General features: G+C 37.6%; 1 protein-coding gene and 2 long non-coding RNA genes across 3 annotated transcripts; 1 reads left to right on the plus strand and 2 right to left on the minus strand.

Moving 5' to 3' along the window:
* The first annotated feature begins 6,853 nt into the window (after positions 1-6,853).
* hs3st4 (heparan sulfate (glucosamine) 3-O-sulfotransferase 4) lies at positions 6,854-143,234 on the plus strand. The gene is made up of 2 exons (XM_055189991.2): positions 6,854-8,201; positions 142,361-143,234. The coding sequence occupies exons 1-2, from the start codon at positions 7,606-7,608 to the stop codon at positions 143,013-143,015; spliced, it is 1,251 nt and encodes a 416-aa protein (XP_055045966.2). The 5' UTR covers positions 6,854-7,605; the 3' UTR covers positions 143,016-143,234.
* LOC141351022 (uncharacterized) lies at positions 72,474-74,530 on the minus strand. The gene is made up of 5 exons (XR_012359165.1): positions 74,081-74,530; positions 73,672-73,765; positions 73,415-73,535; positions 73,220-73,334; positions 72,474-73,082 (listed from the first exon to the last, which is right to left on the minus strand). It is a non-coding gene; the product is annotated as an uncharacterized lncRNA (long non-coding RNA).
* Positions 143,235-149,517: 6,283 nt separating the features above from the next.
* On the minus strand, positions 149,518-151,611 carry LOC129424000 (uncharacterized). The gene is made up of 5 exons (XR_012359166.1): positions 151,103-151,611; positions 150,448-150,507; positions 150,258-150,348; positions 150,082-150,161; positions 149,518-149,896 (listed from the first exon to the last, which is right to left on the minus strand). It is a non-coding gene; the product is annotated as an uncharacterized lncRNA (long non-coding RNA).
* Positions 151,612-288,358: the final 136,747 nt, after the last annotated feature.

Below are 288,358 nucleotides of genomic sequence, written 5' to 3' on the forward strand. Positions count from 1 at the left end.
CAAGGCAGCTGTTCTAGCACTATTGCCTTACAAAATTGTTGTCACAAAAATAACTATTTTTCGTACATCCTGACACAAGCATGCATCTTGACCAAGCAGGATGCACACAAAATCAAATGACACAGTTTTATACCCTGTAATCTCTCATATCCATACAGGGGTCTTGTTTTACTGACGCTGCTAAATTAAAGGGGCGTATCTGTGTTATGGCCGAGCCAGGATCGTTTTTTCCTTAAACCGTACGCTGTAGTATATTCGATGCTATCAAAATTTACAATCACTGTCGTCCAAGGACCCCGAATAAAAGGAGAGATGAAATTGTTTAACTCTGTGAAATTCCTGGCACCATCGGTTGATCATCAGTTTATGCCACGGGACTTAAAGATGTTCAGGGTTGTTCAGCCCACTCTGCACATTTCCATGCTTGGAATGTGGATGTTTGTGCCTCAGAGGCTGTCAGAGGTTACTGTTTTCTATCTCACTCAGACAGTTCTTGCATCTTCGCTTTCGCCTTGAGCTCACAGCCTGGTGAGCATGTCATTTTTCTGTTTTGTTTGGTCTTCATCGGAGGGGAAGGACACGTTCGAGTATGAACAAGCCGTTAGAATGTCTCAGCCAAAGCACAACGCTGCGTGAGGACAGAGAAAAACAACAACTGCAGAACTGCCTGAAAAATATTTAAATAGATTAACCATATGTTAACGCTCGGGATAACAACCTATTGTTACTGCAATCTGTTTGCATATTTATATTTAGCCGTGTAGTCTATGCTCAATTTATTATCCAGCAAAAATACATAGTGCTGGGTGTGAATACAGATCAGACTTTGAAAGGTGCATTGTGTACCTTTTAGAAGGATCTCTTGACAGAAATGCAATGTTATACATACATTACTAATAGCCTATTATCAATGGTGTACAAAGACCTTACAAAAACTGTACTTAAAGATCTTGAAGATGCACCTAAAGATGCACATTGGGTCCGAAATACTCGTCCAAAATTTTTGCACGTTAAAAAATAAATACAACCTCATGTTGTGTCAATCACGTTTGCATACTGCCTCCGAAACTTCATCCATCATAAAAAATTTGGATCAGGTTCAATTTTCGCATCTGTAGCAAGCATTTTGAAAGGTGTTTTGACATCAGAGCCACCATACAGACGAACGGCAGAATCAAGAATAGCTTCTGACAAGTGTCTCGCAACACAAAGTATAACAAACAAAGTGATGAATACGAAGAGATAAAAAGTGCCATGATTGTCAGGTATGTAGTTCTCATTCGAAATGTGCCCTCTGTATTTGTTTAATAGTGTATAATAATACAATTCCCCCAGCAGGGATGAACTGAGAAAGTTGCCTTGCTCAAATTAGCTAAACGATACCTTGTTGCTATTCATCCATTGGCAGTAAATAGATACAGCGTGCAAGGTTTGTGTGCATGACGAATTTGTAGGATAACGATTACGTCAAAACGCATGCGAAAATTATGGAATATAAAGATCTTTAGAATGAGCCGTTTTATCTACTTAAACAGTGGGTTTCCTACAGGACCTGCGGGTTGGGATTATGCTACGTACACAGTACACCAAACGCGTAGCATCTGGTTGCTCGCTCTAGATTACTCGTGGGATTTAACTTTGTGTCATGCTAATTTTTTGCTTGAGTTGAATATTTTCAACTTGCGCAAAGGCGCATTTGAGGCGAATAGCGCATGTTTTTTTGCGGCAATCGCACTGCCAAATTTGCGTCATTCACATCGGCCTGTGCAGGGATGCGTCTAATCGCATCTTTGCATTGACTTTCTGTGTAATCTACTCGCGCAAATCGTTAAACTCTTGCGCAAAGGCGGATTTGAGGCGAATAGCGCATGTTTTTTTTTGCGGCAATCGCGCTGCCAAATTTGCGTCATTCACATCGGCCTGTGCGAGGATGCGTCTAATCGCATCTTTGCATTGACTTTCTGTGTAATCTACTAGCGCAAATCGTTAAACTCTTGCGCAAAGGCGGATTTGAGGCGAATAGCGCATGTTTTTTTTGTTCTGCAATCGCGCTGCCAAATTTGCGTCATTCACATCGGCCTGTGCGAGGATGCGTCTAATCGCATCTTTGCATTGACTTTCTATGTAATCTACTCGCGCAAATCGTTAAACTCACTATCATCGCTGCAGTTCATCGTAAAGAAAGTCTGGCTGCTGCGTGCAACATGCATCACGGAGAGAGGCGGGGGCAGACCTGACGCCGCTGCATGCACGCCTTTAGCCTGGAGAAGATGGAGTTGGTGAAAAGTAAACATGCCGCAGGTGAATTCACTGTCGCTACTACAGGAGGGGTAGCCGCTGGCTGGGTACATGTTTGAGTTCCTTTTATTTATTATTGCGTGATTTTTATTGAAGGCATATTTATATAGCCTATTTATATATTTAAAGTTTATTGTTTCAGTCGTTTGTTTTGTTAAAAGGCGTGAACATTAAAGGTTGATTTGAATTCCCATCTGCCGGTCATGATAATACGTATATGAGAAGAAAAAAAGAGGGGGGGGGGTTGATAATTCATCGATGTGTCGGGTTACATCAGATCCTGGCTTTAAAATAACTCTAGTATGCAGGTCGTAGCACCAGGCATACTGTGCGTTGATCATGTTGAATTTCTGACACTGACAACTGACAACTACCATAGGCCCGGGCTTTAGACGATGACATGTTTATCCTATGGTGGCTACTGTAGCTTCACTATGCATTTCGAAAGGGAGGGTAAGATGTGGATTGAGCAATTGGTTGCAATTCACAATCTCACTGCTAGATGTCTTTAAAATTTACAAACTTGTTGTTTAATTGTGATAGCTGCTTTGGTAAAATGATAAACGGTTCAGTAAGCATTTAAAGTTAAATCAATATGTGGACTATGACTTAGTGAGTTTATGACCCCCTGAAATTAAACATTCTAAATTAACTTTCAATGTGAATGAATTTCTACCTGTATTCACTGTGATAGGCATTAAATAGATAAAATATTAATTACTAGAGCAAATATTGCGTTATGCTCAATGAATAGTTTCAGGGGTGTAATTAAAATGACTTTACTATTATAATCCTTCCTGCTTCTATTTCACAGACAGTACAAGACAAAAGTATTCCTAAAGAGACATCTGAAACACTCTAAAATGCCGGGTTATTTTCAGCCCAGCTTTGGGTCAAAAATGGATGAACCCACCCAATTGGGTTGTAATTTAACATGTGCTGGATTGTTTTAACCCATTGTTGGGCCAAATATAAATATTTTCTTTGTTGATTTAACCAAATTGCTGGGTTTGTCCCATCAATTGACCTAGGATTTGATTTTAATGCTTTTTCATTGCAATAGCCAACTTCTTACCACCCCAAACCCTGCCTAGCTGAATTCAGGAAACCACTCTGACCACAGTGGTATAGGTAAGATTGACAATAAAACTAAACATTCCATATAATATGTTAAACATGTCCAATAATCTACCATATGGGTCAATTGAAATTAAGATTTATATATAATAATTTAATAAATAGCTTTCCGTTGATGTACAGTATGTTTTAGGGCAATATTTGGCCGAGATGCAACTAGTATTTAAAAATCTGGAATCTGATGGTGCAAAAAATAAAATAAAAAATATAGAGAAAATCCCTTTAAAGTTGTCCAAATGGAATCCTTGGCAACTGCATCCTCTCAGAAAAATATATCAAAAGGTTTTGATATATATGCTAGGAGAATTAAAAATATATTTATATAAATACACTGTAAAAATACTTTGCTGCCTTAAATTTTTTTTGTTGAATCAACTCGGATTTACAAGTCATTTCAACGGACTATTATTTATCTTGACTAGAGATGAGTTGTTATAACTTATAAAATGATTTTTCTCAACTATATTTTATAAGTTGTGACAACTCATCTCTGTTGATATGATTTGTACATCTGAGTTGATTAAGCAAAAAATTTGTAAGTATTTTTACAGTGTAATTTTGACCAAAGCAATGTATTGTTGGCTATACCTGTGCAACTTAAGACTGGTTTTGTGGTCCAGGGTCACATTTTGTTATTTTGTTCTGTATGCATTGCATGCAGCAGTTTTAAAAACCAACTTTTGCGATATACATTTCAGAGTAAAGGGGCAATAATTGTTTTTGAGGGGTATTTTAACCCATATGAGGGAATATTTTTATTTTGTCAAATGCTCAATTTGTCATTCAATACTCCAAATAATCAATTTGTTTGCAATCAATAATGTTTCCAATCAATAAGTTTAACTAATAGGGCTAGAATTTTTGAGAACTGTCAGATGTTACAAATGCAATGTGCAATCTCATGGCAATTTGTACATATTTTAGGAGGTGGCTAATTTGTATTAATTTGTATGACCACATTCGTAATGTTTTAACAATTTACCTTGACCCCTGTGACGTTGGTGTTAGGGGTGGGGTTAGGGGCAGGGCTTCGTTATTGTTTTTTTTAATAATCCATCTCATAAAATATGTATGAATTCGTGTGAGATCAGGCTGAATACAACAGATTTTACCCTCACATTTTAAATTTTGGGGGTTTTGTCTGTTTAGTGGCTTTTTCTCTGCAAAACCCCCTTAATTTAACCATATGCTGTGTTATTTGTATTATGTCCATGTTACGTTCAATAGGAAGTTAATTGCAGTCTTGAATCTTGTTCTTCGGAGACCACCATTTTCTTTATCTTGCTGCTCAGAGCCCAGACAATTAATCGTCCGTTTCAAGCATTTTTGGCAAATTTCACAGGATTTCCCTTTGGACCAGATGCCAGGAGCTTTGTGTGCTGCTCCAACTGCCTGCCTACTTCTCAAATATCCACGGATATTTAAAAACTATTTTCCTATACTGAGATCTCTACATTAGATTCGTTTTAAAGCTTGTAGATGCTATCTTAAAAAGAAGCTTTAAAATGAAACATCATACGGCATGATCAAAGATTTAAAAATATATCCACAAGTTGTGGTACTGCAATTTTTGGATGTCCTTTTAATATCAGGTTGTGAAGAGCATGCAGTTGGTAACTAGGCATATGTATGTGGAAATAAAAAGTAATCCAACCAACCAGCTGATACAAAATGTTACATGTTATATATTCTTACAACAATGCAGTATGGAGTATGGCGATGCAATATTTATCAGCTGGTATCTCTGAAAAACTCCTTTGTTAGCATCTGATAGTTGTATGGTGTGAACACTGAATCACAGTCTTGAAATGCGACGGCTCAACCTTGATCGTATGTTTTCCACAATCTACCATCTTGAATGTACAGCATGGCTGCCAGGTGTTCTGGTTCATAACTGGCAATATTACCCTTGACGGCAAAGTACATGCAAGCAGTTTAAACCCTATTAGATAGCATAATGTACCTCTTTAAAATATGTGCAGGTCTTTATATACGTGAGTCTGCTCACAACCCCCATCATCCAGCCAATAACAAGATGCTTACTGCAGTAAATCCAATTTATCAGGAAAATGAAATGGTTAGTTTTTAACGGATGCTCAATGCTGGAAGCTAAACATCTATTCCCGGTGTAGAGCCTCAGGGATATGATGAATGGATCGTCCTAAAGGTAGAGGACACATCGCTCAACTCAGAAGTCACCTGTTTATTTCCCTAAAGGATATATGTCTAATCCTAGGAACATATTCAGTAAATAACAAGGTCTTTTGCCAGTGGTTTCAAATGTGCCAGATTAACTTACCAAGCATTTTCACTAGAAATATTGTTTTTAAATATGTGTGTTCATGTGGTAACACCTGAATGAACCACACTTTTTAAAATACTGGGTTATTTTCAATCCAGCATTGGGTCAAAAATGAATGAACACACCCAATTGGGTTGTAATTTAACATGTGCTGTAACTTTTAATTTAAACTGATTGGGTTTGAACTGTATTTTACACAACCATATATTAAAACAGCCCATCATTTTTTGATTGTATAAACATATTTGTTTAGATTATTAAGATAATTATAATAACGATATGATTGATTTAACATTTTAAGGGTGCATAAAAATAGCTTGTTATAGTAGCAATATTTTTATTACCATTTGTTATAGTCTGATGCATCTATTTAGAGAACCCAATGTTGATTTCCACATTGGAAAACGGATAAATTTCCATTGTTGAATAATTCAGAGCAGACAGCACATGAATATGGCTGTATTCCAGAGATACGTGCAACCACCCAGTCAATCATTCCTTATCTACACAATCACGCCTGCAACCTGTGCATTAATGTGTTGTAATGTGCATTAAGTAGCCTGTCCATCTCATGAAGCAGCACCATTATTTAGTCCTGCATTTCTCAGGCCAGTAGAGAGCAGACATGAGCTTCTCTGTATAGACCTAAGTGCTTTTGTAAAAAAACTAAATCGCAACAATGTAACTGTGAATCAGTAAAATTACAACCAGCTGCAATGATATTACTATTCCTGTTACTATAGTCTTCCATCATTACAGGCTATGACAAACATCCTCCATCTTAAAATAACACTACATAAGATTTTTACTTTAAGGTACATAATTAGTACAGGATAGAAGGCAGGAGTTATACAATAGTATGTGACATGACACTGGGGCATTTTTTAAAATAAATAATTTAATGAATAATAAAAATGTTTTTATTATTAAACCAAACCTTCATAAAAATGTTAATACACTATTCACAACAGTATATTTTAATTTAAAAACGAAATTATTTATTGGTTTTATTTTATTATTTATATAAAATATATAAAACAATATACATTAAAATATGAATTTAAATACAACTTATTTATTTTCTGATCCCACAGGATCTCTGCGTAAAATGACAAGCTTCTGCTCTACCCCACAATAAGAAATTGCGCACGTGTTTGTAGAAACCAGTGGGTGTACCAGTATGATCTTACTGTAGTATTATTCCAGTTTGTGGATGAGCCCACGGCTGATGCGCACATCACGTCTACCAATCAACACGAGGCGCACTCTCAGCCACTGAGAGCAGTCAATGAATATTTATGCCGAGGCTGCTCACTCTCCAGCGCGCAAAGTTAGTGGATTACCAGTGGGAGGATGTGTCCGTGATACAACATCAGCACCTCGTTTGGATTAAGATCCATCGTTTTCGCCGATTGCCACTTCAAATCAGCGGTGCGAAGGACGGCGGTGTCAAAATTGCACTCCAAAATCTCGTTTCGGGGGAAGACGCGCCGTGCGCATCACTTCAAAGACTTTGCTCTTTCTTTCCCCTTTCCTTCTAAGATGCCCAGACTTGGTCTATCGTCAGCATCAGCCCACATCAAACCGGGCTGCTCGTTTGAAAGGACGCCCGACCGCAGCCTTTCTAATCTGCAAGTTCAATCCGATAAATTGTGACAAAGGCTGTCAGCGTCGCAATAAGAAATCGATACTCGAGGCGTTCTTCTGGAATTTAAACGATCTCAAGTGAAGCTATAGCGTTGGAGCGCTTTTGCTCCTCAGATGTTTCAGATGTTGATGGTGACAGATTATTGTTGTTGAGTGTCCATGCGAGACTTGGGGTGGAAACATGTCTGGCCACTTCTCTGAGGGGATCGCTGCTATCAGAGATGGCATTTTGGTCCAGTACTTCGGTTTTTACTTCTAAAGTGCCCCGGAAGATCTTATTCATGTTCACCCTCTCCCTATCTGTCACCTATTTGTTTTATAGCTTGATGAGCTGTTACAACTCCTTTCAGTTCCAGGAGAACTACGTCTATCAGGGGAGGCTGGTGACCGAGGAGACAACTTTGGTCACGCTGAGGGAGAAACTTTACTCCCCCACTTCCCAGGTGTACCTGGACGAGGAGTTAATCGAAAGGACGGCGACCGTCTCGAGCGTTAGAAATAACGTGGGGGTCGAGGAGAGGACTGCGGGATGGGTGCGAGCTCGGGCGGCCACCCCGAGCAGCGTTTCGGGCGCAGCGGCCGCCGCCGAGCGCGAAAACCCGGAGTTCAGCACCACGGACAGCGACCTGCGGAGAGCCGTGAACTGCACCTCGGATTACGGCGTGAAAAAACTACCACAAGCCATTATAATCGGAGTGAAGAAAGGAGGTACAAGGGCTCTGCTCGAAGCTTTGCGGGTACATCCCGACGTTCGGGCTGTTGGGAACGAGCCCCACTTTTTTGATAGGAACTACGAGAAGGGTCTGGACTGGTACAGGTGCGCGCATTTATATTTCTATATACTTTAAAATGGAGTTGAGTTTCTTGTTTTGTTTGCTATGAAAGTGCACGCTTTTTTAAGATATTTATTGTATTATTTGGTATAAAAACGGTTTAGTTGTTTAAGAAAGAATTATTATTATTAAAAAAGTTATTTAAAACTTAAGAAAACACAGAACATCCTTAAAAATCAAATTTACGCTCATTTAGATGTTCAAAATTTTCTCATGTTTTTAATAATTTAATAATCCCACATGAAAATAATCTATAGTATATTTACATACTGTATATAGAGTAAACAGTAAAATTTTTTATTTTATTTTGTAAATGTATAGTATTATGTAGTATTAATTATTATGAGTTAAGTAACCGATAATAATATAATGATAAAATTAAAGAAGACATCGACATCATAGGTGTCTATGTTAGAAAATGATCCTTAAATCTGTCTGCTTAATCGAGTGTACTTGGATGAATTCCCAATAAGAGTGTGGTACAGGAATGCTGCTTGAGACAAAATTCCAAAATTACTTAATGGTAATTTGCATATGTTTTTCCAGAGAGACAAATTAGTCACAGACCTTTAGTCACTAGGCCCATACATATGTGATGATTCAAATGTGACAGAGCTGCAGAGGATGTAAATTACTACAGCATCCATTGTCTGTTTCATTTCATGCTGGATACATGCTCACAATCTTCGCTCGGTAGAGCCAGGTGTACTGAATGGTCTGTTGAGCACTTTCAGCATGCCTTGGTTTCAAGCTCCCAGGTGTGCTTATATCATGAGGTGCTTACTCAGGTGTGTGTGCCCCCCCAAACCCATCCTCAACTGCTCCCGGTACACTTTGCTCGTCAGCCCCCATCAAACCTAGCAAGTCCACATCTCCCTATGCTATTTAAAATCTGTGGACATACCACCTCCAGATTAAAGACGTTTCTCTTTCGAGGGCAGTTAATATCATTCAGCGTAATAGCTGGAGATGCTCATATAGAGAGCATCCGTGAGGCAAAGACTGAAGAAGCATTAAGCTGCGCTGTGCGGCGCGTTTGGCGGCACTTCGAATCTTCTGGCCTTGGCCCGTGACTCAGAGCTTTGGGGCTCAGCAACATCTGCTACAACTCACTTTAGAGGAACCCACACTCATAACCGCTCATTTGGCCGAGTGTTAATGCGAGTTGTTTCATTGCAGCCGTTGTATGCGAGGCTCATTAGATCGGTGGATGCCGAGCTTACATAAATAACACCTAGGAGTGCTTGTGTGTTTTAATGTCCCGGAGCCTGGAAAATCCCTTAAGCAGCCTTAAATTTGTTTCTGCATCCGCTCGCTACAGGAGACACGGATTGCATGAATCTTAGGCATGCTGTGGCTTACTGTGCATACGAACGGGAATGATATCACAACATGTAGTAACTCTTTCGAGGTTAAACCTGTAATATACAACAGTGTTACTGTAAATGTACAACAAAATAACAGTAAATATTTCATTAAATTGATCTATTCATTCTTGTAATATTTAACAGGCTGGACATTTTAACCTCCTAAGACGTGGACATCACATTTTTTGGTTGATGCACCAACTGGAACCTGTTGTACACAAACATGGACAATTACACTTGCTTCATTTATTGGTTCTTCCCAACCCCAAAATAGCTGGAAAAAATCAAAGCTCGGGTCTTAAGAGGTTAATACACATTTTATTTGATGACATAAAGCATCATATATCTACAGTAACCTACAACACACTACAATATAGTTTGTGTTTATACGTTGGCTTTGGTGACTTCATACTGTAATCACACAAACTGATTTGCTTCAATGGCTCATTTAACACTTTGCTGTAAAGCTTAACCACACGACATGTGTAGTAAACGTAAAGAATTTGTGCATTAATGATTTTAGACACCGATGAATAATTGCACTTAAACTCATTGCAAAAAAAGGCAACACGGTTACAAATTTTCTATACGGTCACAGAGATGCACAAACAGGCCTATGCCGGATTTAAAGACCTAATTATACAGTAAATATGAAGTGGGAAGATTTTTCATATATTTTAGGAGTTAGATAATCTTCTCAGTTGTGAAATATGATGGTACACCTCATTGTATGACCTGACACAATGTTTGAAAGGCTTTTCGGAGAGAACCGGACACCCTTTTAAACTCCATGCCGCTTTTTAAAGAAGTTCGCATTCACCGAGGTGGTAATACGTTGCTTCTGTCAAGTAATAATAGGTTGGCATTATCAGAAGAATCATACCCCTGATGGGAAGAAAGCCAAAAAGCAGAAAACCTAAAAGGAATTACACCTGTGCAAAATGGAGATCTGATTGTTCCCCTTTTAAGAGACATTCATGCTGCTTTAATAAATAATAATAATAATCAAATTGATTGTACATTTTGATTATAAATACACATTAAATATAAATTGTAAAAGTTACCATTAAGACAAATGCTACCTTTTAAAAAATATAGTCTGACATGTTATTCATTCATTCTATTCAGACGCAACCATATTCATCAGTTTGACCTCAGGAGAATGTTTCAATCTTTGTGTCTAATCATGAGCATGTAAAAGTGGAGGCCTTTCAAAAGATGCAGCATTGCCAACACCAAGGTCTCTTTCTTTTCTGTTGGAGATAAAATAAATTCTGATCAATGAGAGCTGTACTGTGCCAAAGCCCACGCATGGCTCTTACTCCATACATGGACACACAATGAAGCCCTTTAATTTCACCTATTTATTCCCTGATGCCCCTTTGTTTCTTGCCAAAGAGTAAAATATGTGGTCAGAAATGTCCTATTTTGTGGAAATGTTCTCAGTTAAAATGACTATGTATGTGGCATTAGTGCGTTCTCAATAGGGAAATAACTATCAATGTGTTTGCTTTGTCAAAACACAATTTTTGTTGGAGTCGATGGTTTCAATAAGAAATAGTTCAGCAAAAAATGAAAACGCTGTCATAATTGACTCATCCTCATTCTGTATGATGTTCTTTCATATATGTTTTTTAAGAATATACTCTCTGTTTTGTTCCTTATAATGAAAGTAAAGGTCACCAGGGCTGTCGAGGTTTAAAATGACAAAAACATCATAGAAAGAAAATTGGCCCGTATAAATATATCAAGTCGTCTAAAGCCATTTAATAGCTTTGTGTGACAAACAGGAACATATCCTGGATTAAATTTTTATTTATCCTGGCTGAATTAAAGGTGCAGTGTGTAATTTTCAAAAGGATCTCTTGACAGAAATGCAAAATAATATACAAAACTATATTATCAGGGGTGTATAAAGACCTTTTTATAATGAACCGTTATGTATTTATTACCTTAGAATGAGACGTTTTTATCTACATACACGAGGGTCCCCTTACCTGGAAGTCGCCATTTTGTGCCGTCATGTTTCTACAAAAACCCTTAACGGACAAACTTTTTTCACTAAGTTGTCTCTGTTGATGACATATTTGTCCGGTGGCGGCTACCGTAGCTTCTCTATGCGTTTCAAAAGCGAGGGGTGAGCAGCGGCTGAGCCGTTGGTTGCAGTTCGCAACCTCACCACTAGATGCCACTAAAATTTACACACTGCACCTTTAAGAGATGAGTGTGAAAGGGGGAAAATATGACATTAAAAAGAAATCCAACAAGAAAAATTAAGATGTGTATATTAAAGAGAGAACAGTTGTGGATAAAATCAAGGAACAATGAATTAAGTGGAGAGTAAAAAAAGAGCCAATATGTAAAAAAAACTGTTGCCCCCCTTTGACTTACATTAGTCAAAGTCATGGGGGAGTAGTGTTAGGGTTATATTATTTTTGTGTTCTGCAGAAGTCATACAGGTTTAAAATTAGTGTAGTAAAAGATGACAGAATTTTCATTTTGAGGTGAACAACTTCTTTGATATCAATGTGTTCTCAGTTTAATTCAGTGGAACATTGTTATTTTAATGAGCACTATTAAAAAGTTAATCTGGCAAAAATAATACCTCTTAGAAAATGTTTATCATGTTTAGCTATTAAAAGTGTATTTTTGACACATGCTTGGATGTCTTTGGGCTAAGGCCCGGATATCCACTGACCCTAGAACCGCCCCTGAAACAAACCATTTCAGTCATTCAGTCTCAACAGCCAAATTCACTATTATGTACTATTAACAATATTTACCTTTTGGTACAAAGTTGAAAAAACATCATACCAAATAACACTATATAGGGTGAGTAAAAAATAACACAATCTAATTTGGCTTTTTCCGAAACTAAACCCGGAATCCTCCCCAGCGCTATAAAGCGAACCATCTGTGGGTTTGTGAAGAGTGTGAACAGCATGCAGAGTTAATTTTTCATATCGGATGCTGAGACGTGAGCCCTGACAGGAGGAGAGAGTGGCAGACGTAGATCCACTGCTGAGCAAAGCAGGACACAACCCAAATCCAGCATTTATCCCATGTTTATCCTGGCGCTCTGCAGTTCAACCCCTACCCCTGCCTTCTGACTGCTGGCTTTAAACTGCGAGGGGAAAACGTTTGCTTCCTAGCTCGGGCTGGACGCCGTCTCCTAGCGCAACTTGGCTCCTTCGCTGGGATGCCCCAGTCTGCCTGTTCCTGATAAGCCTCCGCCAAGACACGCGAGAACGCACCTCTGGGTACTCGAATGCCAACGCTGCAGTGGTGGAATTAAACTTTTTAATTAGCAGCGCGGCCCTGTGCCTGTCGAGAGAATGGACCGCTGTAGTCAGGTCTGTCTCATCCCACTATTTCCACTTAATTAAATTCACCAGCACAAGAGGTGACTACAGGAGCGTCTACTGTGACACTTCACATGTTTATCTCCTCGCCTGTCATCTTTGACTGGGTGCAAACATACTGCCGGTCCAACGGCTATATTATTCTGTGGTCCCTGTAATTTGCTTTCTGTATTTGTGCCAATTTGTTGCATTAAGTAATTGCTTTCCATGTTAAATACCATATGACTTTGACGTTGCATCTGTGTCAGTAACAGGAGTGGAGGCATGTGTTTTGTTTATTTCGTGATATCGCTGGAACAAATAGCTGACCTCAGAGACAGCTATCCAAAATTTTCCGCCACCGATGACATCTGCATTAAACATAAAAAATGAGACCTTATGCTCAAAAATTGAAAATTTCATCAGTTGGAAATGTTTCCTGTGTATTAGATACATCCCTCCCTTCAGCTATTTGATAAGGTGGTGGAAACAATTTCGGCTGATGTAAAAAGTGCTCCGCATCATAAATGATGCCTATGTGCATTGCTGACTGATGCGCTACAAATAGACTCTTGCTATTACTTTGTTTTGACGTATTGATGATATGTAGACATCTTCTGGAACCTGCTATTCGGCGCACGGATACACATGCGCGTATTGTTTGGCCCTCCGGAAACAATCCCAGACAGCAATCTTGACAGTTCAATTACATCTGGGATTTAAAGTCAAAGAGCATTAAGGCGTGAGCGTTCGCACAGTGCCGGGGACTACGGGAAAGGTTCTGTGTTGCCTAAAGAATCAAGGTGAAAAGTGAGCTCATATTGCAAAATTTACTCAGGGGTCGGCCTTCCGGGGTCCTCCAGCCCATTGCTTTTGCGGCATCGGTTATAAGGCGAATCACACCATTTCATCTTTGATGGCTGAGAAAGAAAAAGTCAGCCAGCATCAAGTGTGTTCCTACTGTTTTGGACTTTGTCTTTTCTTACTCATTTCTCTAACTGACAGCGGCCCTGTACTCCTGCTGGGCTGAACCTACAACCGAGTTACGAAGTGGTGTTCTTCATCCAATTTCACGAGTTTAATTCGGTTACTCCATAAATCTAATTTGTCAATTTAATTTGCGGACATTAAAAAATTGGCACAGTACACAATATGCCATTAATGCACAGCTTCTGCCCTGTGATCGATAAACTACTGTAGGCTCGTTTCAGACTTCTCATCGCAGGGCAAACAGCAAGTTGAGATCTGTTTAGTGGCAGCTGGTGATTTCTCTTCTGAGGGGTGCAAATTCTAAAAATGTGTTGCTCGTCATTTCAAAATTTGTGTTCGTTGCATCATTTCAACCATGTGCATCATGCGTCTTGTCAAAATGCGTCCCTGCTGCACATGCGTCGAAAGGGTTTATGATTAAAGAGATGCTCACATTCACAAAATACTCACAAGACACTAACTTAACACTTAAGTCTGATTACACATAAGATCACACATGCACTGTTTAGGTAGGCCCTAGCTCTCTGTCAGGCTGGTTGTTGTGGAATCGTGGGGGGTGGTCATGGGGTAAAAGCTGTCAGAGACCAATGACAGCGCTGACCGTTGCCACAGTGGTGTACGATGCAGTGTTGTTTTTGGCAGCCCTTTTAGTTTTAGTCTTAGTCTTTTGGACGAAAATGCTTTTTAGTTTTAGTCACATTTTAGTAACTTATAAACTTGATAGTTTTAGTCAAGTTTTTGTCGACGAAAACACAAAAAGGTTTTAGTCAAGTTTCTAAGTCAATTTTAGTAAAAAAAAAGTCTTTAACAAATTAATTTAGTATTGGAAATGGGCTTAGGTTTGACAAGTAGATAGGCCTACATGTAAAACCTTAAGCTTACCATGAAATGTGTCACAACCCGATTGTCGAGTAAAATTTTTTATATGATATGTTAACAGTGTGACTTGTAAGTTACCTTTAAAAAAAATCAGCGTGATGAGCCTTCAGGTGCCGCTTGAGGTTGGTGGTTTTCTTTCCACCTAGTTTGTGGCCACATTTACCGTCGTATTCCAATATGCATTTGTTTTTTCTTTCTGATGGATTATACTGAAAGTATGTCCATAAATCATCTTGTCGTTTCCGTTTATTGGCGTCACCGCCAGGGTCCTTCGAACTCGTCACAGCTGCAGGTGTGGTGTTGTTGTGTAAAATCTGGTGCGCGGCATGGCGGCAGCCGGGTGGTGGGCGTACCCAAAACAAGGATAGGAAGCGGCAGCATTGCTGATACTTTTTAGCTAAAAACAGACAGATTTCTCGCAAAATAGGCAGAAATGACATGCATTGTGAACGTCAGACTTATAATCATTTTGTTCCGTCTCGTCAACGAAAACTCTCGTCATGTTTTTGTCACCTTAGAGCCATTTTTAGCTAATCATCGTTGCATTATTCTCATAAAAAAGTTGCATCAATGAAATCATTTCGTTATCGTCATCATTGACGAAAACAACACTGATACGGTGCGACGTTTCGAGTACAGTAAAAACAACATATGTGAACTGAAAAATGATACGATGTAATTTGGTGCGCTCCGAGGCAGCACCATGGTGCGCCCCAACATGTCTGAAAACACCCTAAGCGAGTATCTGACGTAAGCATCACTTTTATCATAAACCCTTTAGACGTGTGTGCAGCAGGCACTTATTTTGAAGAGACGCATGATGCACATGGTTAACATGATGCACCGAACACATATTTTGACATAATGAGCCTAAATACATGTTGTGACAAGCTTCGCATCGTGCGCCCTCGAAAAAGAAGTCACCGACCGCCACTGGACCTGTTGCAGGTTTTCCCCACATTTTGAAAAAAAAGGTGAAAATGACAGTCTTAGCCACAAATAAAGTATAAACATAAATCATGTATAATTCTCCCGGAGATTATTTACTTTCCACTGAATTGTCGTGATGTATTTCCAGTCAGAAGGAACAATGATTCCATTTGAGGGCGAGCTAGTTTACATCCATCTTAAAATCCATCTAAATGAGGCTTTCTGGGAAAAACAGGCTTGTCAATCATACTTGTCAAGATTCCAATTTTCTCCCTGCATTTCCTGCAGCAACCCCACCCAACCACCCCACTTATCCATGTGAGTGATGCAGTCTCGAGAAACCTGCCAACATCAAACCCATGCAGTTCAGATGGAAACTTTGACACGTCTGGGGTCACGCGGTGAGGGCAAACGTGCTGTTAGCATATTTCACGGCTGCTCTTTTGACCTGACATTTACCTTTGCGAGGCTTTGCTCTTTCTGTGAAGAGCTGTGAGTGGGCAAAAATAAAAAATCAGCCTTCCTGCTAGGAATGTGACACATGGCTTCACCCGCATCTACCTGTGACATCTTACACGGTACAGAGAAATCATAATACGCCACACTCTGACGGAAAGAGTTTACTGTTGGATGGCGGTACGATTGATTGAAGACAATGGTTTTCCCGCTGTTTCCCCAACAAGCAGATGCGCACAAAAAAGATCTGTGACATGATCTCGCACCACCCGTTCCTGCAACACGCTGCTCAAATAGAAGATTGTGACAGGTTTAATTGAATTATGGCATTGAGATGTGCTTACACGCCGTAGGTGTGAACTAATTCCCCTGTTAACACCCCTGAGTCACTGTCACAAACACATTCATTGGCTTCCAGGATCTGATTTGTTATGATTGTCCCATTGCCTTTGAAGTTTCTGTTTACTTATTCATGTTCTTTTCCCGCCTGGAACCACCACGAGGTATTCGGGCAGAATAAATTTAGCACGGCGTTAAACAATAGATGAATGTAATATTGGAAACGTAAACCGGCTGCAACGTAACAGGCCGGAGTTCTGGTGATTATATTGTTTAAACAAACCCAGTGGATCCGTACTTCGGTGACTTTGAATGAGATTTTTGGAACTTTTCCTGTAGCGTGGTCTGTTGAGGTTTCACGTGGCCTGCCATCAGTTATATGCACACACCATAAATCAAACGGCGCATGAGAGCGCCGCTGAAGTCTCACCGCAGCTCACTATAGTTTTCTACAGCAACCGCCACATGTGCCAAATATCCTTTGAGACCTGGACTATAAGCTGATGGGATGAAAAAATGCTTTTAAGGATTAGGTTAAACGCTAATTGCTGTATCAGAAAGTGATTGTTTTGCCTTGCTAATTTGAAATATTGGCATTTGAGATTTAGGAAGGGGGTTGGTTTTGTTGATTTGCTTTGCTTGTTCGGTGATGGACTTGTAATAGACTGTGACTGTGGGTGCTTCCTCACCTGCCTTATTTAGTTTGGTTAAAGCGTCCCAGAGTTCGATAGCTCACTTGGTGCGGTTCGTTTGGGCAGGTGTGAATGCAGCAATCGAACTCGGGTGCGGACCAAAAGCGGACCAAACAAGCAGACCGAGACCTCCTTGAAGAGGTGGTCTTAGTACGCTTTCAAACGAACTCTGGGGCGGTAAGTTTGTGGTGGTTTGGACTAAACCAGCTGCCGTAGTCATTATAGAATGAGGAAGTGTTTGTTGAAAGTTTCTATTAGCAATATTAGCACAATGACAGGTCGCGGACATACCTGGAGTTGCGAGGAGGTGCAGGCGGAGCCTCAGAAATTTGGTGTCTTTGCCGATTGTAGTGCATTAAAAGTTGTTTTCAAGCTACATCCGCAATTCATTCTGGAAATGAACAGTTTGCTTAGAGTGCTGTATACAAATTATGTATAACAACCATGGAGAAATAATTACAGCGCGCAGTCGTCTGTCCATGGTGTCATGGTACAAATAAACCGAACTACAGATGTGAAAGCACCCTATGTTGCTGTATGCATTAAACCCATTTGATCTTTAAATTATGAGCAACCCCTTGACAAAAATAAGTCATAGTAAAAGTTATAGGGGTGGTTTCCCGGACAGGGATTATCTTAAACCAGGACTAGGCCTTCGTTTAATAAGGGAATATAACTAGATTTAACAAACATGCCTTACTAAAAACATTACTGATGTGCATTTTGAGGCAAAACAAAGGTTACTGATGTATTTTAAGATATGCGCTAGTTGTTTTCAGTTTGGACAGCTCTTACATTTATTTTAGTCTAGGACCCCACTGTGCAATGTGACGTCAGAGTGACGTCTTTTCATGTATTTTTTGGACGTCCAAATTCGGTCCATCAAAGGGGTTGTTTTGTAACGCCAGGTGACGTCTTTTTTTGACGTCTTCTGCATGTCTAATATTCACATCTGTGGGACCTCCGTGTAAAAGGGTATAAAGTGAAAGAGACATGATTGTCTCTGCATTTCACGCATCCACACACACAGACACAAATACTTGGCAACAATCACTGTAACACCGAAACACTTCAGTCACTTCCTGCCAAAAATGTCGAGCTCTGGGGTGCCATCTCAGTTTCCCATATAGGGGTAGATAGAGTATAATGTGACTACGTTCAGTTTAATTCAGTACATTTTTTTAAATCAAATTAATTAAAGTAACTCAAATATTAATATGTACATTTAAAAAGTACTGCGTTACTTTACTCGTAACTTCAGAAAAGCAATATTATTACCTAATGCACGTTACTTGTAATGCGTTACCCCCAACACTGGTTGTAATGACCACAAAGGAAGATATTTTGAGGACCGTTTGTGACCAAGACCATGAGCCCCCTTCACCTCCATAGTATTCCTTTTCCAACTATGGGAGTGAGTGGGGCTCTTAATCAGTTTGGTTTCGGCACAACCTAAAATGAACCTTCATACAGAATTCTCCCTAAGTATTTTACATTAATTCCCAATTTTTATCTACCGATCCTCATTTAAATTCTCTTCAAGGTTTAATCTCCTCTTTTATCTCAAAAGGTTAAAACATGTTTTTATGATTTACAGCAACAGACTGAATAAAAGGTAAAGTATTTAAATAAAACGCTCTCCTCCACAAAGTGCAGTTCAGGTCAGCAGTGTACCTGTTGGTATTCAACACCAAGCTACTGATGACAAGGATCTCTCACAGGGGTCTATTTTTCATCTACCTGTACATAATTTAAGAGAACCTCAAGTATAAATTGAGTTTTGAATATGTTGACATTTTAACCTGGATCAGTGGGCTGTGCCGTGTTGGAAACATAATTTTAATTGATAAAACTGCAATAAAATAACCCTCAGTTCTGCTGTTTCAAAGTCACAGCTCCTACACTCAGTCCTCTAGTTACTTTAAAAGGCCAACAAACCATGAAAGCGCATCTGGGCAGAGGTGAGAAGGTAGCGCCACTGTAACTAATGGGTTTATTTAATTTAATTTACTGCAGCGGCCCACGATCACAAGAGGCGTGCTGGCCAGAGAGAGATTGAGGTTGCTGCGGGAAAGAAAGACAGATTAACCCACCTTTTAAAAGGGCAAAATTCGCTCTCATGTCATGCTGAATTTTCCTGCAGAGATATTGCACTGTGTAACTTGGCAGAACTAAATGAATGCAGGTTTTGTGAAGGAATGAGGCTCTCTAGCTTATTTCTAACAAGCCTCCTAATCAACGTCACGGGGTTGAGAATCGTTCAGAAATGAAAGCTTTGTAAACATGTCCTCTCGACGCAAAACGACAGCGAGGTGCTTAGATGTTGCCGAGTTTCCGTTCGGGCTCGGTGAAAAAAAAATGTCAGCATTTGCTGATTGGTGGATTATATCGCGGCCATGGTCAAGCATGTGTTGCAGTCATTAATGCGCCCTAATTAGGGATCGGTGTGCAAAGACGGCATTGTGCTTACGTGTCAGTGCGTATCTGCTTCGATGCATGCCGCCCCAATTAACAGGCGGGAAAAAAATAAAAAATGTCTGAGAATTCCTGATGCAATCTTTGGCATGTAAATGAAGCAATCCCAGCAGCCCTCGGGTTCGCATAGCCACAGTTCGTGCGGTGTTATTCACACAAAGATCTGTTCTGGAATAAACCTGCTACGCAAAGGCCGAACACATGCACACCTTGGGTAAATTCAACAAACGCTTCAGGGCACAGAAAATGAACGTGGCATGATAATTAGTTAACCAACAGAGCGTTGCCAGAGGAGGGGAATGTTATACCTTGTGTTTAATAACAGATAGTTTAATTTGCAATGCTTGTAATGTCCCATTTCTTCACGCCACATTGACGCTTTCTGTTTCACTCTGACAGTTCCTTCTGTTCTGTTCTCCTCGCAAACATATTTGATGTTCTCTTCTTAACGTTTTTGGTTTGAGGTGTCAAAGTGTTGTAAAACATTCTGTACGCTGATAGATGCCTAGGGCTCAGGCACATCGAGGCAGAGAATTTCTGTTTGCTTAGTTCTCTTAGAATTTGCCTTTGGCTGACTATGTCACGCTAAAGCTTATCACGCAGGGCGGACGCACGAGGGGATTCTGGGATTTGACTATCATCGCATGCATGCGCGCTACCTTTGGAGCTACACGTGGTGATGTTTGACAGGATTATTTTGTATGAAGTACCACAGGGCCACCGTGAATGCTATAGGGATGGGGTGTTTTATATATGTGGCACGTGGTATCCAAGTGGTGGTAACATGTGTTTTGAATCGCAGCCGTAGATAGTTCAATGCAATTTTGAGTTGAGTTGTTCAATTGAATAAATACAGCCTCTGACACTAACAGACACATGTCAGATTGTCTAAGCATTGTGCAACCAATGTGTCAAATGTGCATGGAAAAACGTAAAGGGACAGTTCACAATAAATAAAAAAATAAACATCAAAGTATGCAAAACCATCAGAAACAGGTTTACTGTTATGACCAACAAATCATACTTTAGTGTTGGAAACAGGCAGAATTTTACTCAGGTTGAATTTGTGTTAGTCAGATTCATGAATTAATCATCAAAGTTGAGTCCCTTTTGAATCATGAAAGAGTGTGAAAAGTGTGCAGATTTTAAATTCACCAGTCACAAAATTTTTGGTAAACTTTCTCTTTAAGCCTTAATAAATCTCTAATACCCGGTTTCACAGACATGGCTTAAAGGGACACTACACTTTTTTTGAAAATGTGCTCATTTTCCAGCTCCTCTAGAGTTAAACATTTCATTTTTACAGTTTTGGAATCCATTCAGCTGATCTCTGGGTCTGGCGGTAGCATTTTTGCATAGCTTAGCGTAATCCATTAAATCTGATTAGACCATTAGCATCACGCTAAAAAATAACCAAAGAGTTTGGATATTTTTCCTATTTAAAACTTGACTCTTCTGAGCTGTGTACTAAGACCGACAGAAAATAAAAATTAGCATTTTTCTATGCAAATATGGCTAGGAACTATACTCTCATTCTGGCGTAATAATCAAGGACTTTGTTGCAGTAACATGACTGCTGCAGGAGGGGCAATGATATTAAGCAGTGTCCGAAAATAGTTCCCTGCTATTGAAAGTTACCAAGTGAACTATTTTCGGGCAGTGCGTAAAATCATTGCACCTCCTGCAGCCATGTTACGGCAGCAAAGTCCCTGATTATTACGCCAGAATGCTAATGGTCTAATCAGATTTAATTGATTATGCTAAGCTATGCTAAAGGTGCTACCGCCAGACCCGGAGATCAGCTGAATGGATTCCAAAAAGTGGAGTGTCCATTTAAGACCCAGACTAAATTGCACGTTTGAACTGTTTTAATTGAAAACAACTTGCTCTGACATATCTTGAAACATATATCAGGATGCACACCAAGGCCACATAAAAGCCACTTAAATGTCTGAATTTACCAAAAGCTTATACTGGCTTAATCTATGCCGTGTCTGTGAAACCAGGCTTAAATGATCTGTCTTTAGCATGCTGTATGATGATGAATGCACATTTATGTACAATACAGTAGATTTTATGCTTAAAATCTTAGTTTTATAGTTAACTGTATAAATACAAGTTCATAAAAGTTAGTCAAGTCTGAAGTTTGGACAACATAACATTTATGTTAATTGAAGTGTACGCCATAGGTCTGACATGAGGGTAAAACCAAAAGCCTCCTACCTGAAGAAAAAGAAGCCCTATGGTGCTTTAAATGTCCCTATTGCTTTTTAGCTCTTATTTCATCCACTTTTTGACACTGTGTGCACTTTCGTTTTTGCCTTTTGCATTATTCCCACATGAAAGACACAACAAAGTCCACCACACGTTCTGTCAATTATGTGAACTCAATGAAGCAGTCCTGTTGTGATAATGAATGCAATCAAACCTCCTGTGGCACAAGCACAATAATAGAAATTGCAGTTGGTACAAGTATTGTAAGTTACACTTAAAGTGACCACAGTTTAGACTCAGAGCGCTTGTGGATAGGGATCAGACAAAGCCATTTTCTTTTAGACGTTGATTAGACAGCGTACAGAAAAGATTTCCGTTCATGCAAGGTTTCTGTTTTGTGTAATTTGAACTGTAAAAAGATTAGCATAAGGGTTCTAAATATCATCCATTAAAGGAACAGTGTAAACAAAACTGAATATACTGTATAGATATCAGAGGCAAAATCTGACATTAAATTAGCTTTTTTTTCATGCACTTTTGTTTAGATTCAGTAGTTTCACTTTAATGGCAATGAAAAGGTTATTAGTCAGTAATTGAAATTACATATTTTCACAAATGTCACTTTAGTCATTTAATTCGTATTTAAGAAATCTTTCGCTGCAAAACCCTCTAAGTACCAACATTTCTCCCTCTTCACTCACTTTTCTGAATATCTAAAAGGCTAAAAATTCTGTCAATATCCTAATATATTCAGTAAAACTCCTTTAACCAGGCACAAATTTTGACTTACTGTACATCCACCAGTTCTTCTTTCGGCGCACTTAGAGGACTTTGCTGAAAAATCGCCTGTGCATTTTTCTGAATGGCCTAATGGCGAGATTAAGCAGATTTGAAGTGAAAGTATTTGATGAACATATAATTTGTGTCCAGAGCATTTGGTCGATATATTTATCTCATTTTTAACGGTGGTGGCGTTTAGCGGCTTTTGCGCCTGAGCTTTTTGTATTTTGCCATAATTTACTATCGCCCTAATTTTGTCATATGCATGTATTCCAACTTTGCATATGTTGGTCTTTACATGTTTTGTGTCCAAACTCAACATGCCAAGGATGAACAGTGCAGATGCACAAATTATATTTGATCATCTACAGAAGATAACAACTTGGGTCTTTTCCTCAGCCTTTTGTAAGGAAAGCCATTGTATGGTTTTTTGTATTAAAAGAGCTTTTGTATTTCTGCAAAATGAAGTCATATGGGTTTATAACTGCATTACAATGAGCCAGTATTGACAGAAATTTGATTAGCTTGAACTATTCATTTAGCTGAGAAAAGCAAAGCCCTCCTGGGCTCTTTGAAACCCCAGTGATGTGATGGCACACGCAGAGGTCAAGCGCTGAGTTCTGTGATCTGTGCTCGGGACATTAACCCGAGTTTGAGTTTGATTGACACGCTCTTTAAAAAGAGATCATGGCATCTAAAGCACAGGCATCTGCCGAGATCATCGCATCTTCACAGTCATTTGCTGAAGGTCACTGCCCTAATATGGTAGATTAAAACCCAATATTAATTCTCCTCCCTGTGCTGGCGAAAGGCTGGGTGGTTCGCTTGTTGTGTCTGGGGTGTGTTTGTTTTGGCCAAAGTGCTCCGCCTCTGCTATCCTTTTTATTAACACAAGCCCTAATGCCTTGATTTAATGCACTCTCAGAGGTCAGATATTGCGCTGGCAGCCACAGAACACTTCTTTCTTCCCAGCCCCATTAATAACAGCAAACAAATCAGGGATGCGCCATAAATTTCCTCCCTGGCATATTAGAGTAAGTTGGATGTGAGATGTGGACATGTTTATTATGAGAGGAGAGCATTACTCTTGTGAAATTCAAACGAAAGGGGTTGACTGTGTCGGTGTGTGTGCTTGTGTGTGTATTTCTTTATCTCGCTCTTTCTCACATGTCATTTGTATGTGCTATCTTTCAGACATAATTGCACACAGTATTCCCAGTTGCCCAGAGCAAAACCAGATGGAAGTCATTCTTGATTCATAAAATGTTTTCTCTGCCTGTGTACACTAGCCATTTCTCATTCGTAAATATGGAGATCGTTCTTAAGGAATACAGCTTTCATTCAGAACCACAAAGACCGTACACTATAGTTGAACCTTGTTGAGCTCCACAAATAATATTTTCTGCACATTGAGCTATAATGTGTGGGAATTGTGAGTTCAAATCCTGGTTAATATGTTATTTGACTTATAGTAACATCAAACAACAACCTTTTAATGGAGTTAAAATGGTTGGTAAGATGCACTGTCAGAACAAAATGGTCCCAAGCTGTCATTCAGGCATAAAACGGTCCTAATATGTATCATATATCGTAGGTTCAGATAAGTATACATTTGGTAGCTAATATGTATCTTTGAGATACTAATATGAACTCTTAGGTGCAAAGCTCTACTACCCCAGTGACTGCTAGGGACCATTTTTTTTGACCGAACATGATTTAATTTCATAATGATGGTTGCTCTGAGCACAACAAATATCAAATGAAATGAGTCTTTTTATCTACGTTTAACTTTAATATTTGGTGCATTTTTGGCAGCAACTACTGCAGCACATCTCTCTGGCAAAGTGTCAGTTTTCTTCATCAGTAGTGTTATCCCATGCCCTTTACAACTCAAGCCAAAGGCTTTCCCTTGAATGTACAAGGGCTGCTTATTTCCAAATCGCCCTAAATTTGCTCAACGTGGTTGAGGTCTGGACTTTGAGGAGGCCAGTAGGGAAAATTACCTAAATCTCTTTATGATGGTCACCACTAGGGTGGCCATTCGTGCCAGTTCCGCCGGACACGTCCCGAACATGTTTTCGGGTTCATTCTCCGGAAGACGCGTTGCTCGGCCGCATACGTCATCGAGGTTTTCACATTTCAGTTAAAATATATTAGAAAATTAAGATGTATTTCTTTTAAGACATACAATCATTTTAGTTTCATTCTTACCTTGAAATGTAACGGTTGCTTTTCTGAAATTAAACTCGAAATATTAAACCTTGATGACGTATGCAGTCGACCAACGCGACTTCCGGAGAACGAACCCGAAAACATGTTCGGGACGTGTCCGGCGGAACTTGCACGAATGGCCACCCTAGTCACCACTGTATCTAAAGTCATCATAATGCTCTATAGTGAAAGTAATAAGGTTGTCAAGTATGCAATGCATACTCCAAATGTGACCTCTGCATTTAACCCATCCCAGTGTGTAGTGAACACACGCCCTGCAAGTCAAGAACACACACACCCAGAGCAGTGGGCAACTATCCCAGTGCCCAGGGAGCAATTAGGGTAATGTGCCTTGCTCAAGGGCACCACAGTTGCAACCCACCAGCCGTGAGATTAAATACAGCAAATCTCGGGTTACAAGTCCGGCTCTCTAACCTCTACACTACAACTGCCCCCTGAGCACAACAAATATCAGATGAAGTGAGTCTTTTTATCTACTTTTAACTTTAATATTTGGTATGTCCACCTTTGGCAGCAACTTGTGCAGCACATCTCTCTGGCAAAGTGTCAATTTTCTTCATCAGTAGTGTTATCCCATGCCCTCTGCAACTCAAGCCAAAGGCTTTCCCTTGAATGTAGAAGTGCTGTTTATTTCCCAACTCGCCCTAAATTTGCTCAACGGGATGAGGTCCAGACTTTGAGGGACCAGTAGGCAAAATGACCTAAATCTCTGTATAATGGCCACCACTGTATCTAAAGTCATCATAATGCTCTATAGTCAAAGTGACAAGCTTGTCAAGTATGCAACACCTTCTTGTTGCAAAGTGACCTCTGCATTTAACCCGTCGTGAACACACGCCCTGCAAAGTCAAGAACACGCAAGCATCCGGAGCAGTGGGCAGCTATCCCAGCGCCCGGGAAGCAATTAGGCTAAGGTGCCTTGCTCAAGGGCACCACCGTTGCAACCCACCAGCCGTGAGATTCAAACCGGCAAATCTGGGGTTACAAGTCCGGCTCTCTAACCACTAGACTACAACTGCCCCCTGGGCACAACAAATATCAGATGAAGTGAGTCTTTTTATCTACTTTTAACTTTAATATTTGGTATGTCCACCTTTGGCAGCAACTACTGTAGCACATCTCTCTGGCAAAGTGTCAATTTCATTCATCAGTAGTGTTATCCCATGCCCTCTGCAACTCAAGCCAAAGGCTTTCCCTTGAATGTACAAGTGCTGCTTATTTTCCAACTCACCCTAAATTTGCTCAACGGGGTTGAGGTCCGGACTTTGATGGGACCAGTAGGGAAAATGATCTAAATCTCCATAGTATAGAGCCATCATAAGGTCATTTCCCTTACTGGCCCCATTAAAATCTGGACCTAAACCGCATCAAGCCAATTTTGGCAATTAGGAAAATAAAGGCAACTTTGGGGCAAGTTGGATGCCCTTATTTGCCTTTGCTTATAATATACAGTGGGGAAAATAAGTATTTGAACACCCTGCTATTTTGCAAGTTCTCCCACTAAGAAATCATGGAGTGGTCTGAAAGTGTCATTGTAAGTGCATGTCCACTGTGAGAGATAAAAAATCCAGAAATCACAATGTATGATTTTTTTTTACTATTTATTTGTATGATACAGCTGCAAATAAGTATTTGAATGCCTCTCTATCAGCTATAATTCTGACCCTCAAAGACCTGTTAGTCTGCCTTTAAAATGTCCACCTCCACTCCATTTATTATCCTAAATTAGATGCACCTGTTTGAGGTCGTTTAGCTGCATAAAGACACCTGTCCACCCCATACAATCAGTATGAATCCAACTACTAACATGGCCAAGACCAGAGAGCTGTCCAAAGACACTAGAGACAAAATTGTACACCTCCACAAGCCTGGAAAGTGCTACTATCTCTCTCTCTCTCTCTCTCTCTCTCTCTCTCTCTCTCTCTCTCTCTCTCTCTCTCTCTCTCTCTCTCTCTCTCTCTCTCTCTCTCTCTCTCTCTCTATATATACATATATATATATAAAACCTGCCTGTGGCCTTAGATGCTGGGAAAGGCTCCAACCTTCCCGTGACCCTGCAGGGTGCATGCGGCTTTAGGGAAAAATATCAAACATACAGTACATCCTGTATACTCGAGGAGTTCATGATCTTTTATGTATTTTTAAATGTGATCTGTTAGTGACAATGTTAATGAGCTCATGGGATTTGAAGGCACATTGATGGGAAGGAAAATTTAAGCATTTGCCGAGTTGTGGTATTTCGCTATTATACAGCTACCTGTCTTACATTGTCACATACTGACAGCAAGTAACATGACATCTCATAAAGAAACCGCTGTGGGAATGACTGCTCTCATCTATAACCTTTCTCTAAAACTCATTCAATACCTGGAGACATTTTGCTTTTCAAAGCCCTTTCTCTTTTTGTAATACCCTCATTACTGTGGAATATATTTAATCAATCCAGATAGGAGCAGTTGGGTAAACTTTTTATATTATTTAAATCGTTTTTACCATTGCGGTTATGTACAGTTGATCGATTGCACACAAAAACTACAAATAGAATTATAATATTTAATTTAATTAATAAAATGTATGTATTATTTTGATTTTGCTTTTTAATTTGGATTTTGATGATACAAATTATTATTATTATTATTATTTATTAAGAGTTATGTTTGATATATCCAATAAATAAGCATGTTTTCATGGCAAATGCTGTTGTACAATATTTTTCAGGGTGTCTGTTTCTTAAATGCTTTGTTTTGATAAATTCATTACTGTTTAACTGACATTTTACTAACAAGATATTTTAGATCACTGTAATTAGAAAATGTAAAAAGATAGCTATACAGAGTATGCACTTATTGTATTGCCTAAACTGAAATGGTAGAAGTAGAAATAAAAAGAAATAAAGAAACAAAAGTAAATTAGTTATACAAAAAGTTCATTAGATCATAATTTCTACCATTATATATTATATTCTTAGTTTCCATGACTACAAGACAGCTTAATAGAAAACTCTGTAATGGATCACATTGTATTCATCTCGCTGAAGGTCTGTGTATTTCTGATGCAAAATTTCCATCAATTAATGAACAACTCAGACTTTTCATTGAGTTGTTTGCTTCGCTGGAGTTCATCACTACTTTCAAGTATTCCATATTTTCGAAAGGATTATATATAAATGTTTCTCTTCATAAACATTACAGTTGCGATGCATTTTGGGATAGCCTTCTCCGTGAACCTTTTTGTCAACGCTTTTTAAGATTTAGCATGACTAATCTATTTACATTGTAGTCCTGATGTCTGAAGCACTTGCTGTACAATATCCTCACTAAACATTCTGAATACCGAATCCATCCCACACTGTCTCACCACGTCTGACAGGACACGCAAAGGTGAATTTAGCAGCGCGTGTCCCCGGTGAACTCGGCATGCTGGCGTCACAGTCCAAGCTTCTCTGTGATCTCTCAAATATGATTCAGATGCACCAGGGTGTGACTTTAATCATAAATAAAAGCTACACCTATATGTTGCGTCTGAGTAGATATTTTAGGGGAAGCGTCGAGATAACGTTAAATCACAGGAGCAGGTGCCTTACAAGTAGCGCAGTCCACTCAGTCAAGCGTGCGGTGCCAAAATCCACCGAGCAGACAGCATACGAAATTTACAGCACCGTCGATGACACGCAAACGACATCGTTCTTTTGGTTTTCCTGGTCTCCATATTGTTTATACACCATGAATCTCACAGCGTCTCTTTTCTCTGCACTTCACCTATGAAAGCATAAAACGCCTCGGGCTGCTCTCGTGCAACAAACAATGCATCACGCTGTCCGTAGACGAGAGAGCCTGAAAAAAAATCACTTAAGCCACAGGCCGCCACCACCGCTCTGCTTTCAGAAAGAACCGAAGTTGAACATGATTTTGCAAAATGAGAAGAGAAACATTGTGATATATGAATATTCACTTGAGTTTAGAATTATGGATGTGCTTCCTGAAGAGGGAAGAAAGAGAGAACATTAATTACACACATCAAGCAAGAAATCTTTTTAATGGCTATCAGCATCAAAGCTAATGGAGGACTCAAAACTGATCCTTGGAGAATACTCGATTGCGGATGTGTGTGTATGTTCTCTTCCATTGTTTCTGTGTTCTTAAAAATTGGCAGAAAGTGTTCAGCTCAATCTGTTATTCTCAAAAGAGCATGGTTTGCTCGAGGAAGAAGCAACATGTTGGTCTGCCCTGCTGAATAATCATCATTAGAAATGCTATTCCCCCCAAATATTAAAAAGGAACAGACCGTGCAATAAGCACAGCTCTACGGCTCTGCCTTGATTTTAGGGACCAATGAAATCACTTATTGGAGGCAGACATTCTCTCAGATGTTAAGATGTATGAATTATGCAGAAATCAGCTGTTACAATATTTATAAGCATGTATAAATATTTTTAATGGATATGAGAATATTAATTTCATTGTATCTCATATAATAGTTCACGTGTTCAGTATGCATACAGAAAAATAAATTGATAGTTAATGCACATACTAGTGTTTTCTTAATCAACATTAACGTATAAGGTTATTATAACAATATATAAGTATAAGAGAAGGTTTACATTTTTGATACCATATTTGATACCCACTTGTCTAGTGCTATGTGCAATGATATTTCGTGTCTGTATGGTTTCATAAAAAGCCTTTTACATATGTCATTTTTGTTTTACAAAATGTTCTTTGTAAGAAAGAAAGGTACAAAACTGTACCTTTTCTGTTTCTGGGGTGGTACCCTAAGGTATTTTGTACCTTTATTGAACATACAATGTTGTACCACATTACTGCACCTTAAGGATATATTGTGTACCTTTGAAGGTACAGGTAACTGTTTTGTACCCCTAAAATGTATCTGGTATACAAAATTGTTCCTTAAAGTACACAATAGGTCCTTAGGGTATAATATTGTACACAAAACAGCAAAAGTTTTTAACTATTAACTCTTTCCCCCCAGTGACAAGTTAACTCGTCAATAAAGAGAAAACGCTTCCCTGCCAATGATGAGTTTTTCCGGCAATCTATATTTCCGCTATTATCCAAGTGGCACTCTTACCCAACTTATAAAACCTGGAAGTTTTATCTGAGGGCAAACAGTTCAAACTCCGTGTATGTTTTGAAGATCAGTCTAAATCTGATCTCTATCAAAAGTCATTCACAAAAATTGTATTATCTCAGTGTTTTTGAAGAAACCTACCCATATTTGAAAAGTGATAAACAAGAAAAAAATACGTTTTTTGTTTGAAAGCAGAGGGTCTGTTCTTTCATTTGATATATTGTATGTTTACATATTTAAAGAAGAACATTTTCTGGAAGGCATTAAACTTTTTTGAAAATCATAAAAATGCTTCCGCTGGCTGGCAACTTTTTTAAAAAACACTGGCAGGACTACTATTATCATTAATATTATTGATATTATATTAAGATTACCATTATCAATATTACTATTATTATTATTTTTTTCTTTTTTTTTCTTTTTTTTATTACTATTATTATTGCTATTACTACTACTATTATCACCCTCCTTATCCATCTAATTATGTCTGTTGTATTTATGCTCCTTTATTCAAAACGTTTCCACTCTTAAATCCTTACTCTTACTGGTTGTTATGTGTTTTGTGGATCTATGTATTTGTTTTTGCATTTCACTTCTAATCTGTAAATATTGTAATTGTATGTTTGCAAAATAAAAAAAAATAAAATAAAAAACGCTGGCAGGAAAAAAATTCAAAGATAAAGAAATTGTTCTTTTAAAAACCTTTGTATGAATGTTTTTTAGAAACACAAAAATTGTATAGTATGTATTTGACAATCTAAGCCCCCCAACCCTTAACATCCATCTTTCCTTTCGATTTTGCCATTACGTTACATTAAGAAAGAGTGAGCAAAATTAAAATAATTATTTAACATAAGAGAATATTTTAACTACCTTAAATTGGCATTGTAAGCATATAATATTTTAAAAAATCTATTGCATCAAGCCTTGTGTAGCACCTTTATTGTAGCACATTAGGGATGGCTTCCCGGACTGGGATAACCATAAGCCAGGACTAAGCCTTAGTTATATTAGGAAATATAAATAATTTTAACAAACATGCTTTACTTAAACATTACTTGTGTGCATTTTAAGGCAAAACAAAGGGCACTGATGTATTTTAAGATATGTCAGTGCAAGTTGTTTTCAGTTTGTACAGCTTCTACATTTATTTTAGTCAAGGACTAGTCTAATCCCTGTCTGGGAAACCGCCCCATTATGTATGACAAAAGTATATTTTAAAATGTAAATGAGTTTTGTTGCAAAGCAAGATTTCAGTTTTTTACATTTTTCAAAAATCTTGTTATTTTGATTGTGAATTCCAATTAATTTTAATCAAACTGCAGCTGGTTTGTTTTGATTTAAGCCTTCATAACTAAAAAGTACAGCTAAGTAGCACAATAAAACAAAATAAAACATGATGATATAATAATGAACATGTTTTGAAAAAAATATAAGACTGATTTATTTTGTTTTAAAACCAAATTATTCAAATCATGCTGTCAATCAATTAATGAGACATCAAAAAGTAATTATAAAATAATTATAAAATAAAAATCGAAGTATAATGCTGTAGTATATGCATAACTGACATTTTTTTTAGTTAAACTGTCTGCTACAATGCATTAAAACACATAAACTCCGACAACACAATTGTATCGCTCTACTGGAACAACTGTTTAAATCTGTCATTTGTTATGCGACAGAATTTTGCAGCCTCATTTGGTGCTGTTGTTTGCTCTCTTACACGCCTCGACTAAATTATGCGCTTGCAAATTGTTGATGCATTAAACTAGGACGCTTTCCAAAATTCCGCTCTAAAAGAAGGCTCAGCCTTAATTGGCAACAGAAAAGTGGAGATCCGGGAAACTGGCAGCCTTCGCTCCTTTTCCCGAGTTGCAAAATAAATAAAATGTGCGGGTTCGGCCGAGCCAGCTTTCTTTTAACTTTCATTCCTGCGATTCTTATGCCAAATTCAGTTGAGCTGTGCAGTGTTTAACCTCTCCACCCCCAGATCCCAACGGCTCGGGCTGGAATCTCCTCACAGAAATGAAAGCAGTGGTGGGTGGCGCTAGGGGAATTGAATGAGGAATTCTGAATGACGGTGAGATAATTGGGCCCTGTTCAAGCTCGTGCTTTCTCTGTCTCTCTCTCTGTCTACGTTTGGATCAAGAGAAGAAGGTAGAAGGCTTACTCAGCACATCTGAGCACCTTTAAGAGCAGATACATGTACTCTAAAAAGTGCTGGGTAGTTTTTGACCCAAGACTGGGTCTATGTTGGACAGAACACACCGCTGGGTTAAAATGGTCCAATGCCGGGTTGTTTTAACCCAATTGCTGAGTTGTTGCTGGACCCAATAACCAAGCAATTGTCGAAATGAACCACAAACACATTTTCATATGTTTTTTTTTCCTTAAATAGGTATCATTAGGTACTAGTGATGTAGTACTTGAGACCGGTCTCATAGATTTCTGCTTTTTCTGACTGGTCTCGGACTTGTTCCTTGAAAGACTCGGTCTTGACTCGGTCTCGGACCACAGTGAGAGGAAAAGGACTTGTAATTTCAGACCGGGTCCTCGAGACCAATGCATTTTTTTATGTTCATATAAAAACCACATAACAACAATAATAATAAAATTCAATGTTGATGGGCATTATTTGAAAATGACATCCCATGGTGCAATGCAAAGATACTGCATAAAATCGGGAAATATTGGAAAATGATAAAAGCATTGTCCATATTTAGACGTTAAGACTGCTCCTCTAAACAATTCCCAATCTAGCTTAGTCTGTATGCCTAACTGTTGATTATTAACTGGGTTGATATTAAATCATGAATATGAAAACTGACATGTTTTTATGGTCTTGGTCTCGACTCCTAAAGGACTCGGCCTCGACTCAGACTCGCTTCCTCAAAGACTCGGTCTTGACTTGGACTCGACTGTATTTGAAAACCAACGTACTCGGTCTCGACCCTTCAAAGACTCAGTATTGACTCGAACTCTGCATAGGCGGTCTCGTCCCCATCACTATTAGGTACTTCATTTAGTGCACAGCTGGATTTTATCAAATTTAAACAGTAAAATTCAGCACTTTTGATAAATACGCCACTTTTGTTAATGAAATCAATGAAATCTCTAATTAAATTAAACTCAGCTTCTGTTATACATCCTCTGAATTGCACTTTTGGTTGATTGCAAGCGCATAAATTATTGTTTGATTTACACCCTAATTATTTGTTGTTAAGAGTGGTTCACAAGATCACGATTTTAAACTTTGTGTATTTTTTAAGCACTGATACACTTACAAAACATAAAGGCTGGGTGGGTTTGCTGATATTTCCCAGGTCGTCTGCTTTGCATCCCTGATCCAAGAATGACGTCCTTGACACCTACTGGGAAAATCTCCTGTAAGCGCTGGACCTTGAGGCGTGTTTACCCACAGGATCCGCGAACGGTGACACATGCTTTTACTCCGACTAATAAATCATCGACGGGCTGATGTGCATCGACGGCAATGCGCTGTCAGTTTTGATACTTGATTAGCATTTCTGTCACTTTGCTTTACACTTAACATAACTCCAGCTGCGCGACTCAATCGGGGCCGTTCTGTGGCATGACAATGACGAGCCATTGCTCAACCTGACAGGCTGACGTGGCACCGTGTCCATTATGAGAAAGGACAGGCATCTGAGGGCTCTGTGTACTCGCCGAAAGAGCCCTCGCAGTCGCCTAATAGCCGGTGCGTATCAAACATCAGAATTATTGATTCTAAAAACAGCAGGCTTACTCATCGCTTTTGGCTGTTTTGGAAAGCTTTATCGAGCGTTTGTGTGTGGTATTAAATGAGTTGTTTAACAGCCGCGTGAGCGTGCACTGGCGACGGAGTTTATGGTTCATTGGCACCTTGTAGCTGTTGAGTTGCATATGGCAGCTCCCACCTTTAACATGCTAATGAGGAGGTGTTGTGAATAAGCTCTTCATATTTTCACTCCCCTGCTCGATCTCCAGGGCGGTCGGCCTGAGTCAGACCTACTAACTGTGAAACGCTTTCTAAACCGAGATGCCAAGGACAGACGCTAAGACTTTGCGGTCTGTTCCAGCTACTCGCTGTGTCTTAGGCACTTTTCACGGCTGTGAATGCCATTTTGTCGTTGGAAGTCGGATTGTGCCAGCCACACTTTAACAAAATCTTAGCTGCCTTAAATATTTAAGTTAAATCAAAGTCATTTGAACTTAAAACTTAAACTTTGTCTATTAGATTAAGTAATTTCAGTATAATTATAATTAAGTAAGTAAATTGGAAAAGCTTAACCTAATTTGTCTGTCTCTCTGCCTTATGCCAGCTATTACAGCCTGGTCTCACTGTTAATCCGTAGTATTAATTATATTTTTAACCCTTTACCTGCACAGCCCATTTTGAGTGTGTGTGTGTGTGTGGGGGGGGGGGGGGTAAAATGGTGATGTACCCCTTCAAATTAATATAACTGTGGCATTTTGGGTCTAGAAGCCTAATTTAGGTCTTGTTTTAAAGAAAACACTTTAAAGTTTTTTACAGAAGTGTCTGGAGGTGAAAATATGAAATAAGAAAAAAATGTTATAGCAGTTTAAATCTATTGTAATAAATAAAAAATATTGCAATATATTATTTATTTTATACATAAAATTAGAAAAAGAGGTTTGTGTTGGTTTGCTGTGAGGGTTGCTGCATACTCTTGTCAGAAATGAATAAATTACAGTCACTGCATTATTATTACTGCTAAAAGGTTTAAAACTACATTCTTAGACCTTTCAAACAATATATAGTTTGTCGTGATAGATTAACATTTACATGAAAAATATTGAAGTAAACTATGGTGTCCCGCTCACGGGACAGTGCCAGTTAACAAGTTTTAACTTTCAAAAACACAAAACATACTTTTGTATGTTTAGAGAGATGACTTTGCAACATTTAATCGTAGCATTATTATGTTTTTACAGCTACAAAATATGAAACATTTACAAATCCTTCATATAAGATTTCCTATAATTTACCTTTAACCATTTTATCGATAATGTTATCACCCTAACCTTACCCCAATCCTAAACGCAAACCCTTTTAATACAAAATCTGTAAAATATGTAATGTATTATTTTTAGGGATGTAACGATTCAATCACGATTCAATCGCGGTCCTCATTAAAAATGCCTGTCTGAAATCGATTCTGAATCGCAAGGCTGCGATTCTTTGTTTTATGCACAGCTTGTGCTTGTATTAAGGCATTTGGTCAGTAGGAAGTCCTTATCAATCTAAAATCATTATGAGTCGGAGTCGTTTATAACGTGCATTTAAAAAAGCAACACTCGTTAAACAAAATCATTCAAAATATTCTTTATTATCATGAAAATACCTGAAACAATCTGAAGAACAACGTATAAATATTCATGTGTAGAAATTTCCTGGAATAGCGTTTGTAATGCTACTTCTTGTGTGGTACAAAGGGAGTTTCTGCACGGGAGCGCCCCCTGGCGTTCGGATGTGCCAAGATTTCACCGTAATTCATTCAAATTCATTCATTGAGAAAACGCGCATTTGCACGATGAATCGTTACACCCCTAATTATTTTTATATTCTGCATTAAATGGACAGAAATGTGTAGAAGAATTTTAGTAACAATATAGCATTTTAAATATATTTAAGCTCATAATACATTCCTACCCCTAAACCTACCCAAAAACGTTTATTATAAAACGGCTCATTCTGATTCTTCATTCTGATTGGTTGAAACGCGTTCTAAGCCGTGATAAAATACCCCGGTAAACCCACGGTTCAGACCGCATCACAAGTATCATTGCGCCACTGTTGCTGCGTACTGATTTATGAAAATAAACACCACAGTTTTTAATCATAGTTTTAATTTTTCTACATTTGCACAATTATGGCGATATCCAGATAAATGTTAATAAATATTGTTGAGTCATTTCGTCAATAAAGAGAAAACGTTCTCTGAGGTTTTTTTTGTCTTAAATTGATATTTCCGCTATTATCCACTAGATGGCAATCTTACCCAACTTACTCTTTAGACGAGAACGCGACGGTAGATCGTTTTTAAGATTTTCACTCTGAAGGGTGGTTTCACTTTTTTGCGTTTTTAAGCCTCCAAAACGCCGTCGCCGTGTAAACAAAAGGCACATCCGATAAAATATTTTTACGTTTTCACCCTCGAGCGTTCTCGTGTAAACAGGCCCTTAGAGGTGGCAGCACAAACGTGCATTTTCGTCGTGGACTAAGAAAAGCCCTGTCCGGAAAACCGCCTCGTACTATTATAAATAAAGGGCGTAATCACAATAATTTCTTTATTGCGAAAAATCAAAAGCAGTACCAGATGTACTGTAGTTAAAATGACGATGTGCTGCAGCCTTCTCTGGAATATATGAAGTACAGAGAAGTATTAAAATTATTAATTCATGAAAACGTTGATTCTTCTTCACTCTGTCAAGGCGTTCATTTCAAATTTCAAAGGTTGACTGAAAGATGGCAATGTCACACAAAACCACACTTTACGTAAAAATACATACGTATCTGCATGAGATCATGTTATCTATTATGAATTGAATGTGATGAATATTTAAATTCAGTAAATCGATTCTAGAGGTTTTGTAAACATTTGTACAAGCTGTCCAAAAAGTGTAAAAACCCATATAAAGTCTTTTTTTGTGGTTTACTGTATTGTATAAAATCATCATACATAATGTAAAGAACATTCTGTGGAAAATAACCTTGATTTATTTCATATTGACTGAGTAAGGTCAAGTCAAAGATTAAAATTAAATTAAAAAACAATAATTGATGCTCCTAATCTTATAATTAGATTATGAGACTTTAGCCTGGATTTCACAGACAGGGTCACATATTATAATTCTTTAATTATGAAGTGTGTACATACATACACCAATTTATATTTGTGGCATACTGTTTTTCATTCAGACCCTCTGGTGTGTTTTTTTACAGTACATTAAACACACAAAGCTGTTCCTCTGGGTCTGCTGGTTCTCTGTGATTTGTTTCTGAGTTGGCAAAAGGCTGCGCTCCAGTGCCTGACCCTTGCCCAGGGGCAGATGACCTGTACTGTACCGAATATAGAAAATCCTCTTCGTAGATTTCCCACAGAGAGGTTGTAATAATATGTAGTGAATATTCGAAATGTGAGAAGGTTGTACATTTATCATTCAGTGACTTTCAGAATTGTTCTACAAAAGGTTACATAAACGCTTTGCTTTACCTTTTGACAGACAAACCTCTGGCAACAAATTGGACCGAGGTAGAGTTTCAATTCAAAGCCCATGTATCGGTATAATTGAATACATTCAGACAACCTGTTTGCCAAACACCATCTGCAGGTGCAGTCAAAGTGAATCTCCATGTTCTCCAGTAAGAGCTAAGGCACAAATAAGGTCACCATTTAAAGCACCACTCTATAAACTTATGGTACATTTACACAACAACAACGTCATAAAAACTAAAAGGTTGTTTAAACAGATCCTAAAAAAGCTGCTCTATGTATGCCAGGCCAGTAGTTGGCGATGTCACTTTGTAAAGAAATAAAAAAGCATGTGAATCTCACGAAAATCCATGTTATAGTCACGAAAAATGTGATCACTTCATCCGTGTCAATGTAACGGAATTCAGCTTTTTTCCGTGTCACTCCCACGGATTTCTCATGTCGTTTTATGTATTGTTTTCTCATAGTTTTTCTTCCTATTTTATTTCCATTGTCGCTTAACTTTCTGTTACATTTTTAGACATCCTTACCCAAACCCCAACTCCAGGCGAGAATAGTTTTAAAAGCGGAAGAAAAACATGTAGAAACCAATACATAAAAGTACAAATCTAACCCCAACCCCAAGCGACAATGATTTGAAAAAAAAAAAACAAACATAAAATGACATGAGAAATCCGCGGGAGTGACATAGAAAAGACATTCGTGCACCCGGCACAGAAAAAAGCTGAATTCCATGACATGGACACGGATGAAGTGATAACATTTTCCTTGACAGATTTCCATGAGATCATGTTTCAACCCCATCTACATTTTTACAAGTTTGAGTTTTTATGCCACTTAAATGTTGTTGTCATGTAAACAAAGGGCCAAAACCTATAAAAAGTTTTTAGTTTAAAAACGGTCCCTTATTTGACCCGATTAACCCACGCTTTGAATTTGATTAATTGGATGTCAGAGAGACTGAACACAACTTGCACAGAAAGCAAAATCTTTCATTAATATTCCTACATGATGTGTTTAACGAGAAAATTGTCTGATAATACGGCTAACTGCTTTGCATCTGCTAAAGTTGTTACTTTGTGCCGATTAAATGTTTTATGGCCTATAGGTGGTGATTAGACATTAACATAGTTAGAGCTCCATTAAGATAATGCAAAGATGTTGTATATAACAAAGCTATTTGCTTGCAGTGACCTTTTTGTTCCAGTAATTTTAACAGCCTCATTTGTCATACAAATGCTTGTCGTATTAGTTGTCATATGTATTTGGGTATCATAGTGTCACCACTAATGGCCTTTTAGTGCTGGCAGCTGTACGTCTGTTGCGCTGTTACAACGAGCATTAGTGGGATCGTACAGGGAGTCCGTCCCTTTTGGTCTCACCCTTGGACTTTTTCGCACATCTGAATCACACCTGCCCCGGCGCTACGCATCAGGCCGTCTCAGCCCACTTAGCTAGGCTCCCTTGATCTTCAGCTGTACCCTCAACCGTGCTGGCCCCTTATCAACTATGACACGCGTATCACTATCTTCATTTAAAGTTTAGCCGTGTCTGGCTGTGTCAGTCCCAGATGCTGTGTCAAGCACATATCATACATGTTTTGCTAAGGATGTATCAAGCACAGTGGCAAGTGTATTATCAATTTGTGTTAGTTTAGGGTTCACTATTAACTAATTGCTTATTAGCATGCTTATTAAGCAAAATATTGACTGTTCGAGACATTGTTTCCATAATGCTGGATTCATTGGGAAGCTGAACAAGCTTACATTTCCCTCACAAACAAAAACACACTTCTCTGGTGCTGTTGATTTCATGTCAGCTCTTGGTTGGTGTGTGCGTGCGCTATTCCGGGTGTAATGCCCATATAAGGACTTCCACTGTACTTGCACTAAAATTGTCCATAAATCTCTCATGTTCGAAAAAAAAAACCTTTCAGAAACTTGTATGAACCCTGGCGAGTGCATTCAGCACTTTTTTGACACTTTACTTATGTTTAGCATGAGGAATCCAACTCTTTGGCATTGTTAATAAGTCAGAATGCATGATATAGCTTTAGACCCTCCATTTAATAGTGATAAGAAGCAGCCCAGTCTCACAAAATTTCGTGACATAGTCACGTAACTTTTTGATTCTTTTTTCGTGATATTGTCACGAATTTCCGCGTTTTTTGTGATCATATCACAAATTTTTGTTTATCTGTCATTGTCACGTATTGGTTACTCAACTGTTTTGTCCTATTGTTTTTACCATTGTCGCTTTGGTTTAGGGTTAGATTTACAAGTGATTTTTTCAGAAATCGTTGTTTATTAAGGTCATAGCAAGCAATGAAAAGTGTGGCTTGTTTGCTTCTGTTTGTGTGTTTTGTAGAAATAGTAAAACTTTAAATGAGTGGCGATTTCAGCACATACACGCATATAGAGAGAAAACTTTGTGTTAGATTTCACAGCTTTCTATGTGTTGCTCGGCAGCGCTCCTCTGTACATCTTAGTATGGAATAACAAGATTGGTTTCTGTTAATGGCTTTCACACCTGCCATCATAATGGAAGGTCAAATATTAGAAATAAGTGCTATTCAAATCCTCAGTAATTGAATATTTGAATGACCAATTAAAATCCCTGTTGGAGGTTTAGATAAGGGGAATTAGCTGTTTTTTATTCACCTGCCCTGAAAGCTTTCCTCACATTCCTCGCCATTACGCCCTGAGAATTCTGTCAGTTTTCCCTCCTCTCTTTCCATCCATTGTTGGACGTGCTGGTTTAATAATAAGAGTGGAGGCGAAACTTCACATTTTCTTCCAGCTTGCAGGAGAAATGGCCTGGGGAGTCTACAGTCCCTGTCAGACCGACTCAATCCGTCCCCCCACAGCTGAGTCTGTACAGTAGGTGAGGCTCAGCGTTCACACCCGCCCATGAAGAAGAAATGGAATTAGCCACACGTCCCACATATACTCCATGAAAGATCCTGTTGCTGTCACCTGCTTCTGAACTCCTTATGTTTCCACTGTGTCTTTGTTACATTACAAGAGGCAATCAAATCCGCAGCCATGCTTTCGCGATAGCATCACACATGATTATTTTTAGTGCAGTTAACACACGTTCCGCGCGATGGGGGAAGAGCGTTTCTGTGTCTGTATCGACAGCGAGTATCTGCCGTGTGATTTTTAGCCTCCCCGTGGGTCGCTGCTGAGATGTAGAGAGCCAAACGTGTAAAAATACAAATTCTCTGTGAAACTCAGACGTTTCTCAGATTGTGCATCATCGGGGGTCTCAGTCAAACACTGTCTGATGTTTGTTCTGAAAATGCTAATTTGTTTTGTCATTTACATTCTTATTTACAAGAGCTTCTGTTTACTTTGTAAGTCATCAAAGTTTGTGATTGAGTTATTTGGTGTGCTGATGAATTTAGCAAATGTGTTCCAGTATTGAGCTAGAAATTGTTGTTTTCTACTTCGAAATGAAACACTCTGAGTGTGGCCATATGTTATTATTCAATAAAAAATGTATGTGATCCAAATTCTATATTCCTCAAGTCATGGCCCACTGGTTTACCCAGACAGGTTTACAATACGTTAATAGTATTATTTGCTGCATTATTGTGTGTATTCACTGGAAATCCTTGTAGTGGAAAAGAAATATAGATGATATTTTAATGAAACTCCATTCTGGCAAATCTTATTGTTATAACATAATGTCAGTGGATTGCTGTCTATTACAATCTAAAACAAATCTTTTTCTTAAAGGTGCCAAAGAATGCGTTGATACAATATGTTAAAGGGCACCTTTGGTGTGTAAGTGTGTATTAGTACATGTTAACGATATGCAAAAGGTACAAACCCCAAGGTAAACGATGACGTGAGTTATCGTTTCCAACGTAAATCTCTTTTTGTGGCCTATAACAAACACACGGATTGTAGGCAACAGTTTACTTCCTCGGATTGGGGATGTTGGGTGATTTTAACCCAGGAGTGTGTTCTGTCCAATGGTGACCCAGCCCTGGGTTAAAAACAACCCGGCACTACAATACAAGTGCAATACAAGAACTTTAGCCTAAAAGTTTGCATATAGCATTAGCATATAGCACTAATGGCGCTTTGCCATTGCATAGTACCCCACGGTTTGGTTTAGTTTGGGTCGGGTCAGCTTACTTTTGGGAGCTTTTCCACTGGGTGCAGTACGTAGTACCCGATACTTTTTTCGTACCACCTCTGTTGGGGTTCCAAGTGACCCGAGCTGATACCAAACATGATGCAAAAACACTGTAGATCACTGATTGGTCTACGCTGGTACCAGCGTCATCGCTATAATGTAAAGATTAGCTTTACCTTAGTGCTAGCTTGCGCTGTCTCGAGCAAACATGTTGTCATCTGTGCTCTGCTGTAAGTTCCCAAACTCCCTTTTAGCGATGAAAAACATCCACAGGTTCAGAATCCGGGACACCATAACAGTTATTTCCAGACTTGTAGTTTGTGGCAGAACATTTGCAAAGAGCATGTCAGCATTATTTGTGTATATAATGAGGCTTAGCGGATCGCCGTCGACTGACGCCACGGGTGTTTTAACAGAAACTGTCATGTGAGACAGATGTAGTGATAAACGCGATGTGCAAACATCTATTTGTGGTGGCCAATTTTAATTTTGTGGCGGATTGAGAAATAAATCGATGTATGGGAATGTACAACGGCGCTCTCACTTGTAAGATGTCACAGCAGCAGGCAGTGCAAATATAACGACACGCCTATAATTCCTCCCACTCTGAAGTGTTACTAAACTTAATGGAAAAGCTAACCACGCCAAAGTGAGGTGAGCTGACCCGACCCAAACTAAACTAAACCGTGGGGTATTATGCAATGGAAAAGCGCCATAACTGAGCAGTCAAAACCTTGTTTTTAGCATTGAAACAACATTGTAATTAATCTAATGTGTAATTTAATGTTGGGGCGTACATCTCGACTGTAACGTCACAGTTGGTGTTATGTTGAGATTGGCCTGTTTTCCGGCTATCTTTTGCATGCATAACCGGTTCACATAAGATGGAGGAAACAATTGTGTATTATGTCATAACCATGTACAGACTCTTATTATTCATCTATGCCTAGGTAAATACAGTTTTACATGTTACGACACCTTTAAACATGATAGCAAATTTATGCAGACAAGGTTGTAAAAGGTGTTTTGCAAAAGAAGTTGAAAGATTCAGGTGGGCTAGTCTTTTCTAGTCTCGGCAACTTATGAAGCATGTTGTGTTACTTTGCTGTAAATTTTATAATTTATGCACACAGGCAATAGATAGTCTGCATAAGATGTGGATTTATTTAATTTCTTTTCAAATTATTTATTTTCAGTATCTAGGAAGGGTAAAGAAAGTTTTTAACCTGCAAAAATGCTTTGAGTCAACTTTGGAGCCCTACAATTAATAATATTCAAATCCAGCATTTTTAAATATCCTTTCTAGGTTTGCATGATATGATATGATATGATATGATATGATATGATATGATATGATATGATATGATATGATATGATATGATATATGACATGATATGATATGATATATGACATGATATGATATGATATTAAAACTATAAAATGACATATTTAAATCTTAGCACCACAGTTCAGGTTTTGAGATAGATCATTATCACACATTGGGTGTAAGATGGATGTGATGTTCTTTGTGTCCATCTTTAAATAGTGCCTGTTCTCTTATATCAATGTCACTTTCAGCAATAACAGTGTGACAAGTAAAACTAGACACAAACATCTCCCGCAGCTGGACTGCTTTCTGTTTTCCTGGCAGCTCTGGCAGCAAAAAGCTGCGGTTGATCCTCTCTCATTTTAGTGCACTCAGCGCACAGGACCCATAATGCCTTGGGTGCTCAAATGAGCCACATGTCAACCAAAGCTTTTCAGATGCCTCTCTCTCTATCTATGTCACCCTGCTTCTAAGTAGTAAAGGGAGGACAAAACTAAGAGGAAAATGGATCGGATGGAGGGGGGGGGGGGGGTTTGCGGTCACTCTGTGTCCCATCGTAGCTCTCATGTAGTGAGCGAGAGCTCGCCTCGGGCGGTATAACATGAGAGAGCTCTCTGTTGCCCGCTAATCTTCCCACCCACCAGCACTGACCTGTACGACTATAAGTGACGTCAGCTCCATCAATGCCACAGTCAGGACTAATAAGTGTCGGAGAGCAGGTGGGGTCAATGACTAAGCTGATTTGCCTAGTGATAAGCGGGACAGACTTATCAGGAAAGAGCCGTGGAGAAGGGATTTAGACTAGGCTTAGACTTTTTATTGCTTGTTGAAGAGATTTAATTCGCGGTACATGATGTTTTTCTTTCTCTTTCCAGTTTCTGCCTAATCTTTCGCAATTTCTGACGGCGGCATAAGTGACGTTAGACAGATATTGCTCCCAGATGATTTCACAATGCCATTCAAATAGGTACCCGATTACAGGCTCCTGGGTAATTTGCATATGATTATGCCGTTGGTTTTGTAGAGGGAAAAAGCGCGCTGTAATTGTCTAACTTTTATCGTGTAATTACGCTGCCGTTTGCACTCTGTAATCTTAAATTCTATGGCAGGAATTATATGGCAGAATTAATCACATGGCTGTGCTTTGCTGTTGTATATTTTTCTCTTTATTCAGACGCTCTGCGTCTTACACAAGTTTTCAGTTATGTTTGTCTTTGACATCTTGAGGACGATTCCTTGGCATTGGAGACACTAATCGTGACCTCTAACTCTTGTTTTGGGATGTACATCAGCCTCAAATGCAATGGACCAAGCCTGGTGCATAAAATACTGTAGCAATGAATACTCGGACTGTACCTTCTTTCTTCTCAGACTCGAAAAGAGTTAGCACGGGTAGCATCAGTCAATCTTAAGTCTTATCGTTCTTTAAAATCAAGTAAAGCACCATCGAACCAATGATTTTAATCTCTAGCAGAAATGAAGTGCATATTTAAGCGAACGGCAAGAGCTTGCGCCGTATGGGTTTCAGAAAACTGGGGTTTGCTCTCTGCCAGGCAGATGGCAACACTTCCATCTGTCTGCTTCTCTGGGGTGGGAACGGGAAGAGTTGCATCTTTCTAATTCAAGATACGTTCCTGATGCCTTTATTTTGGCAAGGCGCACTTTGTCGGGAGCCTGATAGCAGTATTGGCAGCTCTCAGGAAGACTGGCAGCAGGTGTAATCAATACGACCATCCCGCGTCAGTGGGAGACAGCCGAGCCCAGAGGCGGGCCATCCATCAGAGCCGCAGCGGGCATCGGGTCCACCTGAATCATAGTGCATCGCACATACTGCAGAGGATGTGTGCATAAATAAAAAGGTTGTTTTAATTAGTTGTTCCTCCTCTGAAGTTTATTCAATTCTTCTCCCTCCCTAAGTGCCATTAGGAGATACTTTAATAATGCAGTCCATTATAGTCTATCCAAGGATTTGGAGCTACCATGTTTTAAATATTAAAGCCGGCCTGATGAGTAAAGGAATACTGCAAATAAGAGCTGAGTTTGTGTGTTACAAAAATACAAACTTAGTAAATCAGTACCCACATGTTTAGTGAGGGCTCTCTTAAACAACCTAGTTGTAAATATACTACATGTAAATAAAAACAATAGTGTATATGTATCAGTGGTGGGCCGTCAAGGCCAGCAAAGTCTTCTCTGCTGGCCTAAACACAATTTTAATATATTTGTCCATGAATGTGTATTAAATGAATCCCATAATAGTCTATTATCTTTAATTCGTAGCTTTTCTCATGGTTGCGCTGCTTCCAGTAGTGTATATTTATGATAGAGCATGCGGCTGACATCATGTGTTGCCATGGTCAAAGAAATCTGCCTAGGCCTTCAGAATAAGCAGTGCAGGCGCTTTAAGCTTAATGCTTGCATTCACACCAGCCGCGGCAGAGGCGTCAAGCGCGAGTGATTTCAATGTTAAGTCAATGTGAAGACGCATTGACGCCCGTCTGGAGGTCTTGCGGCGCGAATGGGGCATTTAGCGCGGCGTGGTAAACGCAAATTGAAAATTTTGAACTAAGGCGGAAAAACGTGCTGCGTTAACCAGTCAGGAGCTTGCTCTAGTTGTGACGTAATTGCCGGAAGCGAGCGGAGTCGCAGAAGCCCCTTCCATGACGCAAATTTCTCGATGACCAGAATTTCACGCACGAATTAAGCAAGTAAACTCAAAATGTTCAAGCGGCAAACTAGACGCGGTAACCGTGAAATTGATGCTTCAAACGCAGCTGGTGTGAACCCACTGTAAGATAAATGGCAATTTAATCATTGCATTAACCAATCAGATTTTGAGTCACAGGCACCATCTAGCAGGCCGACAATGCTGTCATTGTTTTCGCGTCATTTGATTGGATTGACCCTCAGCAGTTTTAAACAGAACTGACCCATGACTGATTTTGAAGCTAAAAATCCAGTTGAAATCCTTGATTTCTTCATCATAAAAACCTGTCAGTACGCATTAACATGTTTGGCGGTGATTTTTCCTGTGTCATCTGCTTCGGTCGAACGAACATTCTCAGCCCAAAAACGAATTAAAAGTTACTTTCGAGACTTACAGCATTAGCGTCTTTGGTGATAGAAACGGACTTCATGTTGTACAAAAGAGTGATCGAACGCTTATTGAGGACAGAAAGGAAGATGGATTTTTTTACAAATAATTTTTACTGTAGGCTAATTTGGTGAGTTTAATGCATTTTATTTAATAAGCAAATACTATTTGTAAAATGAAAAAAAAAAAAAAATTCAACAAAGTAACTTCTTTGAGAACCATTTATGCATTAATTGCCTTAATTTCAATTACATTTCACATGCCTTTCTGTGTAATTTTCGCTGTGTCATTTATGTATCTTTTTTTTATAAAAAAAGCAAAATTTGACTGTTATTGAGGTGTAAAATACAATAATTTCTATTTTACTTTGCAATTTAACGGTTGATGTGTTTCTATTGCCGTGACGTCATAATGATGGTATTACGAGATGGATTAATTCAGATAGGACACCGTTGAAGGCCTGGGTGTGAAATGCACGGCCCGCCACTCATATTTATACACTACTGTATAATACCATATGGAGTTTATATTTTTACTGCCACAGTCACTTGTAGCTTGTCTTTGTAGTATACAGAACATCAAACATTTTACAGTATTTTTACTGATATTTTTCTGCAAAAAATATTTTGAAACAATGTGCATAAGAAAAAAATGCTTTATAAATATAATTGAACTAGAAAAAAAATGTATTGAATTTAAGTTGTGTTCACAATACCCAGCAAGCAGCTTTTGTGTTTACAAGACATCTAATATCCATCTAAACAAAACGTTTAGGCAAAACAAGGCAAAATTTGGACTGTGCGTAAAAATATGCTAAGTTTAAGCATAGCAACAAAATAAATGAAATATTAATTTCAAATACATTTCAATGGGTTTCTGTATAATATTTGCTGCGTCTCATTTTGTGATGTCTTTTTTAATAAAGCTATAATTTGACTGTTATTCCTTGAGGTGTAAAACACAGTAATTTCTATTATTTAACGGTTGATGTGTTTCTATTGCCGTGACGTCTTTATAATTTGGTAGTACGAGATGGATTCATTCAGATAGGACACCATTGAAGGCCTAGGACCACTGATATTTATACACTACTGTATAACACCTTATATATTTCATTGACACAGTCACTTGTAGCTTAGCTTTGTAGTGTACAGAACATCAAACATTTTACAGTATTTTACTGATATTTTTCTGTAAAGCTATTTTGAAACAAGGTGCATTAGGAAAAGCGCTATATGAATATAATTGAACTGAAAAATGTTATTGAATTTAAGTTGTGTTTACAAACCCAGCAAGCAACTTTTGTGTCTAAAAGACATCTAATATCCATCTAAACACAACGTCTAGGCAAAACAAGACAAAATTTGGACTATAAGTAGCCCCAAAATAAATACATGAAGCCAAACACATTTAAGCATTGCTGGCTTTGCTTGATGGAATATCTCATACATCTCACAAAGTTTATTTTGTTTAAAAGTGGGTTACTCATAGCTGGAAGGACAGTATCGGTTAACCTACAGTAGACTGTGAAATGACGGCTATTGCTTACAGTAATATTTGTCTTTTTAAATAGATTTTGGTGATAAAGCAGTAATAAATCATAAGTACAGTACTGTATATATTTTACAACTACTGTATGTGTTTCCTTGGCAAATAAATTCAAGACCTTGACATTGCAATCTGAAGGTCTGTAACAGTCAAGACAGTCAAGTCAGTTTTGCTAAAAAGTCTTTTCACTCCTCTATTTTCACAGACGAATAGTTTGTCTCTTACAATTACTGAAGAGTTTATGAGTTGTAGTCTTTTCTAAGCCACCTTGCTGAAATGCTCAGTATCGTATTGGTCAAGCTGGTCCTGTCTGTTGTGACTGGTCAGGTTTCATCAAGCTGTTTGTTGTAGTTCATGAAAAGTGTGGAGTGGACTTTGAGCTTTTTTATGCTCAAAAGGCAAGATTACACATTAAAGAAAGTAAACAATTTTCTCATTTTATAATATAAATAAAAACATGTATGAATGTTAACTGATGGCTCTGTGTCCTTCAGAGCTCTATGTAATGTTTAATAAAACATGTTTTAAGACAAATATTTCCATACACTATATTGTGCCAGTACATCTTTTCTATATTTCAGTACATTCATTTTTCACAGTGCATGTTTGCGTAGGAGACCTTTTTCAGGTTGTTCTTTTACCAAACGAGTTTAAGAAAGCAGGAATTATCTGGGCCAGAAGCAGCTGGAGATAAGCAGAGCGTAAAGTAAAAGATAGTTTGCAGAAGGTGAGTTTTAAAATGTTAAAGAAGACCAGCATTAGTCACCATGTGCTGACTCTTCATGTAGGGCCAATGCTGGTGCAGGTACAGATAACTGAGTCATGCCTCTCTAGAAATCTGCGTGGAAACGTACAGTAGTCTCTGTCAGGGTGTTGCACAGAGGGCAAAAAAAAGCCAGGCAATGCACTGACATTTGTCATAAGCAGTCCCGAACAGCAGAAGAGCATCCTTACTAGCAGTAGATCTACTTTTATGTGACTCATTCTTAGTCTCTCACTGTTTCCACTGCAATGACCCTCACAACCTTACACTTTCACCAGGGGCACTTTCCAGCCCCCACGACCCTACAGCGTTCCTTCCTCTGTCTTGTGGAACAAGAATCATCACGTCGGTGGGAATTCATTGTTTTGAAACAAGCTCCTGAGCAGATGTTCAATAAAGCAATGAGCCACGAGATGCTGTGCGTTACAGTCAGGGAGGTACCTGGAGAACGCTAGCCGTTAGCATTCACATTCGTCTACATGACAGTTGTTCTACCGGCGCGTGATTTTCTAGACATACAGTGTTTGAAATTTGCTATCTTTGCTCATGGGTGCTCAGTTCTGCAGTTATGTAGACTTTAAAAGCGTAATTTTATCTGAAAAATAACGTAGACATTTTAAAGTCACATTGAAATTAAGAACATATATTTTTTTTAATATTGTGGGATTGTTTACAAATTACTTATCTGTGAGCTTAAAGGCAGGGTAGGCAGGAATTATCCAAAAAACCCTTCCACAAATCCGTTCAAACTGTCTTTATATACCAATACACAAGCAAAATGCAAGTACTCTGAAAAAGATAGTCCAAAAATCGAGGGTCTGTATACCTCTCACGACTGTTTTGAACACAGCTCATTATTTCCATTCGGGACGAAACAAATGATTGGCTTGCGTGACTATCACTCTCTCTCGCGACCAGGGCTACCGCCCGCTGCTACAGGATCTGCCCACACATGCGCACAGCCGATTGATTTGAACGGGCACTTTAGGAAGAGCAAAAGTATGACAGAGAAAGAAGAAACCCAGAAGAGAGGGGGTGGAGTGAATGGTGATAATGAGCTGTGTTTGGGGCTGTCGTTAGAGGTCTACAGACCCTCGATTTTTGGACTCTCTTTTTCAGAGTACTTGCATTTTGCTTGTGTGTTGGTATATGGAGACAGTTTGAACAAGTTTGTAAAAAAGTGTTTTAGACTATTTTTAGACTTAAACCTGCCTACTCTGCCTTTAAGCACATCAAATAGCACATTACCCAATCAATTCTAGATGGACGAATTCACTTTTTCATTTCAGAAGCTGTTTCTACTCATATACGTCACAATGGGGAAAATAAGACAAGCGCTATTTCAGTTTTATTGTGACTTTAACTGTTTCCCTGCCATTGACAAGTTTATCTGGCAATACGTATTTCCGCTATTATCCACCGGGTGGTGCTCTTACCCAACTTATAAAACCTGGAAGTATTCCCTTAAACTCTGTGTATTTTTTGAGGATCGCTCTGAATCTGATCTCTATCAAAAGTCCTTTACAAAAATGCAATTATCTCAGCTTTTTGCTCAAAATTTTGTATTTTTGAAGAAACCTAACCATATTTGAAAGGTGATAAAACAAATGAAGGTAGAATGAAATGTTTTTTGTTTGTTTGTTTATTTGTTTGAAAGCAGAGGGTCTGTTGTATATTTAAAGAAGAACATTTTCTGGAAGGCATTAAGGTTTACAAAAAAATGCTTGTGCTGACCGGCAACTTTTTTTAAAAACGCTGGCAGGGAAAAAGTTAACTGTAAATAAATATAACTTTTTAATTATAGTATTACATAAAATTTCATTTAATTTAATTGTAAAATAAAGTAAAATGTTATGGATATTGTAGGTTTAAATTACCATGTTCTTTATGGTGACAAAAAATCAATACATTCCTTTCATATAATCTGTGCTACATTTAATTGAAATATTGTTGAAAAATTGTTATATTTTGTCCTATTTTTGTTATCAGGTAGGCACACTTGGGTTTTTTTAATGTTTAAATTTATAGCATTATTTGGTGACACTTTACTTAAGGGGTGTTCATAAGACTGACATGACACCTTCATACACATCATGTGTCATGAACATGAAGGAGATTTTATGCACGTTTATGACAACTGTCAATAAGTGTCATTTGTTCAATTATGTCATTTTAAATGCAAGGATGATATTATTTGAGATGTCTTTGTTGTGAAAACTTGACATTAAAGGAATAGTCTACTCATTTTCAATATTAAAATATGTTATTACCTTAACTAAGAACTGTTGATACATCCCTCTATCATCTGTGTGCGTGCACGTAAGCGCTGGAGCGCGCTGCGACGCTTCGATAGCATTTAGCTTAGCCCCATTCATTTAATGGTACCATTTAGAGATAAAGTTAGAAGTGACCAAACACATCAACGTTTTTCCTATTTAAGACGAGTAGTTATACGAGCAAGTTTGGTGGTACAAAATAAAACGTAGCGCTTTTCTAAGCGGATTTAAAAGAGGAACTATATTTTATGGCGTAATAGCACTTTTGGGAGTACTTCGACTCGCCTGAAAAGTCCGCTCCCCTTCTCCCTCTCATAATGGGAGAGGGAGGGTGTTACTGCGCAGAGTCGAAGTACTACCAAAAGTGCTATTACGCCATAAAATATAGTTCCTCTTTTAAATCCGCTTAGAAAAGCGCTACGTTTTATTTTGTACCACCAAACATGCTCGTATAACTGCTCGTCTTAAATAGGAAAAACGTTGATGTGTTTGGTCACTTCTAACTTTATCTCTAAATGGTACAATTGAATGAATGGGGCTAAGCTAAATGCTATCGAAGCGTCGCAGCACGCTCCAGCGCTTACGTGCACGCACACAGATGATAGAGGGATGTATCAACAGTTCTTAGTTAAGGTAATAACATATTTTAATATTGAAAATGAGTAGACTATTCCTTTAACCAATACCTGACCACTTTTTACCAGTGATACAAATTGAATTTGTCATAAAAATATCATTAAGTTTTAAAACTCTGTCAAATATTTTTATAACAGCATTATAAATATTCTTCCGTTCATAATTTTTTTAAGTTTTTGCCAGGTGTTTAAGAAATAAAACCAATCATTCAATAATAATAATAATAATAATATAATAATTGATAAAAATATATTTTATTACATTTGGAAACTGATTCACCTAAAATTAAATAAAAACAGTACAATAATGGGTTAAGCCATGCAGCGTTGGGTCCATATCGCTGAAAAAAATGTTTATTACATTAAACTAATTAATTTAAGTTTTTTTCTTCAATGTCAGAAAATTTCAGAACCCTCTGTGTGAGGAAGAACATGTTCTCTTGTCAGTTTTTTATGTATTGTGCACATACATAAAGTATAATTTTTGACGTGTTGTTTAATATTATTTGACATAGTATTAACACTTAATGACATTTAAATGACAGTTTAATGTAATGTTAACCCATAAAGCTAGGCAGTTTCTTAAGTTTGATAATTATTCTGTCATGTTTATGACCGATTTGTGACAAGTTATGTATTGGTTTATGTCAAGTTGTCATAACAAAGACATTTCAAACAATGCCATCTATGCATTAAAAATGACATAATTGAACGAATGACACTTAATGGCAGTTGTCATAAACATGCATAAATTCTTCTTCATGTTCATGACACGTCTCATGTTAACGTTTTGAAGGTGTCATGTCAGTCTTATGCACACCCCTTCAAGTAAAGTGTTACCTATTATTTTATTGTCATGATGGTGTTTTGCATTTTATTCAAGTAATATAATTAATCAGTCTTTCTGACTGTTTAAGGTTGCCAAGCAATGCACTTAGCTGGCAAAAAATATAAAAAGTGCACATCTACAGATGTGTATTCACTGACATTTTACAACAACCCATAAAGCAGCTCATCTAATTCAACAGCGAAAAGTTAAAAACCACCACTGCGCCAAACAAAATGCAATTTTACCATTACCTCTCTCTAGACAAAGCTTGAAGTGACATCACTAATGCGCCAATGGTGCGTGCGTGTCATAATACTGAATTAATGTGGCTCCACAAAGTGCGCGCTCCGCCGGCCGCCCGCTGCGACTGCAGTAATCAGTGTTTGTGAGTATGTAGAAAGCAGTTATTAGCTTGAGTAAACAGTGAGCAAGCTGTCCTGATCCCCACTGCGCTCTGCCCACCGCCACTGCCACAAGGGGGGCTGACGGCAGCCTATTCACACACAAGCTCATCCCAACCCCGTTCCACTCAATAGCACCCGTCTCTCCGTGTCATTCCCGTCGCCTCGATTTCGTTTCATTGACAACACGGAGCAGACGGTGCTGGGGACACGAGCCCCCTGCATTCTCCTGTGAGAATTCTGTTACAGGTGTGTTACCCGACACGGCGGTTTTCTCTGCCTTAATAGATGAATGGCTTAAAATATTCTGTCAGTTTCTCGCCGAGCCGTTGAAAGGTCAGAGTTATCCAATCTCCGGCCGTGCCCGTCTCCATTTACCGTAATCATTCTGAATATGAGAGATATGAAAGCCGTCTGGTCAGAGACACAAGACTGTTCTTTATTCAGCACACGAGGTGAAGACTTCCTCTCCGTTCAGTCAGACTAATAAAAGCGTGGTTTAGTGCGCTGGAGAATACTAATTACCCGCTGTTTACGATACCTTCCTTCGGACAATCAATAATCACACAAAAGCGAAGGAGGGCTCAGATCGCTCCAATAACCGTTAAAATTAGATTGCTTGGAGTACCTAAGGAATTCCAGAGGTATCACGTATAATATTCTGTATTCGAGACAACCGACTCCGTCTTTCATCTTTCCGTCTTTTGTTCTGAGTTCCTCCAGACGTGTTGGAGTTCTAAGACAATTAATTAAGTCTCCGACAATAGGGTCGTTTCATATGTTTACCACACTGCATCAAGATTTACCAAACTCAATTCTCTTGCTTCCTTCCTGCATTTTGGAGACTCCAGAGTTTCCATCACTGCTTGTGCGCCGTGTCTTTATGTGCTAATCAAGAAAAAATCCTTACACTGGCTCGTTCTCCAGCATTCAGGCTTAAATCTTGAGCTTTCAGTGGCGCAGGCTATAACTTCTTCTGCTTGGCAGAGTTTGGAGAAAACAAAATATTTCCTGTTTATTTATTTTTGGTCTTGCTTAGGCTGTTTTCATAGTCTTACAGAAACGAAATGTAATAAGCAACTGTTGACCAATAGAAAGTCACAGTATGATCAAAGGACAAACTGTACTTTTATGCTTAAAAATATGGCATCTGAAAAAATAGGTCAGACTTGTTATTGAAATATAAGTTCGACAGCATTGGTGTTATTTAAGAAGTCGAAGTTTGGATCTCACATTTTCTCAGCCTTAGTTTGGCTTGAAAAAAGTGTTAAGTGAAAGTGGGGACAGATGGCCAATCACACGGTGGACTGATTGCATCTTTGGTTAGGTAGGTGTGGCTTAAGTGAGACAAATATACACCAATAAAAGCTGGCAACTTTGTGCTAAGATTTTCAAAAACTGTTTTATTTTATGATTTCCTTGCTTTTTGCCCCTTTACATTAAGTTTTGATTGAGGTTTGAGGTTTGGGAGCAGCCAAATCATTCAGTCCTGTCAATCATTATTACACTGTAAAAAAGGATTTGTTGGTTCAACTTAAAAAAGTTACCTGGTTGCCTTAAAATGTAATTCAATTTATTCAATGAGATGTAAAAGTTAATTTTACTTAAAAAATATTAGTTAACTCAAAAAAGTTATATTGTGTCAAATTTTTTTTTAAGGCAACCAGGTAACTTACTTTTTTAAGTTGAACCAAGTTTTTAACAGTTTACAAAGTGTACAAACATGCAGCATTAAGTTAAATAATTTGTTAACACTTTACTTTAAGGGGTGTTCATAAGACTGACATGATACCTTCATAATAATGACATGACACGTGTCAAGAACATGAATGAGATTTTATGCACGTTTATGTCTGTCATTAAGGGGTATTTGTTCAATTATGTCATTTTTAATGCAATGATGACATTATTTGAGATGTCTTTGTTATCACAACTTGACATTAACCAATATATTATAACTTGTCATGACAATTTGACATTACCAAGACAGCAACTGAACACTTTTTACCAGTGACACAAATTAAATTTATCATTTGTCAAAATCTCATTAAGTGTTATAACAGTTTTATAACAGCGTCATGAACATTTTTATTGACCTCAACTACAGTGATACAAATATAATTTGTAATTAAAATGTCATTAAGTGTTAATACTTTGTAACAACGTCATGAATATTCTTCATAATGTTCCTCCAGGTGTTCGAGAAATAAAATCAATCATCCAATAATAATAATAATAATAATAATAATAATAATTATCATTATATTATTATTATTATTATTATTATTATTATTATTAAAATTCATGAAATTATATTTTATTGCATTTGGAGAGCGATTCACCTAAAATTGAATGAAAACCGTACAATAATGGGTTAAGCCATGCAGCATTGGGCCATATAGATGAAAACATAATCTTCTATGTCAGATAATTTCAGAACCCTCTGTGTGAGGAAGAAAAAGTTATGTTAGTTGTCAGTTTTTTATGTATTGTGCAAAGTTAAGTATAATCTTTTGACATGTTTGTTGCATTTTGTTAAGGTATTTAAAATTAATTGACACTTGTTGACATTTAAATGGCAAGTTCAATTTGTAGCACCGTAGTTGAGGTCAAGAAAAATATTTATGATGTTTTAATGCAGTTCAAAATTGCAGCCTCAAAGGGCTCCAAACGATCCCAAACGTGGCTAACACAGTCTCACCCCATGGCGTCAATATTTGACGACACTTGACCATGCGTCAATATGTTGACGCGGAGGGTATACCTTTCGCGTAATTTTTTGACGAACTGGGGACTTCAATACTATTACGTCCGTTGCATTCTCTTTTCCTATTTTCTAACAATTTTCGCGTCGGTTTAGGGTTAGATTACGCAAAATTAAACCGTGAACGCGAAATTAAACAGTTGTCACCTGGCGTTGGGGTTAGAGTTAGGTACGCGAAATTAAACAGTTGTCACCTGGCGTTGGGGTTAGAGTTAGGTTTGGGTAGGGATGTCATTATGTAAATCTAACCCTAAACCGACGCGAAAATGGTAAGAAAATAGGAAAAGAGAATGCAACGGACGTAATAGTAAGTCCCCAGTTCGTCAAAAAATGACGCGAAAGGTATACCCTCCGCGTCAACATATTGACGCATGGTCAAGTGTCGTCAAATATTGACGCCATGGGGTGAGACTGGGTTGACGTGGCACAAGGGTCTTATCTAGTGAAACGATTGTCATTTTTGGCAATAAAAAAGCACTTTAAAACCACAACCTCTCTTCTTCCTCTGGCTGTGTGACGCGCCAGCGTGACCTCACGTAATTGCATAATGACGATGAAAGGTGACGTGTTACATATATGAAACGCACATTTGTGGACCATTTTAAACACTAAACTGACACAAAGACATTAATTAGTATCATTCCACATACAACAATGTCAGAACGGTCCTCTTTCTCCACACTTGTAAACACTGGGGCGTAGTTTTCGAAACGTCATCCGTGACCTCTTGACGTGATGACGTATTACGTGAGGTCGCACTGGTGCGTCACAGAACCAGAGGAAGATGAGAAGTTTTGGTTTAAAGTGCATGTTTTTTTTTTTCTTGTCAAAAATGACAATCGTTTCGCTAGATAAGACCCTTATGCCTTTGAAACTGCAATTTTAAACTGCATTAAGAATGTTGGGTGTTGGTGTCCATTAAAGTCCATTGGGGTGAGAAAGATCCTGGAGTGTTTTCCTCAAAAACGTAATTTCTTCTCGACTGAACAAAGAAAGACATCTAAGTTTTTGGATGACATAGTGGTGAGTAAATTTTCTGGATTTCTTTTTTTTAAGAAAATTGACTAATCTTTTAAGTTTGATAATTATTCTGCTATGGCATGTTTATGACAGATTTATGACAAGCTAATGTATTGGTTCATGTCAAGTTGTCATAACAAAGACACCTCAAACAATGTCATCCTTGCATTAAAAATGACGTAATAGAGCGGATGGCACTTAATGACATTGTCATATGCATAAAATCTCCTTCATGTTCATGACACGTCTCATGTCATTATTATGAAGCTGTTATGTCTTATGAACACCCCTTCAAGTGTTACTTATCACAGGTCAAAACTTAAAATACTAGGTTGAATTGACTTACAAAACCTAGTTGTTTTAACTTCATACTGCATTTTTTTACAGTGTATATAAGCAGCAGTCGGCACCTTCCCAGCAAAAATTATTTCGGCATCCCTCCTCCCCATCCTTCACTGATCTTATTCTTTCTTCGTGCAGTATTATTTTAGGAGGTTTTGTGCTAAAGACGAGCATTAGGTTCAAGGCCCCTTCGAGGAAAAGAGGCCAAGATCGTTTGCTATTACCTAGTTAGGCCGAATGGTCAACTCGTGAACATATAATATGAACCATTGCACTGTACCAATAACAGTAATTTGGCATGCCTGGTATTTTGCATGAGCTGAATATGTCTAATGGATGTTAATACACTCAAAATCCTGTCAGAAGATGTTTCCAATTATGGCAATTATATGCGCACGGCGCTCATTAAATAATGTGAGGCATAAGGCATGACTGAAGCACAAATTAGAAACACTCACAGTACCTTTAGATTTAGCCCATGAAAATGTCTTTCATGTGAGATTCTGTAATTTCGGTAATTATGTCGCAGCGCTTTCACTAAAGCTGCATGTGTAAATATTTTCACTGGCTCTATCGCAGCCACTCTATCTCTTTATCTCATGTGACACGTGCAAGGAGCAGATGTTTGTGACTGATTGAATGGCTGAATGATCATTTCAAGTCAAATATTGCCAGCTAGAGATTTTATCGCTCAATAAAACATATCCTGTCGCTGCATGTGTCAATCAGTCAGATCTCAAAATATCTATCAGAAACGGGAAGCGTCTGCCGTATTTACATCTTCATTTACAGTAAGCTAAAATATTTCATGGCTTGTGACACAGACATTTTAAATGCAATCCTAAATTCAGTTGAGAGGAGACTTATTCCCTTATTACAGTATTTGCAATGTCCAGAGATCATTCTTAAAAGGTTTGGCACACATACATCACCTGTCAGGTTACATCGATTTACTCAGTCACTCGGCTGAAGTATAAAAAGAGAAACATTGGTATGTTTAAGTACTGCTGGCCTCCTCATAGTGCGTCTACTAACTCCTCCAGTGCTCTAAATGTGGCAAAGCCATTTGCTCAGCTTATAAAATGCTTGGCTGCCTCTATTCACCTCCTTTTTACTTTGGTGAACATATTGGAACCCACAGCGCGTGTATAGCGTTAAATGCGGGGAACCCGGAGCACGTCTGAGCATGTCAGCAACCAGAAGGGCAAACTTAATTTTATTGCTGGAAAGGTTTCTTTTCTCCCCTTACAATGTACAGTATATGTTTTCACAACAGTCTGTGTTTCTATTATAGCTGTCAGTGATTTATGGTATGTTACCTTGAGCTGACTTTAGTCTTTTATTTTATCCGTGACAGCTTGCAGTCAGGGCACTAAAATTGATTCGCGCTCTTACAAGAACAGGTATTGAGTCGGCCCGACGGAAACGTTTAATATAACAGCTGATAAATTTTGAGAAGGCTGAGGATGTGCTCAGTCATTTAATAGTAAACAAAAGGCAGCTTGGATATTCCTAAAAATGAATGAAGAAAACATTTGGGAGACATACTGTATGTGTATGTGCTTTGGCTTTTGCGTGATACATAGTCAAGATGTCATGATGTCATAAAACATGTCACGTTTAATATAGCTGTGACAGATGTTGTGTCAGTGGCCATGACATGTAATAACAGTGTGTGATGTTATAATAATGCTGTCATACAGGTCGACCTTTGATCAATGTCATGAGGGTTGATGTAACAGCCTGACTTCACATCATGTCCATTTTTGTTATATTCACACAATAAAACAGTGAAAGTATTTGCATCTTTGTTAAAGTGGAAAAGGAAAGCACTAGTATGTTTCTCTGTGCATTATTGGCCATTTCAGTAGTTTCAGTGAATGAGTACATTTCAAAAGTTTTGGATTTTGTACTTGGGTCTTATGCATTGTATGTATGCACAGCATTTTGTACGCTGTCTGAAAGAATGCAAAAATTGTCCCTATAGCTGTCATTAGGAAGCAGGGTTTCCCGCAGAAAATGTGTTAGTTAAGATGGTAGGGTTGGGCGTTTGGCAATTAAAGGGGCGGGGAGTATGCGTCTTGATGAAATTTAAAATATTTTTATTTAAAACACTCAAATAAAACTTAATTTAGAAGAAACTATGACAAAAAATGAACACATAGATTGATGAATTAAATGTTTTTACCTAATGTTCTCACGGATACGAGTTTTATCAACTGGCTATCCTCCAGACATGACAGACCACATCTTTATCTCATCTTGCGGTGTGAAGCGCGTCCGTGCTATTCTCTGAGATGTTTTATCAACTGGCTAGTTATCCTCTAGACAGTGACGGTCCGGACCACGTCTTTCTCATTTCGGCCGTGTGGCGCGCCTGCACGCTCGCGGTGTGAAGCGTGTCCTCGCTATTCTCCGAGATGCACTTGACAGCCTTTTGTGCACCAATTTTTTTTTTACGACCTAGTTAAGGCGGTAGGGTTTCCCAGCTTAGGTGGGCCGCCCGAACTGCAAAGTGCTGTGGGAAACCCTGGGAAGGTACCCTTTCAAAAAGTACACATTTGCATCTAGAGATCTGTATTTACATCAGAGGTACATATTGGTACCAAAGAGTGCATATTAGTACCTGAAAGGTACATATTGCTACCAAATGTATATATATCTTTACCTGAGTGGTACATATTAGGATATTTTTAAAGGGTAGGGGAGAGCGGGGGACAAAGAAACGCTTTTTGGCTTTGGCTCTATCATTCAAAAAATATTACATTAATCATTATATATGTAAGCAATAAGGTACGAGAGGCTGTGCTGTATCGTGAATAAGTAACAGCTGAAGGGCATTGTTAAGCATGACGAGGAGAGCCTGCCTTCAGCCATTACATGCATATAGCATGATACAGCACTTGCATCGAGTACCTTATTGCTTTTATAAAATGGTTACTACACAAAAAAGTAAAAAAAAAATATTAGTGCAACTTTCATGAAGTTATATCAATAAAAACATTCCTTCTGCTAGAAAAAAGTAGTCCCTGACCGTGAACAACAACATTCCAATCTGTAATATGCATGAAAGCTCAAATAAAAACATCAAACCGTTCTCATACCGATACGTGTGGTTGCTAAGGGTGTTGCTAAGGGCGCAGTGATAAATAGTGATAAATAGATAAATTGTTTTATCGTGAATAAAGCACAGCTATTGACCAATCAGAATCAAGGATTGGAACTAACGGTTTTATAAATATATATGTAAATGTAAATCATTGTTTTAGCAATGCAAGGTTGAGGGTGCAATTTCAGGGAACATATATACCGTATTTTCCGGACTATAAGTCGCACTTTTTTTCATAGTTTGGCTGGTCCTGCGACTTATAGTCAGGTGCGACTTATATGTCAAAATTTATTCTTTTTTTTATTTATTTTTTATTGTGCTTTAAACAAGAATACAACAACTCGTAGAGGTAACAGCATATATAAAAAACTCAAAGAAAAACAACAACAGGGGATACACAATAATTGCAAGGAGTGGGGAAAAAAAGTAATAATAATACATACATATCAAAATTTATTTATACTGACCTTAAAACTTTAAAAACACTAAACGATGATACAGAGGCCGTTTCTCAATCTGAAGGCTGCAGCCTCCGGAGGTCGTAAATTGTTGTCATATGTTTATGACTTGCGAATGTTTTGTTTTGCTCAGTTAAGATAAACCAGGCTCGATGACGTATGCAACCTGCATATGCGACCTCCGGAGGCTGCGGCCTTCGGATTGAAAAACGGCCAGAGATAACTTATTCCCTTGCTTTTTTCGTAACCAATATTGTTGCATCGTCACTCTCTCCGTCGCCACCAGAATTTTCTGCAATGGTGCTCGTTTTTCCTCTGATTTTTATTAAAATTCCTGCTCCAAATCCACCATGTAAACCGACTGTGTTTAGGTTTGCCGCTGTGTTATACGTCATGCTAGTGACAGCCAAACGCCGCAAATGAGGAGAATAGAGGAGAGAAACGATCGGGTCTAATTGGTGAATGAATAGCGTTTGGTTTTACACTGTGTGGGTGTAAGCAAGTTTGACTGACATAACATCTGGATTGTTGTAATATAAATACGTGAAAACGTGAATGCAGCACCTAAATACAGGGAAATTCTATACATGCAAGATAAGCGCCGTCATTTACAAAGAGGATTGCATGTATGTATGAATCGAGATTGTGATTCTTTTTGCGATCAATTGTGGAGCCCTAGTTTGAAGTGAGTGAGAAACCATTGTTTAGTTGAATAACTTCCTTTCCAACTTAAATGTCTGTCTTTGGGCTTGGATTTTGTGAAATAATTTCCTAAATAAATGCGACTTATAGTCCAGTGCGACTTATATATGTTTTTTCCTCTTCATGATGCATTTCTTGACGGAGCGACTTATAGTCCGGAAATTACGGTACTGATAAAGGGTCGCTTTGGATGAAAGTTTTTGCCAAATGCATGCATATGTATATTTACAACTGCATTATTATCTGTAGTATTGTGCATTTCATGTCACTGATTTGCTTTATTCCTTTCGAAAGCCATCACAGTGTGATTAATTCATTCGTTTTATGCGTCTTTGCTCTGATCATACCCACACTGTAAGCTCAAGCAGATTCTGCACATTTCTTGTCCTTTACAAGATCGTTCATTAAAAATGTGGTCTAATTTTTACAAATTAGAATGCTCTCATCTCATCCTGGTGCTCCTGCAGCCAAAAAATTTAGGTTTGATCCCAGTAAAACACACAGGAAATAATAAAATGCGCAGCCTGTAAGTCACTTTGGAGAAAAGCATCTATCGAATGCATAAATGTAAAATGTTCAAATCTGTGTTTAACATTTAAACATTAAAGGTATACCACTTTTTTTGAAAATATGCTCATTTTCCAGCTCCCCTAGAGTTAAACATTAGATTTTTACCTTTTTGCAATCCATTCAGCCGATCTCCGGGTCTGGCGCTACCACTTTTGGAGCTTTAGCTTAGCTTAGTGGAGCTGTAGCTTAACTGGTAGATAATAGAGGGTATGCACATGACGTCACCGTTGGCGAGAGAGACTGCGGTTACGCCCACTGAGTGGCAAAACACAGAGCGGCAGCATTTGAGTACAGTGTGGCATTGACGAAAACACGGTGAAAATGCTTAAAAATGGGAAAAAGCTGTTGTGCGATAGACTGTTTAGATTAACAAGATTTCGGAGCTATCGTTTTACAGACTGCCAAAAAAAAAAATAGATTGTTCATGCCAACGTCCACAGATCACAGGTGGGTTGATAAGTTGCTAGGGTCACTATGAAGCAGAGGTTTTACTTTCTACTAGTGTTGTAGTTCTTGAGACCGGTCTCGGTATTGAGACCGGTCTTAAGACCACTTTTTAAAGGTCTTGGTCTCGTCTTGTAATCGAGCCCATTTTTACTTGGTCTCATCTCGGTCTCAGACAAAGAGGACTCTGAATTTTTTTCAAGACCTGTCAAGACCACAGCTGATGCACACTGCAAAAAAAATTTCAAGAAAAAATTATTTGTATTTTTGTTTTGTTTTCAGTAAAAATATCTAAAAATTATTAAATTAAGATGCTTTTTCTTGATGAACAAAAAGACCCAAGAAAATAAGTCTAGTTTTTAGAGCAAAAATATCAAATTTAAGTGATTTTGTGCATAAAAAAAGGAAACAAATCTGCCAATGGGGTAAGCAATTTATTCTTGAATTTTTCTTGAATTTAGTATTTAAGAAAAAGGTTCAAAAAAAATTATCTTACCCCATTGGCAGTTTTTTTTTTTTTTTGCTTGTTTTATTCACAACTCTGAACACTTCTTTCTACTTAAGTATTTTTCAAGTATTTCTATTTTATCCGTGTTTTTCTTTGGAAAACATACATTCCAAAGCATATTATCATAATTTTTATTCTATTACATTTAATAAATATACATGTTTGTTTTACATTTAATATTTAAGTACATTAACATACTTTTACTCAAGTAAAAGTACACAATTTTAATGTAATTAAGTATTTTTTTTTTTTTTAAATGCAATATTAAAGAATTCGTGTACAGTATGATTATAAGCTTTAGAATGAAGTGAAGGAATTTTTTTTCCATTACAAACATCCTAATAAAGCACAGATGCTTTGAAAATGTAACTAATGTAACAAAGTATTGTCCACCTCTGCTATCAAGTCCAACAAAATTTAATTTAAGCTGATATTAGTCAGTTTTTCTGGCATTTTCACAGCAGCCCTTATGAAAACCGGCCATTTTGTTAAAGGTTTTGCCACTCAACCGGGCGAGCTCGCGTGGTCACATGAAAAAGTGACGTTAATGCATACCCATATGGCAATGGCAAGATCATGGGTTTGAATCCTTGTATTGTTACATTCACTGTATGCATTTAGCAACAACTTTCATCCAAAGCGACCCTTTATCAGTATACTGTATGTGTTCCCTGTGATTGAACCCACAACCTTGCATTGCTAAAGCAATGATATACATTTGAGCTACAGGAATGCAATTTATTTTGTTATCATTTTGTTAACATAAAAGCTATGCAAAATGCATTTCCCCTCTGCACTACACAAATTTTCCTGCTAGAAACAACATAAACTGTAAAAAATATGTCTGCAGATTTTGTCTTAGCCTATACTGTGGTTACAGCATGATACATTCATTTAACTTCTCTATTGATATTTGAAAACATTTGCTGGGGAAAGCTGTTGTTAGATGTTTGGTAAAGAAAATCTAATCAAGAGAAATCTGATAACGCTAGCAGTCCTTTATAAATGAAATTCCACTGTCTGATTCCAAAGTTCAGGCTGCCTCATTTATCCGTGTGTCTCTGCCTTGTCCTTTTGGCCTCTAAAGAGGTTTAGCTGCTCCTGTTCTCCTGTCAACATCAGATTATTTACAGCGAGCCGGGGGAAGCCCTGCCTCACTCCGCTAAACGTACGTCTTTCATGTCTCTGCTCTGCACCACTGTGCTCTGAATCAAATGAGCACTGTTTTCTTTCTTCCGCACATCTCCTGAGAGATATTTGTTTCAAGGTTCAGAGGAATCGCACAGTTTAGTCGGTGTTTGGGGGCATTGTTTACTGCCTTTAGAAGTACTTCTGATAACTTATGGTACTACCCCCCCCCCCTTTATTTTTAAGTTTCTCGTTTTTCCTCACTGGAACCAAGCTTTACTTTTCCTCGCCTTGCCTCTTTTGTCTCCCATGTCACCGTTCAGATTTTTTGGCTCTCAGACGGATGTGTGCTTAAGGTGTTGTCTTTGATACTGATCTTTGAAGGCCAGCGATAACCTTTCAGCATGCTTCTCCACGTCTCGTTCTGGACTTGATGAAAAGCAGAGAGGGACTGAAGAGGGGAGAAGGATGAAAGTGCTTTTTACGCCCTTCCGGTGACATTATCTCAAGTGAGATACAATGAGAGTAGACGAGTGTTGGGTACACAATGAAAAACTGAAGATAACATTGATCAAGGAGACAACGTGGACCCGGCAAGTGAGATATTCATCATCAACGTTTAGCAGCAGTAAGGCCTGGTTTCAGTACAGAAAGAGTTCATGTTATAAACATCTTAATGGTCTAGCAGATTTCTTCATTATGAACGGTATATTTATTTGATCAGTTAACAAACTATTTGCAACTTGGTTTGATATTTCTTTTAGCGAATGCATTGATGTTTAGTGTACAGTTTAACTGTCCAAAACATTTTGGAGCCACAAGAACTTTTATGACGTTGTTGCTTGTTGTTAGATTTCCATTTATATATATGTATTTATTTATATGGATGTAACCGATCGGTGACATTAGCCCCGTGCAGGCGGGAAGGAGCTGAAAATGGAGACGTGAAGTCGGACATGCTTTGGTTCCCGTAGTTTACGTCAGGCATGGCTGATCACGTGCCGTTTTTATCGCAGTAAACATGATTTGTAAGATGTAAACAACATAAAAAATGAGTTATAGTGTTTTGAATGTCCGTGTATGAGCATGACTGAAGAGGCTTACAGCATCTGTTTTTACAGGAATAAAGTTTATTATAAGCGTATATTATTTAAATACCAATGTGGGGTCTACGTTTTTTATGCATTTTATTTTGATGAACATGACACAATATAACATCGCGACTACATGAAAAAAGCTTTAACTGTTATAAAAATACAGATTTGTGATCATTTGAGGAAATGAGGGCGTGAAAATAAACACAAAACACATGTGATTGTTGTCATGTGGTGAATCCGACCAATCATGAAACAGCTGTGTCGTCATTACAGCCCGTGCAGCTCCTCTTGTCGAACTGCGCTGGCTGACTCAGGCGGGTGATCTCGAATCGCTCTCGTGGTTCTTTAAAACCATATGACACAGTAACGTGCCTGCAGCGCCAGCTCAAGTCAGACAAAATTACTAACCAACATGCACTGCTTTATGTCAGCCACCGATCGGTCTGTGCAGCGCCGCATGAAGTCGAACACACCTTATGTTTACATTTAAAATTACCTAAACAAACATGCCCCTACCCCAATAGAATCTGGACCTTCTTTTGATAGACCCACCCAACACATACACAACCCATGTCCTAAGGATGTCGGTTAGTAGACATAGCTTACTGCTTACAAGTGTGTTTTGGTACTCGGCCCGACTCCCTTTTCCAAAGTGTTTTTCAAAAATCATGCACCCGCCTTTAAAAGGAATATAAACAGAATGTTGATTATGGAGGACCAAAGTGATAAAATTGATGTTAAATAAAATATTTTTTTAATTTAAAATTCAATTTTAAATTGTATTTAATTTAATTTAATGAAATTTATTTAATTATAAGAAAATGTATAGTTTAATATATATAAAATATTAACCTCAATTATTATAATGTAAAAAAAATATTTCTGAATGACGCGTATTTGACAAAACATGAATTTCCAATGCTTTTTCATGACAATTTGTACGTACTTTATGAGGTGGCTAATTTGTATTAATTCGTACGACCACATTTGTACATTTTTGTATGACTTGCTTTTGCCCCTGTGATGTTTTTTTTTGATCGTACGTTTTTGCATGATTCACTTCCTACGAATTCATACAAATTAGCAGTGCCTGCTGGTGACTTTTTCGCACGATGCGAAGTTCGTCACAACATGTCATGTATGTAGTCCGTCGTGTGTAGTACGTAATTTCAAAATATGTGTTCGGCACTTTGAGTGAACCTATGTGCATCATGTGTCTTGGTTCACAATAAAAGAGACGCTCGCGTTTGCCAGATATTCATATAATCTCATGCGTAATCAGAGTTTACTGTTAAGGGAGTATCTTGCGAGTATTTTTTGAATGTGAGCATCTTTTATCATAAACGGTTTTGACGCGTATGCAGCGGGCACTTGTTTTGACGGAACGCGTGATGCACATGGTTCACATGACACAACAAACACATATTTTGAAAACACGAGCAACACACATGACACTCCAAACACATATTTTCAATTTGCGTCCCTCAGAAGAGCAGTTCCGAGCCGCCACTGCGAATTAGCCAATTCGTAAAATACGTACAAATTTCTGAATCCCACTTTCCCCGAAAGTTTTTCTTTATAACAGAAATGTATATGAAACTATATATTATATTGTAAATATTATTTTAATTCCAACCAGCCAAACCTTGAAACAGGTTGCTTTTATTAAAGGGAAAGAGGATATACTAACAAATTATAAAAGTGATGTTATACTTAAAATAAACACATTATAGACACATATTCAGATGTGTGTGCATGGCATAAATGTAGCTGCTTCACAAACACATACAGTATAAAACCCTTATCTTGAAGTCCAATGTTTCCATTCCATTACATCTGTTCTTGAACAGACATTAGCTTTGTGTCGTTGCTCCTCTTTTAGCGGCTTTTCACCTGGGGCGTATTACTAACATGCAAGAACACAATGTATCCATAAAGACTCAGTCGGGGTCATTCACGGATGTGTTCAGTTATGTTAGGATGCCCTCTGTGAAGACGGCCTGTGTGCTTTAACGGCCAAAACAGCTTAATGAATAAGTAAAAAGCTCCATGCATGGTTTACCTTTGCACTAAAATTATAAGGGGAAGTGCGTCTCCCTGGGAGAGGTCTGGGTACAGTACATTCATGTCTCATCTCCGAGAGAAATGTTTGCTCTGAGACTCTCTTCAAGTCCTTGCAGTAATGGCTTGTTAAGATCCTGGCACTCTTTGTCCAGCAGATTTGCTTTTCCCTCATGAATTTGCTTTAAGCTCATGTCCATTTAGAAAAGGGTGAGCCCTGTAACTGCCTGAGGGCGCAGATGGAGTCTTTTTTTACACAAGTACAATTCAGCTGCTGGCTAGTTGAAATGTTACACACTGATACTGTAAGTCCCTTGTATACTAAAGAAGATTAGTATATACAATCGATTAAAATATTTAATCTAGATTAATCGCATGATTGTCATGAGTTAACTTGTGATTAATTGCAACTTAATTGCACATTTTTATCTGTTCTAAATTCACTTTAATATAACACTTTTCAAGTTTTTAATACTCTAATCAACATGGGCATGAACAAATATGCATGCTTTATGCAATTTTTTGTTTATTATTAGTGAAAGAGTCAGCAAAAATAATTTTGAAAAAATTGAGTTAAAATTTTCAATGACTTTCTTTATCGTGTCATTTTATATATTTTTTTCTCATCGTTCTTTCCTATTTTTAAATCATTGTCGCTTGGGGTTATGGTTAGATACGGGGTTTGCTTATGTAATTTTTTGCATTGGTTTCTACATGTTTTTCGTCCGCTTTTAAAACTATTCTCGCTTGGAGTTGTGGTTAGAGTTTGGGTTAAGAAGTCCAGGAAGTGATAATGGTCAAAAAATAGAAAACAACGATAAGAAAACAAAATATAAAATGACATGATATAGAAAGTCGTGCTACAGACATGAACAGTCATTGATAGAAATTCGTGCTGGGAAGGACGAAAAAGACATTCGTCTCCAGAGACACAAAAAACTGCGAAAATTTGTGTCGTCAAACACGAATAAATTAATCAAAATTTTCGTTACTATAACACGACTTGTCGTGAGACTGGGTTGGTATGCATATATAGGGAGCATGTGTGCATGATTCAGATGTGTTAAGTCAGCGCGAGGAAGATAGTTTTCGAGTCTTGTTGCTCCTAATAACTCTTTTAACATCAAGCAAATCTTGCACTTTATTTTTTAATTCCTGCTTGTTTTAAAACCAAAATCTTAAACGCGTAAGTGGCCGGACACGCATCATTTGCAGTAGTTAAGCATTTAGAACGGTACACCTCTCAGAAAACTTACTAATGAAAATATTTTAAGATGTTTGATAAGTATTTACTGTCTTAGGGGCCGATCACACCAAACGCGTTTATGGCAGTTGGTGCATTTTTTGAATGATTTTATGGGAAGTGAGCAATATGCACCCTGTTTATGCGCGCCAAATGCCTTGCGTTTTTTGCCGCCTGCTGCAGCACGTGTTTTTGAAGGAGCGCTGAGAACGGAAAAGAGCCCGACGTCATTCACGTCTTTCCATTGTCCAATTGAATGAGGGGAGATGCGGGCCTTTTTTTGTGGTGACTGAAGTTTACAGTTGCTTGGAACAACGGAAACTGCAGTGCACCTATCAGCCTCAAACAAGGTCAGAGTAAGCGTCTTCTTTTTAAAGTTTCTGCTAATATGACAGCAAAAGAGCGCTCACGCTTTAATATTTGATTGACAAGAAAGCTGACTCGGTGGTTGCCTAGCAATATACTGTAAAAAAGCCGCGCCGCATGACTCTTTTTTAAAGTGACCAAAAACAACGCGTTTGGTGTGATTAGCCCTTAAGGCTAACGGTGATGCATTGAACACCCTGTTTTGATGACGCAAGAGTTGCAACTACGGTAGCTGAGAGGCCATTCTTTGTGTTCTTTTTTAGATGTTTCTGAAGCCTGATGAAATCGTTATAAATGTGTTTTTAATATCGTAAAATACCCTCGATGTTACAGGCACTGACCTTGCCGTCCAGAATGAAAGACAACATTCCAACTTGAACCCATTGAGCGAGCTGTCTCTTTACTACCGCGTGGTTTTATACATCTTGCCGCTGATTTGGCCGACATTTCTGACACACCCACCAAACAAGAGAAAACGGTTCTAAAACCTGTTGCACGCCGTTGCACACCGCTTCCATGTCGTTCAACCCGGAAACCGTAGCAGAACGTTGCGCACCGGTGTGAGATTGAACGTGCCCCAGCTCTGCTTATTTGCGACCCTTAACTTATTTGCGCTGCTCTCGGTAGATTGCGTTGGTCATTATTGAAATCAGCTGTTGCGCCTGTATTATTTAATTTGCGCTCTTTTAGTAAATAACCCGCAGATATTAACACTCCCATTGGCGCTTTTTTGAAATTGCGCTCTCATGCTAATTTCCCCCTATTTAATAAATCCGGCCCACAGTGTGGTTAAAATGAGTTTACTTTAACACGTTATTAAGGCGTTAATGTTGACAGCCCTATTATATAGAGACAGTCTTAATCATTGCATTTAATCATTTCTATTATGTAGGTTTTTTGTGAAAGATTATGTAGTGATCTTCCTTGACATTTTTGCTTGCATGTTAAAAATAAACCTGTTTAGTTGTCATTAGGGATGTGCCCGAAGCCGAATACGTTATTCGGAAGGGCACGGATAATGGCTTCAAAACGAATAACGAATTCATCCGAATAACAGAGAAAATATTCGTCCAGACATAATCACTGGAACAGCTCTAAATTATAAACCCCTTAAAGCACGAATAATATGTGTGTGAAGTGAATGAGTGCAATCTATAAAATGACATTTTTGGCGCAACCCTTATTTAGAAACACCAGCTGTTTGGGAATTAGTTTAAAATCTTAAAAACGCTGCTAATATCAAACTTCTTTTAACCCAACTGTAAAAATGACCCGTTTAGGTTTTTTTTCGTTTTATTTAATTAGACCAGAAAACCTTGATAAAATGCTGCACTCTGATAATAAAATATTCGTTAATAACTCCGTATCTCCGTGTGACTCCGGTAGATGATCTTTTAATTACTTCTAGTCCAAGCAAGCTTTATTGTCAATCTAGGTGAATATAAAATAAATAAGTAAATAGATAAAAATATGAAAATGTAACATTTTAAAAGCAAAATTTAAACTGAAGATTACTATGACATGAATTGCAATTAACATAAAAATAAAGTAGGCTTAGCAAATAACAACTGAAACATTTGAATCTTTCTAATTATATTATTGTTTAAAATCATGTAGATTTTTAATAGAGCATACTGTTATTTGAAAATTTAATCAAATATCTTTATTTATTTAGATGAAGATTAATAAGAACGTTTTTTTAAACAATTCGTTATTGCGCAAACGCTATATGGACATAGATAAAAATGAGCTCAGCAAGTTTGTTGTAATGCTTATGCTTTCGTAAATTCTTATCAAAACAGATGTTTTTGAACTATTCTGTGCATATACTGCGCTCGACAAACTCGCGCTGACTGACAGATCCGAAATGCAACGCAGAGACAGTGTGTCTCTGCGTTGCATTTCGGATCTGTCAGTCAGCGCGAGTTTGTCGATCTTAATAACTTTTTAACATAAATAAGTTCCCGAACTTTATCTCCCTTAATAACTCTTTAAACATCAAGAAAGTCCTGCATTTTATTTTTAAATTCCTTTCAATGAGTATTACTAACTTTCCATGAGTATTACTAACGAGAATCAAGTTATTTGTCTTTTTGATTAAAATTTTGTATTATTATTTTTAATAAATATTTACAGTTATTTAAGTTATAATTATAATAAAAAGCAAAAATGCATTTAAAATGCCATTTTAATGTAATATGACAAACTTCCGGTTTAAGACCCGCCCACTTCCGGTTCCATCCGAATACAAATACAGATACAAATAATTTTGAGACTGTTACAGATACAAATACATATACAAATACTGACTCCGCTGCACACCCCTAGTTGTCATCCACTTGCCTAGCCAATATAGTGAAGGTTAGCCTGTAAATATAGGTTTAGATTATAGTTATGCACATTAGAAGCATAAAAGTGAAATAATATGTAGCCTGTAGTTAAATGAATAAAAAGTAAAGAAAATATGAAATTTTTTCACTGCAGGCTTGCTGTATCTGGAGCCCAGTTTGATCTCTTCTGAAACTCTGAAGGAAATCTGTCCTCCGGATAAAAATGTGAGAAGCTGGAGATTTAAGCAATAATCTCAATTTGTTCTCTATTTAATCGTATTGCTTTGTAGAAGAAATAACTGAGCTACCAAAAATCTCATTTGTATTTTTTATTACAGTACCCCTGCAATGCTCCCTGCCCCTAACAGGAACCAGATAGAAGGATAGAAAAGCCTCAGGGATTTGCTATAAAAAAAAACAGAAAAGGCAAAAAAACACCTTGAGAATACTGTGAGGCTTGCAGTTTCCTCAAGTAATTATTGTGTGCTGTAGAGGAAACCCTTGACATCTGTAGGATTTCATTATCAGCTTTTCTGAGATGAAAATAGAATTACTCCTCACCTCTAAAACTGTTCACCTGTGTCCGTAATTTGATGAGTTTCGCTGGAGTTGCATTTCCAGGCGAGTTTGTGCTCTGTCAAAACTTCATCAGTACAGCGTGAGCAAAACAATATGGTAAGACAGATTGTGCAGACACCTCTCTCACCAGGACTCGTCACATCTCGTTTACGACGCAACGGTGGTGCTTCGATCGGGAGGACAAAGTGTCGGCGTAGGTGTTCAGCCGACCTGTTCTGCCGAGGTTTAGAAGTTTTGTGATGGAGATTTGTCATTAAACCGAGAGAGGTGCGCCGCTCGCACTTTAGGTCGGGTTGACATACGGCTGATTGTTTCGGTGTGAGAACTCGGCTAATGATGTGAGGAGTAATGAGATGGAGTTTGATAAGACACAGATAGCAGTGTCTAGGCTGTACTCACCAAGAGACTTTAATACCTGGAAAATGAATTCAAATCAGTCAGTTTTCCATGTATGCGTTTGGCAGACGCTTTTATAAAACAGTGCATACAATTTTTTTATCAGTATGTGTGTTCCTTGGGTTCAACCCTAGGACCTTTTGCGCTGCTAGCATAATGCTTTATGTCAGGACGCTCTGTTCTCCACACAGTTCCATTATTTATCCCGAGATGTGACATCAAAAGCAACAGACAGGAAAAAAATAATGTATATATTATTTTTATAATGAAATATCTGTGATTTATACGGTAATTGTTTGCACAAAATTAAACTCCATCAGAATACATAGCTGCTGCACTTGGTGTAATTACACTGCATCATTTACTAGAGAGTCTAAATGGCCTATGCTAACTATAGCCAAGCTTTGGTGTGTCCGAAATTATCCCCCATACCCTCATTTACCATTCTCTTCATTACTTCACTAATACACTCTCTTAAAAATGCTGGTTTATTTTTAACCCAGCGTTGGGTCAGAAGAGGTCGAATATAACCCATTGGGTTGTAATTTAAAGGGATAGTTCCCACCAAAAATTCTGTCATCATTACCTACAAAAGAAGATATTTTGATAAATGATGGTAAGCATACAGTTGATTGTAACCATTGACTTCCATAGTAGGAAAACAAATATTATGGAAGTATTGTGATAAATGATGAAGAAAATGCTGGTAAGTTGACACAGTTGATGGTACCCATTGATTTTTTTTACATATTTGTTTTTGTACTGTTGAAGTCAGTGTGTACCATCTACTGTGTACACAGCAAAATCACTGGTGTTAAAATAACACCCACGGTGTCAAATTTAACACCGACAAAGTGTGTATATGTGTCCACACTACACTGTGTTAATTTAGTCAAAAGTGTAGTGTTAATTTAACAACACCCATTATATGTTAATTTAACACTCAATATTGTTAAATTTTACACTTTGTTCAACACTATTCATTGTTGTTTCTACACTACACTGGTGTTGGCACAGAAATACAGTGTTAAAAATTAACACTCATAATTTAAGGTCAACACCAGTGTAATGTGAATTCAGCAATGTTAAGTGTTAAAATACTGAGTAATAGCCACTTTTGTTGCTAATGGGTTGTTTCTATAAAAGAAAAATGACAAGAAATATTGCAAAACCTCTTTTTATTAAAGTAAATCACATTTAATATTTACATTGATACACACAACACTTTGCATTTAACACTGCTTATTTAAATACCTCAGCTACAATTAGACACAGAATACAATATGGAATAATGAAAGTTATCTTATACCACAGCGCAGTGACATGAAAACCACTTATTATAAAGGTCTTTAATAAATCAAATAAGAGTTAAAAAAATTAGCCACCCTACTCAAAACTTGAACATTAAAATACATGCAATTACCTTATCGGCAAGCAGATACTAAAGATTTTTCCATAACAAAACAGACATTTCAATTCAAAAGACGTTTCATTTTTCTTAAACACGTTCCAACCTGGTATTTAGTTCTGTAGTTGTTTTACTCATGATGTAGTGGAAGGCTGCATCAGTGGTCTTCATCATGGAGGGAATGGCTTTTTGGTCCAGAATGATGCAAAAATTCTGGATGCAACTTTTGTTCCCAACGCAGAGCAGGCAGGGCTGTGCTGATTCATCCCCCTCAAAGCATGGATTGATGCTCATCACCTAAGTGTTTTAAAAGAGTGTATTTGATGAATGTATTTGATGTGTATTTATGAACTTTTATGCATTTACCTGGGGTGAACAATGCAAGCAAACTAACTGCTGAATAAATAACTAGAACAAAATACCAAAAAACTTACACAGCACAATCAGTAGCTTCAGTTGCACATTGACCCTCTCCAGTCTTTCCTCCTTTCACAAATGAAGGCAAGAGGTGAATGAGCCAGGGAAGAGCTGCCACATAACTGTCCCGTCCTAGCAAAACAGAATTTAAACACCATGAGTACACAGTTAAACTTTAAAACCGTAAAAGTAGCAAACCCATTTACACTTACCATATTTAAACTCCTGTTGACCAGACAGAGGGTCATCCATATCTTCATCAGGACGTAGTCTGCAATTATCCTTTAATTGTTGTATGTTGGCTATTTTGCATTTCATCACCTCAGCATATTTCTGCAGATTTTCAAAGACAAAAAGAGTCAAGAAAATACCAAAAAGGGTGCAGTTTTAACCGTTATTTGAATCAAAATCATCTCAGTATAATCATGTTAGAGACAGTGTACAGTACTAAAGTACTGTGTGTACTCACATAGTTGGTAAGCTCTTATCCTCCAAACTGGTTTAAGGAATAACAGTTCCAGAATTCATGGGTATGCCGTATTCAAATATAGTCTGGTAGGGTCCTATCACAAAAAAATGACAATAAAGACTCTGAAAACTCAACATTCTTTTTATATTAAAAACAGCACTCAAGACAATATGAATCTTCAATTATACATTTTCAAAATAGTAATCAATTTGATTGCTATTTAATATGATATCAATAGCAAAACGATGTATGAGAAGATAATATATTTTTATTAAAGTTGGCAGCAGGTCATGTCACTTTCTTGCCTGATTAATAACCATAATATGTACAAAACTACATATACTAAAAAGCTTGGTTAACTGTTCAGTTATGTCAAATAAAATGATTTATATGTATAAATGAAACTTACCTTCTGTAATGAATTTATATAAGTATTAGCAGTCGTTTCTCATTGGAAGTCATCCATGTCAGGTCTTCTGCCCTAAAAACAGCATCTCTTCTGAATGATTTGAAGCACTCAGTGTGTACTTTCACCAAACTAGCATCTATAATGACAAAAAAACAAATGTTCGCCATACACGTTTTACACTTTCGTATGTATTTGCTATTTGCATCTGTCTGACATCTAGTGCCACGAAAAGCTTACAACACACAATGCATCCAATCTGTGCATATTCTGAGGTAAAATGAATTGTTGGTTTGGCGATATTTACCCTGTTTGCATACATCTAAAAAAACACATGACGATGCGGTTTTCTCCGTGTTTTTCAGTAATTTGAATAATTAACCGATATCCGTGCACTCACGTGCATGTAAACGACCTCGTTAACTCACGGTATCTAGCCTATATGATTACCTCATAATGAGCATCATATGGTGAATAAACGAGCTTCCATTTATTCATTTATTCATACCTTCAATTTGTAGTGCATGTCGAGTTTTATCATGGTTAAATTCTTACATTCATTCATATCTCCTGTTAATATTATCCTTCTTGGTTCAAACTTTTTGCTAGCAGTTTAACTTTATACCAAACTAACAAGGGAACAACGTAACACAAGGTAGCTCTGATTAAACTGAACCAAATAACGAACAAAGGGGAAATAAAATGGGAAAAATATCTTATTTAGGTTTTTTGGCATATGGCTGCGTAGAGTCAGACAGAGAAATAACAGTTTAATTTATCTAAACCATGTGAATATAATGAGATTTACCTGCTCTCTTCAGTCCTCCTTTGAAAGAAAATGGCGGAAAAATCCCTGACAGGAAATGTTTACTGGAGGCGTGGCTTGATTTACACCGCTCAGTGTGAAATCTGGTAACACCCTTGTTTTACACTGACACTGTCGTTGATATAACACTGGCCTAGCAATGGCAGTGTTATTTTATTACCAGATAGTGTTAAAACAGCATCAACACTGTGTATTTAACACCATCCCTGAAAATTTAACACTGGTGATTTTGCTGTGTACTTACCATCATTTATCAAAATATCTTCTTTTGTGTTTATCAGAAAAAAATAAATTCATACAGGTCAACATGAGGATGAGAAATTTTTGATGATTATTTCATTTTTGGGTGAACTATCCCTTTAACCTATTGTTTTTTAAACCCAAAATGCTAGGTTGTTTTAAAGTGCACCTATTTCATTGCTAAAAAACAACATTATTTTGTGTATTTGGTATAATAGAATGTGTTTTTGCGTGGTTTATGGTTAAAAAACACATTATTTTCCACATACCGTACATTTCAACATGATCTCATGAGAATACGTGTGTATTTTTACGTTTCAGTGTGGTTGTACCATACGTACATTTACTTACGTTTAAAACACACTGAAACGTATAATATCGACATTTTTACAGGACAAATACGTAAATTATTTACAGCTTTACAAATGTACAAATTTGTACGCAAGTCATTCCTATTCATAAATATAAAAATCACAGGCATTGGCGTTTCTTTCTCATATTAATGACATGTTTTCAGTCATATTTTCTGACTTATTTAGTTAGGACAGTTTACCCATTTACCTAATGAAATTTTCACAATATTTCACAATATTGAACATTTTAAAACTTTAAAATGTATAACATTGCTGTAGTTATTTAACTATTTTTTAATATTTAGTTTGTTTGCCATGACACACAAAAAAACGCATTTTCTCCTATGCTGTCTATGCAATACGTTATTATTACTACTAAGCAATAATTATAACAAAATACAACATAAGTTCACAAAAGATGTTACTTTTATTCATTTGCTGTAATTCACATCTTTAAAATTCATACGATTGCAAGGAACAGATCCAAATTCACCTTTAATCCAGCGATCTTGATCCAAGTTCTCATCAGCAACCATAAAGTCAGTTATAATATAAATTTTAATTCAAATATTGTGCCTCAAAAAGCTTTACGACACATTGCTTTACGGCAGTGAAATCAAAAGCTCATTGGCACTTTGTGTGCCACGTGACATATTTGCGTCATTTCCGTTTCCATTAGTGTACGTTTGAAATTAAAAAAGCGTGCCGTGACAGAGGGGAGCCGGATCAACGTTCTCTTGGATTAGTAACTTAAATATTTCTCTTTACTTTAACTACTTTTGGTACTGATTTTAATATTCGCAAAAAAATATAAGTTGTTGTTATTATACGTGTCTGTCTTATGCTGTTTGTAACAGTATGTAACTTAAATGATTTTAATAAACTGTTTTGCGTTGGACTGTGGTGCCTTAAAATATCTTTTAAATACTATATTGTTACTTAAATGTTTCTAAACATATCTGTCCATTACGTTGCATTATATAAAAAGAATACATTACGTATTCAAACATTTTGTATAAAAAGAGCTTGGGTTTAGGGTAGGGTTTTGGGTAGGGTTAAGGTGGTAACATATTGCTAAAATATATATATACACATACATACATACATACATACATACATTAATATATATATATATATATATATATATATATATATATATATATATATATATATATATATATATATATATATATATATATATATATATATATATATATATATATATATATATATATATATATATATATATATATATATATATATATATATATGGTTAATTTAACCAACTCTGGGTTGAAAATAACCCAGCATTTTTAAAGTGTATAGTCCACTTGAAGGAGTGAATGAAATAAGTAAATTCGGACACTGAGTGCACTGTAAGGGTTGCACGCAGCATCTTTTGTCGAAGTGCAGGAATTCATCCAACCCAAGCCTTACAGTGGTTGTACAATTCGGTGCATTGTGGGATTGAATGAGTGCACTTGATAATGTCCACTATGATTTTGAACACCACTACCGGCTGTCCCCTCCAATAGTGCGCTATATAGGGATTTACGGGATTATTTCGTATTACACCGTGTTATTTCGGACACAGGCCTTGATGCGCATTCAAGGCACATTTTGATATGCTCAAAGAAGAAAAATAAACATCCTAATTCACATTCTTGTGAAATAGATTTTGAAAATGAGGTTTTCGAGAGAGCCGCCGCGTGCTTTGGAACCTGTCAGTACGGGCATCTGGAAAATGATCTACGACACCTGTGTTTTTATTATTGTGATTTTGTGATGCACTAGCAGGCTAAACGGTTGCCATGCTCTGTTCATTCTCCGGCGGTGCTCAGCTGGATTGCAGAGCACTTTGTGATTTGCACAAGTGTCTGCAGTAATGGGTGTCCCTCCCAGCCAGCTCCCAGCAGATGGCTGTGATTGGCATGACAAACACAACAGGGCTCTGGCTCTCAATTACAGCTCAAACTCAGTCTCTCTGTGAGCCTGGCACATCGATAAACTAGTATGTCACACCGGTATGGACTAGTCATTTCAGAACGTGGATCCAAAAACTTGGAAATAAACAAACACGTTTAAACAAGCAAAACTGCTTTGTTGTGCTTTAAATGGAGACGTTTTAACCTGTGCTTGTTTCCTAAAGAGGTCATAAAATAAAAAATTGCCTTAGGTTTTTTTTTTGAGCGTTTATTGCATTACAGTATATACCTTCATTGAACCAGAAAAATGTCCATCTCGGCCCAGACAGAGCTGCAAAAATGGATTTCTGACATCAGAATCCAGTAGCTACAGTAGTACCAAAAGAGCTGCTTTTCATGGTCATGTGCAGTACATGTCAGCCTGCATATCCTCCTCCAAAAATCCCCGTAGGTTAAAAACAAGCTGCTGATTTTTTCCCTTTAAACATATCCTGATCATTTCAATCTGACCTTCACAGTTTGAGAAGTATATTTTTGAGTGGATTGTTTTGTAAAGCTCTCACAATGTGATGCAAGATTTGCACAGAGCCTGTTATTGAAAGACAAGGCGGTTGAAACTATGTTAGACTACAAACAGTCACCAATAGAATGACTCGAATTTGTAGCATAAGCTTGTTTAAGCTAATAATCGTCAGCTCATGTGCACTAAAAAAAATATATAGTATTTTTTATTATTGTTCAATGACTTTTTAAATGTTTTAATAATTTGTGCATAATGAAATATTCTTTTTCGTATTTAGTTAGGACTCGTCCCACTCCGAAATGCCTTCTGCATTTTATATTATAGTTTAGATTATTATTATTATTTGTTTTTATTATCTATGTTTATTTATTATTATGGATTATTGTATTGTACCGTAAATATTTATTTGGTTTCTTTAATCAGATGCCATTTCCCTTCAAAAAATTGTTTTTTTTACTGTAGATGAATTATAGCAGCAACCATTTATCAATTTGCTAGTACCAACTTTTACCAAAATTGTACTAAATACGTTTTCCTTCTTTATTAATTCATGTTTAGTGATTAAAATTAGATTTCTCTGAATTTTTTATATATTATATTAAAGTAATTTAAACAAATAAACAAAGAAGAAACCAATAAATAAATATACATTTAAAACATAACATTATCGTCATTGCAGAAGTGCAATTTGCTGGTTGTCCTGCAAGTGACCTTGTAACTTTGTTGTCTTATGAATTCACGATTACTCCAGATCACTCATAGATCTACGATGATTTTCAAGTGCTACTTAAGTTACGAAGCTTTTGGGAAACGGCCCGTAATTCTAAGATGATTCGTACGATCGTTTTTAAGATCTACTTAGCCTTACGATGCTTTTGGGAAACCCGGCCCTGATTGTTATAATTTAGTACAAATCGGTTTTATCCACAACCATTTTGCACATTTCATTGTTTTGAGGCTCTCTGAGGACATACCTCAGGAGATTAAATTGGCATTCAGAGAACACTGTATTTTCATCAATTTTTAAAGCCCACGTCATACTTCGCTTTTAAGGGTAGAGGGGACGTTGCATGCTGATTTGGTTAGATTTTCCAGCACAAACAGGGAGAAATGTGTGACCTACTTTAAACCTCTTCCTCCTGACCACTTTTACCATCTGAATCCAGGTGTCTTGCTGTCTCGCTCCTTCGATGTCAAATAATCACCGTCTATCTGTCCTGTCGTGTACAAACCAAGTTGATTTGAAACATTGATGGATCCTGCTGTGATTGTATGCAGCTTGATTGTACACTGTAAAAAAATGATCAAATCAACATACGTTTCATGCTACATTTAACTTAACAAATTTAGTTAAATAATTTCAACTTGTTTTATAAGTTATGCCAATTTATCAAAACTTAAAAATGTAACTTCATGCTGATTTTTTACAGTGCGACCCCAGGTGATGTCAAACATCTACTGTATGATCCACGAGACGTGTTGTAAAGAGTACCTTTAGGCTTTCCAAATAGCAAAGCAACTATTTTCTTCTTTCATTTTGCTTTATCAAAGCTAAAGTATGTTGATTTTTATCTCCTGTTGGTGCTTACACTTTTCATTTGATTTGTATCAAGTGGCATCTTTGTTAGTTCTTTATATCTTAAAAACCTTTCGATGACTTTCAAATGGGTTGGCATTTGCATTGGATCTCTAAAATCAAAACTCAGCCTTTATGTATACTGATGAAGAGGATGAGCTGAAGCACTCACCTTGTTTAAAACTTTGATTTTAGTCACAGTATGTCAAAGCGTCATGGATTTTCTTTGACAGACGCCTTTTAGATTACTGTGTTTATGTAACTGGCACGCAGCACCAATGCCCTGTTGTCTCTTAAATGTACAGCACGATGTCATGGTTTTTATCGTCTGCAAGCCACGACAAATGCCGCTTTTATATATCCAAGGAGACATTTAGTCATACCTCATTTAGTCTGAGGATACTCATCATGCTCAATTAGATAATCTGTGTTTCCTTGTCATCCCTTTTAATAATAATTATAGGGTTTAAGGCTCTAATCAAATAATTATAGACAACACACACACACACACACACGTTCTGCAGTAAAAATCCATCTGTTTGTTTTGTACAGTATAGGTAAAAAGTCTTTGCCTCCTGCTTTATACCGATCTAATCCTTCGCTGTCCACAACTTCCCCTTATAGCTATACAAATATGCTGTAAAATAAATGCTCATGAAACTTCATTATTCTTCCAAATGCCCTGAATTTGTTGGAATTTGAAGGGATTAATGGGACATGTAGAACTATACAGAGCCCTGCCAACTCCAGATGTTGCTCTTGTTATGATTGATGTTTACCGCATTCTTGTTGTGGGTAGTTGTATTTTTAATTTCGCTTTATCTGTGCCGAAGATCCATCACGGCGAGCCGAATGCTATCTGACAGCTATCGTTTCTCTTTCATCGACATAACCGCCAAAGTTACGCGATTCTCCTTGAAGGATCTTTTGTTTTACTTTGCAATTAGTTGTACAGTATGTTGATAGAAAGCAGCACGCAGGCGGTTCTGACGCGCATCTGAGCTGAAATTAATTCCTTCACGGTAACATGAGCAGTCGGCGTAGACATGACAGCAAGCCAATGAGTGGAGGATTTTCAAATCCGGCTGCAAAAATCCAGACCAGACTGCGATTTTCATGACAGGAGAGTGTGCTATTATTTAATATGGCTGCCAAAAGAACATAGATCCACAATTTAAAGCTTGCAAAAGCGGATTACAGTCTTTGCTGTTGGACTCTGAAGCTAAATAAGAGCAGTAACCAGCGCTGCTGAATGTTGAACTTGCTGTAATCCTCCAGCACACTGCTGATAAAAGATTACCCATAAGTAATCCTTGTGTCCAATTTATCATAATCAAAGAAAGAAAGAAAGAAGGTTAAGATGAAAGATGAAAAGAAGAAATGGCCATTTGGCCCATACAAACCTATAAGTACTGATTTATGTCTAAAAATACTTTCTTATAATTTACTCCTTGTTTCTTTTTAACAATCATTAATGAGGGCAAATAATGCTTCCTGACTAAGTCGGACATACCATGTATTCCAGAGTTTTAGTTTTTAGTAACAGTTGTACAGCTTTCAAAAAAACAAGCATTGCATCTCGTTAAAGATTCTCCTGTTATATCACATGTTTTGTTTGTTTTTAAGTTGATACAAAAAAGTTGTAAATAAAAAGTTTTTTATTTCACCCAGCAAATTGCATTGTTTGCTCGTTTCAAGATTTGTACCTAGGCGCAATGAAAACAAGGGTAACAGGGCAGCAAACAAATACAATTACAAAAAGAGTACACAAAGAAATTGCAATTTAAAAAGAAGAATCAACGATAAAAAGTTCACTTAAAGAAGTACAAAAAAAATCCCTAAATAGTGCAAGCAATTTACAACAACCCTGTATTACAGTTTTTTACAATCACTTTGCTACTATTTTCAGAACATTGATGTAATTTTTACAATTTTAGATACAAAACTCAAAACGGTTATCACTTGTAACACAGGCTGTCTAGTGTTCAAAACATTGCATTGTGCATTCACATCTTTAAAGACATTTTGCACTTGCACAATCATTGTTTCAAAACACAAATTTACTGTGAAAAACCATTGAAACATAACTATAGATCACACACAAGTAACTGATAGTTTCACTAAGTCATTGTTTGTACAATCATTAAATATTGTAGAACAAAATTGGTGATACAGATTTCATTATGGTACATGCAGAGCAAATACATATCTGTAAAAGTACTGCAGTAGTAGAGAGAATACGACAGACACATTGAATCATTGAACAAAGTTTGTAATGTATTGATGAAAACACTACCCACTAAACACAGGACGTCGGATAGACGTGCAGATCATGTCTATATTGGGTCTGTCGGTCCATGACCAATTCTGGACATGTATTCGACGTCCAAACTAGGTCCACTATTTGGACGTCCAACCATGACCCTACTTAGACGTCATATTTACGGGCAACATTTGACGTTTGAACTGGGTAATTTTTTGGACGTCATTTGGACGTCATATTTACGGGCAACATTTGACGTTTGAACTGGGTGATTCTTTGGACGTCATTTGGACGTCTATGACATACCTATGTCTATATTACATGATTAGGCCTATATTACAAATATCAGCATTATTGTACCAACATGATTAATACTTACGAATAGTCTATATTATTTATACAGTACTGTTTTTTCTGCTTTCTTGAATTATATACAAATTCATCTAAATGTACAATTAAAAATCTGTAATTAAATGTCTAGTTCGTTATTTTAAAAGTATATGACCATAGTTTAACATGAAAATATTCTCACCTATTCTCATAGAGTTTGCTATGAATGCAATAAATTTGCCTTATAGACAACGTTAAGATATGGCCGTGTGGCCGAGTGGTTAGTGAGACTTGCTTGTAACCCAGAGATCGGTAGTTCAAATCCCACCGCCGGCAGGCGGTGACTGTAGTGTTTCGGTTTTGCAACGGATGGGTGAAGTGTGGAGACAATGCTTTTCCCTTTTTTTATGTTTCTTTTCCTTACACGGAGGTCCTACAGATGTAAACATTTAGACGTGCAGAAGACGTCAAAAAAAAAAGACGTCGCCTGGCGTTACAAAACAACCCCTTTTATGGACCGGATTTGGACGTCCAAAAATTACATGAAAAAGACGTTATTCCGACGTCACTTTGCGCAGTGGGTAAAGCAGGAAGTAGAGAGCTGTAGTCCAAACTGGCCGTTTGCTGTAGACTTTGAAAGGCGAATTCTGGTAAAGAAAATACATTGCCTGGCAGTAAACTTTGAGCTTTATTTATATTAGGTAATTTAAGAAGTTTTTACAAACATGCCTCACAAAAAAATCACTATAGGTGTGCATCTTGAGACAAAACAATGTCACTGATATATGTTAAAATTGAACAGGACAAGGTGTTTTTAAATTAAAGCAGCTCAAACATGTATTTTAGTCTGGGACTAGGATAAGCCCTGTCCGGGAAACCGCCCCTGAGAAGTGAAATATTATGTACTAAAGCTTCCTAGTCCAGTGAATATGAAGTTGGGTAAATTGGGTAAGAGAGTCTCTCAGGTATATTTACACTGCTGTTGTTCCTCTGCTGTCAGTTAGTTGATTGTTTGTTTTGTGTCATGTACCAAAGCCGAGCTCTGTGTATTTTAAGATGCTTCAGTGTTTTTGTGTTGAGGGTTTATGTAATGATTATTCATATGATGACAGTAATCACTTTTTCTTTCATGTGTGTTTTAAGGAAAAAATATTGCACAAAATTACGAAATGATAAAACTTAAGAAATCGTCTTAATGTTACATAATCAAAGTATAAACAGTAAGTCATATACAGTAATGATGGCAGTTAACTAAAGTATGCTTTTCAAATTGTTGTTATGGAATTGTTATGCTAGCTTGATAAGTTCACTGGACACTTGTATAGTAGTCTACCATTAGTTTACAATAACATTTACACTCTTATAATTAAAGGTGCTTCACAAGGTCATAGAACAGGGTTTCCCAAATTGCAGTTCACAAACCACTTTTGATTGGCAGGGGGTTTGTGAGTTAATGAAGAACATTTCATTAAATTCTTCAGATTTTTGATATTTATTCAAATAAACTGTTAAATAATATTGAAGATAGAATTGTGTACATTATTACTTTATAGATGGCCCCTAAATTCATGATTATCAAATATCCAACTTTATTTATTCTATTGGCAATTAGCTACATGCGTGGTCACGGCGAAGACCCCAACTCATATGCATCAGCAGACCACTTCAAAATAAATTAAATATTATAGACAGGAAATTACATTATGTCATTTGGATTATCACGTCAGGATAACGAGAAAAACAACATGATGTTTTATTAACAAAGTTAGAGAGGAGCACGTTCAAATAATCTGCCAATCGATCTAGTAATTACGACCAGCTGTCAACAATCAGCAATCAGGCGTCCACCTGATCGGCATCAGTGGAAGCATATATAAACATGCAGCCAACTCACCTACGTTCTTCGATAGTTCTTAGCATGGCCGGAGGGCCTGACAGCGGCTGAATCCATGACAAGGAAAAAAGGGGAATTAACTTTAAATTTCCACTGAACCCCTCACCACAGCTTTCCTTTACTCTGCGTGAGCATGCCTCCATCAGTGGCACAGACTCAGCCAGCACAAGCTTCTCTATCTGTATCTAATTCTCTCCTCTGTCCGTGGCCCGACTGTAGCGCGAGGCTGCCTCCGCTACCGTCACAGGCCCGGACGCCTTATTTTCTTCCTCACCTCCCTTCTTCAGCCCTATCCCCACAAGCGTGAGGCTGCCTCCGCTACCTGCTTTTTTCTTGGGGTACTAGGCTCGCTTGCTGCGGTCCGATCCTGACTGCGATCGTATTTGAATACCGGCGCCCCCCGCAGCATCGGTCTGGTTTTACCATCACTCGAGTAATTCAAACCCCGGTTCACTTGAGCAGTCTCGCGTCATCACCATTGGGCTCGTATAATAAGTTTTTTGTTCTCATGCAGGCCGGGGGAGCGACGGCTGCGCATCTGTTTTTGAATGCAGAGTTTCTCAGTTGGCATGGTGATCATGCGTTGTGAAAACTTATGATCAATGTCATCGACCAAGGCGCATGCGCAGCTCGCTTTGCTTCCCGGACGGATTGCGCGCTCGGTTCCGAGATACTTGTATTCGCTCAGACTGTGCCACAGTTCTATTGCAATCGAGCTCAGGCCACCTCCCTCAAGCAGTCTCGGGCTCGGTCAAGTGGCGGTAGCCCGGTGCGCTCCCGGCTTCGCATGACAGCTTTATAGACAGATTTAATGACCAACATGTGCATAATTAAAGGGGAGTTCGTTTTAATGATCTTTTTAAGCCACCAAGTAAAGTTATTTGCATATTTGTTTAAGTTAAATACATCTTTTCTTAAACATATTTTTAGAAAATATTTGCAATGATGTGTATGACGTGTAAAGGTATGGACTAAAATCTCGTCACTTTTACAACGTTTTCACCAGCAGGTGGCGCCATATTTAGGTGTTTCGAGTTTGTCGAAATGATGAATCTTTTTGTCAAAACAATTAATTTACTGTAACTGATTTGAAGCTTCGAAAAAGCATCTGTATTTATTGCCCAGTCTTGAGCAGCGTTTAAACCCAGTGACGCTGAAAGACAACAAGCCTTTCGTGACAATAAATGATGCCTGCTTAAAAGATTAAGTTCAAGAGAACGATTTGTTTAAAGCGAACAGGTCGAAGCATTCCTCCAAATTGGACTGAATCATTTTTAAAACAATGGCGTCTCCAAACAGCATGATCTAACGTTACTCGATTTCAGGTGTGCTTAACAGTCACTCTGACTCAAAATAAGACAATATTCCACTGCATAATCTATTTACCATACAGACCTTTCATTACAGCTCCCAGTTACTTCAACATTACACTGAACTGAGACCGTGTTGTTAATGAGTATGCACGTTCCTGACAGCACGCATACTGATACAACGGTTACCAAGCCACCGGTAGACTGTATCCAGAACAGTTTCCTTCGAACGCATCCGACAAGCTAAAATAAGCATGGGCACTCCGAATAGTACATGTTCGACAACAGTAAGCTGCCGTGCTGTTTATCCTTGAATTGAAGAGATTACCGATGGGCAAAATGTAAGTCTACATTTAACTTAAAATGTATAGACAATCGTATTGCTATAGACAGTTTTATTCAACAGCGTTTATTAAAACATGTAACGTTAACATGTATTAAACAGGAGGATTAATTTAAACAGTGATTACTCACTCGCATGTAGGCTACCTGAAGTTTTTGACGCAGACAGACAAATGTTTTGGTTTGCACAATTAACTTACGAACGTGTTTGCTTTACTGTGTTTCTTAAAAAGACATGAACCTGAACAAATATGACCATGGGCAATTCATCTTTACATCTTTAGATTCTGCCGTCATGCCTCACTTCTACCACGGACAATATAATATGACTGTCGACTTTACTTCTGCACTTTCTGTACGTAATTATCTGATGATCTCCGCAAAGCCGCGTGACGTAACAATAGAGCAGTAATGAACAACCTAAATTTGTGATCTACAAAAAGACACTGCGGCACTCAGTGCAAAAAGTTATTGTGGAACCACAACACAAATGTTGCATTTGGTCACTGCTACTTGGCAGATGTTTTTCACTACTGCTAAAGCTAAACCGTTTTAAAAGTATCTAAACTACCGTCCAACTACAGAAAACATGTAGTTAAGTTAGTAGCGTCGCTACTTGTCCCCAACACTGTCTAAGCGCTATAGTATATGCACACGCATTTACTGTCATCTCATACAGATTGTATTTTAAATCGCAGTGACATGGTTTCTGTTAAACGCCATCAAAGAAATTCTCTTCACTATCATGGCATTGACCAAGTTAAAACTGATCAAAAACGCCAGTTCAACGCTCAACCGGCAAAATGGACATCACTTCTGCATTTAAAGTTACATACGTTGGTACTGTTAATGTATTTTAGTAGCAAAGCAGCCTAAGATTTCTGATATGCTACCAGAAGCAATTTTCTGGACTCGCTTTAACAACTATGCAATTCCTTACGTCATTCACCTGCAATATGACTTCTTAATATGACCTTCTCACAATTCAAAGGGTTTTCACTGAGCTCGATATTCCAATCGCTCAAGATAAAACCAGGGGTCCAGCCATGTCCATCGAATTTCTGGGCATCATTTTAAACAGTAAAAATTCCAAGTCACACTACCCAAAGATAAAATTGACAGGATAATTCTGGTCGCATCCACACTTTTAAACAATTCAAATGGTTCTAAATGCAAGCCGCTATCGCTACTCGGCCACATTATGCGTTGTGTTGTATTATGCATAATCCCGCAAGGCCACCCTTTCATCCCGCATGTCCTCTATCTTATGTTGTCGTTTACGTGCTTGAAGATCAAATCTCCCTAAACAGCTAAGGCCACAACGAGGTCCGTTATGGATGACCTTCCTTAAACAACTGAATGGTCTGTCTGTTTTACACCATTCTGGGTTCTCTCCACGTGTATATCCTATCGTATACCGACAATGCTCCCTCAATAAGTTTCAGGGCGGTTTTATCAAGGTCGCTGTTTCGTGTCTACAGGGCCCCCAGCTTCTAAATTTACCGCAGCCACCAAAATCCTCAACAATATTCAGGCAATCCATTTTACTTGAATCCGGCATCCCAGTGGACCCCCTTATTTCAAACCATTCCTTCCGCATAGACGCAGTTGTACAAAAAAGGCCTTCCACAAAAAAATCTAATTCAAACCCTGGGCCGCTGGTCATCAAACTTTCAAATCTACAACAGATCCAGCTAGGCATGGGCCGGTATGAGATTTTGAGAGTATGATAACCTCAAGCAAAAATACCACGATTTCAGTGTTGCGGTATTGCCATAGCATCACTAAAATGTTATTTTCAAATGTCTGTGTATACAAACAACTTTTCAACTGGACAATACATTTTATTTTAAGCAACACGTGTATTCCAGGTTAAAATAAAGCACTTAAATTATAATATTCTTTAATATATATATATTAAATGTAAACATCAAATCAATTACATGACATGATTTAATAATTTTTGTATAAACACACCTCATGCCTCAGAAATAGTATCACAGAAATGTTAGTGGTTTTGAAACCTCGAGCCTTTAAAACCTCAGTCAGTATACCTTGAAACCGGTTACCGGCCCATGCTTAGATCCAGCCGCTTCCACATCACGTGTAACAAACCTTAACCAATTAATCGTTAATTCTCACAACTCGTGCTGATTTGCACGTCGCCGGATGCTCCCATTCGTGTTGGCGTGGGTTCCCCACTCATAGGAGGCAAGGCGCTTTTCCCAGCCCCCTTTGAAGCATTGGTCGAACCCTCCCGACCGAATGCAGTGGGCACCCTCATTTCGACTGCAGGCGGGGCCTACCCGTCCGATGCCGTGAGCATTTTCTTCCAAAGCTCCCGTTGGATGCTGCGAGGGCCCTCCCGGTCGAACAGCTTAACTCGATCCCCAATCACGCTAGTGCCGTTCATAATAGCTTACTGTTCAACTGCTGGCAGGGCTTACCCATCCGATGCCGTGAACATTAGCTCCGTCGGATGCTGCGAGAGCCCTCCTGGTCAAACGGCTAAACTCAATCCCAAATCAAGCTCGCGCTATGCGTCCCGTTCAACTGCTGGCGGGGCTTACCCATCCGATGCTGTGAGCATTAAGCCCCGTCGGATGCTGCGAGAGCCCTCCCGGTTGAACGGCTAAACTCGATCCCGGATCACGCTCGCGCTGCGCGTCCTGTTCAACTGCTGGCGGGGCTTACCCGTCCGATGCTGTGAGCATCAAGCCCCGTCGGATGCTGCGAGAGCCCTCCCGGTTGAACGGCTAAACTCGATCCCGAATCACGCTCGCGCTGCGCGTCCTGTTCAACTGCTGGCGGGGCTTACCCGTCCGATGCTGTGAGCATTAAGCCTCGTCGGATGCTGCGAGAGCCCTCCCGGTTGAACAGTCACGCTCGATTTTGCAAATACCTTCTCCTACCCTTCACTTTTTTTGGGGGGTTAATTTCACATCATTTCTCTACCGCTGCATCGCTGATGTTTCCTCTGCTCCCGCAGGAGCTCTGCCTCCAACAAAAAAATTTTATTTTTCCAACTTCACTTTCTGCAAGTTTTTTTGGGGGGCTACCAATACAACCTCCGGCTGCTGTCCGACATTAGTTTGCAATTTTTGGGGGGTGTTCTGGGTTCAGGCCTAATACAGACCCCGGAGCCCTCTCTTTGTTGAGGAGTGCTCCGGGCTCGGGCCAAATGCCGAGCTCAGAGCCCTCTCCTCGGACAGCACGCCAAATACGCATATCATTAATTCTATCTGACTTATTTGTAAGTGTGAACTCTTTAATTTTGTTATCTCAAGATCACAAGAAAATTAAGTTGTGATCACGAGAAAACAACTTTTGTTATGTTGAGATCACGAGAAATTAAGTCGTGATCATGAGAAAACAAGCAAGCAAAAATAAAACGACCTGGACGACCTCTCTCGGCTTCCGTATAGAGGAGGTTCAGCTGACAAAAAAGTTTTAAAACCGATACCATAGACAGTGGCGGGAGACTTCTCTTCCATAGGGCGCAAATTCAAAATATGTGTTCAGAATATCATGCGTGTGGCTCGTCATGTCAAAATATATTTTTGTTGTGTCACATGAAAATATGTCATCATGCATCTTGTCAAAATACGTACCTGCTGCAAACATTTCGAAAGGGTTAATAAAAGAGACGCTTACATTCACAAAATACACGCAAGACACTAACTTAACACTAAACTCTGATTACACATGAGATTAACCGAGCATATCGTATTTTGACATGACACGTCATAAACAAAAGTTTACATGACACGCCGAATACATATTTTAGCATGGCGAGCTAAATACATGTTGTGACGAGCTTCGCATCGTGCGCCCTCGAAAAAAAATAAGTCACCGGCCACCACTGGCCATAGAAGAACCATTTTTGGCTGAATGATTATGAAAAGGTAAAAAATACGTTATTTTATGACATCACTGTACAGATCCTTTTAAATCCTTTATTTTTAAGAGTGTATAATCAGGCAAGAGAATAATAAAATAAAATGTCTCCCAAAAAGGACTGAATACATACTATCCAAGGCATTGATATCTCTTTCCTGATCTATATTTCTTTATGTGCAGCACAATGAGGAAACAGGGAACCACAAATAATCAGTTATCTCTCAGCCAGAGTCTGCTTGGCAAAATAAGCAAAACAAACCCATATTACACGCTGGGCTAATTAGGCCCCAACTTGCGTTATTTATTTACTAAGCTCAAACAGACATTACACTCCCCTGCCGCCAACCCTTCACGGCCAATCGGAACAGAGCCGACGGGGACAGTGCCTTCAACGCGCCCTCTGCTCCCAGCCTGCTATCAGCCATGTGTGAAAACAGAGGAGTGCTTGTCAAAAAAAGTGCTTCTCAATTCCTGTAAGCGTTTTGCTTTTTGACACATAAGTCATTTGGTTTGCGTAGCTCAGATAAAACATCCAAACGAGGCAGAGGAGATAAGTAATCTCATTTACATTTGTTGCTCTCCTTAAAGCATAAACAGACAGATGCTCTATTTATGAGACCGCAACAATTAGCAAGTAAAAATATCAAATCCCATTAATATTCAAGGCTCAGAAAATGTGCTCGGATAAACAAAAATGTGCATGAAGTTGCACTGTAGTGGGCCTATTTAAAGAAGGATATTAAAATTAATTGTCGTTGATTCCTTTAATATGGATGGTGAACGTCACATTGTTTGTATGCAATGTATTAGTGTTTCCAATGTAATTTGGCCCTGAGCTATTTGATTTGCTTGTTTTGGGTTTTGTGATTTTTGATTTGGTTTGAAGCCCAGAGAATCCACTTCCTTTCCAGTCTGCATCAAAGGAATGTAATGAGGAGCATTCATTGCTACAGCTCCTAAATTGCCCCAGTGAAATTGGGGAACAATGCGAGGTGTAATAAGCTGTACTGTGGGTACGAATGCAGAAATTAAATCCCCTGACTGACACTCGTGAGCTTGACGGTACTTTGCCATTTTGACAAATTGTTACTATTGATCTCCTGAATACTACATCGTGTTTTCGCACGTATATACCATTCCTTTATTAAGTTACTCCAATATACCAGCCCTGATTTCTGCCAATACCGAGGATTCTCTGATATCTGCCTCCCTCGTCGTTACCGTGGAAACCAAGAGCCGATGAAAGTTCGCTGCAAACATGTCTTCCTCACAGGTCCGTCTTTCCTGCTCAATATGAGACACTGAATTTAAAAAATAACATGCCAGTATTGTTCTCTGATATTTGCTCGGCTGCACTCGTCAAAGAAAGCGTCAGCTTCGTCGTCTTTCATCTCGTACGTACGATGCCATTAGCATTATGAAGCACATTTATGAAACCGCCTTATTCCTCTTCCCACAGATTAAGTGATAAGAGTTTAAAAGTGATTTTGAGACGAGATGATGGGTGCGAGAAGTAAATAAGCGCCACGTCTCACGTGTACTTCAGACGGCATCAGAAAGCTCAGTTGCAGTGGGTTGTGGCTTTTCCAGAGATGAAAGAAAAAGACTGGATACCATCTGGGAATACATTTCTGAGAGCGTGATGTCATATGAAAATATGCCATGTTGCTCAGGAAATTAGTACACAAAAATTTGCCAATAAATTATTTATTGCAGTGGTTCTCAAACTGGGCGCCCTTAGATGGTGCCAGGGGGACCAAGTTAATGACATTTCAAGAAAATACATAAATTTATCATAAATTCTATGTAATTAAACCTTAGAAAATGATGGCTACTATCCAACAGCACTACAATGTATCATTAGGGTGCGGTTTCCCAGACAGGGCTTAAGCCTAGTCCCAGACTAACTTAAATGTTAATTTACCTAAGGCATAATCCTGGTTTAAACTAATCCCTGTTCGGGAAACCGCCCCATATGTTTTGTTTTATTAAAATTTTAAGTTTCGGAATGTTTTATATCATAAATTTCCTTTGGGTGGGTGCGAAGGGATGCACGTATACAGGGGGTCCCATGCCAAAAATGTTTGAGAACCACTGATACAATAAAATTGTATCTGGCTTTAGTTAACCCTTGCCTTAAGTTTGTTTATTTTATAGATTTTGATCCATTGGTGTGAATGGTGTGTTGATTTGTCCTAAATTCTAATTACTTGGGTGCAGATCCACACATGTGCCTCATCCAAATTGCTGGGTTATTTTCGACCCAGTGTTGGGTCAAAAAGAAAGAAACGCAGCCATTGGGATAAATTAACCCAGAAAATGTTTAGATTTGATCCAAAAATTGATTAAAACAACCCATAATTTTGGCCTAAAACAAGTTTAAATTACAACCAAACCGGTTGGGTTCGTATCTTTAGTCAATGCTGAAAAACAGGCCAGTCTCAACCAGTGGCGGATGCAGAACGTGACATATGGGTGGGCATGGATTAAGTCCGGGTGGGCCTGAATCTATGGGTGTCACTTTTGAATAAGAAACTATAACAAGTCTATAAAATTCATCAAAACTTCAGCACACTAATTTAAACAGCATACACACACACCCGAACTGCACGTCACATTTTTGACATTATTGATACTTTAAATTGTAATGCAACGTGACATTTATTAAGCCTTTTTGGTAAAAAAAATATTGGGCTCTCATAGCCTACAAAAAGAACCTGCACACAGTGACAGGAAATATAAATGAACCCAAAAAAACCCTTATACTTTTTTAAATAGCCTATTAAAGTTTTTAAATAAATACGGCTACTAAATGCTTAAAATGAAGCTTCTAACATCATATTCTCTTCATGCAAATAACTAAAAATATATTTTCGTTCTCACATATTTAAGTTAACTTACTAAATAAAGAAAGAAAAAGGGAATTGCTAGAATAATGTTAGACTCTTGGGGTTAAACGAAATGACAAATAAAGAAACATTTAATATACTTTTTGATGAGCATAAGAGCAAGCCTACTCGTGAAGAGCGGAGCCGAGGAGCGCGCATATCAGACGTGAACGAAAGGAATAATGGATTTAATGCTTTTACTTCATTTCCTGACAGTTTCACTTGTTAGTGAGGATAGTAATGGCTAACAAGATGACGCCGAATTACATACAACATAATTACCTAACTAAATCTGAGAGAATGCAAACACATTACAATATTTTTTCCTCCGCCCGACGGCCAAGGCGCATCATTTTTTTTTAGCCCGACAGGAATTCGCCAAAGCCCGTAATAGACGTCGGGCAAGCGATTTTGCGAGGTTTGTTTTGTAGAAAGACTCTCTTTAAAGTGAATTTCGTTTTGTATAAATTGTATCTTAATATTAATCAATGTTTGATCAAACAATTGCCTCGATTTAATAAATAGGAAGCAAACCAAGAACGTCTGTGTGGTGTGGATTGAAGTGAACCCACTATATTTCCGCAGCCTACGTCTTTCTGCTTTAATGCATTTCTTAAATGAATGTCTCAATTACACAGTAGGCTTATAGGTTGTTATGATAGGCTATTTGTTGCTTAAAAGCAATAGGCTATATTGTATAAAGTGTAGCAATAAACGTGGCGTGACTTATAGTGCTGCTATATCGCTATATCAAACAACATCACTATGATCAGATGTTTTCTTTCTATTTTTTACCCCGCTGTCATATTTGTTGTGTGTTTATGTTATTGAGAGGAAAGCGCGCAGCACATATTTATAACGTGTTGTTATTCAAAATACGTTTTCTACTTGCTTGCAAAAAAAGTTCTCAAAGTGATCATGGCTGAAAGCTGCTCGGGAATATTTCATTATAACGCAACATTCAACTGCTTTAATAGTTTTTAAATAGTTATCAGGCTTACTTATAATTTTACTGTTATTAACATAACATGCAATAGATAAATTACACCACATAAAGTAGTATACATGTCTAACTATACAGAGTAGTATTTTTTACATTTCTGATTGGGCGGGCCAACACAGACTGTGATGTAACAGTCGAGATGTACGCCCCAACATGTTTACTAATGTGAGCTAATGGCATGAGCAGAGCAGAGCCAATCAGAGCAGAGCTCAACATTATTATTCATGACTCTTCCAAAAAATAGACCATTTCATTCAAATGAGAAATCCGAGGGTTGTAAGTGGACATGTAAAAATGTTTCTGGATAATTTTTGCACTTAATAAAGTTACATATCTTCTATGTAGTGCTGGGTAGTGTTGTAGTACTCGAGATCTGTCTTGGTCTCGAGACCAGTCTCAATACCACTTTTTAAAGGTCTTGGTCTTGTCTCGGAATCAACTCCATTTTTACTCTGTCTCGTCTCGGTCCCAAATTTTATTTCAAGACCACAACTGATGGCATATCACGAAATGTTTTTTTAATCATTAATTATTAAATAATTGTTATAATTTACAGATTTTTACGGTGCAAATTTATTATTATTATTATTTATTATTTTATCAACTTCTCTCATGGCACACACACACACACACGAGAAGTGCCTAATCATATGCATATTCCAAATTTTTATCATAAGTGTTTTAATGCAGTGACTTGCACTGGTCTTGGTCTTGACTTGGTCTCGACCCTTCAAAGTCTTGGTCTTGACTCGGTCTCGGCCTGTCTTGGTCTTGGTCATGACTTGGTACAACACTAGTGCTGGGTGATAATTCAATAACGATAATTTACCGATATACATTTTCCCGATAAACCGATAACGACTGTTCGATAAGTGATCGATTATGTTTACGCACTGTGCGTAATGTTGCGCAAGCACTTCCGGATGCCGCACGCATTCTTGGTTTAAATCACAGTGTCAGTAAGACTTGAAGGAGTGTAAGATGAGGCAAGTTATTCATTTATTAGTAGAGCCCTATGATTTTCTAGATGCGGATAACGTGGACGGAATCCCGGAATCCAAATGCGCGTAAACATTTTCCTTTTGTGTAATGTTGGACGCGCAAACAAGGTTCATCAAAGCCCGAAACACAGCAGACACAATAGGTAGAGTATACTGTACTTTCTTTCAGCGTCCGCCTTGCGCGCGCACACCGCACAGCTTTAAAAGTATATTTACAGGACATTCACAAATTCAGGAAAGTGAGGAATAACAGCAGATCCACCACTGCAGTGAATATACTGTATGAGTGTGCGCTCCCACAGCAACGTGACGCTCTTGACATCCATTTATCAGCGTTTATGTTCACTTAAACAAGAACGTTTTCTTTCTTGTTTAAGTGAACATAAACAGCTGGATGTTACATAGTATATTGAAACTTAAAGCAGTATGTCTTGTGTCTTAAAGTGACAGTATCCTGCTGCTTTCTGTGTCAAAAATGTTAATTTTATAAGAAATATATTTTCATTTAATACAGATGCCTGAACATTAAAACACGATTCTAGTATTTGTATTTGCCATGTTCTGAATAAAAGTAGTTTAAAACCATTATTAACTGTCTGGTTTTTAGAATTCTCATTCAGGAGCAAAAATCTGCCTTAACATTTAACAGGAATAAAGATTTGTTATTTATCATGATAATTATCGATATAGACTGATATGGAAAAAATTTTTAATTTTTTTTTGCCATCACCCAGCCCTACTTCTATGTAAATATCAAAGAATAGTTTAATATAGTACTTCAATGCATTCTTTGGCACCTTAAAATAACTTGCACTGACAGATCTTAAAATATGCCAATGCCATTGATTTCTCCCAAAATACACATCTGTGCCATTGTTTCTAAGGCATGTTTATAAAGATGCTTAAACATCGTAACATTTTAAGCGTCACCCCACCCTATTGAGTTAAATCTACACTCTTGGAGCTTTCAAACAATATACAGTTTGTCATGATTAGATAAGAATTCATATGAAAACATTGAAGTAAATGTAGGTGTCCTGCTGGTGGGACAGTGACATTTATCAGAAAATAAATGTTTTGAGGCACACTCTCTTCAACAAATGAATCAATTACTTTCCCTACATAATTTATTTTATAAAACACTGTTGAAATGTCTATTCTGGAGGCTTAGACCTTTCCAACGATATATAGTTTGTAGTGATAGATAAAAATTTACATCAACAATATTAATGCAAACTTAGGTGTCCCGTATTTGGGACGGCGTCGCTTAACAGTTTAATTTAACTGTTAATTTAAGTCCTGGTTTTAGCTACGCCTTCTCTGTGAAACCAGGCCAAAATGTAACAACATGATCTTGCAAGACCATCAGCAGGCTGAAGGATTGAGAATATCAAATGCATTCGCTGTCTTGTCTTCTACAAACATAGATTCACACATTTTTAAAGTTTCATGAATCCTCTACTTTGGAAATTCATTAAAATGAGACCAGTTTCAGGAGGCAAAACTTTCGACCTCCAGTCGGCAGTTTTTGTCCGATTGTGAATGAGAAAAGCTGGGGATTAACCAGGATTGAGATAGGTGATGCTATTATCTACAGATGCTATAATAGTGCTCCATAATTAGAGCAGTTCAGCCATGACCCAGACCGAATGTAAGCTGCATCAAGCTTTTTATAAACAGTCCATTACAGTGACTGAAATTAAAGAGTTGGCATAGCTATGGCCGGTAGTGTGAGAAGAATGCCACGGCTGTTTGGACATTATGCAAAGTGAATCAAATTGTAAAGCAACTGTAATTGATTAACCGTTCATGCGTTTATTTGCTCAAAGCGGGAAAATTGAATTTAGGCCTCCGTAATGTAGCTTTTAAATAACCAGACTAATGTGAGGCATTCAGTTGTGTGTGGGCTGGAGGCAGTTCAGGGTAAATCTTGTGTGGTGTGCCAGTGCTTATTTAGACAACAAGGATCAATTCTGTGTCAGGCCAGTGCTGTGTTGTCAAAGCCTCGTGTGCATGTGTATTTTGTTTTTAGATTTTGAACTGAATAGACATCAGAGCAACAATGGGTTGCCAGTGTTTTCCAACAAAGAGTTTATGATAACAAAAGATCATTGATTTTCATTCAGATTCAAAAGCCATTAAACGCCATTCATCAAATTGAATTAATCATATTAACTAACTGAATGTCGTATCCATCTTATTTTTGACCTAAATGTTGGTGGCACGATCTTTGAGCTCTTTTTGTGTAAGACTTCCGGTAAGCCTCTAAAGCTAAGGGTAGTCGTATTGCGAGTGACACAAGCGTGCCGTTTTGACTGGCTAATGACTAGGCATATTTTATAAAGTTAGGGGTTGACATAATAGCCGGTACAAACCCAGTAATTCTTTACAAAACATTTGTTTTGACCATAATCCATGAACCAGAGCTGAATGTAGCCGGCTATTGAAACTGAAGTCTCGCAGAAAAATATTAAATTCGTCACATCACCTCCGCCTTCGAAAATAAGGTGGAAACATCTCGGCACGTAGTAAATGTTCATCAAATATTTTTGTTGGCAGAATCCATTAAACGCCACATTTTTTTCCAGAAAAGTCTTCTAAGTGCACCTAAAAGAATTAGATAAATTACAACGTGCATAGGCGTCTGATGTAAATTGTTAAGCTTCAAGGGATTTTTACCCAGTCTCGCAGAAAAAAATTAAATACGTCACATCACCTCCGCCTTCGAAAATAAGGTGGAAACATCTCGGCACGTAGTAAATGTTTATCAAATATTTTTTGTTGGCAGAATCCATTAAACGCCACATCCTTTTTTCAGAAAAGTCCTCTCTGCACGTAAAAGAATTGGATAAATGACAACGTGCATATGCGTCTGATATAAATTATTAAGCTTCAAGGGATTTTTACCCTGTTAAAGGAGGTTTACAGAATGTATTCGATTATTGACCAAGTTTTTACCCTTTTATCTAGCCTGGCTAACATCAGACCAGTCTCATAGAGAATGAGACATGGTCCTGGAATCACACGCTAATTTTCTCGTATTTGAAGCGTGGTTTACGAATGTCCAGAGCCATTTATTGGGCGCTACTAGTGTCTAGCAAATGTGTTTGTACATAGCTCATAGCCAATCGTTTCAATTATACCAGATGACGTATGTAGAGCGACATAAATTCAAACATAAACAACTTTTTTTGATATGTGTGCACACAGCTTAAAGCTATGCAACTAAACCGGTAGTTGTATATTGATATTGAAAAGCAACACAATTTAGTAGCACTGTGACAACCACAGTACAGGCATAATGACAATATGATATTTAAATACCACTTACCATTTATAAGTTAATTGTACTTCGTCGAAGACGATGCCTAGCAGGTTGGTCCTATAAAACTCTGTGGCTATCATGTCTTGGCCATATCCAAACATCCTTCTTGGATATGAAATTGTTGCCGTGTTGGATAAACAAAACTGCTTCGGTGTGTCGCATAGACGTCATCATCGTCTTGCTGCCCCCTCCCTGTTCTGTGATTGGTTCCCTATTTCAGGAGCAAAATTGGTCCATAGTTTCCATGCTAGACTTGCAGCGTGAATAAATTTTGCGCAAAAGGCAGCATGGGGAAACCTTTTACCTTTATTTAGAAAGGACAATGAAGACTGACTGAGATAGGGTGGGATTGGGAAACGACAGTGGATCACATTTAAACTTGGGGCCCCTGTGTGTACCAGGACCTGAATACAACCAGAATGTGGCAGCCACATGCATCACAGCGCCCCCTAATGTGTGGTTCAGTTTCTTCATTTATACCTTTTGAATTCTGACTTTCAAACTTTCTAGTTGCATCTTTAATGATTTTGCAAGTCTTTTATTATATTTTGTCCAAAAAAGTGGAGGTTTTTGCCAAAGAAGCATGCACGCACTTAGAGGATGTTGCAGCAAAACAGTTCAAATTGTTAAATACCTATGATTTCAATTTCAAGGCATTTCAGTTACTAACTCATAACCTTTTCATTGCCATTAAAGTAAAATTATTGAACCTAAACATAAGAACATGATAAAAAATGCTTATTTACAAGAAAACATGTCAGAGGCACTTAGAGGGTTTTGCACTTGAGCTCTTCATATAAACTTTTTACATATATAATTGTGTTTACATGTAAGCCTTATATTTACTGTATGTATGCATTTCCAAAAAGTGTTGTTTTTATGCAGGGCTTTCGTTGTGCACTTTTAAAAGTATTCTTAGCTGCAGTATGGCAAATCGGTGTGTGGTAATATTTAATTGACTATAGCTCTGGGCCTTTGTGGGTTATATTTGACTCTTTATTGCATTGTTTTTAACCGCACATTCTAAAAGTCTCAACGGATTGTGATAAAAGGGAACCATTACACATCGTTTTGGGGAAAAAGACAATCATCCATATTTGATGATATTGTTTGTTTGTATCATCTTTTGTTCTCCCGAGTGCAATCCTCACTCAGCCAGCACTGAACTGGCATCACTTCTAATGTTAAGTGCATTTTTCATGGGGCAATCTGCGAAATTCTTTTTATAAGAGCAGATTTTGCATGTACCCTGCGACTGCACCTCCCTCTGGATGCACCGCTTATCCACCCAGAATGTTTGCTACGCTAGAAAACAATCTCGTTGAAATTTTGTGGACACGCTAGTAAGGAAAACATATCATTCGTGTCTGTAGGTCAATTTTTCCTTTGGGTTCTGCGAGGGTTCATAAAGGGCACATCTGGCATTGAGTTATTTCCGGGAAACCAGAAAGGCCACATGTCACAGGTCCTGGTCATGACAAAAATCTGGCCCGGAAGGTCATCGGCCTGTGACTTGCGTTCACTGTAATTCTATCAAGTTTCACGTTGAACTGCAGCTATTTTTCAGGCTCCAAAGGTCACATGCATTGATTCCTGCAGCAAAATGATGTGATGTTCCTGCTTCCTGGTCTTCTTTTGCCTCGTGGCGAGATCGTCAGCGACGTAAGGGTGCCTCATCAGCCCGACCGCTAATTGCTCCAAAAATGAAAGTGCCCTGATAACCCGGACGCTTCTACAATCAATCTCTGTCGTATTTATCTTTAATTGGTCTTGCAAAGGTTTTATAACGCTGATCTATCCCATTTTTCCACATGGCATTTGCTGCCTTGACTGGCATTTTATTCACTTTCTTTGCACAAATTTCTACTTGTTCACTGTATCAGCTTGCCCATCAGAGCTCTTCTGCCTATGTGGGTAATAGCCTCTCTTCCCAAGTCCCAACCTTTTGAAACGCCTATGATTTTGATTGAATGAAGGTCATTTTCAACAGACATTAGGCAAAGATAACATGGTAGTTAAATGATAAAAGCAAACCAATGCATTTCCTTTCACAGCAGAAAGTCGGCATCCGCGTTTGCGATTCAAGGCATGTCGTGATGAAGCAGAATTTGTGTGACAAAGGAAAGAATCGCATGCATTTTACATGCCGTCCTCTCTTCCACAGTTGAGGCTGTTTAATGTCCCTCCATAATTACCGCTGATTGTCCGTGGTCACCGCAATCGCCTTCTGTACATCTGACCTTTGCGTAACATTTGCGAGAATAACGGTTTGTAATGACATTCGGTTTGTTCAGTAACTCAAGGACCTCAGAGGCCTGTTATTGTCTTTATTCCTGAGAATTATCAAACCGCAAACAGCAAAACATGTTTTGAGTCGGATAATGAAAACAGCAAGTGCTTCTGAAAAGTATCCGTATTTTCGTCAGCACGGCTGTTAATTACGCTGTCTCCCTGGGGTTTTTTCTCGTGGTTTAGTATGAAAAAGCTCATTAACGTTGTGCTCCTCTCATTGGGCTGATTTTGTCAGTCGAGTCCCTTCACCCTCCTCCTGCCAGCTCGCCCGCATGTATATCACGCTCAACCTCTGCCGTCTTTCAGTCATGGTTTCAGACATTAGGCCACACACAGGAAGTTTGTACAGGATGTGCCTATAGTCTAGTGATTATATAGTAGCTCATATCAGGCTGTTGTTGTGCTTCATGCGGTCAATCGACTAGCGGGAATGAAATCAATTTTCACTGAACAGCTTACCACTTTTGTATGCAAAACCCTGCATTGGGTTTACTATGCCTTTTGTGATTATAATGGTATTCTTTATCATTCGAAAAATCACTTGTGGGATGTATGCTAGACAGGGTCCGAAATTAACTTTTTGGCTCACCTGCCACGAGGACTGGTAGATGAAAAAATCCACCAGCCAAACACATTTTTTACCGGCCAGAATAATAAACAGCCTTTTTTGTCACATGTACATTAATTTAATTTGCTGTATTCATTGCAGGGCTCGCAAAATTTCTAAATCCCTGGTAGCCCTTCGGGCAGGCACTCTTCAGTTTTTGGTAGCCCGAAATGAATGCAAGTAGCCCGAATAAAAAATACAGTACTTTTAATGTAGAATATTAAAACAAAACATCTATCAAAACACAAATAACACATGTCAAATTTCAGTACGTATCAATCATCAGTACAAACTTTTCTTCTAACCGAAGTGAAATATCTATACATCAGATTCTGAATCTGAAATATTAACTGAAGTCACAGATAAGAAAATGCCACTTGACTGTGTGGGCATAGAACAGGCTTAGTCAATTCGTTTTACAACAGGCCAAATTTTGCCAATACAAAGCCAATAGGGCATCTAACCACAATGTTTAATCTGCTATTCTTGTTGTTGTTTGGATGCTGTTGTTTTTTTAACAAACAAAAAGATTGGATTTCCATGTAAACCAACTTTTCCTGCTCATCCCCACACCAGATATCCTCACCATTTAAAAGTGGTTTAGTAGGTCACAAAACTCACAGTTTGGATCATCCAGTTACAGATTGGATCATTTTTTTCGATCAGAAAATCAGGGGCTACTGTCGCTTTAAGAGTCACTCTCTTCACTGCCCGTAAAATCTATACTTTAAAGCTTGCTGCGAGAGATGTAATTTTGTTTACGTGAGGATAGTTATGACTGACAGGACGAAGTTGGAGGATTTGCCCAACAAATCCATGACAAATCATGACGGATTGCTTCCTGTACTGCGTCTTGTCGCGCGATCGCGAAAGTGAAACTCGAGCGCACGCTCAAACGTAATTTAAATACCCAATGCCTGAATTTCATACACCATTATTACCCATCCAAATCTGTGAAAGAATGCATAAGCATTTAAATATCTTTTTTCCTCCCTATAAGTCAAGATAGCCCGACGGGCAGGGCGGGGATGCATTTTGATAGCTAATATGCAGCAGATAGCTCCAGACCGCAAGTTACCTGCAGTACTAGCAACAGACCGTCTCTAGTGCGAGACTTGGAGTGTAGAGACGTTCTGTGGCTAGCTCACCTCGTTCCCAGATTATTATTTTGGTATGAAAATCACCCGCCAGTGTGGCGTGTAGCCTTTTGAATTTAGTCGCCAAACGGAAAATCTACCCGCATTTGGCGCTTGGCGGGTGTTAATTTCGGACCCTGATGCTAGACAAATATACAGATACACACTCTCGGAAATTAAGGTACGAAGTTGTACCTTTTTGTCACTGGAACAGTACCTTCTAAAAAGGTCCTAATATTTATCACTTAGGTACAAATATGTACCTTTGAAATACAAAAGTGTACTTTTTGAAAAGATACCTCCCCAGTGGCAACCTTTGTACCTTCATGTACCTTTTTTCAGAGAGTGCAGATAAATAATTTTTTTAAATGTTTGGCGTTATTAAAAAATCACGTGTAACAAATTTAAAATAAGTGTGTTCACAGCAGACACACCATTTTGAGTTATCTCGCTTTATTAATGTGTGAAATTTGTGATATTCGTAACATGGGATGAAAGCAATTTTCTCCAAGCCCTGATAACATTATATTTTTTACTATGACAGCATCTTTAGCACACAACCCTTGACAGAGCTGACAAATATCGCGTTTTACTCACCATTTTGCGTATGTAGGTACAGAAAGCTGTCTTCAACCATGATTAGTAAATTCCAAAAGTGGTCAGTTTGTTCTTATAACACGTTCTGTTTTTCGTTTCATGTGTTACAGGACTGATCAATCTTCAGGTTATTTAGTGACCTAACACATCCTGAAGTTTGCATTCTCAGAGTTTTCAAAATAAAAGTAAATTGGGTTTAAATGTCAACAGGTCCTGTCAGGAATGAAAGTAACACTTGGTACTTTTGTTTCGCCGCTAGTACTGTTGCATTATGTTGGAAATTTATATTATTCTAATTTGATTTAATTTTACAGTGTTTAAACTGGTAAAAATGTTTTTTTTTCAACAACTCTGAAAAGACAAAGACATAGTTTGTACAGTCAGTTTGCTTTTGAAACATTTGGTAAAACTAAAATTTAAAAAGAAAATGTAATTTCATTATTTTTTGCAAAGATAAATGACAAAATATGTTTGCAGTTACAGTACAGGCCAAAAGTTTGGACACACTTGAAAATGTTAACTATGGATTTAAAAATCTTTTAATCTGAAGGTGTATGGTTAAATGCACGAAATTAGGTTTGTAAAAAAAAAAAACTATACCTGTGCCAAACAGATTAAATTCTGTTATTAGAAACTAAATTTTTATTTTAAAATATTATTTTTTTAAATAGATGACTTACACTGAATATTAAAGAAAAATCTGTCAATAAGAGCCCAGATTAAATGTGAAGTCCTTCAATATTCTTTAAAATTCAGTCTAAAGTAAAACTTTAAGAAGCTTCTTGATAAAATGACACGAGTATGGTTTCGCAATTTCTAGGCAAAGGGTGACTGCACTTCAAATGATAAAATATAACAAAATTTTGATTTATTTTGAATGCTTTCAGTCACCAACATAATTCCCACAGTTGCATTTGTGTTATGCCATAGTTTGGACGAGTTTATTATTATTGTGTTATGTGGACAAATATATAAATAAAGAACGAGTGGGTGTGTCCAAACTTTTGGCCTGTACATATTAAGGAGGTCATAGTCATGTATATTTACTAAAAACAAGTGTAACACAAAAATCTATATTGTTTTGTTGTATTACTTTTGACCCACCTGTGTGTTACTTTCGTCCCTTCTGACAGGGTCAAAAGTAACAATGCGCTACTTATGTTCAAAGTGAAATTATACTGAAGTCGTTTAACATCTGTTCAAAATTTCACCTGGTATTGATAGACCCACAGCAAACATATATCTCTGTCTAAAACATTAGCTTTTAAAATGATGTTTTTCTGAAAAATTATACTTTCGCCCCTGCTCTCCCCTACCAGATTGTCCGACCTCCTCACTCACTTTCCTCCAAGCAAGATCCTTTTAATTCCTGTTTCTATAGAAGTACAAAGATGTATCGTACAGATCTGGGTGTCCACATACAGTGACAATGACTTTGCCTGAATTGTTGTTTGGTATTTCTGCCTCAGCTCGCTACGTCGTAATCACGTTACTACACTTTAAAAATATGCAGCATGAAGTTAAAACAACTTTGTTTTTGCAAGTCATTTTAACCTACTATTTTAAGTTTGGGCTTAAAACAGTTCACATAACTTATAAAGTTAAAGTAACATAAAAATATATGTTGATTTGACAAAAAAGCTTATTTTTTTACAGTGTACTAGAGCAAGCTCCTGATTGAATAACATGAAGCTAATATCCGCCAAAGTTCAGATTTATATATAAACATATATGTTTTAATATAGGTTTTTAATATATGTGACATATATAAAATGTGCCGTTTTCTTATATTATATGCACATATATGCACCAACAGTATGTGTTAAACTATTTATTAGCAAAATGATTAAAATCCATAGCTGCTAGGCAACATAAATAAAAGTCCAACCAATGACAGTCTGCACCTGCAGGAGCCAAGATTTAAGCCCACGACCTTCCGATCACAAGATGACCCGCTCTCCCATCTGCACCATTGTCAGGATTCAAATACCCAACCTTCCGATCATCCCATCTGAGCCACTGTTGCCGTTAAATTGCTTTTAACATTTTGTTATACATGTCCTTTTTTTACACTACCTTCATACAAGAAAGAATTGACCTTGTAAATGTTTAAGGACAACTTGTACACATCATAGCTTTTCATCTCCTCTACTTGCCATAGTTAAATTCCATAACATGCCAACAACAAGTGATACCAATTTCATGTGTTCGCACATACACCAATTCTTGCATGTTTTTTTAGTTAGTTCTTAGCTATTGCCTTGATAATAGAACATATGAGCTCAGCATCATGTACGACAGTTGGCCAAAAATGGCCAGATCCTGCCATGAGCTATATAGGAGACATATCTTGTATGTATAGGGCTTACATGTAGATACAAAGAAGCAATAAAGGAGACCTATATGGTAGGGCTGGGCAAAAAAAAATATTTTTCGATTAACCGTTTTTTTTTTTTTAACATGGTCGATTAAGAATCGATTCACAAAGAGCAAAATCATTTTTTTTCATATTTTTTTCTGCAAACATTGAACGTAAGATTAACGATAATCTAATTACTAGTCTTCTTCACTACTGTAGATGTCACCCTCTTTTTGACTTGCACGATGTTACCAAGGAGCGAGCAGCGAGCCTGTCATTTTTTCATTCAGTGCTTAAAATGGCGGTTTTAGGTGCTTCATCGATGTCGATGCCACCTTTAAATAAAAAGTAAGAGGTATGGACCCATTTTAGATTTCGCAAGCAAGACGACGACGATAGTGTTGTGGCTTATAATAACTTTTTATTAATTACCCACTTGTAAACTTATGTTCACTGTTCTTTTTTATTAATATAGTATTTGGATTACATCTATATTCATTAAGTTGAATCGAGAATCGAGTATAAAAAAATGACCCGAGAACCGGAATCGAAAATTGAATCGAAATCGAATTGATTTGATAGCTTGTGAATCGAAATTGAATTGATCTGGAATATCTGAATCGATACCCAGCCCTACTATATGGCCTGTATATGCACATGTGCACCTCAATTTTTCATATATATATATATATATATATATATATATATATATATATATACTCATATATGCAGCATATACTGTATATTATCATATATGGGTATATATGCAGCATATATGTGTATATAAGCTGCATATAGGTTTCATATATGGGCATATATCCTCATATAGGTTATTTTCATTGACTTATCATGTAAATCACTTGTGCTTAACACTTCATTTGCATCTAGTGTGAACGCAACATTACACATTAATGTTATTTTTTAGCTGTTTACTTTCGCTTAAGACCTAAATCGCAGCGTTTATGAGGATACTTTGCAAAGACGGGAATTTTGATGCATATGTGTATTTAATGCCAATAAAGCTGCAAAAATGCTGAAGAGCTCAATGAGCAGGGGATGTGCGGTTTGCACGCTCCTCTCACACAGAAACTTACACAGAAATTGACACATTTTTACTGATTTGTCATACTTACTGGTTTATCGCCTACTGTACCACTAATATACAATATGTATAAGCAATACAAACTTATAAAAAAGTCTAAAGGATTGCAATGAGAATTCTTTAATTACACATTGCTAATACGTAAACATGCTACATGTATCACAATTTGAGATATTTATGTGATACTAAATGTGAAAATAATTCAAGATTGTAATCAGTATAAAGATGTGTTGTATTAGTGCAAAGGATTCTTAATGAATAAGACTTTTAATTTTTCGTTTTTTTTCTACACATTAGTTCACACTTTAGTTGTGCTTTAGGCAATCGTCCAGCTAACAAGGAATGGAATGACACTTAATCTTGGTCAATGAACTATCCCAACACCGACTATTTAATTTCATTATCATCTCTTTAAGTCACTACTTTTCAATTCAGCCTCCTAATGTGTTTCTAATGTGTGTCTTCATTTAACCTCTAATCTAAATCGTATGCCTGCTCTCCGGGACCCTGGTCCGACAGTTATGCGTGCCGTTATCCATTCGAGACAGCCGTGGGGACGTCTCAGGGCTTTTAGACATGGCTCATCCCATGTGCAGAGAAGTGTCTCACTGTTGACTGCTAAAATGGATGCATGTCTGCCTCTCCCCACCCCCTTTAAAAAAAAGACAGCGATTGTGTGTAAAAGGATATGAGAGACAGCCACCGTCCTGCCTCTCTGTCATCATCAGTGAGTCTGACCGTCTGACAGGAGCTGATTTTCTCTGACTCAGCTCACAGAGAGAAGCCATCACACCGACACACACACATGATGCAACCTTAAAATCTGTTATTTTACACCAGAGATACAACTGTGATCTGTTTAGGTGTCATTCCAAGCGTGAGGGTGATCCTTGCCTGAAAAACAGTTTTGTTTTGTTTTTTGAGATGGCATTGTGGGGTAACCCTATAGCAGTTCTTACTTATTTGGTGAGATACGGAATGACAAGATACTTTATGTGGTATCACAGTGGCTTTCATTTTTTATTTGATGATCCTGAGACCATCAAATCACCAAATCATAGTTAATTTGTGAAAAACATAAAAATTAATTAAACTTCGATCACCAGCTTTTTTGTAAAGTTTTAATGTCCATCCATATTTATTTTATATTATCTTTTTATTAAGATACAACCAGTAAATACAGGAAATATGTACACAAATTAAATCTCCCTTCAGGCATCAGTGAGTATTTTGTGTGACCTCTCTTGGCACGAAACACATCTTGAGCTTTTTTGTGGAGACTGAAGTCCTAAAGTCATTAAATTAGAATCAGAAATTAGGATTTGATTTTATTTAAGTTTAAGAGATCCTGCAGCTGCCTGCTATTGCTCAAGTGAATATAGTTACCCTAAATGACACTTCAGCTTATACTTTTATTATACTGTTTTTAATACTACATACACATTTCCTGTAATTACTAGTTGTATTTTAATAAAGAGACCGAGAAACAATTATATATGATCACTATACAATTGCAAAAACAACAAATCTAATGGTAGCATGGTGGCCTATAACTGTACAATTGCACAGTATTGTATTTAAGCTTATTTTTAAGAAACGCAAACTTTCCTTGAAGATAAAAAAAAACGTTTCCCAGTGGCTTCAAGCTGAGATGCGTTCAAACTATACTAGTCAACATTTGAAGTGGATCAAAACCTTAAGTTGTCTTAAAATCAGTACCCATTACCTGTTCTTGTTCTAGGACAACTTTGATGAATGCTTTTGATCCACTTCAAATGTTGACTAGTGTAGTAAGATGCATGTTATTAATTTTGCACATTTACAGTACTGTGCAAAGTCTTAAGCCACCGTGCCACCATTAGATTTGTTGTTTTTGCAATGATGAAATGCCTATGAACAGTACTTAAAGACACACTATGCAGTTATTTTACCTTAATATAACAGCTTCAAAGTTATTTCAGTGGTAAACAACGTCATAGTAGGGCGAATCATCCTCCTGTTGAAGCTCGGGGAGGACGCCGCTAGCAAAACCACCAATGCAAGCTTGAGAGAACCGCCCCTGACAAATCTCGCGAGAATCACGACTTGCTTTACGGCAACGACGTCACACACATTAGGCTTGTTCGACTTTGTGTGGCGCTGCAAGAACCTACAGCCGGATGACGTCAAACTGCACGCGCGAATTTGAGACGTGAGGCTAAACAATTTAAAAGTTAAGAGAGCGCGTTCGGAAGAGAGTAGGAAAAGGAAAAGAGAATCTGACCGCGTTAGGAACCGGACAAGAATCCCACTCGGTCAGGGTTTTTTTCTCGTTGGCGTGAGCTAAAAGACAGCACTGGAGGGATGCTGATCTGGCGATCTTGTTGATGGACTAGTAAGTAAATCTCTTATTTGTAAACTTGTTTGCGGTCTATGTTGTATGTTGTTGCGCTTGCTTGTAGTATGTCATGCAATTATCATGACAACAGTTGTCAATATCTCACATAATTATCAGGACATAAATAAGCCTAGAGGTTGTAAATAGTGTAAACATGCACAATTTGCAGACTATTATGATAAATAGCAATAATCATGTATAGTGACATTATAACGAAAATGTTATGAAATAATGCAACGTACACAATTAACTTTGTCATGGCTTTTTGTAATGTTTACTTGTGATTTAGCTGCAATCATGTAAAAACGTTATAAGCTAGCAAACGCGGTACTTTATTATTATATGCACTCTACACTATAAAAGAATAAACTTCTTATTATCCTATTACCATCATCTGTAGTTTAGTAGACTATGCAGTAGCCTAATATTTGTATGAAATTGTGAAACATTACCTGGTCATTATCTTCGGAGTACTAGAGTGGGAAACTACGACAGTTGCAAGTATTCTCCAGCGACTCTAGGGGTCGCTGTTTGACAAAAACGCCGTAAATGCATAGAGCGGCTTTAAGTAGCTTATTTTATTTACATTTATTTTATTTTTCACGCATCTGTGCTTTATCAGAGTTTTTGTCTTGGGAACATTTTTCTAAAGCATAGAATCATACTGTTTATTCCTTTATATTGCATATTAAAATTTATTTAATACATAATTACATTAAAATTGTGTGCTTTTGTACTTTTTACCCAAGTAAAAGTACTTTTTACGTAAGTAATAGTAAAAAAAGCACTATGTTTCATGTACTTAAATATTTAATGTACAACAAAAACTTGTATTTATGAAACGAAGTGGAGTAAAATTTTGATGCTCCATATAATTATGATAATATGCATTGGAATGTATGTTTTCCAAAAAAAAAGCACTGATAAAATATGAATACTTGAAAATTACGTTTAAGTAGAAAGTAAAATACTTAAGTAGTGTTCACCTCTGATAATGACAATATTATTTATTGGTCCCTTTATACTGAAAGAATATAACCAAAAAATATAGCAATTTCTATATAACATTATACTAAAGTGTCAAGTACTTACTGTGATCTCCCCTTCCACTTGAGCAATAGCAGGAACTTTCAGGCTCCCTTAAACCTAAATGAAATTAAATCCTAATGTCTTAAATCCTAATGACTTCATTACTTCAGTCTCCTCAAAAAGATGTGTTTAGTGAGAGAGGTCACACTAAATACTGACTTTTACCAGCATACACTTGTGTTTTTACATTTTGTTTAAATATTTTCTGTTTGTATCTTTATAAAAGAAACAAAAAATAAATATAGATGGAAGCCAAATACGTTTTCACAATACATGTTGGATTTAATTGTAAGTATTGCTTAAAGTTCACCTGTTTCTGTCAATATGACTCACAGTACCTGGATTAGTATGTAAAGTTTTAAGAGGTTGTTATCTGTGATTATTACACAGCACTCATGCTTGATTTTGATTGACCAGTCGCAACAATCCAAGGTATTCTGAGATAACCCCTTCAAACTAATATCACATGGCTGCAAATAATTTTGATGAGTACAGTTTAATATTACACAGAAATTAGAAATAAATATGTTATATAATTATATTTACAAATGATTAAACCAAAAAGTGTTTATGACATTTGATCATCTTGTCCTATCTAAAAACCGAAAGTATTATGCAAAAAATCAAAGGTGTGTCGATATAACGTGTGTTGTTATAAAAATCCACCCATTTCTTGTTTTTTATCCTCATTACTAGGGATGCTCCGAACAATGCCGATCTCCACTAAAAATACGTGGCCGATCACTATTCTGAATCGGACAGCCGATCTTATTCACAGCTATTTCATGTACTATGGCTTTTGATCAGTAAGTCCTTATCGATCTAAAATCACTGTTAATTTGAGTCGTTTATAACATGCGTTTGAAAAAGCAACACTCATCAAACATAATTATTAAACATTTATAATACCTGAAAAGGTTTAAGAACAGCAATATAAATATATCCTTAAGACATTTCCTGGAGCTGCGTGTCATCATAGCTGCGTGTGTATTGTTCTTCGTCTACAGCGCATTTTGACAACCACGTTTCCCGAAACTCTGCATAGTGTGTACATAACCAAACTGAATAACAAGTAGTTAATATTTTAACGATAGTATTTAAACGTGGGTCCTCATGGACATGACAGGTCTCTGCCTAGAAGGGGGGAAAATCTTCTGTATGCGCGGCGCAGAAAATGACAGAGGCACGAGGGTTTGCTGACTAGTGTTGCCAGATCTTGCACAAAAAAAAACTGCGAACAAGAAAAATCCAATAATAAACCAAAAAAAAAAAAAAAAACCAGCATCTTGGACCGGCATCTTCACACTTTAACTCTTTCACCGCCAGCATTTTTTAAAAAAGTTGCCAGCCAGCGCCAGTGTTTTTCATGATTTTCACCCAAGGTTTAATGCCTTCCAGAAAATGTTCTTCTTCAGATATATAAACATACAATATACCAAATGAAAGAACAGACCCTCTGCTTTCAAAAAAAAAAACGTTTCATCCTACCTTGAGTAGTTCTTTTGTAATCAGCTTTTGAATATGGGTAGGTTTCTGCAAAAACACCACATTTTGAGCAAAAAGCAGAGATAATTCCATGTTTGTGACGGACTTTTCATAGAGATCCCATTCAGAGCGATCTTTAAAACAGACACGGACATGCAGCAGCTTGCCATAGGGCAATACTTCCGGGTTTAAAAAGTTGCGGAAGGTGGATAATAGCGGTATTGCGGAAAGACGGAAAATTTCGTCATTGGCGGGGAAGCGTTTTCTCTTAATTGACGAGATATCTCGTCAATGGCGGGGAAAGAGTTAATAACACCAAAAACTTGATCGCTTCATGAGCCAAAAGCCATAAACGGTTAAGTGCCAAAACGATATGTACGTACAAAAAAGACGAGGACCTGGCAACAATACAAGAAAGCGTGCTGTGGAGCAGCCTCACATAATGCATACAATACGCAATGCCAAAATGGAGGTTTATGCAAAACATAATGCTGTTAAATTATTTTGGTCAAAGCTGTGAGTGATAAGCACGCGAGACAGCAAAACGTTTCTATGGTTATCTCTGTGTCAATCATCAAATTTTCGGGAGTGAGTCTTGTATAGACATGAAACGTACATTTAGGGGATTCACTCCCGCATTAAAATGCGTTTTCACTCACGAATGTTTGCAGTGTGTACGAGGCCACTGTCGGGGCTTATTTATGCGATAGCAACATGCTGCCTATACATTATTCCTTACCTAACATACCTCGAAATGTTCAAGCATTCCACAGAGCAGTGTAAATCTTTATACAAGTTAAAGATTTACAAAATATGCACGTTTTTAAGTTGTGTTTAATTCAATATTCAGTTCCGAAACCTGGGGGGTGGTTTTTTCAACGTTTTAATGGGCATGATGCTCCTGCCAAAACACACGCTGTGATCTCCCTCCTCTGTGCTGCTTGAATATTTACAATGTCATCTCCATTGAGAATTTGTTATAGAAAACGCACATCTTAGTGACTGACTATTGCAGGTTTGCATTGGTTCCCCCTTACACTGTGACTACATTTGTCTGATGAACAACGAAAAATAACATTGAGCTTCCTGAAAGTCGCTGCCCTGACAAGAGCCTCAACCGCTGCCATGTCTTGAGTGGCATGTTTAAGAAAACATCGAAATTACCACAGTTGAGATGTTATAAATTAGTGTTTCAATCCATCTGCCTTTCTGATTCACATCTTAAGTAGTAATTTCAAATCAATCAAGCACCCGAAGTGGGGACACTTTTACTGCAGTAGCTTGGATTATACCCTTTTACTCTCTCTCTTTCTTTCTCTCTCTCTCTCTCTCTCTCTCTCTCTCTCTCTCTCTCTCTCTCTCTCTCTCCCTCTTTTACTTTGTCTTTTTTCTCTTTCTGAAACTAGACTCACCTAACAAATGATCCCAATATCTGGTTGGAAGCACTTAGGCTGCATGAATAATTACAGGTTATGGTGGGATGGTGTGACAACAGCCTGGCCTCGAGTGTGTGTGGGTGCTTCTGCTCTCAGCTTGTCACCGGCTGCACATTAAGGCAGTGTGGGACTTGAGGGCTGTCAGGCAGTCACTGTAGTCACATCTTTATTAATAATAAAAGACATATTCGGGCCCCCCTCTGCGGCTGTATCTCACTGGCTTCAAGAACAACGGCCGGGGTGACCGTGGCTTACAGTATCTCTGAAACCAGGCCTGGGTGTCAGCTGGGGCTTTAGATGACCAAAGATTGTGAATTGCTCGACACTGATTTAAATGCATTGCATCACACTTGCTTGTTTAAAATATGATTTTTTTTTAATAATGAGCACGGTGAGCTCGGCTTAGTTTATCTGGTTTTAAAGCAGCTGTGCGGACGGGAAGGCACAGCAGAATCTCTGTGGGAATCCTATGAGGTGCCGGCATCAATTGCTAGGAAAAATAATGAAGCTTTTAGGGGGCAGTAATCATAGCAGATTAGCTGTACGCCAACAGAAAATTCATTAATAATGTGTGCGTCATCAGCCGGGTTTCTTCTGCGCTCGTAGACGAGAGCCGAATCCTCTCGCCTCATTCGGCGCTCGCTCAGCAAGCGTCCAAGGCTCTGTGCGGCTCATATGTTACACCTTACTGCATGTAAACAAACAGTGCGTAAACAAACAAACAAAGATGCCGCATTATCACCTCGTGCTTCTCCGTCCGTAGGAATCAGCATTGACAGACCGTTTCTCGGTTCATTACTGAGACACTTTATTGTTGATGTTTTGCTATGCTATTTGGGGTAAGTTGTCACAATGTAACAATGCAATTAAACAGCATATGGTATAGCAGATTAGAGTAAAATTTAAATGTGAAAAGTAGCAGAGAAATATTAAATCATTGTTTTGGTGAGCAAATTATACAAATTTCTTACATTTTAAGAATGTGACAACCTGCACTCCAAAAAAAAATATGCTTGGGTCAAAAGGGGATGAGCCCAGTCCCTTGGGTTATAAATTAAGATATGCTGGGTTGTTTTAACCCATTGTTGGCTCAAACATAAACCTTTCCATGAGTTAACTTTCCCAGACCTGACAAGATTTTTGATAGGTGTTTAAAAGCAACAAAACAAAGGGTTTCCCGCATGACTTTGCAGTTCGGGCGGCCCGCCTAAGCTGGGGAACCGTACCGCCTTAATTAGGTGGCCCCAAAAAAAATCGCTGCACAAAAGGCCGTCAAGTGCATCTCGGAGAATAGCGCGGACGCGCTTCACACCACGAACGTGCTGGAATGAAGTGGTACATCACTGTCTGGAGGATAACTAGCCAGTTGATAAAACATCTCGAAGAATAGTGTGCACGCGCGCCACACGGCCGAAATGAGAGAAAGACGTGGTCCGCCATGTCTGAAGTGTTGATAAAACTCGTGTCCGTGAGAACTCTAAGTGGACTTAAGTTTTGGGTTTATTTAAGCCTGTTATTGTCTTATAGTTCTTGCTAATTTAAAGTAAGTTAGCTGGTGATTTTGTTGTTTGAGCAAACCTGCTAGCTAGGTTGCACGTGCCTGTTGATTCGATATATTTGTTGAGCGCTCTTGCTCACGTTATTTATGTGCATTACTTACATACCACAGTAGATACACTTCTTTAAGATAATGTAATTAATATTGGGAAATAATCAGTTTTTACAATCTTCGCTATCTATCATCGTTCGGCAGACGTTCTACAACATCTGCTTTAGTTTGTGTTTATTAACCCTTTAGTTTCACTTCATCATGCAGCTATTCCCATTATAGGTATCTATTAAAAACATTTAATTTATTGATAATCTAGTATGTGTTTGTTGTCTGTTATAGTTTCTTCAAAATTAAGTTTTATTTGAGTGTTTTTAATTAAAATATTTTCATTTTCGTTATGCCCCTTAGATTGCATGCCCCCAGGCCCCGCCCATCCGCCAACCCTACCACATTAACTAACAAATTTTCTGCAGGAAACCCTGCAACATCTAAAATTACTGCCAACACCCATTTTTTAATTCAAAGTTTCTACACTGTAGATAGAAACCTACACCCTTGACAATTACCTGTTCTGTCAATTAGCCCCATTGTCACCTAAAATAATAAGCAGATCCAGTTGGATAACAAAAAAAAAAGATTACACTGTTAGAAAAAGGTACAAAAGCAGCAGTGCCCTTTAAAAAGAGGTACAGCAATGTATGACAATGAGTGACCATTTTTATACCTTTTTCTTAAAAGTATATAAAGCAACTATTAAAAATGTTCAGCACCATAGGTAATGCTATTAAAATGTATTTGCGATTCATGCATAATTGTATCACTGCATTTAAATAGCTATTAATCAGTCTGACTGTTCAAACCAAATCACAGCTGTCACTGTATGTCAGATTTAGACCTGTCATTTCCAACACATTTAACTTCATTCCAGCACATTTTAATAGACTGAAAATGAATCACATTAAACGATGGCCCAATAAACTCCCTGGTATTGTGTCTGTGCATGTAATCTTGAGACTAATTCATTTAGGAGACATTTTTCATGACATGAACAAAATTCCACTTTTCATGAGTGGAAAATTTACCGGCCATAAATAATTTGTACTGTTTTTTTTCCAAGTACAGTATTTAAGTAACACTATGCAATAAGGTACAATGTATTAACATTAGTTAACCTGAACTTCTAAGGGGCCAGTCACACCAAAAGCGCTTTAAACGTTTGCAAACGCAAGGCGTGACGCATGCCTTTTTTAAAAAAGAGCAGTGCGACGCGGCTTTTCATATTGCTAAGCAACCACCGAGTCAGCTGTCTTGTCAATCAAATATTGAAGCATGAGCGCTCTTTTGCTGTTAACTGTCATATTAGCAGAAACTTTCAAAAGAGGACGCTTGCTCTGACCTTGTTTGAGGGTGAGAGGTGCACAAACACGCAGGAGAGAGTGAGTGAGTGGAGTCCGGTTCTTCAAAGCAACTGAAAACTTCCCTCACCACAACGTAAGGCCCGCCTCTCCCCTCATTCAATTGGACAATGCAAAGATGCGAATGACGTCAGGCGCTTCTCCACTCTCAGCGCTCCTTTAAAAACGCGTGCGCGGCAGGCGGCAGAAAACCGCAAGGCGCTCGGCGCGCATAAACAGCGCGCAAACGCGCCCTGCCTATAGAATATCATTCAAAAAAGGCGCCTGCAACTGCCATAAACGCTTTTGGTGTGACTGAGCCCTAATACAGTACTTCTACAGGATTTCTTAATCTTAGTACATGATAATGAACATTTAGTTGATGCCCATAAGCTAAATGAGAAGACAAGAATCATCTTCTGTAACACTTATATTAACTAACAATAACAAAAATGCATAATGCTGTAAAAATACAGTATATTGTTTATTGTAAATTCATGCTAGGTAGGTTAATATATGTCTTTTTTACACCCATTTCTATTTCACCTCATCCTCCTAACTTGCCTGTATTCACCAACATGATCTCACAAAGTTCTGTGGTATAATATTTTGCTCAATTTTCCGTGGCATTGTCACGGATCTCCAAATTTTTCCGTGGCCATACCACGGACTTTCTTTTCCATGTCATTGTCACGTATTGGTTACTCAACTGCTTTTTCCTATTTTCAAACAATTGTCGCTTCGGTTTAGGGTTAGATTTGGTGTTTGCGTTAGGATGTCACTTTAAGTATTGGTTTATCCTACTTTTTCTGATTTATTCTTTTATATTTTCAAAATTTTAAACCATTGTCACCTGGCGTTAGGGTTAGAGTTGTGTTTGGTTATGGATGTCATTTTGTGTAAATCTAACCCTAAACCAAAGTGACAATGGTAAGAAAATAGGACAAAACAGTTGAGTAGCCAATCCGTGACACGGTAAAGAAAGTCTGTGGTACGGCATCGGAAAAATGCGAAGATGCGTGACAATGCCACGGAAAAATGAGCAAAATATTCAGTGACTATACCACGGAAATTCCTGAGATCAGGTTGGTATTCACATACAAGTCAGTCTCTCTAATTTATCGTCACTGAAATGCTGAGCACTGTCATAAGTTTGTAATGTTCACGTATCGTGCTTTCATTTTGGTGGAGTTTGACTTCCTGCGGCACTGCGCAGAGCGAGCGGGTTATAATGTCGAAGCACCACGAGAGCAATTGATAAGCACTGTTCATGACTCGCTCTTTCTATACCTTGATGTCAAAATCACCAATTGGTCTGTGCAGAGCTGCATGAAGTCGACAACACGAGTTAGCACTGTGCCTGGAATTTTTAAAAAGTGCCGATTTCACTCGTATTTGGCACTTGGCAAATGTAAATCAGCATTATACAGTATGTCAAGTCTAGATTATTTGATACAGTAGATTGTTCCTATTGCAAATTTATATTTTTACAGTAGTAATGACAATATATTTGAATAGAAAGTTAAACGTACAGACAGTGCTGTATTACTCTTACGAGGGATAAATGAAAGCAGCTTATTTCGAATGGTTCATTTCTCTTTCAAGAAGAAATAAACAGCTCTATATTCAGTGTAATGATAATTTAGTGGCATTGTAAACCTTAGCAATGGAGAACATTTCTTTTTAAAGGCTTGTCTTGATACAGTACTACATAGTCTAAGCAATATTGGGTTTGAGAACTGGGCAGCATGTTTCCCCACATAAAGACTGAAAATTCAGTGATAGGACTTCAGTAATGTGACTGCCGTCTAAGTCCCTGTGACCACAAAAGCACTCACAGATCTAATAACGTGTGATATTTATATAAATTTTACAAACAGCACGTTTTCCTCCGATGAAAGATTGTGAAGATGTTTTTAATCTGGGTTAAATCTTCAACCTTTTCCCTTCTCATCATTTTAAATCGTTTCTTTGAAATAACATCTGTTTAGGATTCCTCTCGGTACATGAGACACAGACAGAGCCGCATTGCAGTGTGTTGTGTCAAATTACAACGTTTAATTGACTTCTAACAAAATGGCAGTGAGTAATAAAAAGCCCATTTATAGGATCTAAAATCGTAAACAATGTAATCTACGCAAGTCCAATCACAAATCACACACATTTAGGAAATCGCTAGACTATTTTACCCATAATGCTCCTGTATAGCTCAGTGGTAGAGCATTGCTTTAGCAGCTCAAAAGGTCATGGGTTCGAACCCATGTAAGTTGCTTTGGATAAAGGCATCTGCCAAATCCATAAATGTAAAGCCACTTCAAGTGTATTAAAACTATGCATTGTATAAGTACTAGTGATGCACCGATGTATCGGCCGCCGATATTTATCGGCCGATTTTTGATGAATTTGAAACCATCAGCATATCGGCAATAGCACGAGAAAGGCCGATACCGATTGTTTATTAATTAACTGCATAAAGAAATCCATTATATGTACAAAACGAGTTAATGTTGTTTATCAAATAAATGCTGAATAGCAAAAACCACCGAAAACCACTGAAGGTTGTCATGCTGTCTTATTATATTTGTTTTAGCTTAATTTGTGCCTCTCTTTTTATGTTGGTCAGTTGAATGTTAATTAGATCCAATCCATGTTCAATAAAATAATTTGATGTAGAAATTAACTAGCTAATAGACCAACTGTATAGTATTGTATACAAGTGTTTAATATCGGTATCGGCATCGGTATCGGCCAGAAGTTGTCTGTTTAAATCGGCATCGGTATCGGCCCAAACAAATCCTATCGGTGCATCCCTAATAAGTACTGTACATGCATTCCAGTGGAATCAGTCCCACAACCTTTAAATAACCTATTTTGCAACATAGTCCAATGTTCATAGCTCCAGTACAGGCTTGGCTGGTTTTGCTTCACCAGCTTGCATTCAAATTAATTTTAAATTAAAAGTAATAATATATTTTAACAGGCAGTTGTGCATTATGAGATCAGATTTCATCAAGACATAAGTGTTAGCAGGGATCGTGGTGTCTCTTACAGAGTATTTTTATCTGGGTGGCAATGACACAGTGCATGTAATGTCTGGTTCTCAACAGAGTCATAAAATTTACTCTCATATAAGGCAGTTTCAAGATTTGTGTGAGCATCCATATGCATTCAGAAGTCGCAATGGGGGTTTATCCACCGATGTCCTGTAAGTCTGTTTATAGCAGTGATTATAGCAGCATGGGGAGAAAGCCCTTGTGGGCTGATGACAGTCATATTTGCACTTCTAATATGGGGTGTAAGATATTCTGTTGACCTAAACGTAATCTCATAATTTCAAAGTGCCTGAAAACATTGTTTATCTCTAACCAGCAGTCACAGAACATTACGTGTTTGGATTATATATGAATTTACTTAACCCTGCAAAAATAAGGAGAATATAGGAAAATCATGAACATATAGGCCTACCTTCACCGAAAAAAAAAATGATTCATTTAATTTACTAATTTTTCATAAATTTTTTTTAAAAACTTTTGTTTAAATGTAGCTTAAATAAATTGATTGCAACCACTTAGCTTAAAAAAAAGTAGTAAATCGAATGAATAATTTTTTTTCATTGACTACCAAGTTTAAATGAAGCTTGCGTATTATGTTTTTAAATGAGACTTTTTCCTACCATAAGAGTCCTTGAGTTTAATAGATACTGCATCCATTGATCGCCATATTTCACACAAGCAAAGCACACGAACATGATTCAGCTAAAATTACCAAAAACTGGGTGGTGATGAAGTTATTTGAGGGTCAAATGTAATAAGATTTACTTAACTCCAATGGCACATTGTTGAATACTAAGTCATAACAGTATACATATTAACTGCATTCACTCAAAACTGAAGACTCAGTCCTGAATAAAACAAAGCCAGTGGCACATTTTGATAATTTCAGAGAGATTATTCCTTGCTTTTAGCCGTGGTTTGTTCTCCTTTCTTCCCTCTTATGTTAAATTTTTGACATCAAATATGCACACATGAGATTTCTTTCATGAATAATACTGAATGTAGCTAAATATGCTATTTGCGCTTTTGCAATATTGGAAGAATAAATGTCATAATACCTTTGTTGGTTGTTGGTAACAGTTTTGTACCGGGTGTGCCTCATGAAAAGTCTTGAAAGTGAAGCCTCTGGCTTTTTGATCGCCCCCTGGTGGCTGACTGCAGTACAAGTCATAAACCCCGCCCTCTCCTTTCAAGCGAATGGGACTCTGCTCTAAATAAAAAATATATATTTACACTTCAAATAAAAGTTTCCGAAATATGGTTTTGGTTCTTTCAAGTAGTTCTTATCACGGTGATATATGTTCAAGTGTTTATTTTTTTGATAAGTTTCATTTTAGCTAGTAATTTGATGCTATAGAAATGGGGCGTGTCGTTATGATTGGCATGGTTGAATTGGGCGGAAGTTTGATTCCGCGGCTCTGCCTCTGGCTCCACGGACGATTCCTTCTTGGCTCCAAAATGACGTTTTTACGTAACATGGCGGCGAACATGCTCAGACATTTTTTGCTTCAATTCATTACAATGGAGAGAGGCGACGTCGCATCGTCCATCTTTTTTTACAGTCTACCCAGGTAACACGCATACGTAACTGTTACGTAACGTCGGCGTAATATGATGACCAAACTTACGTCGTAACTTCGCAACGTAGTCTGCCTGTCGTGGGCACGTTGTGACAATGTAATGAATTAAAAGCTTTGTGTTGGTAAGTTTTGTGTTTGGTTCTCAGTTCAGAAAAATGAGCGGTCCTGTCAGACGCCATGCTGTGCAAGCGCAGTGATGCACTCTGATTGAGTTCAGCTGAAGGAGGGAGACGCATGCTGTTTTTTGTTTCCTATGTAAAGAGCAGCTCGTATGGTGGTTAAATATTTATTCCATTTTGACTTATTTAAGGGAAATTTTAAGACTGAAAAGTTTTAACATGCTAACCTAAATAGAAAATAAAATAAACGCTTATATAATTGTAATGGTAATGAAATTACCTCCCTGGGACGTAACAGGTACGTTGCCAGTAAGTTATGAAATTACCAAAATAGTACGAATGTATTACCTAACTGAAACGTACTTGGTTACCTTGCGATGTTAGGAGACCGTACTGGCGATGTAGTGATTTGGTACTGTAATGGTAATAAAAATCACCTCCCTAGGACGTAACAGTTATGTTGCCAGCTGAATAGTCATGAAATTTCTAAAAATGACCAATAAATTACTTAACTAGGAAGTTGTGTGTTAGCTGGGTATGTTTTGTACACATTGTAGTGTGACTTTTGCCTTTGTATACTGGATCTAATTCTTTTTTCTCTTTCTCTCTTATTCTCTTTCTCTCTCTCTCTCTCTCTCTGTATTGCCCCCCTGTTTACATGTGTGAGGTGATAATGGCAAAGTTGCTTGAAAGTATAATTTTTCATCTTCCTCTGCCTGCTGCCTAAATTAAGCTTTTTCAAGGTTGGATGTGCAGCTGGGGGATCGAAGGACAGGATCTTCCATCAGAGACTAGAGATCTAAGTCTGGAGTATCTTATTTTCAGTTTGGAAATATTGCGTGCTATTGGAGCCCTGCGTCATTCCGACCCCCAGGGCTGTGGTTTAGGCCCACTCTTTGTCCCACATCACCATCTCAATGTTGATCTCAGTGACTTCACAGTGATAAGAATAGGTTGTTATGAATAAGAAATTATAATGTGACTGATTTCACTTGCTTGTATTTAAAAATAATTGTCAAACGCTTTGCCAAAAAGCTCTGCTTTGAGCGTATTTGCTGCTTTGTGTTGCCCCCCTTTTTAATCTAGAAATGGGTTACTCTCAGACAAAGAGTAGATAAACAACATTTATACTTAGCAGGGTCTTAACCTTAAGTTCATGGCTATTTTTCATAAGTACAGCAACATTTATTTATTTATTACTTGAGAACAAAGAATGCGATTCACTGCAAGATATGGTCCTTGTTCGAAAAGAAGCTCCAAGCAGAGAATAATCTTTGAGATTATCGCATGGTTTTAATATTCAGGTTTACGTTATCCATAAACATTGACACATCCTGATTAAAATCTTCCTTTTGGCAGCACGGATTACACCAGTTAATCTGTATAGCTCATAAAACGTTATCCCGCATTTGCAACGTGCGATTCTCGTATAATGTGAAACTACCTCCGATGTGAGATTACAGACATGTGCAGTGGTTTACTGGAAGTGCTTAAACAAGCTGTTCATTGGCCCAAGGCTTTATGAGAACTGTGTTGAGATCCATCCAAGGATTAGACAGATATATCTCGACCCATCTCTCGAATTGCAAGCCAGTGAACTGTTCAATGACTTGGGACAGTCATTTCACAGTTGGCATGTTTTGTGTCGCTCTCTCTGAAGATAAAGAATGATTTTTCACGTTTATTGAGCCGACACAGCTTGCTGCTATGAGATATTATGCAAGAATTTGACAAGGGAGTCGCCGCGTGAAACCGGCAGGCAATATCAGTGCAACATTCCACAGAACGGACACGCATGTGACGTAGCCGTATTAAATTGTATGTCTAACCCTTTGATCCAGAGCATCATCAAATATACATTAATACAGAGACTGAAAACAATATTAGACGGACGTAGCTTGTGCAGGATGAGTAAAATGGAGAAGGAAGATCTGTCCGGTCATGGAGGACTGATGCTGGCTGAAAACATTTCATTTTGGACTCGTGTTTTGTTGTTAGTCCCCATAATGCTCAGTAGAATATCTGTCGCTTTTCAAATATATTTATTGGTCAAATCTGTTACAAGCTGGCATAAATAGGCCTATTAAGACAACAAGATTATTTGACAACATGTTTACAGCTGGTTTACATCTTATTTTAATTTGTTCACTTATAATGCTGAATAAACAAAACCTGTGTGCCCTGTTTATTGCATTGTGGATAGGTAAAAAATAATGAAATATTAAGATTGGAGCTAGTTGTCACACAGAGAAATCTCAGAAACTAAAAAGATTTGAGTCCAAAGTCCAATTATCCAATTACAAGATAATGTGTCTTGTCTTTGGTTGTGGTTTTGTGTGTTGGGTCAACCAAAATATTTGTAATTTATTTTTTTCTAAAATCATCATGTTTTAACTGTTACTCTTGGGTAAACAAATCATAAATCATGCTATTTTAACAAACGGTCAGTTGGTATATTTTTACCATAAAGTAGTGTTCCTAGGCCAAGGTTTAGCACCTATTGTCCAATTCATGTTTTTACATTTCTTTTGGTGTGTAAGTGTGTATTAGTACATGTTAACGATATTCAAAAGCTACAAACCCCAAAGTAAACAATGACGCGGGTTATCGTCTCCAGAATAAATCTCTTTTCTTGGACTACAACAAACACACAGATTGTAGGCAACAGTTTACTTCCTGGAATTGGTGATGTAGACTAGACCGACATTATCATAATTCATCCCGCTTGGACTCACAGTCTGTAAATTAAGTCCCGTCAGCATTGCATTGTGAGCGAATCCTTCAAACATAGTAAGGAGCGTCACATTTCCTGCTGACATCAGAGGTATTTAGGCCAATCACGATGTACAGATTAGCTGGCCAATCAGGGACACAGAGGTTTTCAGATCGATGAGTTTTGTACAAAATCAATGCGTTTGGGAAAAACAGTATATCTGGAGCTAGAAAAATGTATGGTATGTGGAAAATAACGTGTATTTTATCATAAATTACACAAACACATTGTATTATACTAAATACAAAATAACGACATTTGCAGGTTTGTTATCCTCAGGCAACCCGGATGCTGCAAATCATTTCGACAACTACAGCTTAATTTTACACAAAAAATAAATATAATTATGTATTTTAATAAAATATATGGCATTATATTTACAAATGATAAAACCAAATAGCATGATTGTGACATTTTATTGCCTTGTTTAATGTCCTGCATTTGTTAAAAATGAGCTATATCAATATGAGCTAAAATCAATATACGTTTCTTACCTAACTTATTAGGTAAATAGTCGTGTAATAAGTAGGATAATGTACAGGCAGCCTGTTGTTATCGCAAATTATACCACGCATCTGTTGAATGCTGTATTCTGATTGGTTGAGAAATGTTCCACGGGTATGCATTATTTTTGATAACCACACATCTGACTTGTCAAATGTCTTAACCTGATAAGGAACACTGTGCCGTACACGGTACACCCTCTCCCTTGCACGTGAGGCTGCATTACGTCATTGTAACTTTGAAGCATTAAATCTTCAAAATATACGGTCATGCGGCACATCGTTGTTAAGCTTAGACTTTAGGGATTCCATTAAGCGCACACACAAAGCATAATATGATTTTTAGCAGTCATAAAACTGTAATCTAGTTGTTAGTTACCTGAACCGGGCGGCGCCGATTTAGGATATTTACTTACCTTCAAAATCTTCCCTTTATCCGCTTCGGTGAAATTGTCCAAAACAAATTGTTTATAAATCCCCAAAAGTCCAAGAAAATGGAATATCCAAGCCTTTTTATCCAAAACAATTTGTTCATCTCACAATCTTGACGTTTCTGACCGAATTACAATATACTGTAAATAGTGTATACAATTAGTTCACTAATGGACATTCGTTCGAATCTCACTTTTCATTCACAATTTATAATGAATATATTCGGATGCCACGTTTATTGTGCACCGTCTGAGGAACAAATACGCCCCCTTGTGGAATTTCAGCCGTTCCATAAGAGGCTACAAATTGTCACCAGAGCAATATTTGTGGTAACCGTGGAATAAGCGGAATAATTGACCCCGGTCTTTTGAATTATTTGAAAATAATGCACACCAACGTTGTAACAGCACGACGCAAACCTTGGGTGTGCATTATTTTCTTATAATTCAATGGCCCGTCGTCAATTTTTCCTTACATAAACTACTTCAGTGTGATACAAGACCCTCCACCTGGGTCCTGATCACAATATCAGGGCTTATTTCTGTGATAACAACCAGCAACCTATTCCTTACATTAAGGACAGTGTATCGTACAAGTCTGAATAAGTCATTCTTTTCTGAGAAAAATAGAGCAAAAATTTATTAAATACGTCACAGAAAAAAACTGCACTCATAGAGCAATTTCATTGGGTCTTTTAAATTTACATCATGTTTAACATTTAGTAAACGTACTACTACATCTTCCAGAGCACCCATTACTGCTAAAACACTGCAAGTCCCATGCAGACAGAGATAAATGATGGACATTTGGCCAGCAGGAAATAAACAGAAGTTCCTCTCCATATGTTGCTGCGGGCCATTGACGGATGTGTTGTTTCAGTGTATCGTTGAGTGTGTTTTACACTTATGTAAGTGTCTCATCTGCCAGACAACAGCAAACGCTGTAATTACCCAGAAAATCGCTTTTGCACCTGCAACTCTTGAATAGAAGACGCATCACCGGCTCACTTTGTTGCATCAAGTACTGATGCAATGCAACCTGCTTGCATACAGTATGTTTCACGTCCGGTATTTGTCCTGCCATTTTTCCAGCAGATTCTTTTTTTTTGCGCCAGTAAAAGCACAATTCGGATTACCAAATGTTTCCGTAATAGTCCAGCTTAGCTTTTAATGGAGCAGCTTAGTTCTCCAGTACGTGATTAGAGTGTCGTGAACAGGCTCTTTCCATGAGGCCAGATGTTCACCAATAAACACCGCCATGTGATCATGTCTCCATGAAAGCTAATGCTGTTCCAGGCTGCCTTTTAATGACCCGCATTATTTTGGTCTTAAAATAAAGACGTGTACGCTGGTAAGGAGCTCCTTAATTAGAAAAGGTTCATCTTAACGTTATCTGCTGTGGCTGTGCAATTTTTGAGTAAAGAATATTAAGTTAAAATGCACTTTTTTTGCTTACCTCAACAAATAAGTGCTCATCCCCCTTCCCTTTTTAAACTGTTATGCAAAGCTTTTGTTAATGAAGGAAATGCAGGTGGTCGGGTTATTTTAAAAATCCCTTGAAGTTAAAGGAAAGTAAAACTTCTGTGACTTGTGTTCGTGACTGTCTTGGTTAAACTACACAGTGAAGACGTTTTCTTGAAGTTGCAGTACGCCGGAGATAAAGGAACAGTGACATTTAAAAGTTGAATGACAACTGCATGCACATTAGCTCTAAGCGTTGGTGGCTTCTACTCTAATATTTTTTTGCCCTTAAAACATATCAAAGGTCAATGCACTAGTACTGGAGCTTGGGAACGTACACAGTGCTTTGATGGATTAGTGGAGTCTGAGAACAGTTTTCCTTCTTCGTTCTGTTCTCCTTTGTATCGCTTCATGTAAGGATTATACGAACACTCTGCTTCACTTCTGTGATCCGTATAGAGAGTATTACTGTCTTCAAATGAATTATGACTTCATTGCTATGAACTTAATAGAATAGTGCTTGCCCCATTTTGGGTTGGCTAAACTGCTTGAATCTGAATTTCAAAACCTTTGAATGTTTACACAGTCATACAGGAAAACCTATACCTTAAGAAGAACAGTTAGAAAAATATGGAAATAAGCTAAGAGAAAACGTTGAATGTGTTTACATATAAGTGATTTCTGTGAGGTATGTATAGGGATTTGAAATGAAAAACTGTAATTTGTTTTGGAGAATTGTGATTTTTTTTGGGGGTATTATACTTATCTGTGAGCTTTATTATTATTATTTTAATTAATGTGCCCTCATATCTTTAATTAAAACCACAAATCTCCTTCCCTCCTCAAAACAAATTTTCTTTACTTCCGGTATGATAGGTGGGCGGGGTTCCACTGATTTGCAAATAGCAACATGAACCAACTTCAAGTGATCGAATCAGTTCTCGATGGATGAATTCAAGTCCAGCTTGTTTTTTTTTTCATTTCAGAAGCCATTTCACTCTGATATACGTCACCACTATGGGGAAAATAGACAATTTGCTACTTCCGTTTCATGGCGACTTTAAATGGATAGTTCACCCAAAAATAAAAAAGGTCATCATTTACTCATCCTCATGTTGCTCTAAACCTGTATGAATTTATTTTTTCTGATGAACACAAAAGAAGATATTTTGAGAAATGATGGTAAACACACAACATATAGTTCCATATAGGTCCATTGATATCCATAGTAGGAAAAAATATTTTGGAAGTATTGTGATAAATGATAAAGAAAATATTTTGATAAATGATGGAAAGCACACAGTTGACGGTACTCATTAAATTCATATTTTTTATTCCTACTATGTAAGTGAACTATCCATTTTTGGGTGAACTTTACTTTAAAGGTGCAGTTTGTAGTTGTTAGTGGCATCTAGCAGTAAGGTTGGGAATTGCAACCAACAGCTCAGTCCACTCTTATAGTGCGTTCACACCAGACGCGTGTACATGTGATTTACATGTTAAGTCAATGCAAAGACGCAAATAGGCATCCTGCGGCGCGGTAAGGGCGGAAGGCGAGTTGAAAAAATCTAAACTTTGGCACATTTTTGAGCAGGGTTAACCAATCAGGAGCTTGCTCTAGCAGTGACATGATTACAGGAAGCGAGCGGAGGCAGAAAAACAAAACAACAATGGGGGACAATCATCTTCGCTACACTAGACATCTTTGTACTTTAATGCTGCGTTTACACTAGCCGCGTTTGAGGCGTCAAAATTTCTTCTACCATGCCTAGTTTGCCGCTTGAACAGTTTGAAAGCATTCGCGCGTCTAGAGCGAAGTAGACGCGCGTCAGAGGCGAAATCCTCTTTTTGTGGGAGGGGCAAGTGCTATGCGGTTGTCTGTTTGAAAGATGGCTGATGTTGTTTGTGTGCATTTATCTAGAGGGACTGGTTTGTATTTGGTCACCTTACTCAATAAACGTCACGTGACTCAAATGTGAAATGTGTATTCACAACTTACCAGGTTACCAGCTGCTCAATTCGCGGCATTCCCGCAAACTAGACGCGCAAATGAGGCTGAATTGCGTCTACCGCGCTGCGCTAAACGCCTCATTCTCCAGACCTCCAGACGTGCGTCAACGTGTCTTCACATTGACTTAACATTGAAATCACTTGCGCTTGACACCTCTACCGCGGCTGGTGTAAACATAGCATAACAGGAATTAAAAGGATCTTGTTTGGAAGAAAGTAAGTGAGGAGGTCGAACAATCTGGTAAGCTTACTCAATTTGAGCTATAAAAGCCCCTCCCTTGATGTGAATTTATGCTTGAATGTCTCGAATGATGTGCGAATGAAGTGAGTAAACTCAAATGTTTACGCGTCCAGCTACGCGTGAATGACGCGTTTTTGCCGCCTCTCTTGTGTCTGGTGTAAACGCACAGTTACCCGTACCTTTCGAAACGCATAGAGAAGCTAGCCTCCACAGGACAAATATGTCTATGTCTGAGACAACGTAGTGACCCAACACACTCCGTAGAGCAGTTTGTCCATTTAGGGCTACTGTAGAAATATGGCGCACAAAATAGTGACTTTGATGTAAGGGGACCCATAGTTTATGTCCAGTAGATAAAATGGCTCATTCTAACATAACGGTTTATTTTGTAAGGTCTTTATACGCCACTGAAAACATAGTTATGTATATTATATTGCAGTTCTATAAATAGATCCCACTAAAATGTACACACTGCACCTTTAAGTACACCCGGCACATCATTCCATGCAAAATAACACACCAACTACCACCAAAGAGCAGAAGATGCCGAATGTGACAGAATATTTGATATTATTCCATTAATGACTGCATCAGTGAATTCTGAATCGCCCACCCATGCTGAATATTTGATTCCACTGAGCCTAAAATCTCTCAAGGCAAGTAATATAGCGAGTCCAAAGCTAGAAAATTGAGGAAATACATCACATTTGACTATCTGAGAGAGAAATGTTCTGTAGCATGTGATGTTAGACCAGTAAGCCGTCATTCACAACATGAGTAGAGCCATTGCTGGTCCCAAATGCTGGTTTGCACAAAGCTATTATAAGTGCGCGCCGTGGACAAATGGGGTCCTGGGCTGCTGACTGAAGCAAATATGAGACTCAGTGGAGTGGCTGCCGACTAACAGCACTTTAAAAGTACTGCTTCAGTGTACTTTTGGACTTCAGTGAACCAGATAAACAAAAGCATAAGACAGGGTACTTAGGTCTTATTTTGTTAGTTGAGGCAGAATACTTTCCTTTTATTTATAGGCTTCTTGTCTTACATAGGCAATGATTCAGTAGCAAGACATGACGCAAGCTGGACTTGAACCTGTGACTTGGTCAGACATCGCCAACAGGGTTTAATGGTGCACCATATTTTAATTTTACCACTGCTACTGAATACATGACAAGAAACAATAGAAAAAAGGGAAATTATGTTAAACAGATTCAAATATACAGTACTTCACCAACACAATTGCAACTGCAAGTTTGTGCAAAGCCTAATAATGCATTTCTTGTTCCACAAAAGCTTCTTGTATGCTTCAATAGAAGCAAACATATCTGACTTTTACAGTACAAAGGAGACATCATTATATTTTTATAAAATCCTAAAACTTACTTTATTTCTAGGGTGAAATTACATCTTGAAGCCCTCATTATCAGACTTACAAACCCCATGGCGTATCTCATACATCATTACGTATTATTGTGGATGAACATGTGGATGAAACTACATGGCGGATTCATGGTACATTTCATCTCTGATGTCAGTCTGTTACCGTGGATGTGAGCCATATGGCCAGCTCTGGTTTTAATGTCTAGGTCTATGCGGTTATCTTAGCACTAATGGATGTCTGTAACTCCTGTCAGTCATCGAGTGGGAAAGCTGCGCTTTTATCATTCATGGGCAGCAGTGCAATTTCACCTCGTACCTGGATGAGTGCTCATCGCTGTTTCTCTTCGGCAATAAAATCTATCACATCCAATCTGTCATATTAATCAGTTCTGCTTAACTGAACCATATCAGCTAGATTTTCTGAATAGAAATTATAGTCTTTGCCTTCGTTGTACTTGCACCTTGCGTTTGTCGATGGTCACTTGCACCTTGCGTTTGTCGATGACAATGAATTTTAATTGTATCTTGACATTGAAAGGCTAAAGAGTGACTGATCAGACGCTTGTACTGTATGTGGGTGATTCTCACGAAACCATTGAAACACCACGGCACTAATGATTTTAGCTTTAAAATGTGTAATATAGTATCATTAAAAAGCATCAGAATTAACACAATACTGTGTTCTATCTTGCACAATGTGTGATTTCAACATAAGAATTTATAATTGGAAATTTTATCTCATTTTCTGCTGAAATTCTCATTACCGCAATGTGTCCGGCTGTGTTTGAACATGCGTTATGTTGTAATTTAATCAAATTAACACAAAAATATTAAGAAAAAAAAATAAATGGATGTTTTGCTAGACTACTTTAGATGACAGAAAAAATATTTACTGAATATTCATGTATAATAATAATGAAGAAAAATTAGGAAAATGATGTGTCCATGCCTGATGTTCTCATCCTCCGCAACACTTTTTGAAAAACAGTTTAGGCACACATACAGAATTTTAATAAAGTTTGATTTTGAGTGACCAAGCACATGGACCAGTTACTTCAAGATGGCTACCAGGCAAGATCATTTTTTTACAGTTAATTTGAAATATTGTCTTGTCAGAATGCTTACACGACATTTTGATTATCATTACCGCAACAGATGCTTATTACATGTTAATTTAATTAATAGAAGCATAATACTGTGCTTTTAAATGCATGTGCAGAATCTCCAAATTATGTTCTTTCAGGTTTGTCATGTCATTTTGAAAATATGTCAGTGTTGATGTTTTCTGACTGTTGCGGTAATGAGATTTTTTAGGACTTATTTTTTAAATTATGTTACAAAATGTTAAATGATAAGTAAAAGTTTTTAAATTAATGTTCCCATTTACTCCAGACTTTGTTTTTCAATGTCTGGTGGGAAAAAAGTAAATTTAAGCAATTTTTACATTTTCATGCTTGACATTTTTAAAACCAAGTTTTCGTGAGAATCACCCTGGTACATGTTTTAAGGCTATTCGTATAAATTAGTACAACAACATTCATAAATTTATTTGCCTTGACCCTTGTGACGTTGGGGTTATGGGTGGGGTTTCGTTACTGTTTTTGCACGATTAACTTCGTACGAATTCATATGAATTAGCCAACCATAAAATATGTATGAAGTCTCATAAGATCAGGCTGGAATATATGACGTCATCAACATTTTTGTAATTGCCACACCAGTCACGGCACACCAAGAGCCACTGTGGAGAAACTGCTTGATTGTAGCATGAAGCGCTCTGGTCGCTCCGCTGAAAAGAATGTAAACCAGTTCGTAAAAGTACCCGCATATGTGTTTGCAGGTTTCTAGAGCCATCCAGTTCGTGTGAATGATAAAACGGCAAGGCGAAATTCTCTTCTCCCCCTCTCCCCTCCGGAATGAATTCATAAATAGAGGCTGACGCTCGGAGGTGTGGTGCCTTCCCCTGCAATTTCTCGTTAAAATGATGTTGTGATAGAAAACAAGCTAATTTACAAGGTGATATACGGGTGGTTTCACAGAGCAATTATCAGCTTTATGGTGATATTCCAAGGATCCATAAAGCCTCTCCTTTGCTTCAGTTCATCATGCTCAGCATGTCCAAGAGGCTCATAAACATTGCTTCAGATCTAAGTGCAGCAGTCTGGCAGGGCGGATGGTGACGCGCTGTGCTGTTTCTCAGTTGGACGTAGAACGGCCTTCTGGGGATAGCGGGAGGAGAGAAGAGAAAAGGTTTTTTGATCAAGACCAGCTGTCAGTTCTCTCCTAAGCGGTTTTACCGAGGCAAACATTTCTGCTGGAAAATTTGTTGTTGTTTAATTACTCTTCACCTTTCTTCATACTGCCTATAAACTCGACAGCTCTCTTAGCGCAACATCAGTCAGGCAGGTGAAAGCCAAGCCGAAACAGAGGAAAAACTGTTTTGGGAACTGTTGTAGGTGTTTCATCCTGTCAAGACTCTTGGTGTTGTTTTCAGAAAATCATATTCTATTCAGCCCAGAAGAGAAAAAAATAAACATTTAGCGAAAGATTACAATGCATCGCTGTTTTGCTAGATACACTAAACGTAACTAATCGCAATATTACTGTAGTGTGACCCAGATATCAATATAATGCAGTATCGCCAGGTCCCTGCTGATTTTCACCTCTAGATTACAATGCTTCATCATTTAGTTTATTGGCTTGTTTTTTGGGAGAGATCTGATTTTATTATTGACTGCTGCTTGACTCTTTGCCCTTTTTCACAACCGGTTTTTAAAGGAAGAAATACGTTAACTGCCTTATACTTCCTTTGATATGCATTCACACTTACATTTAGGTGTTTAGACACTTTTATCAAATGTGACTTACATATATGAGAAATTATATGCAACTGATGCATTGTATGGGAAATGTCATGTTTAGTTACGATCATAGATTTAAGTGAAGATATCAAAATGACTGAAAAACCTTAACAATATTTCTAACCATCAAAAATTTATATTGAAGTAAAATAGTAGCATTGTGTGTTTCTGTGTAATGTTTTAGGTTTTGACATGCTCTTACATTTGGTCTCTTTTAAGTTGCTTTAAACATATTAGTGGCTATTATCAAATAACACTATATTCAGCACAAATTGTGCTAAAATAATATGTGTGTAACATGTGTGCACCATAGACTGTAAAAAAAGATGGACGACGCCCGTACGCTCTCTTCCATTGGTGAAAAGTGAAGCCGCCAGTGTCCCGATACGGCGCTGACATTTTGTGTCTTGAGACTGCGCAGTAGCGATTTCGGGACCAGTCCTGCGCAGTACTGAGCAGGAAGTAATGCTGTGAAATCAAGACCCCGCCCTTGCTCTCGCAGAATGCGCATATCACACGATATCACAGCTGTCAATCATGACGTGACACCACCGTTTTTATATATTATTAAATAACTAACTAAAAACAAACTTATTTTAAAAATTTACATCAGCATGATAAAAACTACAGTAAATGACAGAAACCAGCTTCGGAAAAAAGTGTAATTAAAATTTTTAATTGGTATCAAGTCCCATTGAATAACATGGTGAAGCGGGGTTTATGACCTATACTGGGACCAGTCACTGGGGGATGATCGAGACGTTTTGGCTTCACTTTCAGGGCTTGTGTGGCACGCTTGGTGTGTACATGTTTGTATCATGGTTAGTATAAAAAATAAGGCCAAGGAACACATACTAAAGATTTGTTCACAAACAAAAAAGTATTGGATCTTGTCGAGTTGGGAATTTGCTACAAAAGTGTGTTTTAATGTGCAAGGGATGGTCGATAGTCATGAATATTGATGTGATTCACAGCTGAGGAGATAAAACCCAACCCCTAAATGCCTCCAAGAGGAATGTTGGGCTAGAATGAATGTGAGGAGATTTAAAGAGAAATTGTTTTTCTTGTAGTTTAGTAACAAAGTAGTGTACAATAAAAAACAAATATAAATAATTAGTATCAAATGTACGTTTTTGTACACAGAAATTTTATCAGACAACTTTGTGTCTGTTTGGAAAACAGTTCCTGAAGATACAAGTGAACATCACATGCCTGGCATTTCAAAGGTCTTTATCCAAGCAATGCTAAGAAAGTGATACACAACAGAGCTCTGCTGTGTGCTGTTACATAAACTTCATGTTGCTCATGTTAACATATAACTTTAATGTCCAAAAAATGTAAATATGTCTTCATGGTTTTGTGCCGTGTGCAGTGTAGTACTGTAAAAGCTGAGAGGGATGCAGACCTGTAAGAGAGTTATAAAAAGCTGTTAGCATATATTGATGGGTAAATATCATCATCATGTACATAAACTAAATTCAGAACACCTGAGATAAACACATGCAGTGATTAGTTATTTAAAAGCTGTTTTCAGATTACTGTATTCAGATGACCATCGACTGACTGTCTAGCTTCTGTTTTAACAATGTTTTAATGCGTGTGTTTCTGTAAATGAGAATAAACTGTATAAACATATGGCATTGCATCCATGTGCGCGTGTAAACAATGGCGTCGTGTGTAAACAATGGCGTCGCGTGTAAACAATAACGAAATGTATGGAATCATATTACAGCACATACTTAAAATATCCTGCAGTGTGGCCTTACTGAAAGTTGCCACCATGGATACATGATAGCGAATGTAACTGAGAATTACTGTGTCTAAACTGCACGCCATGTCGAGAATTACACGTCATACTTGCGCATAGTGTAAAATGTCAGATTATGAATACCCAGGGTTATCTTTTAACTATTGGTTAAGTATGAACAGCGTGAAACGTGAAACAGATAACCTAGGATTCCATTAACCCGCGGTTAAGAATAATCCGGGGTTAACTATTTCAGTGTTTCCCACAGAGAGATTTCTCACGGCAGTGATGACAGTCACACGCCGATTAGCATATATGTGAAGTCATCGTGTTTTACTCTTTGATCTGTCACTTTATATTGCATTTTAACACAATTAAAATGCTATTTTTACATATTATTTGTTCTGTTGTCTATAAAATAGTGACTAAACATGAACCAATAACGACCCAGTAACTCCTTGTTTAATCCAACCAGCTGTTTCTTTAACTGCTGCTAAAAACGCAGCATCGGCTGACAAAATCACCATACATTTACGATGAGGCCTTACTGATGTTGCTCTTCTCATCAGTGTTGTTGTGTTATGAGCTTTTTTATTTTAAATACGAGTGACAGTTTTATTGTATATCGCGTATAGCGCAGACAATTTGGTGCAAATTCAGAAATATGAGAGAATACGCTGTTGCTGTGTGAGAAACACTAATGCTAACCTTTCCTAAAGTCATGATGAACTCGATCAGCTGTATTTTTTGTCAGTAACATCCGTGACTGTTGACGTTTACGTGAAAAAGAGAGTACATGGAGGAATGCAGAGTTAAAATACTTTTCACTCTTATGCGAGAGAGAGAGGCGCTGCACGCAACATGAGAGCGAGAGGGGAGGGAGGCGTGCTGAGCGCTCACAACAATGAATTAAGCCGTTTTAAATAGTAAAATAAAAATGTAAACCATGAAAAATCTATTTGTGGTGGCCAGTGTTAAATTTGTGGCTGGCTGCTACAAATAAATCAATGTATGGGAAACCCTTCTATTTCCAATGTTAACCCTTTCCCCGCCATTGACGAGTTATCTTGTCAATTATGAGTTAATATTTAACTGATAAATATGCCTTTCTGGACGAATTTCAAAGTGAAAGTGTAATACTGCTTTTATCCACTAGATGGCGCCAAACCGAATTCATAAAAACGGAAGTTAAAAAGATTTAATGATTTATTTTAACTGCCTTTATGTTTGATAGTCATTCTGAGTCTGATCTCTAACATTAATTCCTTTACAAAAACGCAATTTTTTAAGCTTTTTGCTCAAAGTGTTGTATTTTTAAAGAGAAATATCCATATTTCAGTGGTTAAATTAAGTGGAAAAAGTAAATATATAATGAAACGTTTTCCCCCATTTTGTTTGTTGGTTTATTGTTTGTTTGAAAGCAAAGGGTGTGTTCTTTCATTTGATATATTTGTATATTTATATATTTATAGAAGGTAATTTTTCCTGCAAGGAATTTTGTGAAACTTTTGTTAAAATCACAAAAATGCGGGTGGGCAACTTTTTTCAGGTGAATGAGTTAAAAGCCCTATAGTGTTTGATTTTTAAAATACTGTTTTAGTAAAATTAAACAGCTGAATAACACAGCAATTTGTATGTATTTTACAGGTTGGCTAATTCATATGAATTTGTACAAAGGGAATCATACAAAAGTGTACGGTTAATAGAAAAGAACAATATTGAAACCCCACATCTAACCACAATGTCACAGGGGTGACAGCATTTTGTACAAAAATGTATGAATGTGGTCGTACAAATTAGCCAAATGAATACAAATTAGCCACCTCGTAAAGTATGAAAAATATGATTTTTAAATATAAAATGCATAAATTCCACACAAAGAAGTCAAATTTTCTGTGATCACTTTAAGACTGCAAGAGTACAATCATCATCAAATTTATAAGAGTTTATTAAGTGTATAGAGGATTTTTCATGTGTGCCTTGCAACCAGAGAGTGGCTTAGAAGATGCATTTAGAGATAAATATACGTAATACTTCTGTCAAATAATACCTCTGCATCATACATTATCTGTCTCCCATCTCTTATTTCACAGCAAGTGGCAATTAGAATGCTTTTAACTTTAAACTACAAAGAGACAATATATTTTTGCCCTCGGAGAGTGGCGTTCATCCAAAAATGATATATATTAGACTGCTATTTGCTTTACTTAACTGTGCCCACCTGCCATTTCGCAGCATGTCAGTTGAATGTAAAAAGCTGCTCAACGTAACCTTCAGCTTCCTTTTAGTTTATTAATCTGAAAATAAAACGAAATAAAAAACCACATTGCATAAAACGGCCCACGGAGCTGCGCTGGAATTTATCTTGTTTAAGTCGAGCTGTCCTAACCATGTTTATCCAAGCGTTATGCAAGCATGACAAGGTCTGTAGACAAATAGCTCTGGTATATTATGCGATTTGTTCACTAAGGTAAACAGCAGATGGTGAGGGATGCCTTTTTAGCCCCGCACGCTGTATTTACCTGCCTACCTGAATGACCCGTGTCATGATGCACTGCTCACGCAGGCTTAAGCAATTGTTAACCATTTGTTTCTGTGTATCACCGTTCCAGCCGAGCGCGAGGCCAGGCGAGTCATCCGTGGCGCGTAGGAAAATTAGCTTGTTTATCTGCATTCTGCCTTTCTTTCCACCTCTTTCTCCCTTTGACATTTTAAATGTACACCATCCATGACTGATCCGCTCACAATCGAAATGAGTTCGACCTCAATCACAAATGAAGGTATCGCGCCTCCGTAATCTCCATATTTTCGCAATTACACATATAATGAGTTGCGCCAGGCTTGATGAGGACAATGGCCGGTTATGTGCTCGTCTTAAATGAAGAAGGTTACCTTGAGCATCAGTCATCTGTCGTGTTGACTGAACGTTTCGTCCGGACAAGCATGACATGTTATTATTAAACATCTAGGCCTCCTGCACGCACCTCGGATGTGATTTACATACTGTAGGTGAATCCAAGGTGATTCATTATGGGATGTTTCAAGTTACGTTTTATTTAATTCGACTCGTGAGCAAACAAAGCAGCTCTGAAAGTTTTGCGTGCTTTATGGTGGACTTTAAATAGCCAGCTCCTGAAGACCTTGAGAGGGGAAATCTTTAGCTGTTCATTACCACACTGAGGAAGTGGAGAACATTGATGGAATGTAATGAAAACTAATACTCTTTCTAGTCACTGTGCTATCTACAGATGTGTTTTATATCCCATTACTGCTCTAGAAGAGGCCACGGCTCTATAGCATGTTGAGCAAAGCATAATCCATTGGGAAATTACCCATCAGAAGTGCAATGCTGTTACCGAAATGAAATTACAGAGGCACTTGTGAGCGAGCGCGTGCATGCGTGTGCTGAGGGGCATGGAGGATATATGTACTCCATTTGATGTGTTGCACAAGGAGAATTGAAATCGGGCTTGGAGAAGTGCTCATTTACAATGTGTCCAACATGCGTGATTGATTAGCTCGGGCATCGCCATTTTTGTTTGACAGTGATAGCTGTCATGTCTGATGAAATTTGGTATATTGAAAGACATAACATTGCAGTCAGCAGTTATGTAACTTCTATTATAAAGTTGTTAGTTCCAGTCCTTGATTCTTGATTATTTACAATGAAACACAGCTAATGTATGACCCCGGCACCCAAAATCACTGCACTTGCTTTGTAAACATATGTGAAACAATTCTGTTACTGGTAACTGTGGTAACCATTTTATAACGCAATAAGGTACTTGAGGCTGTTGTTGGGTTGTTCAACGCATGGTTGAGTAAAATATGGACAATGTTTGTTTAAATGACTGTAGAAAATTAAAGAACTCAGCATTTCTAGAGTGTTCCTCAATATTTTTAGACAAATGGTATGTCTGTTCCACTACTTGACATAAAGTTGAAAGAGTGAAATTGCTTTTCAAACAGTGTTCCAGTTGCTTCCCTGGTTTGCTGTTGGTTGAAGAAAAAAGCAGAAACATAATTTTAAATATCAAGGTTTGCAATGCCTTAACAATTTGTTTACAATGCCTTACTAAAACACAGTAGTTTACCCATTGTGGCTGGTCATCCAGCTTTGGGCTGCATGATTCTTGCTAAAAAATGAATCAAGATTTTTGTCAATCGGAAATGAGATCATGATTATAATTTTTTTCAACAAAAACATTTACTCAAATAAAACAATGTGCTACATGGGACTTTTAGAGCCCTTAAGATGAGTAACTTAAAATGTGTTAGCTATTAAACATCAACAATAGAAAGTTGACATATAGGGCCCTATTTTAACGATCTAAACACATTGTCTAAAGCGCACAGCGCAACGTCTAAATGGGCGTGTCCGGATCCACTTTTGCTAATTTAACAACGAGAAAAATGGTTTGTGCGTAGCATTTAAAAAAACATTTAAACACAGATGCATTTGTTTAAAGCAAAGCATTTATTTAATTACCAGGCTACAGGTGAAGCAGCTCTTTGCGCCTTTTAACGTCTCATAATGAGTACTCATTTATGTCCAAGAGACTCAATAATAATCTTTTACATTCAATCCTTTAATCTTTCATATTTAAAAGCGTTTTTGTGCTGCTGCGCATTCATGTATGTGATAAGCAAACCCGTGTTGTCCTCCCGTTTATAGGCGCATATTACTAATGCGCTCTTTAAATAACAAAAAACATATTGCGCCATTGACTTAAGACTTTAGATCAGGTTTTTGTTGGTCAATGACGTAGTCTATTTTAGTTGTCTCAAAATAGCAACGCGCCAACAATGCGCCTGAACACAACTCGTTTTCAGACCAGAACACCCATGGGCGCAAAAGCGGGCGCAAATGCATTTGCTATTTAAACAACGTGGCACTAAACGTGAAAATTATAATTGCGCAGTGTGAAAACTAGCGAAAGACACTGGCGTCGCGCATTGCGCTGCATTGCGCCAGGTGTAAGATAGAGCCCTTACTCTTTCCACGCCATTGACGAGTTATCTTGTCAATTAAGAGAAAACATTTGCATATAAAATGTGTTTCTGAAGAATTGCAATAACGCGATTATCCACAATTTATAAAAAACTGAAGCCAAAACAATATTTACTAATTTTAAACTCGATTTGATAATTGTTCTGAATCTGATCTCTAACAAAATTCCTTGCAAAATGCAATTATTTAGGCTTTTTGCTATAAACATTAATTAAAAAATACCCATATTTAAAAGTTACAAGCAGAGAAAACATATAGGATTAAATGTTTTTCCCCGTTTTGTTTGTTTGTTTTTGTTTGTTTGAGAGCAGAAGGTCTGTTAATATATTTGCATTTTTTGGTATATATTTTTAGAAACAAATTTTTCTGAAAGACATTTTGTTAAACTTTTGTGAAAATCACAAAAAATGCTGGCGGGCAACTTTTCAAAAAATGACTGGTGGGGAATGAGTTAATAAATAAAAATAATAAAAATAAATAGCAAATGCGCTTTTTGTACACTTAAACTGGCCAACCTTAAAACTTTAATAACCCAAAACTTTTATAGTTGCCATGGAAGTAGCGATTCTTTTAATTGATTCAGTCTGATTTGCTGTACTGATTCAACTCGTGCACTGAAAAGAAGAGGACATTACCTACAGAATTGTGCAGCGGTCATAGCTGTGTTTATTGTAAATAAAACACAGCTATTGACCAATCAGAATCAAGGACTGGAAGTGTTTTAAGTGAAATAAAGTGTACATTTATGTGTAAATGTTTAGAACCATACAAATTTTGTAAATGCATTAAAATAGTAGCAGGATTAGATGATTTATGACACAGATTTACAGTATGTCATTCCGGTGATGATAAAAGACAAAATTAGTGAACAACCAGTAAAAGTGTAGTTGATTTTCTGTGAAATCTTTTTCACTTTTACAAGTCCTCATCAAACATTACTGCTATTCATCATCAGTAACAAAAATCCTCAGGGTCCCACTTGTGAATATGTTAGAGATAGCTTGGAGAACCTGAGCTCTTGCATCATGCCTGTTGTCGGTGATAATAATAAAGAACAGCAGGTGGTTAGTAAAGAGTAACAGACATTATTAATGATCTTAGTGTTAGATAGAATTTGAGGCTTTTTAAAACAAATGCAAGTACTTCACAAACTCATTATTTAATGTGTCTGGTGTGCTCTTTTGTGTTTCAGCCAGTTCAAAAAGGATTTCTTTCTTTAGTGTACATGTATGCGACTGATCTGGAAAAGGTCAAACACAAAGCAAAAGCAGGAAAAAATGTATATATTAAACAAGTGCGGGACAATTTGACTGACAGGTTTGTGTTATAGTTGAAAACATGCTCTTTAACCATAGAGCAAGACTTTAGCCTTTAAATATTTAATTAAGGTTAAATCGCTAAACAAAATTGTATTTGGGTGGTTGTAGCGAGGCTGCAAAGAAAAAGATTCCAGCAGAGACATTACGTTTTTTGTTTCTAGTTACCAAAGTCACTTTAGGGAAGTCACACCATTGGGTGGCCATGTTTGCAACGCTTTCAAGGGAGTTCAAATTGTGCTAAAAACTGTTTTTCAAGGTTGCTACTGTGCATGTGCACAGGTTGAAAAGCTCCTCACACGACTCTGTACAGAGCCCTGTGATGAATACAACATATGTGCCCAAATGAAAAAAATACTATAGTATATTATAGTAAAATTACCATAGAAAAATTACTCTATTAAATACTATAGTGTTTTTGAACCATACTATGGTGAATGTACTACAGTAAACTGTATTAAAAGTACTATAGTAATTTATAGTAATCAAACTATAGGAAATGAATTACTCTAGTAAATACTATAGTGTTTTTGAACCATACTACAATAAAGATACTACAGTAAACTGTATAAAAATAATAAAGTAATTTATAGTAAACTTACTATAGGAAATGAAGTAAAATTACTCTATTAAATACTATAGTGTTTTTGAACCATACTATAGTAAATTTACTACAGTAAACTGTATTAAAAGTACTATAGTCATTTACAGTAATCTAACTATAAGAAATGAATTACTCTAGTAAATACTATAGTGTTTTTAAACCATACTACAATAAAGATACTACAGTAAAATAAAAATACTGTAGGAAACTTATTATAGGAAATTAAGTAAAATTACTCTAGTAAATACTATAGTGTTTTTGAACCATACTATGGTGAATGTACTACAGTAAACTGTATTAAAAGTACTATAGTAATTTATAGTAATCTAACTATAAGAAATGAATTACTCTAGTAATTACTATGGTGTTTTTGATCCATACTACAATAAAGATACTACAGTAAACTGTATAAAAATACTATAGTCATTTATAGTAAATGTACTATAGGAAATAAAGTAAAATTACTCAAGTAAATACTATAGTGTTTTTGAACCATACTATAGTAAATGTACTACAGTAAACTGTATTAAAAGTACTATAGTCATTTATAGTAATCGAACAATAGTAAATTAAGCAAAATTACTCTAGTAAATACTATCTTGTTTTTGAACCATACTACAATAAAGATACTACGGTAAATTGTATTAAAATACTATAGTAATTTATAGTAAACTAACTATAGGAAATTAAATAAAATTACTCTATCAAATACTATAGTATTTTAAACCATTCTATAATAAAGTAAACTGTATTAAAATGCTACTGTATAGCAATGGTAAACTTACTATAGGAAATGTAAAATGTCTCTAGTAAATACTATAATATCCTATAGTATACTACAATACACAGTTTACTGTAGTAAGAACTAAAGTATAATATAAGTATAATATGGTACTTACTACAGTTTATCAGTTTACTATAGTTAATACTATGGTATGTGTAGTAAATACTATAATTTACTACAGTTTACTACAGTATTTTTTCATGTGGGTGCCCAAGACTTCCTTCTTTTTTTGGTATAAGATTTATACCATTGTGATGATATAAATGTTAGACATTGTGAAAAGTGTGACAACTTACCCCGCTCTCCCCTATATATTCCTATATATGAAATCAAAGTATTTAACAGAGCGTTACATTGAATTTGGCATGAGATGTTGTGCTTTCGAACATATTGAAAGGTTTTGTATTGTCTCATTTACATAGAACTAATTATAGAATGAATCATAGAATTAATTATGTAGTCATCAATTTAGGTCAAATTCTTCTTGTGAGATTTAATGAGTGATGATACCGCATAGATCAGAATGAATAGATCACGGAGCAACACAGAGCTTGCTAAATATTCATTTGTTTTGCCCTCCCGAGGCATGAATCACACTGAAATATGAACTCTGAATGAAAAATATTTATTTCAATTCCTTAAGAAATTATGAATGACTCCTTCCTACAGTACCGCCGTGAATCATCTACCAGAAAAGTTGAACATTTTACTATATGTGCTGACAAACGTTGAGTAATCACTCGAAGCATGAACATTCCTCATGACAGAAATGTCATAATGAATATGTTTTCTTCCCAGACAGGACGCTTGAACATTTAATTGGAAAATGGTCAGGCTGTATGTCCCTGCCAGAGAGATAGTAGATGCTTTTGTGAAGGAACATACAGTACAAAGTAAAGCACACAGACTAATGTATGACACAACAATACCTCGGGCTCAGCAGTATTAATGATATGCAATGAACTCATTATTCAAATTCAGAAATATCGCCAGAAGTAACACAGATGGAGTCAATTAAGCAATGTACATGCTTGTACACCATCGTTTCATCTTCGCTCTTTTATCTTTTATATGTTACTCCTTGGGTGTACAGTAATTAGTACGCTTTTTATGGCAACATTACGGCTAGCGATGATAACCGCTAGTTTCATGTGCCATTTTACTTGTTAATAGTTGTTTTAATTTCGCCTGTCCTTGGGTATTCTTTTTGATTAAAAAAAAAAAAATGTGTCGTGTTAAGTGTTTCACACTAATTTGCTTCTCTCGCTTTTGGTTGTTTTACAGAGAGCTGATGCCCTCCACACTAGAAGGACAAATCACAATGGAAAAGACGCCCAGCTACTTTGTGACAAACAGCGCTCCGAAGCGAATCCACTCGATGGCGAGGGACATTAAGTTAATCATAGTCGTACGCAATCCGGTGACCAGAGCTATTTCAGACTATACTCAGACACTATCTAAGAGGCCAGAGATTCCTACCTTCGAAGTCCTGGCTTTCAAGAATCGAACGCTGGGATTGATTGACGCATCCTGGAGCGCGTTGAGAATAGGGATCTACGCGCTTCACCTGGAGAGCTGGATGCAGTATTTTCCTCTCTCCCAGATGCACTTTGTCAGCGGAGAGAGGCTTATCGTTGATCCAGCGGGCGAGATGGCAAAGGTGCAGGATTTCCTGGGACTCAAGCGCATTGTTACCGACAAACATTTCTATTTTAATAAAACCAAGGGATTTCCTTGCCTAAAGAAGCCGGAGGACAGCAGCACCCCGCGGTGCCTCGGCAAATCCAAGGGCAGAACTCACCCCAAAATAGACCCCGATGTCATTCGCAGACTGCACAAATTCTACAAGCCCTTTAATATGATGTTTTACCAAATGACAGGGCAAAACTTTCAATGGGAACTGGAGGAGAACGGCACCTGGCCTGGTTCTCGGTACTAACAGACCGCTGCTCCCCGCACCACCAGCCTTCTCGCAGCAGAACTCATTTCTTGGAAACATGCTTCAACATGTCAATCAATCATGGCTGTCTTTGCAAAACCGTGTGTACTCATAGCAAGAGTAATAATCTGCTCTGTCAACCCCCGACACCAATGGTGTTCATAATGGCAAACGTTATTGTATATATTATCATAAATATATTTATATTTGTGAAGAGAAGAGGATTTTATTGGTTTTGTTTCGGAAAGAGTTGCCATACGAATCACGTCTTCTGAGATGATGCATGCGATGAGTTAAGTGTCCTTACGCACCGTCACCCTGAGGGTTTCATTTCTTAATCTTTTCCCCTCTCTCTGTCTCGCTCTATATCTCTCTCGCACACCAGCAGTAAGTGCAGTGCAATTGACTCGGATGACCAAGGCCATTTTAAAGGCTGTACAACTACAATCAAATGTAGAAATTATTGGGAATATTTCACATGTTTTAGACTGTACGTGGAGAGCTTTAGTTCATGGCTTATATAAAATAACCCAGTCGTTGGGTTAAATTAACCCAGAAAATTGTTATATTTGACCAAACAAGCATTTTGGGTTGAAACAATTTAGCATAGGTTAAATTACAACCCAAGGGGCTTGGCTCATCCCTTTTTTTACCCAATCCTGGGTTGAAAATAACCTAGCGTTTTTTGTTTAGAGTGTAGTACTGTTTTCAAGAATTGTTTAGTTGGATGAAAGACCATAGCATTGGACGTCTATGCTATTCTTTGAAGTACCTTGCAGTATAAATATAATAATAACCAGCGTTGGGAAAAAAATGAAGAGTTTGGTTCCAAAACGCAATAAATCCATTTTGACTAATTTTCGGTAAAACGTGTTTTCTATACCAAGAAAGTGACAAGATGAAAACCACTATTTTCTGTTACAAATTTTCACATAGCATCTTTAGGTTATAAAAACACAAAATGCAATAAATCCCTGATAAGTTTTTTTTCCCAAAATGCTATAAATCTATTCAATCAATATATAAATTCATATTTGCCATCATTATATTCATTATGGTTGAGTGGTATACACTGATAAAAAAAAAATTAATGGCATTAATCAAAACACTTACTTTGTCATATTAGGAACACTGTGCTGCGGTTATACTTGGGATGTCGTTGCTTACATCGATCAGCTGTAAAATGTTTTGGTCCTGCTCGATTTTCATTGGCTTCGCGTAAAATAATGGAAAATTGATGGCTTACGTTTCTTTCCCGTCACAAAGAACCACCACAGGTTTATCAGTGCCATTAAAGTATTATTTTGTTTGTTTGTTGAACACGACGTACAAGATGAGGAAAACTAGGATTCGGTGTATTCAACGTGCCGCCATTGTTTGTTTACAGTGTGTGGAATGGTGCGCTGTGATTGGGTAAATGGATTTATTGCATTCTGCAAAAAAGGAGGTGTGGCGTTTATTGCGTTTTGGGAATAAAGGGAGAAAAGATGACAGAATAACACGGAGGATATTGTGTAAAAGTACGAATTTACTTTTAAATACTGACCTGATATAATACTGATTTTGGCAGTAATTCATTTTTTTTTTAAATGGCGTTTATCGCAGTTTGGTACCGTGCCCCTATGGTGACATTGGAGTAAAAAAATCGAACGTTTAGTTTCATGTGCTCACGCGAAACCTTCATGTGCAGAATTTTTTTTTTTAAGTTTAAACTAAAGTTTATTTAATTTTTTCTCCATGTTCCCTTAGGGGCTCCGTATTTTGGAACCAAACTCTTCAAATATATATTTATACATCAAACCATTTCACGGGATATGTAAGCAACACTTTTAAACAAAGCGTGTTTAACAATGCTATAGCCTACATGACTACATAACAAGCTATTTAAGAGAGCAATGTCTTTATATTTTATTAATATTATATAATTACACTGTTAAAAATCTGCAGAAATTACAATGGTATTGCAGCTGGGTTGCCGGTAAATTACCGTAGATTTAAATTTACGTTATTTAAAGTTATTTACTGGCAAGAGTTTGTTCAAAGTTGAATACATTTTAAATATTAACAAGTCTTTATATTTACAGAATATAACTATACAATAACACCCTCATGCAAAGCATTCTGGGAACCAGAAATCATCATCAAACTTTTTCTGTTTTTTTTTTTTTGCTTCAGATTTTGTTTCCCGGAATGTTTTGCTTGATGCTGTTTTTCTAGTTTTATTCTGTAAAGACAAAGACTTGTAAATGTTTAATGTTCATTTAACTTTGAACAAAATGTTACCAGTAAATAACATAAATTTAAATCTACGGTAAGTTACCGGCAACCCAGCTGCAAATTTCTACGGATTTTTTTTTACAGTGTAGTGTCGATACATTAACTAAAAGCAACTGAGGTACTGTCAATTTTTAAATATTTTCTTAATTGTCCCAACACTGGTTATTTATCAGTACCATGGTATACTGTACAATATATCAAAGTATCATGGAGGCTTCTGTATAGGTGTACAGTAAATTTTACTGTATGCGGGTGGTTCAGCAATCGATAAAACACATTCTCCATCATTCTTCAACGGATTTCAGTTTAGTATTCTTCGAATTTTGACACTGTGTATCATAAATCACTTTGTAAACGATGTTTTTGTCACAAGCAGCCTTTTCTTCTCAAGATTAATCCCGTTTCTTATGCGAGATGATGGCATCCATTATAACACTCAAGGCTTATTCTGAAAACTCCAAAACACTGCACATATGATTCATCCCAGGGTTTAAACCGTCACATTGTTTTCAGATGCAGCTGATACAGAAACACGTTAATGAGTCTAACAGCAATCCTGCTGGAGTGATCAGCAGGGAGTTACCAAACATCTGCTGTAACAAAGTCCTCTGTCATTACAGACAAATGCCACATTAAGAGAGGTGCCTGTGAAAATCATAAAGAAAGTTATCTTTCCATCATGCAACTTACGTGATGGCCATATCAGATTCACTCTCAAAAAAAAAAATAAAAAAAAAATGGTACAAAGGTTGTAGCTGGGAGGCTGTACCTTTTCAAAAAGTATACTTTTGTACCTAAAAGGTGCATACTGGTACCTCAAAGGTACACAATGGTACCTTAAAGGTACATACTCAAAGGTACATATTTATACCAAAATGGAACATATTAGGACTTTTTATAAAGGTATTGTCCCAGTGACAACTTTTGCACCTTTATTTCTGAGCGTGTACTTGAGATGATTAATTTGACATATGTATGGTACACATGTAATGATTTAGATGCTTTTGTTCTTCACCAAAAAGCCATATTGTTTTTATTAAGCATATCATGTGGTTCTGAAAGGCAAATGTCGTTCAATGTAATTCTAGTATTGTCTCAGTCCTGACCATTCATGAACTGAACTAATCTTTGATGGTGTTACTACTGCATGACCTCTTCATGCCAAAACTGCTCTAAGATACCACTGTATTTGTTTTTATTTATTTATTTTTTAACCAAGTTAATTTAACTGTGTCATGTTATCTTTTAAATTAAACCATATGAGTCTCTGCTGAATAGAGCGTTACATGAACAGCAAGCCATGATTAAATACAACACGTTGGATAATTTTAAGAAAACGGTAATTACATTTGTGCCATGACATTTAAAATAAACCCGCAGAATATTAAACCGAGATAAGGTGGATTGGCCTTTCCTTTATAATTTATTTTCTAATATTATTTGGCATAAACATGCAGGCCACAATGAACTTAATTATGTTAGATAAACAGAATAACTATATTGGCATTAAGTAACATTTACAAGAATTAAAACATGATGAAAAAGTATATTGTTCATTGTTTGTTCATGTTACTAATGCATTTACAACCTTATTGTAAAAGTGTCACCATTATATTATTTTGCCTCCGTTGAAAATACCTCTGAAGATGATTATAACAGGGTGTCATCATCACAGACATTATTAAAGTAAATTATAGAATTAACTAAATTGAATAAGCAATGGCTATAGGATGTTGAATAAGAATTTCAATTCCAATGGCAAAGTAGAAGATTTTAATGAACAACACATCTGTTTTATGTTGTATGGCTTTAGCCGAAAGATTTTGGGGTAAATTACATCATTTTGGGAAAAGAATTTTTTACATCATATTCTATAAAATCAAATTAGTTTATTAAATACAATAAAATAGATAATTAAATAAAATTGTGTGTGTATATATATATATATATATATATATATATATATATATATATATATATATATATATATATATATATATATATATATATATATATATATATATATATATAACCTCTGTAAAAAAATCTGTAGAAATTACAATGTTATTGCAGCTGGGTTGCCGGTAATTTACCGTAGATTTACATTTATGTTATTTACTGGCAAGAGTTTGTTCAAAGTTAAATAAATTTTAAATATTAAGAGGTCTTTGTCTTTACAGCAAAAAACCCAAACAATAGCAGCCTCATGCGAAGCATTATGGGAACCAAAAATCATCATCAACCTTTTTCTGTTTTTTTGCTTCAGATTTTGTTTCCCGGAATGGTTTGCTTGATGCTGTTTTTTTAGTTTTACTCTGTAAAGACAAAGACTTAACTTTGAACAAAATGTTGACAGCAAAAAACAAAAATTTAAATACACGGCAAGTTACAGGCAACCCAGCTGCAATTTCTACGGATTTTTTTTACAGTGGTATATATATTAGTGATGCACCGATTTATCAGCCGCCGATATATATCGGCCGATTTTTGATGAATTTGAAACCATCGGCATATCGGCAATAGCACGAGAAAGGCCAATACCGATTTTTTATTAATTAACTGCATAAAGAAATCCATTATATGTAAAAAAATTTGTTGTATAGTATTAGTTGTATATACAATACTGTATAGTATTGTATACAAGTTTAATATCTATATCGGCCAGAAGTTGTCTGTTTAAATCGGTATCCACTGCATGAAAAGAGGTGTATCCGTACTAGGAAACTCCTGTAAACACCACTGATTTTCGGGAGTATCTACTAGTTCCACTGAGGGTAAACTACTAATTCCACCAAGTTAGGAAACTCCCGTAATGATACCAATTCGGATGTATCTTGCTGAGGGGATATCCCCGTGGAATATGCAGCCATTTGTTGCCATGGCAAGTAATCCCATTGAAGATTTTGGCAGGGGCCACTTTCACACCTACAGAGGTACTGGAATTTTACACCTTTGCACAATTCTAGTGTCCCCATTGGTGTTTAATCTCAACACTGATTGGTTGCTTTTAAAAACCCCTCCCAAAACTCTGACAACTATTGGGACACAACTTTAAAACTTTCCAGTTGAGATGATTTGATTGGTTACACTTTGTTTTAAGCCCAACCCAAGCCCTCATAGCTTAGTGACTTGATTGGTTATTTGCCTGCTATGCAGATAGACTACAACCCCCCCCCCACACTATATACTACTATACATCCCCAAAACCCTTAAAAAAAATAAAAACTTGAATTGAGCTTGAAACGTTTATTTAAAAAAAAACTGAACAATCCACAATTGTCACAATCACAAAATAATATTATACACAAATATTAAAGTTGCATACATAAACACTATTTAAACTCATAAATATACAGACAGAGAAAGCAATATTAGAGTAAAATAAAACAAAATAAAAGCAACAATGAAAACTACATTCAAAGCAGTACAATGTAATGTAGCAGTGGCGGCTCGTGACTGCTCATCCGAGGGTTGCAAATTCAAAATAAGTGTTCAGAGTGTCATGTGTGTTGCTTGTGTTTTTAAAATATGTGTTTGTTGCTTCATGTAAACCACGTGCATCACGTGTTTAGTCAAAACACGCGATACACATACACGCAGAACACATATTTTGAAATTGAGAACCACACAAATGACGGGCTATATACATGTTGTGACAAACTTCGCATCGAGTGCTCACAAAAAAAAAAGAAGTCACCAGCTGCCACTGTAATGTAGTAAATATCTAAATAAAATGAACAACAACTATATTGATCTTGCTCTTAAGAAATCAGTCCTACACTGCAAAAAATGACTTTCTTACATAGTATTTTTGTCTTCTTTTCAGTACAAATATTATTTAAATTAAAATGCTTGTTCTTGAGGAACAAAATGACCCAAGAAAATAAGTCTAGTTTTAGACAAAATAAATAAATAAAATACACACACATACATTAAGTGAAATTGTGCTTAAAACAAGCAAAAATATCTTCCAATAGTGTGAGAAAAAAAATCTTAAGTTTTCTTTTATTTTAAAAACTTAATTAAAACACAATTTTCTCACCCCAATGTTAGATATTTTTGATTGTTTAGGCACAAATTATCTTAAATTGTATATTTTTGTCTAAAAACTAGACATATTTTCTAAGGTAATTTTGCTCATCAAGAAAATACATCTTGATTTAAGAATTTTTAGTTTTTCTACTGAAAACAAGATAAGAAGTGTTAGAAAGTGATGTTTTGCATAGTGTAGAATCAATCACAGAGCTCTGTCTTGGAATTATTCAAACATTTCTCACTGTAACACTGTAATTTCTCACATTTAAGAAAACCGGTTGCATTAAACCATTCAAGTTTTAAAACGCATAGATTTGAGTACTGTGAACAAACAAATTGAGTCACATGCAGTTAAGCACTTATATTTAAATTCACACTACCTAAATATAAGTGCATAATTGCACAAGACTTAAGTTCAAAGTACTCAAATGTATGTCTTTTAAAACTTAATGGTCCAATGCAACCGATTTCCTTAAATGGTTTGAGTTAAGTTAACTGCTAAAAGCATATACTTGTCAGCAAAGGTAACGTTGATGCACCCTCATCTGGACAGACATCTCTTTGGACCCCTTTGGAAATATAAAAGTACATATAAGTATTTGGCATAATACTAATACACATATACAGATACACACACACACACACGACAAATCAAATGACATAAAGTTGTACATTTTAGAAAGTTTACTTTAACTGTACAAAGATACAACAATATATGATCAAAGAACTTCATAATGTCTTCATAACTTCTTACTTGATTTTGTGTGTTGATGTCCTCAGAGTCTCTGTGACGTTCTGCAGCTTTATTACAGTAGGCTACTTCAATATAGTTGTCTAGCAAACACAGAATAAAAATAGAATCACATACATCATAACACATCTATTTACTATTTTACCTCTTTGATTTAATAATTTCATTATTAAACTTACATCATTTTGGCCAGATTGCAGTGACATCAATTTCTTCAGTGTCTGGATCAGTCTGATGTTTTAGCTTCCACTGTTACTTCATTATATTTCTCTGTCAAACACAGAATTAAAAATTAAAATCACATTCATCATAACACATCTGTTTACCATTTAACTTGTTTGATTTTTAAAATTGAATGAATAAACTTACATCATCTTTACCCAGAAACCTCTTCAGCGTCCACAACGTTGACCACAGTGTACATGACCTCTGTAAACACAAACATGGATAGACTTCATATTTAAAGAGATGAAGAACAGCAAACATATTACATTAAAATATATTATGACTCCAAGCTTCTTTACAATTAGCATCTAGGTTCTCTAAACGTGAAGCTGGCTTTGTTACAAATCAATATAAAGCTATTAAAACCGTCTTGAAAAATAAGCAGCATCTACCAGCACTAAAGCAAAGAGCTTTTAAACAACAAAAGATCGTCTGTGTATCATTTAAAATAGCAGAGAGACACTTGCTAGCTGCTAACATTTCCAACACATTTCCAGTTACTGTTGATATGTTTGTTTTAAGCAAAGAACGTCTCATCTTGGCCTCTTTAAAGTTTTGTTTTTAAACATTTAAACATCGAATTGATTCTTTTAACAGCCCGGTTTGAATGTTACTTCGCGTATTTTTAACCTCATGTTTACCGCTGTGTACCATGTATACCCTTAATGTTTTACTGTTTGTGCTTTAAATTCAAACAGTTCTAGTTTAAAGACAAAAACAAATCATAGTAAATAACATAATATGAACAAATAGGCATCCGATCAGCGCGATGCAGACAAACTAATTAAATCAAACTTACCTTACTGTTGATGTGCAAGCAAACAAAGAGTAGTCCAGGCTGTAACGGTTCGCGATTTTGAATTTTCCCGTCAAGCCCATAGGTGAAGCGGTCGCACCTGAAGGGGCAGATGAGTGGGTGCAGGTGCATTCTGGGAAATGTAGTCCTTTGCTTTGGCGTTGTCACTGCTGTAGCATATGCTGCTGTAGATGTAAACTACGATTTCCAAGATCCATTTGATGCACTACAATCATTCCAGCCCAAGTTTGATTGATCCTCTGCTCGCACTTTATTATATACTTTTATATAATCCGCGTTTTCACACTATGCATTGTTCTTTATACTTGGACATTAATAAAAAATAAAAAATATTTCTATAAAGTTTAAAACATTGACAAAACATGTTTAGTTGACAAACATGTTAACAGTTATTTTGAATGATGCTCAGATTTTCTTAAATATAAAATCTTTGTGAATCAGCACTTACTTGATGAAATACAAAACTCTTTAAACATGCCTCAGGAATGATCTCTGGGTTTAGTTGATTAACTGCTAATCACTGGAAACATTGAACGTATACCTAAATGAATTCTTACTTAAATATAAGTAAATATAAACTAATGCTGAGTTAAGACATGTAACTTACTGAACTTACTTAATTACAACATGAACTCAAATTAATTTATTGTAAATGAATGTATTAACTAACAATGAAAAACATGTCATGTTAATGATGACTCTTCATTAGTTTATGATAGTATATGCCTTAACTCAGCTTTAGTTCATGTTAAAGTAAAAATACATGTATGTCTATTATCACTGTGATATATGGACCCTTATTATAAAGTCCCCATCTCTTTTATTTAAATTGATTGATTGAAGACAAACATGATAATATGTGGTCTGACTTTGTACAAGCATGCATTATCATATGCTAACAGTTACCTCCTCAGATAGACTACACATTGATTGGTGCCCGAACATTTTCCTTACAAGGGCCAAACCTGACTGAGGGCCGTGGGCCAAAAGTAAATGGTGTTGTGTTATATTAAAATTAAAGTTGCTCTGATAACCCCTAATTTATAATTTTCTAATATTTTAAAAATAAATAAGCAAACATTACTCTGTTTATGCATAACTAATGCAGTTTTATTTTCCAAGGCTTTTTGTAAAAAAAGAAATCATTTTGCCAATCAATTTTAAATATCCTTTTCTCTGTGTGCCCCTGCCAAAACCTCTTCATTTTTAGCCTGTAATACCCGAGTTCACTTAGTTTCGTGATGCATTTTATACACCTTCAAGTATGCATGAAACATAAAAAAATTCACTTTAATCCCTTGCATTTAATATTAATTTACATTTTTGTAATGTAAAAATACAACAAAAAATGATACATTTTAGAAAATGTTTAATTAAAAATATGATCATCTGCGTCAATAACTTTTATTCTTTTTCCTTATCTCACGTGGCATGATGGGCCAAATTAAAGATCTATTGTGGGCCAACTTTGGGCACCTCTGGATTAGAAGTACAGTAGCTGACAGGTATCTGCAGATATGTTTACCCAAGTTTGTCAGTCAGTATCACCGAACATGTTTTGCATTCACATGTGAAAGACTGTTTTTTAGATTATGGACCTGTCTATTGATATTTTTGTTTCTATTTTAAAAGATTTAATGAAATGTTAGGGTAGAATTATAATAACAATAGAAACAGTGAACTTCAAATCATGAGACATCAGCAAAATCAAGCAGCTTTACATTTCACTGACTAATTTATCAATATCCTAGCTAGCAAAAATGTGTTACATGATGTCATTTGAACGGCTTCTTTTAAACGATGTATGCAGCATTGAGAGAAACGTGCACAATATTCTGACCTAGGGCAGTTGGAGACATGTTTTCAAAGCGTTGGAAATAAATATTCTGGAATAACATTTGTTGCATTTCTCTTGAGTCAGAGACATAATTTTCACACATTAAAATTGTAATTGTGTCCATTGAATTTTAGTTATTTTGAATGATGCTAAGTTTCTTAAATAGACTAATTAAATTCTATTAATAATAAACGTATTTAGAAAACTTTTTTATGTACCACAATACTGTATGTGCTGTCTTAAAGAGACATGGTTAACCCCCCACCCCACCCCACTCAGCTCTGAAAACAAAGAAGACACCTCTACCTGTGGGTCATTAACATATAAAAAGCCCTTCACACCTCACACCCACCTCTCCTCACAAGGATTACTGGAAACTTCCACCAGTTCCTATATACATCCACAAACGTAAAGTTTCTGGATGTTTCACAAGTTTACTTTGCTGTATTACCTTTTCAAGCACTCTGCCTCAAAAATCTGGCAAACCTAAAGTTTAGCAGGGATTTCCCATCCCGTATTTGTCCGTATACAGCTCTTTTCATGCAGTGATCGTCCCAAAAAAATCCTATCGCTGCATCCTAATATATATAATATTTATAAGATTTATTATTTTTATAATTTATAAATATTTTATAATTTATTATTTATGATTCTGGAAATACCCAACATTCTGTGATTATTGTTTAATTTATATGGAAATTTAAAATGTATTATTAAACAAGATGCAGCAGTGAATTTAATTTCTATATTAATTATTCTTCCTGATATTTTAATTACAAATTTGTATTCTGGACTGTAACAAAGTAACACAAAAAGTTACAAAACTGTACCTCTGTCGCTGGGGTGGTAGGTTCATTTTTGTACCTTTATGTGTATACAACAAACTATAATGTTGTACCTTTTGTGGTACAATATTATACCCTAAGGACCTATTGTGTACCTTAGGAACAATTGTATACCAATTAAATTTTAGAAGTACAAAACAGTTAATTGTACCTGTAAAGGTACACAGTAGATCCTTATGGCACAGTAATCCACTCAAAAAGGTACAACATTGTATTATGATTAGTTTACCTGTAAAGGTACAAAACGGAAACTGTGGGTATCACCCCAGCGACAGAAAAGGTACAAAGGTACAATTCAAATTGAACAGGAAAGTAGCAGGCATTCTCAACTTAATCCTGAATTATCCTTATCCCAAGTCAGCTCAGCATTCTTTTCCTTTGTTATTTCTATGTAGTTTTTACCTTTGCATGATCTTGAACAACAAGAGGGCTTTGAATACCTCTCTATTGAGTCTGTCGTGCTCGTGTGCCATGACACTGAACTATTTAACAATGTCGACAATCAAAGCAGTCAATGAATCAATAAACACTCTTAATACACATCCCTTGCTGCCATAGCTGCTGTTGTGTATCGGGCCATCCCCCTTCATGCTTCTCCGACCATACAGTACCGCGTTTGTTTGTTGTATGTACACAGTGCCGAGGTGTTGTGTTTTTCGCCTGGGGGAAGGGCTGACCTGAGAGATGGTTACATAGAGCGATTGGTTCAATCAGTGTAATCGCTATGCTGCCCTTTTTATATCCCGCTGACTGAACACTTGAGCCTGAACCACGATATCCCAGGTCACCCTTTCTGCTTTGAGCCTCAGTTGTGTCGCTGTCCCTCTGGTACTTTGCTGTAAAGCTCTCTGATTTCAACTTTCTCTGTTCCATGCAGCACACCATCATTTTTCCTCAAGAGTGGCGAGACAGGTGGAAACCTGAACAGCTGATTGATTGCTTCTCGTCTTTTGTGTGTCTTTTTTATTTTATTATTTGCACAAAATAAGTATATTACTATAGGTTTTGATTCTGAATTTTGAAGACTGTGTCCTTACCAGGCATGATGCAATAAAGTGAAAGCATTGAAACGTATGATTAAGACCATGACATGATTGACAATCCACAAAATTTTATCTAGATAGACATACAGTATATACTGTACACCTTACATTGGACATTGCATAGTGTCAGCGGCGCCACCATATTTGGGAGGCTAGGACTGCCCTTTGAACACATACAAGAATAAAGGAGCTGCGTTTTTTTCTAAATAAAAAGCACAATAACATTTCAATGGTTTACGATCTATGTGTAGTATATCTCCGTTTACTTTTCATTGTTTTTTATTGTTATGATATCAAATCAACATATATTTTATGTCACTTTTAACTTAACAAATTAAGTTCAACAATTTCAAAATGTTTATTACGTTTTAAAAGTGATGTCAAATTCAAAACTTAAAATAGTAGGTTAAAAATTGACTTGCATAACCAAGTTGTTAAAACATTATGCTGCATTGTTTTACATTGCACGACTGTCAAGCATTAAAGGGGACATTTTATGAGACTTTTTTTAAGATGTAAAATAAGTGTTCAATGTCCCCCGAGTGTGTATGTACATTTTTAGCTCAAAATATCCCATGGATAATTTATTCTAGCATGTCAAAATTGCAACTTTATAGGTGTGAACAAAAACGTGGTGTTTTCTTTTAAATGCAAATGAGCTGATGAAAAGCAAACACTGATCACCATAATGGTTTGTTGAAATTGAAACTCAATTGTGCTGTCAATTATTATCTCTCTCTCTCTCTCTCTCTCTTTGCATTAAATGGCGGTGCCATGATTGGATAGTGCAGATTAAAGGGGGACATTTCACAAGAATTTTTTAAGATGTCAAATTAAATGGGGACATTTCACAAGAATTTTTTAAGATGTCAAATAAATCTTTGGTGTCCCCGGAGTACATATGCTCAAAATACTCAGAAAATTTAGTATAACATGTTAAAATTGCCACTTTGTAGGTATGAGCAAAAATGTGCAGTTTTTGTGTGTGTCCTTTTAAATGGAAATGAGCTGATGAAATGCAAACACTGATCACCATAATGGTGGTTTGTTGAAATTGAAATTCAATTGTGCTGTCAATTATTTTTCTCTCTCTCTCTCTCTCTTCCTCTGCACTGGTTGGCATTGCCATGGTTGGATAGTGCAGATTAAGGGGTGGTTTTATTATAATAAGATCCCCTTCTGACATCACAAGGGGAGCCAAATTTCAATGAGCTATTTTTTCACGTGCTTGCAGAAAATGGTTTGTTCTTTTTCACCTTTTGCAGGTTGATAGAAGCACTGGGTACCCAATTATAGCACATAAACAAGGGGAAAAAATCAGATTTTCATAATATCGCCCCTTTAAGGGGTGGTATTATTATAATAAAATCCCCTTTCTATGTCACATAGGGAGCGAAATCTGAATGACCTATTTTTTTCACATGCTTGCGTTGAATGGTTTACCAAAACTAAGTAACTGGGTTGTTCTTTTTCATATTTTCTATAGGTTGATAAAAGCAATGGGGACCCAATTATAGCACTTAAAAATGGAAAGTCAGATTTTCATAACATGACCCCTTTAAAATTTTTAACTTTATTGTTGTTTATTGTAAAAAAACAAAAAAACAAAAAAAAAACTGCTTCTAATTCACTTGTACTGTATGTGTTTAAAAGATAATCCTGCCCTACCAAAAAACAAGGTGCTTTTGACACATTACAGCAATGCACCAAAGCACTCAATGCATCATCTACATGTATATGATTTTGTCAGTTACTTTGTTTTTACATTTTGCAGGGCAGCCACGCCCATAGTGAACTCTGATTGGTTCAAAAATTGTACATCGTAAGCAGATAAATTTCTTGTCGCTAGAAGCATATTACATTGTGCCTGACAAGGTTAGGACACAGTGTAAAACTTTTGCTTAAGTTTCATAAGAATAATGTTATACAAATAAATTAATGAGACTACAATCAACACACTGTGATAAAAAAAATATCAAGATGTGAGTATTTGCTATGAAAATACTCAATGGTTTGAATACTCTGCAGCGGTAAATAGGATCTTTCAGATATTGGAATGTACAGCTTAATGAATATTCTATGTATTTGCACAATGATAAAGAAAAAAAAACTGAACTAGAAAAAGCGAGTCTGCTATGATGTAAATATCAGAAATGTATAATGTACATATGCAGCAAGAAATCTTTTTCAAACAGAGGAAATAAAAGTGGAAGGAGAGCCACTAAGATCTCAGCCTCCTGTGTGTGTGTGTGTATGTGTATGTGTGAGAGAAAAGATGCTGTTGTGTTGGGTTTTTGCTGACTCAGTGAGTAAAGAGACAGAAACAAGAGAACTGCAGTGAGAATAGAAACCAGAACCTCTGAGGATCCAGGAAAAAAGAGATGAAAGTTGAAAGGAATTAAATTTCGATTACGCTTCAGTCCTTCTTTCATTCTCTCACTCACTCATACAGACGTTTCTTCAGTGTCCTCTGAAATAATACATACAAGGGGGATAATCCAGCGTTTTGACAGTGTTATTTCACAGCTAAACCTGTGGGTTTGCATTTAAATCTGTTTAGCACTGAATGTATGTGGGAGAGTTTTAGTGTACAGACCGTGTGAAACAGCACTGTAAGTAGTGTTCGCATTTCTGTCCTCAGTGAATCACAACAGGTAAACATCTCATAGCATGAATCATTTCGCATATGTTTCTCAGAAATTATTTGATTTAATGTTTCCAAAACATGAATAGTTTACAATTTAAGCAATGAAAAATATTTACCTCAACACTTTAACAGTCACAGCAGGTCTGCATATTACAGTAAATTGTCTTTATTTACACAGTAAATTAATTCAAATTTTAAATTAAATCATATAGGGCAGGGATGGGCAACTTTGGTCCTGGAGGGCCGGTGTCCTGCAGAGTTTAGCTCCAACTTGCCTCAGCACACCTGCCTAAAAGTTTCTAGTATGCCTAGCAAGACCTTAATTGGCTGCTTCGGGTGTGTTTAATTATGGTTGGAGCTAAAGTCTGCAGGACACCGGCCCTCCAGGACCAAAGTTGCCCATTCCTGATATAGGGCCTCATTTATAAAATGCTGCGTAAAAAAACATCCTACATTTGATCTTACGATCATTTATCAAAAATGCGTATGTGTGATTCATAAACCGAACGTACGCGCAGAAAACGCGCGTACACTCTAAAAAAATGATGTTTTGGATTTACTTAAAATATATATACACCATTTTTGCATCACACTTTTTAAGTATTCCTAACTTTGATAGTTTTACTTAAAATTAACAAGAAAACCTGTGTTTTATGTACTTAAATTTTTAAGTAAAGAATGTTGATGACCTCAAATATTTAAGTTCATATAACACATATTTTTTTGTTTATTTTAAGTAAAATTATTCCAAGTTGGGATTACTTAAAAAGTGTGATGCAAAAATGGTGCATATATATTTTAAGTAAATCCAACACATCATTTTTTAGAGTGAAGTTGGAGCAATTTAGTATACCCAATTCAGCTAACCTGCATGTTTTGGACTGTGGGAGTGTACACAGAAAGGTCTCCTGAACAAAGTCTTTGTCTGACTTAGCTCTTGCTAGAATCAGAGACCTTTTTGCTGTGAGGAAACAATGATGCGCGCTAACCCACTGTGTTGCCCTCTACACTGAGCACACACTTCTCAATCATGGTAACAATGAACAAACATAATTTTTTCAAAATAACTCTAAATACAACATATAACTAACATTAACAACATATCAACATAAATAAACCCAGCAAACATTAAAACAGTCATCTTTTTCAGTAAATATTAACCAAAGAAGTGAACATGTCGCAATGCATGCTGGGAACTATTCAGACCATTGTTTTTTTTAAATTGCTTGTTCAGATTACTTAAGGTAAACAAATTGGACAAAAACTTAAAACTCCAGTCAACAAATGATATTTGTTAGCAGGATGATTATGCTTATTTCATTCACTGAACACAAATTAATGAACTGATGCCCTTCAACAAGAAAAACTTTGTTTTTTGTTAAAAGAACATTTTGAAGTTGGATTTTTTACAGGGCATGTGCTTCACAAAATGGCTACGACAGATGTCATAATTTTTGGCTGGAAAGGCATCATGGGAAATCAAGTGGCTCTATAGTTACTTAAAATGTTATGCTAGATTTACTTAATTTTGATGCAATTGTTGTCGTAGTTAGTTTTACTTATGTTTTTTCATTTTATTTCTGGATACATTTAAGTTCACTTGGTAACTTAAATTTTTGTGTTACACATACTAAATATGTTAAGTAGAGGTTGAAAAGTTATACATACTAAGTTTTTCATGTTAAATCTAATTACTTTAATAAGTTATGGTTGTTCAGCCAACGAATCGTTTTTTTAGAGTGACCCCTTTCAAATCTATAAATCGCAAATGAACTTGAACTTGTGCGCGCAGCCGAGCACTTTCAGATCTCCGCCTTTAAACGATGCGCAATTAATGTCAGACATATAAAAGAGCGCTTATCCATGTTTAAACCTAATTTCAAACTGCAAGAATGGCTTATATTTCCAAAAACCTGCAGCAATCAGACAAGCAAAAGTGCGTACGTCTGCTCAGACCCTGACTTGGCGCTAAGCACTTTTCCACGTCAAAGACAGTTTTTAGAAATATGGACTTTGCCGTGGATTTTTGCCTACGCACACTTTACGATCAAATCTGTGCGTACGCACGGTTTATAAATGAGGCCCATAGACTCTAGATGCTAAGTTTGATCAAAAATGTTACCAAGCTATCACTGGGGCAGTACCCTTTAAAAAGGTCCTAATATGTACAATTTAGGTACAGATATGTATCGTTTGGTACCAATATATATACACATTTCATGTACTAACACATACCTTTGATATACTAATATAAAAATGCATTTTTTAGGTACAAAGATGTGATTTTGGTTTTTCGTGACACCTACAGTAGAAAACCTTTTTTTTTTACCTTTTTTCTGTCAGTATAGGGCAGTGGTTCTCAAACTGTATGGCGTGAAATGGTGTCAGGGGGCACCACATTTTGTGAAATACAGTAGGGGTGCGCGGGGCAAAAACTAACGCGGGGTAAATTGTAACACGGAATGTTTACATTGTTGCACAAGGTTGAGCGTATTTGTTTCACGCTGCCAAAAGACGATCTCCTGCAAATTATTGGAAATGTATCATGTTTTCCAGAGAGTTATTAATGAAAGAGTGTTTTGGTGGCATGTAAGTAAATTTTTTCATGTTTTTTCGGTTTCTAAGTTGGGTGTAATGGTTTTGTTCTGTATTCTGTGTATTTTTGTTATTTGTACTTGTATTTTGTTATCCTGCTCTGTTCTGACTTTTATTTTGAAATCATCATGCCATGTCACGCTTCACACTTCCTGTCTGTCTGTATATAAGTCACTTCCTGTGTACCAGTTCCTGGCTGATTATTACATCGCCACATCCTGTCTGTATCTGAATCTGTTACCTGTTATCTGTTAATCTGTTTTGTATCTGTTCCTGTTTTGACCCGTACCTGTATTTGGATTTATTGCCTGTTTGCCGCCTGCCCTGAACCTTAGCCTGTATTTGGATTTATGCTTTGGATTTGCCCTACTGGATTTGTTTGCTGGCCCTTATTGGGATTTTACTAATAAACACCTTTAGCACATGGATTCCTCTTCTCATCGCTTTCATTAAAGCAACCCGTTACAGAATAATCAGCCATAACCCGGAATCCAGCGAAGGTCAGTAACTTCCCACCAGCAACATGAAGCCTGTTTTTTCCCTACTTGCACTCCGTCAGAACCACCGGCCCATTGAGGAATATGTAAGTGACTTTGTGGATTTGTCTAATCAAGTACATTATGATGAAGACACTTTGAAACCGATCTTTTATAATGCTCTGGACGAATGGTTGCGTTTATGTATGCCCCATGATATGTCTGCCTGGTCCCTGGAACGTTATATTGACTTTGCGTTGTTGTTGTGTGGTTCTCCGTTCACTGTGGGTGTGGTGGATGATGAACCAGGGAATATTCACCACACACCTAGCCATGTTTTGCCCTTTCTGCCCCAACCTGTTAATTTCATGCCTGTTCTACCCACACCTGTACAAGTCATGCCTGATTCTAAAATGGCCGCCACCATGCTTGCTCCCAAAATGGCCGCCATCCTGCCTGTCCCTAAAATGGCCGCCATCCTGCCTGCTCCCAAAATGGCCGCCATCCTGCCTGTCCCTAAAATGGCTGCCATCCCGCCTGTTCCCAAAATGGCCGCCATCCTGCCTGTTTCTGCACCTGTCTATGTGAGAGCAACCACAATTTCTGCACCTGTTTTTGAGAGAGCTACTGTCATCCCAGCACCTGTGATTCAGAGGGCCATCGTCACCACCACACCTGCACTGATGAGGGCTATTGTTCACCCTGCACCTATCATCAAGATGGCCGCCCTGCCTGAACCAACCGCCACAGAGGTATGCCTCATTGACTCTGACATTCTTGAATTTGCTATGGCCCTGTGGTGCGTTTGGTCTGCCTTCTGTTTGTTTGTTCCCGAGGTTCCTCAAGACCCTGAATCTGATCGGCCCGTCTCATCTGATCTGCCCGTCTCATCTGATCTGCCCGTCTCATCTGATCTGCCCGTCTCATCTGATCTGCCCGACTCATCTGATCTGCCCGACTCATCTGATCTGCCAGACTCATCTGATCTGCCCGACTCATCTGATCTGCCCGACTCATCTGATCTGCCCGACTCATCTGATCTGCCCGACTCATCTGATCTGCCCGACTCATCTGATCTGCCCGTCCTGCCTGATTCACCAGTCCCGTCTAACTCATCTGATTTGTCTGGTCCACCACCTGGGACATCGCCACCCGGGGCTTTGGAAGCTTTTCCAAGTTTTTTTTGGGGGGGGGTAGTACCCGGACACAGGAAGGAGGCAGAGGACACCGAGGCGGAGACCGAAGTGGACTCTGATCCTTCCTCTCCTTGTGTTCCAGGGCTATTCCTACCCAATGCTCAAGCTCCATGTCTGCCCAATAATTCTGCTCCTAGCCTGCCCCATGACCCAGGTCCAAGCCTGCCCCATGACCCAGGTCCAAGCCTGCCCCATGACCCAGGTCCAAGCCTGCCCCATGACCCAGGTCCAAGCCTGCCCCATGACCCAGGTCCAAGCCTGCCCCATGACCCAGGTCCAAGCCTGCCCCATGACCCAGGTCCAAGCCTGCCCCATGACCCAGGTCCAAGCCTGCCCCATGACCCAGGTCCAAGCCTGCCCCATGACCCAGGTCCAAGCCTGCCCCATGACCCAGGTCCAAGCCTGCCCCATGACCCAGGTCCAAGCCTGCCCCATGACCCAGGTCCAAGACTGCCCCATGACCCAGGACCAAGACTGCCCCATGACCCAGGACCACGCCTGCCCCATGACCCAGGACCGACACTGCCCCATGACCCAGGGCCGCGCCTGCCCCATGACCCAGGTCCAAGCCTGCCCCATGACCCAGGTCCAAGCCTGCCCCATGACCCAGGTCCAAGCCTGCCCCATGACCCAGGCCCGCATCTGCCCCATGACCCAGGCCCGCATCTGCCCCATGACCCAGGCCCGCATCTGCCCCATGACCCAGGCCCGCATCTGCCCCATGACCCAGGCCCGCATCTGCCCCATGACCCAGGCCCGCATCTGCCCCATGACCCAGGCCCTCATCTGCCCCATGACCCAGGCCCGCATCTGCCCCATGACCCAGGCCCTCAACTGCCCCATGACCCAGGCCCGCATCTGCCCCATGACCCAGGCCCGCATCTGCCCCATGACCCAGGCCCGCATCTGCCCCATGATCCTGGACCATCCTGGCCACATGACCCAGGACCTCTCCTGAACTGCCCTGCCATTGCCAAGAGGTCCTGTTTGTTTTTTGTATATAAGTCACTTCCTGTTCACCAGTTCCTGGCTGATTATTACATCGCCACATCCTGTCTGTATCTGAATCTGTTACCTGCTATCTGTTAATCTGTTTTGTATTTGTTCCTGTTTTGACCCGTACCTGTATTTGGATTTATTGCCTGTTTGCCGCCTGCCCTGAACCTTAGCCTGTATTTGGATTTATGCTTTGGATTTGCCCTACTGGATTTGTTTGCTGGCCCTTATTGGGATTTTACTAATAAACACCTTTAGCACATGGATTCTTCTTCTCATCGCTTTCTTTAAAGCAACCCGTTACATTGGGTGTGTAAGATACCAAATTAAATGCTATGTCATATTAATCAATGTCTTGTTGACTAAAACATAGCATCATTTTGAAATGTGTCTGCAATGCTCTTAGCAACTTTTTTGGTGGGCTTGAAAATATTTTGAGCCAGCGAGGTTAATTGTAACGCTGTGTTACAACTAACCTCTCAGCACTTATGGTATGAAAACCGCTTACGTTAGCGTAATTCTTGCCGTTGTGTTTAATTAGGCTACACATGATAGCTAGCTGCCAACAAAATAAATGTGCCTGGCTTTTCAAAATTATCAAATATCGAAAAAATGTGTTCATATCTTTAATATTGATTGAATAAGATCATGTCAAAGATTAAAATCATAATGAAATGAATGGCTTAAATCATACTTTGATGCTCATTATCTCAGAAATTGATTTTTGAAACTGTAGTATGGTTATTACAGACTGGGTCACATATAAACATAATTGTGCGGCTTTTCTATCATATTTAAAAATTTGTATCCATTTATAATTGATAGGGCTGTCAATAGATTAAAATATTTATTCTAGATTAATCGCATGATTTCATGAGTTAACTTGCGAATAATCGCAAATTAATCGCACATTTTTGTCTGTTCTAAATTTACCTAAATGTAACACTTTTCGAGTTTTTAATGCTCTAATCAGCATGGATTTGGTCAATGTATGTTTACAACAGCCTGTTTACATTTTTAACAGAACCATCAGTCATAGTTTTATATATGATTTTCCCCTTAGAAGACTTTGTTCTTTCTGCATTTCTGTTTGTTGCTGCATCATTTGTGACCTGTGCTGGCAAATTTGGTTGGGATGAGCAAATTTTCAAAATTGTGTTATTTATATTTTAACATTCTCTATTAAAAAACTTCAAAACAATTTGAACAATTGTTGGAATCTGACAAAGCATGACAGAACTATACCTGTAAACGCAGAGCAAAAACAATATCAATATCAGTTACATATATGTTTTTCTTTAATTGTTTAATTTTGACATTGAGACAGACCACTTTAAGATACTTTAGGCTAATGCAAGGGTTTAATATAATGACACAACAGATACTTTTCCTCAACAGTTAACCAAACATTCATTTCAGATAAAACAGATTATAGGTCATACCTGCATGAATTCTTGTCAAAACAGATATTTTTAAAATTGTAATTTTGTGTTAGATGTCTATATATATCGGGGTGGCGCACTCACGTGTGTGCATGCGCTTCAGACGTCAGACGTCGCTTTTGAGTCTTGTAACTCTTAATAACTCTTTTACCATCAATCAGGTCCTGAACTTTATCTCTCTTAATAATTATTTTAACATCAAGCAAGTCTTGCAGTCTATTTCTATGATTTCTGAATGCTTTAAAAACGAACCCAAACAGTGAAAGAAGACGCATCTTTGCTTTATTTTATGGATTTGGGATGGTACACCTCTCAGGAAACGTGCAGATAAAGATCATTTTAGATGTTTAATGACCATTTACAGCATTGGATTCACTAGACGAGAGCTTAATGTTCTTTTTTTATGAAAACCTCCGACTCATCTACAGCGTGGGCCACTTGCTGCGTCTCAATTCATCCAGCTGTGGGCTAGACCAAGGGTCAAACAGAAATTGCATGTTGCGTTAATCGCGCGTTAATAAAATTATTAACGCGTTAATTTTGACAGCCCTAATAATTGAACTATTGCACTGTAAAAAATGATTCATTCAATTTACTAAATATTTTTAAGGTAAGTGGTTGAAATCAATTTATTTAAGCTCCATTTAAACAAAAAAGATTAGTAAATAAAAGATACAGAATAAAAAACTTTTGTTTAAATGTAGCTTAAATAAATTGATTGCAACCACTTAAAAAAATTGTAAATTGAATGAATAATTTTTTCAGTTTGTTAGAAAAGGGCTGACTGAATACAGTGTGGATACCTGTCTATTATAGACATACATATAAACAATATCCACTTCAAGTATATAGACAAAATAGTGTTGAAAAATTTGCCTGCAAACAAATGTATAGCAAGTGTTACAACTAACCCCCTGCCTGTTACAATTAACCGTATATGGGGTAAGTATCTCTGCTACAAATGACCATTTGAAGTTTGTTTCTAGTACTTACAATTCTTGGACAATTACCAATTACACCAAACGTGACAGAAGTGCAAACGTTACAACACTGAAAAAAAATGATTCATTGAATTTAATCAATTTTTTAAAGTAAGTGGTTGCAATCAATTTATTTAAGCTACATTTAAACAAAAGTTTTATATTTTATTTAACTTTACCAATCTTTTTTGTTTAAATGTAGCTTAAATAAATTGATTGCAACCACTTACCTTAAAAAATTGATTAAATTCAATGAATCATTTTTTTCAGTGTTGTAACGTTTGCACTTCTGTCACGTTTGGTGTAATTGGTAATTGTCCAAGAATTGTAAGTACTAGAAACAAACTTCAAATGGTCATTTGTAGCAAAGATGTGTGTGTGGCTTGTGTAAAAATAGAAGTAATCAAACCCAAATATTTTTTAATGATTGAGCCAAAACCAAAAAGCGTTAGATTGTACCCCGCTCTCCCCTACATTAGTTTATCATACAAATTTTTATGATAATTTAACCTTAGAAAAATAAGGCTACTCACCAGAAACAACTACATTGTATGATTTAATATGTTTTGTTGAATTCACATTCTAAGTTTTAGATTGTTATTTGGCATGAATTTTCTTTGGGGGGTGCAAAGAGATGCATCCTACACAAAGGGGGGCACACGCCGAAAAGTTTGAGAACCAGTTGGTTCTTACTAGTCAAAGTGAAAAGAGTTACAGCTGGTGTTCCTCCAATGTAATGAAAAATCGTAAAGTATTAAAATTACTGTAATCATGCACAGAGCACAATGTTCTTAACCAAATTTCAACAGTAAGGCTTCAAGCTTTAAAAAAATCTTTATGCAATAATAATAATAATACAAATTTCACAAAACGGCAACATTTTCACATTAATTTTTTACTTTATATGCGTAAGAAAATGTGTGTTGGAGCCTTAATGTTAGCCTTTGATTTGAACTATTTCTTTTGCTCAGCCTGTTTTCAAAGAAAGCATCCTTTGATACACCCTGCCAGAGATCTATCGCATAAAAGACATGCAAAGCTGTCCTGCAATTGCTTCTCCCTATGGGGGGTTTATGGTGTGGGGTTGCAAGAGAGGCTGATCTCTCCTAGAGTCATTCTTTTCTATCAGAAGCACTGAAGTTGGCCCGCCTTAACCCTCGCGTGCTACAGAAATCGATGTTTTTTATGTTGGATATTGAAAGTTAAAGCACAGACCATCAACTTGGGCAATTTCCAGTTGGAGGTTTACATTTCATTCTAATAAAGTCAGATCAGACTGCTTGAAACTTACTGTATCACACAAATTTGTGTTTTTCTATAGACATCTGTATGGCTGATAAATGACAAGAAGCTGCAGTTTCAGCATGGTTTATATGTTTGTGTGAGGCTATACAACATCTTTGTTTAACCCTCAGGCCACCAAGACGGTCTAAAAATGCATCATCCCTTTAATCAATAATCCAAATGATCCAGGCTCTGGAGGTATCGAGTTTCTCCATCCATCATTATTGGTAATAGTCTCATTAATAGAGTGTTGATTCATTTTCCGCCGAGTGGATATTAACCTTTTGCCAGTAAACATTCATTATGTTTGTGAGAGGTGTGTTCTGTTAGAGTCTGATGCTTGAATACCAAATGACACTCGGAAGGGTATCACACTACAGCTGCTAGAAACTTGTAGATCTGCAGGTTCCTGCTGTTGAAGACCTTCATTTTAGCAACATTGTGACTTTTTATTTAGAAGTGCATATTCTGCAGTAAAACTAGAGTTGCGTGTGACCAAAATATGCTATATGGGAGTTTAGTTTTGTGTAGTTGAAGCTGTAACTTAGCAGATACTGTAGCACATGTCCTGAAAACATGTGATGTTCAGGCAGTTTAGATGGGATCGTGTGGCCTGTGTCCTTTCCCCTTTACTGCACTCTTAAAACTGCCTGGGTTGTTTTTAACGCATGCTGGGTAAAAATTAGACATAGAACACAGCTGGGTTCAAATTTATCCAAATGCTGGGTTGTTTTAACCCAGCTGCTAGGTTATTATAACCCATATTATTAACCCAGCATGCGTTCTGTCCAATATTTACCCAGCATGAGTTTAAAATAACCCAGCCATTTTTTAGTTCTCTCTGTATCTTTGCGGTCAATAAAGGACAACATGTCCAAGAGATAATAATGTGATGTGTTTACTAAAATAAATAAAATTTACAGTATTAACACTACTGCAGTCCACTTTACTTATTATATAATTCGTATTTACTTAATATGTAAGTCATACTTTATATGTAATAATTAGGGCCGGGATTTTAACGCGTTAATAAAGATAAATAAATTACACAAAAAATAACGCGTTAAACACACTTATTTTTGCACCGCGGAATATTTCTCATTGGATGAGTTTCGGCGGACCGAATATACTGGAGCACCAACTAGCGTTCATCATGACTTCAGACAACAACAAACCACAGTGAACATGAACGAAGAAGCTGATGAGATCGCTTTGGTTGGCCCCGTGGATGGGATTTTTTTTTATAAAAAACGAACGGATGGAAGCATCGATAAGAGCATGGTTGTGTGTAAGCTATGCAACAAGGAATTTGCATATCACTGCAGCACATCGTATGGAGATAGCTTAATCTCATGAATAATTCACGCAAAAAACATAATTCACACATGCGTAGACAATTTCACATGCATGAAATCTAATTCACATACACAAAAATATATATATTCGCAAAAAAACGATGTACATACACAAAATAAAAATACATATTCATAAAAAACGTTTCACAAACAAAAAAAACTATTTACAAATGTAGAACTGTGTACGAAAAGTTTTACATTTTGAGTTTATCATGACTGTGAATATACGAATCGTCTTTTTTGTGTGTGAATTGCTTTGAATTCGTGTGTGTGTTTTTTGAGACTTTGGTGGCAGCGCGCTTCTTCAACGTGGGTCACTCGTACTCTTTAGCCAATCAGATGCAAGCTTACCATTCAACCAATCATAACCCCGCCAAGAGCGCAGCATTCAAGGAGCTCAGCAATGCACACCTTTTGCGCAATCAACTGAAATGAAGCTTCACGTCATCAACCAAGCATGTTTAGTTTATTTTAAGTGATGAAACAATCGATACATTGTTTAAAAAGTATTTCTACACTGCAAAAAATGATTTTCAAGAAAAAATTCTTAGTATTTTTGTCTTGTTTTCAGTAAAAATATCTAAAAATACTTAAATTAAGATGCTTTTTCTTGATGAGCAAAACGACCCAAGAAAATAAGTCTAGTTTTTAGACAAAAAAAATCAAATTTAAGGGATTTTGTGCATAAAACAAGCAAAAAAATCTGCCAATGGGATAAGCAAATTTTTCTTACATTTTTCTTAAATTAAGAAAAATTTTCAAGATTTTTTGCTTACCCCATTGGCAGATTTTTTTGCTTGTTTTAGGCACAAGTTTCATTTTAGCTAGTAATTTGTTGCTATAGAAACGGGGCGTGTCGTTATGATTAAAATTTGTGATTGACAGCTTGACGTTTTTGCGTAACATGTCAGCGCCCATCATCATACATTTTATGTTCAGTTCATTACAATGGAAGGACGCGGCGTTTGTAAATATGAATCAATTTTATACCATTAGAGTCGACAGACATGAGAATATTTTTGACCAATTTGTAACAGTATAATTCTATAAATCATACACCTGCAAACTGTAGTAACAATTTAAGGAGAAAAACAAATATGGAGGACAAGCGACATGCCTGTTGTGATATTTCTTGCCATAAATCAATCATCTTTCTCAGTTATCCACTTTTTTGACATATTTGTGGCTGCCATGTTTCAACTATAAAAGCAATAACTCTTTGGTTAAGCTTGCTTGCTCTCTTTGGCTATTGTGGATGTCCTGTTGGAGGCAGCACAATAAAAAGTAGTAAATATCAATAATTTTATATTATTACGTTTTGGAATCACAGAGGCTCTGACACGATTGGGAGCAGTAAAATAACACAACCGGCAATTTGACATGCCTCAATTTTAGCCGTGACCCCAGATCGACGGGGGTGCAAATATGGCCCAAAACTGGGCTTAAAATCTTCACCTGTGTGGCCGGCTTTACAAGTTCTTAGACAAATGATACGTGCCAGAAATAGGCAGTAACTTTCACAGCATTCGCTTAATTTTGCTTGGCAGGGGAACACATTTTCCCTCATTTTTTTAAGTATTGTAATATTGCCTGTAATTTTATAGGCCCATATAGAGTAATTATACTGTCCAAATCCTGATTAAGCCAAAAATAAACCAGAAACATGAAGTTCAGTTAAATGGTGATTTCAGTTAAATGGAAATATATTTTCACCTACAAATAATGCCATAGCAACAAGATAAAAAATAATATGTTAAAGCTTCCATCCACGTATTTGCTTTGTTTCTTTCAAAATATATTAACAAGATTAATTTACAGCGCAAAAACACTTCAACCATAACAGCAGTGATTGCACAACTCCTGTTGTTGTTCTGCATTATAGCAACTTTTAACACATTCACACAAACGCACAAGGTGACATCCTTATGTGTAATTGTAAGTGTTAGCCATTATTCCCTTGTGTATTGAAACATCACCTGCTATAACGCAGCTTTGCTTGCAGGTCACCCGGGATGAGCTATAAAGGAAACTAAATGAGCGTAGATAATGCATTTTAAATGATTTTAGAAGCCTCAATTATTAAATAGCATTAACTTCTATTGTTGGATGTGTAACTTGAAATAAAGACAAATGTTAAATGCAGTTAACTTCCAATGTAAATCGCCTGAAGCGTGATTTTAATATTTAACTAGTTGCTTTTCCTGGTTTTATGTTTACAGTCACAGTGTAATGTGCTTTAAGGGTTCTTCAGACTTCAGACTCATTTATTATTTATTTCTGTTCTTTTTAAATTTGCACTTAATTTGCTTTGGTTGATAGTACTCTACTGTATCGTCCTGTTATGGCACTGTTTACTAATAATTTAATTACATAGTAAATCAAAACCAGACAGGTTCACAAAAGTTAAGTCATAGTTTGTAAATTTGAGTGCCGCAGGGGTGAAGTATTTTGAGTGCTTACCCGGAAATAAGCAGGAGACTGGTTTCCTCACCAAAAAGACCATTCATTTTTTTCCCATAGAGTTTTGGATTATCGCAAAAAGCTCTTTGTTTAACAAAGGTTTATGACAGTTACATGTTGAACACATTGAACACAACTTGATTTTGTAGTCAAAATTTGGCTTTTTCTTATTTATATTTTATGCATTTGGCACATGCTTTTATCCAAAGTGACTTACAGTGCATTACAAACTATAATTTCTTTGAATCAGTATTTGTGTTCCCTGGGTTTGAACCCATGACCTTTTGTGCTGCAAACGCAATGCGTTTTTAACCCAGCGTGTGTTTTGTCCAATAAACGGAAGCCAAGAGAGGTAGTGTACTATATTTATTTTTGCTTGCTTGTTTTCTCGTGATCACAACTTAATTTCTCGTGATCTCGAGATAACAAAAGTTGTTTTCTTGTGATCTCGACATAACAAAAGTTGTATTCTTGTGATGGGATTAAACCTTATGTGTACTCAATAGAACGTCTCATTTTGTTTGTAGACAGCAAAAGCATATTTTGATAAATTAGCATGGATGAACAAATGAGATTTTAGCCTACTTGAATCAAGAATCCACTCAAGCTAAAACAGATGTCGTCAATAATTGACAATTTGATAGTGGTGAATTTAGGGACCATCTCTAAAGTAAATCCATAATATATACGTTTCTACTTTAAACAGCATTTAAACGGAAGGACTTAAAGTCAACAAACAGTCAAAAAACCAACTGTTTATGTAAACATATCCTCCAACCCATACGATTGCTTTGGTCATTTGTCCATTTCACCAAATACGCCTCTACCGGCAGCAGGTGAAACTTAATATATAAGGGTATAAAATTATATTTTGGGGTATAATTTTGCTATGATGACATGTACAGGGATAACATTTTATTTCACATTACACTATTCAGGCAAATAACAAACCCATTTATTTATTATATGATATAAACACAGCATATACAAAACAGTCACAACTTTTTAAAAATGTACTTAAAATATTCCAAGTGTACCGATTGATTTATTTGAAGAAAAGATGCAAAAGTGATGACAAACCGCTATAAATATCAGATCCGGACGTACACTGATTCGAAAACAGCCGCGATGTTATGTCATCTATGATTGTGAAAAGGCATTGGCTCTCATGTGTCTCGTGACCAATCGCATCATTACATCAGCTAAGAATGTGAAGCGCTATTGGCTCTTGTGACCGACTACGTCATGCTGGTTTATGTTTGAATGAGATCTGACTGTGCGTTTTGATCACAAACTTCTTCATATAAAGTAATTGTATGGCTTCAGTTCGCAAGGTTTGCAATGCGAATGGTTTGTAATACTTTTACACTGTTTTATGCAATAAATACCTGTGACTGTGCTTTTACTTGCGTGATGTGTTTTATATTGTTGAGAAGTGGTTGGGTTTAGGATAAGGGTGGGGGGGGGCTAGATGCTCCAAAATATCTTTAAAACCATAAATGTTTATGAAACCGTTTCTACATTTACAAATTCATAAAATTAAATGTCTAATCTGATGTATAAAGCAAAAAACTTAAAACGTAACAACAGGTTGTGTTTATAAGCTACTGACGCTAATGCCTTAAAGGTACAATTTGTAAGATATTTGCAGTAAAATATCCAAAAACCACTAGTCCAGTGTTATATATTTTGTCCAGCTGATTACTAACAATATCTATAATGTTTTCAACTACTTGTAAATTATGAGAAAATTGCTGCCCTAAACAGTGACACGGGGTAGTGCAGTCGGCTGTAAATGACTTTAATATCTACGTTACCCTTTGTTACCGCCTTTACTGACGTAAAAACCACGTGACAACAGTGTCGTGGACAAATGCGGAAGTAATAGCGTCTGTCGGGCTTTTTTTATGGTAAGTTTGTTCATCTCAACACTTAATTCTGTGCTGTGTTAACAAACCATCGTATTGGACTAATACTGTAACATCTATGACTAACAATTGCGTTTTGAACATTACATGAAAGCTTACATAATGAAAAAAAAACGATGTCATCAAACACAACATTTATAAAACTTGATTACTTTACCTCATGTGTAACATGAATTCTCGTTCCCGTCTGATTGATGGGCATCAACGTTTGAGTTAAAGACAACAAATCCCATCAGTCCACGCTGCTTCAGAGCATCATTAATCTACGTCATTGTTATTGATTTGATCTGGCGCCCTCTAGTAGCGCGGATTATACAAATTGCATCTTTAATACATCACTTTACATCGTAATAAGGTGCTCGCACAAACGACTTATGAGGTCTATATTTTTTGGAGGACAGTCTCGTTTATGTGGTTGTCAGCTATAGACGGTTTCATTGGACGCACGTGGGCTGACGCGATACACGTCTGGATCCGAACTTTACTTCCGGTTTCGTTTTAATAATGGTCTGACTAGTTGCTTAACTGATCTCTTGAACAAATGCCTCGCCGAAAATAACAAATGTTTTGGTTTCATAGGTAATCTATGTGTTGTTTTTTTGCTTGTTATATAAATAAACTACTTTTAAAGAACTTTGTTGTTATTTATTCTTAGCGGAGTTTACCAGAAGTTACGTGCGGACCACGACAGCCGCTTGTTTACTGTATGTTGTTACTGCTGAAACCGTCTAAAATGCACAGTTTTAGATTTTTGATATTGATTCAAATAAACTGTTAAATACTATTGAAGATAGAAACGTGTACATTATTACTTTAGAGATGGTCCCTAAATTCACCAACATCATACGTCCAACTTTATTTATTTATTAAGTATATCTGCAATTAGCTACACGATTGGTAACGCGAAGACCCCAACTCATATGCATCAGCAGTCCACTTCAAAATAAATGAAATATTATGCACAGGAAATTGCATTATAATATTTGGATTATCAGGTCAGGATAACGAGAAAACAACTTTTGTTATCTCGAGTTTATGAGAAAATTAAGTCATGATAACGAGAAAACAACTTTTGTTATGTTGAGATCACAGAAAATTACGTTGGGTTCACGAGAAAACAAGCAAGCAAAAATAAAAATATGGACGACTCTCTCTCGGCTTCCATACCTATATTTATCCAGCATGGGTTTAAAATAACCCAGACATTTTTAGAGTGAATAAACATTTTATAATAAAATATATCACTGCAATGTACAACGCCTGCATGCGACTTACACACTTTAAAACCACAGTGATTGACTGTGTTTATACACCATACAGTGTACAGTTTCAGAAATGCTTCAGTCTCACAACCGTCTGCTACAGGAGGGTCCGGTCACGCTGGAAGTTTTTGTATGCAAATATATTCCACCTCTGGAGCAGAAACTTTCCCACCCTGATTAAATAGGCAAGAAATCCACCGTACTGCTCAAAACACGATAGAGGTCTTTGGCAATAGGCTGTGTATCACTGTTGTATCTTGCCCCGACATCACATAAATGATGCAAGAGACGGCAGATTTGATTGGTATGTGTGCCTGCACCCAAAGGAGGAATTTTAATAAGCTGTTGAATAGAGGTTTACATGCTCTCGTATAACACCGGCTCTGTTTTCCTTTCAGTTACTTTGAGATGCTAGGAAAGTGCGGTTTTTGTTTCTTGTGAATAAACCTTTATTCTTATGAAATGTTTTCTCCTTACACGCTCTCAATCTTCTTTCTGGCCTTTCATTGAATTAATTTTCTTTTCATATATTTTAAAAACTCTATCTCCACTGAACATTATACATACATTTTTAATCCTGTAGATCTTATCTTGAATGTCCTTGAGTCTGGCGTCTCTGTAAAGACATTTAATGAGGTGGTATATTGATTTTGTCCACGATGAAGTCGGAGCACATAGGTGAAATGATAAAAAGCTTATGGAGCTTAGCTACAGAGTTTAGTTAGGGGGTCCAAAACACAGATTTCCTGCAGTACAGCTATTTTAACAACTCTCTAGTTCATATTTTAGCTGTATGAACTCGCCCTGTTACCAAAGGCATCAGGCACCTGTTTGTTTTGAAGGGGCATCATCAGTGCCAGTTCAGGTTCACTTTGTGCTCACAGTGAGATAAGACGTAACCAACACATTTTAACAGCTTATTTCTTCTGTAAGAGTACATTTTTGGTAAGCAAGCATTCTTTTATCTGAACAAACACAAGATGATGTGATCATGTTTCTGACGCAAACCTTCGGAGGTACTCCAGTGGTATTTGAAAGGAGGTGGCATCATTAGTGATGCCAATAACATAAATATCAGTCTTGAGACTAATAAAATCCTTTTTCAGACAGTAATACATGTAATGGGGCACGGTCGGTGTTCATGAATGGCTTGGTTTTGTTGGCGTCATGTCCACATTATCATCATATGGGCAGACAAAGTTTTTAATTTCTCTTTTATAGTTGAGAGGCATCACCACATTCCTGCTCATCATCCATATCAAAGTCACTTTTTTCAAATTTAGATGATATAAATGACATCATACCACATTGTAGATAAGACAGTCATGGCTAGTAGAATTCTGGAAAAAAAAAACACTGATTATTTCCATGCTTATTAATCATGATGCAAATCATTTCCAATCACATTTATACATTACAAAGGATTCACCCATTCCACAGAATTCACCAATACTGTCTAAGAAGCTTTTTGTCCTCTATTTATAATGCTAATATCACCTATACCCCCCACATTCCAAAACATTATCACCTGACCTTCATGCAGAAAACAGATATTTGAGCAAACAAAGCCAAGGCAAGATAACAGGACCAGCTAAGAATATTTTTATAAACAATAAGATACAAATAGTTTCAATTATTGGCGCATAAATACTTACAAATTATTAAATAAATTATTGATTTCCTTTAAACTTGTGTAATAATCTTAAAACTTTGATTACAACTCAAAATAGACATTTAACATCAATATTATATTTTGTTGCTACAAAAGAATGATCAAAAAAGTAAATTTTTAACAGTTTAGAAGAACAGCAAATTCATGTAATGTGGAAGGTGCACAGGTACATTTTGTTACCCTTCAGACCCAACGTTGTAAAACCACAACTTAAAGGAACAGTATGTAAAAAATGTATATCAATTAATCATAAAATGGCCCTGATATGTCACTAGACATTTAGAAAACATTTTCATTTCAAATACTTATATCACTGACAACAGTGGTCTGGCCAGGATATTGTCATTTAAAAAGTGGAGTTGCAGCCCTCAACTGATGTTTATGTTGTCATTTTGTGTATTGGCCTCCAGTTGTGTGATTGCAGTACCAGTTTTAGCCACAAGGTTTGTTATTGCAATACCAGTTTTGGCCACAATCCTACAAACTGTTCCTTTAAAATCTTATATAATCAAAACATTCAGCTGTATCTTAAAATCTGCATGATCTAGATCATAACCATTCACAGAAAAAAATATTTTAGACATTTTACTTACATGATTGTTGATTTATTTAGTCCAGTAAAAAAGGTTATGTTCCTCATGGCAGTTTTGCAGGTTTTGTAAGTTCATGGCAAGCAAACCTATTTACAAAGTCTACCATTGCAGGGTCAAAAATTAGGACTTTTTAAGTTGTGTAAATGTGGTTTTAAAGAGAAAAAAACATGTACAGGTATACTTTATTAGTTTTTAAAATGAGGGTTTTACAGGGTTAAATCACCCCTTATTGGATTGGGCCTGACGCAACTTCTTGTTAAAGTAATGAGAACCTCTTTGAGTTTTTGGAGAGTTGGCAGACAACACTGCTTTTATTAAAAAATCTAACATATGCTGATATATGCAACAAACAGGTCTGGTGGTTTATCGGGATTTGTCATGGCACAAATTGCTTAAAAAGAGAAAAGATCACAAAATGGCTTCAGGTTTGCCAGGGTCCCCCATTCAGTTAAAGCCATTGTGATGAATGAGCACAATTCAATTCAATGATAATGGCAAACGTGAGAAAATCTGTTTCGTTTAATTTTAAGTATCCATGTTTGTCAGGCAGTCCTAAGGTCCTTGAGCTTGAAATCTTGCCTCATTATCTCCGCTAGATTTTGTTAATTTGATCCGCATTAGTATCTGTGGACGTAATGTGTTTTCGAAACATTGCCTTACTGTTATTCTCTCAATTAATGTAATGTTTCAAATTCGCATCCGCCTCAGGGTGAGAGTTTGCAGCTGCTGTCAGGATGTGCCCGTGTCTGTTTGTTTTGAACAAACAGATGTCTCTCAAACAGAATATGAGATACGTTCACTTGAAAAGAGCGAGTCTAGCGAAAGATTTCTGTTGTCTGCTGTGTTTCGAGACCGCCATGTTATATTCATGAATTCTGAGAATTCATACATTGTATGTGGATGGTCTGGAACGGCGCTTATCACTTAATTGCATGGAAAAGAGTCGGCAGAGAAAATCACGAGAGATTGCAGGTTTGACGTGCAGAAAAAGAAATCCCTCAAAATCCATCAATCTATCCATTCCAATGTCTTCTATTGAAAATAAAAGTCGCAAGCATCAAAATGTGTACTTGGGTTCTGGATTCAAAAAACCTTGAGCAAACCTTAGGGGTGCATAAAAATTTTATGACCATATAGTAACAGAAGAGAAGCAATAATAACAATCTCTCTCTCTCTCTCTCTCTCTCTCTCTCTCTCTCTCTCTCAGTTTGTGTTTATCAGAGACTCATACTGTTACATCATTAATCATTGGGCCGAGTTTGGCATAAGCAGATTGCTTTCAGTAAGTTGCTGTTTTCTCCTCCAATTATAATTTAAATACATCGCTTGCAGACATAAACAAAAGCCATTGATCAGATTTTAGAGGAAACAAAACAAATGCTTTTCTCAACCGATTAGACATATTTCTGTAAACCAAGTTCAATATTGTCAAATTAACACAGCCGTTAAAAAGATTTACGCAAAATGCCTACCGTGTTGTGTTTGAGATGACTTTAAAAAGATTAAAACTGACATTAAAATTTAAACTTATTAACTGTTGTTTAATATACTGAGTACATTAGAGCATTCTGGGAAATGACCTGGCATTCGCTATTCAGTTCTAAATGGTACATAATCTATAGACGGTTTCAGCAACAACAATATAAACAAACAGCTTTTTTGAGTTCTGCAACGGACGGATACCGGCATAAAAGTGTCTAAAACGGGTGGATTGTGACATTCCTAAAATTCACGGGTGGGAAGCAGGTAGTAGCGCGAATAAAAATATGTGCAATATTTGTATGTATAAATTACCATTACAAGCGCAACATGACATTTGACCCATCACGTCACCACCACTGCGACAGTGCGCGACCTTTGTTGATGCTTCTCGTAGCCTAGTTGGAGCAAGCGTTGCAGGAGTTGCATAAAGTTTGCTGGTAATAGCTGGAAGCTGGGAACGTCTTCTCTTAGGAAGCATTTCGAGACACAGCAGGGGTTGTGTATGTAGGTTGTATTTTTTCTTGTTCTTTTTTTCATTAATAGGTCTATTTGTGTATAGTTATCAGGTTCCATAGCATATTTATGTGCCGATGGTAGGTTACTTGAATGGTGCAATACAAAGCGCACTTTAGACTGTTTCATTAGCCCATTCATGACGCTGTTGTGATGTTGAGAAAGATATGAGATAAAAAATAAAGCACTGTAATTGGAATGATTTTAGCATGTGTCATTTATGCGGATACGGGTCAGGTAACGGGCCAAATATTAACGAGTCTGGGTGGGTGCGGATTTAATTTTGATATTATCACATAGGGCTGGGCGGTATGACGGTATATTCCGTTACCGCGGAATAAATTGTCAGACGTAACAGATTTTTCTATTCCGTCTATTCCGCGGAATGCAAATAAGTGGGCGTGGCTAACTCTGCCCTCCAGCATGTTAGACTGAGTGTGTCGGAGAAACACGTAAAATAGTTCACTTATAAAAAAATTTATAAGAGTTATTTGTGTCATTTTTATAATAAGTGCTAGTGAATCCACCGCGGATCATGCAGCGAGACTCTTGTCTTGCTCGCTCTCGCGCTCTCTCTCTCGCGCTCTCTCTCTCTCTCTCCTCATGCAGCAGCCAGCCGGTCTCTCGCGTGTAGAGGTCTCTCTAGGCAAGCGCAAGAAGCTGCTGCGACGCCAAATAAAGAGTTCTTCTCGCACATAATGCTAATAGTTGTAAAGTTTTCTGAACTTTAAGCAAGCTAAGACAAAACTCGCGTTTATATCAGTGACACGTGCGCTGCTGGAGCGATGTAGTTTGACGCGCCATTTGTAAGAAAGTAAGAAAGTAAGAAACGCCTTGACTCGTTTTAAGAGTTTATAAACAGAGAAAAAACTAAAGATAGGATGAAACTGTGTTTTCCCATTTTGTGTTTTTGTTTGTTGTTTGTTTTAAAGCAGAGGGTCTGTTCTTTCATTTGATATATTCGTATGCTTTTATATTTTTACTGTAGAAGAAAAAAATCTTGGAAGGCATTTTGTGAAACTTTTGTAAAAACAAAAAATGCTGGCGGCTTTTCAAAAAAGGCCGTCGAGGACTGAGTTAAAGTAGGCTATTGTGTCAGAAATGAGATAATGATATTAACTGAACACTCTTTGCATGTAGTATTTACTCATCACATACTTTAGCTTCAAATCCACTTAGAATTCGCCTGCGCATTCAGTTTTAATGATTAATGGTAAACGAATTTGGTTTGCTGTCCTCGAAGGGAGCTCTGAACCTAAACTCTGAACTTTCAGAGAGAGCGAACCTGAGGCCGAGGCTCGAGCCCCAAGTTTAACCCTTCCTGAAACAGAACTGCACAGAGAAAGAAAGAAAACAGTGAAGGTGGAGATGGGGAGGAGGGATGCCTGGAAGGCCAGGGGTCTAATTTATAAAGCGTGCGTACGCACAAAACGGGACTGGAAACATGCATACGCTACTGTAGTTCCCACGCAAAGGTTGTGATCTATAAAAAAACTAACTTAATGGGAGAATGGGCTTGCAGGATGGGATCTGAGGATGATTCATGTACGCACACTTGCAGGTGATTTGTGATTTATAAAGGGAACATTGCTTTGTTTTATAAGTTAATATTTTTTGCCTTTTGTGCATACGTAGACTTTTAGTAAGGATTCTATGCACAGTTTTATAAATGAGACCCAGTGAGGCTGCCTTATATACAGTATGTTCATAATGATGATTGACAGGCCTGAATGTTTAGGCTCCTCCCAAACTAACGTTTAGAACTATCCATTCAAAAATACCAGTTTGTTGGCAGAATCTGTTAAATTTAGAGGTTTTTGCAGCCAAAGATTTACTGACTACTAACTATTAACCCTATCATTGCCATGAATGTGAAAATACTGAACCTAAAGAGCCTGATAAAAATGCTAATTTATAAGAAAACATGTCAGACACACTTTTACATCTGAACTTTTCATTTAAATATGTATATGTGCAATATGCATAAGCTCTTCGGTTTCCTACTGCATATCTCTGGAAAATAATGTAATATGTGGACTGTTTAAAGGGAGGAAGGCTGTGTAGAGTCTATTAAGAACTGTACCCTAAGGTGCAAATATTGATTTTTACTGCACAAGGTCCTGTATATTGCCTGGAAATGTCAATTCAACATCTTATATTGTTAGGCACAAAATGCCACATGGAGCCAAACTTGCCTGCAATTATTCCAACAATATTAGATTTAGATCTTGAATCTAAAAATGTGACTAATAGTTGTAAAGTTTGCCTGTTTGCAATGTAAAAGTAAAGATATATACCGTAAGACTTCAAATACTTTAAAACAAAGAAATCATTACAAAAATATTGTTTATGACCTTATTAATTTATCTAAACAGTTTTAATAAATAATAAATATTGCAAAATATTTATAGCAATATATTCCAAAGCCCATACATAAAAAAGTATTAAATAACTACTATAGTACAAGGTATTGGTCTTTTCTGTGGCTACTGTAAGTCAAACAGCTTTGTCTTTATTCTAGGGTCCTTTAAAATTAAAAGCATTCTGATATACCACAGCTCCCAGGCATTTCATTTGGGAAAATAAATCAATATGAGATGTCAGGACAGATCAATATGTCAAGAGGTTTGGAAGCGCTAAACCCCGCCCACCACCATCCCACCATCTCCAATCCTGAGCACAATCATAACTTTTTCCACACTTAAGAAAGACAAGGCCAAGATTTGTTAAAATCAACATTTTCCTTAAGCTAAATGAGATGAGTGTAAAGGAAGGACGTGTCAGCTCAAATAGGCAGACCCTACCAAAAACGCATCATTAAATGCGGTCTTCTTACTGGTTCGTGTGCATTATTCATATACAGCTGTTGAAATATAAATGTAGCTGTGTTGCTCTCAGAGGCTGAAGCCTCATAAACTCTTCTGCAGAGAGGCCTTAGTGTTTGGTCAGATTTATCTAAAAGCCAAAAGTAAGAATCCTCATGGAAAGCTCTTGTTGGCCTGGACGTCATTAATTTTGAATGCAGACCAAAGAGAGCGGCAAGAAAAGCTAGTCATTTATTTAGTCGCTCATTTGAAGATATGGATCATGAGAAAAGCTCTCACCAGCTCGAGCCGCACATAAGTCAAAGCAAGGGAGCGAGCCAAAAACGAGAGGAATATTGAGCAAGGGTGAGGAATAACAGCGGTGACGGGATATGTTGACAGGTGGAGACAGGCTTTCCCGCAGGAGCGAAATGAATGAATCATGCACATATTGACTTGTCTCTTCACACTGCAGTGAATAACAGAAAGGTTTTCACCCTCACCAATTGTTTCTTTAGCCTAAATATAGGTCGTCATATACTGCAGCCTGCTCTCATTTCTCATTCCTATCCCAAAAACATATGCAACTTTGTTATCAATGTCCGTGCTTTTCATTACAGTTACACCGAACCATTTTTAGTGGGGTGTGTCGTCACAACGTTATCAAGCACATAAATGCATTTTCACCAAGTTTAAGTCTGTTGTAGTTTAAGTCATTTAAGCTTAATTCAACGCTGGGAAAAAGTCAAGTCAAAGTTAATTTAGTGTCATCTCTTTTGTGTTAGGAGTAGAGATGAGAAATGGGATCTTGCTGCATAGCATTTAACAGCTCTATTAGCAGATCTAACAGGGGAAACAGTTCAGATCTTGTGAAGCAAAAATGGGAAATAAACACAGAATTGATTCACATATTGTGCGCTTTGAAAAATGAATATAAATGTATTGTACAGTGGTGTGTGTATACGCCGCGTTCCAAATTATTATGCAAATGCAATTTTTATTTATTTTTCCAATACAGTCAGTAAGTTCACTTTTTTTTTTACCCTCAACACTTATATGAGATTGTGGAGCTTATTATATGAAATTAAATAAAAATGTCAAAGGATTGAAAATTATGCTAAATATGCTGTTCCAAAATATTATGCAATATGGGTATGAAAACAGATCTTTCTAAAGACAAAAAACTGTGCATTTTCTTAAAAAAAACAAATTATTTCCTATAACAGTTTATATTTGGTGGACCTTAACAGAAATGATTGAACTGTTATACGATTTATGAGTAATTCACAGTATAGAAAGATTTTGACTATATGAAGGCTTTTTAATTAATATTTTTTAGGAACGTATTAGGAAAAGCCAACAATAAAAAGCCACAGTTAAGAGGGAAATGTGTATTTAAATATGTTGGTGTCTCTGGAATCCCAAGAACCCCTCAATACGAGACCCTTTAAGTGCATAAAGCTGGATTTCTACCCCTCCCTCAAACCAAAACTTGCAAAAATTAAACATTTGCTGTGAGCTCAGAATACAAGAACACTATTTTCACACAGTTTTATTCATTGACATGCATAATACACTGAAAAATGTAGATGAATGTCATTCTAGATTGTTGGTGAATAGCCAATATCTTCAAACAAGACTGTAACATTAGGGAGAGGTAGCAGAGTAATGATTTGGACTTGAATATTGGGAAGTAAGATGGTAGGGTCCCTTTAAGATCCCTGAGGGGGTCAAACGGGCATCTAGAAGATATGCATAGTTTCTAAAAAGATCTTTTTTCACATGGGATATAACGGGAATCATGTCTTCTGAAATAAATGTACTTTCATGGAGGATAATACACCATCCCATGCTGCATGAAGGTGTGACCACCATCATCCTCTGACCTTAGTCCTATTAAGAGCCTGTGGAGCATCATTATATGAAAGATCTGTGAGCAGGACAGCACTATAATTCAAAACATCAACTTAGGGATGCAATACTAGCGTCTTCAAGTGAAATAAAGACAAAACCTATACTTGAATACTTACAAGTTTAATGAATGGGTTAGTTAAAGTCATGTCAAAGATGTCCTCATATATTATTATGTAACTTGTGTAAATACATTATTTATTTTACATTGTGTTTTTTTTAATAAATGATCTGTCCATGCAGCACATTTAACAGATATCTGTTTTTGGATCATTTTAATCCATTATATCATTATAAATTTGGTCAAAGTGCATCATTTTTCAAGTATTAAAGTATATTTTGACATTTTTATTTCATTTAAAGAGAATAACATCCACACTGTCATATACCTGTTAAGGGTAAAATAAAATGTGTAAACTTACTGACTGTATTGGAAAAATAAACAAAAATGGCACGTGCGTAATCATTTGGAACGCGGTGTGTAAGGAGCAGACGTGATGCTGTAAAATAATTTTGAGGAAATTATATCATTTCCCACAAACTAAACATGTTTAATCCAATTATAGCCTGAATATGGAAACTACAAATGAAAAGTGGCAGAAGCCAACAGTAACAATAATAGATGGCCATGTGCCAAAATACCAGTCTTAATAATTACATGTATGGTCTTGGTGTTTGGCACGTATCAAACAACGTCTATCTGTGCTCACGGTCAACTGAGTGTACTTTTAAAAAGCTTGCGTGCTCAACTGTGCCCGAAAGGGAGTGAAATGTGGAAAATTAATTACACCTGAATCTATAAACATTACATTATGGCCAACGTTCAAATAAATACTGATACATACTGATTCAGGCCTATGCTATTAAAGTGTCGTTTCTGCACCACCAGCATCAGTAAATTAAACTACATAAACAAAAAGTAATAACATATAATAAAAAGCAGCACAGAGCCACACTGTTTACGCTTTTGAGGAAATCATCCTACAAAATGGCTTACTTACAGCTATCTCTGAATATTAAGCAGAGATAAAAGGAACTACTTAATGTTGAAGAAATACACACTTCAGGTTTAAATAAATATTTTTACTAGCAATTTCCTAGTTTTGGCTGCAGCGGTCGAAGAAAGTGAAACATGTTTTGTTTGCAGAAATGCTGCTTTATGTACTGTATATAAATGTATATGCTGCTATGTGTAAACTGTATGTGACCCTGTCTGGGAGATAATGGTCTTACTCCCCCAGGGCCAGAATTATGGTATAAAATAATATTAAATACTTCTAAATGTAATTCTTAAAGAGCATCAATTATCAGATTCACGATTTTACATTTCCTTTGGTGTGTAAGTGTGTATTAGTACATGTTAACAATATGCAAACAAACTCTAAAGTAAACAATGATGCAAGTTATTGTTTCCAACATAAATCTCTCTTGTTGGACTACAACAAACACACTGATTGTAGACAACAGTTTTCATTCTGGGCCGGTTGACGTGGACAAGACCGACATTATCATAATTCCTATCATTATAAGTAGTCTATGCTTTCATTTTTAGAGAATTAACTACTGAGTAAACCATGATTCAAGCCTATGATTCAAACACGAGTTTTGAGCAGTGCAGAGTAGCACTTGTAACATTGTTTAAAGGACAAGTTCTGTATTTTACACGTAAAGCTCTGTTTTCAGATTGTTTATGGTGAAATAGAACCGTTTTGACTGAAATTTGTACATATGATGCTGGCCCGAGAATTTTTGGGTGTTTGTTTTATTATCCCCCACATCTACAATGGCTGTATAGGTGCACTGGAACAATCCTTACTAAAATGCATTAAACCTTTGCTTACTAAGACGTGAAGCTCATCAAGTGGTCAGGGGTGTTCACTGATATGCTCACACAAAAATCGCTGCAAAAGATGCTTTCCCACAGGCGTTTTAGCATTCGTTGTAAACTTGTGGACCTATTTTTCCAAACACCTCACACCCGTATATTCTTCCGTTGAGAGCTTGAATAATAGACACTCCAGCCCAGTTGGTGCCGATAATCCACCTTTGCCAATTGCAAGAATACAAACAACGTTCCCAGCGTGGAGTAATACCGTACCTCACAGCACATCTAATACAAGTCAATGGAGTTGGACAAAAACTACGATAAAACCTCTTGGAAAGCATCTTTTGCAGCGATTTTTGTGAGAGCATATCAGTGAACACCCCTGACCACTCGATGAGTTTCAAGTCCTTGTAAATGAAAATTTAATGCATTTTAGAAAGGATTGTTCCTGTGCACCTATACACCCATTGTAGAGGTGGGAGGTGATACAACAAACACCCAAAAATTCTCGGGCCAGCAGCATATGTCGAAATTTCAGTCAAAACCGTTCTATTTCATCATAAACAATCTGAAAACAGGGCTTAAACTGTAAAATACCAAACTTGTTCTTTAATGTTTTAGTATCCTTACCTTACCAATCTGTTACATCTTGCTCAAGCCGTCCTGGCAAAGTTGATGGATCAGCTTGGTCATCTGCATTTTCTGGATCTGATTTGGTTTGTATTGATAAGGTATTAAAGATGATATTAACTCTTTTCAGCATTTCATTGTGAGCTAATCTTCAAAACATGGTAAGGAGTGTCAAATTTCCGGCTGACGACAGAGGTATTCAGGCCATTCACAACGTCTGGCCAATCGGAGAACACAGCGCTTGTCAGAACGATGAACTTTGTACAAAATAATGTATGGTATGTGGAAAAGAATGTGTTTTTGAACCATAAACCACACAAACACATTGTATTATCCCAGATATACAAAATATCGCTGATTTTAGCAATGTAGTACGTGGGTGATTCTCACGAAACCATTGAAACACCATGGCACTAATGATTTTAGCTTTAAAATGTGTAATATAGTAACATTAAAAAGCATCAGAATTAACACAAAACTGTGTTCTACCTTGCACAATGTGTGATTTCAACATAAGAACTTATAATTGGAAATTTTATCTCATTTTCTGCTGAAATTCTCATTACCGCAATGTGTCCGGCTGTGTTTGAACATGCGTTATGTTGTAATTTAATCAAATTAACACAAAAATATTAAGAAAAAAAAATAAATGGATGTTTTGCTAGACTACTTTAGATGACAGAAAAAATATTTACTGAAGATTCATGTATAATAATAATGAAGAAAAATTAGGAAAATGATCCTCCGCAACACTTTTTTGTTGAGAACAGTTTAAGCACACATACAAAATTTTAATAAAGTTTGATTTTGAGTGACCAAGCACATGGACCAGTTACTTCAAGATGGCTACCAGGTAAGATCATTTTTTACAGTTAATTTGAAATATTGTCTTGTCAGAATGCTTACACGACATTTTGATTATCATTACCGCAACAGATGCTTATTAAATGTTAATTTAATTAATAGAAGCATAATACTGTGATTTTAAATGCATGTGCAGAATCTCCAAATTATGTTCTTTCAGATTTGTCATGTCATTTTGAAAATATGTCAGTGTTGATGTTTTCTGACTGTTGCGGTAATGAGATTTTTTAGGACTATTTATTTTTATTATGTTACAAAAAGTGTTAAATGATAAGTAAAAGTTTTTAAATTAATGTTCCCATTTACTCCAGACTTTGTTTTTCAATGTCTGGTGGGAAAAAAAGTAAATTTAAGCAATTTTTACATTTTCATGCTTGACATTTTTAAAACCAAGTTTTCGTGAGAATCACCCAGGTGCTCTTTAATAAAAGTCGGCCAGTCTATGGGGAACATTATCAAGAAACAAAAGCATATGAAGATTGATTCTGTTTTCAAGTAATTTAATCATCAAAGTCAAGACATTTAATATCTAAAGATCTAATTTAAAAACTTCCCACATTTTAAAATTATGCATTTCTACAGGTGGCAAACAATTGAATATCATGTAATATCGCTGAAAATGGCCCATTTGATATCAGGAACGACAGGTGGCAATAACATTCTGCTCTTTTTGAGTTAAAATTACATTTTTTATTTCATATTCCTACATGTACACAGTCACAAAGCAAAACAAGATGTTATATTTGGATGTCAGGCAAACAAGAGAGGTTTAGTAAAGTTTGTAAAGAAAAGCTAGAATACCTGCACATAATGACACAGATCATTTAAAGTGCCCGTCTGAGATTTAAAGCTTTCTGCATGCATGCACTCTAAAAAAATGCTGGGTTGTTTTCAATGCATGCTGGATAAATATTGGACAGAACACACCGCTGGGTTAAAAACGACCCAATGCAGTGCGCAATGTCATGTCAACTGCGCTCACAAAATTCTGGTCACTTAATTATCGCTAGAATATCAAAAGTGTCTAAAGGTGGTAGATCCTTTTCCTACTTAGCCCCTAAGCTCTGGAATGATTTACCAAATAATGTTCGAGTATCAGACACAGTCGATCAATTTAAATCTAAACTTAAGACATTCTTCTTTAACAAAGCATTCACATAAAATGTACTTTTCCCGCAGTAGTTATTTTGTCTAGAGCAAAGCACTCACATACCTCATATGGGTAATATACTATTGCCGCAATAGTTAGCCTGTCTGGAACCGAGCTGACTTAAATCACTATAATGTATGACACTTGCATTACATGCGAATGGCCCCTGCGCTAATAGAACTCTGTTTTTGTCTCCCTGTCTCGTCCTCGACCCCGAGGACAATGAGACCAACAGACCCAGTTCCTGTTGCTGTGAAGGTCATCGCACCACTGATCTATTGACTGTCCTTTAACGTGATGACCAGCCGATGCCCGACCAACGACCACCGGCTAAACCAGTTTAATCCGCTTACCCGCCTCCTATTCCTACCGTATCTATATATCTATATATATATATATATATATATATATATATATATATATATATTAATTCCTCCCAAGGGTTTTTGTCCTTCTAGGAGCTTTTCCCATTGGGTTTTTTCCTAGGGGTTTTTTTTCGTCCCAGGGAGAGTCAGCCAACTTTGGCTTAACTTAGCACTTTACTGTATACGTTACATTATTACTATGCTCGCTTGTACGGTTTAACCGCTATCTCTACTTCTTTTATTATCTATTGATTTTCTGTGTTCTCCTCTACATCTTCTCATGTTAAGCTGCTTTGCAACAATTAACACTTGTGAAAAGCGCTATATAAATAAAATTGAATTGAATTGAATTGAATGTGAAAGTATATAAACACTTTAAAGTTATACATTGTACAAAAAGTAATACATTCAAAATAGTATAAATGTTGAACTGTTTGTACTTGATCCACATGAATCTGGATTTCAATGTGTTTCAAACCAGCTACTTTTTCCTTTTAATGCTTAAAAAAGCAATAGTTCAGTAAAGTGCACCCTATTCATCTGCCACAGATGGATAAGCTTTTTAAGAGAACATGCAGCTATGTGACAGGTTCCACAAAAGGTCACACATTTCACTGTCATCATGAATTCACTGTCATCATTTTATCTAATATCTCTCTGCTGTATCAGTGTAATTGCGGAGTCTGTTAATGCATTTAAGCCCAGTGCTCATGACAACCTTAGCTGCACAATAAAAGGCACAGCGCTATTACTTTGCTAAAAGCATCCCTCAAGCTTTTCATTTTAAATATAAAACCAGAAATCCAACTTTGTAACAGCATGTTGTCATTTTCTCAAAAGGCGTAATGTGAAATGCTGACTGCTAAATGCGAATGGATGTGAGTCTAATCAGTGCGGCACAGCTTCTGCAGTGCTCACGCATGCATGTCATGTCAGCACGCTCTGAAAAGAGAGCAGAAACTTTAACGAAATGTTTTAATTACATGAATATTTGTGCTTTTAGCAGATGCAATGAGCAGGGTGTGTGCTGTGTTTATTGATCTGGACAATAGATAGCTTTATAGAATATTGATAACATTCGATCGATGCCATTACATTGGTTAGCATGCTTATACATGCTTTATTCAAGATTAATTGGAAATATTGTTTTTTGATTATTTATAATCCTGGTTAATATATGAATTCTGTTTGCTTAGAATTGTTTTGATGTGTAAATAGACCTGGGAGCTACTAGAATAGCCTAAAATTGCATCAAAAATAATTTCATCTGTCCTCATTAGAAGGTCAAATCGAATGCCTTTCTATAACATACTGTATTACACTACATAAAACTACATACAAAGTCCCTTTAAGGAAGTCACAGCACTAGGTTGCCCTGCATCCGGCCAGTTATTTCAGTCATGCAAGACTAAAGTCCTATTTACTTGAATGGGGAAAGACAGATCTATAAAATAATATGCTAAAATCACAATTAAACAACAAATTCACTTTGTTTCTAAAGCTCATATTGTGCATTTTTAAGGTAACTTATTTCAGCTACTGAAAGGTTGGAAAGCGCATCATGTGAATCTGTACAGAGCCCCTCCCCATCATCAGTCTTTATCGATTGATCATTGGTTCTTTTAACGAGAAGGCGGGACTTCTGTCACCAGAGCAGTCATATTGAGAGATGCATTGTGCCCTGTTCATACAGTAGTAATAGCAGTGCTTAATCTTGTTATACAGTATGCAATATCTTTGAAATGCACTGTATGTCCTAGCTACATTTCTGCGTAAATCACTTCTTTATAGAGCTTGATTTGTGTGCAGGGAATTTTCATGCTCATAACCAAACTGATGCCACAAGGTCGGAAACAAAATCTGTAAAATGCCATTGCATGGTGCGGCATTAAGATTCGTCTTTACTGAAACTACTGGAATAGCTAAATCCATTGAATGCAGAAGTAATTTACCCAAACCCAAATGACTTTTGTTGTTCTGCGAAACAGTAAAGGAGAATTGGAAGAAATGTAAAAGGAAATCATGTCCTAAAACCAACGATATCTCATGAGAATTCATCCATATTTTACGACTTGGCTAATTCTTATTAATTCAATTCAATTCAATTCAATTTAATTTATATAGCGCTTTTCACAAGTGTTAATTGTTGCAAAGCAGCTTTACATGAGTAGATGTAAAGGAGAACACAGAAAATCAATAGATAATATAAGCAGTAGAACATAGCGGCTAAGGTTAAACCGTACAAACAAGCGTATTAATAATGTTACATATACAGTAAAGTGCTAAGCTAAGCCAAAGTTGGCTGACTCTTCCTGGGACTAAAAACCCCCTAGGAAAAAAACCCGATGGGAAAAACTCCTAGAAGGACAAAAACCCTTGGGAGAGATTAATATATGTATATATATATAGATATAGATACGGTAGGGATAGGAAGCGGGTAAGCGGATTAAACTGGTTCAGCCGGTGATCGTTGGTCGCGCATCGGCTAGGCATCACGTTGAAGGACAGCCAGCAGATCAGTGGTGCGATGACCTTCACAGCAACAGGAACTGGGTCATACGACCACATTCATAAGTTTTTGTAAGATCTGCCTTAACTCCTGTGATGTTGAGGTTAGGTGCGGGGTTTGAGTTCCCTTTCAGTCGGTCACTACGACGTCACGTCGTGACCGACGAATTGGGAACCGCTTCGCGGGTGACCTATCTACTTCGAGAACTATCAGAAACGCCAATGAACTTGGCATGCAGGTATTTGCATAATGCCGGCGCCGCCCCGCCAGGTGCGTATATAAGGCGCAGGTGCATAATACCAAATCAGCTTTATTGCTTCGAAGCCGGCAGACATCTGCTCACGAGAAGCTATTCTGAAAAAACTGATCTTCGTAGATCCTGTTCTGTGGGAAGATCTCAGCTTGCCAAAGTTGGTTGGGCGAAGACACCTCAGCGGAGGCTCGCAGTGTTTTTCTCCACCCTTTCTCTCTCTCTCTGTCTCTTTAATTTAGGACTTGAGTTCGAGTGAGTGCGTTGCCTCTCCCTGTGTGTTTCACCAGCTTGCACAAAGAGTGATTTCCCTAAAAGAGCAGCACGTTTGAGCTTTGTGTCTTTTTAAAGACAGCCACTCATTCGTGTCACGGTCGGGGTCGTCTTTTTAAAGATGGATTTCCGTCCGTGCTCCGTTTCTGGATGCGGTGTGTTCATCGCCCCCCAGGATGGCCACAAGCGTTGTCTTTCGTGTCTGGGGCTCCAGCACGCAGAGGCAGCGTTGCGTGATAGCTCATGCCCCATCTGCGAGGGCATGACTATGGCGGATTTGCGGAGACGGGTGTCGTTCCTCCGGCAACGGCTCCCGCCTTCCCAGTCTGGTGCTGCTAAGGGCACAGCTACCAAACTTGCGAAGGATGACCTCTGTATAACGGTGCTGGGTCGGTCTGCTGGTTCGTCCAGTAGCTCCCAGCGCCCTGATCCGTTGCCAGCGGAGGTCCCGGTGGAGATGAGCGGCCCGTGTTCTACGGTGTCCTCGCGCTCTGTCGAGCCTCCACCTGACGCGATGTCCACCGTAACGTCGGAGGGGGGGGTTGTCAGCCTCGGACGTCGATCCGGATCCGCTCCCGCCTTCGGGCCAGGTTGCGGGTTCTGCGTTCGACCCTGAGATGGCAGCCATGCTCGCTCGGGCGGCGGAGGCGGTCGGCTTGGAGTGGACTAAACCTCCCCCACCTGAACCGTCCCGCCTCGATGATTGGTTCTTCGGGGGTGCCAGGGCTTCTCAGTCCTCGCCCCCGGTGCCTTTCTTCCCCGAGGTGCATGAAGAGCTGACGCGGTCGTGGAAAACCCAGTTTTCCGCCCGGAACCAGCCGTATCAGCCTTCGCCTCTCACCTCTCTCGAGGGTGGGGATGCCAAGGGGTACACTGGTATCCCGTCAGTGGAGCGCCCGGTCGCGATGCAGTTGTGTCCGGCCGGTGTCGCTTCCTCCTGGCGGGACCAGCCTACTCTCCCCTCACGGGCCTGTAAGCAAGTCTTCGGCGCTGTCCGGTGCTGCTTACAAGGCTTGTGGGGAGGCAGCCTCTGCCCTGCATGCCATGGCATTGCTGCAGGTTCACCAGGCTAAGGCTCTGAGGGACCTGCACGCGGGAGGTCACGACTCGGCGGAGTTCTCTGAACTACGTGCGGCTACGGATCTGGCGCTTCGTGCGACCAAGGTCACCGCACGCGCCGTCGGGCGTGCGATGTCTACCCTGGTAGTCCAGGAACGCCATCTCTGGCTGTGTCTGGCGGACATGAAGGACGCCGATAAAACCCGGCTCCTGAATGCTCCGGTTTCCCAGACCGGCCTGTTCGGCGAGACGGTCGAGGAGTTTGCGTAGCAATTCTCTGCGGCCAAGAAGCAGACTGAGGCCATCGCTCAGATCATGCCACGTCGGAAGCGTCCTGCGCCTGCCCCGTCCACGTCGGCGCCTCAGCCTGCTCCTCGCCGAGGGCGTCCTGCGGCGGCCGCCTCCGTTCCTCCCCGGGGCTCTTCTAAGAAGCGAGGACCCGGTCGTCAGCAGCCCGCCCCGCCCGCTCAGCCCGCTTCAAAGGGTGGTAAAAGAAGATCTAAGCGGCCCTGAGACGGGCGACCTAGAGATGGAGGGGATCGCTCTTCGGGAGATGGTGAAGGCACCACTCCCCCCACCGGAGGAGGGCCGGTTGGGGAATCTTTTGTTTCATTTTTCTGTTCCGCCGACTTTTCAGTCGGCACCCACAAATCCACAAAAAGAGCGAATTCCACTTCCATCTCTAGGTCTTCAGATGAGCGCCAGAGACACGAGCGGGCTCATAACCCCCCCTCGTTCTCTGACTCATCAGAGGAGAACGAGAGCGACGCACGGGCTCATAACCCCACCGCGCTCTCCAACTTCTCAGGCGGTAGGAGACAGCTACGGGCTCATAACCCATCGTCTCCCTCCTCCTTCGCCAGAGGGTGCATCGAGTGGTGTGAGGTGTCTTTAGCAGAGCCTCCCTTACTCAACCACCCAGCAACGGACTCAGGTGAGTGTTATCACACACAACACTGCTGTCGGTGCGGCCGTTACGCACACACCGGCGATCACCTCCGTTGCGCCCGCCGCGGGTACACCGATCGTGCCTTTAGTCCCCCTCGCGCGGTATCTGGGGGTGTGGGAACAGCTTCCCAGCCCATCGCGTTGGCTTTTACGCACAATTCGTCTCGACTATGCGATCCAATTTGCCCGGTGTCCCCCCAAATTCTCCGGCATTCGTTTCACTGCGGTGAGAGCTGCCGATGCGCATGTCCTCCGTGCGGAGATCGCTGTCCTATTGGCGAAGGACGCGATCGAGCCAGTCCCTCCAGCCGAGATGAGGTCGGGGTTTTACAGCCCTTACTTCATTGTACCCAAGAAAAGCGCCGGCTTGTGACCGATCCTGGACCTGCGTTCGCTGAACCGTGCACTTCACAGAATGCCGTTCAAAATGCTGACGCCCAAACGCATATTTCCATGCATTCGTCCAAACGATTGGTTCGCATCTATCGACCTGAAGGACGCGTACTTTCACGTATCTATTCTCCCCCGACACAGGCCGTTTCTCCGCTTTGCGTTCGAGGGGCGAGCATACCAGTACAAAGTCCTCCCATTCGGGCTCTCTCTGTCGCCCCGTGTATTCAGCAAAGTAGTGGAGGGGGCTTTAAAACCCCTGAGAGAGAGAGGTGTGCGCATTCTCGCGTATCTGGACGATTGGCTAATAATAGCTCAAACACGTCAGACGCTGTGCGATCACAGAGATTTAACTTTAAAACACCTCGCTCGTTTGGGTCTTCGGGTCAACTGGGAAAAGAGCAAGCTTTGCCCCGTGCAGAGAATCTCTTTTCTCGGTATGGAACTGAACTCGATCGATTTGACAGCTCGTCTAACAGAGGCGCGTGTACAGTCGATTCTGACTTGCCTGGATACATTCAAGAGCAAGAGCGCGGTCCCGCTGAAACAATTTCAGAAGCTTTTGGGGCATATGGCAGCAGCCGCAGCTGTAACTCCGCTCGGACTGCTTCATATGCGACCGCTTCAGCATTGGCTTCACGATCGAGTCCCGAGGAGAGCGTGGCTGCCCGGCATTCACCGTGTTATCATTACACCTGCGTGTCATCGCACTTTCACTCCGTGGTTAGACCGTGCGTTTCTCCGAGCCGGTGTGCCTCTGAGACAGGTCTCCAGGCATGCGATAGTTTGCACAGATACTTCAGACACGGGGTGGGGGGCCACGTACGATGGGCTTGCGGCTTCGGGGGTCTGGACGACACCCCAGCTGCATTGGCACATAAACTGCCGGGAAATGTGGGCTGTATATCTTGCGCTCGTCCGTTTCAGCAACGAGTTACGGGGCAAAGATGTATTAGTTCGAACAGACAACACTGCGACCATGGCGTACATCAATCGTCAAGGCGGTTTACGCTCGCGTCACCTGTCGCATCTCGCCCGTCACCTCCTCACTTGGAGTCAGAAGAATTTGAGGTCTCTTCGTGCCATTTACATCCCGGGCACGCTCAATGTAGAGGCGGATGCGCTCTCTCGGGCTGCGCGTCCCGGCGAATGGCGACTCCACCCCATTGCGGTTCAGCAAATTTGGAGACGTTTCGGCAAAGCGCAGATAGATCTGTTTGCTTCCCCAGAGACGACCCATTGTCGCCTGTTCTATTCACTAGCCGACGACTCGCTCGGCGTGGATGCATTGGCACACAGCTGGCCGCGAAACATGCGCAAATACGCGTTCCCTCCAGTGAGCCTCATTGCGCAAACCTTATGCAAAATCCGGGAGGACGAGGAGAGCGTGCTGTTGGTGGCACCGTATTGGACAACCAGGAGTTGGTTTCCAGAACTCTCTCTCCTCGCGACAGCCCCTCCGTGGAAGATTCCCCTGAGGAAGGACCTTCTTTCTCAACAAGAGGGCACACTATGGCACCCGCGCCCCGACCTGTGGAACCTCCATGTGTGGTCTCTGGACGGGGCACGGAGGATATGAGTGATTTACCGCAAGAGGTATCTAACACTATTGCTGCTGCACGAGCGCCGTCTACGAGACAGGCTTACGCGCTTAAATGGAACCTGTTTGTCGACTGGTGTTCTTCCCAAAGTGAAAACCCCCGAGAATGCCCGATTAGTGTTGTGCTTTTATATCTCCAGCGTCGTTTGGAGAATAGGCTGTCACCATCCACTATTAAGGTCGATATCGCTGCGATATCAGCTCACCATTCACCCGTAAACGGTAGAACAGTGGGTCAGCACGACCTAGTCATTAGATTTCTCAGAGGCGCTCGAAGACTGAATCCTTCGCGTCCTCCCTCTATTCCTCCTTGGGACCTGTCCTTGGTGCTGAAATCACTCCAGGAAGCCCCATTTGAGCCTCTGCATAGTGTGAGTGTTAAATTTCTTACAATAAAGACATTAACTCTCCTTGCTTTGGCTTCTGTTAAGAGGATAGGGGATATTCATGCATTTTCGGTCGATGAATCGTGCCTTCAGTTCGGGCCGGCTGCATCCAGCGTAACACTGAGATCCCGGCCCGGCTTTGTGCCCAAAGTTCCCACCACTCCTTTTAGAGATCAAGTGGTGAATCTCCAAGCACTGCCTTTGGAGAAGGCAGACCCAGCCATGGCTTTGTTATGCCCTGTTCGTGCACTACGTGTGTATATAGACAGGACGCAAAGTTTTAGGACCTCAGATCAGCTCTTTGTTTGTTACGGTGGTCAGCAGAAAGGAAAAGCTGTCACCAAGCAGAGGATGTCCCATTGGATTGTGGATACTATAGCCCTTGCATATCAAAAGCAGAATGTGCCTTGTCCATTTAATTTACGTGCCCACTCTACACGCAGTGTGGCATCATCTTGGGCACTGGCTCGCGGTTCCTCGCTAACAGATATTTGTAGAGCTGCAGGCTGGGCGACACCTAATACGTTCACAAGATTCTATAGTGTTCGTGTCGAACCGGTTTCCACTCGGGTTTTTTCTACTAACTAGTTAAGAATGCCGAGGGTCGGCTCGTGTGTCGGCTTGGAGCCTCTATTTTGGTGCTGTACATTTACATCAATATGGAAGGCTATCGGGGCAAAAACGTCACAAAAACTGTTTTTGCCTCTCCTCCACCGCCCTGATAGCTGGTGTTGCGGAGCATCCGCTGTCAACCTATCACTGATGTATTCTCTGTAAACCTGTGTAGGCTAGGCGTCCACATTTGTCCCCTACGTGGGGTTCATTTGTGTGTATAGTCCGTGGGGTTCTAATCCTCCATGTTTTTCCTTAGCAGAGCCTGCTCTGCATCTCTCAACATACCATGTATTGTTCAGAGACTTTATTTTGAGCAACCTGTCGGTTGTTTCATATATTTTTATGTCATCCATTTAACCTTCTTAGGGGATGGCTTCCGCAGTGTTCTAACTCCGCTCAGTTTAGACGCTTCCCAGAGTTCGCTGCTTCACTATCGTGGGTTAAGGAACAGGTAGTGACCGGCCTTCTGCATTCGCCTTAGGTTCCGCCCCTTTATGTGGAGGGCGGAGGGCTTTTGCAGGCACTGGAAGGGTTCAGCTGCAGTGGCGTTTTGGTAGGGATTCCCAATTCGTCGGTCACGTCCCGTCGCCACAGTTTGCTGTTCCATTGCTGTTTCAGGCCGGGCACTGTTGCTCGGCTTCTCAGCAATAATATAGCTGATTTGGTATTATGCACCTGCGCCTTATATACGCACCTGGCGGGGCGGCGCCGGCATTATGCAAATACCTGCATGCCAAGTTCATTGGCGTTTCTGATAGTTCTCGAAGTAGATAGGTCACCCGCGAAGCGGTTCCCAATTCGTCGGTCACGACGTGACGTCTCCTTTCCCTTCCTTCAGGGAACGAGGGTTACATACGTAACTAAGACGTTTCGTTGTTGTTTTTTAAAGAGAATCGTACATTTAATTTGTACGAATTGTCATAAGATCAGGCAGCCTAAAACACATATGGCTACCGATAGGCAATGCCACAGAGAACTTTTACCTTATTGCAATTTGTGATTTAATCTGTTTGATAACTGGTAAACCTAATGGTTGGTGAACCCAATGGTTAAACTCTAGGGTTCACATTTATAAAGCGTGCGCATGCACAAAACGGGGCTGGAAACGTGCGTACGCCAGTTCCCACGCAAAAGTTGTGATCTATAAAAAAATAACTTAATGGGAGAATGGGCTTGAAGGGTGGGATCTGAGGATGATTCATGTATGCACCCTTGCAGGTGATCTGTAATTTTTAAAGGGAACATTGTTTTGTTAATATTTAAGATAATATATATGAAGAGTTTGATTCCAAAACGCAATAAATCCATTTTGACAAATTTTGGTAAAAACTTGTTTTCTATACAAAGAAAGTGACAAGATGAAAACCACTATTTTCTGTTACAAACTTTCCCATAACATATTTAGGTTATAAAAACATAAAAAATTCAAATCCATAACTTGATTTTCAAAGATTTATTATAAAAGCGGATTATTTTATCCACAGAATGCAATAAATCCAAGACAAGTTTTTATTCAAAATTATATAAATCTATTGAATCAATATATAAATGTGCATTCATCTTTGCCATGTTATATTCATTTAGTTGACTAGTTGTACACACTAATTAAAAATATAAACATTAATGTCATTAATCAAAACACTTACTTTATCATATAAAGAACACTGTCATTGCTGCGGTTATACTTGACGTCGTCGCTTAACAATTTTCACAGCGATCAGCTGTAAAATGTTTTGGTCCTGCTCGATTTTCGTTGACTTTAAATAAAATTATGGAAAGTTTTTCATAAGATCCTCTGGGGTCAATGTGTTATCATGACAGAAACTTGATGCTGTCGGCCCGGGCAAACAAGCACCCGTCTCCCGAGTGCTTCTCGCGTAAATTATTAGATGTTGATGGCTTACATTTCTCTACCGTTACAGAAAACCATCACAGGTTTATCAATGCTATTAAAGTATTATTTTGTTTTGTTTGTTTGTTGATCACGAAGTACAAAGTAGATAAGGAAAACTCCGTGTACTCAACGTGCCGCCATTGTTTGTTTACATTGCGTGGAATGGTGTGCGCTGCAATCTGTGGAGTGGATTTATGGCATTCTGTAGAAAAGGTGGAGTGGCGTTTATTGCATTTTGGGAAAAAGAGAGAAAAGATGACAGAATAACACTGCGTATATTGGATTTTGCGTAAAATTAAGAATTTACTTTTTAATACTGACCTGATATAATACTGATTCTGGCAGTAACTCATTTTTTTCAAAAATGGCGTTTATTATGTTTTGGAACCAAACTCTTCATATCTTAATATTTTTTGGCGTATGCCATTTTTGGCTTTTGTGTGTACGTAGACTTTTAGTAAAGATCCTATGCACAGTTTTATAACTGAGACCCCAGGTAACACACATACTGATAAAAAAATTATACTGCTTATCCAAAGCATCTGCCAAATGCATAAATGTAAAAGCAAAATTTGCTATTTAAATATTAGAGAAAATGTAGATAAGGGAAGATGTAAAGTGTTTATTTTATATATAAACAAACCTGCATTTTGATTGGATTTTAATAACTTCAGCTAGAGGGTGCTTTTCTTTAAAACATAACTACAGTAATGAGCTTGAGAAATAAAAAAAATTGACAATAAAAAAAAATACTTACAATACATTTGAGACATTTCACAAGACTTTTAAAGATGTAAAATAAATCTTTGGTGTCCCCAGAGCATGTATGTGAAGTTCTATCTCAAAATACCATATAGAAAATGTATTGTTAAAACTGCCACTTTGTAGGTGTGAGCAAAAACGTTTTTGGGTGTGTCCTTATAAATGCAAATGAACTGATATTTGCACTAAATGGCAGTGCCGTGGTTGGATAGTGCAGATTAAGGGGTAGAATTTTCCCCTTCTGACATCACAAAGGGAGCCAAATTTCAATGACCTATCTTTTCACCTGTTTGGAGCAAATGGTTTACCAAAATTAAGTTACTGGGTTGTTCTTTGTCACATTTTCTAGGTTGACAGAAGCACTGGGGACCCAATTATAGCACTTAAACATGAAAAAAGTCAGATTTTATGAGATGTCCCATTTTAATGAGGACACAAAATATAAAATAGTTAATACTGTATGAAATCTGACACATCAACCCTACCCCCCCCCAAAAAAAAAAAAAATGGTTCAACCAAATCTACGCCCTGGTATATAGCTCAAGCCACACAACAGCTTTGGTAAGGGGACAGACCAACATTTAAGTTATTACACAATGGTTTTCAGGCATCTTCCCCTTCTAAAAAGCCATATTGACAGATTAGTTAAAAAGAACTTTCTCTAGTTTAAGTCACTTTGGATAAAAGCGGATGCCAAATGCCTTAATGTAAATGTAACTACGCAAAATACTAAATAAATTTCAAAATGAGTTAAATGGAACAATGTACAGTATGGAAGACATGTAGGCTGATTAAATGATAGGAACTTTTTTTGGGGTGGGGGTGAACTATCTCTTGATCCCTTCACTTCAAGCATGTCCTTTTTCTCACATGTACGTTGGTTGATAAGCCTCTTCCCTGAGCCGCAAGCTTTGCTCTTTGCTGGGCTTGTCCTGAGATCAATACATCCTCAATTTATTCTCCTTTAGGTTGGGCGACTCTAGCGTCCCTTGTTTTCTGTGCTGCTCAGCGAGGAAAGTGTTGCTCTTGTGCTGTGATCTCTCCAGAGTGATTCAGTACTCTCTCCTCCAGCTTGTCACGCATTACTAGGTGGCATGCTGCCGGCCTCTCAAACAATGCTAGCTGGTAAATGCTAGGTTGGATGTAAAAGCCTCGTGAAACTATTATTTATGTTGACATATCATATTTACGTACGCCTACCAATTTCCTGCAGGATAATGGAGATTCTGCGCAAGTCTTCCATTAAGTATGCATGAACATTCAGACTGACATTATTACTGAAAGCCAGCAGTTTTGTTTGTCAGACAGCAATTTATCAATGAAGAAGGTTAAGATAAGGAATATTTGAAAAGATACTGTATATTGTATATCATATCATTTCCTTTTAAAATATAAGACCTGGATGTAGTGTGAAGACAATTGCGAAATCTAATTAAGACTCAAATGTAATTTTGGACCCCCAGTGTATTTTAAATGAATGTTAACTTGATTTTACATAACAGCACATTCAGTATTCAGCACGCTGCCTCTTTTACACAACGCTTTACAATTTGCTTCAAAATGGAGTTTTGAATCAATGATAATCCCAAAATATTTGAAGGAATGCATGCAATGTGTAAGATATAAGATACGTCTCATATCAAGAGATTGCAAAATGTTTTACTACATCTAATAAATGGTCTTTTGTTGGGAGTACAATGACAAATGCATAGTCTCTTTAAAGATTATAATGGTCATACTATTTGTCTTAATTTGATAGAGGATGCAACATAAAAGGATTAAGGAATTATGGCTGCATTGTAAGAATTCCCATAAAATGCATGGGCTTCATACTGAGTGGTACCAAAAATGATCCCTTTAATTGTTAAACAAAGAAACGCGTGCATTTAAAGGTGATTAAACTAAATGCAAATGACAAGGACAGAACAGTTTCTCCTCTAGCAAAGCAAAATAAGCAAGGTTATTCACAGTTTGCATTGAACTGCGATGATTTACTTTTCACCTTTACTGAAGTATTAATGATGATGGTGTGAGCTGATTGTTAGTTGGTTCAGTCTGGAGATCTGCGCTCATCCATTTGCAGTGTGGACTCACTGCACTCTGTCACTGCACAGTGTGGAGAATGCATGTAATGAATAATATACCAGAGGACTAACAGCGGGGTAATTACAGGATAATGAATGCACCTGCGTTTTGCCCACAGTGTCAGCACAAAAAAAAGAAAAAAAAAAATCTGGCAGCATGCTGACGCTCTACCCGAGTGCCTTACTCTCACTCGCCGGCCAACAGAGAGAGATTGAATTCACTCAGATGCTTCGGCTGGAGAGAGTCAATGGGATAGGAGTGTTAAATGTCAAAAAATGTTTGGCATGCTATTATGGGTTAAATAAGAATGTGATATGTTTGTTTTTGAGAAAACGTAAAATTGATTATTACAGACATGACAGAACAGTCTCATTGTGGAATCAAAGTCTGGAATCACAAGTACATCTCCGGTGACATTCCCATGGCAGTCTGGAGATTTCTGTCACAGCTGTAGCAGTCTGTGGATTTTATGTTTGATGGTGTCCAACATGGAAGTGGCTTCAATCACAGTGATACGGTATTAATAAATATATTATAAGAATTGTATTAAATTATTATTTTCTGTATACACTGCAAAGAAATATTTTCAAGAAAAATTTGTCTTAGAATTTTTGTCTTGTTAAAATATCTTAAAGTTAATTAAAATGAAGATGCTTTTTCTTGATGAGCAAAAGGACCCAAGAAAATAAGTCTAGTTTTTAGACCAGAAATATTAAATTTAAGTGATTTTGTGCATAAAACAAACAATACACCATTGGAAGATTTTTTTTCGTCTTGTTTTATGCACAAAATCCCTTAAATTAGATATTTTTGGTCCAAAAACTAGACTTATTTTCTTGGGTCGTTTTGCTTATCAAGAAAAAGCATCCTAATTTAAGAATTTTTACAAAGACATTTTACAAAGACATTTTTTTCTTAAAAAATACTTTTTTGCAGTGTATGTACTGTAGGATTAATGTAGGATTTTTCGAGTGTTTGAATGTATAGAAAAAGCACCTCGGACCCCCTGATAATGACCTATCTTTGTGTTCGCAGACAGAAAATCAAACATATAGTGAATGGTGAGTAAACAATGTCAACATTTTTATTTTGACCTTGAATCTGTTAGAGAGTGATGCTTTTGTGGGTTAAGATAAAAGTTGCTATATGTGTTACTGCAAGAAACTGCAATAGCTGTAACAAAAACAACAAACATTCAGTGCTTAGGTATTCGGAGAGGCTTTAAAAATCAATATAAAGAGGATAATCCGGATTGAATCTTTTTAAGATTCAGCTACAGCGTGTCAAGTAGGTTACAGAGTTTGTGACTACTGTATGTTTTTCCAAGAACATGGTTAAGTTTTATCAAAGTTTTATCAAAGATCAGTAACTTGAATACTTTACAAATAGATTATGATTTGCATTCAGTAGTTAATAGTGTACATTGCCATAATAAATAAATTATTGAAACCGAATAATTTAGGGTAAACAGTTGTTGTGTTACCCTGCTGATCAGGAATCTTAAAGAAGAAGAAACATTGATAAAAATGCACAGAAATTTCCACTTTGGTTTTGCAAGTGTCAGAATATTTTTTGGAAGAGGAGGAATGCCTGTATTTGTTATAAATTTAGTATACATTATAGGGGAGAGCGGGGTAAGTTGTCACACTGTTTATAACTCCAACACTAGAGGCTCAAAAATCAAATTTGTGTGACAACTTCTTCTATTGATGAATATCAGTCATGTGACCTTTTACGTCATTCCAGTTGCCTGCCGCCATCTTGAGTACCTACCGAGTACCAGTAGCATTGGCTAGATTGCTACGATTTACGGATTTCTTATCTTTTACTGTCTATGATTCTTACGGATACAGGAAATGGCTACGAGAGACAACGAAACGCTACTTGTGATGCCTACTCGATCCCTGATGCGTTCTTCCAGCCGCTGTCCGCTGCTACCGAACTACCACTATTTTTACAACACTAAAAAGGCACTACACAACATGAACTTTGCTCGAAGTATCATCTGGATCTCTACACATGAACGCGAGCATTAAAAACATTGTTTGTGTACACAGAGTTTACTATAAAGAAAGGTTTTGAACAACTGACTTTGGCTGTTATGGTGTCCGCTCGGCACCTTTGCCAGACATAAAAAAATCGATTTCCGAATGCGAATGAATGAATCTCATGTGAGGCTCATTTTCAACTAGAAGGTGAATATTGTTTTTCACTTGCGACAAAACAACGAATTATCCGTGAATTTATATCGAACTATGCTTTGGGAGCTATCCATCTTTACTCTCCTCCCTCCTTACGTCACATTCGGAGGTCGATACGTCTTGACTGGCAAGGTGGCGGCGAGCGAACACCAGAACAACCAAAGTCAGTTGTTTACAACCTTCTTTTTAGTAAACTCTGTGTACACAAACAATGTTCTCAATGCTCGAGTTCACGTGTAGAAATCCAGATGATACTTCGAGCAAAGTATCATGTTGTGTCGAGCCTTCTTAGTGTTGAAAAAATAGCTCACAACATATTGAAGGCATAGCTTCTAATTCTTTTGCGACCGCTTCAGGTACTCAAAATGGCGGAAGACAAGTTTGAGATGTGAGTGACATCAGCTGATATTCATAAATAGTCAACTTTATGTGGTCCAGATCACTCTGATCTGACAATTTTCTTATTTTTTGGCTTAAAAAGTAAAAAAATAGCACTTTACATTTTATGCAATACAACTTTGTTGTATGAATGTTAAAAATTATTATTTTACACAAAATAAAGGAGACAATGATGTGTCTTTTGATACTTTAGCTGATGTGCTATGTTGAGCTAACCCTGAGATTTAGCCTACATTAGCACACATGTCAGTTTGGGGCAAGTTGTCTCGTTAGGTGTGTTCGACTTCATGCGGCGCTGCGCAGACCGATCGGCGGCTGACTTGAAGCAGTGCATTTTGGTTAGTACTTTTGTCCGACTTCAGCTGGCGCTGCAGGCACGTGACTGTGTCATATGGTTTTTAAGTACCGCGAGAGCGGTTCGAGAGTAGCCGGCTAGCTCAGCCGGTGCAGCTTCTCCAGAGCGGCTGCCCGGAGTTGTGATGACGTAACAGCTTTACTTGATTGGTCGCCTCATTGATGACAACGATCACGTGCGTTTCAAGTTTAATCCAACCTTTAGTTTCACTAATAAACATTATAAATTCATGTTTTAAAACAGCAAAAACACTTTAATACCCTAAAATATTTTATATTGTGTCGTGTAATAAAATAAAAATGAAAATAACAAACTCTATTGGTATTAGGCTTGTTTCCCGTTATTTTCGGGTATACAGTTTAAGCAGCAATTAAAATATTCGATATAAAATGTTTCTGGTTGCAACTTTTTATTAAAAGGTTTGTTTTTATCAAATTCAGCATCTTATTCACTTCATTTGCGATTATAAACAAGGAAACACGGCGCACACGTCACTACGGCAAGCAGCAAGTGTCCGGATTGACGGCTCCGTCTTCAGTTCCTCCCTCGACTGCAAGCGGCAAACCTCGCCGATCGGTCTGCGCAGCGCCGGATGATCTCGAACACACCTAATGACTTTGGGGCAAGTCACATGCTTTTCACACTGAAAATAGTTTAACCCCGGTGTATTCCTAAACCCCTATGTCAGGTGTCTGAAACCCTGCTCCTACACACCTGTCTGTAATTATCAAGTAACCCTGAACACCTTGATTAGCTGCTTCAGCTGTGTTTAATTGGGGTCATAACATTCTAACCCTGCTTAATTTCACACTGCATGCGTTTGGCACCGCAATACAGGGTTAACATGAAAACTGAAAATATGCAACTTGGAGACTGATATCAGCATTAAAAGACAAAACTGTGCCAATATAAGATTAAAAAACATTAGGGCAAGTAATGTAGAATAGTGTAAAACCTAACAGTTAACTTAACTCAAACCATTTAAGTAAACCGGTTGCATTAGGCCATTTAAGTTTTAAAACACATAAATTAAGTACTGTGAACTTGAGTCATTTGCAATAATGCACTTATATTTATGTAGTGTGAACTTACATATAAGTGCATAACTGCATATGACTCAATTTGTTTAAGTTCACAGTACTCAAATGTATGTGTTTTAAAACTAATGCAACAAGTTTACTTAAATGGTTTGAGTTGAGTTAACTTTTAGGTTTTACAGTGTATAACTAGGTAGAATGAATATAATATATAAAGAAAAACTAAAATAAGTAAATAAAGTAAATGATAAAATGATAAAATAAATGAATTACATCTGCAGTTACCTTTCTTTCAGTATTTGAACTAATGATAAATGAAATAATGTAATAAATGAAATAAAACACAAATGTATGTTTCTACTCAGATCTATCAACATCTAGCAAACATATAAGCATGTAGTTAATAGCAATATTAAATATATTAAACCTTTGAATGTACTAATAGCAAAAAAATATATAAAACATGGTTGTGAAGAAACAGGTGGATGCAATTCAAACTATTCAGCCTCTTCTGAGGACAAATACAGTTTGTAACAAAAGCATTTTACAGAATTAAATGTGTCCATGTTTCTACATAAAGACCCTGGAGTCTATTTTTTTTTATAAATAATAATGTGAATTTTCTGCAGATATTTTGCTGACACTAATGAGCGATGATTTGAGTTTATACACTGTACATCAGGGGTCTTCAACGTTTTTTGGGTCGGGGACCCCTTAGATGAGAGAGGCATGGAGCAGGGACCCCCTGATACTAAATGTGTAAAACTAATATTTAAGTAATCAGTGAGGTACGAGAGGCTGCCTTTTCATATTAGGCACAACGCAAAGTGGAGTAAAGTACAACTATTGACCAATCAGAATCAAGGACTGGAACTGTTTTATAGAAACAAACCATATTGTCACACAGCCATACTATATTAAGACAGTACATTGGCACTATTATGCTGTTGTTGTACATGCATAATTTTTTTGTTAAAGTAGATTTAGTTTTTATATGAATATAATAATAATAATAATAATAATAATAATATGAATATAATAATAATATTATTACATTATTTTAAGGTATTTGAGATTTTCATTTTACTGTGAATTTACCTGAATCTGGGCTTTCAGTTTATAAAGATGACTGATCATGGTGAATGGCACAAAGACTCTCTATTCTGGTGGGGATAGAGGTTGTGCTTCTTATAATTCAGATGTTTGTTGCCTTTTTCGTGTATCGTCATTGTCACGAGTTTGAGTAACGCAGGTTTATTTTCTGCATAGCTTCATATCAGACTCAGGAGAACAACATGCATTGAGTCCGCGCGCATCTCTTTGGGGCAACTTTTTGAGAGGCGGATTTCAACCTGAATATGAATCTTGCACAAAGGCAAGCACCATCACTGTGCGCGTTTCATTCATTTTTAAATGCGAGCGATAGTTTTGTCAAAGTTTATAATGCAGACGCGGTGTGGTGTCATTTGCCTGTTTAGTTAGCGCTTTAAATCTGAACCGCGTGAAACAGCCGTCCAAGTTCAGAAATATAACTTAAATAATACAATGTCGCACTGATTCTTAAATAACTTTCTGAAAGAAAGACACACATGCCTGTAAGATTTACCTGTTTTATGATGCCTTTTCTCTCGCTACTGCTGCTTCCTAAGTGTAAATTTTTAATCTTCAGATATTTTATTTTTGGTCCGCTTGCTAAACTGAATGCGCGCCTTCGCGGCCACGCACGCACGTGCACAACTTAAAGGGGACATGTAACTTTTTATTACATATATTTTACGTTTTTAGCAAAATATAGCTTGTGGTCAAACATCATTTGGCGGACCCCCTGCAGTTCCGTCGCGGACCCCCTGGGGGCCGCGGACCCCCGGTTGAAGACCCATGCTGTACATTTTTAAATGATGCCATATGGCGTTAGCCTTCTTGTCGCATTTCCAAGCAACAAATTAGACAATGACTTCCATCCAGCTTTCAGATGCTGCTGGAAAACATATGAATGAGAGGAGGAACAAAGATAGATCTTTGTTGCATATATCAGAAAACCGAATAGGCAGATGTGTTTTGTGATATTGTCGATAAACAGACCTGCATCCAAGTATAAGGCTGATCAATAGGCTTTATGCCCAGCTGCACTACCTGAACTTCAGCCAGCTCCTTGTTTCCTGTCTGCCATTATTGGACAAACTGATTAATCCATGTGTGTCTGATTATTGTTGTTTGTGACTACTGAGGTCAGGCACACCTGGATTAATCAGTTTGTCCAATAATGGCAGACAGGAAACAAGGAGCTGGTTGAAGTTCAGGAAGTAGTGCAGCTGGGCATAAAGCCTATTAACAGTCAGATGATAAGATGATATTTCTGAGCTTCTTAAAAATGCCATGGGCTGTCTAATATGAGATAAATATGTGACCCTGTCTGTGAAAACACAAAAATGTGCAGCTTTCTATTAAAAAAATAATCTTACATAAAAGGTCATGTTAAAGATTGGATCATATGAATCAATGTGAACTCAATGAAACTTTGATGCTTGCTATCTCAAAATTTGATTTTGAGACGTTGGCCTGGTTTTAACAGACAGGGTCACATAATGCCTGTTATCATTACCCAAGTTTTAATGTGAAAAGATCCAACGTTTTGGAAAGTCAAGTCAACACTGCAATAGCTTTGGCAAAATAAACAGCGTATGTATGTATAGAATTGTTTGTCTCTGTATGGTTTGTCTGTTGGGTGGTTTTGTTCTGGCATTTATCTCTTTATCATACTTTAGATCTAACTGATGCAACTAGTATACTTCTTTTGGAAGTGAGAATGTCGTGACATAAGTGTCTAAAGTAGTCTTTTTCACCTCTTCCTGGAAAACTGTGAAATAGCTACCTATAATAAATAATGTTATTGAAGCACCTAACCAATAGGATGGCAGGGTTCTTTCATTTCAGTATTTAGCACATATCGACTGTTTTGGACTTTAATCTAAAATTGAGCTGTTTTCTACTTTAGTCCCTAAAATACTACTTTACAACATGTAATATTGGCTCAAACAGTACATCAAGTGTGTAATTTCTGTGTCATTAGCATCACCAAACAGAATAGCAGAAATAATTTAAGAGTTCAGATGCAAAACCTGCTAAGTGCGTCTGGCATGATTACTTATAAATTAGCATTTTTTTAGATTTAAAGGCAGGGTCCATGATCTCTGAAAGCCAATGTTGACATTTGAAATCACCTAAACAAACACGCCCTTACCCCAATAGAATCTGGACCTTCATTTGATAGACCCGCCCCACACAACCCAGGCAACAATGTAGTTTAGTAGACATGCCCCTTATTGCTGATTGGCTACAAGTGTGTTTTGGTACTTGGCCCGACTCTCTTTTCCAAAGTGCTTTTCAGAACCTGTGCACTCCGCCTTTAATATATTCTGTCTAAAAACTGTATTTCTGAATGGCCTGAGGGCGGGATTAAGCAGATTTGAGGCAAAAGGATTTGAAGAACATGTACGTGTCAAGAGCATTTGACGGAGGTGGCATTTAGCGGCTTTTGCATCTGAACTCTTTGTTTCGCTTCTTTACTCCGTAATTAGTCGGATAATCAAATGGTCCCACCCCAAACGTTGCCAATGGTTAAGCTGTGTAGTGATGTTCAAACCAAGAGCAATGTTTTGATAGTAGAGCCACAGTGTGTAGACATTTCTGGAAAACCACTTTATAAATGGCTTACTGCATTCAAAGCAATTCACATGATCTATTACATCACTTAAAGGGGACATATCATGAAAATCTGACTTTTTCCATGTTTAAGTGCTATAATTGGGTCCCCAGTGCTTCTATCAACCTAGAAAATATGAAAAAGATCAACCTAGTAACTTAGTTTTGGTAAACCATTCTCTGCAAGAATGTGAAAAAATAGGTCATGGAAATTTGGTTCCCCTTGTGATGTCAGAAGGAGATAATACCACCCCTTAATCTGCACTATCCAATCACTGCACTGCTATTTAGTGCAGAGATTAATCTACTTTGCATTTTAAACGACACACCCAAAAATGGCACACCTACAAAGTGTCAAATTTAACATTTTGTAATAAATTATCTATATGGTATTTTGAGTTAAAACTTTGCATATGTACTCTGGGGACACCAAAGATTTATCTGACATCTTAAAAAGTCTTGTGAAATGCCCTCTTTATGACATACAAGATATTAAATAATAAGCTGCTTTCCATTAGAATCAAACATGTGCCATTTCCTATGATTTTATGTAGAAAATTACTATAGCTCAGTTTTTACATGCAGGGTCACATACACAAAGTTTACTTTACAACATGAGGCTTCTGAACAGTGACAGACATGTAAGTTACTCTTTCATCATAAAACCCAAAGGGTCCCGGTGAGATTAACGTAAAAAGCAAGAAAGTCCAGGAGGAAGAAGCAGCGGGCCTATCATTTGATAATCTTTGCCCGCTTGTTAGTTGATTGAAGCTTCCCATGAAATCAGTGCTCTGTGCTATGCTGAGGAAAGCATTGATGCAGTATCTAAAAGAACTGACCTTGTCTGAGCCAATCACTTAACAGTATTGAGTCAGGTTACAGGTGACAGCTGAAAAATTTTGGGCTGGATTATGTAGGATAAATCATGGAGTACATTCTCTTCCACTGTCCTCATGAGAAAGGATGGACTTTCGGTGAGACTTCATCCATGACCGATGTCTAATAGTCAGCTTAAGATCTGGTATGTCCCCTCATCTGCATAAAACAAAAAATTAAGTCCGTTAAATCATAATCTTTTCCTCCGTGCAGCAAAAAACTCAAAGTACATTGACACTGTATTTCTTCATTCAATAAATGGTAGCAGAGGTTGTTGTTTACTAAAATCCTGACAAACATCTCTATTTATGTTCCACACAAATAAAAAAATTTTGTGGTAAAAACAAGGTTGGAGGAGCACAAGGCGTAAATAGACACCAGGGAAGGACACCAACATAATAACATCCTTCGCTGGATGCCAACATCCAAAACACACACTTCACTGGTGACTAGCAATGCAGTCAAAGTCCCTTTATTGAAGTTATGCCAGTAGGCGGCCATGTTTGCAATGCCTCCGGGCAGTTATTTCATTCATGCAATACTAAAGTCATATCTACTTGAATGGGGAAAGACATATCAGCGATGGTTGTGTCTCAATCTGCTCCTGAGGTCGTTAATCAGTATGCATGTTCGGGCACTGGTAGGGACTGAGGGGCAACCTTCCGATCTCTCTGATGAAGCCAATACAGAAGTGATTTAAACTGCAATTCATCGACTGGCCTCCAGATGCTGGCTCCAAAAGGGAGTTAATTCCCATGTTAAAATGCCCATCTTTAGAGCAGAAAATAATATGTTTAAAATGTGGTACAAAAATTTTGGTCTATATAGCTAATTTTGCCCTTCATGACAACTGTGAAGGGATGAATTTTTTTGTAACTCCGTTTCAATTATATTAAGCCTTAAAGTTCTGCATAATTAAGGGCGTGGCCACCTTAGTGATGGGTGAACTGCCACTGCTGTCACTAGAGTTGACCTAGAGGGGCGTGGTTTAAGCAACCAGACACCTCAGCTTTACCCATGTCCCGCCTCCTTACCCATTTTAGGATATCCGCAAGTGATTTGCGGTGATGCACGGCCAAGATGGTGATGGCAGGCACCGCCTACTATTGGCTTCAAAAACGATCTTCACTTATAAAGTGATATCACAATTTAACAACACATTTACCAAAAATTAAACCTGACATCAACTGTCCCATAAGTTTTGTTTCTTAAGCTCAAATTCCTACTTTTCCCAAGTTGTTTTAGCTACTTAACATGCTCACAGGTTGGCGTCTCACGTGACTCCCAGATAATCATCAGTACCAGCATAAACTGGTAGCTGTTTTTAGCTGGTTAAAGGTGGCAGTAGCTGGTCTAAGCTGGTTCTCCCAGCCTGGCAAAGCTGGTCAAGCTTGTGGTTCAGCTGGTCTTCCAGCATGACCAGCTTAAAAGTGACCAAAACACAGCTAGACCAGCTTGCTACACCAGCAATACCAACTAAAACCAAGCTGGGAGACCAGCTTATGCTGGTCTTAGCTGGATTTTTCAGTAGGGTATTTATCGATTGATGATTGGTTCTTTTAGCTGGAAGGTGGGACTTCCGTTGGCAGAGCGTTGCATTGTTCCTTATTCATAGCAATAGAAGTGCTCGGTGCTGTTCAATAGGGTCACCAGCTTAAACTTAACACTTTGATCTGCGTGTGACCCGTAACAATTGTTTCACCCTGTCGGATGTGGTGGAAGCGAATTCTGTTCTTTCCTCTCTCGGCTGCAATACGTTCACTCGTCCGTGAGATCTGATATGTCTGAATTCTGTAAAACTGACTCTGATGTGTTTGCAACAACTTCTAACACCTCTGATATTTTACAGTGACTGAACACAGGAAATGTTCCAGCGTTTGACATGTTTTGTATCTGGTTTAGCGGGACGCTTATTTGCGAAAGCATGTCACGCTTCAGCCTTTTGGAGATTTGATGGCAGTACTAGCCGCTGGTGTTTATATTTGGTTGTCTGGGTTATGTACACAAAGCAATAACTAAAGTCTCACGCATTGCTGCTTTTACTAAAAGAGAGACAGTCAGAGTTTTTGTATATGCCTACTGCAATATGCATTGTGGCTGTATGGAGAAGGAATTGCTGTTTATATCCTGGAGCCTGCTTTTATGTTTTAAAGTAAATTATTAATAAGATGATATTGTGCATTAAGTGTACTGTGATAAGGCCGTTGTGTGTGTATGTGTGTGTAATCCTTTATATTTATTATGGATGGTGTAAAAGCTCAGGACATATTGCTTGGGTATAGGAGAGATGGGGGATTTCTCTGAACCACCAATGTGAAGATGCTGAGGACGCAATGTTTCTATAATTAACCGAGCAGATATTATTTTTGTCGAAGACACGTGCTTTGAAGCTGGAGATATCATAGGAAGCATAACACAGCTGACTATTATTTTGCCACTAGTGGAAATTGTTAGACAAACAAAATGACCCTGTGTGTATTTCTGTAATCTATATGGTTTGCTGATAGTCCAAAAATATTATTTCTAAACGCTTAAGAAATTAACCTATTTTAACTAGGGACGCATATCAATTAATCGCGATTAATCTATAGCAGAATAAAAGTTTTTGTTTACATCATATATGTGTGTGAACTGTGTATAGTAATTATGTATATATAGATATGCACACATGCATGTATACTTTTAAGAAAAAAAATATATTTATATATTAAGTATTTATATTTATATATAATATAAATTATACATAAATATACAAATGTATATACACATGTAAACATTGCTTAAATATATACATGCATGTGTGTGCATTTAACTATACAAAGTTATTATACACAGTACACACACATATATGATGTAAACAAAAACTTTTATTCTGCTATAGATTAATCGCGATTAATTGATATGCATCCCTAATTTTAACATATTGTATACTAGAGGTCTTCACGGGTCTAAAAGTTTCAGGTGTGCCTCTGACACGGGTTGGGAATAATAATAGTGGCATCGGGTAATTTAAAATAAATGTTTTTCTCAAACTGTCTCGCATGTGTGCATCAAGTCCTTTACCTACCCAATCCCCCCCCACCCCTGTTTGCCAAGAGTACTTGAGACATCATGTAGCAGGCGGGATGTTAATTTTTATTGAGACGGACCTGTCAATCAATTTTGAATGCATACCTTGGTGTCGACGTCAGATAACAAAGGAAAATAAATGGAGCAGCGGGCCAAATTGAATGCGAGGCCACTGGGGTTTCTTTCTTTCTGACTGGTGCATGCAGGGATGCAGATGGCACACACATTGGTGCCGTTAAATTCAGGTCCGGTAGGTTTAAAAAATTGTCACTGGTTTGTTTTGGACTTCGGTTTTGTCACGGGTTGGGTCTTTCTTTAAAAAAAGATGTATGCACATCAGGTTCGGGTATGAAGTAATGCGGGTAATTTCGGGTTGGGTACATTTCATTAAACCTGAGAAGAGTACTCTTAGGGGCTGTTTACACTTGGTATTAAGATGTGTTTTCATCGATCGGATCACAAGTGGACGAGAGAGACACATTACGTTTACACCTGGTATTTAAATCCGTCTCTTTTGTCCACTTTCGACCGCTTCTGTGCTGAATACTGTGAGGGGGTGGTCTGTGAGATGGTGGGCGAGTCTCTCTGCTGTCATTCAAACGCGAGCGGGAGTAATTATAAGTTTATATGGACGCAAACTAATATTATGTCGGAGTCCACTGCTTGTTTAGCAAGTAAACGTGCTGCACAGTGTTTTGTACATGTGTATGTAAGAGCTTTCTCTTTTTTTTTCAGCGCAATTGATGAAATAGGATCGCGCAACTTTCACACGCTTTCAAAACGAAACTACGGAGACCAGCCGCTTAGTTTTATCAATGAAAGGCTAAAAATAGCGCTGGTCACCGTATGTTCACGCCAGAAGTAAAAAAAGACGTAAAACTTGAGTTTAATACCTCAGATTAGATAAATGGGCAGAGAGAAGGTGGTCGCGTGTGGCTGTTCGAACGCATTCAACCACATGTGCGTTCCGCAACTCCAAAGCGATCCGATCGAAAATGGTTTCGACTACCTCTGGATGTAGTTGAAAGTGGTCGAAAGTGGACGAGCTCAAAACGTTTTGAACACCGTTTACACCGTGCATTAACGTCGTCCACTTGTGATCCGATCGACGAAAACGCATGTTAATGCCAAGTGTAAACAGCCTCTTAAAATACAGAGTACTCTTAAAATAAAGGTGCTACTGTAGAAGATGCCTTTGTAGAACCATTTTTGGTTTTCTAAAGAACCATCCAGGCACAGAACCATGTTGTTCTTAGCATTTTCATAGTCTAAATAACAATTTCCATCACAAAGAACCTTTTGTGAAACAGAAATTTGGTTCTTTAGATGTTAAACGTTATTTATGAAACCATACCAGCACAAATCGTTCTAATGTACAGCTGGGGGGGCAATTTGGTATCTCCAACACCTTCTGTAACTTGCATCTTTTTTGGCTTGGGGGAGGAAACCAGAGTGCCCGGAATAAACCCACGCTGACACAGGGAGAACATGCAAACTCCACACAGAAAGGACACCTGACCTAGCCGGGCCTTGAACTGGGGACCCTCTTGCTCTGAGGCAACAGTTTAACCACCCCCCTTTTGTTTAACCTTTTTTTAAACTTTTAAGAAATTTTACTGTTTTTAAGACATTTTTTTGCTTTATGTGATTGAAATGTATCGTTAGGCTTCGTGATCTAAATGTAATCTGTCTTTAGTGACACATCTCATCCTTAAGGCTTATAAAAGATTGAAACCTTTTTGGATGTCATTTTTATACTGTGTGCTGCTTTTGCCACTTTATTTCAAAACTAAGATGTGACCCTTGATAAAACAAGGTCTTTTATATTTTTGAGCATATGATGGGTGTGTAAAATGTTAAATCCATAAATCCACAGTTGTGTTTTGCTTAATCCACAGCCATAGAAACTTGTACAGTGTTTAGTTTCTCTGGTATATCTAATGGGTTTCTCTGTTAACCACTGATACTCATTAGATTCTGTGTTGTTGACTACAGGCTGCGGTCTGTTGATGTACTGTTTAAGTTCACTTCCATTAGTTCATTAGTTCTGTTTTTGTAACAGTAACAATTACATAAATTCACAAAAGCAAGTTTAATGAGTCTCATTTGTTCAAAATGTCAAATCAAGTTTCGTACAAAAATGTCAAGTTTTATAGTTAAGTTCATGGCACAATTCTTTAAAAGAGTCACACAGTTCACAGTTCTTTCTGTTTTATGGTATCGCTTTATGGTCCCCTTTTAAATTCTGTTGACTATAAGGATTGCTGAACCTGCATGTAAACAAACTCTCATTAAAATATTAGTAGATTGTTTGTTTGTATATACTAATACTTTATTGTGATGATCCCTAAAAGACATTCTACTGACTTTGCAAGTACATGTCAGCTTGCTGTACTAACTCCAACCCAAACAGTCTACTAATACTCATCTAATACTCTAATGACAGTTTGTTGACATGGTGCAGAATTACTTATAGTCAACAACATTTCTAAGGATGGTCCCACACCTGAAGATTTTAAGCCCGATTTGCATCCTTAGCGATCGAAAGGGGGCGTGACCTGATTAGTGATTTACCGCGACCAATTGTTTTGTCCAAAAAAAAAAAATTCTGGTGTGTGGTGTCATTGCGATTATTTTGCTGCTCCGGATAACGATGGATCCTCTCGATCCCAAATCTTAAATTTCAAACTTGACTCTTGATTGGGCTGCCTTCGACATGCCAGCAGCAATAACCAATGAGAGTGTGCTAGCTTCAAACGGATGTTGCATGTTTTTATAGCTGAAACAAGACACTCGCAAGCATTACATGAAAGAGGAGTATTAACAAAGAATATTGCCTTGTACAACTATGGCAACAGTGCTTTTATAATGATATGCAAGAGCTACAACAACATTTGTTTTTCTCAAGTCACGTTTGATCTCGCGTTTCTGTGATATCTTGCGTCACTTCGAAATCATTTCTGCAGTTGTTACGAGTGTGGTCTTACGGTATGGTCGAATCATCTAGTGTGTGCATTTCAAGGATTATGTTGTTATTTATGTAATTATGTAATATGTAATTATTTGACACTCTTCCTATGTCTGTGGTCTCCCATAGATTTAAAATCATTTAAGATGTAAAAATCGTCCAGTGTGTCACAGACTTCATTTTTGCCTCTCTATCGCCGTCTCTGTTTAAAACATAAAATTGCATATTACTTTACATATCGCGGATTAACTCATTCCCTGCCATTCTTTTTTTTTTAAGTTGCCCACAAGCATTTCAAAGTTTCACAAAATGCATTCCAGGAAAATTTTCTTCTATAAATATATAAACATACTATAGATCAAATGACAGAACAGACAAACAAATAAACAACATGGGGAAAAAACGTTTCATCCTATCTTCATTGGTTCTCTTTAAAACATTTCAAATATGGGTAGGTTTCTTTAAAAATACAAAATTTTGAGCAAAAATCTAAAATAATTGCATTTTTATTAAAGATCAGATGCAGAGCAATGATCAAAACATACACTGAGTTTACAATGTAAATTAGTTGATGCTTCAGTTTTTTATAACTTAGGTAAGAAAGCCACCTTGTGGATAATAGCAGAATTATAGATTACCGTAAAAACTCGTCAGGGAAGCGTAACTGGCAGGGAAACGCTTTCTCTTAATTGACGGAATATTTCGTCAATGCTGTGGAAAGAGTTAAAGGGGACATTCCAGAAGACGTTTTTAAGATATTAAATAAATCTTTGATATCCACAGAGTACATATGGGAAGTTTTAGCTCAAAATACCATATAGGTAATTTATTGTGGCATGTTAAAATAGCCACTTTATGGGTCTGAATAAAAATGCACCATTTTTGTGTGTATCCCTTTAAATCCAAATGAGCTGCTCAGTTGGGAGGAGTCTCAAGTGCAAGTCAAGTTCAATCATCTGTTTTATGCATACTAAATACATGTTTATCAGCAGATGGGGAACATTGTGGAATAAAAATAAAGACTTTTAGGTCTCATGCTGCCAGTGTTTTAAACAGGCACAATGATTTTCAGCATGTTACAATAAAATACACGTCCACAAAAACTCAGAAGTTTACTTTTTGACCAAACCACACAAGCACATTTCAATGATCTGTAATAAAAGAACACGTTTAATGCTTAAACTTTAGAGAAACAGATCAAATGACATGTTGATGCTTATTGTGTATGATTGAACACATTCGCGTTTCTGTCAGTCTTTCACTCTCAGTCTTGTAACTCCTCGTATTCATTTGAAACTTCAGAGGAACATTAAACAACATATTTATGCTTATTGTGTATGATAGTGAATACGCGTTGTTCTCTCACTTTGTCTCGTGCATTAATCCTCGTGTTAATTCATATAAACTTCAGAGAAACATATTAAACAACATACTTATTGATGAAAGTGAACCGTCGCGTTGCTCGCTCTCTCTCTCTTTCTCTCTCTCTCTCTCTCTCTCTCTCTCTCTCGTTCATTCGCTCACTCGCGCTCTCTCACTCACTCACTCACTCGCTCTCTGTCTTGCACTAAGGTAACATTCTTAAATCTTTAGAAAGACAATTAAATCTATAAATTATAAGATTGTAGGCTACTGTTTGTGTTTGAGGGAATACAAACACGTCATGCTGTCAGTCATTCTGTCTCTCTGTCTCTCGCACTCGCAAGCCCGCTTCATGGTTGGATAGCGCAGATAAAGGGGCGGTGTCAATATAATAAGATCCTCTTAATACGTCATGGGGGGAGCGAAATCTGAATGACCTATAGACCCCTTCAAGGTTTGTAAACATTGATTGACTATCGATACGCGCGCAGCATGGGGTCAAACTGTTCACACCATTTAGGCTTTCTAGTTTAATCTAACAGGGCGGAAAATGACGACTTACCTGAAATGAAGTGAGCACTACAAACACAAGCCTCTTTTGATCTTTGCATTGTCCCAGTTTGCACGTTTAATTGCTTGCAGCCACAGATGTTGTATTTTTTTGTTTTTGAGATTCTGCATGAATCCCGAAAAACTTAACGGCAGACCTGGTGCGATTTTCAAAGCCCACGACGCAAGTAGGCATTTTTGACGATACCGAATAGCACGCAAGTCAATCTGCTGTAATGACTTTCCTGACCCCGACATGTGCAGTGGGAACACTGGGTAGAAGCACTGGGGCCCCGCTTATAGCACTTAAACATGGAAAAAGTCGGATTTTCATGGAATGTCCCATTTAAAAAACAACTGACAGTTCCTGTAAAAATCTTTTTTTATGAGCTTGCCAATGTGAATCGTGGCAAGGTAAGGAATTGTTTGTTTATTTACTTGCTCATTAACTAATTTTTGCTTATTTTTAACCTAAAATTACAGATTGCAGCTTTATTTATTTAAAATTGACTGAAGTTACCTAGCTCTCATAGCCACTGGTTGAAGACTTCAGAATCTAGCAGTACAAAACAATGTTGATGGGCCCTATTTTAACGGATCTAAGCGGTTTAAAGTGTATGGTGCACGTTCACGTAGGGCATGTCTGAATCCGCTAATTTAACGACGGGAAAAATGTTTTTATATTAACAAAATTGCATTGTGTTGACAAAGTACATGCGCGTTGTCATACCGTTTATAGGCGCATATTACTAATGCGCTCTTTAAATAACAACGCAATATTGTGCCATTGACTTTAGACTTGATTTTAGGTCAATAGCGTAGTCTATTTCAGTTGCCTCAAAATAGCAATGTGCCAACAACTCACCTAAACACAACTCGATTTCAGACCAGCATGCCCAGGGCTGCACAAATGAACGCAAATGCATTTGCTATAGACCCCTTCAAGGTTTGTAAACATTGAATGACTATCGGGTGCGCGAGCAGCACGGGGTCGAACTGTTAATACCATTTAGGCTTTATAATTTAATCTAACAGTGCTGAAAAATGATGACTTACCTCAAATGAAGTGAGCACTACAAACACAAGCCTCTTTGATATTTGCATTGTTCCAGTCTGCACGTTAATTGCTTGCAGACGCAGATGTTTTTTTTTGTTATTGTTTTTTTTTTAGATTCTGCATGAAGCGCGAAAACTTAACGGAAGACCTGGTGCGATTTTCACAGCCCACGACGTAAGTAGGCATTTTTGACGATACCGAATAATACGCAACTCAATCTGCTGTAATTACTTTTCTGACCCCGACATGCGCAGTGGGAATAGCTTGTGACGTGAACCGTGAAGGGGTCTATTTAAACAACGTGGTGCAGAACGTGAAAGTGATGAAACTTGCAAAAAACATTGCGCCGCATGCTGCATTGCGCGAGGGTGTATGATAGGGCCCCCTCTGTTTTATCATAAAGTAAATACTCAGTAGACTCATTTTGTTTTCTACTTTTTGCATACAGTACTGTGTATCAGAGAAAAATGCATGTGGGATTTGGCCCCTCTAGACACAGCTAACCCAGACAGAACTCTGTGTAACAATCACAGCTTGACTACATTACTGCCTTGACTTGATAGTCCTTAGTGAGAACATTTGATTCTTTGTATAGCAGCATGAGCAACCCTGAACTCTTGGATTATTTTGATCTTTCTCCAGTCAAAGGAAATGCTGTATCAACACAACAGGAGGTAGAATTGTAAACCAGTTAGTGCTTAAGTATCTTTAGAAGACCGCCTGACCGATGGATCCGCTGCTGGAACTTTCCGGGTCATACACTAGTTCCCAATTGCTGTTCTGATTGCTGACATGTCTCAAAGTACATCTGAAAGTATTTTCCAGCTTTTTTGGACTAGAGATGGTTTTCCTCAGCACCAGTGACCTTGAATTAGTTGAGCTGAAGCACATCCAGACCAAGGTGATGAGTTTCTCAGGGCCCTGAAGGATCTACACCCCGGCACTGATGCGGTTGTTAGTGCTAAGTCACACATGGAGGATCTGACGAGGGTTGACAGATGCCAGACTTAGTCAGGGATCCTCTGCATTTTGCTGCTGCTGATTTAAACAGTTCATGACCGGTGAAAAGAGAACCACTGAAATTTTATCCAGTAATGATCCTCTTCACCAACCAATGCCAGTCAGAATTCATGGTGCCTGAGGTGTATGTTGCACTATGAAAACAAATTTCTTATATTGTTCTTGAAACATTATGTTACGCCTTCACACTGAGCATGTCTTTCAGGCAACTTTATAATTATCTGGTGTAAAACTAATGTTGTGTTGGCCATTTCTTCAGACAGAAGACAGCACAAGTCATATAACCTTATTGTTATATAACCTGCTAGAATGTTGTTTACAGAGGAAGTCATTTTTTCAATGGTCAAATACCTTCTTATATCAGAGTTTAATGTGCAGAGGCAACTATAAACGGTTGTAGGTTGACTTACCAAAGATTGTGAACACTTCAGTTAAATTTTTTTAAAGGTGCAATGTGTAAATTTTAGAAGGATCTCTTGAAAGAAATGCAATATAATATACATAACTATATTATGAGTGGTGTATAATGACCAACCTGATCTCACGAATTTTTGTGGGATAGTCACGGAATTTTTTGCTCATTCTCATTCTCACGGATCTCCGCATTTTTCTTTTTCCATGGAATTCTCACGGATTGGTTACTCAACTGTTTTGTCCTATTTTCTTACCATTGTCACTTCGGTTTAGGGTTAGATTTACATAAAATGACATCCTTACCCAAACCCAACTTTGCAACGCCAGGCGACAATTGTTTAAAGTTTAGAAAATATGAAAGAATAAAGCCAAAAAATAGTATAAACCAATACTTAAAGTGACATTCTAATGCAAACACCAAATCTAACCCTAAACCAAAGCGACAATGGTTTGAAAATAGGAAAAATCAGTTGAGTAACCAATCCGTGAGATTGCCACGGAAAAAGACAGTCCGTGGCAGGGCCACGGAAAAATGCGGAGACTATCCCACGGAACTTTGTGAGATCATGTTGATAATGACCTTACATAATAAACTGTATTATTACCTTAAAATGAGACGTTTTATCTACGTACACCAAAGGTCTCCTTACATGGAAGTTGCCACCATTTCCAGTAAATGTTCTGGGATCGCTCCTATAAAGAGGACCTAATAAAATATTAAATGTGTCTTTACAGGATCTTCACTGATTGTGTGTGAATGCATGCACAGATTCTGGAAAATCTTGGCAGTGTGAATGAACCAAAAATCATATGTCCCCGGATTTTCCATAATCTCTGTGTGAAAAGGGCTTTTGTTTCTACAGTAGCCCTAAACAGACAAACTGCTCTACAGGACGCGTTTTGTCCCTATTGTCTAGACCAGTGGTTCCCAAACTTTTTCAGCGTGCGGCCCCCCCTTGTGTACAGTGCATTTTTTCACGGCCCCCCGAAAGAAAAATTATGACAAAAACAGTTTTAAAATGTAATATTTTAATTAAACAAAACATATAAAATTATACCTAGTAGTGCTGTTGGTTAGTTGGCTTATTATTTTTTAGCTTTTATTACACAGAATTCATGATAAATGAATGTATTTTATAAAATGTCATAAAACTGGGGCCGCCTTTAGTCACCACCACAAGCATTGTCACTGTGCACCTCACCAACCCCCTTTCTACCAAACAAACCCCAAAGAATATTGCACCATGTCGAGAAAACGCTGTTCAATCGATGGATGTCTGGAAACGAAATCAATGCACAGGCTTCCGAAAAACATTTGTTGCTAACTTGATGCTTACGTGTTGTTTTGTAACGTTAAAATCTTTGGTAGCCACAAGTTTTGATAGAATATCTGTTGGAAACCAGACATTGTTTGTTTTCCTAAGTTATAGACACCGGCCTTGTTGGTGTCTGTTTTGTTACTAAGTTAAAAACAGTGAGCTTGAGTTTTCTTAGTCTCTGTGTCTCTTGCTTTTCCAATCCTAACATTTAGTGTACAGAAACTAACATTTCGTGTACTTCCATGGGTAATGTTATTTCAACTGTGTATTTCACTCATAAAACAACTGGCCTATCAGAAGAGAGGCTCGTGAATATTACTTATTACAGGCCAAAACAACCTTTTTTTTAGCAGAGCCCCTGAACGAGGAGCTGTAAAAATATATAGAGATTGTTTTTGGTACTTATACTGCAAATATATATTCTTAAGGACATCATAACCTAAAATAAAACTCTAGAAAGCTTTGAAATATGGGACACTTAAAACAACCTTACCAGACCATTCACTTGCTTAGTCAGAACAGGTGTTATTGATATAGATCCAGGTGTGGGGGGCTGGTGTGGTCCCAGACCTCCTATAAACATTGAAGGACCCCCCTATTAAGGACAAAAATATAAATTGGGGGGTCCCGTGGTTTTTATTAAAATACTACATGAATTTCAAATTCTCATGCTGTGCTGCCACAAATCCTGTCCATCCTGTCCGATACTGTCCATTATTTGTCCCAATTTCACAATAAACTAATCCAAACGATTTCTCTCTGAATTAATGTAAACTCAGAAGATCGCCTCAAGCTGTTTTCTAAAGGAATTGACAGATTGTTCGATTTAGGATTGGGTTAGGGGCTTTAAAAAAATTATTCTCAAACTATTTTTTTCACACTAATTTGAAAGGTAAAATGGTTAGGGTTTGAGTTAAGGGTAATTTGGAGTTTCATTGATTAAAACATTGATCCAGGACCAACTAAAATGTTGATCCAAGATCACACCTTACTTTGTGAAATCACAGTGACCCTATAAAGATAGGGAATGGGGCTTAGCCAGGGACCCCCATAATCTTTTGAGGCTTTTCCATTGCACAGTACCCCACAGTTTGGTTTGGGTCAGCTTACTTTTGTGAGCTTTTCCACTGGTTGCAGTACATAGTACCCAATACTTTTTTAGTACCACCTCAGTCAGGTTCCAAGCGACTCAAGCTGATACCAAAGGCGCGTATGAGGTGAATAGCGCATGTTTCCGTGGCAATCGCGCCGTCCAATTCGCGCCATTTGCATCGCCCCGCACGAGGACGCGTCTGATCGTGTCTTTGCATTGACTTTAATTTACTCGCGCAAATCATTGAACTCGCGTTTGGTGTGTATGCCCCATTAAATGCAACTTAAATGAGGCTCAGCAAAGCACATCGGCTGACGCCACGGGTGTTTGTACAGAAACTGTCATGTGAGACAGAGGTAGTGATAAACACAATGTGCAAACATCTATTTGTGGTGGTCAATTTTAATTTTGTGGTGGGCTGAGAAATAAATAAATGTATGGGAATGTACAACAATCTCTCACTTGTACGATGTCACAGCAGTAGGCAGCGCAAATATAACGACACACCTATAACCCCTCCCACTGTGAAGTGTTACTAAACTCGATGGAAAAGCTAACCAAGTGAGGTGAGCTGACCCGACCTGACCCAAATCAAACCAAACCATAGGGTACTATGCGATGAAAAAGCGCCATTTGACATCATTCGAACACTGTATACAGTAGATCTAATCGATTTTCAAGCTTTGTGATGCATAATGTATGATTACAATCACAAATAAAACTCTGATACACACATTGCTCAACAGATGCACATGCACTGCACTACTTCATGTTTTTACTCCAATAAGCTTCTCACATATAACTGATCATGAAATGGTTCTTTTCTGTTGCAGAAACACACGTACATACATTGCACACAGTACTGATGCATATTTATGAGATGAACCCAATTGTCCCTTACTCCAAAAATGGCCCAAATGAAGCCAATTTAAAACAAATCCCACACTTACGGTTAGAGCAGAGGAGGGACTTGCATGATGAACCTCTTCTTTAAAAAATATGAACTTTTCAGCTCTGTAATCTCAGTTAGATGACTTCAATTATTCACTGCAGGGGTGGGACGAATTTATTCATCCTACTTCAAATGAATGCATTCTCATGGCTGCCCCATACAAGTACAGTCACTGCCAGGGAACATGGAAATCATTAAAAATCTACATTAGATAGAGATACAGCAACTTAGAAATTGAAAAGAAACATCTTTAAATGATACACAAATGCTTGGAAGGTCAAAAAGTAGAGCAGATGAGCCCCCACTTTATTATCAATAACCCGAAGTCATTTATCTTTATGAAGAAGAAACAGTTTCCAGTTGATCCTCAATGAATCCTTTAATCTAGAATCCCCCAAAACATTCACTGTCTTAGCCAAACTAGCCTATATATAGTCTTTATATTTTTTTTACATCTATAGAATTAGGCATTTGTTAACAAAAGACATTATGCCGTGTCCCTACACCGAATACAAGATATTTGTAAGATTGTATTTCACTTGGCTGCTCTGAGTTGATATAAAACCAAACAATCTCATCACACTAACAGCTTCCCAAGATTACATTATTATTTTCACACAGTCTAGACTATTAATAGTAACAATATTCACAGCTAAAAAGGACTTTTTCTATGTTTTTCTCTTGCTCTTGTTTCAAACAGACAGACAGACAGATAATGTAGATGGAGGGTGCGATTTGCTGTGGGAATGGAGAAAATTTCTCTGCCTCTGCTATTGATATCCCACCATTCTGGTCGTTCATTTTTTATCACCGGAGGGGATATGTTTCATCCATGCTTCTGGTGAGGCTGAATGCATTTCTGATGTCTGATTGTCTGATGGTGCAACTGAGTAAAACCTACCAGTAGGCTATTAAAAAATAGCCACATCAAAATTTCAGTGATGTCAGTCTCATTCAAATGTTAACCCCAGTATCACAAATCAAACATTTTTAAATTTGCATCTACATGGACACATCAACAAAATGGCATTTCATACATATTTTATGTGGTTGCAAATGTATATTATTTTGTACGACCATATTTGGGTGTTTCTTACGAAAACTTGGTTTTAAAAATGTCAAGCATGAAAATGTAAAAATTGCTTAAATTTACTCTTTTTCCCACCAGACATTGAAAAACAAAGTCTGGAGTAAATGGGAACATTAATTTAAAAACTTTTACTTATCATTTAACACTTTTTGTAACATAATTAAAAAAATTAGTCCTAAAAAATCTCATTACCGCAACAGTCAGAAAACATCAACACTGACATATTTTCAAAATGACATGACAAACCTGAAAGAGCATAATTTGGAGATTCTGCACATGCATTTAAAATCAAAGTATTATGCTTCTATTAATTAAATTAACATTTAATAAGCATCTGTTGCGGTAATGATAATCAAAATGTCGTGTAAGCATTCTGACAAGACAATATTTCAAATTAACTGTAAAAAATGATCTTACCTGGTAGCCATCTTGAAGTAACTGGTCCATGTGCTTGGTCACTCAAAATCAAACTTTATTAAAATTCTGTATGTGTGCTTAAACTGTTCTCAAAAAGTGTTGCGGAGGATGAGAACATCAGGCAGCATTTTCCTAATTTTTCTTCATTATTATTATACATGAATATTCAGTAAATATTTTTTTCTGTCATCTAAAGTAGTCTAGCAAAACATCCATTTATTTTTTTTCTTAATATTTTTGTGTTAATTTGATTAAATTACAACATAACGCATGTTCAAACACAGCCGGACACATTGCGGTAATGAGAATTTCAGCAGAAAATGAGATAAAATTTACAATTATAAATTCTTATGTTGAAATCACACATTGTGCAAGGTAGAACACAGTATTGTGTTAATTCTGATGCTTTTTAATGTTACTATATTACACATTTTAAAGCTAAAATCATTAGTGCCGTGGTGTTTCAATGGTTTCGTGAGAATCACCCATTTGTTCATTTTTGTAAGACACTTCAAAATCACACGAATTAGCCAACTCGTAAAACACTTAAGATTTCGATGGATGAATAAATGGATGTTTTTATACTATGGATAGATAGATGGATGGATGTTCTCTTAAAATATGTAAATGCTTGTCCAAAGGCAATAAAAAAGTTTTCTCAAGTTTGTTTCCTGTGATTTATGCTAAAGCCATAAATTCATTTCTTTTTTCAGCAGCTTCCACTCGTCCCAAAAATGCGAAGCCAAAAGCCGTACTGTCGAACACAAGCAGCTGTTTAGAGAAAAGCTGGATAGCCAGAGGCACAACAAGAGAATGCAAATCTCACAAAAACACTGGCACAGCACCTAAATAAACATCTGTGATGGGGCGCTGTCACGCCGCGTCTGTGCGGCGGATGAAGTACGGAAACACTTTTAAAATTGCCTCAGTTTTAAGCTCATCCTGCTTTGGCTAATCTATCCTGACAGTGTATATTGCTCATATCATCTATGCAAGAGTATCTGCATAAACAAACATGCCCTTCTTCACTCATTGGCTTACTAGTCAAACAACGTCAACCGGTCTGGATTAAGACTTGAGGACAGGATAATTAGTCCTGCAGAGAAAAACAGCATATAACCATTTTGATGTTTGCAAATACTTGTTTAATATTCCTCATTTTCAGGTTTGTAAAGCAACACATAATTACCTTCTATGGTCTATGAAAGAATAGATGAAAAGATATGATGAATAAAGCTGATTTTTTATTTTTTTCAAATATGTATTGTTAGAAACATCTCCACTGTCAATAAGATAAAAAAAGATGATATGCAGTGTAGCTTCTCTGCAAATGGCTGGCATTGTTTTTATTATATTGTCTTGTGGTATAATTACATTGCCACTTTGTGTAGTAAAATATTATTGAAAATCTTATACGGTATAATCAGTCATGCCTTGGCAGAAACAATGGCAGCAACTTATAGTCAGAATAGACAAGACTAAGCTGAGGATGACAAATCATTTCAAAATTATTCAGCAAATAAAAGCTTTCTTTTGGATATGCAGAATAGTCTACATAATGCAAAACAATGATGACAGCTGGTAATAAGCACTGACTGTATCCTACTGCATTTGACACCAGTGCCTGGAATATAAATGTAGCACAGGTATACAAGCTGTACTATGGTTTTATGGACCAAATCCTTTCAAGTACTGCAATTTCAAAAACTGTTTATAATAGTGCAGTAACTTCACAGGCTTTACTTACAGCTACACTGACAAATTTGGGCAACGTTGTAAAATGTTGCCATATATAACAATAGTAAAGCGTCTAAATTGGGTATCTTTAAAAATAACATTGCTTCTATTTATGAATGGATAGATTATACACTTGGAATGTGTGCAAACTCAACGTGAGTAAATCATTATTTATAATTTTTCAAAATTGTTTTTAAAAGCCAAGTACATTATCTTTAAAGCAATAATACTACACTCTCCTCCACTGACTTTACATATATGACATTAAATATAATCATAAGTAATCATGTTACTCATAAACACTGTATGTCAGAATGAAATAGGATACAAAAGCTGTCACTGTATGGCTAAAATGGTACCCTTTAGTATATACAACCCGATTTCACGGGAATTTGCACATATTTTAAGAGTTGGCTAATTCTATGAATTCGCCAAAAGTGAATCGTACTTTTATAATAAAAAAAACAATATTAAAAATCCCACCCTGAACTCCGCCCCAACTATGTATAAAAGTCTTAATGGATAAATGAATAACTGTACTTGCTATGTGGTTCAGAAATACAATACACACTGGCTTAGTTTACTTCAACACTATATGAAGAGTTTGGTTCCAAAATGCAATAAACGCCATTTAAAAATAAAAATAATAATTTCCGCCAAAATTAGTACTGTATCTGGTAAGTATAAAAAAGTCAATTCTTCATTTTACACAAAATCCGATATCCGACATGTTATCCGGCAGGGGCGTTGCTAAACATAAAGCTCTACTGGGGCACGGGCCCCCCATTTTTTTTTACTTTTTCTTGAAAGGCTGCGGTGTGTAATATACAATTTCCTTTGCTTAACCCACTATTCCAACATTGCAACAAGTACTGGGAAAGACAAACATTTATTTAAAAATATTTAAGTATCATCTTCATATATACATATATACGACATTATTAACATGTTTAAAGACATAAAATGTTTGGAAATAATGGCAGGAGAGAAAATATTTTTATGCACATTTGCATTTTACATAACAATGATTAATAACTTCTAATAACTTCTTTTTTTATTTTTAAGAATTTTTTCATTTTATGACTGCTACTAAAAAAAATCTATCTTAGTTACTGCTAACTGTTTATTTAATGACCTAGAGCTAGTGAACTTAATATTAATTTCATATCTGAAAATACAGAACAGTAAAACACAGTTTTTGTATGTGAACAATGCAATTTTATAGACTATTGACAGAGGTTTTCCTGGGATTTTCCCTCTAATGTTTGAGCCCGGACAGGGTAAGATGTATGTGTCTTTACTCCCTTAAACTTACCATCTCTCATTTTTGCTTCCCTTTTCCTGCTTTGCACAAATCATTTCTGATGTCCATCACATGCGTCAATGATCGGGTGAAAATAAGATTTTCATTATTATTTAGAAACTTACTTTAGTCTCGTCATGTTTTCATAAACCAACTTGATTGCTTGTACTTTGTATGCGACTGCACACGGCAAAACAGTCGCGCACGGACATGAATGGGTGCGTGGACATGAATTGAGGCGTGCACGCGTCAGTGCGACTGCTGCGTCGCTTTTTCAAACGTGAATTGGGTACTACATTGCATATAGATCTGTTTTGCCGCGATTGTCTTTGTAAAGAAATATACTAGTTAACTGCTAAAATGTAAACTTGAGATTTACACAGGGGCACAAAAGATTTACACTGGGGCACGTGCCCCAGTAAAAGGAGTCTAGTGACGCCCCTGTTATCCGGTCATATTTTCTCCCATTTTTTCCAAACCGCAACAAACGCCATTCCTCAGGGTTCCCACGGGTCCTTGAAATCCTTGAATGTTTGTGAATCTGGGGGGGGGGGAATTCAAGGCCCTGGGAAGATTTTGTAAATATACATACATAGATACAGGTCATTGAAAGTGCTTGAATCTATTTTACGCAAGAAGTTTTCTGGAAAAAATATTATTCCCTGTGTAGTGTACTGTAGGATAATAACATAAAAATTCTAGACTTTTTAAGCACACGTCTAAACTGTTCGCTTTAAATGCTTATATCTTCTGTGTGTGAATGTCACCAGAATGCTTTTTTGCATAGTTGTGTTTGACACATGAAAACGTCTCGGGTTACGTATGTAACTGTTGTTCCCTGAGAAAGAACGAGGCGCTGTTTCTCCCTCGCCATACTTCCTGCTTCCCTGTAACGCTGTCTTTGGCTGACTCCCACATCACCCTGTCTTTGTCGTAAAGCCTCACCATTGGTTGAATTTGATATACACATTTAGACACACTTACCCCTGGAGGCGTCCCCAAAGTGTCACCGCAGTGATGCAGTGCGAGTTCCCTCGAAAGGGAACTGTAACAATGTATCTTAAAAGGTAACACGATGTAACCTTGCTCTCACTTGAAATGTGTCCCCACATTTAGTCCTTGAATTTTAGGTTATTGAACCTGGAAAGTCCTTGAAAGGTCCATGAATTTGAAGTTAACTAAGGGAGTGGTTCTCAAACTTTTTTCGCGTGCGGCCCCCCTTGTGTACGGTGCATTCCTTCGCAGCCCCCCCAAAGAAAGTTTATGACAAAAAACTGTCCTAAAATCTAACATTTTAATTAAACAAAACATATTAGGTTATACAAAGTAGTGCTGTTGGATAGTAGCCTTATTTTTTTAGGTTTCATTACACAGAATTCATGATAAATGAATGTATTTTATCAAATGTCATAAAACGGGGGCCCCCCTGGCACCATCTCACCGCCCCCAGTTTGAGAACCACTGATGTGGGAACCCTGAGTCCTCCTTCTCTGCAGAATGCAATAAACCACTCAACAAATCACAGCGTTCCATGCAGTGTAAACAATAATAAACCTGTGGTGGTTCTCTGTGGCGGGGAAGAAACGTAAGCTATCAAAATGGAATAATTTATATAAGAAGCACTCGGGCGAAGGAAAAATGCCGGCTGTTGCTTGTTCTCACACGACAGCATCAAGCTTCTGTCATGATAACACATTGACCCCAGGACATCTTATGAAAAACTTTCCATTATTTACCCCTCAATGAAAATCAAGCAGGACCAAAATTTTTTACAGCTGATCGCTGTCAAAAAGCGATGACGTCCCAAAGATGACAGCAGCAATGACAGTGTTCTTAATATGACAAAGTAAGTGTTTTGATTAATGCCATTAATGAGTGTATACCACTAGTCAACTAAATGAATATAAGATGGCAAAGATAAATGCACATTTATATATTGATTCAATAGATTTATAGCATTTTGGGAAAAAAAACGTTGGATTTATTGCATTTTGCGGAAATGGCCTTTAAAATGGTTCTATTATGCACTGACAGCTTTTGTAATGCTGAGCGTGTACAGTATAAGTCAAAGTATATCTGTGAACATAGTAAACATACCAAAGATTGAGCAAAAAAATAATTATAATGTAGAGGAAACATAAATGCCATCAATTCTACTGCATATTGCACTTACTTTACATATTAGGTTTTGATTCCTATAATGCAATATGTCCAAAACGTGAAAATATATATCCATCCTTTCAGCTTTAATTTTGTGGCACGTCTTCACTGCCTTATAGTTTTGTTTTTCGTGAAGCATTTATGGGTAAGAGAGTGCATGCAGAATAACATAACAGCTGCCGTACTGTGCGCATTGTCAAAACCCTTAGCGCTTCAAGGCCGCAATCTTGTCTTGAGCCTGAAATTTTCTCTTTTCGGGACCCATTCGATTTTACACTCTCAGCAGTCTCGCCAGCAGAGGCCCCGGAAATGTAGGAGTCAGTGTTGTGGGGAGGTTTACACATTTACACAAGTACCAGGATGTTATTGAAGGAGACAAAGAGGAATATTGAAGATCATGTGTTTTTGTAATAGCCCTGCCAAAACAAGTTCCACTTGTTAGAAGATGACAGCTCTGTGAAATTCGGGAAGATTATGCTACTGATTCATAGTAATGACTGTTTCTATAAATACGCTGGGTTATTTTTGGTAAGCCTGAGCATATCACTTTTGCAATAATCCTATCAGGAACTGTCAGGAGTCATTACAACAGAGTAGAGTTGATAGCATCCCCATTACATGTGTATATGAGAAACACGTTTCTTTTTTGTCTTAGAAAACTGAATATGTCCCATTTTCTCTTTTCTTCTTAGACGAATACTGGATTGACAGCTGAATAGTGTATATGATCTCAATGGTTGCTGCAGCGCTTAAAAACCCTCAATTATGACAAAGTTTGTTGACAGTCAATTTTAAAAAGAATAGACTTGTTGTTATACTTATCAGTACTGCAGAGCCAAAAACCAGCCTGAAAATATTACTCTTAAAAATAACGGATTAAGGATATAGTTTTCTATTTATTGAATGGCCAAGGTTTGCCAAAGAGGCCAGACATGTAAAGCAACCAATTACATTTCGCTTTTATGTTAGGGGGATGGAATATCTCCACAATAACAGACCGTTGTGCAGCCATCATTCACGAACGTCACTAAAGTTTATAACAACAATGTCTTTTTAATATCTATTTAGATTTTATTATAATAGTATAAATGTAGATTTTAAATTTAGAGTCCACTCATTGCTTTAAGCAAAACTCTCTGATGTCTTTTAACCTGATAAGGATCACTGTGCCGTACACGGCACACCCCCTCCTTTGCACGTGAGCCTGCATAAAAGTCATTGTAACTTTGAAGCATTAAATCTTCAAAATATATAGTCATGCGACACATCGTTTGAAAGCTTAGACTTTCGTGTTTCCATTAAGCGCACACACAAAGCATCATATTATTTACAGCGGTCATAAAACTGTAATCTAGTTGTTAGTTACCTGAACCAGGCGGCACCAATTTAGGATATTTACTTACCTTCAAAATCTTCCCTTTATCCGCTTTGGTGACATTGTCAAAAACAAATTGTTCATAAATCCCCAAAAGTCCAAGAAAATGTAATATCCAAAACGATTTGTTCATCTCACAATCTTGACGTTTCTGACCGAATTACGATATAAATACTGTCTACAATTAGTTCACTAACGCACATTCGTTCGAATCTCACTTTTCATTCACGATTTATAATGAATATATTCGGATGTCACTTTTATTTTGCAATGTCTGAGGAACAAATACGCCCCCTTGTGGAATTTCAGCCGTTCCATAAGAGGTTACAGAGTTTATGCTGCGAACCTTGCATACTTTTAAAAATGTTTAATGAAGCATTGTCACTGATGTAAAGACAACAGCTTTCTTCTTCAATCAGATTGTGTTGTTTCCAGGCGGACAGCTAAGCAACGCACCACACACGTCTCCCAGAAATCCTGTATAATTCAACCAATCAGAGGACGACTTTGAATCGGCTGAAGTGTTGACAGGTAAGCCTAACTGTGGGGTCACACCAGCCGCGTTTGAGGCGTCAAAATCACGTCTACCGCGCCCAGTTTTCCTCTTGAACAGTTTGAGTTTACTCGCTTCATTCGCTCTTGAAAACCATGTCATCGAGACATTCACACGGAAATTCGTGTTATGGGAGGGGCTTCTGCGACTTCACTCCCTTCCTGTAATCACGTCACTACTAAAGCAAGCTGCTGATTGGTTAACGCGGTGCGTTTTTCTGCCAAAGTTAATATTTTTTAACTGCTGCATTTGCTGCGGCAACGCTCAATTCGCGGCATACGCACAAATGAGGCGGAATCACGTCTGCCGCGCTAAACACCTCATCCACGCCGCGAGACCTCCAGACGCGCGTCAACACATCTTCACATTGACTTCACATTGAAATCACTCGCGCTTGATGCCTCTACCGCAGCTGGTGTGAACGCAGCATAAGACTGAGTCTACTATAGGATTTTAAACAGATTTGCTCAGCTTGCTGAAAGTAAGACATGTAATTTATTAGTGTCTAAAAGAGCAGTATGCAAAATTGCATTAATTTAATTTAGGTATTTTCAAAAATATATATTCCAAGTTAATTGATTATTTTTTAGAGAATCGGCCCATGAAAGCTCAGCATGATGCATGATAGTGCTGTGAACTACATTTTAGTTTTCAAATTCTGCCTCTGCTTTAAAGATTTTTCCTTATTAAACACATATGACACATAAAGAACACTTAAACAAATGAAGAGAACTTGTTCATAAATCATTAATATGATGTACATGACTCAAGTCATATCAGTAGCCTAATAAAAGAGGTTTTATCTCGCATTGAGCCAGTCGCTTCACAAGGGCTGATACTATATAACTAGATCAAATTACCAGCTAAATACTGCACGCTTTAGCTCTCTGATCCCCTATTTTTAGAAATCTTCTTTATGATATATACCCCAGCAACTAAATAATTTGCATAATATGATTCACATAGACTCTGAACAAACCCATAATTGCTGCAACATCAGCCAGCGCAACATAACTTTAAGTGATAGTTCAGCAAAAAAAATCTTTACTTACCCTCAAGTCATCCGAGATACATATGTCCATCATCTTACAGACGAACACAGTTTGAGTTATTTTAATTTCTTTCTCTTCCAAGCTTTTTAATGGTAGAATACAGGGTCCACAACTTTCAAGCCCCAAAAAGTGCATCCATCCTTTACAGAATGCGCATTATGCGTATCGTACAATGCCTAAGATCCAGTGTGAATAGACTTTTGCAAGAACCGTGTGTTGTGAGTTGTTTTAGCTACAGATATGGATAACTTAATATCCTCTATGAAATTCCTCACCATTTTCTTTAGAAACCTAAGTTTACACTTTGTACAGTATCTCCGAGTTCATCACTAAGACACTATGCAATGTACTTTACGTTCCAAGCTGAAACTCTTTGGTGAATGCGCAATGGCCGCTACCCGAAACTAGTTATTATAGTTTATAAAGTTTTAAATAAATATAACTCTGAATTTAACTAAATTAATTTAAAGATGATGGACATGTGTGCCTCCAACACAGTCTCACGGCAAGTTGTGTTATAGTAACAAAAATTTTGATTAATTTATTCGTGTCTGATGACAAGAATTTCTGCTGATTTTCGTGTCTCTGGAGACTAATGTCTTTTTCGTCCTTCCCATCACGACATTCTATCAATGGCTGTTCGTGTCTGTGGCACAACTTTCTTTATCGTGTCATTTTATATTTTTTTCTCATCGTTCTTTCCTATTTTTAAATCATTGTCACTTGGGGTTAGATTCGGGGTTTGCGTTAGGATGTAATTTTATTCAATGGTTTCTACATGTTTTTCGTCTGCTTTTAAAACTATTCTCACCTGGAGTTGGGGTTAGAGTTGGGGTTTAGGGGCCGGTTGCACCAGCTGTGCGTAAGTTACAACGTAGCTTAGTTACGACGTAAATGGGCACTAAGTTACAACTTACGCACTACTAAATGTTTTTGCGTTGCACCATTAAAATTAGTTTAAACGTAAGAATACGTTATAACTAAATATTTACGGAAGCCTCTGTCCATGATGGAATAAGATGTCAGCCAGATTAGATCACATCGATTCGCTTGTAATTGATTATGAAGAGCCGCAAGTTCGTCAACGAGTTTTCAAGAACTGTTTAATTTCTGTGTATCCATTAATTAAAATAAAATTTAAAATGTCTTCCTGTTTATTTTCTCCTCCATGTGTGGGATAGTTATTTTCAATTCAAAGTGTAATGTTTTGAGTTCTATAACGTTTGCTTTAACGTCTTTTTTAAACTTTCAGTTTAGGTGAGTCAAAAATTAGTTTGAATTTAAGTACTGTTCAGACTATTTCCTGTTTACCCATTGTAAGGCTTGTGATTGGGTTAAGAAAAATAGACGTCATTCTATGCGACAACGCATTACTTTACGGAGAGCTTACGACCTAGCTTCGTTCTGCCTTAAGAACAAATGGTGCAACCGAATAAAGTAAAGAGTTAGTTTTAAACTAGCTAGTACTTACTAAGCCTCTAGTTTCAACTTTACGTCCCAGTTTAAGTAAGAACTTACGAACGACTGGTGCAACCCTACCCAGGTTAGGAAGTCACAGAAAGGGATTCTAACCCAAACCCCAAGCGACAATGGCCAAAAAATAGAAAACAACGATAAGAACACTAAATATAAAATGACACATTGTGCCACAGACATAAACAGCCATTGATAGAAATTTGTGCTAGAAAGGACGAAAAAGACACTCGTCCCCAGAGACACGAAAAACAGCGGAAATTCATGTCATCAAACACAAATAAATTAATCGAAATTTTCGTCACTATAACACGACTTACCGTGAGACTGGATTGGTACCTCAATGGCTTTATGGATGAGTAAATCATGGGGTAATTTTTATTTTTCACAGAACTATCGCTTTAACATAAATTATTGACCTTGAATAACAAATGTAAATCCTTCAGCACCATTTAATTACCCACCAAAAATAATTACGAGTTTAATCCTTCTCCCAACTCACTAAACCTTACTCCAGTCTTCTCACAAATAGTGAGCATACTGCAGAATCCTGCCTGCCGTCACATGACAGGTGCATTGTGCCTACTAAAGTGGACTCTCATTATGCAGTGATAAAGGGATTTAGCAGAATATCTGGATTCTCAGTTAAAAGGTACAGAAGCCAAAGGAAATTTTAGTGCTTAGGGGTTGGAGCAATGAAGATTGGAGTGATGTTTTGTATTATGTATTAACTTAATCTCTATGGGGCAGTTTCCCGGACAGGGATTGGACTAGTCCTAGACTAAAATAAATGTAAGAGCTGTCCAAACTGAAAACAACTTGCACTGCCATATCTTAAAATACATCAGTGTCCTTTGTTTTGCCTCAAAATGCACACAAGTAATGTTTTTAGTAAGCCATGTTTATTAAACTAGTTAAAGTTCCCAATAAAACTAAGGCCTAGTCCTGTGTTAAGATAATCCACCCCTAGATGTCTAGATATCCAGATGTTTCTATGTGAATTCAAAGGAATAGAAAAACAAATGAAACTGTTAATGTGTACAGTAGCTACATACAGTAAGATATTAACTCTTTTCTTGCCATTGACATTAAAGCTGCGTTTACACCAGCCGCGGTAGAGGCGGCAAAAAAGCGTTATTCGTGCGTAGTTGGACGCTTGAACATTTGAGTTTACTTGCTTCATTCACGCGTGAAAGCCGCGTGTGAAATTCTAGTCATACGAGACATTCACGCAGAAGTTCGCCTCATGGGAGGGGCTTCTGCGACTCGGCTGAGACTCCGCTCGCTTCCTGTAATCTTGTCACTTCTACAGCAAGGTCCCGATTGGTAAACGTGGCGCGGAAATCACATTTTTCAACTCACACGTTTCCCGATGCCTAATCGCCATTCGCGCCATGCATACCACGCCGCAGGATGCCTAATCGCGTCTTTGCATTGACTTAACATGTAAATCACCCGCGCTTGGCGCCTCTACCGCGCCTGGTGTAAACGCAGCATAAGAGAAAACGCAAATGACATGTTTTTCCGGCAATCCATATTTCCACTATTATCTACCAGGTTCCGCTCTTACCGAACTTATAAAACCCGGAAGCAACCCCTAAGGGCAAACAGTTCAAACTCTGTGTATGTTTTGATCAACACTCTGAATCTGATCTCTGTCTCTAAAAGTCGTTCACAAAAATGGAATTATATGGTAGGTAAAATTAAACTTTGTTTTTAAAGCAGATTCTTTCTTTGATATATTGTATGTTTATATACTTAAAGAAGATTGTTTTTACAACGCTGTCAGGGAAAGAGTTAATATGTGCCCATAACTGTAGCACAGCTAACTAAATCTTTTATCTTTGGTATCTTGCCAGTTTAATTTTAGGGAGATTTGTTACCTTAATAAATCTGTTCCCTTTAGCCATTGCTATAATCACAATATATAATCTCACACTTTATTGTTTAGATATCGACCAACAACATCAGATTATGAAACAAACACAAATATCTGCGCTACTGCTGCAAACACAATCTACAAAGTCAACAGGACACAAAGCAGAAGATAAAGGTAATTAGCATAAAGATATTAAACCAGGATATTAAAACTTGCAATAATCTATAAACTCCAAAGCCCATTATTAAACTGATTTAACACACTAAATTTAAGTGGCCAGTAGCTTGCTCTTATCTCAATGACTGGTCATTACCTTGAGTGTTGATTGGATGATATATGAAGATCTTTTTAGGCTCCATCCTTTCCATAACATTTAAACCCTACTGCAGCTCGACAGCACAGTTATGACAAATTTACGACATCATTTGGCTAAGTGACACCCATTTGGAGTTAATTTATTAGCTTTCAGCACAATGCATCAGCAAAATGACTTGATGTCCTGTACCCTTGGGTGTAATGAATTAGTTATCTGAAAACATTCAAGAATGAGTGGCTTGATTGCAATACACTAAACATCAATTAAAATAATCTCAATAAAACTGGTCAGTTTATTTCAATTAAATAGTGCCGTTTCTAAAGATTTCTTCTAATGGAAATGTCATTTATTTTACATAAAGTGCAGTAAATATCACTGTTTTTTGTTTTGATAGATGGACATTTGTGCATTTCCTATATATCGAGAGCCACATGGACACACATTACTAATCAATAATGTTAAAATAAAGAATTACAATCAAAGACTTTTGATTTGATTCTTGTCTCATTCATGAGTAAACTGAGAAGCTTTTATTTGAATGTTCGCCATTCATTAACAATCTGTGATCTCATTTCTCAAAACAGACAACGAGAAAGAGAGATGATGATGAAAAATGGCACCCTGACAGTTTTCAAATTTCCGCACATGGTGTTGGAAAAGGGTGAGTGTGTATGTGTGTGTGTGTGTGTGTGAGAGAGAGAGAGAGAGAGAGAGAGAGAGAGAGAGAGGTATGATCGGGACAAGTTAAATTTGAGCAGTAGCTGTGATCAGCGAAGCAGGAAGGGTTGTTCAATTAAATATTTCACCTCAGCTACTGCTGTACAGATACAGTCCCTAGGCTGTCAGCTTCTTTGCTGCTAAATTTTTTTTGCAGCCGCTCAAGATCTTTTAATAAGAGAAAAAGAGGAATGGCTCTTTCTGCCCGACCATAGGAAAAAGAAATCAGAGAGCTCTTCGATATCTCAATCAATTCTTGCAGACAGAATTGAAATAAAACAGAGATCAAATTGAGACCCTAGCATGTCATGTGTTTCTCCTAAAAAACAGACCCTCGTGTAATCTTACATGTGTGACATCTTACATATTTATCCAAATGATGTCATAAATTTGTCATAACTGTGCCGTCGAGCCATGAAAAGGCTAAAGCCTAAGAAAATCTCTTAATATCATATATCAGTTTGTCTGATTTTTTCAGGACTGTACACTTACTGTAAAAAGGTGCCACAAAAAAACGTTTTGGCTGTATGTTTTCATAAAGAACCTTCAATATCCGAAGAACCTTTCTATTTCCCTTGCATTTTTTTTATCGCTATACGGTTCCTCCATGAAAACGATGGACGGTGGGCAAGTGCATCAAGTGAGTAAATATCAGTGGGCTATTTAATCCTGTTACTGACCCATTTGGGGACTGTAGGTAAAAGAAACCCCACATTTTAGACAAACGGGGGTGCTGTCATCACAATAAGACAATTTTTACCTTAGATATTAGACACTTTCTGTTTCTCTGATTTCGCCATCGCTATGGCAGCACCGTTCGAGATATCAAAAATCCATTTGCAATTTAACAAGTCCAATGTCTCGGCATCAAGTTCACCATGTTTGGTGTCAATCGCATGAACTCCCTAGGAGGAGTATTTAAAAGTTCATCACATGCATTTGAAACAATACAAAATGGCTGACTTCCTGTTGGGCGGAGCTAATAGGTTTGAGTGCGAAAGTTGTTCAGGTCAATGAGATCTTTATGGGTACCAACTTTCGTACATGTGCGATCTGTGCACCAATGGTTTGTTTTTGCATTATAAGGGGTGCTACAGAGCCCCCTGCCACGCCCGTGTTCCAGAGTTTTCAAGCACGTTAAGGCAGCTAAAGTGCCCAAAAGTGTTACAAAAAATGATGTATTCGAGCAAAAACATTAGGGCTCCGCACCCATTCTGGCCTGCTCCTCAGAGCTCAGGCCCTTATAAGATGTACCTTTTAGAGCAACCTCTGTGCGACTCACTTTTGTGTAGTACGATGGAGTAAACAGATATGGTGTGCCGTTCATTAAGAATGGCCTCAAGCACGGCTTGAGCTCTTAAATTCCTCTAAGGCTATATGATTAAGGCAATAAAGAAAGGATGTAGTAATAAGTAAAATGTTAGGAAAGGATATATATAGATGGGGAGGTGGAGGACTGCGGGAGGAATTATCACTAGTGAAAAGTGAGCAACTGCTTATATAGACTCTATAGATTACATAATTGACAGGATTAGATGAGCAAGCTCCTTCCTATCTGCTTGCAATGTCATGTACCTATAAACTCTAAAAAAAAAAAGGGTTTAGGGTCAAACATTTTTTAGAGTGTAACTAAGATACAACTGTAACTTGAGTGTCAATGAAACCATTTTAATCCTTCTATAGTCTCATTTGTTTATAAAAACAAAGTTAAATGCCCACGGGTCTTGAATGATGATTAAAAGGTCACTGCTTCATAATCCCTTATGACCGATGTGCCTTTGAACAAGACACTTAACACAATGTTTCTCTAGAGGAATTTCATTTTAATTAAATACTAAATCACATGGCCGACATCCTTTTGGAATCATTTGTTTATTCTTCACTATGCCCAATGAGCCATGCAATGGCTTTAATGCCTAAATCTGATGTTTTGGTGGGACCTCATTACATTTATGCATTTGGTAGATGCTTTTATCCAAAGAAAGTTACAGTGCATTTAAGGGAATACATTTAATTAAAGCATTACTCCCCTTTCTTTAAAAAAATCCAGATAATTTACCCCCATGTCATCCAAAATGTTGTTCAATCGAGAAGTTCAGTCGAGAAGAAATTAAGTTTTTTTTTGGAAAACATTCCATGATTTTTCTAAATTTAATAGACTTTATAGGACCCCAACAGTTTACAGTTTAAATGCATTTTAAAATTGTAATTTAAATTCAGCTTCAAAGGGTTTTAAACTATCTTAACCGAGGCATAAGGGTCTTATCTAGTAAAACAATAGTCATTTTCAGCAAGAAAAATAAAAAATATGTACTTTAAATCACAACTTCTCATCTTGCACTATCCGTGTGACGTGCCACAGCGACCTTGAAAGGTCACGCGTCACGTATTTGAAATGCACATTTGTGGACCATTTTAAACAATAAACTAACACAAGGACATCAATTAATATCAGTCCACATACAACAACGTCAGAACGATCCACTTCTTCTCACTTGTAAACACTGGGGCGGTAGTTTTGCATATGTCATGCGTGACCTTTCAACGTCATTCTTAACGTGATTCTTGAGATAAGATGCAGAAGGGTGGTAATTAGTGGTGGGCAATGACTAATCGTGATTAATGCATAATATATTCTGTGTGTAATTATTATGCATATATAAATACACACACATTAATGTTTGTATTTAAGAAAGATATATATACACTCACCTAAAGGATTATCAGGAACACCTTTTCAATTTTTCATAAATACAATTATCTAATCAACCAATCACATGGTAGTTGCTTCAATGCATTTAAGGGTGTGGTCCTAGTCAAGACAATCTCCTAAACTCCAAACTGAATGTCAGAATGGAAAAGAAAGGTGATTTAAGCAATTCTGAATGTGGCATTGTTGTTGGTGCCAGATGGGCCGGCCTGAGTATTTCACAATCTGCTTAGTTACTGGGATTTTCACGCACAACAATTTCTAGGGTTTACAAAGAATGGTGTGAAAAGGGAAAAACATCCAGTATGCGGCAGTCCTCTGGGCGAAATTGTCTTGTTAATGCTAGAGGTCAGAGGAGAATTAACCAACTGATTCAAGCTGATAGAAGAGCAACTTTGACTGAAATAACCACTCGTTACAACCGAGGTATGCCGTAAAGCATTTGTGAAGCCACAACACGCACAACCTTGAGGCAGATGGGCTACAACAGCAGAAGACCCCACTGGGTACCACTCATCTCCACTACAAATAGGAAAAATAGTCTAAAATTTGCACATGTGGTTGTGTAATGGTGTGGGGGATCTTTTCTTGGACACTTTAGGCCCCTTAATGCCAATTGGGCATCGTTTAAATGCCACGGCCTAGCTGAGCATTGTTTCTGACCATCTCCATCCCTTTATGACCACCATGTACTCATCCTCTGATGGCTACTTCCAGCAGGATAATGCACCATGTCACAAAACTCAAATCATTTCAAACTGGTTTCTTGAACATGACAATGAGGTTACTGTACTAAAATGGCCCCCACAGTCACCACATCTTAACCCAATAGAGCATCTATTGGTGTGCATCCCACAAATCTCCATCAACTTTGTGCATCCCACAAATGTTGTCATAAAACTGGAGCCACCCTGGCACCATCCCACAGTCCCCAGTTTGAGAGTCACTGCCTTAGGGTGACACTGAGAGTGTATCTACAGTAGGCCTACAGTACAAATAGTGTTTGTGATGAGGAATTAATCATGTGTTCTGTTCAGAATCAGAGTTAACTAAATACATCTTAAGAAAGTCCGATCATTTAGTGTAAATAGACACTTGGTTTTCCAAATGCAGAAGCCATTTTTAGACCTACGTTGTATTACAGCAAAACATCACAAAAGGGTCCTAAAACAAAGAGTGCAGTTATATAAATAAATCACTGTAGTCATGCAAAAAGCGACACACTTATGTTTAGAGTATGTTACAGACTGTGAGCATCTCAACTAACATAACAGCCTCTGAAGCGGTTGTGGGTTTGGAAAAGCTTTCCAGAAATGTTGTCTTTTTTCCCACAGTGCCATTATACAACTGTGTGTGAATTTCCCTTGTGTGAGGAACCATTTATTTCACCTTTTATCTTTTATTCCTCTCAGAGTACATTTCTGGAGTGACAATAGCGTTGCGCAGAGGAGCGCCGAAGTGAAACGTAAAGAACAAACACCGTTCTTACAAACCACTGCTGGTTTCATAAATAGATAACTTCTGACAGCTATTTCCATTTACATGAACAAGAACGAACAGAAGCCATCCGAGAAAATGGGATTGATTACCAGGCAAAAATTGTAAATCCACCCTGACCAATTTACAGCAGATTTTTGGTAATCCTTTGAAAGGAGGATAACGTACGTTTAACCTTATTCTTTACCGCATGTCATGTGAAACTCATTCTTATTTTTATGGGTTAGGCACAGTTGTTCTTTTAAGAGGTTATATAGAATCAAACATCTTTTTAAAAAATATGCGTAGTGCCATGAAAACAAGATTTTGGAGGTGTCTGGTCCCTGTCTATCACCTATGAGACCATCTATATGCTAGTGTGTTACAAAATGTACTTTAAGAAGATTTGAAATGTAAATGTTCTCCGTCTATCCTGCAAAACAGAAAACAAAAATGATGACTCATTGGTTTACCAGAAGCTTTTATTCAAATAAGCATTTAATATTTTGTCTTAAAGGGGGGTCTAAAGCTATTTCGAAACAAATTTCCCTGAAATAGTCAAGCATTATTGTGCTTAATTTTGTGTTGCATTGTCACGTATTGGTTTCTCAACTGTTTTCCCCATTTTTAAACAACTGTCGCTTCGGTTTGGGGTTATATTTGCTGTTTGCGTTTGGATGTCACTTAAAGTATTGGTTTATACTATTTTTTCGTTCATACTATTTTTGACGTTAGGGTTAGAGTTGGGTTTGGGTAAATATGTCATTTTATGTAATAGAAAGTTGTTCTAACCCCAAAACAAAGTGACAATTGTAAGAAAAAAGAAAAAACAGTTAAGTAACCAATATGTGAAACTGACACGGAAAAGAAATGCGTGGCACGGGAAACGGTGGCAATATGTGACAATGATATGCGAAACTGAGAAAAATAATCCATGACTATTTCACGTAATGTCAGTTCTCACACGGCCGTCCAATCACATTGGAGGAGGGGCGGGACATTACCACAGCAACCAACCGGCTCACAGCTGAAGTATCCGAGCTACCAAAGCGCTCGGTTGAAGAAAGCTGTCCCCCCGGTTGAAGGCATTGTCCAGGCGTTTTCAGCTGCGTTTAAAAGTTTTGGTGTGCACAACCCCTAAGAGTTGGATTCCTCATGCTACACATAGGCAAAGTGGCAAAAAAGCAGTTGGACGTATAAAGGAGTATTTCTGTGCCAAATGCACTTCACCAGGGTTCATACAGTACAACTTTCTGAAATTCATACTTAACAATCTTGCTTTATTTTTTTTATGGGCAATTTCAGTGCAGGAAGTGCAGTGGAAGTCCTTATATGGGCATTTTAACAGAAATAGTGCCCGCACACACCAACTGAGAGCTGACACGAAATCAACGTCAACAAAGAAGTGTGTTGTTGTTTGTGGGGGAACTTTAAGCTTGTTCAGCTTCCCAATGAATCCGGACTTATGGAAACAATGGATATGTGGTTGTGTGTTTGCTTAACACTGATTTAATTGAAATGGGGCGGTCCCAACTGGGTCATTAGTCACTGGTGGTAAAACTGCATCAAATGTCTGTGTTTTGTTGGCAGAAGGCGTGTAAGTGCATATAATGTAAACAGCACGAACATGTAGTGAATCATAAATAACCAGAGAGTGGGATAATGTTTTGTGTGTGTTGCTTGCTCATGACTCGCGGTACTCCTTCAGAAGGTTTGTGGTTTATTCATAACGAATCGGTACAGCTGATCTGTCTTTTATACATCAGATAAAACTAAAGACTTTTTGGATATATAAAGGATACTCACAATTAACATGAGATAAGCAAAAACAGCATTTGTTATGTGAGCTTTAAGAGTCAACAATACGAATGAGAATTATCTCTTAACCCAATACCACCAGGCTGCCACTGACTAGTAAATAACAGTTCCTGTGACACAAAGCTTATTGGCTATTAAAAAAGAAGTATCCCATGCACCTAAAATTCTAGTTTCAATAGAAAATGTCAGCGAAGAAAAGCAAACTGCTTAATTTTATGGCATTTCATGTCTTTATCACACATAGCAATGTACTGTAGTACAGAAATTATAGTTGAAAAGCAATGACGTCTATGATGAAGTACATGATTTGCAAGCCCACACAGAATCTGCTTCACACAAAACCAACACAGAAAATGAGTAAAAACTGAAATTGTATAAGGCCACATTTATACTAAACAAAACAGAAATGTCTAGGGTGATCAAACTGATATTGCCATCCACAGACACACCTGTGTGTGCTTACAAAAGAGTCAAGAAAAAACAATGGCATCTCTTCATGACTGACTGACTGATCACGTCTAAACAAAGAGGATCAAACTCTTATCCACTCAGGCGAGTATTACTGCACTGTGTTTTCGCAGGAGAAGAGACGGTGCCTGCGAATGCAGTCATGAAGTAATTAAGGACACATCTTATTAACACAATGAAAATACAAATTACATTCATAAGTGTGAAGCTGCTGTTCCTTAGCAAAACCTGTTAATTAAAACACAGGATCTAATGACTTGTCATTGGCGCTCTACTGGGATCTTTCTGGAAATATTAATGCCTTCATTTTTGGACACATTTACACACAGTATTCGTGTCACTGACCATGCTGCGTGCAACAGTATGTGTACCGTATGCAAAACAGGCAGTAACATTACAGCTTTAATCAAACCTGAGGGTGCAATCAAAAAAAAACTAAACATTAAACATTATAACACCTCCACATAAACACATTTGAATTCTTTTCTACTGACAATAAACCTGTACTGTATGTAAGGGCCTTCTGGTTACAAAAAATACAATAAAAGCATGTTTGAATTTTAAAACAACTATTAATGAAATGTGATGCTTAAAAATAATCAATGTCGAGTAGTTTTAAAAAGCAGACAAGCATTAATAAAGGAAAAACATAATTAAAACAGTAATTAGTATTTTCAATGAACTCTTGAACAACAATGAGAAAATAATATAAAAGCCCATCTTGTAATATTGCCCCTCCACTACTTTGCGTCCCAAGGGGCAGATTGTGTTGATGAATGGCATGCTAATGAACTATTTAATTCAGTGCCATCTTAAGGGACGTATAAGGAGGGATGAGGGAAAAAAGATTAAAAAACACACTTAAAAGAAAATCAGACTTCACACATGGGACAGGAACATGATTAACATCAGACATTTACATCATGGATGGTTCACAGATCTATGAGGAATAAGATTAATCATTGTCAGTTTCTGTTTAATCATTTTTTTTTGTTTAGTTACTGCAGAACTTTCCAAATGTTTTTTTAAACTTATTACAAATAATATTGTTAACATATAGTAATTTTAGTGGACCACGTGTATTTGAGGTTTTGTGTAAAAACTCACAACTCAGCAAGTTTGAGTATACACTCTCGGAAAACAAGGTACAAGAAGGTACAAAAGTTGTTACTTAGGCGGTAACTTTAAAAAGGACACTTTTGTACCTAGATGCAAATTGGTACTTCAAAGGTACATATCAATGGTACATATCAGGACCTTCTTAAAACATATATACCAAAGTTTAAGAAAGTTTCAAAAAGCAACGTATGTTCTTTAGTTGTGACATTTGGTCACATTGACTATTGACCTAAAATAATGTACGTTTTAATTTTATTCACTCTGTATGTATCATTCAATTTAAAGAGCTCAGATGAAAAAGCTACTAAACGCCACCTTCGTTGAAAATGAAACAATGATATTACCCAAATGTTCTCGGCACGTATAGACCCCTTCAAAGTTTGTAAACATTGAATGACTATCGGGTGCGCGCGCAGCACGGGGTCAAACTGTTCATACCATCCCGGCTTTATAATGTAATCTAACAGGGCTGAAAAATGATGACTTACCTCAAATGAAGTGAGCACTACAAACACAAGCCTCTTTGATATTTGTATTGTTCCAGTCTGCACGTTAATTGCTTGCAGCTGCAGATGTTGTATTTTTTTGTTTTTGAGAATCTGCATGAATCGCAAAAACTTAACGGAAGACCTGGTGCGATTTTCACAGCCCACAACGTAAGTAGGCATTTTTGACGATACCGAATAATACGCAACTCTATCTGCTGTAATGACTTTTCTGACCCCGACATGCGCAGTGGGAACAGCCTGTGACGTGAACCGTGAAGGGGTCTATTATATGTATATCAAATTCCCAATAAGCCACTAGCAATGCCTTTAATGCCTAAATCTGATGTTTGGTGGGATGTAATTTATGTATTTGGTAGATGCCTTTATCCAAAGCCACTTACAAATCATTCAATGTATACATTTTATCAATATGTGTGATGGGGGTCCCTTTTGAGTACTTGGATCTGAATACGTGACGAATGTGGCAGCAACATGCATCGCAGCACTCCTAATGTGTGGTTTAAGTCCTTAAAATATAAAAAATGTAAATTCTGGCTTTTCATATTTTTCTCTAGCTGCATCTTAAGTAATTTTGCAACTATCTTGTCCAAAGAAATATGTTTAAAAAGCTTGCATGCACTTAAGAGGGTTTGCAGCGAAAGATTTGAGAAACTAAGGCTTTTCAAGTTTAAATGAAACTATCCCAGATTTACAATGTGGTCTTAGATGAATTGTATCATCTGATAATCAGTGTTAATTTATAAACATCTATTCTGTCATTCAGTAGGCTTTTCAGACAAGATATTGGCAAATCGACTGTTTTATAAAAAACAAAAGACTTAAAGGGATAGTTCGGCCAAAAATGATATTAAACCCATGATTTACTCACCCTGAAGCCGTCCGAGATATGTCTATCATTTTTCAGACGAACACATTTTCAGTTATTTTAGAAAATGTCTTATGCTGCGTTCACACCAGCCACGGTAGAGGCGTCAAGCGCAAGTGATTTCAATAAGAAAGTCAATGTGAAGAAACGTTGACTCGCGTCTGGAGGTCTCGTGGCACGAATGAGGTGTTAAGCGTGGTAGACGCGATTCCGCCTCATTCGCGCATCTTGTTCATGCGAATGGTGCGAATTGAACGTTGCCATGGCAAATGCACGAGTTGAAAAGTTTTAACTTTAGCGGAAAAACGCGCCGTGTTAACCAATCACGAGCTTGCTCTAGTAGTGACGCGATTACAGTATGCGAGCAGAGTCGCAGAAGCCCCTCCCATGACGTGAATTTCCGTGGGAATGTCTCGATGACTAGAATTTCACGCGCGAATGAAGCGAGTAAACTCAAAATGTTCAAGCGGCAAATTTGACACCTCAAACGCAGTTGATGTGAACCCACGTTTATATCTTCCAGCTGCTAAACAGTAAAGTTACGGGGTCCAGCTCCTTCAAGTCCAAAAAATGTGCATGTATCCTTCCCCAAAGAAATCCAATCGGCTCCAGAATGATAAACTTCAGTCTTTTGAGGGTAATCTGCACTGTGTTGTTGTAAAAAATATCCATATTTAAAACTTAACGAAACTTAAACGAAAATAACTATCTTTCATTAGCGCCGCCGTCTTAAACTCATCTGTATTCAGGAAAGAGTATCAGCGTAGTGTACGCACTTTTCTTAGTAATGTATGACAAATGCGGAGGGCAATGGCACAGAGCAGCAGCACAGAACCCTCCATAAACTGCGTATGCTCTCATTTTGAATGCGAACGCGACTAAGATGGTGGCGTTACAGGAAGCTAGTTATTTTCGTTTATAAAGTTTTAAATGTGGATATTTTTTACAACAACACAGTGCGGATTACCCTCAGAAGGCCTTTGTTTATCATCATGGAGCCGTTTGAATTTATTTTGTGAATGATGGATGCTATTTTTTTGGACTTGAGGGACATGGACCCCGTATATTACATTTGATTAACTGACAGATCTAAAACATTTTCTAAAATAACTGAAAGTGTGTTCGTCTGAAAAATGAGAGAGTAGAGTTAAGGCTTTCTGTAGTTTTGGCCAAATGTCATCTACACCCATGGTAATGTACAGCACAGTCTCTGTGTGGTGGATGAAGCTCAATATCTCCTGTCCTGGAAGCAATTTCGCAGTGCTAATAGAATTCAATAACATGTTTAGACCTTGCACTTTAATTTACATCGATTTCTTTTTCATTATGATTTACTCCTTCCACAATAAAACCAATCAGCTGTGTCTAAGTTGAACTGCCACGAGTTTACAGTATGAGCAAAGGCCAAAGGTAATTAAGTGCTCCTGATAGGAAATTAACATTTTGTGCCCCTCAACAAGGATAATCTATACCCCGCTGACAAGATTAAAGAAAAGGAGATGAAGAAACCATTCCAGCGACTGGGCACGTACTATATTGACCTCATGGACTCATGTGTTAATAATTTTCACCAGATTCCAACAAATAACAGAGGTATTTTCAAGCCTGGTGGTTTAAATCAATTGATTTGATCCCACTTGCCCACTTTGCATAACTAAGGTCTTTAAAAAAATGAAAATTGATTTGTGGACATGTGGACAACCAACTCGAATGAATGGGGTTGGCTATTCCAGCTTGATCTCATGGGAATGTGTATGTATTTTATGAAGTAGCTAATTTGCATGAATTCGTATGAAGCAAATCGTTCAAAAACCCTACGATCATTATATTAAAAAATATATAAAACCCCACCCATAACCCCAACGTCACAGGGTGAAAGCAAATCATATAGATATGTATAAATGTGGCACCTGTTTAAACAGTACAAATTGCCATGAGATTGCATTGGATATTTCTGGTAATTCCAGAAAGGAAATCTAATATTTTGTACTTCCAAAGTCTATGGAATCAGTTTAGAAAGGGGCTTATCCGTTACTCTTAAAAAACATATTTTTTTACAGTACATGACAGCCTGTGTGCAATGCAAGGTTTGTAAGAGGCCTTCAAATGATTTACTGAGTACAGTTTCTAAGAAAAGTCCAGATTTGAAACTTACTACACACTTTTGGGATATATTGGAACGATGACTGTGAGTCAGATATCACCTGAGTCCCACTAATGTTCGAAATGGGAGCGAATCCTAAAATCTATGTCATAATAAAAAGTCTAAAAAAGATGGCTGTAAGCTTTAAAAACACGAAAGTGAGAGATTAATGCTTATTGTTTTAAAGCCATACGTGTTTTGCCTTGCTAAGAAATGCCACGAGTTTGTTTTCTCAACTGCAACCTAATATAATCATTTCGCAATCAGAAAAACAAATCAATCTGTTCCTTTCCAGTCAAGGTATTAATGCACCTCTCTAAGTAAAACATTCATTACCTGCTGCAGTTAATTTTTTGGGATGGCGTTCTCGCAGTATTAGTCATTAGACTCCTACTTTTCCCCGGCACGCAATGTGATGTATTTTCCTGTAATCAGGCTTCCATTGTAACAATGTGCTTATGCATCAAAGAGCATGTAGGCGGTTCATAAAAACCCACAGAGTTAGTTCCTGTCATTAAATTGGATTTCATCCATAACGGAAAAAAAAGCTATCTGAACATTGAGCACTACAAGCTAATTGCCCCTTTAATGCAAACCACAAAAGATTCCCCGCTGTATGTCCAGACCTAATGGACCGGATTTGCTGGGGTAACTCCAATGATGATGTTTGTTTCTCTGTCGCTGAAGTAAACAGCACCATTTGATCTCCATCACTCTTCACGATCTAACAAACGTAACCAGAACACAGTGAGCAATAATATGTTGAAATCCAACAAATTGGCAGAATGAGTCTGAGAAAACCTGAGGACTTGAAAAAATGTCAGGATTGTTTGGACTGGGCGTTGACAGGCGGTTAACTTTTCTTCCCACCCAATCTCTCTGCATTGATGGCGAGTAGTGAAAAATCTGACCTAAAATACCACAGAGGCACAGAACAAGTTGAAACGGTTCCTCACTCTGATTGATAGAACAAGCTGTGATTTCCCCTGAGTTCTAGATGGACGGAGATGATAGCGCTATCCACAATCAATCTGGATGTGTGACTCTGGCCTTCAAGAATGACTACAGATAGCTGGACACTGCCGGACACACTGTCTGCTCCTCCCCTGAAACGCGTATCGAGGGTATTTTAAGATAGACACTATTGCTGACTTGTCTGACAACGACCACTGGAACTGCTAGAAGGAGCAGTGTTTGCTCTGATTATATAACCAATTCTGCTGGAACCGCAAGAACACATATTTGAGTTCTGCTTGATTTTAGCAATGTAATCTTTTCAAGATAATATGCAAATTATATTTTAAAACAACTAGAAAGGAATTCCATATATAGTTGGATGACATCATTAAGACAGTGGTGTATTAGTTTTGCCTCGGGGTCCAGACTTTATATTAAATTGTAAACTTAAAGGGCCGGTTTCACAGACAGGGTTTAGATTAATCCAGTAATAGGCTTAGGATATAGACTGTGTTTTCCGGACTATAAGTCGCTCTGGAATATAAGTTGCATCAGTCACAAATGCGTTTTGAAGAGGAAAAACATACAGAAGCCGTTCTGGACTATACGTCACGTTTATTTAGAAAATGATTTTACGAAATCCAAGCCGAAGAACAGACATTTAATCTGGAAAGGCAATTTATTCAACTAAACAATAGCACAGAACAGCAGGCTGAATAGGTGTCCGTACATGTTAAAGTAACATTATTACACGATACACAATAGTATACAGAACATACCTGAGAGGCTGAATAGGCTAAATTAACACGACAAGCCAAATCAAGTTAAAAAAGGTTGTGAAGTCATTCAGCATCACTGAATTCATTGAATTACATAAATACAGGAGCAGCATAGAGCGGACCCTCGCGGCTGTAGATGGTAATGGTTTCTCTTAGAAATAATTTTGACATATAAGTCACACCTGAACTTAAGTTCCAGCACCCGCCAAACTATGACAAAAGTGTGACTTGTAGTCCCGAAAATACGGTAAGAATATTTAAGAGGTTTTTACAAACAGACCTTACAAAAAACAATACTGCTGTACATCTTGCAACAAAACAATGGCACTGATATATGTTAAACGGGACATATCATGAAAATCTGACTTTTTCCATGTTTAAGTGCTATTATTGGGTCCCCAGTGCTTCTATCAACCTAGAAAATGTGACAAAGATCAACCCAGTAACTTAGTTTTGGTAAACCATTCTCTGCAAGCATGTGAAAAAATAGCTCATTGAAATTTGGCTCCCCTTGTGATGTCAGAAAGGGATCTTATTATAAAAAAACGCCCCTTAATCTGCACTATCCAACCACAGCACTGCCATTTAGTGCAGAGATTCGCTCATTTGCATTTAAAAGAACAGCACATTTTTGCTCAAAATACCTCACAGATAATTTGTTATAACATGACCAAAATGCCCCTATTCGGGCAGGAGCAAAAAGTGCTGTTTTCATGTGTGTACCTTAAAATGCAAATGAGCTACTGCTTTCGGTTAAAATATATCTGTTTTCTCTGAATACACTCTGGGACAATAGTATATTTAGCTACATTAGTGGTACAACATGCTAACAAACACATTTAGAAAAGCTTTTGGGCAAGGTTAACCAGTCAGTCCAGTCCATGTCTAATGAGAATGCTCTGGTATAATGGGGATTAAAAAAAGAGTGGGTGATTTTTTATTGTAGTGTTGTGTTTACATCCTGCCTACACACATTTATGTCCAAACACCTTGTAAAAGTGGATTTTGCATAATTTGGGCCCCTTAAAGCATTTTTGATCATTTTGTCTGACAGTGCAGGAAATATGGATACTCACACAAATGTATTTTGGATAGCTGCTTTAGATCAAAGTAAATGTACACTACTTATGCCACTTTTTAAAGCGTTTCATGAGAACATACAAATGTATGACATGTTTAAAATGCACCGTGCAACAGTTTGCATAAATTAGTAAACAAACTATGATTCTTGCATCACAGGTATTTGGTAAGGTTATCATGAGAGGCGTATCTAAGGTCAGACTTTGCACTATAATGAGATCATACAGCAGCTGTAACAGCATGGGTAATTGAACTAGTCTCACTGTAATTGAATTAGAGGCGCATTGGGGAAACACCTGACCTATAACATATTGCACTTTCAGGGATAATTCAAATGTATCAGTGCAGCATGCTATCCTTTGGAGGATAGATGAATCCCACTATAATTATTCTGGCTGACAAGAAGCAAGTAAATGGTAGGTGTTGCAGAATTTGTCTTCCCATTGATTGTCAACACTGGCCTCTCCGCAATTGCCCCATAAATAAGTCTGCATGTAACAGCCAGAATCTACACGTTTTGGGTTGAGGTTCAAATGCCTATATTCTGGCTTGAGTAGAAAAGAATCTGGGTCCGTATAGTCTATACATAGATATGCTTCGGGTAACACATGGGGGGTGGTCTTTCTCCGTTTTATGGTTCACTGGATGAAAAGTTTGATTATGATTCTCAAAAAGCTTTATTATATAAGGAATCATTCATGTTGAATTGCACATGCAAATTTAAATGTAATTCTTATGGTAAGGGGGATTGTTCAAAGCATGTAAAAAGTAATAGTTGTTCACAATGTACTACTCCATTCCATTATTTTCCACTTCATCAGACTACTATAAACAACACGCCTTTAGCATTTAATCGACAATGAAGGAAATGGTTTTTAAATTTGACAAAAAGCCATTTAATAACACTGTTGCCATTGTTGCCAAACATATTATTTCACTTCAGTAGACATATATTAACCCACTGGAGTCATTTGGATTACTTCAATGATGATGGATGGATGTGCTTTGTTGAACCCCATATAACAAGATAGCATGATGGCATTTTAATGTAAAATTATTAGTTTGTGTTCAACTGAAGGCAGAAAGCCATATACATTTGGGATGGCATGAGGGTGAATAAATTAAAAAAGAATTTCATTTTCTGGTGTAGTATTTCCTTCAGTTTAGCAATCACCTCATAAAACGTATGTGTTAAAGGAAAACCCACTTTTTTTTCAATATTTTATTATGTTCTTACCTCAACTTAGATGAATTAATACATCCCTATCTTTTTTCAATGCGTGCACTTAATCTTTGTACAGCCCGTCGTGAATGTGTTAGCATTTAGCCTAGCCCCATTCATTCCTTAGGATCCAAACAGGGATGAATTTAGAAGCCACCAAACACTTCCATTTTTTCCCTATTTAAAGACTGTTCCATGAGTAGTTACATGAGTAAGTACGATGGCACAAGATAAAACTTTTGTTTGGAGCCATAGGAATGAATGGGGCTAGGCTAAATGCTAACACATTCAAGAAGCGCTGTACAAAGATTAAAAGTGCATGCACTTAATTCATCTAAGTTGAGGTAAAAAAATGTTGTTTTTGTTTTTTTTATATTTAATCCATGCTGTTCAGGTTTGTCAGATGATATACACCACTGTTACACATTACTGATCTAAGATCAAGCTTTAATAGGGTCACTACAACACATTAAGAGTTTTGATCTTGAGCTAGTGTTAAACTGTGAGCTAATGTGATGGTGAGAGAGGGTTACGGTGTATACAGTGCTCTAAATAGGGGTTGTACCAGCCTATTCAAGAAGGTTGAAAAGCCTAAAGATGAGGTAATGAAAGATCATACCATTAACGGACTATATTAGATAAAGTATTCTGTTCAATGCCTGTTATTTGCTCTTCAGGTTTAGACGGACTCTCTATGTTGGTGGGGTAATGGAGAGCCCAAGACCTTGTCAAAGACACACCAATTCTGCACACAAAAACATCAACTGGAAAGCTGCAGCGCTTCTGCTATCCTCTTTCACTGTTTGTATTTCATGCGTCTGTCGTGATAATAAGTATGTCAAACAGAAAGCTTTCTAGTGAGAAAAGCATTTTCAGTAGAAATGAATACTTTATTATCAGCTGTGCTCAGTGTAGAGAAAATGGAAGACTGGTTTTGGTGGAAGAAAGAGAGACTGTAGATAGTGCCTGTTTTATTTTCCCGTGCAAGGAAAAATTTTGCAGTGTGCTTCACGCATGCTTGGGTAAAAGATCAATGCGAACTTCTGATCTTGCAACTCTTAGTTTGTGGTCGCGTTTAATTTGCCCCTGAGCTCTGTAGATCTGTAAATTTAGTGTATTTCATCTGTATGACAGCTTACGAACACTTAAAATCAACAAAGGCAACATGCACAACCAAATCACAAAAAGGCACGTACTAACCTAGGGCTCAAAATTAACTTTTTTATTTGGTAGCACTGGTGCTCCCAACTTAAAGAGTTAGGAGCACCAGCAAAAATTTTGGCGCATCCATCCAAAAATTAAAAAGCACCACAACTACAATGTATATGTTAAAGGCGGAGTCCACGATGTTTGAAAAACGCGTTGGAGAAGGAGACGGGCCGACTACCAAAACACACTTATAGCCAATCAAATCAAATCAAATGCCGGGTTGCGTAGGTGTGGGGCGGGTCTATCAACAGAAGGTCAAGATTCTATTGGGGTAGAGGCGTGTTTGTTTAGGTGATTTCAAATATCAACATTGGCTTTCAAACATCGTGGACTCCGCCTTTAATAGATTTAATTTATTAAAAATAAAACACCACCACCGGAGTTTACACGTCCTATGGCCAGCTTTTAAAATTTGGTCTTCTATTTTAATTTTTTTTTTTTTTTTTTGCTGCATAGATTCCTAAATAGTATAGCAGCAATAATAATTTAACAATTACAGGTAACATGATTAAGATTACAATAGAAAATCTAGCAAACACGTAAAACACTGATTAATTGTGACATTACAAAAGTGACCTTAATATAGAAGGCTAATATATATTGATATTGATAACTGCATTACCAGGATGCTGTTACTACTAAATAGGCAATGTTTTAAAAAATTCAACAAAAACATGCCATCAGCATTGTCGTGTTCCACATCAACATGGACCACAAGGATGTTTGTTGGATGTCCATTCACCAGCGCATGCGCACATACACTATCAAACACTCTTTGACAGACAGGTCGGTGTCTCCATCAATAATGAACACATTTGTCACGACTCTTCTTGTGCTTTTGGCACTTTTGCCATGTTTAAGCAAAAAATGTTTTGATTCCGCCACCAACGCCGTTTTACAGGATTTACAGTAAACACAGTAAGAGTAAGTTACATCGAGCCATTTTCATAGCGGAGACACTCAAAATCTTTAAGCCACTCTCTCCGAAAGGTTTAACGTCAAGTCTTATTTTCCGGTGGTGGAGTCCTAATTAATTAAAGTAATAACATTGGCTGTAATCGGCTCGTTCGTGTCATGCTCGCGGTTCGTCTTTTCACATTTTCGCGCTTCACGTACCAACGTAGCACGGCAACAAGGAATGATTTACGCTCATATTAGCCAATCTGCGGTCTTCATAAAACGCAAGAACTTAATGGTGAAATTTGATTGGTTGTGTAACGTTGGAGAGAACACTGAACCTGGGACAGCAGCACGCAGCATCACAATCTAACTCAAGTCACACCACAACAAAATAGGCAGTCGCACAAATGCCCCCAAATATATTTTAAGGTCGCACAGATAAAATAAGACCAAAATAGTCACAATTTTTGAGCCCTGTATCCTTCACAGACAACGCTTCAGGTTATTTATTATAATGTCTATGTACTGTACACTGTAAAAAATGTCAGACTTTTTTTTCTGAGATTTCCGCGGTTTTTCGTGATCATATCACAAATTTCTGTTTATGTGTCGTTGTCACGTATTGGTTACGGATTGCTTTTTCCTATCTTCCAATCATTTTTGCTTCGATTTAGGGTTAGATTTGGTGTTTGCGTTAGGATGTCACTTTAAGTATTGGTTTATACAATTTTTTTCAGTTTTTTTTATATTTTCTAAATTTTAAAACATTGTCGCCTGGCATTAGGGTTAGAGTTGGGTTTGGGTAAGGATGTCATTTTATGTAAATCTAACCCTAAACCAAAGCGACAATGGTTAGAAAATAGGACAAAACAGATGAGTATAAACAGAACAGACCCATAAACAGAAATTTGTGATACAATTACAAAAAACACGGAAATTCGTGATAGTATCACGAAAAAGAATCAAAAAATTATGTGACTATTGGTACGTCATTTTGTGTGACTGGGCTGGTAACATTTTGAAGTGACGTGATTATGTGAAGTGAACATCATTGAAAAGCTGCAAACAGTTTTTGCAAGTTCCCGCAATTTTTGCAAGTTCCCGCAATTTCATCTCATAAAATTGCATAAATATCCTCCATATTCCATCACATTTTTAAGGAAACATGCCGCAAGATCAAGGATTTTTGCCCGCAACAATCACAAAAAAAAATTCTGGAAGGACTGAAAAGAGTACAACTTAGAATAAATCTAAGAATTTTTATTCTGTAATGATAAAGACAAGATAAAGATAAAAATCCGTAGAAATTGCAGCTGGGTTGCCGGTAATTTACCGTAGATTTAAATATGTTATTTACTGGCAACATTTTGTTCAAAGTTAAATGAACATTTAACATTTACAAGTGTTTGTCTTTACAGAGTAAAACTAAAAAAACAGCATCAAGCAAAACATTCTGGAAAACAAAATCTGAAGCAAAACCCAGAAAAAGGTTGATGATGATTTCTGGTTCCCAGAATGCTTTGCATGAGGCTGTTATTGTATAGTTTAATTCTGTAAAGATAAAGACTTGTTAATATTTAAAATTTATTTAACTTTGAACAAACTCTTGCCAGTAAATAACATAAATTTAAATATACGGTAAATTACCAGCAACCCAGCTGCAATTACATTAGAATTTCTACTGATTTTTTTACAGTGTTTTAATGATTATCTACTTTTGAACAAACTGTTGATAAATAAATAACACAAATGATAATCTACAGTAAGTTACTGGTAAAACGGCTGCATAACTACAGCAAATTTTTGACAGTATATGTTTATGGAAATACAGCTTTATTAATGAAAAATAAAAACATACAGTAGGCGTGAACGATATTGGTGGGAACTAACATTACAACACAACATTGCGATATGAGAATGGCTTCACCAGGTGACATCAAAAGCTTTGTTTAAGAGAAATAAACTTGTTTTGCATGTTCTTCCATGTGACTATTGCAGATGCGCACAATGCAGTGTCGATGCTGAAGCGATATATATTGTCCAACCCTAACACACAATAAGCAGGCTTGTTGGAATATGGAAAATGTTTAATTCCAGATGCAACATATGATGACATTTTTCATTTTACAGTAACATCACATACCTTGTTCGTTTGAGAAAACACAACCATTCTAGCCGTGAAGATTTGTGCCATGGAACTGTGAGCTGCTTTACCAGCCAAATGTCAAGCAAATGTTTACACAGCGACTAAGTTAAATAACAAACAGTAGGTGCAAATACAACTAGTTTGTACATTTGAATACATGGCATTATACACAACAGCACAGGTTGGCCAGGTTTTAGGATTAGTCAACTGGCAAGTAGGTATTCCTTACTTTGTATTTTGGGTATTTATGCATGTGTGAACACTGTGTAAGCATTGTGGCTCTGTGGTGCAATCAAACATTGCTTTTTATTTTTCTTTCTCACGACAACCTGAGGCAGCAATAAGTGGTCTGCATTTTTTTATATCTGTCAGTCCAACCTGTGGCATGAAATAGTTGCGAAAGCTCTTTAAAAAAATATATTTGTCTTCTGAACACTCGTTGGGTTGTAATTTAATTTATGCTCGTTTGTGGTTTTTGGTACGTGAACACATTTTTGGGTCAAATATAAAGATTCTCCGTCTTTATGTAACCCAATGGCCCAACTCTCATAAATCCTTTGCTACACTGTAAAAAATGTCTGTAGAAATTAAAGTATTAATGGGTATTACTGGCAACTAGCTGCCAGTAACTTACTGTAGATTTTACATTTATTTTATTTACTGGCAACATTTTGTTCAACGTTAAGTTAACATGAAACTCTTTTTTACTTTATCTTCTACAGTAAGTTACTGGCAACCAGCTGCAAAATTACAGCAAATTTTTTAGAGTGTATACACCATTTCATATACAGTGAGAATAAATTTATGGTATCCAGATTGTGTGTTTATAATGCGAGAAACAGATGACTATATCATCTACATCAGTCTGCCAAAATTTTGCCCCGTAGCAATTAGTAACATATACTGATGACCAGACAGAGAAAAGGGCTTTGCAGATCCACGGAAACCATAGCGTTGCCTGTAGGTGATGTACTTTAAATGTAATTACACAAACTGTTTTCAAATGATGAAGCTGGGATCTCTGAGCTTATCAAAGGGGATGATTTGCATTTTGCAATGTCTACGGGCAAAATTTCATGTACACAACTTCTAATGCGAAGTGACTGGTCTGGTGAACGCTGGCAAAACCGTGTGTCAACAGTGTACACAGAGCTCTCCGTGACCTCCATTATTTATTTTGACAGAACGAATTGATTGTGGTTGAAAGATTCTAACTTAAATAAAATGAGCTTCTCTGTTATTGTCGTTCAGGTAAATATCTGCTTTTCCTCCGGGGGAAAGATGTGCAGCCCTGTGTTCACGACAACAGTTGTTTTTCTCAACCTCGCACAATGCCTTAATGCTGTTTTGCATTCGCAGTCATGTGAAAAGCTAGTGGATAAAACATCAAGACCCTAGTGTTGTCTGCTTTCTTGTATTTTGTCATTCCACTCAATTCCTTTGTAGTTGTTACAGCACGGTTTGTTAACTGTATTAAGGAGAATCCTGTCTCGTGTGCCTGTCGCTGCATCTCCACGTGCCTGTGATCGTACACGGCATCTTATTGGATACATTCGTGTTGTGCTTACTGGGCAAATAAGAACCCATTATCAAGATAAACATGAAGTGTTACGTGTCCCAATGTCTCGTAAAAAGAGGGACAAACCTTTCAACCAGTGTGACATATACAGGATGATACTGTAAGTGATGTATGCTCTAATACCATCATACAACTTGTTTTTTTTATATTACAACAGTGGGAGAAATTTCACTCTCTATTTGTTTCAATGACAATACAGCAGGGTCCATAGAAAATGTCTGTCTGATCTGACTTGGCATGCATTGGGGGTATAAAAATACATTATTAATGATCAATACAGATTCAATTTGTAACGATACAATCCATCGGTGCCACACATAAAATATCGATAAACTGAAAAAAATGTATGTTAAATTTACTTAATTTTATTATAAAGTTGGTTGTACTTTTTTAAGTTATTTTAGATTAATTATATTCATAATTTTAGTTTATCTATTTTGAGTAGAATTTACAACTTGTTTATGTTCAGTACACTAAAATTAATTATGTGCAACCAGATCAATTTAATGGTTTAATTTCTACATACAAAAAATTAAATTTAATCCAATATTTTTTTAATCTCTTGTTCTATATTAATTTTCATTAATATTCAAAAAAATGAACTTGAGTTACTGGAAGACAGCAAATATTCACTGTAAAAAAATTCTGTAGAAATTACAGTATTATTGGGTATTACTGGCAACTAGCTGCCAGTAACTTACTGTAGATTTTACATTTATGTTATTTACTGGCAACAGTTTGTTCAAAGTTAAATAAACATTAAACATTTTCATCTTCTACAGTAAGTTACTGGCAACCAGCTGCATAATTACAGCTAATTTTTCACAGTGTTGTCTCTACACAAGTACCACTCTGAATGATGGTAACCACAAAACTCACAACAGAAACTCTTCTAAATCTGAAACATAATTGAACATTAAACACTAACAAGTCTTTCATTTTTGTTAAAAAGACATAAAATAGCATTTCATTTCAAAATTTACTCTCCAAACGCAGTCCCATGCAAAGCATGCTGGGAAGTACAAGTCCACTGCCTAGTTAGTTATATTTACTTGATTTAAGTAGTTTCAACACAAAATTATTATGAGTTAATTTCCTTCTTACAAATTTGTGTGGATTTTACATGATAAAATTAAGTTAAATTTACCCAATAATGTGTTAATTTAGAATTACTTACACTGTAACAAAAACTTTGCTGCCTTAAAAATTTTTGTTAAATCAACTTAGATTTACAAATCATGTCAAAAGAAATGAGTTGTCACAACTTATAAAATATAGTTGAGAAAAGTCACATTTTATAAGTTATAACAACTCATCTCTAGTCAAGATAAATAATTGTAAGTTGAAATGACTTGTAAATTCGAGTTGATTCAACAAAACATTTTAAGGCAGCAAAGTATTTTTTACAGTGTACATTTTTTGTGTTATTTTTACTTTTTTTGTAGAATTTACAATTTTTTTACTAAATTTATTTTTGACACTGTCCGTGTCCTCATTGCTTGACATACATTCATAATTTTTGCACATTTTCATTTATTTTCATCTGCTAGTGTCAGTTATTTTTTTTCTACAATTATCTTTGTTTCTATTGCACATTTTGGCAAAAAATACGGAAAGACTTGGACTGTTGCCATCATAAACTTGATTTTATGTGATGTTTTTCCCTCATTATTAATTTTTCTGTATTTAAAAAGTGTATTTTTGTTAGTTTGTTGTTGCGAATGTCCATATTGGGACAGAGATTGTGCCATTTTCAAAGAGTTTAATTAAATGTCCATGTTATATATTTTGGTTGCATTTGTAAGTTATTGAAAATGTAACTGCTTAAAGATGCAGTTTGTATTATTTGCGCCGATAGATGGCGCCAGATCAAACAACAACAATGATGTTGTTTACTGACGCTCTGAAGCAGCTTGGATTTATGGGATTTGTAGTCTTTAACTCAACCGCTGATGGCCATGAATCAGACGAGAACGAGAAATCACGTTGATGGATAAGGTAATCAAGTCTTATAAATGTTGCGTTTGATGACATCGTTTATTTCATTATGTAAGTTTATATGTGATGTTCAAAACGAAATTGTTAGTCATATTGATATTACAGTATTAGTCCAAATTCGATGGTAAACACAGCTCAGAATTAAGTTTTCAACTTACAATCTACAATGATTTTTCACATAATGTATTGACAGTACAAATCTTATTGTGAAGTGTCTTAAAATGACCATTTATATTGCTGTACAATACCTTTTGATGTGCATATCGTCCGCGGGAAGACGCGCTGATTACACTAATGTTGTGATCAATATAATAGCATACGTTTTTTGAAGGGTTACGAATCAAAACAACTCACCCATCGCGTAAAACACAAGCAGGATCAGAATCTCACAATACCTTTGATGTGCATATCGTCCGCGGGAAGACGCGCTGATTACAATCTACACACTAATGTTGTCATCAATATAATAGCATACGTTTTTTTGAAGGGTTACGAATCAAAACAACTCACCCATCGCGTAAAACACAAGCAGGATCAGAATCTCGGTCTAGTTAAATGTTGTCGTGAAGCTCTCTCTATCCAGATAATGCAACACCAAATTGATCCTCCCTCGTTTTGTTCCAAACTTTTCTTGGGTCGTTTGGTTGGCCCGTACGCTTACAGGAGCTGACACAACCAGCGGCAGACGGTACAGAGATATCCATAAGTCCATAAGCAAGCGCATAGTTCCGCATTTGTCCACGACACTGGCTGCGTCCGAAACCTCAAGACTGTGAGGACTGTGAGGACTTGTGGCCTTGCTCCCTCATGAGGACATGACTTCGGCCTCGGAGGCCTGAAGGCCGCTCAGAGAAAGGCTTTCCGACGCACTTCAAAGGCAGCGTGTTTGAAATATAAACAGAGAGCGCCTTTGTGATAACTAATCACATATTTGAAAACTACAATACTAATTTCTCGCTAGAAATGAAATTAAAATGCTTAAAAAGTGAAAATATACGTTTATTTTCACTAAATTTGTGCTCCAGCCGCTTCCTTGGCCGCCATTTTATTTTTTCGAGCTCGACCAGTGTTCTCATGTGGGTTACGTCAGTAAAGGCGGTGACAAAGGGTCACATGGATATTAACGTCATTGACAGGAGACTGCACTGCCCCGTGTCAATGTTTTGAATGGAAATTTTCTCACGATTTACAAGTAGTTGAAAACATTACAGATATTGATAGTAATCAGCTGGACAAAATATATAACACTGGCCTAGTGGTTTTTGGATATTTTACTGCAAATATCTTACAAATTGCACCTTTAACTACACTGTAAAAAATGTCTGTAGAAATTACAGTATTAATGGGTATTACTGGCAACTAGCTGTACTAACTGTAGATTTTACATTTATGTTATTTACTGGCAACATTTTGTTCAAAGTTAAATGAACATGAAACATTTTTTGACTTTATCTTCTACAGTAAGTTACTGGCAACCAGCTGCAAAATTACTGCAAATTTTTTAGTGTGTTTAGGCAGATAATAGAAAAATATTGATAAATTAATAGAATCGCATCAAATCGTAATTGAAGTGAAGAAGTGTTTGATGTATCATCAAATATTGCACCGGTGGCGGAGAAAATCGATACGGTATCGTATCGTATCGTAATAAACCATTCAATTTACACTCCTAGCATCCATGGGTGTCTTTGCATTACAAAGAAAAGGTTAAGGAAAGAGGTCAAGACTTTTTAGCCACTTCAGCGACCGCAACGACTACACACAGAGATCTGTATCCAGCTAATCAAATACGAACACACTCAGAAAGCAAAACAGTTTCACAGACAACTGTCTCGAAATCTATTTAACCTCCTACGATGGGAAGAGGGAACGGCAGCCTTTCAATCACACATGCTCAGCAAATGGAAAGGCAAAATGAATCTGCTGATTTAAATTGATGAAAATACACGCAAACGGGCTTCCATTTTGTTTTTGATTGCTTTGCATCAGATATCACTGATTGCCCTGAGAGATCCGGGGAGCGCCATAGGAATGACATGGCCTCGCTCTACGATCTCAAGTGGCAGAGGTGCAATACTCAACGGCGGCCTGCTTAACAAGACCTTCACTCAAGACTGAGCGCGACCATCATTGCTCTGCCCCCTCCTGTAGTCAGGTCAAGAATATTTGACACGTGTCCTTCAGCCGAGCGCAAAGCTATTCCTACAGTTTCATATAATGTGAATAGCATGGACAGCCGTGCTAGAGGGCATATTTATAATGGCAGAGTTCTCAATTTTGGGTGAACTGTCCCTTTAAGAATATAAAACACGTATTCCACTGTAGTTTTTCCTAATTAGCAATATTTCAGAATCCGTATTTTTAAAATTATTATCTTACTGTATATGCATCCCCTTAAAGGAATAGTCTACTCATTTTCAATATTAAAATATGTTATTACCTTAACTAAGAATTGTTGATACATCCCTCTATCATCTGTGTGCGTGCACGTAAGCGCTGGAGCGCGCTGCGACGCTTCGATAGCATTTAGCTTAGCCCCATTCATTCAATGGTACCATTTAGAGATAAAGTTAGAAGTGACCAAACACATCAACGTTTTTCCTATTTAAGACCAGTAGTTATACGAACAAGTTTGGTGGTACAAAATAAAATGTAGCGCTTTTCTAAGCGGATTTAAAAGAGGAACTATATTTTATGGCGTAATAGCACTTTTGGGAGTACTTCGACTCGCCTGAAAAGTCCGCTCCCCTTCTCCCTCTCATAATGGGAGAGGGAGGGTGTTACTGTGCCGAGTCGAAGTACTCCCAAAAGTGCTATTACGCCATAAAATGTAGCTCCTCTTTTAAATCTGCTTAGAAAAGCGCTACGTTTTATTTTGTACCACCAAACTTGGTCATATAACTACTCGTCCTTAATAGGAAAAACGTTGATGTGTTTGGTCACTTCTAACTTTATCTCTGATTGGTACCATTGAATGAATGGGGCTAAGCTAAATGCTATCGAAGTGTCGCAGCGCGCTCCAGCGCTTACGTGCACGCACACAGATGATAGAGGGATGTATCAACAATTCTTAGTTAAGGTAATAACATATTTTAATATTGAAAATGAGTAGACTATTCCTTTAAGATTTATTTGGGATTTAAAATGTAGTCGTATTTTTCTAAACTAATTATATTTTCTAAGATATGATCAATTAAAGACATACATTAGCCTCATGAGCATACTTATTAAGTGCATTTGGTGCGAGTTACCTGATATGCATTCTAATCTGTTTATAGTCACCATTCTTGATATTTGTAACCGTTTTTGAGTGATGCTCTGCAGGAGTTAGTGATTATACCAATTAGATGCATTGCTGTTGTCAAATTGTTAACTCGCAGTTGCAGAGCGTCGCAGTGTGGGTAGTTGTTTGGGCCATTAATAAGATAAATAATTCATTCAATACAATCGCTGTTTAAGTTTTATGAGACAGACTTGAAAGATTAATGGAAAAACAAGACATGAGGCATTACTTCCATAAATTTATAATACAAAACACCTTTAAGTACTTAACTGCGTATCATTTTTCATTTGGTGGGTGGCCCTTTTTCATACCTTACTTGACTAAAATGCACAAAGCAAATATGAATTACGCTATTTAGGGCTCCATTTGGTACCTAAGTATCAAAATATTTTCAGTAGGAATGCAATTTTATGCGTTTATTTTCAAGGCTTGCTGCCTTAAAATGACATCAGTCAGACAATTAAATGATTATTCAAAAGCAACAGATTTATTTCTGGTAACACGTTTCAGGATAAAAGTGCTTCTCATTATCAGATTTGCTTTCTTGAAGATACTGTTGCACTTCTGAATGGGTGAAAACAAAGAAAAACGTAGCAGTTGTGAACACAGAGAATCCCCCATGGAGCTTAGCAAAGCATCGACTGAATTAGTAATGCCTTTATTCAACACTTGTTAAAAAATGAATCATTTTGAAACTGTTCGGCATGCAATGTTTTAAAACAATATAATATCAGAACAGAACTGCATGTTACCTGCCTGGCATTTAGGCATATTTCTTTCTCGTAGAGCATGACGTTATATAGGGCCAAGGTCATGACTTTGATTCCCAGGAACACACAAACTGATAAAAAAAGGACCTTGAATGCAAGTCGCTTTGGATAAAAGTGTCTACCAAGCAAATAAATGGGGAGGGTTGTAACACGAGGTGAAATGTGACACCATCTGTTTCATATATTAGAAATTAACTCCAGTGGTGATATCACTGGTGCACACATTCAGTATATGGCTAGAAATGAACATAAATGTTTAATGAGACAAATATATATATATATATATATATATATATATATATATATATATATATATATATATATATATATATATATATATATATATATATATATATATATATATTATAATAGATGGTTTGTTTGATTATGGTAATGGATGTAAAATAACTGAACCATAATTGGTAAAGTAGTTAAGGTGGCATTATCTTAAACCATAAAGATTTACCCCAACATATTAATATACAGAATTTAAACTGATCTATGTTGTCTATGTTTCAATCCATCTAAAAAAAAAATGTGTTTCAATTTTCACACTTACAGTCTTCGGTATGTATGTGTTTTTCTAATTAAAACCAACACTCTGCTTTTCTAATGCTAATGTTGTAACGTACAAGTGTTTGGTTATTAATAGTATACATTAATATAACTACTTAATTGGGTAGTGCATGCTCGGATGTTTAAAGATAAAAACGAATCTATTGTAATCACTGTGAATAAATACTGATTTCATGTAAATTTATGCAATTAGGTTATTCACAAAACAACGCTTCATAAACAAAGACACTGTATAACACCATTTGAATCTATTTATATCTGCAGACATGTTAATTCCACTGAATTAGTTCCAAAGTGTGACTGTAAATTCCTAAAGTGTGAGATTTCGCTCATATTTCCTCACCTTTTGTCGTAATTATGTGTCGTAATCTTATCCCCGATGTACTTTAACATAATTATCTACAATATCACACCAACATCTGAGCCTGTCCTCCGAAATAATTACCCTGTAGGTCATCTGTGCAAACAGCTTATTTTGATCTATACATAGTAAAAAGTGAAAGTTAAAAAATACTTACAGTATTTAATTGGTAACACCTTAAGAAAAATTCAACTTACATTTTCAGTGAAAATTTAAGTTGATCAAGCTTACATTTTTAAGTAGATACAACTTTCACTTTATTTTTTGTAGTTAGTTTTTAAAGTTGTAAGCACCCTTTAGCTGTAGTAAAAAAAATAATGTTGCATGTGTTTTTATGTACCGAGCCCCTAAGTTGACATTGGAGTAAAAAAATCTAAAGTTTAGTTTCATGTGCTCACGCGAAACCTGTATGTGCTGAATTTTTTGATAAGTTTAGTTTCATGTGCTCACGTGAAACGTTCACGTGTTTACGTAAAACTATCGCATGCGCATGTGAAAGACGAAGTTTTATATGCGCACGTTAAACTAAACGCGATAGTTTCATGTGCGCACGCTAAACTAAACGCGATAGTTTCGCGTGCACACGCGAAACTAAACGCGATAGTTTCACGTGCGCATGCGAAACTAAACTGTATTTAATTTTTGCTCCATCCCCCTTAGGGGCTCCGTAGTTATGACGCGGACGTTTTACATGCGCATGCAAAACTAAACGCGATAGTTTTACATGCGCACGCAAAACTAAACGCAATAGTTTCACGTGCGCACGCAAAACTAAACGCGATAGTTTCACGTGCGCACGCAAAACTAAACGCGAAAGTTTCACGTGCGCACGTAAACTATTGCGTGCGCACGTGAAACTTTCGCGTTTAGTTTTGCGTGCGAAACTAAACTGTAGTCAATTTTTGCTCAATGTCCCCTTAGGGGCTCCGTAGTTATGATGCGGACGTTTTACATGCGCACGCAAATCTAAACGAGATAGTTTCACGTGCACATGCGATAGGGGATATGACCAAAATCTTCTGTCACGGTAGGATTAATTTTATATCATGATAACGATATGTATCACGGTAGAGTTTTTAATGTTTTAATAAGGTTTAAATCTTTAATAACATAGAAATGTTCATAATTCTCACAAAAAACATATACAAGCGTAGAAAGACGATAAAAACAAACAAAACTCAAGCTCTCTGAAGATAAACAGTCAATGGTAAAGGAATGATAATAAATAATTATGCATGTATGTATATATATTTTTGATTTAAGGTAGAAAAGTGATTTAGTCAAAAGCAGGGAGAGATGTTCTCTCAATGCTGTTTGATTAACACGAGTGACAGACTGGAGCAAATTAGGTAACTTCCCCTTTAAGACCGAACTCCGGATCCAATACACTGTTACACATGCACTTTCTCTTTTAGCTGTTTACTTTCTCTTAAGACCTAACTGGTCATGTTTATGAGGATGCTTGCAAAGACGGGAATTTTGACACATATGTGTATTTAAGGCCAATAAAGCGGAAAAATGCTCACGAGCTTAATGAGCAGCGGTCACGCGACTTGCGCGCTCCTCACAGACAGAAAGAGAGCAGCGGTTGCACGACTTGTCCGCTACTGACCACAGAAAGAACGCACGCATACAGATCTGTTGTCTGCGTTTCAATGGCTTAAAATAACTTGTTTTAAAACTGCAGTGCTTAAATACGTGTACAAACGTTTCGTTTTCGCGACTACGCGCACAGGAACGTGACGTAGGCGCGTAACCTCGATAGAAACGATAGTCCAAAATCTCTACCAGTTGACAAATTTCTACCGGTTAATTATGTCTACCGGTTTATCGCCCACCCCTACGCGATAGTTTCATTTTTGCTCCATGTCCCCTTAGGGGCTCCGTAGTTATGAAATACTTTTGACTGTAACTAAAAATGCAGGTTTGTTTGTTTGTAATGTGTGAACTTTTTACACAGTCCCTTACTCAAAATTTTTCTGAATATTCATTTCACAATATTTGCTCTTTCATTCATGCATTTGTCAGAAACTTTGGATAAGCGACATAAAGTGCATTTAAGGTTTGATCTTAGCACTGTTAGGGTAACACACTTCTAATTCAGCTATAGCGATGCACAATTAATCATGCATATTAAACCCCACATTGCAATAACCATATAAACACATTTTCTATAGAAAATGCATTTGTATGCTGCCATAGTTTTCCATAGCCTTGATTCTCCGAAGCCTAAAGTGTGTAAAAGAAAGAGCTTGTGTTTAAGTATTGTTTTCCTCCTCGAAAGAGAGTATGACTTGACATGAAAAAATCAGATCAGAGAAGATGGTTTATTCAGTGATTTAGTTAAGTTCAATTGGAAGCTGCATTGATTTGTGTAAAGGGGCAGACATGTTGCTTTGCTATTTATGGTGGATATACGCTTATGCAGCTTAGTTTAGAGAAGAGGGAATACTTTAAATTATAGGCATTCGTGAGGAGGGTCCTCTGCATTGATTTCTGCACACAGATTGCATGGCCATGGAGGATCTGAAGTTATACAACACCGCAACTAACTTTAGTATAAAAGTGTTTACTTTATACCTCTCCGCAGGTTTGAAGTGGTAGAGAATAATGCTCTTCACTCATCTATTGATGTTGTGAGCGAACATTGAGTGCTGTATAATTGTGTGGGCTGGGAGCTGTAGAAAATGTATAAATCATTCGCTTTATAAATCCTTTGTTTGCGTATTTTCATTTCAAATGTTAATTCAAATATCACATTAATTTAAATGTCACTCTCACTCTGACAAGACTGAAGATTATGTAACTTTACCAAAAGCAAAGTTAAAAGAATGGCTCTTCAAAATCGAGTTTATAATATACATATGTTACAACTTGAGATAAATGTACTACTGTGTTTAAAATACAAGAGTAAGTTCAGTGATCAAGTTTTACTATTAACTATTACCTATAGCAGTGGTTTTCAAACTGGGGCCTGGGGCCCCCAGGGGGGCCGTGAGATGGTGCCAGGGGGGCCCCAGTTTTATGACATTTTATGAAATACAATAATTTATCATGAATTCTGTCTAATTAAACCTAAAAAAATAAGGCTACTAACCAAAGCACTACTTTTTTGTATCATTTAATGTTTGTTTGTTTTTTATTATTAAAATGTTGAGTTTTAGAACATTTTTTGTAAAAAAAAATTCTTTGGGGGGCCGGGAAGGAATGCACCGTACACAAGGGGGGTCGCACGCTGAAAAAGTTTGCGAACCACAGACCTATACTATGTATTTGTTTTAATAAACTCCTAATTTCTGCTTATTAATAGTTAGTAAGGTTGTTAAGTTTAGGTATGAGGTACAGGATTAAGGGATGCAGAATAAGGTCATGAAGAATAAGGCATCTATGTGTGCTGTATACTCTAGGTACTAATAAAAAGCCAATATGATAGTAGCCTAACATGGGATGCAAATAAGCAGCTAGTTAATACTGAGAATTGGTTCCCAAACTAAAGTGTTCCCAATTTAACACTTTAGTATAGTCAACTATGTGCAATGTTACAATGTTTCCCTTTCTGGGTTGTTGGGTGTTTTCCAGAGTCACATAGTTATTGTGTGGACCTTATTGCATCCTTTATGGACCAAGAATGCCCCTATGAGACCATCTGACTGACATGTGAAGCAACCAATCACAGTAAATGCTGTTCAGTGTAACACTTAGGGGCGTGAAATGTAAGAGCGACACACACGTCTCCCGTAAATCCTGTAAGCATTTAATCATATCTGAGGCTGAGGCTATATAACAGACGATATGCTGATAAATGATGGTAAGCATGCGGTTGACAGTACCGATTGACTTCCATAGTATTTGTTTTCCTACTATGGAGTAGTTCTGTGTTCAAAACATCGATATGAGGATACATTGTCATGAACTCTTGATGATGCACGCATCGATACACCACCTTTTGTGTAGATTCCGACGCACTTTTGAAGGTAGCGTGACGAAACGTAGTTGATCTGTGATCCATACAGAAGGGACCCATGGAGAATGTTGGGTGAAATTTCAGGTATTATAGGTGTTTCTCAATGTCAAGGATACTTCCTTGGCAGGACTGGTCCTTCCAAGTCACTTCCTTTAGAGGATAGGCGAGGCTCCTCTTTAGCATTCGGAGAACTTGTTAATAGAACAGGCTAGCAAGTGCATGTCATTGCATTATTACGTCAGTGAAAAGGTGTGCTTTCGGTGCTGCATGCATAGGATTGTGGGTGATTTGAGAGCGCGAAGGCTACACATATGCATTCTTTCCTGTATATGGGATATTTTTTAAACGATGGACTCCTTTGTTGAAATTCCGAGGATCCTCGACATTGGAACAGTCCTTCGATGGATGTTGATGACGTAGCATCCTCGAAATTCTGGCTTTTGAGGATCCTTCCTTGATATTTAGAAATACCTACTGTCCTCCGTCTGTCTCGAGTGCGGATGCGCACCTTCCTAAGCGTGTGCTTTCTTTCTGCAAAGGGCGAGTCATGAAGTTAAAGTAACGTTGCACAAAAAAGACGTGTACGTCGTGTCGTAAGTAATCCATAACAAACACAACAATATTGTGTGCATTTAAAATCAATAAAGGGCACGCTGCTGGTTTCTTAGCCGCACTCTTATAATACAGTAACACATTTGAGAAGAAAGACAGCAAAGAGCTGCACATTAATCATCGCACCATGGCTTGTATCGGGATACGTATCGCATTGGGAAATTGTTGGCGATACACAGCCCTATTATGGAGATGGGAACTGTCAACTGTGCAACCATCATTTATCAAAATATCTTCTGTGTTCATCAAAATGAAGAAACTCATACAACATAAGGGTGAGTAAATTACAAAAAAATTTGGGGGTGAACTATTCCTTTAAACTGCTATATGTAATTTAAGAATGATTATCTTCTAACCTTAAACTAGCTACCAATGTAAGTATAGTAAATAATTATAACTCATCCACTTGAATTAAGATTTGAATTAAGATTAGGACACAAAAAAGGTACATTCATTAAATCGTATTGCAGTTTATCTCTTTCCCGCCATTGACAAGATAACTCGTCATTTCAGAGAAATGTAAAAAATACTTTGCTGCCTTAAAAGTTTTTGTTAAATCAACTCAGATTTACAAGTCATGTCAACAGAGATGAGTTGTCACTACTTATAAAATGAAGAATTTGGTTCCAAAACGCAATAAATCCATTTTGACAAATTTTGGTAAAAACGTGTTTTCTATACCAAGAAAGTGACAAGATGAAAACAACTATTTTCTGTTACAAACTTTCACATAGCATCTTTATGTTATAAAAACATAAAAAATTCAAATCCATAAGTTGATTTTCAAAGATTTATTATAAAAACGGATTATTTTTTCCACAAAATGCAATAAAAAGTTTTTATTAAAAATGCTATAAATCTATTGAATCAATAGCCTTTATAAATGTGCATTCATCTTTGCCATGTTATATTCATTTAGTTGGCTAGTTGTACACACTAATTAAAAATATAAACATTAATGTTATTAATCAAAACACTTACTTTGTCATATTAAGAACCCTGTCATTGCGGTTACTTGACGTCTTCGCTTAACGTCTTTCACAGCGATCAGCTGTAAAATGTTTTTGGTCCTGCTCGATTTTCGTTGACTTTGAGTAAAATTATGTAAAGTTTTTCATAAGATCCCCTGGGGTCAATGTGTTAGCATGAGAAGCTTGATGCTGTCGGGAGAACAAGCACCCGTCTCCCGAGTGCCTCTCAGGGAAATTATTAGATGTTGATGGCTTACGTTTCTTTCCCATCACAGAAAACCATCACAGGTTTATCAATGCAATTAAAGTATTATTTTGTTTTGTTTGTTGATCACAAAGTACAAAGTAGATGAGGAAAACTAGGACTCCGTGTACTCAGCGCGCCGCCATGTTTGTTTACATTGCGTGAATGGTGCGCTGTGGGATTCATTGTGTTCTGTAAAAAAGGGGGAGTGGCGTTTATCGCATTTTGGGAAAAAAGGGAGAAAAGACGACAGAATAACACGGCGGATATTGGATTTTGCGTAAAATTAAGAATTTACTTTTAACTACTGACCTGATATAATGCTGATTTTGGCAGTAACTCATTTTTTTCAAAAATGGCGTTTATCGCGTTTTGGAACCAAACTCTTCAAATATAGTTGAGAAAAGTAAACTTAATTTAATAAGTTATAACAACTGACCTGTAGTTATAACAACTCATCTCTAGTCAAGATAAATAATGGTAAGTTGAAATGACTTGTAAATCCAAGTTGATTCAACAAAACATTTTAAGGCAGCAAAGTTTTTTTACAGTGTGCCAATGACGCTTTCCTGACGAGTTTTTACGGTAATCTGTAATTCCACTAGATGCCGCTCTTACCCAATTTATAAAAACTGAAGCAAAAACTAATTTTACTAATTTTAAACTCTGTGTACGTTTTGATAATCGTTCTGAATCTGATATCTAACAAAATTCCTTTACAAAAATGCAATTATTTCAAAGTTCAGTATTTTTGAAGAAACCTACCCATATTTAAGAGGTTATAAAAAGAGAATAAATGTAGTTTTAAAAATAGTAAAAATTATGTTTCCCTGTTTTGTTTGTTTGAAAGCAGAGAGTCTGTTCTTTTATTTGATATTTGTATGTTTATATATTTATAGAAGACTGAAATGACACCTTCATACGAACATGAAGGAGATTTCATGCACATTTATGACTGTCACTAAGTGTCATTCATTCAATTATGTCCTTTTTAATGCAAAGATGACATTGTTAGAAATGTCTTTGTTGACAACTTGATGACAACTTGACATTAACCAATACATCATAACTTGTAATGACAACTTGATATTACCAAGACAACATAACTGAACACTTTTTACAGTAAAACAGTAATTGATTTTGTCATTAAAATGTCAGTAAGTGTTAATACTCTGTCATATAGTTTTATAACAGCATCATTAATAAAAATGTCCTCCATGTGTTTAACAAATAAAATCAATCAATAATAATAATAATAATAATAATAATAATCATTTAAATTGATAAAATTGTATTGTATTGCATTTGGAGACACCTAAAATTAAATTAAATCAGTACGTTAATGGGTTAAGCCATGTAGCGTTAGGTCCACATCACTGGAAAAACAGCTACTTACATTAAATAATTAAATTAATTTACGTTTTATTTTTTCTTCTATGTCAGAAAATTTCAGAACTCTGTGTGAGGAAGAACAAGTTCTGTTAGTTGTAAGTTTTTTTATGTATTATGCACATAAAGTTAAGTATAATCTGTTGACGTGTCTGTTGCATTTTGTGATAGTATACAAAATTATTTGACATATTATTAACACTTAATGACATTTAAATGACAGTTTAATGTAATGTTAACCAATAAAGCTATAGTTTCTTAAGTTTGATAATTATTCTACTATGTCATGTTTATGACAGATTTATGACAAGTTATTATGTATTGGTACCAGAAAATTTTCCTGGAAGGCATTTTGTGAAACTTTAATGAAAATTACAAAAAATGCTGGTGGTCAACTTTATTAAAAAAAGTCTGGCGGGGAATGATTTAAAGGGGTCATATTAAGAGATTTTTTTTTAAGATGTAAAATAAATCTTTGGTGTCCCCAGAGTGTGTATGTGAAGTTTTAGCTCAAAATACTCACAGGTAATTTATTATAGCATGTTAAAATTGCTAATTTGTAGTCCTGAGCAAAAATGTGCCGTTTTTGGGTGTGTCGTTTAAAATGCAAATGAGCGGATGAAATGCAAACACTGATCACAATGATGGTGGTTTGTTGTAATTGAAACTCAATTGTGCTTTCAAGTACTTTTTTCTTTCTCTCTTTCTCTCTGCACTGGATGGCGGTGCTGTGGTTGGATAGTGCAGAAAAAGGGGGCGTATTATGGTAATTCGCCTTGCTGCCTACCTCACAAAACGGGCGGGGTCTGAACGACCTAGTTTTTCACACGCTTGCAGAAATGGCTTACCCAAACAAAGTTACTGGGTTGATCTTTATTACATTTTCTAGGTTGATAGAAGCACCGGGGACCCAATTAAAGCACTTAAAAATCTGATTTTCACGCTATGACCCCTTTAAATCTATTGTAAGAACACGAGAGATATCCAGCCATTTAACTGCAATGCCCATTATCTGCTTTAAGAGAAAATGTTGAAAATCTTTCACGTTTAAGTCAAGTGTTGCCTGCCTATATGTAATAAAAAAATACCCACACAAACGAAACCAGAGTGTTTTAATACATAGATTGAAACACGCATCACATGGTATATTACCACAAAATCAGATTTGATGTCTGTACACAAAACAATTGACTTCATCCAATCTTCATATTTCCTCAGGCTGCAGCATGATTTTTAAAAAATTGAAAGGAATTCCCTTATGCCACATCTACTGGGCTATGAATTCTGAGAGATCAGGTCAAATAGTGTTTTAACAAGCCTGTAAAGTTGTCTTATGCAGACTTAACAACCTTACAGAAAGAAAAATGGCCAAAGCTAACTGTTACATTCATGCATTTGACACAATGGGTCACTGGCATTAGCAAGTGAACTGACTACAACATCACACCAGTCATTTTAAAAGGTCTTTTAATATGATACCTCATTAGCATCATATAATTAACTCAAAGAGAAACCAGGGCACAGACTCAGAGAAGCCTTTCTCTTCATCAGATGTGCTTCATAAATTAGCATTTAAGTAATATGACATTTGGCAAGGGGGACACACTTAAAAGTGAAAGAATGTTTAATTTTTGTGTCTCTTATAAGGTTAGTTCATGTAGTAGTGCTCCATGGAGAGGTGGAGAATGATTTGGGACTCCTTTAGTGCATAGATCTTCATTTTTTATCTGGCATTTCTGCTTTAGCTGTGGAAATACTTTCTCTTACTTTCAGGAAATTAATAGATTGAGCTTCTAATTCTAATGGAAATTTCACTTTGACTGATTGTTTCGTGCACATTGTGGCATTCATCAAAGTCAGTTATTTTGCATTACATTGGAAACAATATTCTTAAGTGGTGTAAAGTAATACTGGATAGAAAGCAACTTTGTAAATGTATCATTATTCAGCAAATAATAATAGAAAACATAAGAAGTGACAGAATGTAATGGACTAGTACCTGAACTAATCAACTGACAACATTGTTTAGTTTGTGTTGTTTTGTGCTTGAATAGCCAGGGGCCCGTTTCAGAAAGGTGGTTAAGTGCAAACTCTGAGTTTGTTAACCCTGAAATAAAGGAAACTCTGAGTTTTCCGTTTCAAAAAGGGAAGTAGGTTAAACCTGAGATGGCGGGGTCTAGCCTGTTTCAGAAGGAGAGGTAACTTATACTCAGAGTCTGTTTCCGGAGTAACATACTCTCTGAACCTAACCTGGTCGGGAGCAGGTTTTATCCTGTAAACTCTGAGTTTCTTGTGGTCTCCTCCCCTCTTTTAAAGGAGTAGCGGTGTTTAATCTTGTTAGTTGCTTTAGTACATTCAATCATTGCACACATTTTTATTATGTACACTGTAAAATATTTTTAGCTGTCTTTAAGTTAATTAAATTGCCAGTGCAAACCATTTTAACTTACTACTTTATATATTTATATATTACACTAAACTTTCAACTAAAAATTTCATACAGTAAATTGATATGACTTGTAAAGCTAATATGATATACTTAGGTGCATAGATCGTCTTAGTGACTAAAATGTCATGTACTTTTATTGAGAATCTTGTAGATGATGATGTTGCATTCATTTGTAGAAAGTTAGATTTATGTTGCGAGTGGATTTTGAGACCCCGAGTGTTTTTTTGTCATATCCACTTACATTTATGTGAGCGAAATTGTTATTTTTTGCAGTCATTTTAGATATATAAATATCCTTATATGACTAATATCACTCTTTATGGTGCTCTTACATCTATACAGTTGCTTTGACATTTCTAACGTATCTACTCGTCATTACCGCTGGTCTAGGGGTAGTGCTGTGTGCAATAGTTAGGGCAGACGTACTGTCGGCGATCGGAGTTCGAATCCCGGCTCGGTGAACTTTTGTTTTATTCATGACAAACATTTGTAAAGTTCGTAGCCTTATATGACAAAGTATTATGCTTAATTTCATTTTTAGCTGAGCTGCTGTCATCTTTTTGTCCATGGGATTGCATCTGCATGTAAATGAATATAATAACGTACAGTCCTCAGTTTATTTACTTCGGATATTTTAACTGTGAAGAAAAATTAAATGTACGCATTTACTAGAGTAGCAATTTACAAAAACAACTCTTTTCTTTATTATGCTCGTAGTTGCTGTACACTTGCAGTAACACTTTCAGTTTTAGTAAAAATGATTAAGACCTCTTTGTCACGTGCTGTTGCCATGGTAAATCGTTATATCTGAGCTCCATTGATGATGGCTTTTCATTGTGGCTGTGCACGCGCTTAACTCAGAGTCAACCTACTCTGAGTCGATTGAACTAACTCAAATGAGCTGTTCTGTAACCGAAAACTCAGAGTTTACTATCTCAGAGTAAGTCAATTCAGAGTTCAAGTTTAAACTCAGAGTTGGTTGAACCTCCTTATTGAAACGGGCCCCAGGTTTGGCCATTCAGAATTTACCTTTGCAGCAATAATAGCAAATAGTTATTTGCATGCTTTTTATTAAGCTACACAAATATACACTGACCTAAAAGATTATTAGGAACACCTGTTCAATTTCTCATTAATGCAATTATCTAATCAACCAATCACATGGCAGTTGCTTCAATGCATTTAGGGGTGTGGTCCTGGTCAAGATCTCCTGAACTCCAAACTGAATGTCAGAATGGAAAAGAAAGGTGATTTAAGCAAATTTGAACGTGGCATGTTTGTTGGTGCCATTCAGGCCAGTCTAAGTATTTCACAGTCTGCTCAGTTACTGGGATTTTCATGCACAACTATTTCTTGGGTTTACAAAGAATGGTGTGAAATGGTGTAAAAACATCCAGTATGCGGCAGTTCTGTGGGCGAAAATGCCTTGTTGATGCTAAAGGTCAGAGGAGAATGGGCCGAATGATTCAAGCTGATAGAAGAGCAACTTTTACTGAAATAACCACTCGATACAACCGAGTTATGCAGCAAAGCATTAGTGAAGCCACAACATGCACAATCTTGAGGCCGATGGGCCACAACAGCAGAAGACCCCACCGGGTACCACTCATCTCCACTACAAATAGGAAAAAAAGACTACAATTTGCACAAGCTCACCAAAATTGGACAGTTGAAGACTAGAAAAATGTTGCCTGGTTTGATGAGTCTCAATTTCTGTTGAGACATTCAGATGGTAGAGTCAGAATTTGGTGTAAACAGAATGAGAACATGGATCCATCATGCCTTGTTACCACTGTGCCGGCTGGTGGTGGTGCTGTAATGGTGTGGGGGATGTTTTCTTGGCACACTTTAGGCCCCTTAGTGCCAAGTGGGCATCGTTTTGACATGACAAGCCGCAAGACAGGCTAAATGCATGTTTCTTCAAGCATCGCATTGTGCACCCTCGCAAAAGAAGTCACCAGCCGACCCCTGCTCATAACTAAGGAAATGAAAATTAAATATTGATTTGAAATATTTTCTTAGCTCATTTTTAAAGACTGGTCAATCAGAATCAAGCATTTCAACAAACCGTATAATAAATACATGTGACTGTACGTGTGTTGTTGGTTTGTATGGTTGAGAAGTGGTTGGGTTAAGGGTAGGGCTGGGGTTAGATGCTCCAAAACATCTTCAAACCAATCTGTAACTGTTTATAAAACCATTTCTACTTTTACAAATACAAAAAATTCAATGCGTCCTTGAAATTTAACCATAGGTTGTAATTTGCTGCTGGAAGCTAGTGGGCACATAAAAACATAACAGTATGGTTAAAATAAGCTGCTTGCATAAGTAACCTTTTGTGTGCGTGTTTTTTTTTTGGGAGGACAGTGAATTGTATGCAGTATAAGGCATTGGATACTTTCCGATTATCAAATTGATTACGTCAATCTTTAATGTGATAAACTCTGCTTGTTATGTTGTCTGCTGGGGCATCAAAGTGAATTTCAGTACTGTACATTACCTTTAATTTATTTTAGGATCAGTTACGAATAATCATAGCAATTACAAGTTAGTTGTGCGAAAAGATATAACATTGTTTGTTGGGAGATGCACTTTGATATTGGTTATCTAATGCAGTCACATTTTAAAGTCTGGCTTAAGTGTCTAAATACGTCACTGTATGTTGTTGTGCTTTTTAAGCATGCTGAGTTCATACTGTGCCCAAAAAAACATGATAATCAAATGATTTAAGCTCTGTCCAAATAGTAATAAAAATGAACGTGTCCTTGCTGCATTTTTCTTCTTGTTTGTCATAGATAAATGTTGGATTTATCTAGTGTCAACATTCAACTTAAATCGATTCTAGTAGCTATAGGTTGGCCGAAGTCACTTTTTCTGCAAGGTGCTGATAAAAACTATGTGTGTGCTTTTTTCTTTTCAGGCAGTCAGAGGTGGTGACAGCTGGAAAAGTTATAAAGGCTCTGAACAAGACCAAGGGGCGCCCAGGGCACACCATCAACATTTAGCATTTACATCACGTCGTTGTGGAGCACAAAAGTCTATTGGAATCTTTAATTTGTGGCCAGTGAGATACAACATTCAGAGACATAAATAGGAGAAGATCTTATTGCATGCGAGATCATGTGAAGACATGAACTGAATTAATAAACAGAGGCGTGGGCACCACTTAACCCCTGGAGCCAGAATCTGAGCTCACCAAAATAACAAACTGTTGGGAAAATCAAGCTCTGCATGAAAATTCTTCAGATGTGCGTTGGGCGGGAATTTCACACGCTGACCGTAAATCCGTAGTCATTAAATTCTGTGGAGCGTCGTGTATTGATAAGAAATGTGACCTGAATAGGTGCAGTTGTGTGTTGAAAGATTGTGGCTGCATAATTTGACCAGATTCATTATCTTTTCATATGGAATTTGCTAAGAAGTGTAAGTGCATTTGTATGACTCAACTATATCCTCAATACTACCTCAATATCTCTTGTTCCTATAATTGCTTTTTACAGCAAAGTGAGCAAGAATCTGAGCTAAAGGCATGAAGCGGCCTGGAAATACAATTACCACACTTATTCAGATACACATGGTACATTATTCTGAGACATGCCATTCTGTAATATAGATCAGTGAACTGCAACAGGTGTTTTTTTCTAAGTTGGTTTATTTGATTTATTTATAGAAGCAATATCTAAAACTAAAATCTTTCTAGTGTCACCTTTAGATGGCACTTCCAAGTGCTGTCCACATTCCATTCACGGTTTGATGCATAACATGCCTGAAAATGACATCAATGAATTCAGAGACTAAACCTGACTGTCTGACTTTACTATTACACAACGTCTACCTGAAAACAAAGACAGATTCTATTACTAAACAAAACTTTACAAAAATAGGCTTTAGTTGTTAAAGCAACACTATGTAGTTTTTTTTACCTTTAAATAATGTCTCTAAAATTATTTCAGTGATAGAACAACTTTTAACTGGACAAATTGTACTGTTGCTGCAAGCTGAGCAGCCTCCTAGCTGCTACAAGCACACTCTAAAAGTGGTGGTGGAGGGTAGGAAACACAGCCCCGCCCCTCCCCCTGCCTGTCTGATACCAGGCACTGTTGCGCTTTTCAACCACATGGGGGAGTTGTAAGTAATTTTTACATGGAAACTACATAGTGTTGCTTTAATTTTAGTATATGTGTTCACTAACAATGAGCAATATAGTTTCCAGCACTTATTAACTCATTCCCCGCCAGCGTGTTTATTTATTTATTTATTTTTGTTACCCGCCAGCATTTCTTGTAATTTTCACAAAAGTTTCACAAAATGCCTTCCAGGAAAATTTTCTTCTAAAAATATATAAACATACAAATATATCAAATAAAAGAACAGCCCCTCTGCTTTTAAACAAAAAAGCAACACCAAAGAGTTTTTTTTACCTTAAAATAACATTTCCAAAAAGTCCACTCGAAACAGGGTGAACGGCAATTTCACATTCGCTTTGCAGCCCTCTATCGGCCAAAAACGCAGTAAAGATGTTTTGAACCGTCGGGTCGCGGTCCTGTAGTTCAAGTGAAAACTAAAAAAACTTGCTTTACAGCAGACCTACAATTTAATCAGAGCCAGCTTTGCTGCAGTAGGCTAAATTATTTACGACAGTGGTAATGGACAATTCCACTTCCAACCTGTAGGGGGAGCAAAGAGCAAAAACTCTTTAGTGTTGCATTAAATATGGGTATTTTTCTTAAAAAAAATATTTTTTTAGCAAAAAGCTGAAATAATTGCATTTTTTGTGAAGGAATTTTGTTAGAGATCAGATTCAGAGGGTTATCAATACATACACGGAGTGTAAAATTAATTAAAAAAAATTGCTCAAGGAGATTACAGTGGATTTCCGCAAGAGTGGACCCAATCACTCTCCTCTCTCTCTGTTGACAATGGGATGGTAGAGAGGGTGGCACAGAGGGTTCATGTAGGTTGTCTACAAACCGGAAGGTTGGTGGTTCAATCCCTGGCTCCACCGGACCAAATGTCGAGGTGTCCTAACCCTGGGCAAGACACCTAACCCCAGCTGCTCCCGACAAGCTGGCTGGTGCCTTGCATGACTGACACCGCCGTCGGTGTATGAATGTGTCAGTGAGGGCGCACTCACATTATCCAAACCATTCCCCAGCGCGATTGTCACCCCTCCCTACTCCCCCAGGCGCACGCACTCACACTGTACTTTTTATCGATCCGAGTCCGGGCGCGCTTTCGTCATTAAGATGCGATTGTTTTGAAAAAAGCAGGAAGTAAAGCTCTCTCTTAACACTGGAACCCACCGAAATAATAAGTCTGTGTTTTTTATTCGGTGTCGTTTGGTGCGCGATTACAGACAGCCCTCTCACATGTCATCATATTGCTTAGTTGATCTGTCACGGACATTCACGTAACCCCGCTGCGCGCATCAAAAGGTTTTTACAGAGGCAGATGAAGGTGAGTGGTCGCGCAACTGACGTCTTCACCTTTTGAATCGCGCTCAGGCGCGATTGCGCTCACACCACAGCCTTCCGCCCCTGAGCCGAAGTGAACCGCGGTCCGGCCCACCTCTGCAACCCGGCCGCGGCGCGATTAACCAATCCGCGCCCGGGCGCGGAACAGAGCGATCACACTAGTCAAACAAACCAGGCTTTGGGGGTCAAACGCGCCCGAACGCGGTTTGGATAGTGTGAGTGCGCCCTGAATGGGTGAATGTGAGGCAACTTGCAAAAAGTGCTTTGGATGGCCATAGGTCTGTTAAAAGCGCTATATAAATGCAGTCCATTTACCATTTACCATTACTACCTGAGGCAACTGAAAAACACAAGGATTCCAAGACAGCTGATGGTCAACTTTTACAATTGTGCCATCAGCAGTGTCTTGACATATGGTTTCTTGGTGTGGTACTCCAGCTGCACCAAGGCCCATCAGCAAGCACTCCAACGAGTGGTAAAAACAGCAGGCAGAATCATTGGGATTACCCTTCTAGAGATCAGTACCATGTCTGAAGAGAGTACACAACATTTTGCGGGACCGGCACCATCCGGCCCATCATCTGTTTCAGATACTGGCCTCAGGGAGAAGGTACAGGTCTATTGGTGCCAGTAAAGACAGACTGGCTATGTAGTAAGGTTGCTTAATGGGTGCCCTCACCCTTCCCCATTTATCTTTGCGCTGTTGTATTAACTGTATTATTATATTAACTGTATTACTTTTCGTCCTGGTGTTAGTGCACTTTAATATACCATGAACTGTTGTTGTATGCTCCTACGTAATTTCGTTGCTGTTCTTTGAATGGCAATGACAATAAAGTGAAATTGAATTGAATTGATACGCCAATGAAATTGCGTGAATGGTATTTGCATACCAGTTTCTGTCCATGCTTGCGTGTATAAAAGGAGACAGCAAAGCCTCATTCATTCGCTCTTGTTTTTCGGAGCCCGCTGATCGGATTTCTTCTCTCCAGTAAAAAATAAGATCTTCTTTTATACTGTTGGCGTGACGGCGTATCAGCAGATTCATCTTGTGAACACCATCCCCTGGGCTCTTCAGCAGTTTAGTCAGAGTTGTCTAAAAGAGCACATTTTCATACAGAGTGTGCATCCTTTTAAGGATAGCTTTTCGTCTTTGTATTCTTGGATGTGGCAGGTTTCTCTCTCCTGCTGACGGGCACGAACGTTGTCTTGGCTGTCTGGGATGCCTGCTGGTGCTTGTAGAGGGCACATGTTCTTACTGCGAGGACATGTTTATGAAGACGTTGCAGTCACGGCTGTCGTCTTTCCTTGTGAAACCGGCAGCAACCGCAACTGCTTCCCATGCTGGCGGATGCAACCCGCTCGCACTCCGCCACACTCGTCTTCCCCCTTCAGCTTGGAGCAAGAGGCAGTGTTTCAGCCTTTGGGCAGTCTCACTGTCACTATCCTGGGCAGAGCAGAGGATGAATTATCTGTAACAGCATCAGAGGGCTACCTACTGTCTTTATGCAGAGGATGCCCCAATGGAGCTCTCGCCTTTTGGTGGTCAAGCCCTGGACAAAGTCCATGCTCAAATCGCTGTGCTCACATGGGCAGCCAAGAGCATTGGGTTGCAGTGCACTGCACTGCCTTTGCCCAAGCGCTCGAGGCTGGATGAGTGGTTTCTGGGCTCTGACCATGACTCTTAAGCCACGCTCCGCCCCAGTGCCATTATTTCCCAAGATGCACAAAAAACTTAATTAGTCTTGGAAAGCACTGTGGGGCAGCTAAGGGCTATGTCGAGGTACCTCAGATGGAGTGTGCCATCGCGGTGCATTTATGCCCGCAGATAGCTGCTACTTGGCAGGACCAACCAAGGCTCCCTTGCAAAACCTGTAAGTTTTCTTCAGCATCCATGGCCATCCTGCAGGTCCACCAGGCCAAGGCATTAAAAAGATCTGCACGAGAAATTATGCAGGAACTCCGTACCGCTACTGACCTTGCCCCTCGGGTGACGATGGTGACGGCGCGAGCTCTGAGTTGATCAATGTCTGCTTTGGTGGTCCAAGAAAGACATCTCTGGCTCAATCTTGCACAGATGAGAGATGCTGAGAAAGTTCGCTTTCTTGATGCACCCATCCCGCAAACAGGGCTTTTGGAGATACCGTGGAGGATTTCGCTCTTCAATTCTCAGTGGTGAAAAAGCAGACAGAGGCTATTAAACACATTTAGTCTCAAAGGGGATCCTCCTAAGGCTTTCAAGTGGCCCTGATGGTCCCAGCCCAGGGAGGAAATTGTGACATCGGGCCTGCATCATCGGACCATTACCATTACTATTACATTTGTGTTGGACAGCGTCTAGTACGTTTGCACAGTTTTACAATCTCTGTGTGGAGCCAATGTCAGTCCGTGTTCTCCAAGGAGACAAAGTTTAGTTCGGGCAGCTGGCCAGGGTTTTCACTTGCCTTAGTGTCCTGTCCCCTTCTCAGGTGAGTCAAGGTCCTGTACCAACATTCCCTTCTCAGATGAATGGGTTGGTACCTCTTCCATCATTAGGCTTTTTTCCAAGGGAGACTGTGGGAGTTGCTTTTCCATTGTTTTCCGAGAGAGTTGCACTTTCTCAGTTTGCACAGTATTTCTCCAGTGGTATGCCCGCTACAGTTTTTCTCCCGGTTGTGAGATTCGGACACGTTTTTTGACATGTTCTCCCCAGATGGTGAGACCATTGTCTATCTCCATACAATCTTCCTCAGTCGGTGAGGTATGGTCTCCGTAGTGCCTCTTTTCTTATAGTTTTTCGTATATTTTTTCTGGCACTTCCCAGTATTCTTTCAATACCCTGCAGTTAGGCCGATATTATCTTTGAAACTTAGCACCCCACTGGTGTTACTGGTGTACTCCTTGGATGAGGACCCCCTTACACCTTACTGGAAGGTTGTGATGACATTTAGCAGTCAGTATGGCATGTATGGACTTGCCTGTGCTTACTTCATGGACACCTTTAAGACGGGGAGCAGCGATGTGGCGTTTAATATAGGCACCCCTACTGTCATCATCGACACATCGTTGAGTGGATGACAAAAAGAGAAATGTCTCGGTTACTGTAACCACAGTACCCTGTCCTTTGTGCCACAACGCTGCCCCACTCCGCAGACGCGAGCCATATCAAGCTCCTCAGACACAAGCAAATAAATGGGGCTTTGATGTCTCCTTTTATAGACGCAAGCCTGTGCAGAGACTGGTATGCAAATACCATTTGCGCAATTTCATTGCCATTTTAAATACATGTCAGATCAGATTGGCTCTCAAGAGCACACCCCTACTGTCGTCATTGACACGTCTGGTTCCTTCATCAAACTAATCATTGGATTTGCATAGTTGCAAGATAACCTACCAGAAAAAATGTCAAAAAATTTTCCCTGGGGCAATACCCTAAAGAATCAACACTGCACCTACAAAGGTCCATATTGATATAAAAAATATGCATATCTGTAACTACAGTAAATGGTATATATTAGGACCTTTTTATAGGGTACTGCCTCGGTGACAGCTTGAGACCATTTTTTGACCATTTTGTCTATGCTATCAAATCTTCAAAGTGTATTCAGAGATTTAACTTAAAATTTTTACACAAGCATAACTGCACATCATTTATTCTTGCGAGAAAAATTTGTAGCCTACTTATTTATTGATGGACAGAAATTCTGATCACATTCATTTCTGGTGTCTCCTGCACAAATTATTGTAGACTGCATTGCATTTCAAAAATCTTTTCTTTTTCATGTAGGTTTAATATTGTGGCATAATCTTTTCAAATAAACCCTCCTGTCACAGCAGACGGCCCTTGCCTAGAACAAACCAGTGACAACCAGACTTTAAGCCAAAAGTCGACTACAATATGTAACATGAACCCATCTCTAAATACAGTAGCTAGATGAGATGCTAGAGAGATGTCGATGCTGGTTTGAAGCTGTCAATCCATCACACAAGATGTCAGGGCATAATTTGTTATCATTAATGACTGATCTTTGGCCCTAAATAGAGTCTTCAGATCTGATTTGAGTGCAGTCTTGGGGCATGTTCAGTGACAGGACTCCGGCGCTCAGAGCTGCATCTAATATTAGAGACCTCGTGAGATCCCGCGGCAGCTGCCACGACTCTCCAGTGGGTTAGCAGTGTTAGCCCCGTCTGACAGCATGTAAAATATCTGTTTACATTTTTGGTTGACAACAGTGCACTGACATTCACATTTCCCCGGCGACCACATGAAATAACCCTGTCAAGAGAAGTACATTTCAATCTCCACTTATGGCTTTTTACTGGGTTCGCTCAAACAAGGTCAAGGGGGGACTTACGGAGGGAACATAAACTGTTGCCACACGGTTATAAAACACTGCTTCGGGACAACTTCGCTATACAGAGTCCCATTCGCAATACAGCGCTGTGCTTTTAAAAAACAAATCCAATAAAATGCAGGAGCATGTAAATTAATATGTTGCACACGTGGAACATTGTCACACTGCAAAAAACACAAAATGACTGTATTTTTTAAGTATTGGTATAAAATGATGATTACAGTAATGTTTCCTGTTCGGTGCTCCAACATTGCAATCAAGTTCGCTCTCTCACATGCTCTCTCACTCAAAAACGAATGATTCTTTTAAGCGAATCGTTTTAATGAACGATTAAAACTATTCAGTCACCAAGCGAATCAATCAGAGCTTAGTGAATCTGTTGGAGATCATTGAGTGAACCATATAACGGAGGACGTGAAAGATCTTTTCTTAGCACTAAGAATTAATAGTAAGACTAAGCGCAAATATTGCTAATTATTGATGAACGGATGAAAAGCTACTTTTAATGTTTAAAGTTATGTATTGTACTGTTAAAGTTAATGTTTAGTTCAATATTTTCAAAATAATATAGTTCTGACTGGCATGACGTGATGCATGCAAATAAAAGCAATAATAGAAGCCAAAGCCGCTAGTTTAACTCAATTTGGCTAGGAGACTAAAACAGATAAAAGGAAATATGAAATATTATTTCATATTAGGCCATTAAATGATTATTAAATGTTATTATATAACACAATTATTATTAAATGAAGCAAAGGATTAGGATCTTAACAGAACTATTTATTATATTAAACAATGAAGGCAGTAAAAAGAGTGACATCTTGAGTGACATGTTGTCTTTGATATTACAACATTAAACCAAAACCTTTTTATACATTTGATTTGATTTTAAACAACTCTGCTGTTTGTTAACTGCACATGAATATGTTAGCTGCTTTGTTTAATGTAATTAATTGAATGTTTTATAAAATAAAAAGTTAATAATAATCATTTTCTTTAATCGTAGTGATCAAAACCCTAAAAATACATTGCTTGTAAAGTATTTTGTTGAGCCGCGGTACACATGCATTTGTGTATCAGGATAGCACATCATTTTGAGGCAGGAATTTAATAATGGCGCCGTCCAAAACAGAAGATGAAGAGATGGATCTAAGTGCAGATATCAGATTTAATGAAGAAGACATTAAAACACAATCCTAACCATGAACATGGAGCATGAATCATGAAAACAGCATTGAGAACATACAATAACCGACCAATGGCAATTTCAACATGAGGGGTTATATATATATATACATGCCAATCAAAAAAAGACACACCTGGAGACAATGGGCAGACAAAAAAACAGACACATGACAAGGAAAACTCTGTTGTTGTTGTTGTTATTATTTTATCATTGTTGTTATAATAATAATAATAATTATTATTATTATTATTATTATTATTAATTATTAATATTATTATTGTTAATTATTATTATTATTATTATTATTATTATTATTATTATTATTATTGATGTTTTGTTATTTATTATCATTATTATTATTATTATTATTGATGTAATTATTATTATTATTATTATTGTTATTGTTATTATTATTATTATTATTATTATTATTATTATTATTATTATTATTATTATTATTATTATTATTATTATTATTATTAGTGTTTTGTTGTTGTTTCAACTAATACACATAAAAAAGGATAACAGTAATTATAACAAAAAATTATTATTATTATTATAATTATTATTATTATTATTATTATTATTATTATAATTATTATTATTATTATTATTATTTTTATTATTATTATTATTATCACTTTTAGAATTAGTAAAATAGCTCTTTTCTGACAACTAAAATCCTAAATGAATGTGTTTTTTACACTCCGTGGCTCATATGTTAGAAGCCGAGCACAAGAAAATAATATAGTGTGACAAAATTCTGAAAGTTGCTCTAAGTAAAAGTTTAAACATTTCAATTTAAGGCAACAGAGAATGCAAAGCCATCTGTATGCTTTGAAAGATTGAGGGAGCCGAAGCATCCAACCAGTTAAAGACATCTCCATGTTCCAGCTTTATAAGTCTATATCTTTGCTTCCCAGGAATACACTGGATGAGATTCTCTTGCTACATTATAAAGGAACCAGTTAGCAGCCAGCTGCTCTCTCGGCACTGTCTCTCTCTCTTCTTGCCCCTTTCAATACAGCATGAAACTCTGGCGTCCTCACAATACATTCTGTTCTGAAACAATGTGCGGCAGAAACCTTGAGTCTGTGTGTATTACACTTCACAGCGAATCATCACTACACCTTGTAAAGGTGCCTTGAGAGAGAGAGAGTGCAGAGTCGAGTCGAGTGAACACCCAGGGTTCTGACTATTTATGACATTTTTCCTACCGCATTATCTTCACACTAAATCTCCTTGGGGTTGATGGAGTGCACAGAGCAAGCTTTCCACCCGCTAACTCTTAACATGTTACCAGACATTGCTTTTAAGGCCGGCTGTTAACGGAGTTGACAATAGTCTTTTATAGCCTTCAGATTGAATATTCCCAGTGTTCGCCTCAGTTCAGGCCATGTCATTACAGCTGATAGTAGCAGCATCTGCTGGGAGGGACATCCGAGAGTTATTTTAATGGCAGGAGTTTTTTCTTTCCCCACTGTGTCGCTGTCATTTGTAGTGGTCTGGTACATGTTGTTTTGAATCTTTGTTTATGCGTTCGTCTGCATTCATGAAAACAGGTTTTTGCATTTCAACAAATGGCACAAATGTTCAACAGGCGGTTTAACAACATTAGACAAATTTATCACTTGCGGCGAGAAGCAGACATCGCTTAAACAGCTCGTAAAGAAACATTTCATTTACATCAAAATGATGCAGATTTTACAATAAATATATTGATTAAAAATATATAGTAAGACCATCCCAGTCATTTTGTAAATGCAAATGTGTCTACACCTAGTCAGCTGTGACTATGGGTGCCTACCAAGCTGCATTTTTGAAGGGCACTTCAAGAAGTCGCTCCAAATGAAGAAAAAAATATGTATTTTCATTGCTCTATTTGCCAAGTGTATTTTAAGAATTTATCAAGAATTTTGATCTTTAAAGGCAATAGGGAATAAAGATGATCACTTCTGATTCAAACTCGCCCTACACAATGGCCTATACATTTGATCAGTATGTGTGTTCATTGGGGATCAGACTCATAACCTTTTGCACTGCTAATGCTCTACAAACTGAGCTATAGGAAAACATACAGTATGGTAAAGCCATTAACAATAATGAGGAGGATTTTTAGGATTACACCTAAAAAGCCATAATGTTGAAGATTGTTCTGTACAAGATAGCAGCGTGGGTCATATAGAGGAAGTCTTGAGTCACTGCCTAATGTTTTGAATTTGAAATGAGGTCTGTTTTGAAATCTTATTAAACTGACATACTGTTTATACAGTCCTTCCTTTTTTCTCAGACACACTCAATTTATGCTGGTATTCATTTTGCACATATTTCACACTCAGCAGCTACCCTACATACACTTACCATGTTGAATTACATGAAACTACAGTTATCACACAATGCACCTGCTCATTGGTCATCGATTGTCTGTGCAATATATAAAACCATAAGGCCTAGTCCACACGGACACGGGTATTTTATAACTAGAGTTTTTCCTTCTGCGTTTTAAAAAAAATTCCGCCACACATGCTCAGTTTAAAAGAAATCTCTGCCTACATGAAAAACACGCTATTAAGCACTGTCAAGAGCATGCCACACCAGCAGGTGATGATATAAAGCCACGTTGGCCAATCAGAAGCCTTAATCAGAAGAAAAAATGTACGACAACAAGGTCATTCTACGGAAATGTCAATTTTTCTGTCCCTAACCATTTCAGAAACATTACACTTGAAAAACACTTTAGGGTTACAATTTTTTATATTTTAAAATGAAACAATATGTTATTTGAACAATTACACCTTCTTGAGCCATCAAGGTAGCAATATTTGATTTTTATTAATTAATTAGAATTCCAAGCACCATAGAAGTGCTCGTCCCCACAGTCATGTACAGAGGGAAAATGCTTTATTTTTAGATCAAAAAAAGTGTTTTCTTCCATTTAAAATACAATAATGTGTCCATAACTGGGTGATTCTCACGAAAACTTGGTTTTAAAAATATCAAGTATGAAAATGTAAAAATTGCTTAAATTTACTTTTTTTCCCACCAGACATTGAAAAACAAAGTCTAGAGTAAATGGGACCATTAATTTAAACACTTTTACTTATCATTTAACACTTTTTGTAACATAATTTTAAAAATTAGTCCTAAAAAATCTCATTACCGCAACAGTCAAAATATCAACACTGACATATTTTCAAAATGACATGACAAACCTGAAAGAACATAATTTGGAGATTCTGCACATGCATTTAAAATCAAAGTATTATGCTTCTATTA

The sequence above is a fragment of the Misgurnus anguillicaudatus genome, chromosome 19, assembly GCF_027580225.2.
Source record: "Misgurnus anguillicaudatus chromosome 19, ASM2758022v2, whole genome shotgun sequence".
NCBI classification, from domain to species: Eukaryota; Metazoa; Chordata; class Actinopteri; order Cypriniformes; family Cobitidae; genus Misgurnus; species Misgurnus anguillicaudatus.

What these genes read in the sequence shown, in the direction of transcription:
- hs3st4 (XM_055189991.2), top strand. Translation starts at nt 7,606, where the DNA reads ATGGCATTTTGGTCCAGTACTTCGGTTTTTACTTCTAAAGTGCCCCGG. An exon ending in AAGGGTCTGGACTGGTACAG is followed by an intron (nt 8,202 to 142,360) that starts GTGCGCGCATTT and finishes GTTGTTTTACAG; the next exon opens with AGAGCTGATGCCCTCCACAC.